The sequence below is a fragment of the Centruroides vittatus genome, unplaced genomic scaffold (genome assembly GCF_030686945.1).
Source record: "Centruroides vittatus isolate TY-2023 unplaced genomic scaffold, ASM3068694v2 contig_359, whole genome shotgun sequence".
Taxonomy (NCBI): domain Eukaryota; kingdom Metazoa; phylum Arthropoda; class Arachnida; order Scorpiones; family Buthidae; genus Centruroides; species Centruroides vittatus.
The window spans coordinates 1,358,904-1,607,408 of record NW_027122182.1 but is presented as its reverse complement, the minus strand read 5'-3'; the positions used below and the strand labels follow the sequence as shown (position 1 = coordinate 1,607,408).

At 29.9% G+C, this 248,505-nt stretch overlaps 2 protein-coding genes and 1 long non-coding RNA gene across 6 annotated transcripts; all 3 read left to right on the top strand.

The window, feature by feature from the left end:
• The first annotated feature begins 10,400 nt into the window (after positions 1 to 10,400).
• On the top strand, positions 10,401 to 159,374 carry Br140 (bromodomain-containing protein 140). 2 transcript variants are annotated; one of them, XM_067269906.1, is made up of 22 exons: positions 10,401 to 10,612; positions 39,984 to 40,735; positions 58,159 to 58,407; positions 66,626 to 66,941; positions 79,426 to 79,562; positions 82,227 to 82,381; positions 84,763 to 84,913; positions 87,857 to 87,988; positions 88,078 to 88,206; positions 90,384 to 90,572; positions 90,643 to 90,763; positions 95,552 to 95,593; positions 98,548 to 98,586; positions 119,923 to 120,258; positions 120,373 to 120,864; positions 141,986 to 142,213; positions 142,674 to 143,078; positions 146,986 to 147,156; positions 149,686 to 149,835; positions 151,979 to 152,094; positions 155,314 to 155,456; positions 158,278 to 159,374. In XM_067269906.1, the coding sequence occupies exons 2-22, from the start codon at positions 40,037 to 40,039 to the stop codon at positions 158,468 to 158,470; spliced, it is 4,593 nt and encodes a 1,530-aa protein (XP_067126007.1). In that variant the 5' UTR covers positions 10,401 to 10,612; positions 39,984 to 40,036; the 3' UTR covers positions 158,471 to 159,374. The 2 variants fall into 2 exon arrangements, with proteins under 2 accessions (XP_067126007.1, XP_067126006.1); XM_067269905.1 differs by having other exon boundaries at positions 146,974 to 147,156.
• LOC136974924 (uncharacterized) lies at positions 102,190 to 102,507 on the top strand. The gene is made up of 3 exons (XR_010880717.1): positions 102,190 to 102,252; positions 102,288 to 102,383; positions 102,418 to 102,507. It is a non-coding gene; the product is annotated as an uncharacterized lncRNA (long non-coding RNA).
• Positions 159,375 to 161,271: 1,897 nt separating the features above from the next.
• On the top strand, positions 161,272 to 247,722 carry LOC136974919 (cAMP-dependent protein kinase type II regulatory subunit-like). 3 transcript variants are annotated; one of them, XM_067269917.1, is made up of 14 exons: positions 161,272 to 161,665; positions 204,532 to 204,561; positions 207,251 to 207,303; positions 226,777 to 226,860; positions 228,585 to 228,626; positions 228,745 to 228,809; positions 233,975 to 234,134; positions 234,216 to 234,317; positions 236,345 to 236,419; positions 240,888 to 240,908; positions 243,318 to 243,380; positions 243,757 to 243,823; positions 246,630 to 246,698; positions 246,791 to 247,722. In XM_067269917.1, exons 1-14 carry the CDS (start codon positions 161,464 to 161,466, stop codon positions 246,919 to 246,921), a joined length of 1,164 nt encoding a protein of 387 aa, XP_067126018.1. In that variant the 5' UTR covers positions 161,272 to 161,463; the 3' UTR covers positions 246,922 to 247,722. The 3 variants fall into 3 exon arrangements, with proteins under 3 accessions (XP_067126018.1, XP_067126019.1, XP_067126020.1); XM_067269919.1 differs by lacking the exon at positions 161,272 to 161,665 and adding an exon at positions 203,801 to 203,959; XM_067269918.1 differs by lacking the exon at positions 240,888 to 240,908 and having other exon boundaries at positions 161,275 to 161,665.
• Positions 247,723 to 248,505: the final 783 nt, after the last annotated feature.

The following is a 248,505-nucleotide window of genomic DNA, read 5'->3' as shown; positions in this document are numbered from 1 at the left end:
CTATGTCAATCAGGCCACGTCCGCCATCTTTACGTGGAAGGGTTAATCTTTCTGTGGCAGATTTAGGATGATGTTGTTTATGCTTAGTAAGTGTAGTTCTTGTTTTCCTTTGGAGTTGCTCAAGATCTGTGTGAGTCCAATGTATAACTCCAAAAGAATATGTGAGTACTGGGATGACATATGTGTTTATTGCTTTAACTGTGTGTTTTGCATTTAACTGTGTTCTGAGAATAGCATTTAACCTACTTTGGTATTCTTTAATTAATCTTTGCTTTATTTGTGCATGTTCTGTTAGTTTGGCCTGTTGGAATCCTAAATACTTGTAGAACTCGCCCTCTTCCATGGATTCAATAATGTCTCCATTTCCAAGTGCAAAATCTTCTTTCTTCAGGATTCCTTTTTCTATGTGAACTGTTTTGCATTTATCTAGGCCAAATTCCATTTGTATGTCCTTGGTGTATGAATGTGTGATTTGTAGGAGTTGATGAAGTTGTTTTTGTGTGGATGCATAAAGTTTTATGTCATCCATGTACATGAGATGTGACAGTGTAAACTGTGTTGTTTTTTTGTGTCTGATATTGTAACCATATTGCGTGTTGTTTAACATGTTGGATAATGGGTTCAGGGCTAAGCAGAACCAGAGAGGACTCAAGGAATCTCCTTGAAAAATTCCTCGCCTAATAAAAATTTGGTTTGTTTGTATGGAAGTGTTACTAACCCTCAGATGTAGTGTTGTTCTCCAGTGCTGCATAGTGTTTTGAAAGAATGCAATGAGTGATGGATGTATTTTGTACATGTGTAGGATATGTAGCAGCCAACTGTGTGGAACACTGTCGAATGCTTTTCTGTAGTCTATATATGCCATGTGTATGTTTCTGTGTTGTCTGTGTGCTTGCCGTAGAATGACTGAATCTATGAGTAACTGTTCTTTGCATCCCCTGTGGTTTCTACGACAACCTTTTTGTTGTTCTGTTAGAATGTCGTGTTCTTCAACATGTTTGTATATTTTGTTTGCAATACAGGATGTCAATAATTTGTACAGTGTTGGAAGACATGTAATTGGTCTGTATTGTGTGGGGTCTGTGGTATTGTTGTTTTTAGGTTTCATGTAGGTGATGCCCTGAGTAAGAAAATTTGGCATGTCTTGTGGATTGATGATGATGTGTGTTAGGTGTTTAGCTAGTTCCTGGTGCAGTGATGTAAACTTTTTGTACCAGAAATTGTGAATGTTGTCTACACCAGGTGTCTTCCAGTTGTGTGTTCTGTTAACAGTGTATTGGAAATCATGTATGTTTATTTCAGCACAGGGCATAGTTGGTATGTTGTGCAAGTTTCTGTTCTCCTCCTCGATCCAGCCTGCATCAGCATTGTGCGTGACAGCACTGGACCAAAGAGAAGACCAATATGTTGTGAGTTCTTCTTCTGTTGGTGTGCCACTGTGCTGTGTATCAGTGTTTGCTTTGTTATTAATTTGTCTGTAAAAGAGTTTTTCATTGTTTGTAAATAATTTATTTTGTTGTTTTCGTAGTGTACATGTTTTGTATCGTTTGAGTCTACGTGCTTTGGCAGCAAGTTTTTGTTTTAGTGTATCAATGTATTCTGTAATGCGTGTGTTGTGATGTTCGTGTTTTGTGTGTGTTTTTATTTTCTTGAAAATGTTTTTGAGCTGTTTCCTTAATTTGGGTGTTATGTTGTTTTTAGTGTATTGTGTCAGCCTGCCTAATTGCTGTCTAATGTCATTTATTTGTGTTTCTATTCTTCTCTGCCAGGCAGGTTTGTGATAGAATTGTGTTTTCTGTGTATTTGTCTGTGATTGTACTTTCAGTCCATGTTGTGTCACTACTGTGACTGCCCCAGCATAAACTAATGTATGAATGTCTGCGAGTGTAGAAATTGAATGAATGTAGTGTGGTAGTAAGTGAGTGTTTACATAATTTAGTGTTTTTCCTACTTCTCTTTGACGTGTTGATTTTTGGTATTCGTGGTCGTTGTGTGGGATCTGTACCTGTATATTTAGTGAGTGTTTCCTGAAATATAAGTGAGAGCGTATTAACTAAATCCAAGTCTATGTTATCAGTGATGGATGAGGAAGTGTCTGTAGTATCATTAGTGGTAATTGTTGTATGTGTGTTATTATCAATGCTTGTTGCTGGATTATCCTGACAGGTTACATGATCTTCATTAATGTTAGATGTTTCTGTCTGTTGATGTATTTGATCAGCAACCTGTTGTTTGATAAGTTCAAGTGTTGTTTGTGGAATAAGGTTGTTGTGTATAATTGTTCTTTTTTGATCAACAACCCTTTGTTCGGTGACAGTGAGGTGAGGATACTGTTGTGTGAATCTATGGTGTAGTTGTTGTCTGTATGCTGTCATGTTTGTTTCGAGTTTTGTGATGGTGTAATAAGTACGGATGATAAACTCGTTCATTTCTACTGTCCATTTCATCCGTTGGCGTGGTTTTCCAGCCTTTGTGGTCTGTGGATGCATTGCCACAGAAACACCAAGGCTGGGTTGGTTCCTCACATCTGTTGAGGGCATTGCAGTAGCCATGCTTGGGCCGGTGCTGCTTTCGCCACCGGTAACCAAGGGAGACTGTGACCTATTTTTCGAACGTGAGCCTCTGCCTAACCCACGAACGCGGACCTTGTTAACCCGGGCGACGTCCGAGCCGGTATCACACTTTGATCTAGTTATTACCATGATGAATATCTCCACAGAATGTGGGCGTGGTCACTCTTAGCTTCATTTCTCCCCATAGACCTTACTGGCATGGGTGTCCCTACCAGGAGCTTATGCTCCAGCCTGCATTGCCCTATGGATCAGTAAAATTACTGGGCTCTCCCACCACGACCAGGTGGTGACCACGGGAGAGTTATTATTATTATTATTATTATTATTATTATTATTTATTATCAACTCGTCTGGATTATATATATAGATACTGTAAGTAGAAAATTTTTAAAATAAAGTATTTAAATGTTTACAATTAAGGCTTTAGAAGTAGTTTCAAAGCATAAGGGCTCAAAAGGTCTTCTATTTTTTTTTGCATCGAGGGGCTGTATTGACAGGCGACATTCCTATACAAAAAAGCGCATGTTATGCGTGCAGGCTACTTACAAATGTAATTTATTCTAGAACTAGCAGATGAATCTGGCGTTTTTCTGGCAAAAATAACAACAAACATTAAGATTATTAGATTCTTTCGTACTTCGAACCTTTCTATTATATTATATTATATTATATTATAGTATTTGATCTATATAACTACGAATGTTATTTTACGTAAGAGTTTAAAACACTAAGTGCTGAATCTCACGCATTCCACTTAAATCATATTTTGTGTAGGCCGGTAACCTCGTATTTTGGATGTTCCGATTCCAACACCACCATACCGCTGGTCCGACAGAGAGAAGGGACCGTTGCGGATGGGATCGAGCAAAAGTAGTAGTTGACCTCCTCCCGGAAGGGAAGATGATCAACGATTACTAATTAATACTATTATATATAATTAATATATTTGAAAAGCGATCCGTGTTAGAGAGGTCAGAATAATTGCTTTTACGGAGGGAGGCGTGTTCATGGGTCGAGGCTGCTGGCGTTTTTTCTTGTGCTCCTGGTCATCTATACTAAGCCTAAGCAACATACGTTTTTGTCTTTTTATTGCTGTTATAAAATACTTGGATACGCCTTCCGTCATGAGATAAGTTTTATTTGGGCTTTTCCCCATATATTAAAACGTATTTTAAAATTTTGCTACAGATTTAAATACAAAAGTGTCGATTGTACCGAATTTGTATATCAAGAATTGATAAAGCAGTGCAATAACGAGAAAAAACAGGCAGCTTTGGCATTATAAATTTTGATGAATCTTAAATACATTTGGCATATCAGAATTACTGTTCACAGATAAGATTCAAGACTGGAAACACGCTTACTTACTGTCAATCATGTCAATCTGATAACATTTCTATGCTCCATCTACTCCAAAATTGCCAAACACTAACTAAACTGTGTGGAAAATATGATATTATAAGAATATGCAACGATAGATCACTTCTCGACTTTAAAATTAACCTAAATTTCATCAGTAGAAAGGATGCCTATAAAATTTGTAACTACTTTGTTAAAATCACGGAAAAAATTCTTGGTAACATCTAATTATTTGTCGTTGTACGTTTAGGCAAATCCTTTATAACAATATATCCTAAAGGTACTAACAGTGCCTCGCAATAAATTATGTTGGTTAATAATCACTACAAAAATATGTAATATGTATCTTTATCTTGTATTAATTCTTTAAGTAATACTTGTATTTGTACCACCCCCTTATAGGGAAACTTTCCCTGGCAAATAAAATTAATTAATAATAATTGCTTTTACGTTATAACTAGGCAAAAACATATTATCTCACTGAATTTATTGACCGTAACCAATGTTTATTATCTATTTTATTATTTTTATACTTTAAATTGTATATATATTACTATAATTTATTCTTTGGATTCGAATAGCTCAATATCCGAAAGAATTTTGTATTTTAAATGTGTTCTCAATTGTTCTATACAAAATAGAACAGTTATCAATATTCCATGATTTCTAAAAACCCGAAAATGGCCTGCAGAACAGGTTGAAAACTTTCGTTACAGTTAATAAATAATTCTCGGTGAGATAAGGTGTTTTTGCGTGGGTTAAGAAGCATCTAGCTGGGTGTTAATTAAGTATTTTATGTTATAATAAAGTGTTTATATTTTTGCAACAGGTTGTATAAATTATGTGGGAAGTGTGTTCTCGTAAATATCAAGTTTATAGAAAAATTATTAGACTAAAATTATTAGAAAAAATTGTACACCTATAAATTTCGACTGTTGTCAGTCTGTTTGTCTTTCCTCAATCTCAGAAAGGAGTTAGATACTTGAAAGTCGAGACCAGATGTAGAAAGCTTGGGGCAGTATGCCCAGATAAAGTCTATAGGATCTTCAGGTTTGGAATAGATGTCACGTTACTTCGATTCAAAATTTTCCCCAGAACAAAGTTAGATCGATGACTGGCACGACTATATTGCTAACAGGAAAAGTGTAATGTATAGGGACAAGATTACCACTAAAAAATTGAAAACATTGTAACGAAAAGTCGCAGCTTGGCATTGTGACGACGTCACAATATATAATCGCTCGTTAGAATTAGTTTGGATTAGAGTACCTAGATATCAGAGTAGCGACACACGAGTCATCGCCGCCATGTTCTGTCGACTGTCATCACGTGGTCTATGGGTTTACATTAAGAAATGACGATTTTTTTTAGTTTAATAAAGCATTTTATTCGTAAAAACGCTTTATTAAACTAAAAAAAATCGTCATTTCTTAATGTAAACCCATAGACCACGTGATGACAGTCGACAGAACATGGCGGCGATGACTCGTGTGTCGCTACTCTGATATCTAGATACTCTAGTTTGGATTATTTGACAACACGTGAGTGATCTGCCGGAGAATGCATCTCAAGAAATCTTTTATGGAAACCTGGACCCTATTTAGGTGAAGAAAACCCGAAAAACTCCATGTGGCCAGCACGTTGGCCATGCCAGAACCCACGACTGACTTACTACCAGAGTTCGGGACCTACCAGTAGCCAAGCTGTTCCATTCTCTGAAAACTAGTAGTTCGGTGGTGGGTTCGCGCCTCGCCAGGACAGGGAGTTTTCCAGATTTTCTCCACGTCTGTAACGCCTGAATAGGGATCAGTTACCATTTATCTCCCGGAAGGCATTCTCTCTAGGCAGATCGCCAGGTGTTGCGTTGCCGTAACTTAACTAAACAAACAAACCAGAGTTAGGTGGTTTTATGCACTTGGCTATTGGAGGGCACATATTAGAATTAAGAAAGCACCGTTCAGAAATGAAAAAAAACCCCGAGTCGGAAACCCGTTCAGAAATAAAAAAATTAAATACTTATAATTTTTCAAAGGGTAACACTTTCGATTGCAAGCAGACAAGTGCTATATGCTACCTGTCGCAGTAATTATATAGCGTGTTTATTTCACGCTATATCATTGTCGCAGTAATTAAGTGAATATACCCAGGGGTTTTTTTTTCAACCTCTGGTGGTCCATAAAACAAAGACAAGTATAAATAACAAAATGAATTTATTACCAAAAGTTAGATACAAACTTTTCGACATAATCACCTGAAGATTGAGGCGTTTGTCATATCTGTGGTCGAGCTTTGCAATCCCCTCTTCATAGAATGTTGCCCCAGAGACTTAAGATGGGCCTTAACGTTGTTTTGAAAATCGTCATTAGTCTTGAATCTCTGCCCTCCTAGTCACGTTTTCAGTTCAGGAAAGAGGTGAAAGTCTTCACACATTAAAGGTGTGTGAAGACTTCCACCTTTCAGACTTTCATCCAGCTTTGAACTTTTTAAACACCCAGCCTATAGCCCCGATTTAGCGCCGAACGACTTCTGGATACACTAATGACGTATCCAGAATTTTGAGAATATGGGCAAGGCAGATTCGAGGAGAATAACAAGGCATGCTTCCTAATGATGTAAAAAGTTAGGCAACGAAGGCAAACTGAGTAATTGGCAAGATAATTGAATAACATCCTCCAAAAAGAATGTTATTCAATTACCTTGCCAATTACTATGTTATTCAGGCGCCCTCCCATTTTTTGGAGAATGTTATTAAATTACTTTAGAATTTCCTTACTTGCCTAACTTTTTACATCATTACTTTTTCACTGACTTTTTAAAATTGATAAATATAAGATATTTTGAATTTATATGTATTGTAATTATCTTGGTCTGCACAGTTTTCGATGTGCTTCGAGTTTAAATTTTTCTGGCTTTTTTTCTGTTTGTACAAGATTACTTTCCGCTATTGGAGTCATGCGAATTGCGTAATTATATTTATTCTTATTTTAAAGCATCCCTTTAATACAAATTGCTTTGGTATCAAAGGGATGCTGCAGCGCCATTGCCAACCTTCCTGGATATACTTCTGCAAGACAAAACTTTACCGAGAGTCTTGAATCCGAATTATGAAATGTATTAGATGACAATAAATGAGCGCTACCCGATATTCGATTTTTTTATAACAAAATCTCGTAACAGATGGCGCCACTCGTAATTTTATATATTTATTATGATTAATAATATAAAAGTTATTTTTTAAATAAAATTTCATAATAGCTGGGAAGGTTAAGCATTGCTGAGTGCTTTTTTATAATAATTAATAATACATAATTTATTTTTTAATACAATTTAAAAATTTTGTTATGAGATTGTTTTAAAACGTAATTTTACTTAAAATAATTACTAATCGAAATAAATAATAATAAAAAAACTAAATAAAAATATTTATCTGAAAGATTTAGATTGTGTCGTGGAAAATTTTTCTACGATAAAGGGCGAAGCCTGAAGCAACATAATTTATGGTGAATGGAGTTCAACAAAAGAGCATGTCGCAAGCTTCCCTGGTGAAGCCGGGAAAGTTATGCAACTCGTTGCTAGATATTTTAGAAATTAGTTTAATACGACAAAGAAAACATACATAAAATCAATTGATTTAATTGTGACTATACCACTAGTAGTCATGATTTATGTAAACATTGTGTAAATCATCAAAAAGACATCATTCGTGTATTTTTTTAAAACTCTTTCCACCGTGTGGGTACTAAGAGGGCCATTTTAGCAAGCCCATTATGAGTTCGACCATCCTACAATAAAGCGGCCGGATGTCGTGAGGAACGGGTTCGACATAAATTCCTGGGGGTTTCGATCCATCCGGAACGATCCCGGTTCTCCAAAGTGGAGGGCTGCTACCTTAACCACACGGCTATCGGACAGAACACATAATTGATTCATGAATATTGATACATTGAATTCTGAACGATATTCTTTGCCATTTTTTCTCAGTTTAATGCGATTCCCTCGTTCTTGTAATAGAAAAATATAAAAATGACGTCAAATTAACGTAAAATTATAGGCAAGCGCCAAATCCGACAGAGGGCGCTGAAGAAGGCTTCCAAAACAGGTAAGGAACTGACCATGTGTTTGTTCAATGCCTGAGCCGATTCAGTTTCCATCGGTGACGACTACTGCGATGACCAAATGGAGAACAAATAATTGAATTTATAAAGTAAATGGGTATACTATAGATTACTCCCTATGGAATTTCGTGTGTTTGGGTATATATCTGAACTCAGGGGACCGAGACGAGTTCAACGATACTCTACTTTTGGACCGGAGACGAAAAGTAAAAAAGTTATCATACTTTTGTCCGGCGATCGCGCGATGATAGAGAGTTCGCATCGCTCTCCGCTAAGTCGGCCTCGCTATCGCGATCGGGAGTCCCGTCGCTTGCCGTTAAAATTGCCTTTAGTAGACGTTTCCCCCTTTTTTTTACTTTGTTCAAGAACTACCGTGAATCGATCACTAGTTTAGCACATGGCGGCGTGTGGTGGGGCCCGTACGAGAGGTCAGTCGGGCCGCCATAAGTAACATTAACCGAAATGGCGATCGCGCGATGATCGGAAGTCGCGTCGCTCTCTCCGCTCTCGTATCGCGTGTTTAACGCTCCGGGAAATGACCGTAGTCCGACGTCACGGTTTGCAGACTTTACCGCAAGATGGCAATACTAGCAACCACGGTGCCGTCTGCATGAGAGCATTAAAAAAGTATGGTAACTTAAAAAGTGTGATAACTTTTTTATTTTTCGTCTCCGGTCCAAAAATAGAGTACCGTTGAACTCGTCTCGGTCCCCTGAGTTCAAATATATAATCAAAGTCCTGAAATTCCATAGGGAGTAATCTATAGTACACCAAGTAAATAATTAATAAAAAGTAGACATGGCCGGCGTTATTTACATTTAATAAATATATAAAAAATATAAATACGACTATACAAAGATAAAACTTTGCTTCTGTCTTTCAGAAGCAAGTTTTATCTTTGTATAGTCGTATTTATATTTTTATATATTTATTAAATACATTGAATTTATGTCAAATTCTAGACTGTATCGGCGACAGGAAACGTTGTCTTGTAGAAGGTGAAGCTGTTTTGGATGCTGGACACATCGTATTTTGTGGATTAAACTCTAACAACAACATTGAAAGTTCGTGTTGTTGCTTTAGTGTTGCAATCTCAGATATTGTCGTTTTAATACATCTCAATTACGGGGAGAATGCACGTGCAAAGCGGGGCTGTCTGGTTTTCGTAAACATGTGACAGCCGAGCATAATACTAAAATGAAAACAAAAAACGTAAATTAACTTATATTTTCAATTAAGAATATTTTTAAAAATTTGACTGGAAAGTTATCTCGACATATGTATATGAAGATAGAAAATTTACCTATTTTCTTTCCGATCTGCGTACAAAAACAATTTTTCGACAGGCATGTCCATTTACAAAAAAAAATTAGACATTTTTTTCTTTTTATGTGGACGGCTTCAGATTTTCAAGAGAATAATTTTCAAACTTGAATAGGAATATTACCGCTACGTCATGACTACATAAGAATTATTATTTAAAAATAAAATAAAAGACTATCGTGTGTAGAATTAAAACACTTCTCACCTGTTAACGTGTAACAGGTGAGAAGTGTTTAAATATTTTAAGCAGTATACACCATGTTCTAATATAAAAACATAACTATTATGATAAATAAAACTATGTTCAGTGTTGTTGTTAGAGTTTAATCCACAAAATACGATGTGTCCAGCATCCAAAACGGTTTCACCTTCTACAAGACAACGTTTCCTGTCGGCTTCTTACCTGTTTCGGCAGCCATTTTGAGCGCCCTCTGTCGGATTTGGCGCTTGCCAATACAATGTCTTTAAGAAATGAGCTTTCTGATTGGATGTTCGTATTGCCCTCCAGCCAGAGTAGCTACTGGACGCATGGCTCGGTAAAAAGCGGCTTTAATAAGCAAGCCAATGACAAAATCCTTCTCAAATGAAACGGGCCACATCATTGGCTCGCTTATACAACTATATTAAAGACGCTTAATCAAGCAACACATCTACGTAGCGCATTTCTGTCGGAAGAGCCGACTTGACCGTTCAATTTTCTGCCTGTATTATTTTAATTTATTTCACTTAGAAACGAAAACTAACAGAAAATATAATTTACGTATACTTTGTACTGAATAATTTTTACATAATGAACGTTATAAAACTATACGCGTTATATAATAAATAAATAATAAAATATATTTAATTTAACCAATTCTTTAACTAAAGCACGTATCTAAACTTAATCTAATTTTAAAACTCATTCTTACGTATTGGAATTTATTAAAGAAGAAGAAAAAATTCAAAAAAATGACCTAGAAAGTTTGACTTTTTTATTTTATTTTCGATTTTTGCCACCAGATGACATTTACGTCTGACCAATCAAAACCGGAAGTTGGAACATGAAACTAGACAAAAATGCAACCCTATTCAATATTAGTAAATATGGACGTATATTGATAAAAATGGAAATTTTAGAAGCAATAAATCTAATATATAATAAATTAGACGTGTAAGTAAAAGTGCTGTCCAAATAATTAATGTCTATTTGACCCGCAAACCTATATACTAGTTAGGCTTAGTTGTGGCGCCGAAAAAAAGGTAAGGATTTCGCAAATGAAAGAAAATTAACAATAAAAAACTTGTCCAATCGTTCGAATTTTACTTTTAAATAATAATAATATCGTTTATTTACACAAATATCTTTAAAAAATCACTTATAATCAGCTGTTTGTTATGAAATTTTTAACTGACGTCATAAAGTAAGTATAATACGAGAAGACATTTTGTCGTCTTTTAAGCTGAAAATCGGTGGAAATATATTTATTATGCTTTTAAACATTACTATTACGTAACAATTAAATAAATAAAATCGTTTTATACTTACACGTGACGTTTTTATTTGTCAATTTCACTGTTAACTGTTATAAACACAGCGTGTTAATTTCATGAAAGAAAACATGTCTCGTTACGTGCGATTGTTGAGAATTTCAATCGCATTTATTAATTTATACACTGTTTTAATTGTATAATTAATATAAAGTTAAAGTATCTAGGTGACAATTAATGTCATTTGTGATGTAAACATTTGGTATGTTTTGATGGAAGTTTATGTGGATTGGTATGTAGTATTTATAAATTTACCCATTACATCTCATATATAATTCGTACTATATTTTAATATAAATTTAGTATGAATTATATATCAGATTTAAAAGGGAAAATTGTGTATTGAATCATTTTTCTTTTGTTTTACAATATTTGTTAAGAATTAATAAAAATACAGAAGGCCCTTGATTTAACAGACTAATTTGGGGAAGGGAGTGTCCCTAAATTAGTCTGCTATTGCTGAAAGTTCAATAAATTCAATATACAGTAATACCTTGGCTTTCATTGACTTTGGTTTCGGGTTTTGTTGATTTTTTTGTGAAAAATTTTTCTATGATTTTTGTTGGTTGCCTCCAATTTCATCATTGTTCGTGAAATTAGCAGTGAGGTCGCACTGCTAATTTCGCAAAAACAAAGAGTGACCTGTGCGTTTTCCTGCTCGGTGTGGTGGTGTTTCTCATCATGTGAGCATTACCCATGGTAAATGCCATGTTAAATGTTTATTTATTCTTTACATTAGTCTTTTATATTCATTTTATATTAATTTCTTATTGTTTTTAGTATTAAACACTATATTTATTCTATATAAAATGTGTTTTTCATATGTATTTTGGAGTGTCTAGAACAAATTAATTGGATCTATGTTAATTCATATGGAAATAATTGTCTCAGTTTTTCACTGATTGCTTTTGCCGATTGTTCGGACGGGTTATCAACAAAAACCGAGGTATCGCTGTATTTTAAAAACATAGGCCTATATTAATAAGAAAATTACAACATATAGTATATATTAAAATGTTGTTATAATGTATAAGTGTGAATAAAATATTATTGTGTACACTGAGTAATTTGTATCTCTTGACTTATCCGAATCTTTTAGCATGCATTACTCGCAAATTGAAAAAGCAGATTTTAAATATTTACCTTAAGATAGAAATTTTTGTTTGTTACATCTAAAGTCTCATATTTGAATTATATAATTTATATAAAATTAAAGTATCTCAGTGACAATGATTTTAATATTGGTTTTAATGTTTTGATGTAAACATTTGGTATGTTTTGATGAAAGTTAATGTGGATTTTAATAGACTTTTATGTAGTATTTATAAACTAATCATTTAAATAGATTATATATTATATTTTAGTATGAAATGTATATCAGATATTAAAAAAAAATTATTTGTTGAACAATCCCCTTTTGTTTCATAGCATTTATTCATTAAAAATTAATAAAAATATGGTAGATCCCTAATTTGGGAAAAGATGTGTCCAAATTTGTTGTTATAAAACATTATAATGTACATTTGAGTAATTCATTCCCATTGCCTTATCAACCAAGTCTTTCAGTATGCTTTACTCGCAAATTAAAAAAGGTAGATTCTAAATATTTCCTTTACAATAGAAATTTTTGTCTGATAAAACAAGGATTTTCTGTATATGATTATCATATTTAATATAATATTTTATATACTTTTTTAACATTTAATTGATTTACTGTTATTTTAACATATGTCAATGATTCATTTAAAATATAAAGTTGACATGATTTAATTTAAAATAATACAATATACGAGGGCTATTTTTTAAAATAAGGTCCGTTTGTGAATGAGAGTGAGAATAATGCGCAATCAAGGCAGTACGCATGGGCTTCTGCTTCGAGCAAGCATGGCGCACGTTTTGATGCCATTTGTAGCCATATCGTCTGTCTGTATGCTGAGCTGTAGAAGTTTAAAATGTTTAAGAAAATTGAGTCTCCCGCCGACTGTGAGATGCGATCTGTTATTCAATTCTTGAGTTCAAGAAACTTGGCAGCAGTGGAAATTCACTCAGATTTGTGAAGTTTACGGTGATAATGCTACGAGTGATAGTAAAGTTCGAAAATGGGTAAGAATGTTCAAGGATGGGCGAGTTAATGTGCATGATGAGCCACGCCCTGGTCGACCTTCTCTGATTTTTGAAGATTTTGTTCTTGATGTGGATAACAAAATTCGAGAGGACCGACGATTCACGATTTCAATGTTATCAATTGAATTTCCACAGATTTCAAGATCAGTCTTGTATACCATTGTTTCGGAGAAACTGAATTATCGAAAATTGTGTTCTCGGTGGGTTCCAAGATTGCTTTCTGACGATCACAAAACAAAAAGATTGGACAGTGCTTTATCGTATTTGACTCGATACGATCATCCACAAAGTCCAGACCTTGCACCCAGTGATTTTCACTTGTTTCGATACTTAAAGGAGTTCCTTGGTGGTCAACGGTTCAACGACGATGAAGAAGTGAAAACTGCAGTTGTGGATTAGGCTTCTTCACAGGCGGCAGATTTCTTTGAAGTTGGAATTCAAAAATTGTTGAGCGGTATGACAAATGTTTAAACAAAAACGGAAATTATGTAGAAAAGTAGATAAAAGAATGTAGAATATGGAAAAAATATATTTTAATGATATTTACAGTATTTTTCTTTTTATTAAAAAAACGGACCTTATTTAAAAAATAGCCTTCGTATTTGATCAAACTAATTATTTACGTTAAATTATCAGAATTCTTTTATTATTTAAAATATTATTTTTTATTTAGGTTTTTAATTTTATTTTGTATATTTAAATAATTTCGAATTTTGAGAGTAAAACTTAAATGTTGAAACCTTTTGTATATTTTGATATAAATATACTAGGATTAAAATTTAACTGAGATTTAAATTTTAAAGTTTTTAATCTTCTGAAATCCTTTCTGTATTATGTAATGTCAACAGAATCCGTATTCGTCTGTTGAAAATAAAAATTGATATTTAATACTTTAATAACCAATGAAATAATTATACTTTTTCAAATTTTTTATTGATTTTTATAAATGAATTTGCAGGTTACAGTTAAAGATATTGAAATTTTCAGATCTTGCTTAAATCATTAAGTCAGTTCATTTAAATCAGCTTGATAGAATAAATCTATCAAAAATTTTAAGAGAAATATTTATAATAACGTAAAATTGAAAATAGGAAAACGGTATTAATTTTATTACTATATAAAACAAATTTTAAATTATTTATGTACAGGAAATAAATGGATTAACAAAATAGTTTACATAATTTATTTTGAACTATTAAACAATTTTAGCAACTTAAATAAAAACAAATCCATTTATTAAATAAGTTATATTTACTTTGATAGATTTTGATTATCTTTAAATTTAATCATTTAAATCATCATTATCTTTGAAAAAAAGTAAATGTGAATAATAGATGAGAGAGATTAAAATTTACTTTTTATTTGTTAGAGATCAAATAACTAATCATATTGCATATATAGAATTTTTGGAAAGTTATTTTAAAATAAAATAGAATAATTTTAAATTATTTGTTGAATTTGATTATTTAAATATTTGGAATAACAATATATTATGCAGTTAATACTATTAATATAATACTGGAGTCAGCCATATTATGTAGGTATAAAGAAATTAATTTAGGAAAAACAATGATTATTTTATAGAAATGTAACCAAACAGTTGCCTTAAATAATCGGGCTATAACTCCGCTAATTTAATGATCGTTTGGTTATGTTTCTATATACATATTGGCTTTGCGATGTTTGATATACTTAATGATTATTTTATATCACAAAGAAAACCAACTTATTTATATCCAGCAGAAAATTTTAATAAACAAACAAAATATTTCAATCTAGATTGATAGATTTGTGTCAGTTGCTATAAAATGGAAAAAATTAGAATGCAATTACAAAACTTAAATAGTGTCATTTAAAGTATACAGGCATGAAGTCGATCACTTAATATCCATATTGGGTTGCAATAAAAATAAAAGAAAACAAAATAATGAAATTATATAAAATAGACAAACCATACAAAACAAAACTATAATGGTGAGATGTGCCAACCATCATATTACTGCTTGTAAATTGATTTCCAGGCACTGGTAAGCATTTGCATCATGGAAATTAATCATTGTTCCCAGATGATGATAGTGTTCAGGGAATCAATTTCTGTATGGCTTTCCTGTTTTACTTGCAGCTGTAGACCAAAAGGGTTGTTACTGATCAACTAGAGAAGCCATAGTGCATGTATATCAGATTTACTTTGCCACATGATAAAGATGTCATTAACATACTTAGTACAGATAATCTGTTGTTGAAAGGAGTGTAGCACCATCTTTACCAGACATCATAAAACAAATTCAAATAAAAATACTGAAGTTGGGCAGGACATGGGCATTTGTCTGTTTCTTACAAAGATTTTGTCATTTTGTGTGAAGAAGTATAACATATCAAATGTGTAAGCTTCAATGTGTGAGAAGAATGCTTATGGGACGAAGTAACATTCTTAGTAAGAAATCCCTATGTTCACCAAAATAAGATGGAAGTTTGATGGAAGGAATAATGCCTGAAGTCCATTCCAAATCTAGCACATCATGTATTCCTTATCTAATAATGCCACATTTTGCACCTATTCCACTAATTGTATGGAGTTGTTTATGGAATACAGATGTGCCAGATTATATCTGATTAGCTGTTTCTCTAACAAGACAGTAGGCAAAGAACCATTTTCAATAACTAGCCTTAACTGTTAGCCAGATTAATGGTCTTGGCAAAAGTAAATAGTCATGGTATTTTGGGCAAAGGGATCACAGAATATTGCATTTGGGTCTAATTTTAATATGTCTGTTTTGCATTTGTAACAGATGTGGTTAAACTTCTTGACTCTACATTGTAATGAAATGAGAAAGTTAATGTGGCCCTGGGAGCATTCAGTCTCAGTTATATAATTACCCACTCTGTCAATATATGTGCTTATTAAAACATAAGATGATTGTTTTGGTTTTATCTGCTTTCAGTAGGACTATCTTGTATCCTGTTATGCTTTAACCATGATCTACTGCTGTATACTTCTTACTGCTCTCAGTGGAGAAAGTTCTATAACCCCATAAAAAAATAATAAATAGAAAAATAGATCTACTGTTATGAACAATTTTTCAAAAGTGTGCATTATGTTTTTTTGTAACTTGCCCCTGAAAATTGGCTTTTCAATGTTAAGTCTTTGTGAATGTTGTCTAACCCATGGGTTATCAACCCTCTTATGTCTGGTATGAAGTCTCTGGATGCATAATAGGTGAGGTTTACATACCTCACCTATTATGCATCCAGACCCCACCAAACAAAAATACAAAGTCTTAACAATGCACTTCAATGGAGTTATGTTGTCCCAAGTAATTAGATAAGGGATTTGAACTATATACAGTAGAGAGTCGTTAATCCGAATCAATTGGGGACTGGTGTTGTTCGGATTAGTGATTTGTTCGGATAACTGATTATGCACGAAAAAATAAATTAACCTGTCCGATGTTCAAATTTTTCTCTGTTGCATGTCGCTTCGTGTTGAATTTTCGTCGATTTTAAGCCTAATGATAATTTTTATAATAATAATCGAGGCTATTGTATTATTAAAAATTATTTCTTTATTTTGTACAAACAAAATAAATATATTGAAGAATATAAAAACATGAAAATTATACTTTAGAAGTAAATCTAGTATCAAAAACATTTGATTCAGCACGACACAGTCCAGCTGAAAATTGTTCGGATAACCGGTGATTCGGATTACCGGGGTTCAGATTAACGACTCTCTACTGTACTTATTTACATTCTATGCACAGAAGATCCACTGCAGTTCTTTATTTTGTATGTATGTATACAAAATTATTAACTGAAGGGAATCATTAAACTATGAGAGAAATAATTTTCCAAATAAATAACCAAATTTTGGTTTAATTATAGTAGTTTTTTTTTAATTTTTAAAAATTGGTTAATATTTTGTTTTCATTTTGAATCATCCTTTCAGCAGAGTTTTGTTTTTATAGTTTTATCATACTTTATAATTCTGTTTCTAGAAGTGAAAATCACTGAACAAGAATTTCTTTAATTTGATTATTTAGGCTTCTACAATCTTAAAAACCATAAATTTTGTTGTAAAAGAATTCGAACTATCTTAGACGTGTATCTAATATAAAATAATAAAATTATGGCCTTATTCACTGACATGAAATGTTTGAGTAGGAGCAAATTTCTGACAGAAAAATGAAATATTCAGTCAACTCCCCCTTGTAACAGGTATACCCTATTAGAATAAACTTTACTTACTACTACTATAAATATTCAGTCAAAAGGGACATCAGTTATTACCCAAAATGTCAAAAATCCCTAAAATGTAAAATATTTTACGCATTATGACATGCCAAAATTTAATTTTTTGCCTTGCAGAATGCCACATCATCTGGACAATAATTAATTTAATCACTATCTGTTTTACATTATTTTTTCCTAATACTAATGTTTTTATTAAAATTGTTAGAGTAGATTAAATAAGTATAAATAATATTCAAAGCTAACACTGTTTACAAAGAATTGTTTTAATAAAAACTTCACTCTAAAGCCTTAAATTATTTTCCAGTAACAGTTAATTCAAAACAGTTTTTTCGACTAACATTTTTGATATTCAATTGGAGATCATCTTCGGATCTTGATTCTAATCTAAGGCTTTAGAGTGAAGTATTTACTGTGTCATTCCAGTCCACTAAGTGGTGTTTTATCTTAAAAAAGATAAAACACCACTTAGTGGACTTGCTTAAGAATTGTTTTAAATTATTAAAAAATGTGGCGAGCAATACAAATTGCTATAGATGGTTAAGTGTAGCCCCTAGTGCAGTGTTGGCAATCTTAGGAGAGACAAAATTGAATTCAAAATTTAGTAACTCCAAATTGCAGGTCAATATTCTGGAAATAATATACTTAAATACATTTTTCACACATCAGTTTCTAGAGTAGCAACACTTATGCCACATAACTGAATGTTTGGCATTAGAAAAGATCTGTTTATCCTAATGTTCAGTTATATCTAAATTTAAATATGTCTAGAAGAGGAATTATTCATTATTTTTAACAGAAGTTGACATTTCTGAGTATTACTTGATTGAAAATCTATTAATCATAAAGTATTCATATAATACTGTTCAGAATTGTAAACATTTCAGTTGTTTATTTTTGTTAAAATGGAAGTAACCAATGAATATAAAAGACATGTTTTATACTTTTTATTTTTAAGTGGTGAGAATGCTACAAATGCAGCCAAAAAAAAATAAATACTGTACATAATCAAATTGTAATTAGTGCAAGGACTGTGCAGAAGTGGTTAGAAAGATTTAGAAACAATGATTTTAGTTTGGAGGATAAGGCTTGTACTGGAAGATCCGTTGACTTTGATGATGATGCTCTCTCTGCACTAGTTGAAGCAGAACCATCTTTAACAGTTGATGAAATTGTGGAACGTTTAAATTCATCCCATGGAACTGTTCATAGACACCTACAACAAATCGGAAAAGTTTCAAAGCTAGGAAAATAGATACCACATGAACTGTCAATAGCTAACCGACAACAACGTGTAAACATTTGCACGTCTCTTTTATCCCGCATTGCTTTAGAACCTTTTCTTGGTAGGCTGGTTACTGGAGACGAAAAATGGATCCTCTATAATAATGTGACGAGAAAAAGACATGTGTGGATCGCAACAAGCAGCCAAAACTGACTGCAAAAGGTGGGTTGCATCCAAAAAAAATTCTTTTGTCTGTTTGGTGGGATATGTTGGGTGTAGTTCACTTTGAGCTGTTAGAACCTAATCAAACAATTACAGCTCAAATGTATTGTGAGCAATTAGAGCATTTAAATGAAAAATTGAAAAAAATCGACCGTCGTTAGTGAACAGAAAGCATGTTCTCTTGCAGCATAACAATGCCAGATCACACGCTGCAAAAATAACTACAGAAACTTGAAAGCTACAACTGGGAAATTTCACCTCATCCACCATATTCGCCAGATATTGCTCCCAGTGATTATCATCTTTTTCGCAGTTTGCAGAATTTTTTAAAAGGGAAAACTTTTGAGGATGAGAACAATGTAAAAAAGGCTATTTCTGAATATTTTGATTCGAAACCAAAATCATTTTACGAAGACGGGATTAAAAAGCTACCATCAAGATGGCAAGAAATTGTACAAAATAATAGTGAATACATTATAGATTGAAATAAAATTTAATTAAAATTTTTTGCTGCTTTTTTTGTAGATAAAAATACGCATGAACTTATGGACTGATCTGATATAAATTATAACATAATAGAACTGTATTGATGTTGCTATTATTTAAATTTTTTATATATTAAGTTTTTATAGGATGAAATAAATAATGAATGCTTTTGGTATTGAAGTCATAAAAAAAATGAAATATGAAGCTCTCTTTTAAATATTATTCAGTATCTTAAGATAAAAAGGAAACAAAATTGTTGCTGTTGTAGAAAAATATTGTCTTTTCAAATTGTTTTTACTGTATTAATTACAATAAATTTTTTATTAAATTTGGTACTCTGATTATGAAAATAATTTTCAAACTTTTGTATCACTTGTAGATTATATGTTACTGCAATGTAAAAACTGTGTGTGTAGAAATAATTTTTTACAAAAAGTTTTCTAAATAAACTCAGTAGAGAAATAACTGATTTGAATCTGTAAAATTATAGAATTTATACAAAAATGCAACAAGAAGAAATGAATCTTTATTTAAATCTACAAATATTTTTCAGTCTGAGCTTATTTAAATATTGTGAACTTAAAAAAAAAAAAGAGCTATTTTTTCAATTACAATAACTTCTGTTATTTCCTTGGAAGTTTTAAAATTCTTTCTTTATTAAATGAAATAACGTCTGTGATGCCTTTTGATATTTAATGCATTTTGTGTGTTTTAGACTATTATTTTTTGATTGAGTTGGGTTAAATTAGTGAAATGGTATTTTCTGTTAAACTACTATTATGTTACAGTAAAAATCATGGTGATTTTTGAATTATTATTCAGTAACATGTCTTTATATAACGAATGAAAACCTTTCTTCATTCTTGTAATATTGTTTATAAGTTTTCTTGACCCAAAAATTTTTGGTTCTATTATTTTCTTGTTAATATGGAAGTTATAGTTTGATAACTGCTTACTTTTGACATTCTGTTCTTGACACTTCATTCTTTTTTTGAAAGAGCTGAAGTTAATCAAAATAAAAACTAAAAATACTCAAAGATTTCTAAAATTGGTTTCCTTAATTGGCTGTTATTTTTATTTAATATTGATTGTAATATCCAGATAAATGGAAGCTGTGTGTCCTTGATATGTTTAATACATCTAACTTACGAGTTTTGTGAAAAACAAAACATTTGTTAACAAAAACAATTTTTTTTTCATGTATTAATTCAATACACTTGATTCAATAGTGATGTTATTTCCAGACTTATTACACCAGGGACAGGGTTTTTTTTAATATTCTTTTACTTTATTAGCTTGTATTTCTCCTATATGCATTTCAGGCATATGTCCCTCTTCAGTTGGAGTTTCGGTTCTAAAATTTCCTGGTTAATGCAAAAATAAAACTATTTATTAAAATTTTTACAATTGCTGAGAAGTAAAAAACTTTATTCTAATTTCCTTATTTTTTTTATTCTTAACCATTACCAATCACCAATAATACCATTATAACTATTCACTTTATTGTACATTATATTATAGGATCCTTGTTAGACATGCATACACACGCTCTTTTTTTCCCACAGCTATGTGACGATGAGGTGACACGTAAAAAAATCTAGCTGTAGCACATGGGTATAGCACATCAATGGTACATAAGGTAGCAGATAAGGTTGCTAGAGACCAGCATGATCTGCTGAAGAGATAAATGTGCTAGGTAATGATTAACACAGTAAAGAGGACTGCCATATGCTAACTTTTCACTCCTATCTGAAGTCTGTGTTTAATGTTATAGTCAAGAAGAGACATAAATATTACATACAGAAGATGTCCTACCATTTTCACACTTCTTAAGAATGCAAAGGACTTGCCCACCCCACTTAAGCTTCCAGGGCATGCCTCTGAAAGATATGAGATTTGATATGGACCTCATATATACATGCTCCACAAAAAGACTGGTGGAGAAACCAACTGCAAGAGCATGCCACTGACATAAGGCATTCACGGCTATCCATGTCCCTGTCAGTATATGCCTCTGACCTGGGTATTACAATATGCTAGCATCCTGTAATGATGCAATGCACTGATCGCCTTAGATTCTTGGAGGCACTAGAAATTTTTAAGGCAAGTTTAAACAGCTTGTGTATTAATTACAAGGAGGAACTTTCTCTGTCAGCAGCTTGGCAGGCCCTTTACGAAATGGTATTATAGTATTTAGTTATTGCAGGGACTATGGCACATGCCCATACTCACACATGGCATTTTATTTCTTTATGTGTAATGTTTAGGAAAAAAATGCCTTCCATTTTTAAATTTGTTCCAATCACAATGGATGTTTCAGTACAATATGATGATTTGATATTTTTGAACATTCAAATTTTTATTTTAAATTGGTGTTTCATCAAAGAAAGGACAACGCTCACCTGAAGCAGGACTCCAGAGGAGCCCAAAAAGTGAAGTGAATTTTTTTCAACACCGGATCTTAGATTTTGGGTGAGAATTAATTATTAAGATTACAATGTTTTGAAACTACTGAGTATTGATTTTAATATTTTATAGAATTTATATGCTCTTTTAATCTTATTTTAAGGAATTTGCTTGTTTCACCTATAAGTATATATATTTTTTGATTTAACCAACTACAATTAAATTCATAAACTACATTTTTTTATGTTCCTTGTGTCCCTTGTCATATTTTTTTGAACCTCTAAGCAAATTTTTCTCCTTCATACTATATTGTTCTGGTACCAATATTGTATTTATGTTTTTTTAATTGTTCAAACATGAAATAATAGATGTTAATAAAAGTTATCATTTTTGTGTTAATAAGAAAATTTTATTATTAAATTCAAACTGAATAGGGGCATGTGCCTGAAATGCATATTGGAGAAATACATGCTAATAATGTAAAAGAACAGTAAAAAAACCTTCCCTTGGTGTATTAAATGTAGAAATCAAGAGTAGTGAATTGACACAAGAAACAGGCAAGAAGTGATATCAGGGAAAAAAAAACAACAATTCTTTTAGAATGGACTGTTCATTTGAAATTATAACAATACTATTAGAATTTTTTCAGAAACAGTAACAAAAATTAAATTATATTACCATATTATAGCTAGCCTATTTAAAATTTTGTGTGTTATTGTTTGTTTAGTACTACCTATTGAACTTGATTTATATGTAATTATAAATAAATAATAATTGTTTTCTACATATTTGTAAATATAATAATACAATAGTATTATGCAATTGCCAAACATATAACTGCATTTTATAATATAATTTACTGTAGACCAATAATAAGACCAATTTTTTCATTACTTTTTAGTTTTTATTAAACCTAATAAATTAATAATCATTTGAAATTATGTTGCTGATTACTAAGAATTACTTTCTTTATTATTTGAGAGAAATATTTTAACCTTCATAATTATTTCTGTAAAATACAATAGGATGAGTCTAGACAAAGATATGTAAATAAAGCAATATTTATTTTATTAACAAAGAAACAAAAGAAAAACGATGAAATTCCTAACTCAATGGGAGCAATTATTCAATGAATATAGTCTGTGACTATCATAGGTACCAATATTTAACAAAACCACATGTAGTTTTCAAACCTATTCAATAGTTTCTTTAGTAGTAACCTGAGTGTCATTGGGTACATTAACTAGTTTAAATAATATACATTTGAAATGCATTTATCTTTCTCCAAATATGATTTCTTATTATTAGTATACACAACAAACATTAACATCATATGAGTGTGATATTACATATAGTTATTAACTAAGCATGAATCTGGAAATATCAGTAGTTCTTTTATTATGTTGTAATTTGGCTAGACATTTTAATATAGGAACTAATTAGTTTGTATTAAAGATAGGTATTAGACTGCCATATTGTGGTAATGTTAATAATAATTACCTTAATTTAGAAATTAAATTAATAATTTTGAATCATCTGAAAGAAAAGATTAACCAAAGCAGAGATCGAACTTGCCCATACAGATGCATTATCAGTCACGCTACCTGGATCTCTGATTCACTTCCAGACCTATTAATTTGAACTAAGTCATACAGATTAATTAATGTGTTGACTGATGATGACTTCATGCCTAACTGACTTAGGCTTTCAAATTATTTTAAATTAATATATTTATTAACATTAGCAGAAGATTGTAATCTAACATCTGGTCAAATTAATTAATTTTTATGTTGATGTGTAGCCAAATGATTACCAAATATCAAAGATGGATTTCATCTGGCTATCTTTGTGTCTGATTATTATGATTAGTAGTTTTCATCCTTACATTGGAATGATAGCTGCATTTATATTAAGCTTTCAAAACACTAATGTTAAATGTTGATAATGAACATTTAGAGATATTCAGAAGCATTTAAAAATAAAGAATAATAGCATCTTATAAAATTCAATAAACAGAAATTTTGTATATGCATAGTTTAGCATTTGTAATAGTTTATTGTATTCATGAAGCTAAAATTTACTTACTTGCAGAAGAATTATAAAAAAGTAATGAAACAGCAGATAGAGAGACAATTAAGCAGTCTTTAATGCTTTTATCGTAAATGTATTTCAGGCTACAGCAATTTATATTGCTAACCGTCAGGTTCACTAGTCGATAATATCTTATACTTTCTCTTGTTATAATAGGTGCATATATACTTATTTCCACAGATAATAAATGTTTATGAATGTCATTGCATATTATGAGCAGATTTTAGTTTTTATTGAATCCTTACAAGTCAATAATGTCATCTAAATAAAAAATTCTAGTGGCAAAATATTAAAAAGACTAGAGGAAGTATTGACCTTCAAAGACAAAATTAAAGTACTAGAACATTTTGAAGTTGGAAGTTTAGCAGCTATGGTTATTCATGCTTTTATCATAAATATATTATGAAAAGAAGAGATTAGAAATGCAGTATAGAGTAGAATTTTTTTTTCCCCCAAAAAGCAAATATTTCAAAAATTAGCACAGAACAACAATAAAAAAAATGGAAATATCCTATAATAATTGGATTGATGATCAGATAGAATAATGTCCTTTTTACTGGCCCTATTATCTGTGAAAAGATGAAGTGACTGATTATTTGTATAAAATACTAATGAACTCAATTATGCCTCTAGTCTGAAGGATGTTTTAAAAACTGTAAGAAAAGTTTGAAATGCTTTGCATAATAAAAGATTTTAGATGAGAAGTCTTAAACTTAATAATGGACAGAATTAAAGAATGTCAATGAAAACAATTGCATGACTTTCAAAGGATGGAAAAATTTGTCAAAAATTAGAAATTTTTTATTAATAAAAAAGTTCATGCAAGTTTTAATAATTTATTGTTTTTATCATTTGATTTGAAATAAAATAAATGTAAAATCTCTTGGTATAAAAAATTTTTTAATTTTAAAATCATATATATTTTTTTTTATCAATCTATAATTTTGTTTTTTCAATATATTTCTTCTTTCTGTGCTTGTAGTTTTCATATTGCTTTCATATTGCAGCAGTTTGGAAAAATGCGACCCCAAAAATATAGAGCTATAAACTTGGACTATGAACCCAAAGTTGAGTTTTAATTAAACACTTGGCTTTATTTCCATCTTTATTTAGTTGATAACTATGTGGAATAGCCAAGTATAACAATAAAGATGGAAATAAAGCCAAGTGATAAACTAAATAAAGATGGAAATAAAGCCAAGTGTTTAATTAAAACTCAACTTTGGGTTCATAGTCCAACAATCAACAAAACACGGTTTCAAAGAAGAAAAAGAAGAAAGAGCTATAAACATCAACTCACAAACCCGATGTATCTTTAAGTTGTGAAAATTCTTCTTTCTATGATCCTGGAGACAAAATTGTTTTACTCCACATTATGATGGTAATTTGTGTAACAAAGCCAGTTAAACAACTTTTCCTTTGGCTGATTTTGTCTTGGACAAGTTAAGGCAATTTTGGTCAGTCTCATGTTTAAAGAGTTATAGCCAAACAACTTCCAAATTATCAGGTCCTACTCCAGGCAATGTTTTTTCTTCCAGAAAATTCTAAATTAATTTTAATTTATTATAATTATTAAATCTAGTATCAGATGGCAGCATAATTGCCTACCTGTATACGAGTTATTTAGTATTTAATTACATAGTCATATTACCTGATAATTTAGCAGTCATTTGGCTATAGAACTTCTACTGTACTTTCTCAATTTTATTCTGTTATTGTTTAATTAAAAATAATAAGTTTTTTATTTCAATTCTTTGTATACTTTTATAATCCATATTTTAAAAATTATGAATTCACTGATGATCCAAAAATTAGGTGTGATTTGGTACTTTTGTCACAAAAAGGAAGAAAACATGCTAAGGAGACATTGTCTTGAATTTTTATAAAACAAGATAGAAGATGCTTTAGATGAATTGCCATTATTCAGTATAAAACATCTTGGAATAGGATGATTCACTATACGAGGTATAATGCATATCTTGTAACAAGCCATCCGAATGAAATATTTAATGATTATTAGATTGGAATTAACAGTTTAATAATTAGTTATCAAGAATGCTAGCTCTTTTGTTTGCATTTTTCCTTTAATAAAAATTTTGTCAGCCTCTTTATATGGTAGAAAATCTGAGATTGAATCAAGCAAGCAATACAAAGCATCATTCAGCAAATATTAACTAATGTTATGAAAGAAATCATCCAAAATTAATTAGGCTCTTTAAAACATAACTGGGAACTATTTTTTGAGCATTAAAAATATTTTTCATTAATTCTAGGCATTGTTTCATTTTTTCCATTGTTTAAAAATACAGTAACTAGTATTTTCCTAACTGGATAAATATAACTTAAACCACATGCCAGTTGTAATATTTTGTGGTTTAGGCTATTTAAAATTGTTTCCTTATATTTTCTATGATTTTCATGAAGTTAATAAATCAAATTTTGTTAATCATTATTTTTTTCCGCCTTTAAAGTTGATACTTCCCTTAATTGATATTTTCTGTGCTTGTTAATTTTTTTCTTTAAGTATTTTAAAAAGGAAATGCCAAATTAAAGTTTGATTTTCAGTTTACAAGTAGACTTAGAATTCAAAAAAAGAATTGATATATTGAAACTTAGACAAAATGTTTATTTGAAATAAAAGATGAACCAGAATTAAAGATTTTTACTATTTTTTTGTTTTTTTCAAATACATAAAAACATTTGTTTGTATTAAAAGTTTTTAACTACTCGAAGGCTGTTTCTGTATAATTAGAGAGGTTACAACCGAAGTTTTCATCCGTAAAATGTGAATGTCGAATGTTCCTGTAAGCCTAGAAGTTTGACAATAGCATTTGCAATGTCATTGGAATCGTGCTTGACATTCCGAATGCCATTGTCAATCTTCTAGGCTTTACAGGATGGCAATGCTCGACATTCTATGTTCACGTTTTAGAGATGAAAACTTCGGCTGCAAGCTTTCTATTGTTTATTGAACTGTTGTTTAATTACTTTACACTCATTGCTTGTCTGTATAAAATACCATTAAAATTGCTTAATAAACAGAAGGAATATTTTAAAATTCTATTACATCAACACTAGCAAAAGTGCTTGTAATAATTATTTACAGTTTATAAATTTTTTGAAATTATATATATTTGTTATATTATTTATTATGTGATGTTTTGAATTGTGAAAAATGTTTTTATGATAAAATTCAATTAAAATAAATTACACATTGTTGTTTTTATGAAAAATATGAATATTTTGAATTCACTGCCTTGATTACTGCATTGAATGGAAGTTCAGAAGTACAGAAAGTTTGATGCCTGAACCATAATAAATTAATTAAAATATAGCAAAATAGGCAAAAAGTTGTTTTTCCCTTTTTTATTCCTAGATCCCTCTTGTCACATTGTTGAGTCAGATAGTTTATATATAATTCATCTTTTCTAAAATCTATTTTGTGTATATCCTGTTGTCACCGATTGTGCAACAAAAAGTTAAATAGTCTCTGACATTGTACTTATTGTATATCATTCCATAGGCTAGAAACAATCATGGTTTAAAGTATAGTTTTGTATCTGTAATACTTAATTCTTTGATTTATCCTTTGCTTCTATTCCATTTTTTAAAATTTCAATGTGTAACTGGTTTAAACACCATTATTTTCTAGGAATTATCACATCTGCAGACACCAAAATTTCTAGCCAATCAACAACTTTATTTTACCCAGAATTTGGAAATTACAATATTGTAATTTCTGAATTGCATCGTACTTTTTTATTACATACTTAAGTCGTATTCTAGCAATTACTTTAACGTGTATGTAATGTTTAACAAATGTAAAGCCATAACAAACATCTGACTAAGTGCTAAATTGTTTTAGTGCATCAATATCTTTTACAGTGTTTTATATTTTATTTTATTACAAAAGAACATTCTTTTATTATATTTTATATAATGAAAGACGTTCTTTTTTGAAGTAATTTTAATGAGGAGTTACACTTATTGACATTAAATGACCATTTATTGCACATTAATTTAAAATTGAAAAGTAATAAAATAATTATTGTTTTATACAAGAAAATTTTTATTAAATTTACTTAAAAAATATTTTATAATCATCTTAAACTTTGCTATGAATAATTTTGTAAGTTAAGGTAAATTATATCAGAAATAATTATATTTCAGCAAGTTTGTTTATTCTTTATTATAATCAGAAAATCACTGTCATCTCTCTCAGTGATTTGACATCACTAATATAAGAGCTAACTTTTTTTTCCAACCAAATCCCAATTTTCAAAATAATTTACTCTCTTATAATTTTATTTATAACTTTACTGATAGCTGGTCAATTATTTGACATCTGTGAGCTGAAATTGTCTGAAGAGTTTAAAAGAAATAGTAAATATTATTAGGTACTCTGTACTTAAAGAATTATTTTGTTTTATTATTAAATAATATTATAGTATTACAGTAGAGCATCAATTATCCGACTCAGTTGGGGACTGGGGTTGGTCGGATAACCGAAAAGTATGAAAAAATACATTATTAGTATAATGTATTGGGCCTGGTTTAAATACTAGCCTCCCTTTCATGGTCGAGCCAGTGCTGCCAGCTAAAACATGCAAAAATTTAACAAAAATAATATTAAAGTAGCCAAGACATAACCAAATATTGTAGTGCCACATCACTAGTGGACATTTGAATTTGCCGACTAGAACACAGTCGGTTAACCGATAAGTTGGTTAATCGGGGGTCGGATAATCGATGCTCTACTGTATTATATATTTATTAAATTGAATATCTTATTGTTGAAATGCCTCGAATCTCATATAAATTAAATAATTAGATATATGTTTTTAAATTAAATGTTCAAAATAAATTTCTCGAGACCTCTTTCGAGGAACAAGGGGTGCATCGATTCTACTTGCTCCAGGGCACTGAATATGTAGCTACGCCACTGGCCTTCTAAATCCTTGGGATATTTGATTGCCTCTCTGTCTTCTTGGAATAGTTCCTTTCTGTATTCATACTATCTTTTCATTATTTCTTCTACCTTCAAGATTATTCTTTCATTTATATCTTTTATACCTTGACCTTGAAAGCTCTGTTTTCTAAAAGTTACTTCTCTTATTTTTTCATGTACAGTAGAGCATCAATTATCCAACTTAATTGAGGACTGGGGTTGGTCGGATAACTGAAAAGTTGGATAACCGAAAAGTATGAAAAAATACATTATTAGTATAATGTATTGGGCCTGGTTTAAATACTAGCCTCCCTTTCATGGTCGAGCCAGTGCTGCCAGCTAAAACATGCAAAAATTTAACAAAAATAATATTAAAGTAGCCAAGACATAACCAAATATTGTAGCGCCACATCACTAGCGGACATTTGAATTTGCCAACTAGAACGCGGTCGGTTAACCGATAAGTTGGTTAATCGGGGGTCGGATAATCGATGCTCTACTGTAGTTATTTTATTTTTTTTTTTTTTTATCCAAGCTTTCAATTTCTTCACATTTCTTGTTAAGCCAATTTTCTCTGGTCTTTCCATACTCTCTTTTTATTGATCTTGCTAAATTTTTATAAAACTTTACACTACTTGATTGCTGGAATCTTGTAACTAACCCTTTCAAAACTTTTGTATTTCCAATAAGTTACAATGTTTACTTGAGTGAACAAACGTTTTTGAATCTCCACTGAGATCTGCTTCAGGTTTGGTGGTGTTCCAACCTTGAAATGCCAGGAATTCGAATTTTTAAAGAATTGATTAAATGTTCGAACTTTAATATAGTGATACCTCGGCTTTTGCCAATAATCCATCTGAAAACAATCAGCGAAATCCGAAACTGACGAAAACCAAGGCAATTATTTTCATATGAATCAATGTAAATCCAATTAATTCGTTCTAGACACTCCAAAATGTATACATACCCAATATTATTAAACAGAAAAAATAAATATATTTAATAAAACTCTTTGTTTTAAAGAATATACATGTTGCGGCTCAGTAAATACATCAACACTGAAATGAAAATCAGTCTAGTATAGGGAAGATAAGGGAATTACACAGCAAAACGGCAAATTGCACACTGACATTATTGTGAATCGGCGTAAATTGAGCCAGCGTAAACCGATGGCTACCTGTATATAAAATTGCTGAATAGTTAATTTAAAAATGCATTATTTTGAATGTGAATATAATATATAAAAAGATAATTTTTTAGTGAAATCTGCCTGAAACACATATGGCAATTCGTATACAAATTAAGCTTATGTAGGCAATCAGGTGGTCTATTATGCTATTCCATCTAACAACTAGGACAAGCTATGTATTTTTAGGAATGTTTTTTTTTTAAACAAATTATAAAATCAGAAAATTTTCCAATTGAAGGAATGTTCATAAATCAGAAATTTTTAAGGGAATCAAGGACATGATTTACTGAAAATACCCCTTTCACACATTTCCAGCATAAGAAGTTTTATCACAAATGTTTTCAGCCTCTTTCACAGGTTTACTTCAGGTTACAATTGCAGATTTTATTTAACCCCTGTTATATTCTTTTACATATGCAACCACCAGCATTTGAGTAACAAGTTCTATTTTATTTAAATTTTGTTTTTTTAATTTTATTATATGTAACATTTGGCTATTAAAAAGAATTGAAAATGTTTGTTCTTATAATAAATTTGTTCATTTTAAATAGATTACAGGTGTTAGTGTTTTATTGTAGATGTCATTTTAATTTTGAATGATTCGTGACATTTGTTTTAAGCTGACACAGTTACCAAATAATATAGTTTTAATAACAACACACCATGCCAGGATAAAGTTAATAACATATAACTGGTGCAAAAAGTACAAAGAAACAAACAACAAATGTTTTCTAACTCCTTCTGAGTTCTTCAACAGGTTTTCCAACAGTTATTAGGTGGAACATCAAAAAGCTTAGCGATGTTCCACCTAATAACCTGATTAGAGTGTTTGGATATAAATAGAAAAAAGTAATAACGAATTAAGTAATAAATACAAACAAATGTGTAACAAAAAGTTTATAAAAATTAAATATATATTAAATAAAATAATCGACTTGGATTTAACTATTTATTGTTGTGCTTAACCCTTTGGTCCGTGATCTATTTGTGGAGCCCATATATGTTAAATCTCTGTCAAAGCAACTGTTGGGAATGGGGACAGAGTATACTCCAGGTACCCTCTCATTATTTATTTCATCTTTAGGGGGTGTGAAAATAACATTGTTGCATTAGCATATTTCACTATTTGGGTATACATGATGTAATTATAGAACATAGTTGAGAACTTTATGCTTACTCATCACTGCAAGTGGCATATGAATATTTTGATGCTGTGGCATAAGTCTATTTTTTTTTTCCTATTCTTCTTGCTCATAAACTTATGACCATAGCCATGTCTGCTGCTATAATCTTTATGAATTTTAATTCTTTTATGGTGTCCTTAAAGTCTACAGTATGTGCATGTTCTTACCAATGTCCTAAATGTGATCAAGTTGTAATTATAAGGATCATTGGAAAGGTATGAAAAAAGGACAGTATGTTGATTTTTGGGATACATGTGTTTCAGTATGTTTCTTACTTAGCATTTATTAATATCAGAAAGTGGACTTCATTATTGCTGTCTTGGTCTAGTTTCAGGCAGGGATGGAGAGTCTGAGTCAGGAGTCCGCATCTTTTTATGGGAGTTGGAAGTTGTGTATTTTTCTCCCAACTACCATTCTTGGTTTCAGGGTTAATCCATACAGATTTTCATTAAACATTTGCAATACCTTGCTTAAATTAAGTTTTGATTTTGAAATAATTAAAATATAATCCATATATTGCATATAAGTGATGATATTAGATGTGAATTCCTGAAGTGCCTAGTTTCTAATTATCTGACAACTCTGTCACATAAGTTCCCTTATAATGGGTTTCCCATAGGGACACTGTATCTTTGCAGGTATGTCTGCTTATTAAAATTAAAAATTGATGTGTAACATAGCTTGTGTGTCAAATCTAATATTTGGTGGTGGTGTGGGGTGAGCTGATTGAACACTGTGAAAAAAACGTTGACTCATAAAGGAAGTTGCATTAATAATAATGAATCTGATGCACTATTGGATGTATTGTGGGTGCTTGTTGATAACCCCCTTAAGTGCAACGATAAATAGTCAGATTTAAGTCAGTTTTAATTTTTATTTATTATATATTAATTTTATGATCTTTTTGTTAATGTTTATTTGTATTTATTATTACTTGATTAGTTTGCTATTTACATCATTTGGTAACTGTGTCAGCTTAAGGGTCCATTTACACACAACAGTGATGTGCCGGCACAGTGACCATTTGGTGACAGTGACATTGAGCACGGCATACTGACGAGTATTTAAACACAATAGTGACGTGACCGTGCTGTTGGTGAGTGGTCATGGACTTTTCTGACGATGAATTGGCTATGATAGCTATATGTTTGAATGAAGAAGAAAAAGAAATGCAATCAAGAAAGTGCCGCAAGTGCCACACTTTCTTTGATCTTAAATAGCACTTGAACCTGCAACTGCATTGCTAGTTATGCTACTTGGACCTCTGTCTAATTTTTGTTTTCAGACCAATTTATTTCAATATTATCATACTGGTCACTCATCTATTTGTATTTATATTTATATATTTATGTAAGAGCATGAAAACAGTTTTACTATATTCCATGTTTTTTTTGTCTTATAAGATGCATTGTTGTATTAACACATCATGTTTTTCCTGTTGATTTTTTGGAGAAAAAATATTCTTTATACTATAAAATACATCCTAATTTTCAGATAAATTTTAGTTACAAAATAAGTACGTTATTAGATGAAAAAAACAATCTATAAAATACGTCTCACTAACCTTGTATAGCTTTGCAAGTAAAAATCTCGGAATGTATCACTAATGTTTTCGACCCACTTTTTAGGGTCTTCAGGTGTTTTATAAATATTTTCTAGTGTTATTCTAATTTTTAAATTTCCAGTCTGATGTTTTCTATCCTCGAATTTATTTTTTGAATCTTTTAAAATTTAAATATTTGAAAGATGTGCTAGTTGTTATAGTGTTGTATCATAAACTGCCTGCCACGCTCCTGATAGTTGTTTCTCTTCCTTAAAATTGATTGACAGGCCTTTGCAGTCTGCTTTAAAAATTTCTAACGCCTCCAGATTTTGCAGTTGGTTTATATGCCAGGTTTGACTGATCATTTCTACTTTCTGCAGATCAGGTGTAATGCAAATTTTCATTGGCATATATCGCTAAGGTTGTATTGTTTTTCTGTTTTTCGATGTCTGTTTTGTGTTCACGGAGGTGTTGTCTGAGTGATCGTTTTGTAGATCTGACATATATGAGGTTCCTATTGAACCTGTTATCTCTTAGCAGAATTTTATATACTCCCAGCATACTTTTGACTTCTGCTCGATCTTTCTCATTTCTTAACATGCTGAACATATCTGGCTTACGTCTATAAGTTATTTTTGCATTAGTGTAAGCTCCAATTTCCTTATATAGAGATTGCATAGCAGTGGCGTGCCGTCATTGGAAGCGATGGAAGCGCCGATTCCACCTTCCAATGACCTTCCCTTGAATTTTATAAAATATAAATTTTCATATTTTAACGTACTTTGAATTAATTAAAATTAATATTTTATTATAACTGCATTATGTATCTTTTACAAATTTCTATACTACATGTGAAAAAAAAACGATAAGATTGCTATTGTATATTCGAATAATTCGGTGGCGGAAGGAATGTCGAAACCGGGTCAGTCTCCAATCAGCCAGATTATATAGGCATTAGCACATGCGGTTTACAGTGCACCAACCTCACCCAGTTTAGCTGGTAGAAGCGACACACTTGTAAAGAGTACAGCTTTATATCCCGGAGCGGTTGTATGCTGTTATCCGCCTGCCTGTCAACTTCCAAGCAGCCAGATTATAGGCATTGGCGCATGCGCTTTACATAGCACAAACGTCACGGTTTAGCTGGTAGAAGCGACACACGCGTAAAGAGTACGCGACTTTATATCCCGGAGCGGTTGTGGGCTGTTAGCCGCCTGCTAGATATTCGGCCACCCTCGCCCGATTATGTGAATCACGAGCAGACTAGATCAACGGCGGGCAACCCGCGGGCCAGCTACGGCTGGCGAAAAGTTTCTATCCGGCCCGCGAGATCTTTAATAGATTATTAAATTGGAAAAATAACTAATTAATAGTTATTTTTCCAATTCTTTGTAATTTTCGAAAACGATAAGAGAAATAAATGTAGTAATTAACTTTTTATTTATTTATTTCATATTTGCAGACTAAAAAAATTACGAGTCACAAGAAGGCATCAATTAACTACTACGGCACGGAAAAAAACGTAAAATTTATTCTGGCCCATGTTATAAAAAGGGTTGCCCACCCTAGACTAGATTTATAACAACCCAACCGATAGGAGTTTACTGGCACGTTTTTATGATAGTTCTGTATAGTTGACGGGAGTTTAAAAAAACTCCATTAAAATATTTGATATATTTATTCTGCGTTTATTCCGCTCTCCCATCTTATATTACTTACGGATTTCGATGTTAAACCGGTGATATTACGATTTAGTATGTCCCATCTGTAAGGGGATGCAGAAAAAACGTGTACAATTCTAGTACAGTGTTAAAAATTAACTGTTACTTTGGCATCATCATTTACAACCAAATTTAATGAATGAGACGTACAGTACATACAATGGTACAAAAAAAAAGCTCTAGAATTTATTTTCCTTAAATTTACGATTTATATATCCGTTGTCATAAAAATTTGTCTTTCCACTGTTTTCCCAAGACTACAGATATTCAGGTACAAAGTAACTGGTTTCGACTTATTTCTACTTAAGAAGTGACTAAATAATTAAGAGATTAGGGAATGGGGACATAAATAAAACCCTGTTGAAAGAGCCAGAATTTTACTTCAACAAAAGCTTAACAGAACCAATCACTCGCTCAGTACAGTGGGAAACTGATTTCCGTGTACACCTGGTATTAAAACGAATTAGTTAGAAAACGAATGACTATTAAGTTTAACATAGTTAGATTTTTACAGCTACGGTGAGAAACGTTTAAAATTTACAACAGCCCTGTGGCGTCCTTTGAGATATACTAGTGATGCGACAAAAGAGGCATTTGACATTGACCGGTATCGGCACCCTCGGGATTTGGCACGCACACACTCACTACACACCTACCTGGACCGGCACTAGTTCCATCCATTAGCTACTCGTATCAAGATATTTGACTAAGTGGATTGTTTTAAGATTTAAAAAGTAAAGACTATTTTATGTTATTTTTATGTACGTTTCTTTACAAAGCTATATTTTAATTATAATTTTCTTTAAAAGTATATTAATACAATCGAACAATACATTGTACCAGGTATGTATATCCATCGCACATTTTATTTCACCGAGTAAGTTTTTATAATTTATTTTTAATTTTAGCCCTTATATCGTGGCTAGCGATTCAGAATGTAATTGTGATATTAAAAATACATTTAGAGAAGTCTACAGTTTTTACTGGCTTATCGAACAAATGAATACGAATGGACCCTAGACCAGTGATTCTTAACAGGGGGCCGCGGCCCCTGGGGGTCCATAAGAAGTTTGCCGGGGGCCGCCAAATTATGCAAAATTTCCTTCAGAATATAATAAAAAGAAAATTGATGTATAATCCGAATATCGTATCGAAAAGTGAAATAAGAAAGATAAAGTTTTCCTATTTAGTTTTTATTTATTTATTTTGTATTTCTTCCTACATACAACTTTGTTAGTACAGAAGAAATAAATGTAAATATGCTACTTACACCGCAGTATTTACTTCTTTTATTCCAAAGCAATTTTAAGAAACTATTAATGCTTGGAATTTTAAAAATAATTAGGAAAAATAGTAGGCTTTGAAAATTTAAATATTTTTGCAAAAGATATGCAAAATCCTTACCACAAGTGGGCGTTTTAGTTTTAGTTTAGTTTTAGCATCGACATTGGATCGATTTATCGACATGTTTCTTATTTTATTTTCTGTTAAAAATTAATGAGTTTTCATGTTTAATTGTGAAGTTTGAATGTTATTTAAATAGATAATGAAATAATAAAGTTATGATTTACATTTATTATATAAAAAATAAAGCAATAATAAAAAAATCAATTTATTATAGATAAATTATCAAATTATCAAATATAAATTATTATTAAAAAATGGGGGTCACAAAAAAATTATGAAATATTTGGTGGGCGGCGAGTATAAAAAGGTTAAGAACCACTGCCCTAGACCATCACTGACGCGCAATTAACTGATTGCCCCTGGAAGTCGGCTTCTTACAGAAACACAGCTTCCCTGTCATCAAATGTCACAGCACGCCACTGTTGCATAGGGTGTTCATACATTATAACCATACGGTAGAGCAATGTATCTTGTTGTGGATCTTTGTTTGGAACACTATTTAATACGGCTTTGAGTTGGTTTTCTTGTTTTTCCACCATTTTATATATTAGGCTTCTATTGTATTCGTGGTCTGCAGAAATTCTTGCTATTTTTCTTACTTCCTTCCGCTTGTCTTGTTCTTTGCTACAGTGTGTAATAAGTGCTCTAAAAGCTGCTATTTTGTAGCTGTATGGGTTGTTGGAGTTGGCAGGTACGTATATTGGGATGGCACTGGGTTTTCGGTATATTTTGGTGTCATATCCACTACCATTGAATGTTTATATCAACGTCCAAAAAATGAGCCTCTTTATTGCTTATCTGTTCCAATTCAATTGTAAGGCCATACAGGTTGCAATTCATGCACTATATAAATTCTTTGATGATTGACTTCATCTTCCATATGATGCATACGTCATCGATGTATCGCTGATATATTTTAATGTTGGAAAGGAACTTGGGGATGACCTTGGCTTCCAGAAGGTGTACTATAATTTCAGCTAAGTCCCCTGATAGTGGGCTACCCACAGGTACTGGAAATTTAAAAATTAGAATAAAACCAGAAAATATTTATAGAACACCTGAAGAAGACCCTAAAAAGTGGGGCGAACACGTTAGTGATATGTTCTGAGTTTTTTACTTGCAAAGCTATACAAGGTTAGTGAGATGTATTTGTATTATTGCTTTGTTCATTGGATGGAGTTGATTAAAACAGTCTATATTTGTAAATCTTAAATATCCAAATGATTTTAATTGTTAATGTTATCAATATATTCAGGTGATATAGACAAAGATAATTAATATATAATTTTGTTTACAAAAAGTTTACTCAAAACATTCAAGAATGTTTTGCATAATTTTATTCTTGAATAAAATTAAATAGAATTTATTAGAATCAAATAGGTTTATTAATAGTTTTCACTATAACACATTTTTTTAACAATTTGAATATAAGTGAAAAACGTTTGTATAATAACTACTAGAATTTATAAGGCAGTATTTATTATTTTTTAAAATAATTTTAAACTTGTTTTATTAATATTTGTGTGTCAGATTGTTGTTTATTTTGAATATTGTCTACTTTTTGTAAGAATTATTGACTTCTGGTAAAAGATTTCACTGAGTTCGGCATTAAAATAGTTCATTTAGCTTTAACACAAGCACTTTTGACGAGTTTATAATTGAAAGTGAACTAAATGAACTATTTTAACGCCGAACTCAGTGAAATATTTTACCAGAAGCTAGTAAACCTTGGCGTGAGTACTTAACCTTATTTTTGCTTAAAGAATTATTGAACTAAATGAAAAGCTTTCTTTCTAATACAATACAGGTATCCCTCGGTTTACTCTGCAGTTCCGTTCCTACAAAAGCTAGCACAAATCCAATTGGCATAAAATGAATCCATATTTACAGTGAGGTATAGGGTTATGTTCTACATAAGGAAAAATAAGCAAATAATTTTCTTTATTAATACAATATAATACAAAATACATACATTTTAAAAATTAAATTTATTTTATTATAAAATAAAGTGAAATGTTTTTATTTAAAAATTTTAAGAAAAACAAATGATATTTCAAAGTTTTGGATCTCTTACATTTTTCAGAAAAAGTATCCTCTTTTAATTGTTCGGAATAAGAATTTCGGAATATGGTCGAATGGATGCAGTGATGCTCCTTTTTACATTTGCACTTCGATCCCAATCGTTGTCTAACTCACAAAGTTCATCTGTTAAACTTTCCATAGTTGAAAGGATACACTGGCCGTTTTCATAACTCTTGGAGTTTCTTCTTTGTTTTCTTTCTTCTCTGACTGTTCACAATCTAATTTTTTGTATAATCCTTCTAAGTCTTCATTCGAGAGTGGCTGATCATGGGCTTCTAAAAGTTCTGTCACATCTTCAGCTGTAACATCTTCCAATTCCACATCATGCGCAAGTCTGGTAATGTCTTCAATTAAATTCTCCTGATGTGCTATTTCAAAATCGTGCATGAATGTTGGCAGAAGTTTATGCCAAACTCCATTTAAGCATTTTTCTGAAACTTCATCTCAAGTCGACTTGATGTTTTTAATGCCTTTCAAAATATCAAAAAACTGCCAATAGTCTTTAACTGTTTTGTCTGAAGTGTCTAAAACTCTCATCATTTCCATGAATGTATTATGGAGATAATAAGCTGTGAAGGTTGCAATAACCCCCTGATGTTGTATTGGGAAGCATGTAAACAACCTTGACATCCAGTGGTGTTCCTATTTCATCAAGGCTTTGAGGATGTCCTGGAGCATTATCCAAGAGAAGTGCCTTGGGTGGTAATTTATTTTGTTTACAAAAGTGAAGCACAGTAGGGCAAAAATAACTTGTGTATCAATCTGTGAAAACATCTTGTGTGACCAAGCTTTCTTGTTCCATTTCCAATAAACTAGCAACATGTCTTTATTTAGACCCTTTAAAGCACGTGGTATCTGTGAATGATACACTAACATTGGTTTTAGTTTCAAAGTTCCTGAAACATTGGCTGCCAACAAAAGAGTTAATCTATCTTTCGCAACTTTAAAACCTGGAGCGGAACACTCTTTGCGAGAAATAAAAGTTCGTGCTGGTAACTTTTTCCAATAAAATCCAGTCTCATTAATGTTGAAGATTAGGTCTGCAGAATATTTGCCTTGTTCTATATAACCATGAAATTCCTTAGGAAAAGCAGCTGCCGCCACAACATCTGCACTTGCTGCTTTACCACATAATTTTACACTACGACAGTTACTTCAGGATTTAAATCTCATAAACCAACCCTTGCTTCTCAACCTTTGCCTTCATTTGTCTCCTTAAGATTATGAAAAATTGATTTTGTTTTTTCAGTTATAGCAGCTTGAGTGAAGGGAATGTTTTTTTTTATTTGCATCATCCACCCATAATGATGACAATATTTCTATTTTTTTCAAAAATTTTATTTCTACTGTAACTCACATGTTTTACATTTACTATTGAGTGTTTAATTTTATATGCATTTTTCATAATGGTAGTAACAGTCAATGGAGGTAAGTTCAAAGGTCTACAGACATTAGGGCGTGTTGTTCATTTTTCATTCGTCGAATAACTTCCATTTATGTTTCTAGGGAGATAGATTGCCATGCCTTCATAACATGTTTAGATAACTCTGGTGCACTTCTTTTATCTGACATAATAATAATAACCCGCCTTTATTCTTGTATACGTGGATACCTAAACATTTAGTATTTTAATATTTTTATTTGTTTTAATATTAATTTAATGTAAATGTATACATACCCAATAATATTAAACAGAAAAAATAAATATATTCAATAAAAATCTTTGTTTTAATGGATGTACAATGTCACAGCTCAGTAAATACATCAATACTGAAATGAAAATCAGTCTATCATAGGGAAAATTGGGGAATTACGTGGCGAATTGCGCAGCAGCATTATTGTGAATCGGCGTAAATTGAGCTGCCATAAACCGAGGGCTACCTGTATTAGGTGCACATGTCTAATAATCGTTTGTAATGAATTTATATCATTTAAATATTTTTGTATGAAAGACTGAATTTATTTTAGTAAAAAATATATGATTAAAATATTAAGTTTTGTGTTTTTATAATACCGTATTTTACGGACTATAAGACGCACCTTAATTTTTAAGCAATTTAAAAAAAAAAAACCTATAAGACGCTACATACTATAAGACGCACCTGAATTTTGGAGGCAATTTTTCTAAGAAAAAAGTGTGTCTTATAGTCCATAAAATACGGTATATATATGTATGTGTTGCTTTAATTTTTGTTTTTCTTTTTTAGAATGGAATACTATTTTTGCTACGAGGAAAGAGGATAAAAGTTAATTTATCAACATGGTTTTAGATTTTGATGTGAAAACATTTTGCCAAAATTTGAGGGCTACAAAGCCTCCTTATGAATGTCCAGTTAAAGGGTGTGGAAGAATTTATAAAAGTTTTTGTGGTATTCAATTTCATCTTTATAATTATGATCATGACAATCCCACAAACAATAATACCAATCATAATAATAACAACAACAATAATAATAACAATACCCCAAATAGTAATTCTAATAACAATAATGGTTCAAATGTTCCGAAGTGTGGTCGCAAGAAAGGACGATGGCATCATCGCCAAAATCGAAGATCGCCTTCACCACCAGAATTTATGAAGAATGCAAGAGAAGGACTTACGTATGCTGAAGCTCAAAGAATGGTGGAAGTAGATCTGGATGGTCGCATACATAGAATTAATATTTGTGAACCGTTAGATGTAGTAATGTTGGAATCCTCTGAATGTGAAGTGAAAAATTTTGATAAAATTGAAGAAAAACCAGATAAACCACCTCAAAAGAGTAGTAAACATTCTGAACATTCAAAAAATCGAAAAGATGGAAGTGGCAATATTTTAAAACTGCCTGAAGCTTCATTTAGAATAATTTCAGATTATAATCCTCCTGATGCTCCACCTAGACCAACATCTTATTATAGGTTTATTGAAAAATCTGTAGAAGAGTTAGATGAAGAAGTGGAATATGATATGGATGAAGAGGTTTGTATTTTATAAATGATTTATTTATTTATATAAAGTGTTTTTTTTTAATATCAAAATGAAATTCAATTTTTTATGGTAAAAAATAAATATAAATTTGCTAGAAGTAGTGACTATTGAAAGATATGTATTCAATTAAAAAAAATAATGAAATAAAACTTATTGTTTTTTTTTATTTAGTATACTTCTATGTTATGTTACTCTTTTTCAGACTGTCAAATTGTGAAAATATAATTATGTGGATTCAATGATTTTGGTATTTATTCTAAGATCTCAAAAATTAAAGCGTTTGCTGCAGAATCAGGCTACTTTCTTCTCTAAAAGAATCCTTTCTAATTCTTACAATGCAAATATTAATATCATGCAGAATAGTAAATAAATAAATAAATATAAAACATGATAAAAACTTAAAGTAAAATAATAACTCCTTCGATAGTTTTAAACCATTATTTTATTTTTTTTACACCAAAATATTATTTAAAATGGTAAGTGTACAGACACTGTCCAAGACATTTGTATTTGGGTTTCTGATTTGTTTATTTGACATACAATTATGCTTATTCGTATAGTCCAATTAATGGTGATTGTAAGCCTATCATAAAATGAATATTTATCATGTAATGAACCTTATTTTATTATGGAGATTCCATTGTAAAGTGATTTGATTATAAGCTGAACCAGTTATAAAACACAAGACCACTGTATTCTTATTTGTTATTTTTGATATACAAGTATGATTTTAGAATATTTTAAATATTGTTTTATGTTTTAAATAAATTAAAATAATTTATTTGGATCAGGGGTGGCCAACTTTTGTATACATAAGATCTACTTTTTATCTTAAAAATGCGTCGCGATCGACTTGTTGTCATAGGCATAGTATAAGTGGGGAGGGGGAGGTGTGAAATACATACTATGTTTATACATTGTGTTTCAGTACGTGGTGCACTGCTTATGAGTCGAGTCATAACTGCATGCATACTGTTGTGTTCGGTTACAAATATAATACATTAAGTCAAGACATCGCGAGTGATCGACCAAAATTGGCTTGGCGATCGACCGGTCGATCGCGATCGACTTGTTGGCCACCCCTGATTTAGATTATGAGCAATTACTTATTGTGACATTGTCACAATGCTGGGTTGCAATTTTTAATCATATTTTAATTTAAAAATAAGCTTTCCATATCTGGTAAAAATAGAAATTGTGAATATGGAAATTCAGACACTCACGAATCTTTAAAAACAGCAAAAACAACATTATCTGTTATATTCTGTTTTTGCTAAGTTGAAGTTGTATTTTATCTGAAGATGGTGTTTTAAGTGTGACTGAAAACATTCATAATTAAATTGTTTTTGCTATTTTAAAACAAATTAAATGTTTGACTAAAAGCTGAAATTTTTGCTAAATTATACAAACTCACTTTTCATATGTTTTCAGCACTCACTTAATACTTCAAACAAAAACATTTGTTTGACGTATTAGGTGAATGTTGGGAATATATGAAAAGTGTGTGTACTTTAATTTTAAACATTCATGAGTGTCTGAATTTTCATATCTGGTATTTGGTCTGGAGTTCAGCTATAATGTTAATACAAACTCTGGACTAGAATATAGTTTATATATAATTAATCATGTGAGGTCCAAAACCTCACTTGTATATGTGTTTTTGTGCTCTTTTTCTGTAAAAAAAAAAAAAAAAAACAGTTGTAAATGATAATTTGTTTGTGTCAAACTCGAGAGAGATAGTGTCATTGTGGGAAAATAAATCAGGAAATTTGGCCAATGAAGAAGTTGAAATTTGTAAACAAGCAATTTTGAGTTTAAATGCACAAAGGAGGAAACATCAAGTGGGATCAATTTGTCACAGATGTCATTACTCCTGAGTGGAAAAACACCTTCTTTCCTAATTATGGGCTATCATTCTGGGGAATTTGCAAATAAAAACTGGAGAAAGTGATGGTCCCAGCATGGAGATGAGGGGAAATATCCATTCCTTCCAACCAGAATTCTGTCATGGCAACAGAACAGGAATCAATAAGGAAGTAGGAAGAGGTCAGTTCAGGACCAATCAAAATCAACAATTCGAGTCCAAGTTGGATAAAAAAGTACAGGCCCCCAAGGTCGAAAGACTGTGTGTCATGTCAGTTACAAGTTGTAACTGATGTTGTCTTATACCAGTCAAATCAAGACAAGAGATCAACCATCTCCCTTTTGTGAGATCAACCATCTTCAATTTGTCTACTTCACCACAATGAGAGATCAACTAATTCCCTTTTGTCAGTTTTACCTTAATGGGGGTATCAATTGTTTTACTAACTCAACTTCCACCTGGACTCCAGAACCATTTCGAGTGACAGGACATATAAATTGTAAGCCATTTTCAATCAAAATAAATGTACAGTAAACTCTGCTTAATGCTGATTCGATATAACACAGTCTGCTCGAAGCTTACAAAACATTCAAATTTTACACCGATTAAGTTATCGTGGAATTTTATTGATTCGTATATGATATGATTATTTCCAAACATGAACCAATCAGCAAAAGGTGGCAATTTGTCGTAGTGCCGTACTTTCCTTAAATCGATGTTTGTTTTGTACAATTTTGGTAAAAATATAATATCGTGGATGCCATAGGAAATATCGACTTTGCTTGGCAAGAATTAACTGATAAATGCACATGAACAGAATGTGGAAAAAGTTATGGCTGGAAGTGTCCAAGAATTCTCAACAAGAAGAGCCTATTGCTGTATCGTTAGGTTGACCAAATTGTCAACCTAATCGATACAACAGGACTAGGAGATGTAGACGAACAGGATATTGGAGAGTTACTGCAGGTTTCTGGTGAGAACCTTACCAATGATGACCTTCAAGAACTGGCAGAACAGGAAATTCATATAGAACTGGAACATTGTGATTCTGAAAACGAAGAACCCCAAAGAATTTCTCTACAGATTTTTCTTAGTAAAAGTTTGGTAACGATAACCGAAATCGTTGATCAAATTGTAACAAATGATCCAGATTTTCAGAGGAATGGAAAAGCAAAACGAGGCATTTTGGATGCAATCTTCCATTACCAACATTTGCTTAAGGAAAGAAAAAAAAAGTGACAAATGAAACTACACAACTTTATGGCAAAAAGCAAGAATTTCAGAAGATCCAGGACCTTCATCACAAAATATGAACTTTACATTTCTGTGTGTGTGTGTTTGTGTATTATTTAACATATATTATTATTCAAATTAATCTAAAAATAACTTAAAATTATAATAAAATTTGTTCATTTGTGGTTGTGTGTTCCCCTTTCCCTATGTACTCTGTTAAGCAAGAGACCAGAAAATTAACGTAAGGGTGTTAAACTACGTACAAATATCGCTATAAATACTAGCGCTTTTGATAAAACTATTTCTGTGTTCGTCAGGCAGATAAAAATGGTTAAAATTCTTTTTCGAACAAACATTTTTTGAATTAAACTATCGGCATTAGAGCTTTGGAACAAGACCAACAATGGAACTGAATGTAAAGAAATTTAAACATACACGAAGTGCATATGCTATAAAATGATGAGACGTGGAGCTAGAGGCAATGCCTTAATCTGTTATATAAGTTGACCCACATGGCAGGCAAATCAAGCGTGGGAGTGTTGCACGGATTTAGTGCAGCGGTAAGGAAGGCCTCCCAAATAAACACGATGCTCCTGTTATCACAATGCCTGAGCATCACCACCTGGTCCCACAGCGGGGTGTATTGGTGCTGCAACATCATTCTTGATAGCTTGGTATCACACTTGCCTGCCCTGATGGAATGCCAATGTTTGGAATGCGACAAGCCAACATTCTAGTTGTCGCTCCAACATAGTGGGTGTGAATACCAGATGTTGTATTTTTCATTAGGATAGAGTAAACTCCAGACCTTTCTAGTATGGAAGTAGCATCCCTGTCATTGCATAGTAGCCTCCTAAGGTTTGGCCATGGAGAGACTGGTAGAAAAAGGGTGTGTTGCCTAAAAATATGGCAAACACAGATGGTGACTTGGCCACAGAATGGTAATGTGGGAAGGACTACTGTGCATTCCTTTGGAACATGTAAAGCCATGGTGGAAAAAAGCGATCTTTTGACCTTGTTTAAGATGTACCTATACTTGGAATTAGTATACTCTGCTGCATTTACTGCTGAACGAATGGCATTAAGTTCAATGTTGATAGTGGTTTGATTGGAAGACAACAGAAAGGCCCTTCTAATTAAAGGGGCAATAGCTGCATTGATGTAATGTTGCAGCTGGTATGCTGGGATTAAAGAGGGTAATCAGCTGAATTTATGGAACACGGAGTACGATGTAGCTCCCTGGGATTTGGAGATGTTTAGATGTAAAAAGGCAATTACTCCTTTGTTTTCTTTTTCCCAGGTAAAACTAATGGTAGAATAAACCTTCGTGAGTAAACTTTTGAGGACATGGAAATCCTCCTCTATGTCCTGCCAACCTACGAGAATATTGTCCACGTATCTGAGGTATAACAATGGGTATGCTATTGTGAGGGGGAAGTTGAAGATCCTTTGCTCAACATGCCTCATGAGTAACTCCATTTTTTTCCATAAATTTACCAAATATTGATAAAATTAAAGCAGAGACACAGATTAAAATCTTTCACAGTGTTGTATACGATAGAGAACCAACTAATGTTTTTGGCCTCCACCGTGGCCTTCTTCAGGTTGAGAACTAAAAGTCATCTCCACCAGACCGCCAGAATGGTATAGCTCGTAAAATAAACAACATACGTGTCACATTTCACCCCTCCTCCCGGCACCGTTCGAATTCTTCGAACAGGTACTGTACCTCCATGCATGCGCGACCGAGTCCCCATCCTTAAAGTTGATGCAGGTGCCTTTGATGCTGGCTTTATATATCTCCCATGCCTCCAGGTGCCGTATGTGATCGTAACGGAAGGCATGCCATATTAATTTCGTGCTCAGGAAGTCTGCCCGAATTTCTTTCCGTGTCTTACAGGAGATCCGGCACGATTTACGACCTGCTACATAATGCTAAGGACCCGATAGATCGTGACAGGGCCTCTGGGGTTTATTCTGTCTCCATCAGAGACAGTAGGTTCGATAGGGATTTAGTTTACATTGGTGCAACCATTCATTCTATGCAGAAACGGTTACGGGAGCATCAGACGGACCTCAAAAACAATAGGCACACTACTGCCCTTATGACATTCGTTTCTGACCCGGAAATTCAGGCGGACTTCCTGAGCACGAAGTTAATATGGCGTGCCTTCCGTTACGATCACATATGGCACCTGGAGGCATGGGAGATATATAAAGCCAGCGTTTGAAGGCACCTGCATCATCTTTAAGGATGGGGACTTGGTTGTGCATGCATGGAGGTACCTGTTTGAAGAATTCAAACGATGCTGGGCGGAGGGGTGAAACACGACACGTATGTTGTTTATTTTATGGGCTACACCATTCTGGCAGTCTGGTGGGGATGACTTTTAGTTCTGAACCTGAAGAAGACCTTGGTGGAGGCCAAAAACGTTAGTTGGTTCTCTATTGTATACAACACTGTGAAAGGTTTTAGTCTGTGTCTCTGTGTTATGCACTACAGTGTTATTAGAAGAAGGCGTTTATTGTGTTAAAATTAAAACAAACTAATAACGTAAGAAATATACAAATTGTCAACAAAAATAGAAATCCCCAAGTATAAAATATTTTTGTGAGCATCTAAGGGACAAATTTGTATTATGTCATTGTCTATGTTGGACTAAGTATATTAATAGGACTTATTATATTGGTGTTGTTTCGGTTTTTGCAATTAGAGATCTTATTCAGAAAAACCAACTCTTTAATTTTTACCTGGTTTTTCACCTGTACACACTGTTTTTGTGTTTTGGACCTTAAGGCCCCTCTTCAGCAGGTTTACAATAATACATAGATGAGACAAAAAGAGAACTTAAAATACACACAAAAAAACATATTAAAACAATAAAAGGAAATTATACAAATTCAGCAGTTGCAGAACATTGTAATAAAGAAGGATGTGAGATTGATTTAAATAAAGAAAAAAGAAAGAAATGGATTTAAAAGACATTATTAAACATATTTATATAAAAAGGCAAAATAATAAAATTAATAATAATTTAGGAAGAGAGATTCACCAATCATGGAATGGCATCATTTATGGAGGGAATAACGGGTAGAAAGGTATTTAAAGGGAAAAAAGATTATTGGAAAAAGTAACTCAATATACGTAGATAGGATAAAAAGTGGTGGATAAGTGAGTAAAGTTAATTTTAACAATTTTTAAGAAAATCTTTTAATTTTTGAACAAGTATTTGTTTTATACAGGCAAATTTCTTTAAAAGATAAAATAATGTTAAAAATCTTTTTATGGATAAATTATGTGTATATTGATGTATACACATAATTGGTGATAATAGAAAACAAGGAACCTGTAAGTAATTTAATAAATTTTACACATTATTACTAGGGTTTTTAAATAAAAACTTCCCGTAACACAATGGGAGTCACATGAGAAGGTTAAACAAAAAGTAAAGGGTTATGACCTAAAATGACCTAATATGGGAAATGTTGCTTAATTTGAGTATTTTTGCATTTTAATTAACTAATTTCAATGCACACATGGATTTATCTAATTTTTCATCACAATTTTTATATTTTCTCTACCAATTTTTTTTTACTTCACTAAGGTATTTTCTGAGGTTTATCTACTGCCCCTTTAATAATGAACTTAGGAATTTACACTGTTGAGGATTTTCATTTGTTAGTGCTGTAATTTAAATTTTAAATGTTATTTCTCATCTGTTATTAACAGTTAAATGATGTTCGAAAGTATTTTGTTTGATTTCCCATCCATTTAACATTTGGAAATTGAAAGTATGCCTTTCATTGGCTAGAAAACTTCAACTGTAAATACAGTTTTAAATTTGAATTTCAAATCAAACCATTGCAAAATTTAAAATTTATGCTGTAACTGGTAGGAAAGTTCTGTTCACTGATGTTGGTTATAAAGAATAACAAACTAATTGTAGTCTTGAAGCATATCAACTCTTGCCATTTACTAAGTCAGGATGATTACAAAGTACTGTGCATACGTCCTTGTGAAATATTACAACTCTGAGTGCTAATCAGTGTAAACAAAAATGTAAGTCAACTATGTTACAGACTAAATATGAAATTATTAAAAGATTGGAAAGCAGTGTAAAGCAAAATGAATTTTGTAAAGAAATGAATATAACTAAATCAACAGTTGCTACCATTTGGAAGGAAAAAGACAAAATACTCGTGTGAGTTTCAAATGTAATAATTTGAATGCTAAAAAGCTTAGAAAATCAGTGCATGATGAATTAGATCAAGTATTGTTAAAATGGTTTTCTCAACAAAGACTTAAAAACATGACTATTAGTGGTGTTATATTGCAGTCAGTAGCGGAAGAGTTAGGAAGCAGATTGGAAAAGAGTACTGAGTTTAAATGCAGAAGTTGGATCAAGAGATTTAAAAGAAAAAATATAACATAGTATTAGAAGCCAAAAAATTATTCGAGAAGCAGCTGCAGTAAATGTGATAGAATAGACTGGTTGCAAAATAAGTGGCCAAAAATTAGAGAAAATTTCAAAGATTGTGATATCTTTAATGCACATGAAACAAGTCTTTTTTATAAGCTTACATCAAATAGGATGGTAAAATTCAAAGGAGAAAGCTGAACAGGAGGAAATTATCTAAAAATGAACTATTCTACTAACAGCAAATCTTCTGGGAATGGAAAAGCAATTATTGTTAGTAATCAGTAAATCAAAAAATCCAAGATGTTTCAAAGATCAACTGCTACTGGTAAACTACAAATCTAACAAAAGAGCTTGGATGACCTCTGACATTTTCTGTGGTGAACTGTAAGAATGGGATGAAGAACTGAGAAGAAAGAAACAAAAAATTTTATTATTGATTGACAACTACTTGGTGCATCCTGACATCAAGAATTTACATTTTATTACAGTAGCATTCATGTCATTTAATATGAGTTCAAAACTATAGCCTTTATATCAAGGGGTTATACACAGCTTAAAGAGCAGCTATCAGCGAATCCTTCTTTTGAAAATGTTAACGTCTATAGAAAATAGTGAGAATAAGTTTCTATAAATTTTGACGCAATAAACTTTATCCCTATAGCATGGCAAAATGTATCAATGCAAACAATAAAAAAATTGTTTTAGACACGCTGGCTTTCTACAAACTAATGGAGAAGAGTTCAATTTAGATAATGACATTTTGATCAACAAACTTTTCAAAAATAAAATTACAAATGATGAAACCAAAGATATTCAAGAAGTAAAATCATCCCACAGTTCCTTCCTGACATTATGCTCTATAGAAGATACATTGATGATATACTCATCTTATGGAAGAAGATGCCTGACATAGCGGTCTATGTACAAACTGTTAACGACAACCCCAACAGCTCAGTTATAGATATAGAGCAATCAAGCAGCGCAGAAGCCCACTTCCTCAACATAGCCATCAAACTAGAAGCAACTACTATCCAAACGTCAGTCTACCGAAAACCAACTGTGACACCAATATACATACATACGGGATCTTGCGACCCGTTCTCGTATAAAGCAGCTGCATTCAAAACCCTGGTAAGAAGAGCAATTTCCCACTCCTCTACAACACAAGTTCTGGACACTGAATTGACTTATCTTAGAAAAGTCACAGCAGAGCATGAGTACCCTTTCTTAGTACAACGTATAATTAGACAACGTCGTCAAGGAAACACATCCACAGTACAGGCAAAGGCTAGCATCAACCAAAATGAACTAACAAGACTCCCTGTCACCTTCAACCTATATGTTAGAGAAGTATATGGAGAAATAGCCAAGAAACAATAGATGCAGATAATATATAGAAGAGGTCCTACGGTAGCCGACATCCTAAAAAAGGGAAAGACCCCCGCAGATCTCAACAGAATGTATGGCATATACTCTATCTCTCTAATGCAGCATTTCTCAAAGTGGGCGATAACGCCCCTTTGTGAGCGGTGTAAACAGCGCAAAACTCTCGGCATTCCGGACACCATCAGGACCCCGGATGGTTACACCAACAACCCACGCGACACCTACAGGGCTATTTTTGATGAACTGTTCCCAAAGGATGAACCAGCGGAGGACAGCGACGAGCAGCACCTCATCAGAGAGTTTGGGAATAACTATCAGAGTGACACTATGGATTGCCCCTTCAACCCCCGAGAGATCAAGAAAGAATTTTACCAACTAAAGAAAAAGAAAGCACCGGGGATGGACACCATTAACACGAACATGGCCCAACATGCCTATCAGGCAATTCCTACCACCTTTTTGGTGTTGTTCAATTCCTGCCTTAGCCAGGGGTATTTTCCCAGGGACTGGAAAGAGGCGGATGTCAGGCTCATTCCCAAGAAGGACAACACTTTTGCTGAAGTCTCCGACTTCCGCCCCATTTCCCTGCTCTCTGTTCTTGGTAAGGTCCTTGACTCCCTAATGGGAAATAGGATCCTTCACCATCTGGAATCCCGCAATGCTCTCCACGAGGCCCAATTCGGGTTCAGGAGGCACAGGTCCACACATCACGCTGTAGAAAAAGTCCTCAACTACGTTCGGACTGCCAGACAGAATGGTAAGCACACCCTTATGGTGTCTATAGACTATAAAGGTGCATTCAATCACGCCTGGTGGCCGGCTATCCTGTACAAGCTGGGCAAAGACAACTGCCCACAAAACCTCTATAGTCTCGTCCGGAGTTATCTTACTGACAGGTACGTGTGGGCCACCAATCAGGGTCACACCCTTTACTGCACTTTCATCAACTGGGGCTGCCCCCAGGGCTCTAAATCTGGGCTGCTCCTCTGGACGATCCTGTACGACAGCCTCCTTAAACTTACTGATAGTTCTCAGTCCGAGGGGAGTCCCTATATTCAAGGCTATGCGGATGACACCGTAGTGTTGTTCTCGCATCAAAACCAGGAGGTGCTTCAGAGTTACACCAACCGGTTCCTGGAAAGAATTGAAAGTTGGAGCACTAATCACAAGTTGATAGTTAACGAAAGAAAAAGTAGCTGCATGGTCTTTCCTAAAGAAAACATTCTTAAGAAGAAACCCACCATCAAGATCAGGGGTTGCAGAATTAAATGTGTGGACACCCTTCAGTATTTGGGGCTCACTCTTGACCCCAAGCTTACCTGGACTGACCATATTCACTGTGTCTATAACAAAGCCGTCAGAGTCAGCAAAACCCTCCGCAGCATCGCTCGGAACACCTGGGGGTTAAGCCCAAAAAACAGTGCTCTTATCTACAGGGCAGTAATTGAACCCATACTCACTTATGGAGCCGAAGAATGGGGGTACACCACTCTTAAGGTGCACCATAGGCGTAAGCTTCTTTCGGCCCAGAGGGCCGCCCTGATTGCTATTACTAAGGCATATCGTACCACTTCCACCGACGCCCTCTTGGCCATCGCCGGGCTTTTCCCAGTCCATCTCGTGGCCCTGGGGAAATTTATCAAGAAGTCCCTCCTGCTCCTGGAGAAGGACGGGTCCATGCCCACCCAGAGGCAAAACCTCCTCACCAAATTGAAGCTCTCTGACTCTTTAGACCACATCAACAGAGATATTACCACGAACGGTATTGACCGTATTAACAGCCCTAAGGATCCACACCCCGCCTGTACCATGGACAGCAACATTTATATCAATCCCGTCACCCCGAAATACGGGGTCAACTTTTATACTGACGGTTCCAAGACTAACACCAAGGTGGGGGCTTCGGTGGTCCTGGTGGACCCGCACAGGACGCTGCACTGGCAAGCGGCCTACAGTCTCAAACCTCATTGTTCCATCGCTCAAGCAAAGTCGTACGCGATCCTACGTGCCCTCCGTTACATCAACGGCAACAGAGATAACTTTAGAAAGGCGACCATCAATATTATCAGTGATAGCTGGACAGCCCTCTACCAACTACAGAAAGAAAACAGAAAACTGCCGATTGTTGAAGAAAGCCTGCAGCTCATTAAGGACATTAACAGCTATTCAAAGCTAAATTTCTACTGGGTTCGGGGGCACTCTGGGGTGCCGGGTAATGATCGGGCTGACTTGGTTGCCAAGAAAGCCAACAACATTGCCAACAGCTACAGTTACGAGGCTATCCCTGTCTCTTGCATCTCGACTTTTATCCAAAAGACTCTCATTGGACTCTGGCAAAAAGATTGGGACTCCAGTACTATGGGGAGGGTGACTCGTGACTTCATCCCGAATGTCAACAGCAGACTTAACAACCAACACTTCCTCTCGAGCCATTCCCTCACCCAGCTGCTGTCGGCCCATGGTAACTTCGGTTCCTACCTGCTGAGGTTTCTTGGCAAGGGGGATGGACTCTGCGGCTGTGGGATGGGGGAGGAAGACGACCCTTACCACCTCATCTTTGCGTGCGTGGATCTTGCAGCCCATCGGAAGCAGCTTCGGGATACGGCACTACTTGAGGGTCTTCATTGGCCCTGTCATCTCCAAGATTTCATTGATAACAAGAAACTCTTTGTGTGCCTCACGAACTTTGTAAGTAACATTCCCCAGCTAAGCATTGTATTTTGTACTAATATATTGCCTACACTATTTGGTACCTGTACCACCGACGTTCTCGACACAATGTATTTAATATCCTGTTCTCTATTCTGTACTAGCAATTTATGTTAAAATTACTTGGTATCTTACTCTGTATTTTTTTGACATTTTATATACTTCATATTATTTTGTACTGTACTTTGTAACGCGATACTCTGCATTCCATATTTGTTCTGTACTGTTTGTAATGTTTTACTCTGTTCTTAATATCGTGGCACCTATATATTCTGTTTATTTTGGTTGTATCATGTTTATACTATGCTTGTATTATGCTTGTATTATGTACTACTTTTGTAAATAAATGCGATGCCAGACGCCCACTTTTTCCAAACTTTCCTATTCACTTTACATTTCCCTCTTCCCTTACTACACTCTCATCCTCTTCTTGTCCTCTCCTCCATTTTCCCCCCGTGCAATACCTACGAGTAGCATGGGCTTCACCCCCCTTTCCTAACGACGAACAACGGTGAGTAAATCCAGGGGGTGCTGGAGGCAGGGTACTGAACGGTGACTAAAGGCAAAAGTTGAGGTCATTGACAGTTGTTCCCTTTCCTCTGTTAAACTGATAAGTGGAAACATTGCATTTAATGGTTTTCAGATACAGTGTACGGTTAGATAACAGTGTACGGTAAGGGCACAAAGTGTGAGATTCATAAAGTTTTTCTAAGAATAATTCCAATCCCTTCTCACACAAGAGAAAATGGGTTAGGGGGCGTTGGGTGTAACTTTATGGAACAAAGGGGACAGGGGATCGAAAAAGTTTGGGAATCACTGCTCTAATGGATAACAGATGGCAAAAAGAACTCACCTACATTGGTTCTACCAAGTGCTTGTTAAAGACCAGGTTGAAGGAACACCAAGCAGACCTATAACACAGAAGGTTCACTACAGCCCTAAGTATATATGCATCAGATCAGGACATTGAGGCAGGACTTGACAAAGCTAAAATCTTTAGTAATTTGAAGACCTAGTCCTTTCCAAAGAGGAACCACCATTTATTGCTTTTGTGTTCCAAAAATTTTGATGATACAATCTGGCGACAGACCTTTCTGTATAGGCTTCTAGTCGCCAAACATTTTAAAAACACAAAAAAAATTCCAGTTAAAGTAAAAGTTCCAGTTAAAAATACAAACATTTTTAAAAAGTAGAAACTGGTGATATTGGACGTCTTCTGCTTTCCCATCATACCTCCTTGGCTTTTTTCAGCTTTTATCTACAGCTGAGTGAGCGCTGGTAAGTGTAGATTAGGAAAACTGACCCCTGGTGATGATACTTTATAATTGTCACCATCGGACAAAAATTTTCAAAGGAAAGCTAAAATCATTGAAACCATGCCCCACCCAGAGCACATAAAATGGTTGGAATATGGCTATATATAAAATAAGTCATACAAATACATGCATCAGCCAAAAAGAGGAGCTCAACCTTTCACCAGCCTGGCAACTCCTCATAGACATGTATCACTAATATCTAACATCCAGCCACAACGGCGCATGTCCGTCACAGCGGAATTTGGCAATTTTTCTGTTTGAAATCTCCTGTTCTATTTTTCAATTCTGTTCCATTTTCACCTGAAGAATAACTTTATACAGTTCGAAAATGTTCGTGAGATGATTTTTTACAAGATACATGCCAGTAACAGGTTTGTTTTTTGTTGTGATTGTAGTAAATTCCCGGTGTTAGTGAAGAGTTGAACAATATTATAGATCTTTCTTTCAAATGTTCTTTCATTAGACTTAGGGCAATTTTTTTTTTATAAAGTGTCGTCTTCTCTCTTTGCTATCAGGATTATTAAATTCAAATATAATAATAGAATTTATTCCAGCAATGTCGAGATGACGATAAAAGAGAGCTAGTTGCCATCTCCTTGTAATTCGAGATGTAGTGTAGGATGAACACATCTGATCTACAGTGTCTACACCACCTGTAGTAGCATTGTAGTCCAAATTCATAACAGCTTTGTTAGTTTTCTGATCAACTTCAGGAGTGTCATGCATGGTAAAAAGATTACAGCTAATAATTTTAAATTAATATTATAAATTAATTTAAAATTTAAATTATATAATAATATTTCTAACTTAATCATATATTTGGGTGTGCTACTTTTATTTCTTACATACTCAGTTTTTCACTCTGTGCATGGTTCAAAACTAAATCTTGTAAATGATAACAGTTTAGAATAATAATAGAAATTTTGATATAGCTACAACTGTGCATGCCATATATTAGCTAAACCATTGAATTAAATTTATTTGATGATGATGTACAATTTTATAATTAAATGTTAGTCTTCTCATTTATAGTTCAAAATGAATTATTTGCTAACTTTTAACATGATTTAAATCAAATATGCAATTCTATTTATGTTCGGTGATCTAATATACCAAATGATTGCTGAAATTAGTATTTAATGATTAATAGTACAAAAAATAGCCTGATTTATTACAGCGATTGTTTGGTTTACTATTAATACATTGGGCTTTGTAATGCTTATACATGTGTGTTTAATAACCTATATTTCAAATTTTATGAAATGAATTTATATTATAGATTTAATTCTTAGTGCAATATCCTTATTTAATAGCTGATGTTTCTGTTAAGTACATTTTATTTCTTTATACTGTGAATGTTTTAACATTATTATTGCTCTAATTATACAGTGGAGTATTTTTTGTTTTACAATTATGCCTTTCTGTCATTTATATGTTTTTTCACAAATAAATACTGGTACATATAAGATTCTCTTTTCCACAACCTTTAAATTTCCGGTACGAAACAAACATAGCCACTGAACTAACATTTTCGATCTTTAACCAAGATCTTCATCAGGTTCATTGTCGTTCCAAAAGTGGAATGTTAAGAATATAGAACGTTTTTGAATACAAAAATTAATTTTATTCAGTACGTAGTAACAAGCAAGTTGTATTATTTTACTAGACAGAAGCTTTCATAATAATGATGTGGTCTATCTTCCAAGGAATAATATATAACTAACAATGTGGGTGCTCATCACAAGTATAGCGCCATGCATAAGATATTACGTTAGTATTTTTGTAATTAATACAATTCGCCGACTTGGTTGCTTTCTAAGTCTCAAGGGTTTCAAAGGCCTGATGTGGTCCGTTTTGAATGATTTTTTATGAGACTGGTGTTATTTAAGTCAGCTCTTACATTGGGATCTGTGGCGTATGTTGACAGGGTGGTGGTGCGTCTTTTTTTTTTTTCAATGTTATATTTATGTTCAGCAATCCTCTTTTGAACAGACCTTTTGTTGGATCCAGTGTAGATAAGATCTCTTTGGAACCTGTGATCCCTTATCGGGATATTGTACACCCCTGGTGCTCTTAAATTATCCAGTGTGTCTTTTGCATTTCTCAGAAGTGAGTAAATAGTTTGCGTTCTTGAGTAAGCCAATTTGGTTCCCTTCTTTAGTGCTATTTCCTTGTAAAAGAAATGCAAGTTTTTGTTGTATTGTATAACTGTGTGTTTCTTATTTGGGTCCTATTTGGGACTCAAATTGGACCTCCTCTGTTCCAAGGAGGTGTGAAGTCCTGCATTTACATTATGGAAGTTATGAGCTAAAGCATAGATTAGGTTTCTTTTGTATCCATGATCTGCAGCAATGTCCTCTATGTGTCTAAGTTCTTTGACTGTGTCCTCCCGTTTAGAATTGTATGTGAATGCCCAATTTGTTAACGCTCTGAATGCTGCAATCTTATATTGATACGGGGCCTCAGACTCTGCTGGTATGTATAGAGGTAGGTAGCCGGGTTTGTAGTGTACCCTTGTTTCTATATTGCTTTCAGTGAGCTGAATGGTGATGTCTAAAAAATGCACATAGGATTTTGATAGCTGATCAAGTTTGAGGGTGAGACTATATGGGTGGTTGTTCATGCTGTGTAAAATCGTTGACCTTCGGCTCGTTTTTTCATATTATAATCACGTCATCTATGTTCTTTAGTATAAAATGATATCAGGTGTGAATCTGGGAATGACCTCTCTATCTCTCTCTCTCTCTCTCTCTAATTGCCGTAGAACTAATTCACATAAGTTGCCTGAACTGGGGCTCCCCATAGGTACTCTGCTTTTTTGAAGATATCTAGTGTTGCCGATGTAGATATGTTTATTTTTTTAAATAATTCAAAATCTTTGCTCATTACTACATATTGAATAAAATTAATTTTGTATTCAAAAATATTCTATATTCTTAACACTCCATTTTCGGAATGACAACGAACCTGATGAAGATCTTGGTTAAAGATTGAAAATGTTAGTTCAGTGGCTATATTCGTTTCTTGCCGGAAATTTAAAGGTTGTGGAAGAGATAATCATTTATATGTTGTTTTATATTGACTCCAAAATACTCCTATGTCTTGAAAGTTATTCTGTAATTTTTGAAATTAATTTATTGGATGGTTTATTATGTTAGAAATGACTGTTACCATAGCTTTGGTAATTTAAATACCTGTATTTATTATTTACTTGTTATCAAGGAAATTGCAGTAAATTCCAGAAATCATTTTGGAATTTATTGCTGTTAATCAGTTAAATTACTCTTGGCTACTGCTGCTTCAAAGAAAGTTGTGCAGAAAAACTATTACTACTTTTTTTTTTTACAAAAATATAAAATTAGAGAAGGACATTAAAGCATTCATTTAAAATTATAATACTATAAATTTATCATAAAAATTGTTTTTGCAATCTCTGGTGACTCTTGGCTTGCATTTCAGTTTTACTTATTTTTTCCAGTCTCTTGAGAGATGTATAAATGGTGCATCAATGTAATGTCAACTAATTCTGCAAATTAGTCACTTTGCAACAGAGAACCTGAAGATTTTAGTCATATGATGAAAGTGAGAGCAAATGATGAAAATAATATTTGCACAAAAGTTCTTTGCATCATTTCTCTTTTTGACCAATCCGGTGTAGGAGTTCAGTGTAGACGTTTTGGATTGATCCGAACAATTGGTAGCACGTTGATATGCTTGAAAAGATTATTATTCTAAAGAACATGCCCTTTAAGTATTAAATATTGTCAATCCTTAATTTGTTGTCATCGATTATGTTGTCTCCAATAACTCCTATATGACGATAATCCTGAAAGGTTTCTCTGGAGAATCTGTTCCACCTTCAAGTTTAGATTAACTAAATTTAACAATTTCTCCATATTTTTTCCTTGGTGGGATCAGATGCAGGCTACATTACAATGTATTATTTTCCTCAAGTGAAGAAATGTTTTGATCCTCAAGAGGTGAAGAGACAATTATGAATACAAAAGATTCAACCCTGTTTAAGAACAGGGCAGCCTTCACAACTAAGAATAAAAGCAATATGTTGAAAAGTGTACTACCGTGAAAAAAATTTACAAACATGGGGTAATATGATAAAAGGAGGTATTCTAATGTCGCATTTTCTAGGTCTTTGTTTAATAAAATACAAATTAAAAATCCAATTGCAAGGATGAACACCTTAAAGTCATTAAAAGAGGTCATCATTAAAATATATTTGTCCTAAACAAAAAGATTCTTATATGCCAAAATTAAAAAAAAAAACTATAAATTGAAAAAGATGTGTGAATAGTCATAGTAATTTGATCAGTAAATCAGTAAATTAAAAATAAATTCATTATAATTGTATAAATGAAATTTAAGAAAAATTTGAGTATTTATATCAAGTGAATATTTTACAATTTGTATATTATTATTATTATTGTTATTGTTATTTGTAACTCTCAATTGTAATGTTGTTTATTATAGGATTGTGCATGGTTAGATATAATTAATGACAAAAGGAGGTCTGATAATACCCCTGAAGTTCCAGCAGATGTATTTGAACTTTTAATGGATAGATTGGAAAAAGAATCTTATTTTCAAAGTCAAACAACAGGAAAAGATCCAAATCCATCCATTGACGAAGATGCAGTATGTTGTATATGTAATGATGGGGAGTGTCAGAATTCTAATGCCATTTTATTTTGTGATATGTGTAATTTAGCTGTTCATCAGGTGAGTTTTTTCTTGTTATTAAAATATATATAAATAAAAAATTAAATCAAATCCATTTATGTATACATTTTTTGCAGTTACATGTTTAAACTGTACTTACTATTTATTTACATGATTTTTCACTTATGGCACTTTTTCTCACTTGTGCATTATTCATTTTGAAATGGAAAAATTTAAAGTAATTATTTTAAAAAAATGAAGAAATTAATTTGTACAATTCAGTTGGTTTTGAACTTTTATGAACTTTTCTTTGGAATGACTAAATTCACTTTGTAAGAAATTGCTTTTGAACTTGTTCATGTTGCTAGTCAGCGATGTTTACATATATACAAACGAATATACAGATATTATGCTAGAGTTTAGACTCAATTGTCATGTTAAATTGTTTCAAACTTGAGGAATGTTGAGAAAATATTGAGTGATGAGTTTACACTTATAAACAAACTCATCACTTAATAGTCCTCATTACTTCTAGTAATGAAAACAACTATTATTAAGTTAAAATCTGTTAAATTCTTTTATAATTGTTTAAGTTAAAACCTATATTGCTAGAAGTAGTAAACTCATGAATGAAGCTTGATGGAAAAAATTTTATTTAATAATTTGTATGTATGAGATGAAAAAAAATGATACTTTACATTTTAATAATAATAACTTTTATTAAAATTTTTAAAAAATTTTTGTTTGATTTAAAAATTATGATAGGAATTGAAACTGAAGCAAGGAATTGCTTGGAGGTTTGGGTGGCATAACTGGCATTGCACCATACCACACAATAAGTGGAGGTTGCGGGTTTAAGTCCCACTCTGGGCTAGTTATTTTCTTCCAGATGGTTCTAAATTATTTAATAAATTATTAAAAATTATAATTATTAACTTAGATAAGAGATGGCACCTAACATCTACCTCAAATACCAAATTACTTAATATCTAATCATTAATAATAGCATATTTATAGCTTGATTAATTACATTGATCATTTGGTTGATTATGAGACAGTTTGAATATTTTACATATATGAGATAATAGGATTTTGAAATAAATAATGCATTCATTGCTGAAATATTTAGTTTTTATTTGTTCAAAGAACAATAAAATACTCAGTTTAAGACATTTTATTTGTATTATTAACATTTCATGCATTAATAAATGTAGTTTGTCTTTGCTTACTCTCTCAAATTCACTGGTGTTGTCCAGAAATTCAAATGCTCAACTAAACAGTTAACTAAGCTACTAAGAAATGCTTTCCCAATAGTTGATTTGCTCACTTCTAAGTGTTTATTAAGGGTTTTTTTAATTGTGATATTTCACACCTAGAATTGATATGTTTATTTTTTTTTCATAAAAAACCACTTTATGATTGTTATATTTTAAAATTTTGCCACAAAGGTTAATATTTTTACATAGAATCCGACTATATTTTTTTTAAAATTAATTTATTAAAAGTCCAGTTATTTATTACATCAACTAGTTGGAGAAATCCATCAGCAACTAAATAAAAAAAAGTTTGGAAAATAAAACAAATTCGAATGGCAGTTACAATATTTAAGTCATATAGGCTGTCTAGAAGCCAACACCCTACCTGCCATCATGTGACATGATGTTTATATTTAGTTGTATGCAGTAACTTATGCTTTATAGAAAGTTTCTGATTAGTTTATTGATTAGATAAAGGTTAATTATTTTATTTAATGGCAAATTAAAACTTTGGAGAGTTATGAAAATATTGTATCAAAATCCCATTTGAGTTAAACAGTTTGGTTAATTCAAGTTAACTAGTTTGATTTAATATTTAAATCTCTATGCTGGATAACCGGGGAAAGAAAATGAATTAGTTATCCTGGTTTGAGTTAACTAGGTTTCCACTGTGTTAATAATATACTAAAATAATATATGAACAATTATTTATTGTGACATTACAATGCCAGGCTGCAATTTTTAATCATATTTTAATTTATTTAATTTAAAATATATGCTCTCCAATTCAAATTAGTAGTGGCCTGCCCCTATACATCATACTTTTCCTTTAGCAATGGAGTTGTGCTGGTCATCTGACACCTTTAAGAGAAAATTTTTGAATTGAAATAATGTGACTTCCAATTTGCATCAGAAGTTCATATGTAGTTAATAGGGACCTCCTGCCTTTAAGGTTTCCATATTTGGTCTTTTATCTATCTAACTCCTTTATCGAGATTAAGGAAAGCCGGACGGCCGACAGGCAGATAGATGAAAGTGGGGATTTATAGGTCTATAATTCTTTCAAATTGCAGCTCAATTAAGAATTATGTATATATTTAACATATCCAGAAAGTAAGTTCTGATGGGCTATTAAAAGCAATACTTATTTAGCTTCAAACCATGTTTATTGCCATGTAAAGCTATCCATCAACCAATTCCGAATATAATCGGGCGTGAAATGGCTATAATATTAATAATTAATAGATGATTTGGCATTAGAGGTTGACGTTAGGCGCCATCTCTTAATAAATTTAATAATTACAATTAATTAAATAATTCAAATAATAATTTAGTATTACTGGAAGAAAAGAATTGGCCCGAAGCGGGACTCAAACCCGCAACTTCTGCTATCTGTGCAGACACGCTACCAGTTATGCTACCCGGACCTTCGGCTTGATCTCCTCCTCCAGCATATATAAGATATAACCATCGACGGTTATTACACTGCCAGCTGGGGACGAATTCATCGTCCACAACATGCAACCCAAGGCACTCAACCGGCCATTGCAAACCCCGGCAAGGCATATATAAATAATCAAACATTTTTACTACACCCGATACAAATTATCTATTAATTATTAATATTATAGCCATTTCTCGCTCGATTATATTCGGTTTTGGTTGGTGGATAGCTTTACATGTATCGGGTGTAGTAAAGATGTTTGATTATTTATCGCCATGTACTGTATGTACATAGCTTACACTACTTTTCAGCATAGTTTTCATCATTGTTGAGATACTGTACTTTTCATAGCAGAGCATCAGGATTTTTTATTCACATATTGTAGAACAATGCTGCCCATGATACAAACCATAGTTATAGCTTCTCTGGCATTTTTCAATAAGTGTGTAGGTAACCTAGCTTTGTCCATAGTAGGTCTCAATTGTTTGCCAAGTTTGTGTGTTTTAGCAAGAGCAAAGTCTTGATGTGTCTGGGCATATGGTCATGATTATATCTAATTTAACAGTGTAGCAAGTAGTGTGTGAGTAAATCTAATAACCTAGTTCTGTAGTTTTTCAATATAATTATTACTTACCTTCCTAAAATTTATTGTTGTGATATATTCCTCCAACTAAGCTAGGTAAATTGACCATTTTACTAGTACTAATGGTCTATTTTAATTGGTTTTCATTACCACCACATCATATTTTATATGAAGATACTTGTATTTTAATTTTGAATGTTTTCTATTTTTGTGAATTTTAATAACATTCATATCCTTAATATGGATCCAGAATTTGTTAATATTGAAAGTAAATATTAATGAATTTGTTCATTATTATTGAATCATCAGAATCTGTATCATATGCTAAACAGTTATTCTTGCAGATTTCAATTAATCATACATGCAAATACTACAAAAAATTGTGTAAGTTCAGGTTATTTCAGTGTTACATCTTGTTACTTTATTTTTCAAACAAACAAAATAATTATACATAATACTCCTATGCGATCTTATAAAAAATTCTACAATTTGAATGGGAAATTTAATATTTTGATATTTTTTTCATAGATTAATCTAAATTAAGGTGTGTCCAAAGTGAAGAGAAACAATCAAGTCTTGTCTTAGAACTTTAGAACTCTGTACATGCACTCTTGTTTCAATGCATATACATGTGAAAAGATGTTGTGCAATATGCAGGAAGTGCAATCACAAGCTTCATCTGTATGAAAATGTACAGTGCTGAAAAGGAGAGTCTATCAAAACACATAATTTCATATTTCAAATCTTATGGATAAAAAGCAACAGTTTATCACTTTATCGTTTTGTCAGAAGTCAGAAGGACAAGCATTTATTGCATTGATGAATGTTATAACAAGAATGGAATTGAGGGTTACAAGCTTCAACCTGGGTATTTAGGAACACTAAATACAAAAAACAATGAAAACAAATAAAAATAATAAATATAAAACATGGCCGACGGTATTACATGACGGTTTGTGAAATTGTGGACTGTCAACTGGCGCGAACGACGGATGAATAACGTAAACAAGTATTTTTGTTAAAACGTTGCAATTTTATATTTATACAATGAAAACAAAGTAAAAGCTTTGTTTCATAAGTACTTGTCAATTTCCATAAGAGCTGCATCCCAGAAATTGAAAATCTCGAGGTCTACAATATCTTATATTAAAACAAAGAAACTGGGTATCAAGGCACATGTAAAACATGTACCCAAGTACTCTGGCAATCAGGAAATCTGAGCAAAGTCAGGATGTCGCAGAGTGTATGAAAAATCGTTGAAAAAATCCTCATTGTTGATGATGAAACCTATGTTCCCTTCAATCCTTTAGATGTACCAGGCAAAAAGTATTATCATGCAGAAGACTCAAAAGAAGTCACCTATGATGAAAAGATGAAATCTCAAGCTAAATTCTACAAATGGTATCTCATCTGGGTAGTGATGGACTGATTTGGCAATGTATCTAAACCCTACATTTCTGAAGGCACTATTATGAGTGAAGTTTACTTAAAAGAATGCATTCAAGGCAGGCTTATACCTTTCATAGATCAACATTATGAGAGGGATGATGTTTTCTTTTGGCCAGATATGGCAACAGCTCATTATATAAGCAAAGTCACTGATACCTTAAAAGAAAACATCAATTTTGTACAGAAGATGAAAAACTCCTCAAACATTCCGCAAACAAGAGGTGTCAAAAGATTTTGGACACTCTACAAAAGAGAATATGGAAAACAGAAATTGCAACCAAAAATTTGAGAGGATCTCAACAAATTTGGCAAAATATCAGCAATTAGATGTCAAAGGAATCTGGAAAAGCTGTGATGGACAAAGCCATATCATATAAGGGTGTTAAATGCAACTAATTGAATTTCTGAAGAAAGTAGATAACTTGTATATTCCTTAAAAGTGATAATTTTATCATATCCTCATCCTACACACCGGGGTGTATAAAATATAAATCGAACTCACTTGTGCCTATTGACCGGTGTGAAATAAATAAATTCAATTCAACGAACGTTTTCTGGACGCCTTCCGTGTCCTTCTTCAGGTTAACTGCTGGATTCTATTATTTTTAAAAAACTGCGTTCCGATCTTTTAAGAACAAATTCAAATGAAGATAGTTTCATCGCGCTTTCGAACTATCTTCATTTGAATTTGTTCTTAAAAGATCGGAACGCAGTTTTTTTTAAAAATAATAGAATCCAGCAGTTAACCTGAAGAAGGACACGGAAGGCGTCCAGAAAACGTTCGTTGAATTGAATTTATTTATTTCACACCGGTCAATAGGCACAAGTGAGTTCGATTTATATTTGATAATTTTATCTCATAATATTTTATTTTAAATCTACAGCAATTGAATTTTTTTTCTCTTTTCACTTCAGACATGCCTTAATATGCAGCTACATAATTTAAAACTTAGAAGCATTGAAAATTAAATGCCTCAAAATTTAATGTTTTATATGTGATATTTATAAATCATGTTTTAAAAATGTTAATAGTTCTGATAGTGTTTAATTCAATGCTTTTATTTATTATGTATAAATTAGTAGAAATAATACATTAGACAAATACTTTAATTTTATTTTATTAAATCAAAGAAGTTGATTTATCTGTCATTTTGTGATTTAATAACGGAATATTTCTAAGATAAATTCAGATATTGATTTATCTTTTCATTTTATATTTTAAATTTTCAATTAACCCTTTTCATCACAGATGTTATTACTTTCACCTGGTAAACACTTAACAGAAATGTTGGTCAGTCAAGGACACACTAGAAAAATTATTTTAACAATTCACCAATCGAATTGTAACAGTAGACACATGAAAAAATTTGTCATTATTTACCACTGTCGGTACTTTTAGTTATAGTATTTCTCAACAACTGTTGTTTTTTCTTTTCTCAAAAAAAAAATCAAATGTCACGACTGACATTTACAACTTGAAAATTTCACGATAATTTGACAAACATAAAATTTTCCAGTTTTTCTGTTTGTTTTTGTCACTAAGCCAGCCAGCCAGACAGAAGACTATGTTCTGTACACATTCATATACAATTTATTCATATACATAAATTTATTCATATCTGTCACTAATTATGATACATTTAATAAAATCTTTGCTCTGGAATCCGAAGATGTTTTCCTTCCTATCTGCTAACCTAATGTATGAGTCTATGATAGAAAAAGTAGTAAAAACTATTTATGAAAAATACATTAAAAATATGATTTGACATACTGTCAAAATATATATTTGGGATTATGAAAAATATAACAGAAAGGTAATATAAACTAAGTATCTTTATTATATATAGTAAACTAACTAAAACACGAGGAAACAATTAAATAATACAGTAGAGCATCGATTATCCGAATCAATTGGAGACTGGGGTTGTTCAGAAAATTGATTATGTACAAAAAAAATACATTATTAATATAGTATATTAGTATATCCCAATAATAGTATATTAATATATCCCATGTTGAAATTTTTCGTCCATGTTAAGCCTTACAAAAATTTTTATAATAATAATCGTGGCTATTATACTGTTAAAAATTATTTATTTATTTTGTACAAACAAAATAAATATATTTAAAAGTATAAAAACAAAAAAAATTATACTTTTTAGAAATTAATCTAGTATCAAAAACATTTGATTCAGCATGACACACATGTCCCAACACAGTCCGACTGGAATGTTTTCGGTTAACCGATGTTCAGATAATTGAAGCTCTACAGTATTAACAAAGAAATAATGGCTTATTTATGAAACAAGTACACAAAAGTATATGTGGAGCAAAAGTAAATTAAAAAAATTCCTAGTAATGGTTTTATAGGATGACAACATGCCACCTAGAATATGTAAAACAAAGGATGCAGAACAACATACCATCAGGTGCTGTCATCTATCGTCCATTTGTCATAAGAGACTGAATTTAAAATTGGTAATGATATATCATTATCCATTTTAAAGTCAAACTGCGAGTTTTAGGGTAACGATATATCGTTACCCTAAAAGTGTAAAGGTTAATAAAATACATTACACTTGTTTACCTACTCACTACTGCTGATAGCAAATGTTACAAACACAGTTTATCAGCTAACACACTTAGTTTTATAATGTCCTGTTTAGTTTTCATGGCAATAGAGCAACACTTCTTGCATTTATCTCTGCTGCTTGATTTACTATTATATTTTGGAGACATTTTTAAAGCACCAATCATAAAAATTTATAAAAACTGCAAACAATAGCAAAATGAGTGGCAGTGGAACCTCAGAATTCACATGAAAATGAAAAATGATGATATGCAATAGAAATAAGCCCACATTAATCATTTATTAAAAATTTATTATAAATTACTGGTCAAAGACTGACTTCAATGCCACCTCATGAGTGGTAAGAGAATTTCAGAATCTGTACAAATTTAAATTTTAGACATATGGTCATATTGTTTGTTAGTGTGAAAGTTAAATGATCATAAGTAAGGAGTGCCTATAGATTATGAGTAGAAAAATTAATTCAGGATTTTCTTAGACGATATTATTTTTAGAAAAGAAGTATCATGTATTCTTGCAGTAAAAATGTTTTATATTCAATAGAATATTATATTGAAAAATTATAAATTATAAAAGTGTTTCTTAAAAGTTTTGTAAAGAAATTATTGAAATTAATATGCATGAACTGGAAAAAAAACAAATAAATGCAATGTATATTATTTAAAAAAATCCTGTTTTTAATACAAAAATAAATATATATTTTTTATAGTTTTTTATGCGTAAAGTTATAAAATTATTTTTTTTAACCTTGTATAAAAGTGTATTTTCTATATAATTTCTGTAAGTTTTAGCCTCTTATTACCTTTTACTCTTTTATCAGTCCAAAATTATTGAAGTGAAACTAATTTTTAAGGTGACTACTGTATAACGTTTAAAACTTAATAATTAACTTAAAAATAATTTTTTAAAATTGTGTAATAAAACAAATTTTAAAAAATAAACTTGTTTATTTACAGGAATGTTATGGTGTCCCATATATTCCTGAGGGACAATGGCTTTGTCGTCGTTGTCTACAGTCTCCATCACGTGCTGTTGATTGTGTTCTTTGTCCTAATAAAGGGGGAGCATTTAAACAAACAGATGATGGTCGATGGGCTCATGTGGTGTGTGCCTTCTGGATACCTGAAGTGTGTTTTGCCAACACAGTTTTTTTAGAACCTATAGATAGTATAGAAAACATTCCACCTGCACGCTGGAAATTAACATGTTATATCTGCAAACAAAGAAGTGTAGGAGCTTGTATTCAGTGCCATAAAGCAAATTGTTATACAGGTAATTAAATCATTTAAATTTGTGATAGTTTTTATTAGCTTTATTACAGTGTGTTGTTATATTATAATTAAAATTTGTTTTGATGTTTATTTGAAATGATCAGTAATATCACTATTTTTTTTATAAAGATGTGATACTTTTACTATTAAAAAGTTTTAATATATCTCAAAGTGTAAATATTTTGGGCATAAAAGAGGATTCTAATAAATTTGGTTTAAAAATAAACAGTAGAAATAAACAGTGCATAAAAGAGGAAAACCAGCTTTTAGAGTAACAAGGTGATATACAGGGAAAATTACTTGGAAATTTTTCTGTTTTTGGAAAACCATGGAAGGCAGCAGTTTATTACAAACCAGAATTGAAAGAAAAACTGGATATTTAAAAATTTTTCTTGCCACTCTTTAAGACTACAAGGACTCTGCAGGTGTCTGTTGTTCAGACACGTCCAAACAGCAATCAATCTCCTGTCATATTTTTTTCAGCTTATCAGGTTTACAGATTCAAGAGCTACTGTGGGATATGTAAATGATCTTAACATATTGCTTAATTCTAAAGGGATGTATTTCTACATTAAGGCAATACACCACAGTAGCTGTTGATTCAGTAACACTCAATGTCTGACTGAAAATTTCTTTCTTAGCCTTTTGCCACTTTTGCAAATCATCTGAGAAGACTTCTCTGCATATAGTGAGTGTGCAGACTTGTTCTTCTTGGTTTTTCTTTTTCTTCATTTATTTTTTTAGCCTCTGCTTTCCTTTAGAGATCTTCTTTCTTTTTTTTTAAAATGTTAGATTTCTGAAGTAATTTCTCATGGGAATGTACAATGGACCTTTTTAAGTGAATTGAATTTTGCTTGAAAGAACCTATATGCACAATAACAATAAGAACATCAATGTGCTTAAAAAAGTATGACATGAATTTGACTACCATTTGGGTATTATTGGATCACAGGGCACCTTTGCTGAGTTCTTTTAATTCTTGTAATGCATAAATAAAACTTGCAGAGTTTCTCTTTCTATCCTACAGTTAAAGATCTAACCCTGCTATTGCATTGTCATTGAGTTGGACGGTGCTTTCAAATGAGACAACTCGTAACTGAACACAATAATGCTTATTTATCCCTGGAGTGGATGTGTAAAACAAACATGTAACAAACGTGAGTGGGTGCATGACATCTCAAAGACATAATTTTTAGATAAGAAAACACATTTTGATATCCAGCTATAGTTTAATACTAAAAAAATTTTCAACCTATTCATAGGTCTTCCTCAGTTAGGACTAATTAATTGAATACGTAGTGTTTTGAGATTAAAATAGAACAAAATGCAAATTTACAAATTTAAACTAATATAATATAAAATTTAAATAAAGAAAATATACTGTGATAATTAAATTTAAATTTAAATTATTGATGAAACAAATACATATATTAGTTATTTTTATTATTTATTTATTTAAGTTTTAAAGTTCATGATTCAAAAGTACATTTACACACCATAGATTGACTATCTGCATACCTAAAATTAATACACATTTGTTTTCTGTGAGCTTTAAATATTTTCTATCATTTCCAAGTATTAGAGGTTGTTAAGATTTCTGTTGGGTCAGATTGTTGCTGCATTATTGCAGCAATAATCTGATCCAATGCAGCTCTTCTCTAATTTGCTCTCTGGTATAGTTGGCTGTTCATGTTCCTGTTAATTGTATACAGATAATACTTGTCTTTCTTTCAAGCTCTTTGCTGTAGCACCCACATATGTAAGTTTATGTTGAAAATGTTGATCTTCCAGGTGAATGGAGTGTGGTGGAACAGTTTTCTTTTGGTTTATCATTTCTTAGTATATTAAAAATTGTATGATTGCATTTATGTGCTGCTCTTAGGTTGATTTTCTTGGCAACCTCCTCATGGATTTTTTTCAAGTATGAAAAAGTAATTTACCACACATCTTAAGGTATTCTGTTGTGAAGATTTACTTGTTGTCCAAATACATGCCATATTGTTTATCTTAAAATTTAAATTTTAATTACCACGTTTTATTTTCTTTATTTAAATTTTATAATATGTTTGTTTAAATTTGTATTTTGTTCTATTTTAACCTGTTTCATGTTATTCCTGAGATATCTTGGGCTGAAAAATAAGGGCTCAGACTGTTGGACCCAAGATATCTTGTTACTGCTTGGGAGCTTTTTTTAACACTAGATGCCGCTACTTGTACTGAATTTTGAAATCGGTGACTCACATCACGTGAATGGGTATAGCCTCTAGCCTCACGAGCAGGTTATTACAACAATATGAGCAGATGTTCAAAGGAAAGTAGATCCTGTAGTGACAGTCTATTTTAAAATGGCAGCAGCTGGGAGAAATTGCACCTTGAACAAATAAGAAATGGTTAAGTATTTGTTCAATTTAGGTTCTGGTGAGTCTGAATTATCACATAGTAATGATGAATATGTACAAAGTGAGGATGTGAGTGATTTTTAGTTTATACAGGAGCTACCACAGAATATGGCAATTTTAAAGGTGGGCAAGGTGAGAAAGTTGTTTTTACATTATTACAACCGAGAGAAAAACTAACTTCTGAAATATGGTTTTTTGTTTTTACATTTTTTAATATGTCCATTTTGTGTGTGCAAAATAAAAAGTAATTTGAAATGATACAATAGCTACACTTAATTTTTCTTTTAAAATACATAATTGCATTAAGCTTAAAATTGAAAAAATTTAACGTTAAGCCACATGCATAGAAGAAAAAATTTGACATGTAACAAGTTATAATTCTTCCGGGACTGCATATTACTCAATAGATAAACACTTACTCGAAAACCTTTTAAACGTGCAGCCAAATTTATTAACTTGAAATGTTTTCGGTCATGTTAAAAGACCTTTCTCAAGAAAAAAGCATTGTAAAATTCGAAGACTTGGTATGAATACGAAAATGAAAAAGCTTTAGAATGTTTTTGAACAATATTTCGTTGCAAAAACACTTGCATCGTCTTAATAAATATCTAATATTATGAAATGCACGCAAAATAGAGAAAAGAAAAATAAGAAAAGAAAAGAAAGGAAAATTAAAAATAACAATAAAAGTAAAACATCTGGATCAAAGTGAAAAACTTTTAACATGACCGAAAATGTTTGAAGTTAATAAATTTGGCTGCACATTTAAAAGGTTTTCGAGTAAGTGTTTATCTATTGCAACAAGTTAATCTCAAAATGCTGTTTATGTATTTGATTCATTAGTCCTAACTGAGGAAGACCTATGAATAAGTCAAAAACATTTTTATAGTATTAAACTACTGCTGGATATTAAAAGGTGTGTTTCCTTATCTAATTGTCTTATATCCAGTTTGCCTTGAGAATATTTTAACAAGGTCAGTTTTATTCTAAAATTATGAAATTATTGGCATGGCATCAAAAACTATGATTAAATTTCTAATTTCTGCATTTTGTTTTCTTTCTAACAATGTAAAATACTCGTGGATTGATAGAAGTGTGTTTTACTGTTTATTTGAATGTACAGTAATTTGATCTGAAAATGCAGAAAAATAAACATATCAAATTTTAACTCACTGTAAATTATTCCAAGTTTCATGGATTGACTTCAAATTTGTTTGTAATTGAAGGTTGATAAGTTGTCTTTCAAGGTCAGGGTAATAAAACTTTACTTTCACAACAGAGAGTGAGTAGAGAGGGGAGTCACACCCACTTCCAAAGTAAATAAACCACAAAATGTTTTATTACTCTATTAAAAAACAAAAAACTTCCTTCTAACTTAGAAGTTGGTTAAATTAAGATGTTATTGTTTTGTTGTACTCAGGAAAAATTTTGTATTTAAGGTTAAACAGTTAGTTTTTTCAAATCTGATTACTTCAATTTTATTTTTGTTTTTTTATGATAGTCATGCAGTTGTTAAAAATCAATTACCTAAATTCAAGAACTAACATTGCTCAAAATATTGCAGAAAGCATCAAAAGTTTTTGCTGATTGGTTTAACCAGGAATACTTTAAGAAATGAAGCAATCAAAGAAATAGTGTGTGGACCATAAAAAAATTGGTCTTGAACACTTACAAAATGATGTCAAATGTATAAATTAAATGCTTTATAACTTAAAACATTTCTCACAGTTTAATCAAATAAAGGTATCACTCAAATCTGAATAACATTTATATAATGAATAAAAGTTTTACAAATTGCAAATTTTGCATTATCGTATTTCTCAAGACAATGTGATGCAAGAAAAATAACACTGTCAAAAATAAACACATTGGTTCATTTGAAATTATAATTTCTTTGGTTATTTTGATGTTTAATGCCTTTCCTATTTGCTTGTAGTTGTTAAGTTGTTTGTTATAAGTAACCACTTTATATGGAATAGTTTCTTTTCATGTCTAGTTACTGTGTAGGGAACTAGACACAACAGTATTGGTTGAAGAATGGTACAAAATTGACATTAATTTTGTTTGTGATTTATATTTGTTTATTCCTCAGCTGTATTATCTGCAGAAAGGGTCCTACTTCTTATTAATAAACAAAAAGTGATTTTTGTTGGTGTTTGAATTATTTTGTTCAATCTCTGCAGATGCTTTATTTAGATTTCTATTGTTTTTCAAGCTTGCTACCTTAGCACAAGGAAAATTGAGGGATCACATTTTAATGGTGTTAATTTTATCTCCTTCAGATATATATATAAAGTTGTTCATTTATTTTTGTTTTAATGATAGGGAATTTTATATCTGGAAGAATGATTTCTAAATTATTGTGATTTTTTCAGTTTCTAGCTTATTTATCTAACCAGCTTATCTCTGTATTTTATTTGAAATTTAACACAGATCATTATTTAAGATGGTAAGATTTGTGGCTGGCTGTTATTTACTTCATTTCTCACTTTATTGATGTTGGAAGATAACATCTGTGCTCTGTGAACCAAACTTTAAAACAGCTATTCAAATTATACAGATAGATTTCTAACTTACACAGAGTTCCATTTCAGGACTGTTATCATAAGTTGAGAATAAAAAAACAATGGTGATAATGGGATATGGTTCCTAACATCCTACATAAACCCAAGTAATGTAGCCTATGTCATATACCATATTTTGCAGATTGACCAGCTTGTTGGTCAATCTGGGAAAGACCAAGAAATCAGATATTTGTGTGTGGTAAAAATTGGCACACTGGCTTATCCCAGGGAATACCAGAATGTTTATTTATGTGAGGTTATACATCCTTCTTTAGATGGCACGTAAAATAAATGAAATGAGTTACGTCATGTGGTATCTCATAATGTCAGTTTTTTATTCTAAAATTGTGAAACTCAGCATTACATCAAAATCTATGATTATATGTTTAATTTCTGCATTTTGTTTTTTTTTCTAGCAATGTAAAATACTCGTGGAATGCCAAGAGTGCTTTTTTGGGCTGCAATTTGAAAAAATTTCAGACCTATAAATTTTCACTTCTGTTCATCCATTTGTCTTTCCTTAGTCTCAAGAACAGAGTTAGATAGACGAAAGATGAGATCAGATATAAAAATCTTAGGGGCAGGAGGTCCCCATTAACTATAAGAACTTTCAGTACCAACTGGAAATCACATTATTTTAATTCAAAACTTCCCCTGAAAGCAGTTAATAGATGACTGGCACTGCTTTATTGTTAAAGGAAAGTATGATGTACAGGGGCAAGACACTACTAAAATCAAGGTCAATATTTTAAATTAAATAAATTAAAAATATGATTAAAAAAATAAACATATGAACATCATCATAATCGTACACCATTCATGAATTTAGGCCATGTTTACCCATTTCGGTCTCAGCTAGACAGGATCTAGGAGTCGTTTTTGTGGATGTCCAGGATGTCGTCATCCTCATGGTTGATACTGTAAAACTGCATGAGGTATCCTACCCTGCAACATTCGCGATACATATTGAAGCCATTTTTCTCTATGTGGAGAGTTTTTCAATTAATGGTCTCATGTGGAGTTCCTCCAAAATATCCTCATTTCGATGATGATCCAGGAGCATATATCCAGCAGCTCGGTGCATAAACCTCATTTCAGCTGCCTGTAATCTTTTTGATATCTTTCTTCTTTAGAACCCAAATTTCACTACCGTACAGGAGAGTCGGAACAGCCAGAGTTTTATATAATTTCAGTCTGGAGTGTTTTTGTACAAGGTGTGGTTTTAGAGTATTATTTATTATTCCTAATATTTGTAGAAATTTTATGAGCTTATTATTTATGTCATTCTCACTTCCATAAGAAATATTGCATCCTAGATAAGAGAAATTATTAACTTGCTCTAAAGTTGTATTATCAATTACGATTTTGCTGCATATTTTCTCTGTGCCTCTAAATGCCATTACTTTGGTTTTAGCAGTTGAAACTTTCATGCCGTATTCTTTTGAAATTTTATTTAAGGTAAATAAACCTTTTTGTAAATTATCTTCAGAGTTAGCAATAACCACCTGATCATCAGCAAATAGCATGGTATTGAATTTTATGTCGTTTGGAAGCTGAATTCCTAATTTATATTCTTCCTGTCATTGATGTATTATGTATCTATATAGATGTTAAAAAGTTTTGTGACAATGGACATCCTTGTCTTACTCCTTGATTTATTCTTCTACATTCTGAAGTGGCATTGTTGAACTTAAGTTGTATGGTATTATTTTCATAAATATTGCATATATTTTGAAGTAAAATATTTGGTATGTTTCTGTTTTGTAGGATGTCAAAAAGTTTGGGTCTTTTTATCATGTCAAGAGCTTTGGTATATACAAATAATAACATCTTAAGCCCGATGAGTTTATAATACATCACCAAACGATTGCCTAAATATCTGGCTACAATATGGCTAGTTAAATGTGCTTTTTTTGTGCTAATCATTTAACTAGCCATATTGTAGCCCGAAATTAGGCGATTATTTGGTGATGTATTATAAGCTTTGGTATAATCTATGAAAGCTAAATGTGTATTCAGATTAAATTCTCTTTGTTTCTCTAGTAATAATTTAATGGAGAAAGCTGAGTCTATACAAGATCTGCCTTCTCGGAACCCATTTTGATATTCCAAAAGAAATTTTTCATCTTCTCATTTTAATCTTTCATTTAGAATTCTAGCATAGATTTTATAACAGGTATTTAACAGGCTAATGCCTCTGTAGTTATCTAATTTTTGTTTATCTCCTTTTTTGTGAATAGGCAGTATAATACTCTTCTTCCATTCAAGTGGTATACAGGCTTCTTTGTGTATATTATTGAAGAATGTTAATAATCTCTTGTGGAATTTATCACCAGCATATTTGTATAACTCTCCATTTATGCCATCATCTCCTGTTGCTTTTCCATTTTTTCAAGCAGTTCTTCTTTTGATAATTCAGTTCTATTTTGATTGTTGCTTTCAAAAATCTTGTTAGTACATGTAGGATCTGTTTAAAGTGTTTGATAATAATTAAGAAACTGGTCGTTTGTCACACCACAATTAATCTTTATTGGTTCTTTAATTTCTTGATTCATAAATTTTAACATTTTGAAGGCATTTGGTCTTATTTTGTAAACATATCAAATTTCAGAAATTCTTTGCAAATTATCTCAGCTTACACAATTAACATCTCCTTTTTGTGAAATTTGAGAGGAAGGTGTTATCTTTCAAGGTCAGTGTAGTAAAACTGTATTACTTTTGTGGCAGATTGTCAGTGCAGCCCAGGCTACTACTACTAATCTCAATAAGCCACTAATTATTTTATTATCATGTAAAAAAACTTTCTTTCTGGTTGTAGGTCAAATTACAATGTTGTTATTGTATTCTGAAGAATGTTTTCTTTAACAAAAAGGTTAATATTTATTTAACAACTAGTTTTGTTAGATCTGATTAATGTTATTTTATAGTTTCAGTTTAACCAGTATGCTGAAAACCCCTGGTTATATGTGACATGCTGGTCAATCTGCAAAAGTATTAGTATTTCGTAATTAGTGTTCATGTAATTCAACTCAATACACTCAACACTTTGTTACCTGTTACCAGTGCATTCTGTGAATAATTAAAGTTTATCACTAATGTTTTCAAACTGTTGAATAGTTCTTCTTCAGGTGAAATATACCGAATAAGCAATGGAACACAAAATTAGAACGTGAATCTAATTTTGTGTTCCAATCCCTGCACGTGCCAACACAGAGAGGCAATCCAAGAACAAAGCAATCCTCATCAATTGCTTTGTTCTTTTTTGCACCTATCTTCTGTTAGGTGCATGCAATGCTGTTTTTATTTTTGACCCCTAGACCTAAATTTCATTAGGCACACTCAGTCGCATCAGAGAGCACAGGCATTGTCAGTTTAACTCTTTTGCATATTGAAAACCTCTCAATCTCTAATTTTTACATTTAAATGGACTCTCATTACATTTTTGGATTTCTTGTCTCAAATAATGGAAAATGGCAAAGTTTTATCAAAACCAGCTCATTAAATTTTGAGGACAAACTCTACTCTATCCTCATATAACAACTCTAAATAATTTTGTCTCTACTCAGCCAAATGGCAATACAGAGTACAAAGAGACTGTATCATAATTATAGGAATGTTGGGCACCTAGCAATCACTGAGGTGTCTGGACTTATAAGATTGAACTTGGGTTACAGTCAAGTTCATTTCAAAGTTGACAACTGAAAAAATAGTTTTTTTTTTTTTAAAGGAAAGAAAAAAACATTTCTGATTTATTAACTACTCTGCATATTGCAGTAGCATATTGCAATAGCCCTGTTAATTGGCGTAAAACAATAGATAACTGATTAGTTTGTTTCACCAATAAGCAATTGAAGAGCGACAAGTAAAATATTGTTGTATCAATTGAAAGTTGACAACAAAGAAAATATTGTAAATCCAGTAAGAAATTAATTTCAAATTGGTTATAACACAAAATTTAATTCCGGAGTTGTCAGTTAAATAGTTTTTTAGTATCAATAAGAAAGTATGTTAAAGAAGAGAGAATTGAGTCTTGAAGAAAGAGTGCAGATTGTACATGAATGAAAAAAATGGCAATTCTCCTTCTATTATTGCAAAAAAGCATCAAATATCATGAGGAGGAGTCAGAAAAATAGTGGTCAAATATTTAAATAACAATATAGTGAGAAATTTACCACGGAGACACTGCCCTAAGGCCACAACATCAAGAGAAAATGCCATGATTTTCCATGAGACCACCAAAAACTCTTTTATAACAGCTAAAGAATTAAAAGAAGAGCTTACGCTTGAAGCCAGTGTTTCAACTATTAAGAGAAGAATAAATAAATAAAAGTTTCCATGGAAGAGTGGCTCGTAGAAAACCAATGATTTCAGCAGTGAATCAGAAGAAAAGATTAGCTTTTGCCAAAAAAATTTGTGGACAAGCCCCTAGAGTTTTGGAAGTGTGTTATTTGGAGTGATGAGTTAAAACAAGAGTTGCAGGATGCTAAATGACGGAAATTTGTTTGGAGAAAGAAAAATCAAGCATTCGATAAAAATAAAACTGTGGGAACAATAAAACACTCTCCTTACATAATGGTTTGGTGGTGTTTTTTGGGGTTTAAAATGGGCAATACTGTTCAAATTCGTGATCGCATGAAAGCAGTAGATTTCAAACAGATATTTAAAGACAATTTAATGGCATCAGCAAGGAAAATGGGAATTGAAAATAAATTTGTCTTTCAACAAGACAATGATCCCAAACATACAACATTGCTTCTCAGAAAATATTTTCATGAAAATGATATCAAAGTTCTTGAATGACCACTGCAGTCACCAGACTTAAATTTAATAGAACATCTGTGGGACAATATTTTCTCTCATAGACAATATTTTTTTTCTTGTCATCTCTAACTACTATTATATATTATCTGTTATGAACATTGAAAGGATATTAAAGAAAATTTATCCAATGTTTCCAAATATTTAGCGTATTTATAAATAAGCCAAGTAGTTAATAATTTATATATAAATTACATATATAATTCTATAGTTCATTATTTCCAAAACTGAGATCTGTGGCTTCAGAAGATATCTAGTAATATGCATTTATTTTCTTAAAATATCTGGATAGTATAAGAATTAGTTTTGTTATAGAATATTACTAATTTTGATAGTTATTATGTATACAAGTTTCTTCACAGAACATGTTCATTACATAAATACAAATGTGCACAAATATTTTTTGATTTTTGAGAGGGTTGTGAGGCCCACCATTTCCCCCTCAAAAAAAAAAAAATTGGTTGTTATTATATATTGTAATCTTTTTGCTAATAATGTATTCGCTTTAATTAATCAGTTAGAAATTTTATTGTCTTTTAAACTTTATGTGCATTTTATATCCTTTTTTTATTCTGTTTGGTTGTGTAAAGAACAACTGTTAGCTGTCAGGCAGGATGCCCTTTGGACCCACATCTTGAAGATGCATATGTAAATGTGACAAACATGACATTAAGATTGTTTATCTATCAGCCAACGTTGTAAAGGAATTTCACCTACTTTTCCGATTTTAGGGATTTCCTTTCCAAATTTTCAGTAATATCAATTTAAAATAATTCAGAGAAACAAATTAGAGTAAGAAATTTATCAATTAACTTTTATAAATCTCACAACATGCGAAGGGAAAGATGACAGGATGCCTGTCGTTTCCCCCTTTTTCGATGGTGATGTATGACCGATGGTATGCTATCCATGTCACATGGACATACATCATTCTTCATTGACAAGAGAGGAGGAGGACCACTAGATGACCAATCATACATTTTACAAATTACTTCATCATCTTCCGGAACAAAAGCATGATTGGTCAAAAATAAAGAATAAAATAGAAAGAAGTGACAGGATGAAGAGACTGACTGACTGGCCGGACAGGGGATTGACCAGACAAGAGACAACCGACCTAGTGAAGGATCAAGTAGAGGAGAAAGAAGATAAAAGGAAGAAGAGAACAGGGTGAGAAAGTAAAGAAAGAAGAGAAGAAAACTCTTTTCCTGGTATGTTGTGAGTCATGCAGTTCAGATACCACCCATTAAGTACCTCCTCATTTTGTAGATAGAAATAGGCCAATTTTCTAAATTGGATTTTATAATTTTGTTCAGAACTTTGTTTTTTGGTAAACTCTTGTTGTTTGTACTTGACTCTGTATTCATCCTCCTGAAAGGCTCATTCCTGGACTTTGGCGTGACTCTTACCCTCACGCCTTAACTATTTGTGTTTTCAATGACACAAAAAACCTTACATACGCTGTTTCTAGCAATTAAACTAATAAGCACAAACGTTTTCGGCCGTTTTGAAATGCCTTCTTCAGAGTATTTGCTAACTGACGTTCCAACCGACCTCAGTGCACCTGAAGAAGGCCTTTCAAAACAGCTGAAAACGTTTGTGCTTATTAGTTTAATTGCTAGAAACAGCATATGTAAGGTTTTTTGTGTCATTGATTTTAAATAGTTCTAGCTTTGAGTGCAGAGATTATTTGTGTGTTTTTTTTTTTTTTTTTGCCTAAATTGGAGGTGTGTCCAACGAAACACACCTGATGGCAGGACCATACTCTAAACTTGCGTAATTAATTTTAGACAGCCTCAACCCCAACACTGGTCCCTTGATCTTGTTAACCCCAGCCACAGCTCATTATCATGCTAGTTTATTTTCATAACATTTTTTTGAAACATTATTTTTTCTGTCTTCAGAAACATCAAACTTTTAATTATTACATATTTTTTCCAGTTCATGAAATATCATTCAAACTCAAACCTTATACATATGATATATAATATCATTACAAATTTTTTATTTTATTCTTTTATTTCTTAAAAAATTTTATGTTTACCTGTAAAGTCAATAGAAAAAAGACAATTAATATTTAGTTTTGAATTGATAAATAACATGAATTGAAAATCTGAAGAAACTTTAAAAAAGAGAACTCTTAGGAAATTTTAGTGAACTGTTTTCTTCAGTTTAACTAAGTGATTAGAATCTGTGAAATCAGTTACACTAATTATGTTGTTAATATTATTGTTATTTACCAAAAGTTTTATTTTATCATTATCGAATAATTCTATAGTACGAAATTGTTAATAGTTGCTAGATCAAGTTATTCAGTTGGATGGATGAAATTTGATGATTATTGAAATGGATCCCTGAAAATAAGCAGTTTAACAATTTTTTTACTTTAGATGGTTTGTAATTATAATTTATATATTTCCAAGATATATGTAAGTGTAAAGAAAAAAGTATAAACTGTTAGTGTTGGCAAAGTTAAAAACACTTTTTTTGCATGTGAACAAAATAAGGTTACGAACATCCTTAGTAGCTAAATGATCTCAGTATATTGCGGATGTAAAACCTGTTTAATATTAGTCTGGAAGTACTCAACAGAGATAAATTACGAACTTGCTACAACACCTTTCAAAAATATAGTTTATTAATTTTAATTTTTATGAAAAGTTAAAATGCAAAATAATTATCTAAAATTAATATTTTCATTTAGCATTCCATGTAACATGTGCCCAACAAGCAGGTCTTTATATGAAAATGGAAGCCGTAAGAGAAAATGGTAATAATGGTAATTCATATGTAAGGAAAACTGCATACTGTGATGTTCATACTCCAGCTGATTCTGATATGGTAAGAGTAGTTTCTAGATTTTAAATAGTAAATAAAATCAAATAACTTTTAATATAATTAACTTATGTAGATTTATGTTAAAACAATATAACTGATATTTAAATGAATAAAAAAAAAAAGGAGAAATTAGCAAATTAACTTGGAAAATTACATCAAAGTTGAAATTTCTGTAGATGAATCACATATTTTATGTATACAGTAAAATTTCCCTTTGTGTGATTACCACTATTTTGTGACTGATAGAAAAATTCCCCGAAATTTTTTACTGATTTAAATAAGACAGACACCTATTTTGTGATCACTCCGATTTGTGCTCTTCTCCAATCTGTGGCCATGTTTTTTGGTCTTTTCCACACAAATCAGCCTCTGATATGTGATTATTTGCGTACAATTACTTTAGGTGCAATTTATTTACCATATAGAGCTGTTTGCTTTTCTTTTCAGGAACTGACAGATTATTAATACCTTTCAGGGCTTCTAGTCACAAGGATTGGGAGTCCTACATAATACATAATTTTATGATACCATAAACTAGTAATGTCTAATTGTAGCTATAAAATTATTTATAAATTATGATATACAATTGCAATCGTAAAATTTTTATTTTATATTCAATAATAATGGTAAGTTAATTTATACAACTTTGTTTACATTAATCATTTGACTGATATTTCATATGAAGGAATCATTTTGTTGTTGTCTTGGAAGAAAGAGTGGCATCTAAATTATAAGTTACTTTAGTGATAATGTCTTTAACATGATATCTTAATTTTAGGACTGATTTTCTTGTTTAATTAAATTCTTGGAAATGTATTCACTATAAGTGAATTGAGTTGTTAATGCTAGATTTAAGTGAAAATTGGAATTTTTGATGAAAAAGAATAAGATATGATATATGTTATAGTTTAAAAAATCCAGCTTTTTATAGAAAATAGAATGAACTCTAGTAGATTTTTTTTGGTGTTCTTAGAACAGAAAAGCTTTTTAGTTTTCTGGGTTTGTTATCTTCTATAATTTTTAGATATATATTTTTATTGCAGAATATACATATTTTATATTAAATACAAAATGAACTGTCTGTAGTGTTAAAATTCACAATTGAATTACAAGATACATTATTGTTTTTCAAAATTTTATTCCAAGCACTTTTAATAATTAATTCATCCTCATCATCATCAGGTGAATGAAAAGAATGGAATAAGAACAGTTTGTTTTGTATTTTGTATTGTATCTTGATGTGAGTTTGTATTGTTTTTAATACATATTAAGAAGAAAATTTGTTAGTTTATTCTTTATACATTTTAGCGTGGTTTGAGCAAATACAATGAAACTTTTCAGAGACCACCCTCTCATCCAGAAATCAGTTAGATCAGTAACCACATTCAGTCAAATTAATTTCAACCCCCACCCACAACAAGCTCCCTTTTATATCTGACCAGTGGGAATAGGAATATAGGAATATTTCTTAATACAAAGTTACTAGCAAGCACAAAATATTTGGCTGTGAATGCTATGTTAGTGTTAACATTACGAAAAATTTGACTGTCTTGAATTATCTTCTCATGAAGGTATAAATCAACAACTATTATCTGCTGAAAAACATTATTTTCTGTTTACCTGACTAATGAAATTGCCCCATTATGTACCATCTCAGTTTTGCAATATAGTGGTAGGTTAAAATAACCAAACTGTTAATGAGGTTTTTATTTTAATGTTTGTTGTTTTACTTTTTACTCTGGCTGCACAGTCATTTCTGTTAGTAATTTCTACTGTAACAAACATGTTACAGTATAACATGTTTATACTTAGTTTATCAAATTATTGTATACATCAATGAAAGAATCAATGCATACCAGTGCAGATATAAACATCACTAAGCCTGGGGTATTAAGAATAAACCAAACAATTGCTATTTGGTTTATTGAGTAACCGAGAGATAACCGTGTAATCATGTTGGGAGTAATCATTGATAGTTATGTTAATAATTAAATATGCCTGGAAGCAAAGAATCGCTCGAGTCCAGGTAGCATAACTGGCAATGCATCCACATGGTAAGCAAGAGTAGCAGGTTTAAGTCCCACTCTGGGCTGATTCTTTTCTTCCAGAATATTCTAAATTAATTAGTAAGTATTATAATTATTAAATTTAATGAGAGATGGCACCTCTGGTACAAAATCACTTAATAGTTAATTATTAATAATAGCTCTTAATTAGCCTGATTAATTAAGATGACATTTGGTTTAATACCAGTGCACTTTTCTAACCTAATTAGTTCCTTAGAACTGTTTTCTAAGCAAGTCACTGTAAATTGGCATTTAATTTCCCATAAACTCAATATCACAAACTGAGGTTGTATCACTAAAATAGACATTAAAATATATAATATTAACTGAAATGACACAAAAATAAGCACTTAAATATATGTATAATAAATAGATCACTTATATTAGTTATTAAAGTGGAAGATGTATTATGTTTATATATTATTTTATTGTATTTATTTTAACTTTTAAGTGTGAATCTTAATGTTAACTAAAGTAAACGAATGTTTAAGAAAGCATATTATATTTCATATATTGTTTCTTTTTTCTTCTTCTTATTATTATAATTTTATTTAGATTTACATTAAAATTCTATTTTTAAAATATAAATTTTAATTTGCAGCAAATTGATGATGAAGGTGATGGAAAAACAGATAATGTAAAGAAAGCTAAAGCTAAAGCAAAGTCTAGAGAAAAAATGCGCAAAGCTCGAAAAATACTAGCAGAGAAAAGATCAGCTGTTCCTGTTGTATCTATTCCAACAATTCCTCCAGATAGGTATATATGTGTATATTTTTATATAATTGTACATATTAAAACCTTATTAATTAAATTAGAATTTAGTTTGTTGTTATTTTCTGTATATGTAGAAAAGAGAATTACTGTAGAATTTTTAGAAGTTATTGTCACAGTATAGCAAATGATCTTACTATTTTCTTAAAAGTTATGACATTAAACAGAATCAAAATTTTTGAAATTAAAACTAGAATTATTTGCCAGTCTTCTGAATTATCAGTCTATAATGAAGCTAAGTTAGTCCAGTAATTCAGCAGATTATCCAGTTTTATTCGAAGTAATTGGAGTTGTTTATACAGTAGAGAGTCGTAATCCGAACCCCGGTAATCCGAATTGCTGGTTATCCGAACGATTTTCAGTCGGACTGTGTCGTGCTGAATCGAACATTTTTTATAATAGATTTACTTCTAAAGTATAATTTTCATGTTTTTATATTCTTCAATATATTTATTTTGTTTGAACAAAATAAAGAAATAATTTTTAACGATATGATAGCCTCGATTATTATTATAAAAATTTTCGTTAGGCTTAAAATCAACGAAAATTCAACACGAAGCGACATGCAACAGAGAAAAATTTGAACATCGGACAGGTTAATATATTTTTTCATACATAATCGGTTATCCGAACAAATCATTAATCCGAACAACCTCAGTCCCCAATTGATTCGGATTAACGACTCTCTACTGTATATACAAATTTTCTTAATTCATATGTATTGAAAATCTTGTTATATATGATTTTATCAATTCTTTTACGATCACTTCTAACATTCTGTGATTATATTATTAGATCTGTGAATTTTAATTTTTACTGTGTATCTGTAGATATTTTTTACAATATGAATAATAATAAAATTATTCAATTAGATTTTCTTGTTTGAAATCCTTAAATATTTTTCTGTTACATGAATTTTATTTTTAAATATGACAGTTGAGCTATTTATCATGTGAGTTAGAATATAATATAATGTTTCATTTCTTATTTGATGTTCTTATTATGATAAATTAAATAACTAAATCAAAATGAAGTAAAGTTTTTAAAATTAATACTTCGGTATCAGAATGATTTATTTTTGTTTTTAAAGAGTTGCAGAATGAATCATTCTGTTTATATCATAGCTTTGTACATAATTATTAAATTGATGTAGTGTTCAATATTCCATGATGTGTATTACTTTATAATACAATTCAGTAGGTTGATTGAGGATATGCATTGTGTTATTTTAAGGGTGGGTATGTATAAGACATTATAGAGCATTAAAGAGAGTGGGATGGTAGTTAAGTATAAAAATAACATTACATAATTTATGGATGATTACATATACAGTAGAGCATCGATTATCCGACTTAATTGGGGACTGGGCTTGGTTGGATAACTGAAAGTTGGATAACCGAAAAGTATGAAAAAATACATTATTAGTATAGTGTATTAGGCCTGGTTTAAATACTAGCCTCCCTTTCATGGCCAAGCCAGTGCTGCCAGCTAAAATATGCAAAAATTTAACAAAAATAATATTAAAGTAGCCAAGACATAACCAAATATGCCACATCACTAGGGGACATTTGAATTTGCTGACCAGAACGCGGTTGGTTAATCGATAAGTCGGTTAATCGGGGGTTGGATAACCGATGCTCTATTGTACTGATTTCTAAAGATCCTTACGTTTATTTAACTGTAATGAAAACAAGTGCAATCCACATTGAAACATAAAGTGGGTTTGATACAGACTATATTGTGTGCTGCTAGTGTATTTCAGTATTAATATAAAAGTATATAAAAGTGATATCTTTCATTCAGATTTTTAGCAAAATTAAAATATAGGAAAGTTAGTAAAAATAACTAACTTGAATTTTGTTTTATATATCTTTATAAAGTCAACACACCTTAATACTGAGAAAGCTCATTTATTCAGCTAACAAATGTTTTCAACCCTTTCCATGGGCCATCATCAGGTTAAAGTTGTTCAAATCAATGGCTTTTCGAATAACACATTCAAATTAAATTTGAACGTGTTATTCGAAAAGCTTTCTCAGTATTAAGGTGTGTTGACTTTATAAAGTTAAAGAATCTAAGTGTGAATAGGAGAGTAATAATGGCATCACCGGCCTGTTTTTATATATCCTTTGATAAATGATGCTAATTTACAGTAAGTTTTCATTTGCTTTTACTAGGTCATAATGTTACTACTATATATTTTCCATTATAAAATAGGGTAATTTATTTTTGTTATATATATATGGATTGATCTATGGCACCAAAAACTTTTAAGATATATTATATATTGAATGTTGTTATGTAAATTTCTTTATTTAGAAAGGTTACTATCAAAATCGAGTTGATACTTTTTTATATTTAATTAGGTTAACTAAAATTGCTTCATTAGTTTCTATGAACAAAAAACATCAATTTCTCCAACGACTTCTTGGGTATTGGACATTAAAAAGACAAACTCGAAACGGTGTACCTTTGTTAAGAAGATTGCAAACATCTCATTTGACAAGGAGGGAACAGGTAAAATTAACATATTTCAATTAATTATTTTATCAAATAAAATTTTTGTAATTAGTTTAAAAAAACAGAATAGAAAGGTTTTTAAAAATGATGAAATGTATGACAATTTTGTAACGTTTCTTTATCATTAGAGAGCATAATTTCTTACTGCCACATTGCAATGAATATATTTATATGCAAGATGCCTGACAATATAGATAAGAAATATAGGGATGCAGTTTGATTTCAGAAAATTTAGTTTTCTAATGTTAGTTGTCTAAGAAAATTTAGTTTTCTTATGTAGAAATGAAGATGATTAAAGATTTTGTTCTTTAAGCATGCATTGTTTAGAAGGATTATTGTTTAAAATATTTTCCTTAAAGGTTTAAAAAACAAGAAACTCGAATCTTTATTTTAGAGTATGTTTTGTCCTCTTTAGTTATCATTAGTTGATTTAAAATTATTAAAAGAATAATGGTAGTTTTATTTATTTATTTCTGATGATTTTTTATGTTTAAAGTTTTTATATTTTATAAAAGTAATTTACTTCAGAACAATAAATGAAACCCACTAAAGGTTGAACTGCATTTTAGTTTGAAGTAGTAGTAAATTTTATTTTAAAGTTTATAAATGTTATTCTTTTTTGCAAATGTACAGCTTTGAAGAAATAAAGCTGGATATTCATCTCCTAATATATCAAATATAAACAAAAGATAAGCTGTATTAATGAACAAGTAATGCAAAAAAGAATATTGGAATAAAAACAAAAAGCATAATTTGAGAATTGTTCTTTTGTTTTCTGGTTTTATAAATTTTTACTTACATTCCTTAAAAGGAAAATTGCAACACCATGAAGGAATGTATGTAGCAACATGCACATTGCAGGACTAGAAGAGGTGACAGAGATATGCAAATGGTTAAAAGAGTAAAGATATGCTACAGACACTGGTTATTCAGTAATAAATATGGTCCCCACGGGCAGCTATATAGGCCACTATAAGGTGAGTCATACTATCAGTGAAGTGATTAATGGTTGCCTGAGGCATTCCTTGTCAAGCTGCATCCTCTATGGTGTATATGTCATCTACAGTATGTGGTGGTGATCTCCAGTGCACCTGACATCAAATGAAGTCCCACAGGTTCAATGGGAGAGAGATCCAGCAAGGCTGCTGGTCAGAGAAGGATGTGAATTTCATTCAAGATTGTGAGAGTTTGCTGTGCAATGTGTGGTTTGGCATTGTCTTGCTGGAACAGTGTGTCAGATGCAGTGGCCAAACCACAGGCCTCACAATTTGTGTGACATACTGGTCCTCTGTCAGAGTACCAGAAATGTTCAAGAGAGCTGTCTGTTGATCAAAAATCATGTCTTCCCAAAACCACGATGGCTGGTGTGATACTCACCAAAAAGGGCTAGTATGTAGCATTCTCCAGGATACTGCTACACTTGTTCTCTTCGGCCATCATTCTTCTACAGACAGAAGTGGGATTCATCTGTCAACAATACCTGATGCTATTCAGTGGTCCAGCTGCACTGACAACACCACCACACCAGGCATGCAGCCCTGTGTCAAGCAGTTAATGGCACACCCTGTTGCTGGTTGCCTTGTGTGCAGCCTGACTTCATGCAACCTGTTGCTAATGATTTGGGTAGACACAGATGCATCTGTTGATGTCAACAGGTGACTTTGGATGACATGTATCATGGCAAACAGATTCAGTAGGCTGTTTAGCAAATCTGCCAGTTTGTGTGCTCAGTCATGTACCAATGTGATTTATTCCCTCTTTGACATGTTTGCAGATGTTCCTGCGTGTATTGTGTCACATATCACTGGATGATACTCATGTCTTGCCCAACATGCATGACAACTGTGTGCATCCACAAACTGAGGCTGCGCAGCTCCAGGATAAGGTTTTGTTCCCCATTAACTGGTGGTATTAGCTTGTTATTGTCTCCAAGGCATTTTCTACACTTCTTCAAAAGATTGGATGCCACAAACCATTGCTGATAGCATTTGTGGTCTGAGCCAACTGCTGGTTTTTACAGCCAAAAACTGGGTACCACATGACCTGATGCATACTGAAATATAGTCATTTGCATATCTCTCTCATCTTTTACTGGTCCTGCAACTTGCATGTGGCTGTGCACATTCCATTGTGGTATTGCAATTTCACTTTTGAGGAGTGTAAAAGAAAGTATGTAGATTATGAGATACTGGTTTCATAAGTAATTAAATTAACTGGAATATTTACAATAAATATATAATACACCTTTAATTTTCATTGTGTATTTCAGTCCTTTTAAAAGGTTGAAAGTACTGTATTTGTTTGAAACAGAATTTGTTTGTATCTCATAAACTACATACTGATCTGATCACATATCTATATATCACTTTTATAAAAGTAATATATCAATTTGTGAGTTATATGACTGACTAATGTTAATTATGTAAAAATAATTTATTATTAAATAAAATTTGAAATTATAAGATAAAGCAATTTGCATTTAAATTTTAAAAAGTAATAAAAAGATTTATGTTTAAAACAGAAGTTTTTGTATAAATAATCAGTCATGTAAAATATTTTTATGCATTCTTTTCAAAGAATACTCAGTTTCAAATAGTAATTATCTAATTATTCTTGATAGCTTTCTTCAGATTTGAAATTGGTAATTATTCATCACTTTGAATCTTTAGTATCTGCTAATTTGTCTTAATCAATTATTAGTGGAATAAATTTTAAACTGTCTAAATTTAATGTATTTCATAAACTGTATTAGTGTTTTAAATATTTTGATTATGCTAAAAGTATGAGATGAGAATTTACAGAATAAAATCGCTCAATTTACTATTAATTGTTTTTGAATCTATAATGGTATAAAAATGTCTTACAGAATTTTAAATATTCTAGATTTTTTTTTAAAGAAACTATTTTTACCTGTAATTTTATTATTATATATGTATACAGAAAGATGGTGATAAGGCATCTAGTACTCTTGGTGAACAACTGAAATATTGGCAAAGGTTACGTCAAGATTTGGAAAGAGCAAGACTTCTTATAGAGCTTATAAGGAAAAGGGAGAAATTAAAAAAAGAATATGTAAACATCTATTTTTTAAAATATTTAATTACAATTTTTTTAAATAGTTATTACTTCTAATGTTTAATAATTTAAAAATTTTTAAATAGATAAAAGCACATCAGATAACAACAGAAATGGAATTACAACCTTTCGTTATATTTTTGAAAAATGTTCTTGATCAACTGCAAGAAAAAGATTTGGGAAATATATTTGCACAACCAGTTGATCTCAAAGAGGTAATTATAAACCTTTTGTATTTTAAAAATATTTGATAAATCCTTGTGATATTCTAAACAATGTAAATATGATTAGGGCTTGGAATTACATTACTTTTTTTTGTATAAATTAGTAGAAGATACTTTTTTTTTTAATAGATTCAGCTACTAAAGTTACTTTATAATAGTAATCAAATACATATATAAAAAGTTACTTTTTTCATCAAATATTCAGAATACTTATGACAATCAAAACAGATTTAAAGTCACATACTGTTTGTTGGTTAATTACTATATCTGATATGATTAATCTATTAATATCAAAATTTAATCATTACTCAGTGAAAAAGAATGATTTGTCATATATCAGATTAATGAAAAATCAAACTAATTGGTAATTTCTTTGTAGAGCTCTAATTATTTTTCTCAGATTAGCCTGATGCTAATTGCATTCTTTGCATATTAGTTTTTCATATATTTTCAAAAACACCATAAACTTCAGCAATAAAACTTTTTATCACTAATGTTTTTTACTTTATTACATTATCTTGAATATTAGAACTGTCCAAAGAATGTTGATGAATGGAACATGTCCTATATATTTTAAATTTAATACTGTGTTTCATTTGTATTTTTTGGACAGTTCTAATTATTCAATGTAATGTAGTCTGAAAAGTTTTTTAATGAAGTTAAAATCTTTATTAATAAGAAGTTTTATGCTGGAATTTAGGGAGTTTTTTTTATTTTTATGTTGAAGGAATTTCTGAATCAAAATCACTCATTCCCCATAGATGATGATAAACAAAATCAGGCATCCCAATATTTTCTATTGAGACAGCATTGAACTCTGTTACAATATTACTATCATAAAATTTCCAGAACTATCTAAAATAATTGAGTTAAGCGAGTTTAGCTGATAGAATATTGGAATAGTTCTTGAATGATTGATAGTAAACAACAACACACAACACCAGAGAATAGTCAACAACGTACCCTATGAAGCGATGACTGGTGTTCAAAGAAAAAACAAAAATCCACTGCAAACATTTTCGAACTCCCCAGAGTTTGAAAACGTTGGCGGTGAATTTTTGTGTATGTTGGGTACGTTGTTGAATGATTGATATTTTATATTTTTCATCTGACAGATTGTTTTTATGGTTTTCTGGTAATTTTGTTTACCAGATTTAAATCTGGTAAACAAATCTTCATGTTTTCAAATAATTAGTCTTTATACAGTCCTATTTCAAAATTTGAAATTTATTTTTATATTTTTTTTCTATAGAAATCAATTTATTAAATTATTTTGTTTTAAAATAAATTTGTATGCTGTAAAAAAAATTAAATTTTACAAGACATTATATTTATTATAATTGAAATGAAATATTGCTTGTTTAAGAAAAGTGATTCTAAATTCATTAAAATTTTACATTTTTTGCACAGCTTGGGTCACTTTCAGTACATTAAAAACCAATTGAATGTATAACTAAAACAAGCAGTTATTTACTGTGACATCATTGCAATGCCGAGCTGTAATTTTTAATCATATAAAAATATAATTGATTAATTTAATTTAAAATATATGCTTTCCACTTCAAATTAGTAGTGGCTTGCCCCTGTACATCATGCTTTTCCTTTAACAATAGAGTTGTGCCTGTCATCTATTAACTGTGAAAAAGTTTTTGAATTGAACTATCGTGACTTCTGGTTTGCATTAGAAGTTCATATACAGTTAATTGGGGCTTCCTGCTTGTAAGTTTTCCATATCTGGTCTTTGTTTTCATCTATCTAACTCTGTTCTTGAGATTAATGAAAGACGGACAGACAACAGCGGGAATTTATAGATTACAATTTTCTCAAATTGCAGCTTAATAATCAAATATATTTTTGATAGAATTTGATGCATTAAAGATTTATTCAATTATTTTAGTTATACCAAACAGAATCCTACACCAACCTTTTTCCAGCACTAATATAATATGGAATACTGTTGCATATTAAAAACTTGTTTAATTTTTTAAACTATGTAACTAAAATTTTTGTCAGTTTGAAATTATCTTGATCTTCTTGAATGATCATATTAGTTGACAGTATTTAACTGAAGTAAAATATTATAGAAGCAAATTCATTTACAATATTATACTATAACAACATATTTATACATTAATATTAATATAAAATTCTGCATTTTTTTCTTAAAGGTTCCTGATTATTTAGATTATATTAAACAACCTATGGATTTTTCAACAATGAGACAAAAATTAAAATCACACAAATATTTTACATTAGAAGATTTTGAAGCAGATTTTCAGTTAATTATTAGTAATTGTATGACTTACAATGCAAAAGATACTGTATTCTATAGAGCAGCTTTGAAGATGAAAGATCAGGTTTGATTTATTTTTATTCTTTTAATTAATTTTATTCACAAGTGTCATTAATAGACTTTTTACTCTTTAGGGAAATTTAATTCTGGGACAAGCGCATAAGCAAATAGAACGGGTGCAATACGATCTGACGGGTGGCATTCATATTGAACTTCCACCCGATGAAAATAATGATGTCAGCAGTATTCAGGAAGGTAAATAATATGTATTATCATTTTATTAATTTTAATTGTTATCGTATGTAACCATAAAATTAAAGGACCATTATTTACTTTATGCAAATGAAAAAATCTATTACAAAATCAATATTTTTGCTGGGATATCAAATCAGTGAAGAAAAAGATCAAAAAATTGTTCTTCAGTTTCAGGTTTTACTCTTACATTGGTATTTTGATTGTCAAATAAAACTGTAAGTTACAAACATGAAGAAGTAAGTTATGAATTACAAAACAAAAAGAACTGTTTATAATCATTAAAATATTTATTCAATTTCAGTCTCTTATATTGCATTTGTATTATTTGGATCAAAGGCAGTTTGATAATTTTCATTTATAAGTTGGTGTGTATAATATAAGCCTAAATAGAGTATTTTTATGAATTTAATTTCTCTTAATGACAGAGCATTATTAACATGAATGTTTATACAATAATTTTGAAAAACTTTAATTTCTTCAAAATTATTTAAATTTATTTTAAAAAAATAGATAGAAACTGTTTTAAAAACTGAAATTTTGTTTTACTGTTATAGTTTAACTTGAAAGATAATTAATAACATAAATTTTATTCAAATGTTATTTTAATTAATATAAATTTATTTGACCAGATGTCTCGCTTTTGGTGCAACAATCCTGTTTTAATGTCTTTTATCCCATTGTCTATTGAGAGGTTGGTCAGGACATCTGTGTCCCATTTTGTAAATATACTTCAATGAAAGTATATCTATTCAATAATATGTCTTCTGAGAGTATGACAGTTGTGGTTTTTAAAATAGTTAGTGTAAAGTTTACATTAAGATTTACTATCACAACAGAATTATAGTTTGAATTAAGAAGGTGGCAACAGTAAGTCTATCTAGCTCTATTATTGGTACCAAACTGCTAAATGATCTCACAAGATTATTAAGCATTTTGGTACCTATGATGGTGCATTTGATGAATGTCCCACTTTATAGGCCAAAAAGCCTGGTCACTATTCTATACTGACGAGTTTTAAAAATAATGAAACAAATAAATTAAAATAGCAATCTTAGGCTATGATGGTAATGTCTTGAAAGTGATGTTAGTTTTTGTTCAGTTCACTTATGTAATGGTGGATAATATTGTGTGTAGATAGAAAGGAGAAAAATGTCAGTTAATCTAGGTTTTTTTTATTTTAAGCAAATGTAATTACTTGAAGAAGTAATAATAATGCACTTTATAAGTTTAAGAAAATTTTATTTTATTAGTCATTCGTAATTCTAATATGATTGAAGGGTTGACACCACATCAGCAATGCTTAAGTCAGGATTGATACCACTGCGCCTTTTGGGGAAGACACAGAAACCACCATGCCATTAGGTCGTTGCTTCACACAAGCAGTCACACATGTAAGGAGTTTGTTTTGGGATGGAGATTTGGAGACATGTGATGGGAAGAAGGCACACTACTACAGGTTAAATAAAACTAATACTTGTTTATTTACACAAAGGATTATACACCTCTGACAAGAATCATGAGACAATTTAGAACTTTAGGACATAATAGCAAGTCATTATGCGCAAGGGAGAGAGTTTACCATTGATCGAGAGTTGCTAAATACTTGGGGTCGATGGTACTCAAAGGTAGTCTGATGCTCATTGCCTGGAGGAGTTTGATTCATTCAGGATTGTTGTAGGAAAGTTCTTAATCACAAGAGATAGGGTGTCTTTGGATTGCATTATGGCAGGTAAGTACTCAGTAGGTGAAGTATTCGTCGGAGCTGGACAAGGCACAGTACTAAATGGTTGGAGGAACGGGTGATGACTCCTGGAATCAGCCATTCTCTGGTGTATTAAAATAGCATATGATGTTAGAGATGTCAAAAGGTCACAGGAAAGGCATCATTTCCAACTGAGAAAGTGTAAGTTGAACTCAGGTTAGAAAGTTGACCTACACTAGCTGCTAATGAAGTTTTCCTGGAGTCGTTTCCCTTTTATATGGGAATCCCTTTGTGTATTTTCACGTTTGGTTACTAAGCATCAAAAAAAAATATAATTGCAACATCCAGATGTGAATTTCACAAGTTATTCCTTCATAATGTTCTTTTTGAAAAGTCATAACTTATTTCTGAAAGATGTAATGTTATAAAAAGAACATTTTAAGAATTTGACATCACTAACTGAAACTTTAATCATCTATGCATCTGACATTTAAAATTTATTTAAAAGATTAGAAATATTTTTTCAGAAAATTAAGAACAAAGCATTAATGAAAAAAGAATTGAAGAAATAGTACTATGAATGTAACTAAATTATTATTATAGTTATTAAAATTATGAGGGTCATTCTAAAAGTAAAGAATGTTTGTTTCTCTAGATATTTTTCTTTAAGATAATGAAACAAAACTTATTTTACAACACACATGATACCTTAGCTACTTTTCTGCATAGTTGCCATACAAATTTAAACATTTGTCATAGCGTATCACCAGCTTTTCTATGCCTTCTGCACACTCAGTTACTGCCAAGTTCTTGAACCAGTCATTAACAGCCTCTTCAGTTTGTTGTCACTTCCATAGTGATTCCCAATCAATAAAGCCTTCAATTTGGAAAAAAGATGGTAATCACACGGAGCCAAGTCCTGGCTATAAGGAAAATGTTTAAAAACTCTCCACTTAAACTGCAGAAGCAAGTTTTCATCAACGCAGCAGCAATAACGCACATCTGCATGCTGCTGCGTTGACGAAGAACTTGCTTCTGCAGTTGAGAAGTTTTTGAACATTTTCCTTATAGCCAGGACTTGGCTTTGAGTAATTACCATCTTTTTTCCAAATTGAAGGCTTTTTTGATTGGGAATCACTATGGAAGTGACAACAAACTGAAGAGGCCATTAATGACTGGTTCAAGAACTTGGCGGTAACTGAGTGTGCAGAAGGCATAGAAAAGCTGGTGATACGCTACGACAAATGTTTAAATTTGTATGGCAACTATGCAGAAAAGTAGCTAAAGTATCATGTGTGTTGTAAAATAAGTTTTGTTTCATTACCTTAAATAAAAATATTTAAAGAGACAAACGTTCTTTACTTTTAGAATGACCCTCGTACTTATTATTTTCCTAATAAAAATATAAGTTAAACAAATAGAAAAAAGTAAAAAATTTAAATTAAACAATCTAACAGGATATGAATTGTTATCTTCTTGAATATAAAGTTGCAAATAATTGATGTATTTAATCTTTGTTGATTCTTGAATATAGACTCATTTGTGACCTTTTTTAACAGGTTTTTCAGAATGAATAGTCATCATCTCTAGCAATATTTATGAAACTTATCAAGATTGATCAAGATATTTAATATGTTGGCAATATGCATATGACCAAAAAGATAACTTTTGGTCATATGCATATTGCCAACATATTAAATATGATTTAAATTCAGGCTTTCAATGGGTTTTTCTTATTGTATGTCATTGTCCTCTACATTTTTGTCTATAAGACTGATATGATGATAAGATTTTAAGTATTATGACTAGTTATACCTGTAAAAATAATAATACTTATACACTTATCTGTACAACATGATCTGTAAGTTTAGGTGTAGATGATCTTCTAAACAAACTTCAAATTTTCATATATATTTTTTAAATTAGGTATTGAAATATTATTATTTTTTTATACTTTTCACACTACATAATATTGATCATTTGACTTAAAGTAATGTACATTTGAAATTTATACATGAACAATGCATTGTTTTATTTCATAGTTTCCTGTTGAAGTTTTTAAGAAATTTATATATAAAAATATAAAATGTATATAAATGCAGAAAATCTACTGGTGTTCCAACTAAGACTGTCAAATGGTAAACCCATGTTTGTTTTACAACAAAGTCTGTTTTAATCTCTGTTATAAGACAAACTTGGATTTACTATTTGATAGCCTTGAGTGGAACACAGTAGATTTTCTGAATTTATATGATATAAAGTCTACCACAGTGATTTAGTTTCTAAATCATTGTCTATATGTAAAATGTGTTAAAAATATCAGTATTGTGGCCTAATTACCTAACTTTAGATTAAATTTTATAGTTAGTTACTTAAATTAGTAGTCCAAACATAGCCTGACAAGTCCAGCAATTAACTTTTTTACAATACTGCTTTATGTAAAAATTCTTTTTTGAGAAAATGGTTTGGTTTATTCATTTGAAATTAAAGTGATTAACACTTAATAATCCAATGAATAAAATGTGTATTTTTGTTTTGAACATTGCATTTTTATTTTATTACATTGTGTTCAAATACTTTTTGCCAGGGGTTGTAAAACAAAAAGTTTTACAGTAGAGTTGTTTATCCGAATCAGTTGGGGACTGGGGTTGTTTGGATAACCGATTATGTACGAAAAAGTATATTAACCTGTCCGATGTTGAAATTTTTCTCTGTTGCGTGTCGCTTTGTGTTGAATTTTCGTCGATTTTTAAGCCTAACGAAAATTTTTATAATAATAATCAAGGCTATTGTATCGTTAAAAATTATACTTTAGAAGTAAATCTAGTATCGAAAAAGTTTGATTCAGCACGACACAGTCCGACTGGAAAGCGTTCGGATAACTGATGTTTCAGATAACTGTGTTCGGATAAACGACTCTCTACTGTACTTTAGTTAAAACTAATGAGAAATTAACATTTAGAATTAATGCAGTATGAACACGAATAATGGTCCTTTTATTTCTTGATTTTATCTAATATAAAATAAAATAATATATAATCGAAATTATTAAAGTTTTAAATAATCTACTATTTATTATTTTTTAGAAATTAAGAAATTTGAAAATCAATCATCAGTTACTGATATTCGTAAGTTGTTTTAAGAAGCTCATATCATTATGTAAAAAATTATAACTAAAACATAATTGAAATTATAATTATTAGTATAATAATTAAATATTTTTTAAGTTAATTAATAAATCTATATATATAAAAACGAATGTATGTCTGTTTGTGTGTGTGTCTGTGTGTCTGTCCTTCATGCATTACCACACTATTTATCCGATTGCCATGAAACTTTGGGAAGTTGTTTAATACACTCCCGCGAAGGTTTGGGGCATATGTGAAGACCACTATTTCCCCCCTTTCAAAAATATATTTATATATGGATTAAGGCTTTCATGTCCAACAGATGGTGCTAACTTCTGACAACCTAAGTTGGCTTTTCTGTGAGGCATTATGCTTTTCTGTTAGAATGGACTAAAGCAGATCGTTTTCTATCTATATAAATAAAATATAACGTTTGTTTGTTCTTACCGATTCCTTTTGAATTTTGACACAACGTTGCATTCGCATACGCAAGTGTTTGTATATAATATACACGTCTAAATTCCCCCTACTGGGGAGAGATGGACGGGATTAAGGCTTACCGTGAAGAACTCCGAGTTTTATTATACTATTTTGCATGCGGTTTTTGCGTTTTTAATTGCGTTTTAATAGGTTACGTCAACAGAATATACACTAAAAAGGGATTTTTCGATATTCCCCAGCGGGGAAGAGGGACAGGATTAAGGCTTACCGTGAAGAACTCTGGCTTCTATTTATACTATTTTAGATGCGGTTTTTTGCGTTTTTAATGCGTTTTAATAGGTTACGTCAACAGAATATACACTAAAAAGGGATTTTTCGATATTCCCTTGCGGGGGAGAGGGACAGGATTAAGGCTTACCGTGAAAAACTTGGCTTCTATTATACTATTTTAGATGCGTGTTTGATTGCGTTTTAATAGGGTACGTCAAGAGAATGTACACTAAGAAGGGATTTTTTGAAATTCCCCCCACGGGGAGGCGTTATACATTTATAATAAATACATTTTGAGCCACAGCAACGCGTGGCCGGGTCTGCTAGTTAACAAATAAAAATGAAATACAATATTTATAAAATAATATAACCAACTCCAAATTTTTAAAATTACAACAAAAATCTGCTTTATTGGGCTCACTTAAATTAAACAAGAATTTTTCCAGTACTTTTGAACAACCAATGTCATTATGTATCTTTTTACAGTGAGCTTGGTTGTCTGATAGTGTCAAAAAACTGTTCAATTTAAGTGAGCTCCAATAAAAAAGTAGATATATAATAATCTATTTGTATAAAATATATATTTAAGTAATTGTATATTTGCACATGTGTAGTAAAATTTTTAAAGAAGAAAAAAAAACTCTATTACAAAGAATTAAATAGGCATTAATTTTGAAATAAATTACAAAGACATTTTACAATTTAATTAGTTTTTAATATTTTAATAAAAATAATAGAATGTATATTTAACAGTTTGCTTTAAAATTTCAAAACTGAATTATAAAAAAGTGTTGTAGTTCAAATCAATGATTATCAAATAGTTTCCAATGGTAATAATGTTTATTACACAGTAGTTCAAAAAACTGTACAAATTAACAGATTAGAATTTATATTTATTATATGATTAGGCATTTACAAATTTTATATTGAAACTATTTCTTTGTATTCACCAGTGACCAAGTGCATAAAACCACTTAACACTGGTAGTTGGTCATGGGTTCACACCTGACCGTTAAGCTGACTGCATGGAGTTTTCCAGGTTTTTTTTTTCATGCATCTAACATTTAATTAAATAGATGCTAGTTTTCTATACAAAGTTTTTCCAGGAGGCGTTCGTATTAAAAAGTTTATGAAAAATATAACAACTTAGTTTTCATTAAATTATTCAAATTCTTTTGGTTTCTATTTTATTATTATTTAATGATGATACCAGGTATTTCTGAAAATATTTAGTGTTTAAAATTAACTCAAAATACACCTTAATCTAGTAACAAGAAACAGATTTAATAATGAACTATTAAATTTATTAAATTTGTTTTTTGTTACTGGATTAAGTGTTATGAGTTAGTTTTTTTTTCCAGTAGTGTTTGAAACATTTTGTTTCCTCAAAAATAAATTGTTTGTATTCTTTATAGATCAACAGCTTTTCCTTGGTAACATTGTTCTGCAAAAAAAAAAAAAAATCTTTTTTCTGCTCCAGTCAAACATTTTCACTGCTTTTTTTTACAGTTTTAATGGTGCTGAATCCAAATCTGGCAACAGAATTGGCCTAACTCTTACCACTTTTGAGAGAAATGAGGTTTTTGGAGGAAAACATTTTCTGTTCAAAATATCATATTTATTGGCTTCATACATTGCTAATTAGCTAATTAGATACAAATAAATTTATGTTAATTACTCTCCTTTTACATAATTGTGTACATTGGAGTGACTGGGTGGAGGATGGGACTCAAAATGTTAAGGATAGTTTCACCCATGAAAAATTCCTGAGCTGCTTGCTTCAATTCAATTCCAGGCCTCCAGAGCGATAGGCTGATGCCTTAACTACCTCTGCATACAGCCAATATCAGCATTATATTAATTTTAATTGCCAATATTGGATGTTGCATTACATTTTCAGTGATAACTAAACAGTTGCTATTTCTTAATACTTATATTATAGATAATACTATTTACTATTACTATTATTATCTATAAATAGTATTTAGATAATAGGTAATGTACTTGCTATATTAATGAAATTCTGTCATTTATACAATTTTCGTAGATAATTAAATTTGGTCTAAAATTTATTTCTTGCATTAAATGAAATGTTTAGATTTAATGGAAAAATATAGACATGACATAATACCATGAAAATATATTAGACATTAAAATATTATTAGAAATATTTAAAAAAATTTTTTCTGTCACATGTCAGGCAAGTATATTCTAATTTATTAATAATTTAAACACTGTTTCAGGTTCAAAAAATTGCCAAAATCAACAAACGGAATCATCTCGTAAGTATAAATATTAATTATTAATTAATAAAATTAGCAAATAAAAAGCAATAATTTTTTTGTTTTCAAGTAAATTAACATTTTTTATTAAAATATTATATTTAAAAAAATGTATTTATAAAATATTTCTTTTCATTGAATTTATATGTATAAATCTCCTTAATAATTTTCAAACCAAACTGTATTTATCATTTTTATTTTATTTCTAAATAATATGTTTTCTTGATTCTAATTCAAGCCTTCTTTTTTGGATTCTTACTCTCAAAAATTGGGATGTGCATTAGAATCAAGCACAAAGTCAACTTAATGCAGCTTCACTCATGTCATTTTCTCTTCACTCTATTCACATGTATAGTGTAGACATCAGTATAGACATGGTATTTGGATTTTAATCAATTTAGTGGTCTTTTGAACTACAGCAAATTGAGTGAATAATGCCAAATAGACAAATTTTCTTTTGAAGCTGTGTTTAAACAGAGTTATGTACTATACCGAACACCTATACAGATATTTCAGTGTGATTCTACATACAGTGATACCTCAGTTTTCGTTAATAACCCGTTCAAAAACAATCGGCGAAATCCGAGGCAATCAACGTAAACGGAGACAAATTTTTTTCATAAAAAATTGACGATAACCAAAGTCAACGAAAACCGAGGTATTACTGTATCTAATAAATTTCATGCTTGTGCATACTGATATAAAATCCCACTGTTAAAATGTTGATGACATGGTAATTTTGACTGTGAGTTTTTTGTATTGATTGGTCTGTAGATCCTCTCTACCTGATAGTGGAGCCATAAACAAACATATTTAAAAATGTCAACATTGTTAGTCACTATAAAAATGAAAATAAAACACTTTAAAAAAGAAAAAAAAAAGCATTAACTTCTTGCAGTTGCATTCATATAGGGTGTGCATTACGTTTGCAAGCTAACTTTTTTGGGTGTTGACATTTTGAAAATCAAGTGCACATTAGAATTGAGAAAACATGATAAATAATGTAAAAATAAATTTTTATAGTTTTAAGTGTTGTAATTTCTGAATCTGAATGATTTTTAAAGTATTTAATGATTTTTGTTGTAAATTTTAAAAATAATAAGCATTATTATAAAAATTAATATATAATTATAATAATTAGAATTTATATAAGAATTATATTTGATTATTTATTTATTTAGAAATGAATGCATTTTAAAATATTATTTGACAGAATAACATATAACAATTGATTTTATTGAAGTTATTAAAATGTTGAAGTAAATAAAAAAATATATATACTATTATTTTCTGTTTTATATATTTCCAGTAATACTTTATCAAAAGTAACAACTAAATTAAAAGTAATTTTAAAAAATTTCATTATAATATATAAATTATAATTTGTTTAATTTAAGCAATAATTATGAAACAAATAGAAATCTATTTTATTTTAACTTGAAAGATTAATAAATATTTTTTAATATTTGAAGTAAATAATTTAAAGTTTATATTCGTTTTACAAACTTATTTTAGTTATTTATTATTATTTTTATTTTAAGATTATGCTGTAATAACTTGAAATATCGGGACTAAAGATTCAACTATTTTTATCTTCTTATTGCAATCTTGCTCACAAATACTCTGCTTTTGAATTAGGTTTAGTGTACAGATTTTTTTTATTACACGATTGACATTGTTTCTGATTTTAATTTTGTGTGGATTCAGATAATTGTAAAATATTATTTTAATTTCTGAATTTTAAAATGGGACAACATAAATGTCTTATGACTATGAAACTGACAGTTACTAAGATGTAGAAACTGCAGAAAGTGAAACGTTTGAAATATTTAAATTCCAAAAAAAAAAATTGTTTTTTTACTTTTATAGAACATAATTGTCTCCTAAAATTGAGCAGAAGATGCTAAAAATGTTTAAGTAATAATTTTATTATTATACTTCAATAAAACAAATGAAGATATTTATTTATGATTTATGAAGATAAATGTTTATTTAAAATAATACATAGATTTTTGCAAAAAAGAATTGCAAACAGCCTGTTTTAGGAAAGTAACAGTATTAGAAGTTGTTGAAAAGATTTAAGTTGTATTAGAAAGTATAGTGTATAGTACAGTATTAGTTTATTTTACAGTTACAGACAGCATTTATGAAAGAAAGAGATTAAAAAAAAAGGATGAACCTTATAATATTTATAATATGAAATGGGATTATTTTTAAAAATATTGTTGATAAAATTTGTCTTTTTTAAAAACAAAAATTTATACTAATAGGATATTATTGAAAGAACATATATCTTAACAGTTCGTAACATTTTGATAACAAAATATGTTTTATTCAGTTTATTTTATGTTTTATTCTTTTATTAAATTAAATGTTTTCAGCTAATTTTGCTTTAGATAAAAGTAAATTAAGCTTAAGAATGATAATGTGTCAATTACCTCTTATCCAGTGGACTGTGTGCGCGGATTATCGTGGTGTGAGATTAAGACACTTAAGAATTTTCAGTTTTGAGGTTAATGAAACATTATGATTAATAATCTCAAACAAATATATTGAAAGAAAAGATAACCTATGTATAAAATATTCTTTTTATATAGTTAATTTTATTCATAAAATGTACATTTTATACATAAAATTATAAAGAAAGAATCCACTACTGCTTCTTAATGTTCTTAAGAAGCAGAAGTAATCTTTTTCTTTTTAGTAGTGTCAAGTTTCATTAGTTTTAAATATAAAATTGAGAGGTGGTTCTAAAAAATCTTAAATCATCTCCAAACATTTTACCAGTTTTAAATTATTTATCATCAGAAATTTTACTTGCTTATTAATGCATATGATGTTAGCCTTATCAGTTTGGAGTCTAGAAAGCAAAATTAATGTGTTAAGCTGTCACTTAGAAATAAGAATTATTTTTGAATAAGTTTTAAATGAATAATTCTGGATAACATATTTGATCACAGGTTCTTCACATGTTCTGTTTTGTCAAAATTTTTTTGCTTTAGTCTACTGAAAAAAGATCAAAGTGAAAAAATGTTACCTTGACAAATTCCCCAAATTTTCTATCAGTTGATAAAAATTTCTCAATCTAGAAAATCTGGGTGGCATTACATGAAGGCATGGGCTGCCTTTGGTTCTCAATGTCGTTTTTTGTTTTCCTGTCTGAACTTGCCGTGACATCATGATATCACTAGGTGTACTCCCATCACACAGGAACTCAACATTCTACTATTTTTCTTGAAGCATGCTTTGTGGTTCAATTTCATGCTGAATGTCAACATAAGAGGACTAGACTTTATCGCCAGTATTACAGTTTTATTGCCACTTTAATAAAAATATCACAAAGTGGCAATTTTGGTATGTGACCCGTGAAAATTATATTGGGATTCTTTTAACACTTACACAATGATGAACATATTCATATTCACACACAAAATAAATAAACCAACAACTTTTATTTTCTTTGGTTAATATTTTAAAATTTAGGTGTGTTTATTTTGGTATTTTACTTACAAGAGAGGGTTTTCTCACATCAGTCTTATATTTTAATAAAATATATATCATTCGAAGGAGGAAAAAAATTACGAAAACTTGTAATTTTTTAAAAATCTATCAGGTCTGACACTTGTGAGAAATAGGGTTCTAAAATGTTCTAATTTACAGTAATTTGTATAGGAATACAAATTGTAGTGATACAGTGGTAGCATTGTAGCAGGACTGGGCATGTTGAATAACGAATTCCTGTCACACCATGTATTGATTCTGCTCAAGGTTTTTACTTTTTATCAGAAGTAAATTCTGTATTAAGAGAATTAAATGTTAGAAGTAATGAAGAAGATTATAAAGTAAAAAAAGAAATTAAATAAGATACTCCAAAGTATACTTTTGATATCTTAAATATGCTTTAAATTAATATCCATGTAGTTTGTATTTTTGGTTAAAAAATTCCCTAAGATAATGTTTAGCTGTTTATTAAAACATTTGTTTTGTTATTTTCCATGATTAACAATTCAAAGAATTGTAGATGTAGAAAAATAGAAGCTTATTAAGTTTGTAATCAATACACTATGAAAGTATGTCATGAGTAATATATGAAGTACTGTGTATCAAGTTTTTTTTCTTTACTTAATCATTACTTTTGAATAATTCTCACTCTGGTTGATATCCACTTCAAGGCTAAATGTCTTGTCTTGTTCACAAAAATAAGGCCACAGTAAATTGTATCATAAACCAAATTTGGTTTATGTCAACATTTATTTTTAACTCTTATATATCTGTATTGAGATTATGTATAGAACAGAGACAAATATGTGCTAGTGTTTTATTTATTTATTTTTCTATACACATCAACAAGACACAAATTCTGATAATTCATCCTAAAGTCAAATACAGATCTTTAAATACAGTAAAATAACAACCTTTTCTTTCCCGTTCCAGCAATATTTTAATTACGTAAAAACGTTTTCTTTGATAACCTAAATTAATGGAGCATTGTTAAAGCGACAGAACATCATTAAAACGCCACTTTTAGTTTATCATTATATTTAATGTAATATTTTACGATGCCTAGGTTGATATGTTACTACCTTTTTGTTTTACATTTGGATTAACGCCAAGCGCGTTACCGACAATTTGCGGCGAGCGCAATAGAATTTTGTTTAATTTTTCATAAATTTAGAACTCTTTGTTCTTATTTTCGTAATTTTATAATTCTACGTTCTTTTTTGTCGTTTAACTGATGATGGCTGCTTAAAGCAGTTGAAAACATTTTTACTTAATTAAAATATTGCTGGAACAGGAAAGAAAAGGTTGTTATTTTACTGTATAGAAACAATTCCAGTAAGCTTTGTTTATTTATTTATTACAGATCTTTAAAACTGATCAATATCTTAGTCAAAGCTGTTGCAGGCTGGATGCATGGGCTGTTTAGTAGTTGAAAAACAAAATATCTAAAAAGTGTAGAGTACTGATACAATGAAAACACATGAATGTATCATGAATGAAGATACAAATATAAAGTGAAAGAAGATAAGACCCAGCAGAATAAAATATCCTTGATTTGTGCTGATTTAGACAAGTTATAAAATATAAATGAGATTAAAAAATTGTATATGATAGTAATAAAATATATGAAGTAAAATATAAATGCAGACTTAGTGGAACATCAAATAATTTTTTACTTAAAATTTTTAAATTTCTTATTTATTTATTGAGGCAGAGTGTTAGCAAAACATTTTTTATGTGACTTATAAAATTACATTGGATCTCAAATTTTGATAAAACTTTGCCGTTTTCCATTAATTGCAATGAGGAATCCAAAAATGTAATTAAAAATGGGGGTCTATGACTTTGTTTTCAAGATATAAAGGGTTGTACCACAAAGTGATATCTTGTTGAATTGCATGACTTTGTTGGGTGATGTCCCAAGGTGCTAGCACATCTCGTATGGGCTTAAAGAATTGATTTTTTTCTAAAAATTTGATGGGCCGATTTTGATAAAACTTTACCATCGTCTATTAATTGTGATGAGGAATCCAAAAAAAGTAATTAAAAAAATAGGGGTCCATGTCTTCGTTTTTGTTATATGGTAGAGTCAAGGGGACAATGTTATTTCTCCATGATGCAACTGAGCATGCCTAATGGAAATTAAGGGTCAAAAATATTTTTAAAAAAGTATTGCTTGGACCTAACAGAAAATAGGCACAAAAAATGAACAAAACAGAACAATCCACAGAAAGGCAATCCAAGAACAAAGCAATCAATGCTTTGTTTTTAGATTGCCTTTCTGTGTTGGCAAATTCAAGGATTGTCTCTGCATAGCCAGCTAGTGCAAAGATTCTCTCTCCTGTGGTTGGCAGGTGCAAAGAATGCCTTTCCCATGGTCAGCATGTGCAAGGATAACCTCTTTAGTGGATGGTAAATGGAATGATCTTTTCTTTCCGGCTCTGTCCGAATTCTATAGCAATGCGCAAATTCGCACAGTGTCAGAGTTTTAGTTTATATGACTTGTATTTTTTGTGAGTTTATACAAAGAATTTATACAAAGTTAGATTTGTTAATTCTAAATCTGGAACTATGTTCTAAATACTAAAATTAACACCTTCCTCTCAATTTCCAGCATTCACTGATTAAAAATGAATGTTTTCAGCTACATCCAGTGGCCTGGGTCATGTTAAGTAGATTCTATATCAAACGTTTATGCAGGTTAGAAGTTTAGAATCTGTTTAATCTGATGCAGGCAACTGAATGTAACTGAAAAAGTTCATTTTTAATCAGTTAATGCTGGAAATTGAGAGGAAGGTTTTAATTTTAGTATATAGTTAGATTTTCATATAAAAGTGGAGGTTATAAAATATTAAAAATGTTTCTCATATCAGTTCAGTTATCTGAAGTGAAGAATGTTTATTAATATGATTTTTATTTTAGAGTCTTTAGACTTTATTTTAAATTTTTATATTGAAAAAAATGAATTAGTGTTAAGGCAACAGTTTCATTATCAAGTTTCCTCTTGTGTTAGAAACAATGATGATCCTTTTCGTATGCGTGTATTTATTCACAAAAGTTTTGTAAATATGATAATTTTAATTATTCTAACAAACAGTTTTGCTGCTAAAGATGTCAAAAATATAACTTTTTCTTATTATATTTTATATTGCATCAGTTACATAATTTTTTCTTTTTAATTCTGTAAACAGGTTTATAGATTTGTATAATTACATTGAAAATATGACAAATTACACGATTAATTTCCAATTTAAAATTTTTAATTTTTTTATTCGCCTTTTAATTATTTGCATCTTCTTAGACTGTTCTCCATAATTTGAGAAGCATAATGTTTAGCATAAGATGAAAATTTAGAAATTAAAGAATTTGAGGCATTGTTTTTAATTAGAGATGGTGAATAATTTAAGATTTAAGTTATAATTTTAAATAAATTTATGTCATGAATTAGTGTAAATGTAGTTTTACAATAATAAAAATATAAATTTTAATATGTTTTTGTAAAAAAATAAAAAAAAATTGCTTTTATTGGTCATGTTTTTGAAATTAGGGTGTGGGGTGAGGCTACACTCAATATATGTGTGCATGTGCGTAAATACATCAGAACAGTGTAGTTACATACACGTGGCATGATTAAATTTTACATTTGTTTATGTTTAGGTTTTGGGTGGAGTGGTGATGGGAATGGGGCCACATCCTTGAATATCATTAAAATACATTGTCATTAGACTTAAGTATGTCCTAAAAGTTTCAGCTTTTTGTCTTAATTACAAGTGGATGAATTTTGAGTTGTAAAATTCAAGGACATAATGACATGATACAAAGCAAGTGAAATCAAAGTATTTAAAATGTGATCTGTAATGATGATCATGAAATTTTCAATTGAAGTAAAAGTTGAATTGGTATTTTCATTGCTGATAAGGTTTAATAATAAATTAAATTTCATTATAACAAAATTTCTAAAAGTGCCTCTTAATTATTTACTTAATTTTCTTAGAAAACAATCTTCACTAGTGACTACCAGTACATATAAGATCAAATACAGCCTCTTCAACCTTCAAATTTCCGGTACACAACGACGAAAGTTAACAAACTAATGTTTTTGAATCTCCACCGAGATCTTCGTCAGGTTCATTGACGCTTGCAAAATGTAATGCGATAAATATAGAATGCTTTTGAAATTCAAAAAATTGAATATCTCCAGCGTGTAGTAACGATCAAAGATATAAAATAAATTTAATAGACAGGAGTCTATCATAATAATGACGCGGTCTATTCAGGAATAATGGATGCACCTCAGAGGTATAGCGCCACGCATACGATAATACGTTACTGTCCTTGAAATTACTACATCTCCCCGATTTGGTCGCCTTGTAAATTGTTTGCTTTGGTTGCTTAATTTTCTTAAAACTTCCATCTGTTTGCTCTAGTTTTATATTCTCTGATTATAAGTCTGTTCATAATCATTAATAAAATCTTTGCTTCCTAGTTCCACTATTATTATTATTTATGTTTACTGTAAGATTATTTTTCTTGCATACTTATTATCATTTTTATATGAATTTTGTATTGCTTAAATTCTTTACCAGAATGAAAGGTCATGAATTGGTTTCCCTTTATTGCCTGTAAAGCGGAGAAATGTAATGCCTACATTCATTATTGGAAAGACCTTTCACAATTTATTTTTATATTCTGTATAGAACAATCATAATATGCTATCAAAAGTTTAAAATAATTTTTTAATAAATTGTATAAAAGTATTTCTATATTAGGTGATATCTGTGCAAGTTTTTACATATAAACATTATACTTTTTATTGTTGTTATTTTTATTTTATTTTTTAAAGTAATCACAGATTAAACAATTCATCACTAGAAGTTTGACAATGGCTAATTATTATTGTCCTTATTTTAATTTGTATTATATTGGTCAACTTGGACTTAAATTATTAACAAGACTGTTAAAATGGTGTTAAGTATTAATGCAAAATTGAGCAAAAGTTCTTAAAGAAAACAGACTTTCTTTATTGAGCCTCCCGTACACATACTTTTGTTTACAACTGTGTTTCGGGCTATCATGTCCCTCCTCAGCAGGGTTACAATGGCTATCATTTGTAAGAAATAGAAGAATTCATCTCCTAACAATAATGGGCTTTTTGATGGATTTTAAAATTGATTCATAATCCTTTACAAAGTTCAGCTAGAACGTACAATATTTTCGCGTGTTGAGTTCACTCAACTAATTTTATGATGAGCTTTGTGCTATAGCCATGTTTTGTAGCTATTTTTAATAAAGTTTATCTCATGCAGTATCTTTATCTAGGGAGCAGTGAGTGTGAGCTTGCCTTATAAACATTTTAAATGCTACTATTTCACAGCTCCTAGGATCGTTAGTTTGATGAAATGAAAAAAGTTGGTATTTACATTTACAATAAACTCATGTACAGACCCTTCCATTGCATAAGGACACACAATGGACCTTATATAAATTTACTAATATTATTGTCTTTACTATTGTATAACAATTTTATATGGTGGGATTTTGGCAATAGTGTATCCTGGCTTTTAAGTATGAGGCAATCCTCTGATAAATTCAGTCGTGGATTGAAATCTACCACTATGGACCTGGATCCAGGTTGGTTGGATATAGTGCTTCTAGTACAGAATTGTCTGCTGCTGTTTTCAAATTTTCGAGCTAACAAGGAGAGAGTCAGATGTCCAAGTCTTCAATTTGAATGAAACTTGGTAAACATGTAGCTCTAAATGCAAACGGCTTCTTGTCCACTTCTCAAGCATTTCTGAAAAATGGGCCTCTGAAAATTTAGTGTTTAGCTTATATTTACTCCTGTCTAAATTACTCACTCAAAAACCTTTTAAGGCAGTATATATAATTTTAAGTTATATATACTGCATGAAAAGGTTTTTGAGTGAGTAGTTTAGCTTATCAGTCTTTGGAAGTTTCTCATCTCAGAACAGGGATAGCCAAGTAGATAAGACACTAGTCACTGGAGCTGGACAATATAAGTTCTAACCTTTGCAATTTTAGTTTTTTTTTATATGTAACATAATTATTTTATTGTATCATTAGCATTATTATTACTATTATCATTCCTCAGGTTTAAAACTTGTCGTAATTTTTAAATCTTGTTTTTTATCATTTCCTGTTTTACTGAAGAAGTCTCTGTAGATTAAACTCTTTTATGAAAATTTGCTTCTTATCCTTTATCTGAAATTTAATGTTATCAATCAATCTGAGGACTTATCACATCCTTTGGGGAATGTTTTTGATTGGACACCGAGAGACTTTTTTAACTGTTCTACTTTATTAAATATGCATTTCAGACAGTTCTGTCCCACTTCAGTTTTAAAGTAGATGCTTTTCAGTTTACAATTTCATTTACAATTACATTACTTTTTAAAAAAGAATCATAATTGTAGTTCATCTATATATACAAAAAATTTTTGATTTTGCTACATTGTATGTAAATATACTCACATTCAGTGAAGACTATACATTAAATATACATAATTATTTTTTTACATTTATTTTTATCACATTTTTTGCGGGGAAACCAACAAGTCCTCAAATTAGAAGTCAATATAGAAGCTTGATAACATGAAAACTTTTTTTATGTTATTAAATAAAATTTTTATTTCTTCACATTTATTTTTCAAATATGGTAGTATTGTTATATTTGAAGTGTAACAAACATGAGCACATGGAAAATTGTTTATAACATTAACAATTTAAAAAACCACTGCAACTGTTCTATCCTATTTTCATATCAAATAACGCACAAAAAAAATACTAAATTGCAAAGATTCGAACCTATATCGTGTAGCTCCCGTGCCTAGTGTCTTGTCCGCTCGGCTATCACTGTTCCTAGGAGACATGAAACATTCAAAGACTTATAAACTAAACGCTGAATTTTCAAAGTTTTTTTTTTCAGAAACACTTGAAGTAGATCCTATTAATTAGACAATAAGCTGTTTCTGTTTAGGGCTACACGCTCATCAAGTTTCATTTGAATCAGAGACCTGAACATCTGACTCTCTCCTTGTAACTCAAGTCAGGATTCTCTTGCAACAATGTGCAAAACTCATCACCCTGTAGACTCAAGGAACATAAATATAACATAAACCATAACAAGCCAGTAAATGCATTAACCAGTTTTGCCATAGAGCCCAAAGTGATTGCAAATCTGGAAGAGCCAAATTATTAAAACAAGTGTACAATGAGTAGCAACTTAGAATTTTAGAAATACTGAAGATATATAAAGCCACTTTAGAAGGAAATTGTATAAATGATAAGGATTGTGAATCCTTATCTGTTGTGTGGCTATCATTTTACAATAAACCACAGAATTAGCAATCATGTAATGTTTTGTAAATGGTTCGGTCTTAGTATATATATTATGCTCAAATCTTATCATTATATGTCAGTACTCTGGTTGTTTTGGAGTCAACTTTTTTGTTATTTATAAGCATTTAACTTTTTGAATGTGTTGTTTTTTCTTTCGTAGTCGTTTCTAGTTCATAACTTACTACTATATTCCTGCGCGTGCAAAGTTCATGCACAACAAATGTTATTTAAATTCTGTTTTTTGTTTGTTTGGGTTCTTCCAATAGAACCTGAAGATGGTCTTAGTAAAGCTTGAAAATGTTTGTTCAATAAATATTTTTGTTCTTCTCTCTAGATTTTAGGTTCAGAAGTATTGTTATAAACCACAGAAGACAGCATAATGAGGTGGTACAACTTTTCACAATATGAACAATATCAGACAGTTCTGAGTTAAAGAATACAAAAATACATTAAAAATATCTTGATGTTTAACTATTTAAATTTAAAATTTATAAGAACAATGAGCATAGAACAGTTAACATTCTAATTTGGAACTTTAAACTTTAAACTAAAGACAGACATGAGGCAGGCTTGTGAAGTAAGCTTAAAATGTTGGAAGATAAAACTGCTGGAATAGTGAGTTAAGATATTGTTATTACTATGTTTACATGATTTTGACAGAAGCAACTATCATTTATTAAAAACTTTATTCCTTTAACTGCTGTAAGTTTTAAAATTTTATGTAAAGTTATAAAATAAAGTGCCAGTTGCACTACAGTCTAGTATTGTATTTACATGATGTGATTGTATTAGTGCATGTATTCGTCTTTACTCATAATGATGCTAGGTCATCAGAAGAATCAAACAGAAATTGATTTTAAGAGCAATTTTTTTTTGCCCAGTCCCTTTACATACATTTTCATATATCTGTGGATAGACTTCTCAAAAGTTCAAGCAGTTTGATCATCATTATGCATTTCTAGCTACTTTGTGTAATTCATTCTACAGCAGACATTTCTACTACAACTTATTCCGCAGCTGCAATATGAACAACAAATCATTCCATACATGATTTTGTGACTGAAAATTCAACCATAGATCAATCTAAATCCATTCTGCGGCTGCAACTTTGACTACACACAATTAGTTGGTAAGAATTACATTTGTGGAACAGGGAAAAGATTACAGAATGTGTTGAAATTGAAATATGGGCAGTGGAGTGATTTGCAACTGCAGGAAGACATTGAACATAATAATCAGATGTAATAGTCAAAATCTTGTGCACTGTACATTTTGAAAATTGTAGCAAGAAAACTGTCCATTTCGAGTGTTTTTGACCATCAAAACTTTTGACCAGTATCTCATAAACTACAGCATATTTTTAGCCAATTTGACCTAAACCCATTTCCATAAGAAATGTGCATGGTCCTTTTTCCTGGTTTGACCAAACTTAAATTACATAACAAGAGTCACACTAACTGCTTTTAAGTATTAGCTTGGAATTTTGTTTATGATGTGGTTGAATTTGTTCCATAATTGAATGTTTAAGTGATTATTAACTAGATAAAAACTCAATAAAAAGTGGAGGCCCTAAGCATGGGTATTTAAAGTTTTGTGGAAAATTTAAATCAGCATTTTGTTTTAGTTCTTGGAAGGGAATCTGCTACAGACAAGATGAAGCAATCTAAATTGGAGGATTACAGTTATGAAAGTGGAGAAATTACTGTTCAATGTTGATAATCTGGAAATAAAAATCTTAAGACTACAGTCTTGTCATTTAACTACCTTGATTCCTTGAAGCATGAAGATTTCTAATAAAGATTAGAAAAGCCTTGAAAAGTTATTGAGATAATGAGTTGATTATAAACAGTTAAAGGTTGGAAGTCTAAATAATTGGTTATCTTGAAAAGGAAAGATTGTATAAAAAATTTCAATGACATATTAATGAAATAGAATGATTAAAATGCACAAAATTACCATACTGAGAGAATTTATGGAAAGTTGGAAAACATTAATGGAAAGGAAAAAGATTTCATATTTCTTGACTTGTGTTCTTTGATTCTAAGAGTATTTGCAAATATACCCGATGCTCAATTGATGCAGTAGGTTTATTTCTGTGTAAAATCAAAACCTGGGACTAACATTTATATGGGAAATGGAAAGATTTTTCTAATTCATTTACAAAAGATATTGGTAATGTTGTATCAATAAAGTCTGTATCAAAGCTTGTTTTTCATTTCTATTTAAATTGAGTTTAAAGCATACTATGTGAAGTTGAGACATAGTTGTACAAAATAAAGAATCTCTTCTCGTTGCCATTACTTTCAATTCACATTTTCAATGTCATAGTAGCTAGCATACATTTAAACATTAATTTCATCAATGCAAATACTTAATTTTAAAATAAAATATTGAAGAGTATTTTAAAATACTGTGTCAGACTGAAATGTTATAATGGAAAACAAAATTTTGTCACAGTTTTTTTGACAATGTTAAATTGAATTAGCTCAATTCAAGTACTGTATATTAAGGATTGGGTGTGTAGAGATGCATAAGGAATATTAGAATAAAGAAATTTATTAAAGTTTAGCCAAAAATAATTTATAAGTAGTTGAAAGATTATTAATAGACAGAAATAACTCCAGTAATATATTTAAGTAATCAAAGATGTTTTTGACTTAACTTCCATAGGCCTTGGAACATCAAACGTAAAAGAGAAAAGATCAAAAAGAAGATTCACAAATATATATTAATCACAGCAGAAATAATTTAAATTAAAAAGAATGGGAAGAATGTTTTAAATCAATAGAACATTTATACAGTTCAAATACAAGAAATAAATAAATAAATATAATCAAAACTTAAAAAATGGTAAAAAAATAAAATAGAATTAAAAATAAACAATTATCAGGGGACCAAGCCAAGTTAAATCTTGTATATAGATTTTCACACTGTTGATAACACGTCAGCATCCCTACACTGATACAAAAGTGTTTTTTATACGTATATCGTACTTTAGTTCTATTTTTTTCATACAATCCATACTTTAATTGACATTATTAGACATTCCTTTTTGAATTTGTATCTTGAAAGCAGATAAATTTCCAGTAATCATTCCCAATTCACATCATAATATTATTTCAGAGAACTTTGATAGTTGAGACACATGACAGTTATCATTTTAACAAACTAAAAACTCATTGTTTTTTTCATCACTATAAAATGAATTTTGAAAAGTAAAATGATTTTATACATTTAAAATGATAGTCCTAGCTTGACTTTGAAACATATTCATTTGTTTACTGTAAACACAATAGTAGTACTTTATGACCTTTTGTTAATAGAATTGAAACTAAAGACATTACAATTTTGGTTTATTTGCTTCAATTTTAAATCTATAAATTGTAGAAATTTTATCCATTTTATATTAATTAAAGTAAACATTTGTATGCAATTTAAAGTACACTTTCACAAAAATCCCAGATAAATTGTCCAATAATTTCAAAAAGTTGGCATACAGCTATCTCAGATAAGTATACATGTAATTACAGTTGAACTGAAAATGCATGGCAGACATTGCCAGCAGAGTGCATGCCTTAAATTTGTTATCTCAGTACTATATAAAAATGCTTTAAGAGACTTACCGTGCTCAGTGTACCTGTTGTTTGAATGTCCTTGAACACTAGCCAAATACCTTTATAATGCATTCAAAGACAACGCAAATGACTGATAAGAGAAGGTCACGTGTTACCGTTTGCACTTTTTAATAAAATGCTACATCTCTCATAGATTTCAGTGCCCTTCATAAGTGGTAAAGTTATTTGTGAGATAGTAATACACAAGGAAAAAACTTGAAAAGTATACAAGCATAGTTAATAAGTAATTCACCTGAGAACTTGGATTCTGGCTGTGATATGGTGTAGTCAGAATCTGATTTGTGATTTCTGATTCACTGACTTGGATTTTTTTTTTTTTTTTTTTGCAGCAATTATAATATGTTTCATCTTTCATTAAATCAATGTCTATTTCTTAAAATTTCTATTAAGAAATGAAATTGTCTTACTGGAACTCAAAGTTTATTCTTATACCAGGAACATTTGGCTTATCTTAAATCAATATCAGCTTTTATATATACAGTTGAACTTGGTTATAACAAGCAAAATGCCATAACAGTTTTAATTAATGCATATTTCTATACATTTTTCCATAGTTATAACAAGTGTACTTCACAGATATACTGAGATAAATTTTGGTAGCTATGCAAACATACAAACATTCTTAATTGTCCAAGTAGTAAGAAATGGGATACAAAATTCTCGGAAGAGATAAAACTGAAAGGGTTACTTAGTTTTATGATCTGCATGGATTACAGGTCTATTTATCCCTTAACTTTCTTTTTGGATATCATCCTTCTTTTTGTTGACTCGCTTCAGACCCTACTCTGCTAATTTACCTAATCATTATTACAAATGTAAAATTACTGTATACTGTAGTTAGAAAGGAACCCTTTCATGAGAAAGATATCTGTGAAGAAAAGAAATTATTTGCAGATTACAATGTGGTACTAAAAATGTTGAAGCGTGTAGAAAGTTTTCTTTGTCGTCTTTGACATTATCGACATTTTGGTAAAGCAAAGCAATCATCAGTTTTAAGATTTGTAGATAAAAAGACTAACTGAAACCAGGCATATTATTAATTAGTATTATATAACTATTAATAAAAACACAGTGTCATGTAATTACGTATTTTATTAAGCCAAACAATTGCCATAATTAATTGGGCTATTAATATGCTATAATTAATAATTAGAAAGTAAGTAATTTGGTACTAGAGGTAGACGTTAAGTGCCTCTCTTATCTAAATTATAATACCTCTAAATTAATTAATTACAGCAATTGTTTGGCTTAGTGTCAATACATCTGGTTTTGGTAATTATATTATACATTTTTTAATGTTTTTTGAATGTATCAACTTATTTAGAATTAAAGATTAGAAGATAAGATTTTACTAATCATCATTGATATAGCTACAAATTTTGCTGCCTTTGGGGTGCCCCCCTATGTGCTTGTGCTGAAGAAGCATCCTGTTCTTTTTCTAGTTACGACATTGCTCTTCACAGATATAATGAGTAATGGTTATAACGAGGAAATCTTGTCAGTCCCCTAGTGCTTGTTATTACAAAGTTTGACTGTATACATGCATACAAATGTTAAAAAATGGAATATCTGGTATAAATGTACTATAAACTGAAAAGTATACATTGAAAACTAATATTCATGCTTAAAATTAAAATAAAAGAATAACAGTGAAATTTTTTAAATATTTGAATGTAGTGAGGAAACGAATTAAATCTGAAATTAATTCAAAAGTGATAGCTAATAATGGGTCGTTGTGAAAGCAATAGTTAATGAGGGTAAGGTGTTAAAAGACAAGTTTAATAACTGGCAGATGCTAAATTGTTTAAATTTTATAAATTTAGGAAGTGTGCTCCGAGATTGAAGAAACTATTAAATAACTTCCAAATTAGAATGATAGTAGTAAAATAAATTTTTGCATAAAATTTCCTAAATAATAATTTGATGAACAAAACAAAATTTCGGCATTCTGTTAGATGGTTTAACCATTACAACCCACTGAGTCTTTATTATACAAGGAAGTATCTCGAAAGATGGTAGAATATCTACACTGGAGAACAGTAAAGTTTCACATATCCAAATGCCTTTTACCGGTGTGTGTATTATCCACAACAAAGTAGTTGCAAATGTTTTCGAACCTAACGGTTCTTCATCAGGTAATGATCCCCTAACGGAATGTGCTTCGATTCAAAGTCGTGAAGAAATACGATCCGGAACGTTGTCCCGACCCAATGACGTCAATACAGACCTGCACACTAAGCATGTTGAGTTCTAACTTATCGTTTTACCTAGTAGGGCCTGCCATGCTGTTGATAGAGCTATTTCGTCCTTGTAGTTAATACAATTACCTTCCTTAATAGCGTTAAGGCATATGTAGATCACCTCCAGCCATCTGAGGTGGTTAGCACGGTGGGTCGTGTGGATGATCTGAAGTATGTCTTTCATTTGAATTTTTTTGTTTCAATTACTTTATAATTACATCTAATATGAAGTATAATATAAAAACAATTTATTGTTTGAGATGGTATCTTCTGTACTACAGATCAGTAAGGACTGTGTTTTCCGCGGCTGCTCCAGAGGTATGATATGTATAGTGAGGTGGATAATACAAAGATTTTATTTTTATTCTGGTAATTATATGAAGGGTATATGTCAGTATAGGTTATTGAAAATATGATAATAGCTAAAAATTAACCAGAAATCAGCCTTCTTCAAATACTTGATTTATAATTCTAAGTTTGATGTTTGATTTGTTATTTGGAAATAGCTGCAATTTAGCATATATAATTATTTGAATAGGCATATTCTTAAATGGAATGGAAGAATTAAAAGACATTTTTTTACATTTTATAATATGATCATTTTAATTTAGTTCTTAATATTTTCATTAATTGATTTAAATGAATAACATTGTATTTAATTAGTAAATCCTTTTTCAATCGTATACATTATTATTAAATCCTTTTATAATTATGATAAAACTCAACAGTGATCTTAGTGGTAGATTAATTTGAAAGAAAAATAATCAATCCTTCAGTTACCAAAATCATTTGAACGATTTACTTATCTTGTTTTGGTAATTTTTATTCTTAAGGCAAAGTCTAGTCTTATACAGCGCAGATGTGCTCAGCAGAAATAAATTACAAACTTACTGCCACAATGAAAATTTTACTTCAGAAATTCCTTTTTTATATTTTCACCTGTTGAATATTAATTTTTATCAACACAGGGGATATTTTGCCACTTGCTTTAAAAAAAAATGTCTAATTAAATGTGTTATTTAGAGAATGTATGTTGATTTACTTCATTGGTTATACAACTAAAAAATACCTCCAAAAGTTAGAAAATGATGTTAATAACCCGCACCCACTTTCTGTATTTATTCCAGGTTCAGGGGTCTCACTGCATAGTGCCAAAATCACCACTTGTCAATATTTTTATTAAAGTGGCAGTAAAACCCTAATCTGCTTATTTTGACATTCAGTGTGAAATTGCATCACGAAGCATGCTTTAGGAAAAATAGCAGAATATTGAGTTCCTGTTCGATGGGAGTCCCATACACCATACACCTAGCATTGTCATGAAATCAAATGGCAACTTTGGACAGGAAAGCAGGAAGTGACGTAGAGACGAAAGCAGTTTTTATGCAATGTTGTCCAGTCTTTCCAGATTTGGGATTTTTTTACCAACTGACAGAAAATTTGCACATTTTTTTTCACTGTGATCTTTTTTCTGTAGACTAAAGTCTTTTTTTCCCTGTAGGCTAGTGCTTCTCAACATGCAGTGGATGCCCCACTGGGGAGCAATGCACGAATAATTAATATTTGTTACATTTTTTTGTTAAAAAGTCGCATTTGTTGAAAACATTTTTTTGATTTGGCAACCTGACTTTCTGAGAAAAAGATGGCAACACTAGTGCAAATGTCAACACGATAGATGTTGAGGTTATAGTTAATTTGTGTGCTTGTGGGTGTCTCTATTAAATTCTCTAAAGTTTATAACTTTATTTTAATTTTGTTAAATTTTTATTTTTTCTACCATGTTTTTGTCACGGGGGGCATTACGATTTTAAAGATGCTTTGGTGGAGCATGGCAAAAAAGGTTGAGAAATACTGCTGTAGGCTATACCACTCAGTTTAACCTACGAACTTTCCAAGAATGTAGTAAACTAAAGCATAAAAATGTTGACATGACAGAACTTGTGAAATACTGTTTAAGCATTGCAATCAAATGTGTTGTTTGGAATTATTCATTAAAAAAATGATTAAAAATGATTCCTATTTCTAAGTGATAGCTTAACTTGTTACTTTTAGCTTTCTAGATTCCAAACTGATAAGGCTACCAGCACCTGCATTAATTAGTAAGTAAAAGTGGTGGCAATAAATAATTTGAAGTGGCAAAACGGTTGGCAATTTTTTTTATTTTTCAGTGGAAATTTTCTTTGCAAGGTGTACAACTGCCAACTGCTATGAATATCCCATAATATGAAAACTGTGGATTTTCCAATTTTTATACAAAGGCTGTTACTTTTCACCTCTGGTCCATAAAACAAAGACAAATGTAAATAACAAAATGAATTTATTACCAAAAGTTAGGTACAAACATGGTTACTTTTCGACATAATCACCGTGAAGATTGAGGCATTTGTCTATCTGTAGACAAGCTTTGAAATTTCCTCTTCATAGAATGTTGCCGCCAATGACTTGAGATGGGCTCTAACGTTGTTTTGAAGTTTGTCATTAGTCTGAAACCTCTGTCCTCCTAGCCATGTTTTCAGTTCAAGAAAGTGGTGGAAATCACTTGGTGCTAATTCGGGGCTATATGCTGGGTGTTTAAAGGTGGTGAAGACTTCCACCCAGCTTGGAACTTTTTTAATGTGAGAAGACTTCCACCCAGCTTGGAACTTTTTTAATGTGAGAAGACTTCCACCTCTTTCCTGAACTGAAAACGTGACTAGGAGGGCAGAGGTTTGAGACTAATGACGATCTTCAAAACAACATTGTTAAGGCCATTTCAATTCACTGGAGGCAACATTCTATGAAGAAGGGATGGAAAAGCTTGTCCACAAAGATGACAAATGCTTCACTCTTGATGGTGATTATGTCAAAAAGTAACCATGTTTGTATCTAACTTTTGGTAATAAATTCATTTTGTTATTTACATTTGTCTTTGTTTTATGACCATCAGAGGTTGAAAAAGAAACAGCCCTGGTAGATTTAACTCCACTAACTTACCATGACATATGCTGCTGTTTGTGATGTTTTAAAATGTAACATAGGATATTTCTGTTTACATGCTATGATATATTGGTTTGTTATAATAATTGAAACAGTACTTAAATTAACAAAAATAGACCCCTTTTTTCCTTATTAAATGCCCAGCTGGAGAGTAGGCTGAAGTATTATAGATCAAACTAAGTTTTTATTTTCTTAAAACCTGATATGTTTGCCAAAATTTCAAATCTAGGCATGATTACTCTAAATGAAATTGTTATACGGTAATAGAAAGTTAGTTTTGTCACTGCAATGAATAAAATTATCACTTTAATACCTCTGTACATCAAAAACTAATTCATGGATTCCTATTTTTTTAAATTAAAATGACTCTCATTACATTTTTGGATTCCTCATTGCAATTAGTGGAAAATGGCAAAATTTTATCAAAATTGGCCCCTTAAATTTTGAGAATAAACTCGATTCTATAGTGAAGCCCATAGAAGATGTGCTATCGACCGTAGAACGTCACACGACAAAGTCACATGATTAGTGCAATATTACTTTGTCACACGTGCTTGTGAAATGATCTTATATCTCAAAAATGAAGTCATGGATCCCATTGCATTTTTGGATTCCTCATTGCAATTATTGGAAAATGGCAAAGCTTAATCAAAATCAATCAAACAGATTTTGAGAATGAACACAATTCTGTAAGCCTCATAGAAGAGGCTTTTCTAATATTCCACCTCAATTAAACTGGGGTATTAAAAAAAGTTGTTTTTTAATTGTATTTAAAATATTACTGTGTCATTAATTTTTAGAAATTGCTTGAAAACTCCACATTTTATATATTAAGCATGAAAGCGATTACATCATTTTTGCATTAAATTGTAATTGCAAGAATTTATTTGAAGGAATTTTACTTAAATACATTATTTAGTAATGTGTTCATTTAATTACTTGGGTTATTATTAGTAAGGGATAAAGATAATATGATTGTTTAATATTAGAGTATAATTATTTGAGAAGTATACCTTTTTATATCAATTGTCCATTTCCATTTAAGTAATATAACTGGTTTTTGAAAATTTAAATCTTTTAATTTGAAAAAGTATATATTGATATGTTTTAAAAATAATAATGTCATCAATAAATGACTCATTATTTTTAAACTTAATAAAAATAAAATTTAATCAATAATGCTATTGTTTTACTTGAATTACATTAACATTATTGATTAAACCATGAAGTTATGTCCTTATCTTTTTATTATTGAATTCGGAAAAAGTTCAAATTCCCATTTAATTGTTCCATACATAAATAAATAAAATAAAAATTTAAATTCATTGATTTGATATTCTCATCAAAGTAAATTTAATTTTTAAAAATATTTTGCTATTTGATGAAATCTGTTATATTACATATTATTTATTTGCTATTTATAAATAATATTTAATAAAACTAAGATTACATTACTAAAAAAGTAGAAATGATTAAGAGAAACAATGAAAGAAATATTTTAAAAATGCAGAAGTACAGTTTTAAAATCTAGTAAAAAGATTTATTTTTTAGGATTCAGAATTTCTAAAAATTGTATTTCTGATGAGCTTTAGTTACTTGTTACTTAAATTTTCCTAATTTTTTAGGTACTCGAAGTAAACAGAAACAAGCGCCTGTAGAAACAGTTAAGTGTAGTCAAAGGTTAGCCAAAAAATCAATTAGGAAAACAAAAAAAAAATATGGAACAATTACTAAATGCAGAGGGAAAAAATTAATAGAAAGTTCTTCTGAATCAGATACTGAACACGAAGCGAATAAAAGAAGTAAAATAAAAGGAAAAGATAAAGGACAAAAAATGAAATCTAAATGTGACTTAATACAAAATAAAGTGCATGATATTTCAAAAGATGAAGGAATACAAGGAAGATCCAGAGGAAGGAAAGGAACATTGATGACTCCTGTTACACAGCTGTCCTCTGATGGTAAATAATGATTTCAAATTATGCAAAAGAGTTGAGAAAAGTGTTTTATGCTAACTTGCAAAAGTTATATGTACTGACTGATAACTGTTATTGTGATTATTGTCTTCGATACAGATTCAGAAGATGAAAGCTTGTCGTCTTCAACTTCCTCATCTTCCTCATCTGCCTCCTCATCCTCGAATTCATCATCATCATCTGCATCATCATCATCAACAGATTCTTCTCCTGTGCCTTCCCCACCTGCAGTATTATCACATTCCAGAGGACAGAGAACTGCATCAAAATTATCAAGATCTCAGACAGCTGGAAAGACTCCAAAGTTGACATCATCACTTGTTACAAATTCCCGTCCTTCAAAACGTCTCGAATCTCCTCCTCCGTTACCATTAGCAAAATCACCTAAAACTACAAAGAATGTTAATTCATTACCTCCTCCAACGCTCACCAGTGCCTCTGCAATCACGACGTTAAAATCTTCTAAAGGAATAGGACCTTCTGCAATTTCTACTGCAAAAACTTCAAAAAGTTCATCTCCACCTGTTTTAAAACCACAAGTTCCTCTACCTACTACAAAGGACCAAGAATTAGCCGTAGTTTCCAGAGCAGGTAATTAAGCTGTTATTAAGGATAACAATTGTGTTTAACTTTTTATAAATTTGTGATTATGCTTTGAAGAGTTTAAAAGAAGAATGTTTAAATTTAACATTTATAAATACTTCCACTCAGGTATTATGTAATAATTGTAAAGTGTAATTGCAGTAATCTAATATATAAATGCATGTGACTGACAGTTTGTGTATATTTTAAATTATGGAAAAATAATTACTTTGTTGAGTAAATTTCAAAATTTTTGTTATTTATGTTAAATATTGTGTATATACATATATTATATATTATTAAAAATTATAGCATTATTAATCAGAAATGAATATAATAATAAAATGAATAAAAGGAAATATTTAATTTTTCAATATATATATACGGTATATTAAGTATTGATATTTTATTTTTAATAAATATATTTTGTTTGCAGTGAGCAGCATTTATATATATATATATATATATATATTATTACATTAAATATAAACAAGCAAATCTGTGCAATATTTTTCTAAAGAAGAATTGTTTTTCAAAATTAAAGAAATATTTATTATTATTTGTAAATTCAAATTCTCAAATATTCTATGATACAACACTTCTTATGATTTTTAATTATATTGATATATTGATTTAAAATGATGATAGTTTTTTAGTACAGTCAAACATGTTTTTGTGCGGGGGATAGGGACCCCATAAAAGAAAATGCATAAAAAAAATCGCGCGAAACTTTACGAGTGGCTATAAAAAGCAGTTTTAGCAACACAATTAAAAAAAATATTTTTTTTTATGTGGTGAATAGGGACCGCATAAAAAAAGTCTCACGTAGAAAATAACTCTAAACCGTACGAAATAACTAGGAATTGCTTTTTTAACTCCTTGGGCCTTTTTCTGCAACACCTAATGGGGGGAAAAAATCCTCTAAGAATTTTAATTTTTATATTAATTAATTATTTCCACTTAAATACCAATCTAACATTAAAAAGTTAAAAATAATCATTAAATAATGATTTTATTTCATAAATATAGCTGCAGGAAGTGTTATTTCATTTAACAAGGAGTGAAATTTCACACCTGCAGTCTAAAGCTGGAGGGGAGCTAACTTACCGCATCTGTTCAAATATAACATAATATTTATGGTTTTTATGCTATTAAAATAAGAGGGGACCGAAATAAATGTATGAGAGAAAAATTTTTCTGAATAAAAAATGAAAAAACCTGCTGATGTCATAGAAAACAAACAATAGAGTTTTAAAAAATTTTACAGGAGTCAATTATGTTCTAATTTGATTGAAAATTTCATATACCACACAAAAAAAAATCGCACAGAAAAAGACCGCACAAAAACAGGTTTGACTGTATTTAATTTTATATGTTGATGCTATATTTTCTTATTTAAGTACTTATAGAATAGATGATGATAATTTTTTGCTTTTAACAGAGAAATCAATCACATATTTGCTTATTTGCTTTCTGTTTATTAAATGAAAGAAATACAATTTTAAGTTTGTGCATGTTAAATATTAGTTGTTTGAATTATTTCAAAAAAAAACCTAAAGCTATTGGCTTTTTTTCAGTAATATATCACACAAAGAACAGTTATTGATATAGGCTTTATTAATACAGAATAATTAAAGCCAATAGCTTTAGGTTTTTTCGAAATAATCTGAAATCATTCTGTTACTGGTTTCTAATTAGTTGTTTGAGATAATATAAAACTTAGAAAATTTATCTTAAGTACAGTACATTCTATTAAAAGTTGTTTTTTTTTAATAAGCATGTTTTTAAATATTAAATGTAAATAAATAAGTTTCTAAAAAAATTTATTGAGCTTCTTAATTACTATAACAATAAAAAAAAGATATATAGAATTATACATATGCTCTTATATAGCTTGTTTTTTAATTCTCTTAAGGAAAACTGTGTACCGAGATAATGCATTAGTATTGAAGGTTTTAAAACTGTTAAAAATTTTTTTAAATTTTCTTTGATATTTATTTATTTTTAAACAGTGTGTCCCAAAAATATAGATAATATTTAAAAAAATAAAAACATATAGATGAAGTATTTCTTAACAATGTGAGTGGTTATTATTGTTTGTTTATAGCACAGTACAATGTTATATAATTGTTTTTACAATATTTGACAGTTAAGTATTTTGTGTTTAACACTTTATTTATCTATATTTTTGGGACATCACAAAATAAGTTTAAACTTTGAGCAATAGTTTATAACATAAATTGATGAAAATTGTTTTAATATGAAATAGAACTGCCATTATGCTTAATGGCTTCGAAAATGCAATTAGACACCGATTTAATTAAATTTTGTAAGATTTCTGGATCCATTTAAAACCAGCACTCAATGATTTCTTGTTTAAGCTCTGAAACCATTGTAAAATGCCTCTTATTAGCTTAAATTTTTCGAGCAAGAATGTCCCACAAATTTTCAATAGGATTAATGTTCGAGCTTCTTGCCGGCCACTTCGTGACTTGAATACTATGATCTTCGAACCACTTAGTTGTTGAGCATGAATAATGAATACTGGCATTGACCTGTTGGAAAATCCGACTAGGTCCTCCAATTTCTTCTCCAATAGGTAATAAATTTTCTTTTTAGGACTATTTGATAACTTTTAGTTGTTTGTCTATCATTTAAAATCACTAAATTTGATAAATCATCAAATCAAAAGCAGCCCCACGCCGTAACAGAACCAACACCCAGTTGCCTGCTGAAAAACTACACTCTTCTTTCCTAATATCATGCCAGTAATTAGGTCTTACAAATTAAATTTCTTTTCATCACTGAAAAAGACTGAGAGCCATTGGTCATTCCAAAGCATGTGATCTTTAGCCCACTGTATTCTTGCCAATTTGTGTCATTTTGTTAGTGATGGTTTTTCATCAAAGCATCAAATCTCATATATTTGGAGCTGCTGAAATTCTTTGATGAACTGATTTATCCTGTTGAGATGCAAGAGACACAATTCAATTATCATCCCTTTGAGATGATTTTGGGCCTTCCTGAAGGTATTGGTGATGATTTTTTTCTTAAATTTTATAAATTTCAGAAGTAGATCTGTTCAATAAAACAGCAATTTCCTTGACACTATAGCCTTCTGATTTTAATTTCCATATTTATGCAATTTCTTCCATACTAATCCATGTGGGATTTTGGAAAGTTTCGATTCAGTATTTAAATTACTACTTGACGACAAAGTAGAAGTGTTATGTGATGTCATTTATTTTTATAATTTTAAGTTTCTTATGCTTCAAATTTTGCAATTCTGTTTTATTATCTATACTTTTGGGACAGCCAAAAATATATTTTTCTTGTTAAATTATTAATATAATGATCTTTAATTTTGAAATTATAAAAAAATCAGTGTAAAGTAATTTACATATACAAATGAAGTCATTTGTTCTAATGAAGTTTATTCAAGCCAATACACTGTTACTTCTGTGGTGGAGTAAAAAAGGATGTAAGATAGACTTGAAAATTTTATATTTTTGTAAATATTCATAATTCAATTTTAATTGAAGTAATTTACATTTCTCTTCAATTGCTAACAATTCTGAAAAGCAGTAAAATGTTGACTATACAGTTGAGTCTGCATAAGTCGACATCTCAAGGGGAGTTGGAAATGTGTCGAGTTATGCTTTACAGTACATACATGCTTTATACAGTACATGCAATGTATCTCTCTGACCATCCATCACTGACACTAAAGTTGGTTTCTACTCTGTGTACCTCTGCAATTTCCATTGCTTTTTGTTTTGGTATCAGCCCCGAAACAGGAAGATTGAATGAATGAATGAATTTGCTTTAGCCAACGTACCAGAGCATCTTTGACATCTTTGTATGGTGACATTCTCTGGCGTTTTTGAGACAGCTGTGATGAAGACCCAAGAAAAAGTTTCTTAATTTCCTCTTTTTTCTTCAGAATTCCCACCGATGTTGTTGTTGGAAGGTTTTCTTGTTTTGCAAATTTGGCTTGTGAAGTTTTATTACATTCAAATTCAGATAAAAGTTCATATTTTTCCTTCAGCGTAAGCATTGTTAGGTTTCGGACACTCATTTCTAACAGAAATGTGAAACATTTGCAGCAAATAACACATGAATGAAAGGTGAGAAAATGAAAAATCGGATTCTGCTGTGACGTTAAGCTGTGTGGTGTAAACTGACTTTTTTCAGGAGGGGAGTCAACTTATCAGACATCTAAATGAGTGTGGGACAGAAAAAGTATGTTGATATATCCAGTGGTGACAAGTTAAATGGTGTCAAGTAAACCAGAATTTTTTTTTAACTTTAATGCCTATGTAAGTCGGATGGGACCACAGAAAACTGACTACTTAACCAACGGTGTCAAGTTACACCTATGACGACTTATGTGTACTCGACTAGATGTACTTTTGGAACACACTGTAGTATAATGATAAATTGGCTATTAAGGAGGAATGTATATAGGGTTACCAATGTAGCAACTCTTGGCTTATTAAGATATTTTAGAATTGACATAAATAAGATAAAATTAAATTTGTAGCAAAATTTATCAGAATTATTCATATGAAACTTGCTTGTATGGTAAAAGACAGTAAATACTTATAAAGGTTATCTCTTTCTTTTTTAAAATAATGAAAAGATTATAATCAGCCAGTTATTTTTATATATTTTGCATGAATATATAGTGTGTTGTTTTAATTCTTATACTGTACTAAAACACAATGATTCTGAAATACTAATATTTATTAATTAATATTGTGTGATTATTAATTAATAGTTTGACTGTTAAGAGAAAACTCCAAAGTTATTATTTTTAACTTTAACAATAAAGTTTTAATTAAATCTTTTATTGTAAATATATATTTTACTATTAAAAGAAATTATTATTTATAATTTTTCAGAAAAATTCTTTGATGTGATGTTAAAATTTATTTTTTACATTTTTAACTTAGAACAAGCAATTATTTTATTGTGACATTATCACAATGCTGGGCTACAATTTTTAATTTATTTAATTTAAAGTATATACTCTCCACTTCAAATTAGTAGTGTCTTGCCCCTGTACATCATACTTTTCCTTTAACAATGGAGTTGTGCTAGTCATCTTTCTAACACCTTTTAGGGGAAAATTTTTAAATTGAAATAACATGATTTCTGGTTTGCATTAGAAATTCATTATATAGTTAATCAGAGTCTCCTGTCCTAAAGGTTTCCATAACTTGTCTCAGATTTCATCTATCTAACTCTATTCTTGAGATTAAGGAAAGATGGACAGACGACAGTAGGAATTTATAGGTGCACAATTTTTTCAAATTACAGCCCAATTATATGGTTTCCAAAGTCCACTGTTTCTATTAGGAGATTTTTATATCCTGGTCATAAAAGTATAGATAATTGATACCATGCATCTAATGACAATTAATAATTGTAATATGTTTAGTTTTCATTGAGATAAGTGACATTAGATATTTAGAAACTGCTCAGTTTTTATGCCATCATTTGTGACATCAAATGTCATCTGTGACCTTGCAGACATAAGTGAAATATTGTCACATTTTTAATAAAAGGCTTTAAAGTATTTTCCTGAAGCATGTTTATATATTTTATGTTTTAGTTTTATTGGTATTTATGTTGTCTATTTAATTTTTGTTTAAATGTATCTTATTAATTTTGAATTTGAATTTTGTGTTCCAATGATAGAATTTTAATTCAAATGTATTCTAAACCTGAAGATGGCCTGTGAATCAGGCTGAAAACGTTTGTTTGTTTTAAATAAATTTAAATTTATATTTTCTCGGCAAGAATAAGGTGTTAAGTGTATGAATATATATTTTGCTGAGTGATTTGTGATATTTTGTGATATTTTCCTGAAGTCAAAATTATAGCAACATCTATCTTAAAACAAAAGTTAACTGACTACATTATGTGTATTATTAACCTATTTTGTAGAGATTGTCCATAAATTAAATAATGCTATTTTTATATTTTTTAACTATTATTCACTTCTGTAATGCTGTCACATGTACCCACATCCTCGGACATCCTTTTAGTTGTACAGAAAGACCCTGCTTAACGTGGAAGATACATTTCTAGATGACAAAGTGCTAAATGAAATAGCATTAAATGAGGTCATTTCAACACAGAATAAATAGGGAAAGAGAAACATGCAACCAAAAATAAAACAGATTTTATTTTAATTTTAAGTTATTTTTATATTCATTTGCATAATAATATATTTTAAATAACACACAAACATATTCACACAGAAATGTAAAGTTTGTTTTTTGCTGATTGGTTCATGTTTGGGAATAATCTTATTATATATGAATCAATGAAATGCTGCAATAATTTGAGTTAATGTAAATTTTGAGCCCTTTTTTAGGTATCAAGCAGACTACGTTATATCGAATCGGTGTTAGTCGAGGCAGTGTTAAGCAAGGTGTTACTGTACTAAGGAATAATACATAGCATGGAATACCAAACATAACACTATTTTATAAATTGTGTGTGTAACATGTAAAGCAATTGTAGAAACAGTACAATTTGCTGTGCAACATTTCAGAAACAAAAATGAATAGATCTGTTGAGACCTTAGCATTACATAATGTTTTCGTAAATACCCTATTCACTTGTAATGAATTATAATGATCATCTGCATATCCACCCTCCATATATGCCAAAACTTCTAAACTGGAAATCCAGTGAGTAAAATAAAAACATTAATTGAACAACAAATGTTTTCAATCTTTACAAAGGCCATCTTCAGGTTCTACTGGTAGAACACAAATCGAACATAAAAGGAATTTAAGTAATGTTTTTTGTGTATGAACATTGTATTGCTGCATTCCTGCACATGCATTATAAAATAAAGATAAAACAACACATACGAAAAAGGTTAAATGCTTTTAAATTACAATATGTTGGAATAAACTATACTGGAGTGCTGATATATAATAAGATATGAACATAGTATATATGTATTAAGCATACATCCATATATACATCCAGTTCAGGATAGGGTTTCTACTCTGTATATGTATTGTGTAATTTATGGACAGCTCCATAGTTTCTTAATTGATCATGACATTCTAGAATTCTCTGTTTTTAACTATGACTGTTGTTTGTGATATTTTTGATAAGTCCTAGAATAACTTCTGGAAAAATAACCACAGTTAACAATAGCGACTGTTAATTAGTACTGTACTTTAATTATTAGTTTGCTTTTGTTAATTTTCAATTACTTTTGGTCCCATCATCACAAGTAGACTGTCTGCTCTTGATGATGGCATTGACTTAAAATTGAATTAAAAAGTATGTTCCAGCTTTTGTAGACGTGTATGTTAGACTTAAACGGCTTTTAAAATCAAACAGTTTTATGTTTGTCAACAGAAAATACATCCATACTTGGCACCATATAAAATAAATAAATGATATTTTCAGGAACCAAACAAATTGTTTTTAATTCCATTATTTATATTTTATTTTTATTTGAACTTTATCAAGCTTTTTGCTGTTCTACTCTTGGTAATGAGATGAAAGACTTGAAAGTATTTGAAAATTAAGGATAGCATAATACAGGAAATGATAAACTTTACTAAAATTTATATCTCCAATTGTCATAGTTTTTTTGGTTAATGTTACCTTAGGTGCCAAGATGGCAGCTCGCCTCTGATTCCAGCAAGGAAACAGTGGGACACTCGTTCTAACCTATCCTAATAATTTGGTTGCTAGTAATTATGGTAGTTTATTAGGATAGGCTAGGTTAGGTTAGAACCTGCATCCCACTGTTTCCTTGCTGGAATCAGAGGCGAGCCGCCATCTTGGCACCTAAGGTAACATTAACCGTTTGATATATATATATATAATCATTATTACTTTAATACTGTATATACACATACAAACATCTTGAAACCCGATTATATTATTAAAAAACTAAATTACCACCAGACTACATCAGGCTGTTTATTAATTTTAATAATTATAATTATTAAAAGAGATGGTGCCTAACACCTCCCTCTAGCAACAAATTATTTAGAAATCAATTAAATATAATTGCAAATAAATAGCCCGACGTAATCTGGTAGTTGTTTGGCTTTTTAATACTGTATAAATTTACCAAAAAAATTATTTGGTACATGTTTATAAGTAATCAAATTTATTTCTATTTTTACTTTTCAAATGTGACTCAGTTTTACATTACCGACAATTATTTTGTAATTATAATTATTTATATTGTCATTGCAAATTTAACAAAGAACCGAAATCTTTTAGAATTGCTTTTGTGTGTCATTTACATAGATGCTTATTTTAATTATTCTTCCACTATTTTTTGATAAACAAATAATTTATAATTAGTAAATAATTATAAGAGTGAATTTTTTTGCTATTTACAGAATTGTTCTTATTAATTGTCACAAAGAATAATAATAATAATTTATCAAGTCTCATTCCAACCAAAATATAAGTGAGAGGTTAGCAGATTAATGTTTCATACATCAAACTATTCAAAATAAGTAGATCCTACTTTTAACTAATATTTTAAAGTGGACAAATATAAAGGAAGAAATACTGTAGTTCATCAGAAAAGATAATAATAGAAGAGAATTCCATTTTAATATTTTTATTTCTTAAATTTATTAATACAGTAGGCCCTTGTTACATTGCACTTTTTTTTTCTTTTTCTCCCCTAAATTTTAAAAGCGCTTGAGTCAATAAATTTTAAATTACTAATTGCCATTGAATTTTTTTTTGCAATGAAATACAGTATTTTATTCCAAGCATTGTTCTTGAAACTACCACTACAGGAAAAACAATAAATTTTTCTACCTTCTTCTCATCTTCACTTTTCTCATCTTTCAGGTCATTTTCTCACTTTTTTGGTCATTTCCAAGTGCTTAATTAAGATGTGGGAGCAATCAAAAATAATTTTAAAGCCAAACAATCTGCTGAATTATTGGACTATCGGACTAGAATTTTCTGGAAGACAATACTCAGCCCAGTCCAGGACTCAAAACCGCAACTTCTGCTTAGTGTTGTTAGGTTATAGGAAACAAAAATTCCTTTCACATATGTAAAAAGTCTTTCATGTACTTAAAAAAATCCCTCACATTACAAATTCAGAAGCCAATATTGAGTAAAGTTATGTACTCATTGTCATTATTAGCCAAAATCTAGTTCTTCAGAGGTTCATTTCTATCTACGGAGATTAAAAATAAGTATTTTAAGCATCCCTGCATTTTTGGCTATTTTCTAAGAAAATCCCTAAAATCCCTTTGTAGGGAAAAACACTATACTGAGGGATTAATCTCTCAAGCTGATAACACTGTTGCCGCTTCAAAATTTAAAATATAATATAATTATTAAAATTAACACGAGAGAGTGGCGTAATCTCCTACCTCTAGACCAGGGGTCATCTGGCCCGCCGCCGCACTGTGCCACAAATGGACTAAAATATAATTATTTATATGAAAATATCATAGATTGTAGATACACTTATTTTAATTTTGTTTATATAGTAAGTTTAAGTAAAAATGCCAATATTGGTCCAATCTGATTTTTGCATCTGACAGTAATATAATTTTTAGATAAATCGATGAAATAAAACATTTGGCAACTTTTTGCGACTTTGGATATCAGAGCCTTTTTGTGTAAGTACCTGCACTGAAGTTCCTAAGAAAAGCAATTACGAGCTTGCTGCACCGATCATGTTTATGTATTGTTAAATAAATATGTTGATTGTCTATTTTTTGTGTACTCAATATACTATATTGAACAAAACAGTTATGCGGCCCGTGCTCGTCATTCTCTCAGTTATCTGGCCCGGTTTGGTCACCCCTGGTCTAGACAAATTATTTCGTTTCTGAATATTTAATTATTCTTGTTATAGCCCAATAATTTGGCAGATCATTTGGTTTTAATTAACAATCAGGTTATGGAGTTGTCGTTTACTAGAATATTTTTTACTTTATTTATCTTTAAATAATTTCATAAATGTGAATTAAATAGAATAAGGTTATTTTAATGATTTCATAGCATATTGTTAACATTTAAACATACATTTAGGAATATATAGATGTGATTAAGTTGACTACACGTATAACTATTCCATGTAGTATAAAATGTGTGATTACTTTATTTGTGAAATATCCATTTTTTAATCTCTTCTTTTATGCCGATTATAAAAGTGTGCATTGATTGAGACTAAAACAGTAAACGAAAATGTAAATTCATATTTACACATCGAATCTTTTAATTTATTTGGTAATTTTAAGTGTTGTAAAAAGTAAAACACGTGATTGCTTGCGGGGAAAATTTTCACACACATGCTTCCCAAAAGGTTAAAAACATTGTAACTATGTTGCTTTTTATTCATCTGCAGGAAAAAGTTCCTTGTTATCTATGAAATCATTATTTTACTTATACTATTTGAAATCTGTTTAATAAATCTGAAACAAACATTAATAAATTTATTTTGAAACTATTTACACATCTCAAAGCATTAAAAAATAAACAGTTTCTGATCATGATAGATGTCCCAGTGTAGCCAAATTAGTGAAATCAGCATTGACCCTCTCTCATGGTAATGCTGATGTCAAACAGGGATTTTTAATTTCACGCTGGGTACTTCCTCCTGATAGAGCACCAATGTCAGAAAGAGTGCTTAAACCAGAAGAAAGTGAAATACGATGCGACAGGCCAAGTCTTGTTAAAAGCAGCAAGCAAACAAAAAACTGGAGAAGGCCATTAACAGCAAGAACATGAAAGAAATACGGGCAGCACATGTAATGTTTGTGTTAAAAGTGTTCAAAAGCAAGAGGAACCAAAAAAGAAGGAAGCTGAAAACATCCAGAATAATCAGAATGAAAGAACATCATTTTTCATTACTGATTATTTACAGATGTCAAAGACTTTTTAAGTATTCATGGTTTACTGGAAATACAGTAGCTCCTTGTTATATCGCGCTTGTCGGGAGACAAAGAAAAAGCGCGATATAACAGTAATAAAAATTCTGGGTCTATACTAAAACAGATTATATATGCTATGCAGCCTCTATCCTCTATACTTTCATCAGCAAGTGTTTCTGATATAAAATAAGCTTAGTTTTTCAATACTGAACTTTATTCTTGGTTATCTCATATTAATTGACATTTACGTAAACATCGATACCACCAACGCCCATTTAGCATTGTTTCTTTAACAATGACATTTAAAGACAAATACTGTCGATATAAAAACAAAATATCAGTTACGATTTTATTATACAGTACTATATTTCACAATAAATCGTGTAATTTATGTTTTTCAATAAAAATTATAAATGCTGTAATTGAAAATTTAAAAAAAATAAATATGGAACATATAATAGAATTATCAAAACTTATAAAATTACAGTGAAAAAATTCTCTAAAAAGCAAAATAAAGTTACTACTGTATAAAAACTTTCCGTTCAGAATTAAAGAAATCTTTTCCTTACACATTATGCCTTGAATTCGAAATTTCCACACCTTTATGTGAATTGATGCAATACCATCAATTCACATAAAGGTGTGGAAATTTCAAATTCACAGAAACTTGTAAATGAAGAGACATACTTAAAACTAATAAATAAACAATATTTAATATTAAAAGGAAACAAATGACAATTGATATGTCCACCTGTTTTGCATATTTAGATCTTGACAAATTTATTGTTTCGCCTTCAGTGGTAGTTTCAAGGACAATGGTAGAAATAAAATACTGTATTTCATTGCAAATAGAAATTCAATGGCAATTGGTAATTTAAAATTTGGAGGACCAAAAAGCACGATATATCCGAATCCGCGATATAACGAATGGCTACTTCATTACAGTATATACAGAAATTTTTAAAATGTATTTAACCATAACAGAATAAAAAGAAAAAAAAAACAACTTTTACTGCTATTTTGCTGAGTTTTCCTTCCATGTTTTCACTTTGTTTTGTCACTATTGCTCTCACTTTCTACTCACTGTTTCTGTATTTCAACTCACTTTTCTCACTTCTTCAGAGGGAAAATGGCACTCTGAGGCCTGGTTTCTGTGAATTCGAAATTTTACTGTCAGTTCACTTAAAGGTGTGAAATTTCGAATTGACGGCAATGTGTTTTATTTGTGAATTGAAAGTTCTAAAATTTTTATACAGTAGTAACTTTATTTTGCTTTTAATAGAATTTTTACTCTCTAATTTTATAAGTTTTGATGTTTTATTATATGTTCAATATTTATATTTTTAATTTCCAATTTCTGTACTTATAATTTATATTTTTCAATAAAAATTATATGAATTTTTAATAAGTGCTTTATTATGAAATACAGTACTGTATAATAAAATTTCAACTGTTATTTAAAGACAAATACTGTCAATATAAAAACAAAATGCCATTGTTAAAGAAACTATAATGCTAAATGGACATTCATGGTATTGATGTTTATGTAAATGTCATTTAATATGTTATAACCACAAATAAAATTTAGTATTGCAAAAGTAAGCTTATTTTATATCAAACACTTGCTGATGAAAGAAATAGGGATAGAGATTCCATAGCATGTATAATCTGTTTAGTATATAAGTCCAGAATTTTTAGTGCTTGATTATATCACACTGCCAGATATATCATGCTTTTTCTTTGTCTCCTGACAAGCACAATATAATGAGGGGTTACTGTAACTAGAAGTTGATTAATTTTAGATACAAATAGAAAGAAGTTCTTAAATATTCAAAAGACTTACTCAATCTTCCTTACACACCGGTGATTCAATCAAAAAAATACACTTACGTAAAACCAGATAACCGGAGTGAAACTACTAAGCCTGAAGAAGAGCCTAGAAGAGGCTATGAAAATGTTTGCGACCCGAATACTAATCACTCCGGTTATCTGGTTTTACGTAAGTGTATTTTTTATTCAAAAGACTTAAATTTTACTTTACTTATATTTAAAACATTCAAGCTACTAATTTATTCGGTTAATGTTACCTATGGTAGTGAACATGGCGGCTCGTCTCTGAAACAGTGGGGAGCACATCAACCTAACCTAACCTATTCTAATAATTTGGTTGGCAATAATTATGGTAATTTATTACAATACATTAGGTTAGGTTAGGTTAGAATGTGCGTCCCCACTGTTTCAGAGATGAGCCGCCATGTTCGCTACCATAGGTAACATTAACCATTTATGCATAGCTGATAGAAAAAACAATCACACTGTTTGCAATTATTAGAGGAATAATTTTTAAGAAATTTAAACAAAAGCTTCTCTTTTAAATAAAAGACAAGTTTGACTTTTCTCTTTGAATTGTAACCATGTTCTATGTAATAATACATTATATTTCTTCATTGGTGAATAATACATAAGAAGAAACTGTATTTGTTATCTTCAAAATAGTCAGATATTGGCTTAAAAATATACAGAAATAGTTCTTTGAGAACTCTAATATTTCAAAATGTTCAAAATATTTTGAATAAGTTTTCTCATTGAATTATAAGAGACAAAATAGTATTATCAATACAATGATGACTTTCACAAATTTGCAGAAAAGATATCTTCAAAATGAACAATCTTTTGGACCCAAAACTCAGCAATTGAACATTATTATGAATAGTAATATGATCTAATCATTATTGAAGTGGAGCATTAGTAAAATCTATGTGGCTTACAATATTGAGTTTGATCTCAAAATTTGATTAATCAATTTTCATAAAACTTTGCCATGTTCCATTTATTTCAGTGAGGAATCTAAAAAGTTATAAAAAGAAAATGGGGGGGTCTGTGACTGTTTTTGAGCTGCAAGGTTATAGCATGAGCATATATGACAGTGTGATATCATACAAAACTCACAACAACTTGTCAGATGATGTCCCAAGGTTACTAGCATGTTTTCTGTAGGTCTATAGAATTGAGTTTGTTCTCAAAATTTGATGAGTTAATTTTGATGAAACTTTGCCACTTTTTATTAATTACACTGAGGAATCCAAAAATGTAATTAGGATCCATTTAAATGTAAAAAATAGGGGTTCATGACTTCATTTTCTATATACAGTGGCATCAAAGTAACAATGTCTATACTCCCCGACATGATTGAGCATGCCTAATGGAATTTAGAAGAGAAAAATAAAAAACAGCATTGTGTGTGCCTAATGGAAAATGAACAAAACACAAGAACAAAGCAATTGATGGCTATTGTTTGTTCTTGGATTACTAATCCATGTCAGCAAGAGCAAGGATTGTCTCTCTGTACCTGGCCATTGCAAGAATTACACCTCCCATGACTGGCAGGTACAAGGAGCTTCTCTCCCACATTAGAAAAGGTATCAGCAGGGGCAGAGGGGGTACATGCCCAGGATGTCAAAATTCCAAAATTGTTACATGGGCAAACTAATAAATTCATAGAAAACTCACACGTGATTATGAAAAATTATAATAAGAAATATTTGTGTGACTGCACGGTCAGCACCTCTAGTCCCCTTGTTAGGATGACACTACTGTATCCCATTCTAGACAGAAGCCATGATAACTGTTGTTTTCATTCTACCTTTGTTATGTGAGTGGTTGTGTGTATAGGTGGTCAACTCAGGATGGGGGAGTCTATGAAACAGCACAGTGGAAGCATTGCACTCAGAGGCCAGTTAAACAAAACAAATACCTGTTTATTTGACAAGGAAAATACATTTTATTGAAAGTGAAACAAAATAGTTACAGACAATGAGAGACTGTCACTTTCCTTAAGAGAGATTTTACATTAGATTGCATATTTCATAAAAACCTGGAGTTAACAGCCACTTGTAGAGATGAGATGATTGTTCGATCATCTTTAGAGAAGAGTTTACACTTGAGAGTTCAGGGCACACCAGGAACAGTTCAAAAATAGGTATGGAATTCTCAATCCAGAACACGAGCAGGAATTTTTCCAAAGTGGAGCTGAGGACGTGACTAACCGAAATTAATGATATTCCTCTATTGGAGGAGGTGATATTCTGTTATCGGCAGGAGCTGACTAATTCGAGCGACAACTTGTTGAGTTGTGGAGGAATTGGTGGTGACCACCTCAACCGGCTGTTATTTGTCACATTAAAATGGCAGAATATGGCCAGACGGTCAGGAGGCATGGGAAAGCATCTCTTTCAGTCCTGAGAATATGCAAGATGAGAAGCTCTCGGGTAGAAAAATTGACAATTATTGCTGCCAACATCATTGACAAAATTGACTTTTTTTTCTGATTAAGCTCTCGTTCCTTAAGTTCAGGTTATCACATATGTAAAAACTATAAAATCACTTTTTATTAATACAATGCATTTGTAACAGACTACTGAAAGGCTTATGCAAAAAGGCACCATATTTAAGTTTGCCCCTGATGCCAAATGCTCTAGCCACATACAAAGATAAACTTTGTAGTTGTTGCCACAGAAGAGGCTACCTGTCCATGCCCATCAGGTAGGTACAAGAAGCACCTCTTCTGTGCTTAACAAGTGCAAGGATCACTTTCTGTCTTTCTGGTTTCATCTAAATTCTATCACGATAGGACATATTATGTGATGTCCTAGTTAATTTTATACTAAACATAACAATTAGAAATTAATGGTTAAATTAGAGGTATGTAGAAGAAAAGATCTGGTTTGAAGCTCAAATGAGAATAAAAGCTGCAAGCTAGGTAAATATTGCTGATTACGCTATTATGAGATTAATAGGGACATCCTGATACTGCCATTGATACTTTCCTCGGATATCCAATCTGGTGTCATTACGTTTTTCAGACAGGTAAGATCCGATTGAAATTTTCAGCTGAAACCAAATTTGGGTTTTAAAGTCAGTTTTGGCCAAAACTGAAACCAAAACTTATATAGTAAATATTTGACAGAAAATGAAATTTGATGTGCTTACAGTTCAGATTACTATTTATAAATAATTAGCCAATTATATGAAAAGCTTGAAAATATATTAAAAGCTCAAAATCAACTGATACAGTTTTGGTAACATTTAGTTTATATTAACAGATTATTAAAACTGATTTGTAATATAACTAACTAGAATAAAGCATGTTATTTGTGTTAAAATTAAAAGTTTCAATTACACAAAATCTTTCAAACTTAAGCCATAGACTGAGCAGTGACAGCCAGCAAGATTTCCTGTTTCGATACTTGTTGCCAATACTGTCTGGTATTGATACTTTAAGATCAACGCCAGTACCAATACCAGTACCGACATTTTTGTGGTATCGAGCTGTCCCTAGGCATTAAAACATGTTTCAAGAGTGCGGGTCTGAAAAAAATGGAAGGAGACAGAAAGATGTTCAGAAAGTGAATTCGAAGTTTGATGATGTAAGAAAGAGTTATGAAAGAAAAATTTCAAAATGTCTTATTTGGAATCATAATTTCGGAATTATGTCCAGTGATTAAAAGAACTGCCTAGCTTCCTTCACCAAATGACAATAAGATGTTATATACACTAGTTGTAAGATATTACACAGATTGCTTATCAGAGACAGTTATCATTTCTATTTATAAATGACTTTGAAGATTCTATCCAAAAATTTCTGAAACTGGTCATAACAGCCCAAGTATTTATACAAGTTGATACTTTGCATTGATTGCATTTCTGTATTAATTATTTGAACCAATTCTTGTCTGATATATGCCATGATCTTCATTGTCAGCATGAATTGTACCTTCAAATACATATTATAAAAAGTATACTTTATATTGACAGGATCTACAAGTCCATAAAGTTTAGGCCTTTCACAGTGGGGGGGGGAAATATAAAAAACAAATGAAACATGACAAAAATCATCTTTAACCTCTGTATTAAATAAATACAAATATGCATAACTAGCTGTTACCCACGACTTCACCCTCAAGGATTTTGCAAGCAAATGCCATTTATATTCAGTATTTCAACAACCATAGCAATTGTTATATAACACCTACTGCTGAGAATGATTGAGAATCAAACAAACTGTTTTTAATTTGATCAAATTTTCTGGAACGTTTACAATCGTTCTATAATGGAACCAATATGCAATAACAAATTCGAATTTAAAACTGTTCGAACATTTGGTTACAATATTGAAATATATAAAAATATTTATAACAATGTCTGAAATGTTATCAATTTAATACACCTAAGTACTCAATGAAGACTAAAGGAACTTCAGGTTAAGCCTTAATGCTCTCTTTCTCCCCCTGTGGAGGAATTTCAAAAAAATCCCTTCTTTTTTTACACTAAGTTTCGTTTTCGCCTGATGACAACGTCCATAAGTGCGTCAAAAGTGCTTGCAAAAAAAAATCCCTCTTTAGTGTGCGTTTTCATGACGTACCCTAACTGTGTACCAAATTTCACCTCTTTAGGTTCAGCAGTTTGCTCTGGGCAATGATGAATCAATCAGCCAGTCAGGTCAAGTAATTTTATATATTTAGATTTTTTGAGAAATTTAAAAACATCTTTTCAACAGACTCAGATCCAAGAGATCCATAGATTACACTTTAACTATTGCTGCTGTATTATAATGGATTTATATGAACTGAAATATGCAGAAGCTAGACATTGAGCTTTAGAATAAAAACTGAGCATTTAAATAAATACAGTAATTTTAATCTTAATAATGAAAAATTTTACTGAAATTTTTACTTGCATTCATTAACATTTAAGTCAGAGCATGTAAGGAAAAAGATAAATAAAATGTAGACTTTTTCAATATCTATAAAAAAAAAAAAAAAAAAAAAATTGCAGAAAATCCTAATAAGATGAAAATCGGGATGGAAACAATTTATTATTTTCTTAATGCTATAAGATATTTTCATCTAACTGTTTAGCTTTTAAAATGACTTCATAAAATTATAAGGTTGAGTTTTGAGATATCTTAAAAATATGGTAATGCAGCATCTTGAAATACATAATTTCTAATTAAAACCATTTGTTTTGATTAGTCACTTGACTTGCTGAAAGCCAGAATACAATTCAATTTTGCATTTTTAGCCAGAAAACCATCAAATAGAAATCAGTTTGAAAAAAGTTGTCTTTCAGATTTTAGCATAAATATACATCATAGTTTTAATCAGTTAAACATTTTTTGTAATTTTACTTATTGCTAGATTAAAATCTTTACTCCATATTCTGAATTCTCCATTTCTAACATTTCATAACACTTAAATCTTTTCCAAAATTCATTAACATTTCCACTTATTTAGGCATTTTTATATGTCAATTCGTATTGAGAAATTAACATTATAGCTTTTCATTATTTAAAAAAAGCTGATTAAAATAAACCTAATTAACTTAATATAAAAATTGTCTATTCATATCCAAACAACTTAGTTAAAATAATTATAAATTTGCATAAGATTAGTGTTTTGGCAACAAAAGTGACAAAGTTTATCATTACATCTCTATCCAAATAGTCTCTAAAATAAAAGGTTAATGTTACCTTAGGTGCCAAGATGGCGGCTCATCTCTGATTCCAGCAAGGAAACAGTGGGACGCACGTTTTAACCTAACCTATTCTAATAAATTACCATAATTATTAGCAACCAAATTATTAGAATAGGTTAGGTTAGAATGTGCATCCCACTATTTCCTTGCTGGAATCAGAGACGAGCCACCATCTTGGCACCTAAGGAAACATTAACCAAATAAAATAAGCCACTTTACTACAGTTTTTTCTTCTAATTAAAAAAAAAAACACCACAAACCTAATTACTTTTTAGTTCTACACTTAACAATGAAATGCTAATTTGTATTTTGTTGAACTATCTTAAATTACAACTCACCAATAATGTTAAAAATACACTGTACTGTCTTTGCAGTCATCTTTTATGCACATTAGGGACATTATACTGATTTACTTAGTTTGCAAGTGCATAAAATTTTAAGCATTACTTTGCATTTCACAAATTTTTTTAATAATGAATATTCATTCATTAAATAAATAATAATAATGAATTTTTGTGGAATGCTATTCAAATATACTGATACAATTATGCAAATCAGTTATAGTCTGTACAACAAAAAAGTAAACATGAGTCTCCTGAGATGGAAGAATCTGTCAGATGAAAAGGATGGAAGGTGGCTACTCCTTGGGAGTTGAATCATGCATCTGATCTCTTGTTTTTTACATTTTTTAAAATGCTTTTTACTATCTTTATCAAGTAAATTTTATTATTTTCCTTTTTTTTGCAAATTTTATTACTTTTAATTCTAATCTTAATCACATATCTCCTTTCATCTGACATAGATCCTTCCTGATTCATGTTTACTCTTTTACTGAATGGACTTAGTTATACCAAAGCCAATCACTGCCATATGCTATTGGACTTATAACTGCTATAATATTAGTAAATTACCAAATAATTTGATACTAGAGGGAGGCATTAGGCATCATCTCTTAATAAATTTAATAATTATAATTTTTTTAATTAAATAATTTAGATCTACTAGAAGAAAGGAATCGGCCTGGAGTGGAGCTCAAATCTGCAACTCCCTTCCACTTACCGTGTGGATACGTAAAAAAAATTATAATTATTAAATTTATTAAGAGATTGCGCTTAACGCCTCCCTCTAGTGTATAATTATTTAGTAATTTATTAATAATATAGCTGTTATTAGCTCGATAGCATATGGCAGTGGTTGGCTTTGATATTTCAATGTATCAGGATTGTAGAGTTATTTGGACTATAGTTAGTTGCTACTGGTTGAGATTAAGAAATCAATCCTCTATCATTAGGATAATGGATATAAAAAGACAAATAACATGATTAACTAAATATAACTACAAAATAAAATAGCGTGAGAATTTTTATTTTTATCTCGCAACTGTATATCAAATGAAGTTCACAAAGTTTGTACACTTTAGTAACTGAATTTCATAGGAATTGCTTAGTGTTCAGTTCATAATCCCTCTTATAATAAATATGCTGCTCATATTTTGAATACAGGGTGTCCCAAAAGTTTTTATACACTTTTAAACTTTAGCAATTCAAGATGTACTGTGTAAATGTTACAAACTTGTATTATTCTCTGTTCAGAAGCTTAATTGATTCAGTTTTTAGTGTGTTAGTTTTTTGAACTTGACTAATACTAATAAATTTTTATGTTTGTTGAAAATGGCTAATGTAGGCTTTTTTTGTAGGTTACGTCAAAATAGTTGTCTATGTTAATAGTTGTCTATTAACACTGAAATGTTATTTTTTGGATGACCTTAGGTGTTAAGATTACATATGCAGTTCATGTATGTTTTCAAAGTTCAAAAATCAATTTGAACAGTATCACGCAGTGGTTATAACAAAGTTTAAGTATAAAGCAGTTATTTCAAGCTTGTGATAAAGTTTTTCTACTGAAATTTTTACACAGATGGATAGTAAGTAGGATTAGGAGAGCAGAATAGGCAAAAAAAAGTCTTGCTCTGCTTTAAACTAAGATTAGACCACCGTTGTGTAGAAAGAATTTTGGAGTTCAAATCTTAGTTTACAACCAAATATCTTACTCAGCTCCTTAAATAATAAATTATCCAACACCTGATGTTGAGAAAACGTTTATTAAAGAAACATTAATGTTTTCGACCTAACATAATAGGCCATCTTCAGATGCAAGTATTCTTGAACATATTTTAACTAAATTAGATTTAGTTTATATTTATCAATTATATAATAATAATTCATATTAATAAATTAAATACATAACTTATTTTATTGTTAAAGAATAAATCATAATCATCAGATTTTGTTTTTTTTTCTTCAACTGAATATTTTTATACTAATTACGTAAATTAACATTTAAGTGAATCTGTAATTGGAGATAGATCCTATAATTTTTATAATTAGATAATAATTTGGGTTAAATTACTTTTAGACTGGTTTAATATTAGAGATGTTTGTTTAGCAAGTTAAACCAGTAACTGTTGCATACAAACATCTTTTAAGTTATGTTATCCAAGCACTTAATAATTCCTGAAGTTGGTATAGAAATATCCCAATATTAATCTATTGATGTTAGGTTCTTATTAACTAATTTCATAAACAGATTTAATGATGGTAATATATTAAAATGTTAAGATAAAATGCTTGATCATAATATAATTATTTATTATCATTAAGTATTATATAATTTTTCATCGTGTTTTTTAGCTAAGGTACAAAGGCAAACTGGTGCCGATGTATCTGAAGATGCGGATAATGCAGATAAGGAGCGAGTAACGGGCAGTCGAACAAGACGCTGTGTCTCGAATAGGCAACAGAAGGAAAAAGAAAAAGAGTTGAAAGAGAGAGAATTTGAAAAAGAAAGTAGGAGTAAGACATCTCGTGCTCAGAAGAGGTCAAGATCTGAAAGTGATGTTTCTCTGCCCCCCAAGAAAGGTGAGGGATACTGCAGCATTATCAGCAGGAAATATATTTGATTGTGTTATTAGTTCTGAAAAATAAATATAATTTTTTTCTTTTATTCCATTATTGCTTCAGTAATAGTTACCATAAATTAAGTATTGTTGAAATTTTTATTAAAATTTTTGTTCTGCAGAAATAATTTCCTTGGTCACCTTTAATAATTGACATGATATAAATAAAATTATTTGCTAGTTTTATATTTTCTTTATTAAAAATTGTTTGCGTTTACTTTTAATCATGCAATTCTGTGTCAATTTTTAATTTTGCTGCTATTTAATTTCTTTTTTTTTTTTTTACTTTTAATAGTAATGAAAGCTTTGTTTTAATTTTTAAAATTTTACTGCACCAATAACCACCATTTAGTTTGAGATATTAAGCTTGTGTTTTTGTTATTGTTTTTTTCTTTCTGTTTATTTACACTGTTGCTGAGCAGTGGCTGGTGGACTTAATGCTGCACCTCCCTCAGTGAAGTCCCTCTCCGTGGCACCAGAAGCCAGCATAACTGGCAGTGGTTCCCCGGAGAACAACGTTGCTTTGACAAACAACACCAATGGCGATACAGCTACTGCAGCCACGGCAGTTGGTGGAGTTAATCGCAGGACTGCAGTTCTCTTTAAGAAAAAATCTGCTAATGAGGCAAAGAAGCCGGCCACTCCAGTTTCACTTCCAAAACGTACAGGTGGAAGACCGAGAAAAAGCGTTGAAGGATCTCCTTCTACACTTCCTTCTTCTTTTGCCTCATTTGCCAATGACGGTGATCTTTCTACTTCAACTGGCAATGTATTTACAGCAATAGCAACAGCGTCACTTGTTTCTTCGACAAAGGAACGAACTTATGGTAGGCATTTTATATCCTGCATGAAGTTTCTTGTTTTAAATTATTTATTTTTATTACTTTTTATTTTATTAATGACCTTTACACAGCTTACCACATATTTTGCATGTTAAATAATTTTTGTTTTTATGAATGATGGACAATAGGGAAAATGTTTTATAAACAAAGATTTGCATTTTTCAAATAGCATTATATTTATGTACTCTTGTTCATGTTCAGTCAACACCAGATACATTATATAAGTGTAGTTTCTGATAAACACAGTCAACATGGATAAATATGCCAATCTTAAAATTTTATTTTTATTAGAATTTATTTTGTACATGCAGGGTGAATCAAATGTCCTTTACACCTTTTATTTATATCAAAAGTACTGAAGATATAATTTTGTCAATTTAGTTGCATAGGAAGTCTTGCATGGAAAATTGGATGGACTTTTTTGTACCTTGTAAATGATTTTCAAGGTCAACAAAAATGTCCATCTAATTCTCCATTCAAACTACATTAAACTAGACTTTTCCAGATTATCTAAAGCTTAGATTTTTATAAATGTTAATGGTTATTGCTGAATCAGTTGTCCCAATTGTCATTTTGATAACCTCTTCCAATTGGAGAAACAATAAATAACCATTAAGATCAAATATAAATTTTGAGATATGTATAATCTGAAAATGTAGCTTCATACAATCTGGTTGGCACAATAATACACTTGTTTTTGCCATAGTTATAAATGTTCAGTAGTTTTCAAGTTGATAATTTTTATGTTTCATTCTAAGCTGTCCTTTGTAAATTCTAAATTAATCATATTATTTAATTGATTTATTTATGATAGGAACATCATCTATTTGTGGTACCTGTTTCTTGTGATCATCAAGAAATTTATTAGCTTAATTTCTACAATAATAAAAAAATTATCATATCATAGTAATTTTGGTCTTCAAGAGTGTTTATGTTCGATGTAATCTTATTAAATATTTGTTATTTATTATATTAAGATACATACTTTTTTTAATTTTTGATAAACTGTGTTACGTGTGATGTCTTTATTGCAAATGAATGTTGCTTATGAAATGAATTTTTTCATTATAAAGAATAGTTTTAACAACTTCAGATTTTATATAGATCTTCTAAACAATTGTATGTAAAATCATTATATTGTCACTTGCAAAAGATAGAACATGCAACTGTCAGATAATTAATTTAAACTATCACATCTTCAATAACAATATTCTAAAAACTACCACATCTTCAATACAGTAAAAGTTTGTTAATCTGGTGTCTATGGGACTAGATTGGTGCTGGACTGTTGACAATGTTGGATTATTGGATGTATTTGTGAAATTTGATAAGTTATATGCAACCTGAACATTACAGAAATTGTCATACATTTTGTACCAGTGACACTAGACTACACAGCATTAACATTGATTGAAAACCTTGAAAAAATTATAACAAACACATTATTGCTGAAAACCAATATTCACAATGATTGATGTGCATATAATAATTATTTTTCAGACATTGTGCTGCATACATATAAATCACACGTGCTCCAAATACGAGAAACCTGTTTTTAGGTATATTGTTTTCACATCGGTTTGTTGCAAAGAAAATTTACCAGTTACACATATTACTGAATACAAAATAAGTATAATCTATCAAATCTATACCTGAGATGATGTCATAGTTTATCTGAGATGACAACAATGAAAGGACTTTATTTGGCACCCTTCTGAAAGTAGCTAGTAGAAGGTGACAGTTTAACGAACTTCTACTGTAACTAGTAAATAATGTACATTTGATTAATAGAATTTCTTATATTTTGGATATATCTAATTTTTTTTCTAAATTCAGAGCTTATTATATATGTTATGGACTGAGTGATTAATAGGGCATTATTTATAATGCCCAGCCGTTATGAATAATGACTAAAATGGCTTTGTAGCCTTATAAATATTGAATTGACCAGACATTATGAATACAGCTACATTCTCTTTGGGCAATTTGATTTTTTTTTTTTTTTAAATTTCCACTTTTTTTCATTAAGAATTATTTCAAAGCATTTTAAAAGCAGCATGAGATCTTTTAAAAGAAAGTATTATTAACTATATTAATTAAACTAATGTTAACAAAAAGTATTATTAACAAATTTATACTTTAATCAAAAAATGAACTTAAAGGAAAATTTTGGAATGTCATTTTTGTTATATAAAAAGTTCATTGTTGTTAGTTTTAAAGAGACTTTCCAAATTTTTCTCTGTATTAATATCGGTCAATGATTCTATAGATATAAAATTCTTTAGTCCAACTTTTAACTTTGTTCCAAACATGGCCTCATAAGGACTGCAGTTTATGATGCATTCGATTTTTCATCAGGTATACAAAATGTAATCTTCCAACCCGACAATTTGTTAGTGTTGTTAGTCTCCAACCAAGAACTAAGCGTATTTTCTATGTCTTGATTATGTCTTTCTACTGAATCCTGACTTTGTAAATGCTTGGGCTTTCCATGCACTAGCTTTAACTCAGGCCACTTACTACAGAGGTCTTTGATGACATTACTGACGAATTCTCTGCCGTTATCACTTTGTAGAATACTCAGTGCACTGAAAATTGTAAAAATGTCTGTAAGAACATAAGCTACTTCTTCAGCCCTTTTGGTTTTTAACGGTTGTAATTGAATGAATTCAGTCGGATGGTCTTGATACACAAGTATAAATTTATATTGCTCATTGGCTTGCGACTGCATATCTATAAGGTTGACCTGACATCTCAAGTTCATTTCATTACTTAAAATTGGTTTAACTACCAAGCCTTTCTTAGGAACATTTTTTTTTTTTTGACAAATTTCACATAAGTTCAAGTAAAATATGATCATATCTCACATCCCTTGTAATATTTTTATTTTTTATATTTTGTACTTAATTATTTTTCCGTATGGTTTCTGTCACCATGGTCATAACTATATGGTCATGCAATATTGGAAATATTTCTTCAGTGTGAACATATTTAATCAAATTACTTTCTTTTACAGGCACAATAAATTTTTCTGTTTCTTCAATAGATACATTATAGCTATGTAAATGCTATTCTTCTGGTAACTTCGAAGTCACTTTGATTTTTGGCTCTTTCACTTTTTGTATCATTATCAAATACATTAATCATGTAAAAATTTGACCTTTTGTTGCTATTAACTCATTTAATCAGTTGTCGAAGTGGTTATTCATATCACTTAATGATTACTCCATAATTGTTACTTTTCAAAGAAGAAAATGCCATTTTAAGAGGTAAAAGTAAAATTAAAATGTTGCACAATAGTAACTACTTTGGTCACATGATTTTAAAATTTGATACTAAATGCAATACACTTGCACAACTCAGACATGAATGCTGATTGGCTAATATATGTTGTATATCACTCCTCAAGGTATTATCATCACTTTGTTCGACCAGGTTATAGCAGTGCTCATACTGACCAGTCAGTCTGATAAATTAAGATAAAAACCTGAACTTTATTAGTGCCCTAAGTTGTTTGTCATTATTCATAATGCTCGTATTAATCACTTAGTCCATAACATATATAACAAGACGATGATTTAGATAGAACAACAAAAGTGGAAATTTAAACAGTTAAAATGTTCTTGAATATTCACTTGTCTCCTGTAGATAAATGCTAAAAATATTCAAACCTTTTACTCTGTGTATTACTTTGTTAAAAAAATATTTTGATTTGTTTTTATTTTATATTTATATAAATTCTTATTCATAAAAATCTGAAGATAAGTACTTTTCTAATAAAAATGTTTGAATGCAAATAAAAATTATTCTCTTTTTTCCCTCAAATATTGATGGAACTGGTATTTTAGAATTTTAATACTTTGAATTTCAACAAATTAAGCTATTTCCTCAGGCACAAAGAAACGCTGCAGATCAACAAGTTTGAGTGGATTAGCAGAGCCCACATCTCCTAAACAAAAGCAAAGTCCTTCAACAACAGTAGCCCCACTCTCTTCTCTCGATAATTTTCCTACCTCACCTATACCAGAAAAGGAAAGCTTCAAGATATATAGGTCTAATACTCGTAAGTCAGCAAATTATGATTTATTTATATTTTAAAATATGCTTATTAAATCATTTTTGGTCAGTTATTTCTTTTTAACTCAAGTTCTATTGTTTAAATCAGCAGTGGGCAACCTACGGACCACAGGCCGACTCCAGCTCTCGACATATGTAATCCAGCCCGTGGTCATTTTCGAAACATGTACATAGTAAAGGGCCCACAGAATAATATATAATTGTATAATTAGGTTTATTGTAACTTTTTATTATATACTGATTCTATGCATTGACTGATATATTATTATTATTTTTTATTGTATGTTCTTCCTTTCCATTTTTACAGTCTTTTTCAATGAGGTAGTTGATCGTTGACTTGTTGACAAGGCAGCTAGAGATGATGATAACCTAAAAAATTTGCCCCTCTTATGTGCACCTTCATATTTTATTTGGTCCTCCATTTAAAACAGCTACCCACTCTTGCTTTAAATGTTTAATTTTTTTATTTTGAGTACTTGATTAGCATAAAATATTTTACTACTATATTTCCTTGATTCTGAGATGTCATCAATTTTAGAGGAAAATTTTAATCAATATTATTGAATATTGTTAAATAACAAGTTATAAAAAAAAATACATGTAATAGTTAATATTCTGCAGCCCTTTTGCATATATTACAAGTTATAATTTTGCATTTAGGGAAATAAATAATTGTGTATAATGTAAACATCTCTAAACTCAATTTATCATTAATTCAAATTAACTGCCAAAATTATGTGACTATTAAATGATTAGAAAATAATTCATTTATTACATGTAAGTGGTTTCCCTCCAGGCCAATTCTTTTCTTTCAGAAATTCTAAATTAAAATTAATTTATTATAATTATTAAAACTGTCGTAAGATGGTGACAGAACTATCTGCCTGTAGACAAATTATTTACTTTCTAATCATTTATTTACATGTATAGATTACCTTTCGAGAATTTCTATTATTAAAATATTACCTTCCGGGAGTTCATTATATAATTTTCAAAACTATCCATTTTTTTGTTATTCGCCCCTAGTACACATGACAGGTATTCCGTGACAAAATTAATAATATTAATTTTGTCACGGAATATAAATTCCTATTACAAATATACTGAATTATTTATATTGTTATATTGAACAAATGAATAATAATAATTTATATTGTTGATTTAAATGTTTGAAATACGACACATGACAGGGTGCCTCTAGTGCCCGTTTTTGGCATGCTGTTATGAGGACAGACACACGTTCAATGGGTTATATAGATAGATATAATAACCCAATTATTTGGCAGTTTGTTTGATTTGAATTAATTGTGAAGTAAATGTTAAATTTCAGATATTTAAATTTTATTATTAAATTTATACATTTATACCTCTGACACTTGAGCATTATTTTTGAAAAGACCTATCTTGAATATTTTTCTTTTTACTTTCCTGACTGTTATATATATAACAGAGAAAAGTATGGCAATTGGTCAAAAAAATGACCTCCCCCCAAGATTTTTACATTTTTGGACATAGGACACCTTGAAACATTGAGAAATGCAAAAAAAATTGAGAATAATTTCTATATGTATGTATGGATGTTAGTGTGTGTGCGTCGCACGATTTTGTTCAACCTGTTTGAAGCTTAAAAATGCCTGTGCTTTTTTGTTGAAAATTACTGAAATCTTGCAGGGAGGTCTGTTTATTAAGGGAATTAATGCTGTTAAATTTTAGTGATTAAAGGTTTGAGAGGGTGGGAAGATAATTGGAGTCTTATGTATTTACAATAGGGTCAGACTTAATAATGATTTTACTCGTTATTAGCATTTACAGTTTTTGTATAAAACCCATCTTTACCCTCAGAATTAAGCTTTCTGCTATTTTATAATAGTTAAAAATATGAAAAGTTTTTTAGTAAAATGATAACAGGTGGTGCCACCAAAATTTTAAATGTTGCTGGGATAGTTGAGTAACTCATTGCTGGTTTATTTATAAGTAGATAAATATTTAACGTAAAAAATTCATAGTGCATTTGTGACAGAAAATGAAAAACTTACACCAATGATAAAATGATAATTTCCATTATTTGACCAAAATATATTAAATAAGAAATTGTATATTGAAACTATATATAAAGAATTAATATTTATATTTTCTTTGAGTTTGTCTACTTTTATATGTAATACATAGTTTTAATCTCAATATAAGTTTTTATAAAATGTTATTTAAATTTTGTGAAAGTCTAAATATATTAAATTTAGATTTAGATTTTCAGATTACAAATAAAAAAATGCATTTTTTGATGCTTTATTATTTGTGATGTTGTCTAATGATGATTTTTACATATTAAAATCAAATAATATTTTTGAAAAACATCATTTTGCTATTTAAGTATTACTGTGATTTTGTTCTTGATTTAACTTCCTGGTTTAATATAAAATATTTTACCCTACACTAATTTTGATTTTACATTTTTATAGCTCAATTAAAGTTATCTCTTCATTTAAATAATTTTACATTATTTATTTCATTATAGAAGATCAAGCGAGTGATACAGATCAAAACACAGAAACAAGCAGCACCAGAAGCAGTACTTCTACTAGTAGCATGTCATCCGATAGTGAATCAGGGAGTGAAAGTGATGGAGATGAACAGTCTGGTACAGGCGAACGACGGCGTCAAAGAGGTAAATGATTTTAAGGAATTTTAATTAAATTTTACAAGTTTAAAATATTTCCTTTCAACAAAATTTAAGAATAATTCTGTATAAATTTAAATTTTATACATGATTTTGTCTTCAAAAATATAAAACTAGTAAATTTTTAATTTTGACATATAAAATTTAAGGATTTTATGTATTTTATTTTGTGTAATAATACAGGATGTCCATAAAGTCCGTGTGCAATTTAAAAAATTTATAACTTTAGTAGTATTTGCGATAGAGAAATTATGTAGAATGTATTGGAAATAAGAAAATCTATATTTTTAAAACTGTTTTATTGTATTTTATTAAGTTTCTGCATGCCCACCATCATTAGTAAAGGGTAATACAATTTTGTAGTTCTCTAAAAAGATTTGCCAATTGATTTACAGTAATGCCTGAAATCACATTAGTTATTTTAGCTTTCAAGTCTTCTAATAATCGAGGTTTCAGTAGATTTCAGTTCAGCCAACCAAAGGATACAGTTTACTTTTTCTTCAGTTGAAGCCATGTGTCACACCTAATTCTGAAAAAGAAGTATTTTTAAAGTTTTGAAAAGTTGTTAAATTATTGTGTTGAAGAGTTACTAAATAATTTTACTTAAAACTAGGTACATTAAGCTTTCTTATACTTTTTACAGATTGTTTTCTATCACAAATACTAATAAAGTTATAGATTTTTTTAAATTTCACAAAGACTTTATGGACAACCTGTATATATAGTTCACTATTATTAAATCTAACTTGCACGAATCTTAACTCTAAATAATCTAAACCAATTTTGTTCTATTTTCCATTAAATTTTTAAGGCAAAAACAAAAAGAAGCCACTGATTATTTTTCAAGAACATGATAAATTTGCAAAATATGTTGTAATACTCATTTTAACACACACCCATCAAATATCACATTTTATAAAAATTGTAGACTTCTTCACTTCCTACTCTTTTTGTAGAACCTCTCTTATCTGAAACCTGTAATAATTAGTTTGAATTAGCATTAGTGAACTGTATTCAAATTATATGTATTTTTAAGTAATGTTTTGTAAAGTTAAGTAACAGTAATTATATAGTATTGAAAGTATTGATATTTTAAGACAAATTAGTTTAAATAATAATAAAATTAAATTGAAATAATAATTAATAATTTGGATTTAAAGAATAATTTACAGCGGAACCTCACTTAACGAGCATAATTCGTTCCAGAATCGTACTCGTAATACGAAACACTCGTTAAGCAAAACAATTTTTCCCGTATAAATTAATGTAAAATACAATAATTCGTTCCACGCCAAAAAAATACTCAAATATTTTATGTATAACGTTTATTCAAAGAAAATTATACAATATACATTGTTAAGGAGCGTGAATCATCATCATATTTTTTCTAGCTCAGCATGAACCAACCTGGAATGCGAATTCAATTTGCAGAAAAGAAAAAAGACACAGATAATATGTCTGATAAACACGCCAAATGATATGCCTAATTCTTGGTCTATGTAAACGCTATAATTAAATATTAGAAATTAATTAATTCGACTAGAAGTAGGCAGTTATGCTTCCATCTCGTATTTAATGTAATAATTATTAATAATTAATTTTTAATTTAGACATTTCTAAAATTTAATTTGAAATTGATCATTAAATTTAATACGGGATGACAGCATAACTGCCTACCTCTAGGCAAATTAATTAATTTTTAATATTTAATTATAGCTTTTACATAGCCCAATAATTTGGCATATTGTTTGGAGTGTTTATTGTATAACGGGCTATGGTTGCTGATGTTTATAAGTAGCCTAATATGTGTGAACACAAGTTTGGAAAAATGTGTGATCACGAGCGACACTAAGATGCTAGCAGAACGAGTGCTAAACACAGACTGATGGAGCATGCGCACAATCCGGGATTTCCCCTCTCCTGGTCATTTGTTATGCGAAACATTGCTTGTTAAGTGAGTCAATTTTTTACGATTTGTTTTGCTTGTTAAGCAAGGTTCCACTGTATTTGAAAATTTTTAAAAATGTTTAATTAATTCACTTTTATATTGTATTTACTGTAAGCAATTTTAATGCTCATTTTCAAATGAAAAACAAATTATTTATAATGTTTGGATAATTAAATACTTTAGGGAATCGTGGAAAGTCATCATCTGGATGGAGTGTTCAACAGCAACAACTCATACCACTTCAACCATTAGATTTAGTTTGGGCTAAATGCAGAGGATATCCATGGTATCCTGCATTAGTAAGTAAAAATTTTAATTCTCTTTGTACATATTTTATTTCAGTGTTGTTAAATTAAATGTCTTGATATGAAGCATGTCATTCCAAAGTAATCTTATTCAATTTTGCTTAGTTTTCAGTATTTTAATAAAATTTTTTAAAGCTTTAAATTTGACAATGTTAACATTAGTTTATAAACCAACATTTAGAATTGACATAATGTGAACTATTGGGTAATGGAATTATAATTTCAGTGAAGAATTCAGAAGAAATTGAAGTTTATATGACTGATAAGGCAAGTTTTGGAATGACAGTAATATTTATAATTAATACTACAGAACTTAAATTCTCAAAATATCAGACAATTCATGTAAACTGTCACAACATTCTTCCTCTTTTTCCTCTACATCCACAGCTTCACCTTGACAGCAAATCTTGATAGGATCCCAAAAAATCCAATTTTTTCCGACCTTTAAAATAATTTGCCAGATGTTTTGTGTCATGAGTTTTTGTGACATTTAGCAAAACTTTTTTTGGTACCTTTTCTGGTATCAAGTCAGAGATTCATTTCTTTGTTTTTATTTACTATTTTATTGATTCCTGTATCTGAATTACAGAATACCTCTCTTCTCATTACTTTTTGATGATAAATTTCTTGGATTCTGAAAATTTGAAATGCTAGTGTTTAAGGTAGTTGTCAGCAACTCTCTTCCAATTCACTATAGGACAATATTCCCCCAGCCTGAAAACTGTTGCATGAGGACTGAATAATTTGATACTGTCAGCTTGACTATAACAAGAAGTTTTCTTGCTTCTTTCTCAATAAGAACAAAAACTCAAACCAGAGGTAGGAATGAATGCCCTCTAATTGAAAAATAACTTTCTTCACATTTTAAGATGCCTTATTGGCCAAGAAATAGCTGCACATTGCACTCATAGAGCTGTTATGATTTTGTTCCTTGTACCAATCTGCACAGAACCTAATTGTTTAGATCAGTCTTCGATGAATGATGAAAAACAGCTGAGCAGATTTTGGAAGGTTATTTCTTGAATTCACACTTTGTACATAAATGTGTTGCTTACTAAAAATTAACATTTTTAGTAAAAATTACTAAAAATTAACATTTAACTTACTAAAAATGTTAATTTTTAGTAAGCAACACAAAGTAAATATTCTTCTTCTTCTTCTTTTTCTTAGCATTGTCCCACAGATGTAGGGTCCACTATTCGGATCTTCGAACTCCACTTTGTTCAATCGAGGGCATCGTCTGGGTTCAGGTGTAGAGCCCTTAGGTCTGCATTGATAGCATCTTGCCATTGTTGCTTTGGTCTTCCGCATGGCCGCCGGCCATTTACTTCTAGGTGGTAGGCAATGTTGGCAACTGTATCTGGGGCTTGATAAAAAATAAAAATTGCCATATAATTTGTCCTGGCAATTTTTATTTTTTATTAAGTGTAATTATTAATTTTGATGTGTTACTGCTGGAGGACGTTGTTAACTGTTTTACATTTTGGCAGCGAATGGTAGCCTCCACAGAAAGGTCAACTTCACCGTGTGGAATTGTTATTGCCTCGTACAGCGTGTGAAGGGACAGAAAGTAGCCTAAGACCCATCTATGTATGTATGGTCAAAAAGAAATATATTTTTCTGTGAATGTATCTGGGGCTGATCGTTGGATGTGGCCAAACTAGCACAGGCATCTCTCTCTCTCATTTTTGCCTCAATGGGCGCAATACCAAATTGTTAGCGTATCATGTCATTGGTGATATGGTTGAGGAGGGATACACCAAGCATCCTGTGAGCCATGCGCATCTCCATGGAATGGAACATTCGAAACCATAGAGAGTAACCCATTGCACTCTATGGAGATATATATATCTCCATAGAGTGCAATGGGTTACTCTCTATGATATATATATCAAAAACTTAAAATAACATTTTGGTTAGTTATTTTAACTTGAAACACAAATTCTGCATGGCTTTATGCAAAACAGAAATTTATAATGGTGTTAAGTATGTAAGATAAATTTTGGATTAAATGAAAGTGTGGATAAGACACAATTTGGAATGACATTCAATTGTCTACAGTAAAGTTTTATCTTGTATGTTTGGTTTTTAATGATAGAAATATTTTATTATGACAGTTCTTTACATTAGTAATCGGATAGTGTAGATATTACAAAAATATTAAAAAGTGGATAAAACGCCATTTGGAATAGCATAAGTAGATTATCCAAAATGTTTAGATTATAAATTATTCAGCTAATCAAGTAATTTTTGTATGAAATATCCAGATAACTGGTATAAGTTAAAAACATAAAATTTCTAAAATCATATTTTAGAAATATACATCAATCTAAAGTATACATTACAGTTCTTAATATTATAGTTTAAAGTTACTGAAAACACTCTCTTACATCATTGGTTCCATTCAGGAGCCGACTATAATCCAGAAAGCTTGAATATCTTGTCAATGTAGGATTTATCTATGTTTGAGTGTTCCATGGCTCTCCTATTACTAAATATAAAGTTTGTTAGCAAGACATTTCTGAAACTATAAACAAAATTTTAAATAGATTAAATATGTCAATACTTGGTGAAATAATCTGAGTAGTTGAGTACTTGGTACTTGAGCTTAGATTTCATAATTATATGTAATTGAAATTATTGAAATGTTTTCTGATTATAACAAACAATTTAATCTATTTAAATAATTCCACAAAAACATACTAAAAACATAGTTATTGAATTATACATTAAAAGATTGGAAATATTTTATGTTTATAATTACATTTGATGTAATTGGAAAAGAAATTTATTTTCAGGTGTTTATTAAAATATAATATGTTTCAGCTTTCCTCAAAAGTTGAAACATTGTATTTTAATTTAGTTTAGCAATTCACAAAAAAATTAAATACATTCAATTCTTTTACTTGTTGAACTTCCAAAAATCCATTGACGAAATCATCTGCAAAGATTAATCCTTCATATTAATTACCAGTTTGAATTAATAATATTTGCTTTACCATTATTAATTTGTTTTTTGTATGTTTAAATTATGTTTTATTAGTTGTTTTACTTATATTCGATAAAAGTTTTTACGATTCAAAATTTTTATTGATGTGAAAAGGGTTCTGCGATTAAAAGAAGTTGAGAATCACTGTACTAGATAATAGTTTTTATTACTTATTTATTCTATTAATGTTTATTGTTATATGATAAGTTTTAATATTTTTCTAGATAATTAATCCTGATATGCCAAAGACAGGCTATTTTCATAACGGAGTGCCGATTCCAGTCCCACCAAATGATGTTTTAGCTCTTCAGAAAAATTATGAAGAACAAGTTTATCTTGTCCTTTTCTTTGACACTAAAAGAACATGGTTAGTATTTTCTAATATTAAGATTAATGTTCTAGTACTGTTTGAACATGAAATTTATATTGATTATAAGTTATTTTTATAAATAAATTTAAAAGTTAGTTATTAATACTAATTGTTATTTAGTTATCAAAAGAGTTGTTTGTTTGTATAATAATCAAAACTTTCTTAATATCTGTGTAGAAATTATTGATCATTACTTTTAATATTCTAAAATATGAGTCTATCTATTCACTTTTTATATTGTTTAAAAAGTTTGATATTTATTTTGATTGTATTCTGCTGTAAAAAATTTATATTAAATAGTTTGTATTAAGTTTTGATACATAAATCAACAACAAATCCAAAATAAATTATTCATTTACAGTTAGTATAAATTTTTAACTGACACCTAAAAATTTAACAGAACAATTTCAGTTTAATCAATAATCATTTATTATTTATTTGAATCAAAATGCTTAGGAAAAATTAATAACATTTTAATTTACTTGGTTTTAATTAGAAAATATCAAACTACAGAAGATTTATTATTAGTAAAAGACTAGTGACAGAGTCAAAAACAAAGTATGGATTATTTGAAGCATCAGTACTCTGAAAATAATGAAACTATCTACTTGATGAATTGGTTTATTAAAACTCATCTTTACTGAATTTTCAAAAGTCTCTTCTTTTAAAATATATTAGTTTCAAATGTATTCATATTTTTCAGTTATTGAACTCAAAAGCTTTCCAATGAATGTATTTTAGTAGCTAAATTCTTTTCATTAAATGATAAGAATTTAGCTACATAACATACAATAATCAGCTGAATAAAGAAGTTGTATTTTATTAAAATCAGTAAAGCAATGCTTCTTCATCAAATGGTTTAATTTAACAATTACATGGACGAAATTGAACAAATATTAATTAAACTTTTTAACCAATTTCAACATATATAGCAGTGACATAAAGGAAGTGTTGTAGAAATTGATTTTAAAAATGCTTTTGTATTGGATTTACATAAAAATATTACTGACATAATTAAAATACAGCATTATTTGTTAACACGGCTAAATAGATAATTTTTGATCATGTGATGAGTATGCTAAACACTGATTAATATAAACATACTACTATTATTATTGAATAGTAACTAATAATTAAACTTCAATTACTCAAAAATAAATAAATTATTAATAAGGTAGTTAAGTATTAACTGTTCAGTTCAGTAACATTTAATGCTGAATTTTAATCATGTAGCTAATATATTTATTTAAATTTAGTGCAGAAGTATTTAAACAGTCATGACTTTAGCAACATAATTTTATTTTCCTGTTTTCTACTTCCTGCCATTATGCAATCCTAATAACATTGATATTTGTGACAAAGAAACTTTAAACTTGACATATCAGTTATCTATACTATTTTAGTACCTAGTGTACTGAGAATTATGGAGTATGTTGGTACTCGGCAGGCTTAAAGCCTGCAACTCCTGAAGAAAAAAATGCATATGAAAGCATCAGAAGCATTAAATTCCGAACACTCTTGAGTTTCAGCTCATTTTCAGTAGTAACATTTTCTAAACATGTATCTCCAAAATGTTACTTAGAACATAACATTAAAGACAGAATATATATATATATTAAAAAATTTTTTAAGAAGTTTGTTGTATTTAAGCTTCTAGAGAGAAGATCAAAGTAAATTATCTGTGAAGCAATATTTTTTATGCTATATTGAACAGGAAAAAATTTAAAATCAGATATTTTAAATATTCTCAAATGTTATGTTCTAAAGAAATATAAATATTTACAAAATGTTACCCATGAAGATGAGCTAAAGTAATCATAAAAATCTTGAACAAATATTCCATTGGATTTTAGAGATGTTTGAAGATTTATTTCAACAATATATCAGCTTTTGGTGACATAACCTGTTGCTTTTATGTCACAGTTTTTCATAGATTATAGAGTGGCATCATTTTAATTTTTTTGCTACTGAATTCTTCTCCTTTAAGAAGTTTCAGAACACTCTTGAAAAAATATTTAGTTAAATTATATGATCTATCAGTTTACAAAGAATACAGTCTATTAGTTGGGCCGCAATTTGAAAAAATTGTAGACCTACAATTCCACTTTTGTCTGTCTGTTGTCTTTCCTTAATCTTGAGAACAGTGTTAAATAGATGAAAGTCAAGACCAGATATGGAAAGATTAGGGGCTGGAGGTCCCGATTAACTGTATACAAACTTTTGGTTTAGACCAGAAGTCTTATGAATTTGATTCAAAATTTTCCCCTGAAGTTATATAGATGGCCAGCACGACACTGTTATTATCAGGAAAAGTGTGAGGTACAAGGGCAAGACACTAATAATTTGAGATAGAGAGCAAATATTTTAAATTAAATAAATTAAGAACATGATTAAAAATTGCAGCGTCGTATTGTGACAAATCACAACATATAGTTGCTAGTTGCATAGTTTCATACTTTTACACTGTTCTCTGATTGGACCATAGATGCTAAAAATCCTACTTAAATGTATAATATAATTGTTGATACTTCTAAATTTAACTACTTTGCTTTAAATTTAGAATTAAAATAAAATATTTATTAAAAATTAATATTTTTTATACAGTCTACTGAGAATTGATTTTTTTTTTCATGTTTTAGAAATTTAAAAATATTAGAAATTTTTATCTTACTTAGAATTTAATAATTTATTGGAGCAGATATTTACAATGTGATAAAATCTATTCTTATGTAGATAAAAAAATTATTCTAATTACACTTTACTCAAATATATTGATATGTTTATAAAATGTGACTTTGTGTTTATTACTTTTATGCAGGCAATGGTTGCCAAGAAACAAATTAGAACCACTAGGAGTCGATACAGCACTAGACAAAGCAAGATTAGTGGAGTCTAAGAAACCAACCGAACGTAAAGCTGTAAAGAAAGCCTACGAAAATGCTATTCTGCACCGGTGCAGAGTTACGGGTGAATCTACAGGATTTTCTGGTGATTCTAGCAATGACGAATAAGGATAAAAATGCAAAAATCAGTCAATTAAAAATATAATCAAGCATGAAATAAGCACCATACCCAAATACCAAGAACAATAATTGCTTTGTGCAAGATTATTCTATGGTTATTATTACTCTGACTAGTCCTACGAGTCCTTTGTGCACGGGGATTGATTAATTCTCGTGAATGTCATAATCTATCCGAATGATAAAATTTTAAAAGTACTCTACTGTGTTAAAATACGTGTAAAGTAATAATGTAAGTTAACATAGGCAAAAGACTTCATTAAAATGGATATAACAGTTCTCTAATAACTGTACCTCTTAAATACGAAGGTTGAGACACAATTAAATAATATCCATTTGTGAATATGTGGATTCAGAGTACAAAGAAAACTGTTGTCCAATCATAAAAATCTGCTTGCTCATCGAGAGTCAGGCTTATTGGTTATTATCACAGTTGTATTTTTGCAACGCCTGATTTTTCTTTCTTTTAATATTCTTATACCCTTCTGAAGGGTAAGTATGCACAGTCCATTTTGTAAAATATAAATCAATATTTCCTCATCCAAAAAAAGAAAAGAAAAAATATTTGTTATTTCATCAAGACAAACCATGGCAATGTAGAAATTCGGAATATTGACAATATTATATTTCAAATATACAAAAGCATTTTTGTTTTTTGAAATTAATTGAATGTTTTTTTAAATCGTCTGCATTAATTTTATTATCCATGTTATAAATTATAAACACGATTAACAGTTTAAAAAAAAAAAAAAGAAATATATACTAGCTTTGAGAATATAATTTCGAATAATAATCAAATGAAATAGGGCTGTTTTCATGTAATTATGTCTCACGATTGCTAATAAACTGCCACTCTGCATCTGGCTCCAAATAAAGTGACTATTCATCATAGCTATGAACTGGAAATTTACTTTATTGAAGTGTCGAATTCACGAATTTATATATATATATATATATAAAATTAAGGAAATTTGTTTAGGATGGTTGCATAAAATTACAGTAAATTTAAATAGTATATATGCTTTGTGATATTATCTTTTTAATCCAGAGTTCTGCTTGCCAAACCAGAGATTCTTGTCGGTTAAATTACGGATAAATCTAACAGGAGAAAACCCACCGACGAAAAAAGGAAAAGAAAACAAACAATACTTGATGCTAAATATTTTAAAATAATCAGAACAAATTTATAAAAAGTATATATATATATATATATATATATATATATATATATATTAAATAATTTTTATAAAAAAAAAAAGAAGAAAGTTGTATCTGAATCTGAGCTGATCTGTGATTAAATCGAAGGAGGAAGATTCTGACTCTAACAAGATATTTATATAATCTAATCATTATTATACGTGAGAAAAAAATAAATAATAAAAATACTAGTAAGCTTCAGACACATTTTTCGATATGTATATTTTATTTATTTTTAAATTTTTATTTAAGTAACACACACACACACACACACACACACACACACACACACACAACCTGTATATCTATATGTGTTAGTTTATAATAATGGAGTGTTATAAGTACTGTACATAAGGAAGAATTTAATTAACAGTAATGAAATTTTAGAAGTTTTATCCACTTTGTACCTAAAGATCATAGTAAGTACTGTATTCTTTGTACTGTACTGTAGTACATTACAGGCATTTCTATGGATGATGATGATACTGTATTTTAGTTTAATACAAAGAAAAATAAGAAGTTTTCCCCGTTTTCTGCATGAAATTAGGTTCTAACACACACATTATTCCTTTAATTTTAAAATTAAGAAATGCTCGGTTACTCGTGTATCATTGGTTATTGATTATAGAAGTTACTATGGTAACATCACACTAAAGCAGTGCCACACTCTGCGTACATTGCAATTATTTTTACTTAGTTTTTTTTTTTTTTTAATGTACAGAAAAGGAAATTCATTCGGGATACGAAAATAATAGTTGCTATATTAAATTTTTATATTTTTAAACTCCGATCTGCAACCAAAGACCGAACGAAATCGATAACAGAAGGGAATATGTGTGTACAGTACATTTTTCATGTGCAATAATAGATTTTTAATATATAGAAGGCCATAGATATAGCGTGCCATGCATTACTCGGAAGAAAAATGAATTATTGCCGCACGCTACATACGAATTGGAATAATTTGGCAAACTTTGTGATTTCCTATGTTCAATCGATATTTAAAAGCCATCATACGTAGGCAAAATAAAACAAAAATGTTATATAATCCCTTGTTTGCTTTCTGAAACCAAGTACAGTAACGTCTAGGTGTTATGGAGATTGCATTACGTTTCCCTTGTTTTATAAGTTCTAAGGTTAAATCAGCGGTTTATTTAATTCAAAATTACAGTTTTTACTAGTATTAAAGGTTCGGTTGCATTATACTTATTAAATCACAATACAAAATAGATCGTATTGTTTACAATCGTTACGCGAATCATCCACAGATGGCGCCACGCTACAGTTTAATTTTATATATTTATCTACGTAAATAATCCTCTCAGCGTTAAAAATAAGAGTTTTGTGTTTATATAAAACACCGGGATGGAATTTAATCGATTTGATTTATAAAATACGCGAAATATAGAGTAATAATACAAAAAATTTGGATTCAACTTGTGCTGCCATCTGTCATTCGAATTAATGCTTTATCGACCGTACAGTAATTTAAATGAAAAAAAAAATAGTTTAACGTTAAATATTTACGTATAAACTTTAAAAAATGCGTACGAATTTTTACCAGGAATTTTAAACGATAACGAATGCTTAGAATCCGACCGTAAATGGCGCTGCCGTCGTGATCGCTTCCGATTGGTCGACAGAAGAAGCGGGTTTGGGAGTGAAGATCATCTGGCGGATGGCGATGGTCAAGTGGAAAATTATTACAGAGTAAGAAAAAGAAGAGAAAAAAAATCATCGGTTTTAAACTTAAATATCTAACGAAGGACAAATCAAAGTATAAAACAATGAGCCACGCGAGATACGAAGTGCCGCCCGAATTGACCAATTTGCTTTTGGATTTTACCGTTAACGTTCTGTTGGAAAGGCCGAGCGACATATTAGAATACGCCGCCAATTATTTCAATCAACTACGAGAAGAAAGATTAAGTCGTTCTTTAGTTCCTTCCGTCAGCGACAGCGAAGATTACGACGACGAACCCATGCCAGGTAATTGATTTAAATTGCTTTTATAACTTGGGTTTTGTCTACATCATGTGCGCGACTGTCCCGCAGAAAATAGCAGACGACGAAAATTCGATTTTTTTTTTATTTATTATTTTTTTTCCCTCTTTCATCTTTTTTCATTGTTTATTTACACAACGCGATTCAAATGTTATTTATTTATATATATATATATTTTTTTTTCCTCGTATATTATTTAAATAATAAATTCGAATTGTTTTAATATAAATTAACAAATTAAAATTTATTTTTTTTGAAAATTAAATTCAAATTTGAAATTGACACATTTTTTTAAAATTTGAATTTGAAATGTACAAAGTTTTTAAAAATTCGAATTGGAATGCACATTTTTTTTTCTTAATTCGAATTTGAAATGTATATATATATATATATATATTTTTTTTTTTTTTTTTTTTTTTTTTTTTTTTTTTTGAAATTTTGAAAATAATTTCGTGCATGTTTTATCTTTAAAATAGATTTTTATGAATTTCTCTGCATGATTTTCATCAATATTTATTTTTGATATGTGATTAGCATAATAAATCTATGGAATATTTCATTGTTTTAAAAAATAAAAAGATATATATTTATTCTAATTCTACATATACACACACACATGTATATATATACATTGCATGACGTATGTTTCATAGTCAATTTTCCTTAAAAAAAAGAAAGAAAAGGGAAAAAAATGAACATGTGCTCTGTTATCAATAATATACTTGGCCCCTTTGACTCTTACCTCTCTAGAATGAATTATTCATTAATAACTTGCCACTTCACTTGTGTTTATATTGATAAGCAATGTATTGTCACGTTAGTTACGTAGGACGATTGATGAATTAACACATTTTTCAATTTAATGCTTCTTTTTTATTATTTTATTTAAAATTTTATTTCGAGTACTTGAGATCAGTTCGCTGTTATTGTTAAACAATCGTCGTCATTATTTAAGGAATTGGAGAATAAAGCATTTCAAATCTATAAATTGTTATATAATTCGCCTCTGGTTAGATTTCTCATAGATTTTATTAGCTTCGGTGTTGTTTGCAAAAGAAATGATCTTCGTTAAAATATATTTTATTATAATTAATTTTTTTTATATATCCGATTCATCTTCTCAATTTTATATTCTTCGAATACAATTGCATTTGTATGTTTGTATTTTCTTTTAATCTCGTTATTTTATAAATTTAAGCTGTAAAATGTTCAAAGTTCGTATTATTTAACATTTAAGCATTACTCACGAATTAATTTCGAGCTTAGCACGTACCATATTTAATTTAGGTGGGTTTTATTTCGTCATAAACTAAGTATTAAACAATGATGATAATCTCGGACGAGATATATCCATGTGTTATATTAGGAAAGATTTATAATGGAATTGTATGTCATGAGCGACAGTGCAAATAAACAACTTGCGAAAACGGCTTTTCTAACATTTACGTTACATTCTTATTAATGATGATAAGTAAAAAATATGCTTTACTTTTCTAAGAAGTTCCTCCCCCGTACGTAAATATAATGATTTACAGTACATTAATATTAATTTTAAAAAATATGAATATTAAATCACTTAACTATTAAAAGAATTTTGAATTTTTTAATGTTATACGTTATCTTGCAAGTTGAATATAGTTGAAATGATCAACGGTGACATTCGCCAGTTTAAAGGATGGAGTTGACAAGTGGCTGTCGTCATGGTAACGTGATTTCTGACAAAACGCTTGTTGTTTAAGATCACTTGAATCAGTAATGAGAAGGGGGAAAACGAAAGAAATTAATAACCTCAAACTAGTGTACGTTATTTATAAAATTAGCGACGATTATAAGGAAAAAAAATTAATTTAAAAACAGTACCTAACTCGTTTGCTTTTAAATTCCTTTATTCTGAATATTTTATGAGATAATATTACAGATTCATTAAATTAAATGTTTGGAAAATAAAGATAAATATGTCTTCTGAAATACTATTTAAAGAATTTTCCTTCATGTTCCTCTTGTTCGCTGGGATGGAGATGCTGTTTCCGTTGCTATGCCAACCTATGTCATGTTGTCAATAGATGCTGTAATAAGACACGTTGTCAAGGTAGTCTGACATTCTCCTGTTGAAGAGATGGAAACAATTACGAAGTCATCGTTCAGAAAGTATTTACAGCATGTTAATCAATTATTTTATATATATTTCTATTTAAAAATTACCTATCGTTAGGATGAAAATTTTTTACACACACATATATATATAAGTATATATTGAAATAAATTTTTAGCATTTATTTTATTATTTTATAACATAAAAAGTATTTAAATATTTCAATACATTAGTACTTCAATTTAGTTAAAATTAAAATAAATAAATAAATAAATAAAACTTTTTGAAAATAGATCAGTAATTTAAACCTTTTCATTGGCCAAAATATTTTCTAGTATTTTACGTGTAAGATGGAATACTTTTATTATATCCTCCAAGGGTACTCACGCTAATTTTAAACTGTAATATTATCTGAAATGTGATTGAAATTCTATATGTATTATTTGAGTAATATATAGATTGATTTTTTAATCATTCTACATTACGTAAGTTAAATTTATTTAAATGCAATAAAACCCATAACGTGAATTTACAATATAATATGCTTGTTTAGGATGATTTTTGAAATTTTTTTTTTATTTTATTAAAAAATATAACCGACTTGTAGTGTTATTTTCTGTAGTTTTTAATAAATGTTATGAGTTCTTTTAACGAATGCTTAAATTTGTTTATGTGTAATTATAAGTGTTAATTGAACTTTCATAATTTTCCATTTCTGTCCATAAAATATTATTTTCTGCATATAGAAGTATGACATCTTTAATTTTAGCCTCGTTGCTACTAATGATGTGTAACCCTAGCCTCGCACGTGAATTGACCCACTGCAGGAAATCTTATTAACTCACCCAGTTGTGGACTTAAAAGTAGTAATGAGAAGATGATAAATATACTTTTTTTATTTCCATTTCATATTCCCATTTCTGTTTGAGTTTTAAATGTAACAATTATAGAAAAATCTTCTTTTTTTCTCTTCTCTCTATTTTTCTGAAAATGGAAGTGATTGGATTAAAGACGAATCGTTCCTTCTCCTTCATCAACAAATATTTGTCATCCGATTCTATTCCATCCAGAACGTATGTATTGAAACCTGGCATGTTTCTGAAGATTTACGTCATACATCACCATTTGTTGGTATCCATGACAACTAGGATATATGGTTGGGATAAAGAACGTGATTGTAAATGCCTTTAATCAGAAATTCTCTCCATTTTTTCTTTTTTTTTTTTTTTTTTTTTTTTTTAGTTTGTCTGTCTCTCAAAACATTTAAATCTTTACACGCTATTTCGTCTAATACTACTTATTGTTATTTTTAACATTTCTCTAACATATTTGCTATTGTTATATGCAATTACATAATACAAAGTGAAAAGATCAATCTTGGTATTTAAATTTTTTTTTAATACAGGAAATATATCAATTTATTGGTTGATATTTTTTTATAAATAATAATCGAGAACATTGATATCAATTAGTCTACGTAGGCTACGAATTCTGATTTAATTTAAGATGTTACAGAACCACTTTTATATCGATCCAAATTAAAAATTAATTAAATTTTCAAATGCATGGACACTCTCGAAAGATGAATATGTTTCTTCATCATAATCATTAAGAAATGGCATACTAAACAACACGACCTTTAAGTGACGTAGCAAATGTCATGGGTTATTTTCTTACGCTCATTAGTACTTATGAGCGTAATATTATTCTGTTTTAATTCCATACTCTGTAGGGAGAAATTGTTTTGTTGCATACTTGACATTAAAACCTTAATATAATTTCATACGTAAAAGTATTTATCGATTGAGCCAGACGTAAAATAATTCGCGTAAAATGGAGTTCTGCGAACCTTTCCACTAAATCATTTGTAAAATAAAACTTTAAACAACGTAATAATTTATTTTAGAAAATAAATATTATCGCATGTTTCACTTACGAGTGAGTTTCCTTTTAATAATAGATGCGAATTTGTTAGAACCATTTATAATATTTAATTACAGCATATTATATAATAACACTTCTCTTCCTTATGCAGTATTTGCACATGCTGTTCAAATAATTTTGTTTGAGAATGTCGACAGTAAATATCATTAAATGAATTAAGGCCCTTGTCACTATTCAATAGTTAATAAGTTAAAAGAAAATTACGAATACTTCGTTTGTTTATTATGTAAAAGTATTATTGCATTTGAGTAAATGATACAAGCTTTGATTTTCTATAAGTTTACTTCTTTATTAACATCAGAGTAAAAATTTAAAGTTTATTTTTCTAATTTTAATTCTATTACTCGAATTGGCAAGCTTATAAAATGATAAAAAGTCAAACATCACTTTAATTTTTTAAAAAATAATAATTAACTTTATTACCAGTTTATCGGAATAATTTTAGCCGAATTAAGTCGAATTTATTTAATTTTGATTAATTAACTGGAACTATGTCTTGCGTTTTTATTACTTCGCCTTCGTTATCACCTTATTTAATTAAGTAATTAATATACAAAAATACACGAGGAAACGTTATTATAATAAGAAAAATTCGTTATTAAATCTCTTAAAATTTCGTCGAAAAATCTAATTTCTAATAAATTTATTCATAAAGTAAAGTCGATAAACTTGTTTGGGTAATACAGACGAATAAAAATAAATATTAATAAATAACTTTGAAGATTACTAAAGTAATTCTAACCAGTTGCTTTCAAATTCGTATTGGCCCAGATAATTGATATATCTGTTGAAATTGAATATCAAACAGAACGTCTGTGTGTATGTTTGTGTACATTGCCTTCGAAACTCTCTTAATTATCGAATCGTATTGTTGATTGTATTAATCAGCTGATCTGATACGAAGGAACAAAGTAAAATAAATGTCGATTTATTATTTTTATTGTTATTAATTTTACGGGAAGTTATAAAAATTTAATTTTTTTATTTTAATTAACATACAAATATTTTATACCTATTATTGTACAACCGCCATCTAAACTAGAATACAAATTCTAGCTTATAGAATACAGTCCTAGAAATAAGAGGACTTTTACTTGTTACATTAGAAGCCATTTTGAAAAATAATTACAGAAAAACCTGTGTAAACCGGACTCTCACGGTACCGAATATTTTTCCCGTCTAGGCAGGTTTTTCTGTACACAAAAATGTTTTTATAAATAAATATAAATTTTTCTAATAATCTGTTCTTTCAGTTAAGGTTTTTTCTTTATTAATACTTAAATAAATTATATTTTTAAAATACCTATGACGTAATTGATTACATGTATGACGTAATTGCGTATATCCTTTACGCAAGTCAAGAATATATTGATAATCAATTACGCCATTCTGTCTTAATTTATTACCATGTATTCAAATTACAGTTAAACCTTTGAACAACGGCCACAAACGGAAACAAAAAAAAATAAGGCCGTTGTTCGGAGGTGGCCGTTATTCGAGATTCGACTGTATTATAGTTAATGCTTCTTTCTGAATCATATTTGAATTTTGTCATTACTCTTACAGTTAATCTTTTCAATATTTCTATCTTGAAAAATGTTTCCCGTCAATGATAAAAAATTCACTCAGCTATTCTCCCGTAAAACACTCGGTAATTTTATTTGTTTCCGAATAATTCCCTGACATGCATTAAGTCGTGGACTTTCAATATAATACTTGGACATTCATGCAAGTAAAGTGAAGAATTTTCTAGTCTCATTATAATTCGGTTAAAATGTATAAATTATTCATAGTGAAAAGCTAAAATTTCTTTCCTTTTTTTTTTTTAATATTAAATATAACTAAATTCGTTTTAAAGTCGAAATATATTCGAATAAAATTTTAACTTTTTAAATTTTTTAAGCTTGATTAAATTTTTTCATTTAGAGATTTTCAGTTTTATTTAGATTTTACTGTCTAAAACGGAAACCTGTCTCAAACGGAAAACGATTTACAGAAATTTTACTTAGACTTTCTAGACCAAGTGCAGAACTTCTAGCCTTTCGAGGCTTCTAGTACGGCCTGATAAAATATGAAATATTGTAAGTTAAATCTTGGCTGTTACGAATTTTGATAGGAAGTTTTCTGTTCTTTTTCATAATAAAGTTACCTATCTGATAGCGTGTATGCATATTTTTATGTATGTATGCAAAGTGGATACTTTTATGCAACCTGCAATACAATATATAACGTGATGGAATCCTTCTGAAATGGGATGGGGCTTTTAAACAAAGATCGGAGCCTAACCGGAACGAATTTAAGTTATTTTCTTGAATCTTGACCTGAAATTTGAACGGTTAATAGGAAAAAATAGGTATAAAATGTGGAATTGCAAATGAATCCAGTCGAGCCGGTTAGAACTGATAACCGCACGTCTTAACCGCCGAATGTTAATATAAACATTATAACGTAAAATAAAATACTTTAAATTGCGTTTTTTAATGCCACAAATTATGTAACGCAGATATGGGTTGGTGCGTATATTGGTAATCGTTACGATGCGTTACGAGGGAGTGGGGATGTTTACAAAAACGTTATGTAACGCTAGGATCTCAACTCTTGGGTAACTGAATGATTCATTTTTGTTTGTGAAGTCTTGCCAAGCATATCGTACTGTTTCTGTCACTGCTTTGTACATTATACGTGCAATTATTAAAATAATGTAACGTTCAGTACCTTGTGCTGTGTGTTATTCTTTAAAATTAAGAGGGTTGTTCGAGGATACGCGTTAATTCTTGGAGTAGTTATGTGCCATAGCGTTACGGAGCGTTACGAGGTGGGATGATAGTTGAAAAGTGTAATAATAACGTAACAATTTTTAAATTTTATACCCATCGTAGATTATGTAAATGAATGTTTGATGAGCCAAATTATTAAGATATTTTTAAAATTATTTTAAAGATTTGTCCATTTTGAATTTCACTATGCAGTATTTATATTAATTCGTGTATGAAAAACTATATTTATGATTATTTAATGTTTCTACTTATATAGTTTTTCAAAAATTTCTTGAATTGGAGACAATAACAATAAACAAAGCCATTATTTTATTATGAACCATCAGGGAATGATATATATTGTTGTTGTAAAGTGATAGGTTATTCAATTTCTATGAAGAATATTTGAATTAGTTGTAAAAAATGATTTACTCGAACAAATTTTTTTTAAATAACTGGTGTGTCTTGCTACTTGAAATCACTTGAAACATTTCGATTGCATATTTTCATAAAATATATTTTAAATGGTAAAAAATTTCTTCCGAAAACTCGTCAACAAAAATATTTTTAGTTTCGTATATTTACTGTCGTATTTTGAACATTTTAAATGCGTAAAAAATAAATTTTTAATAAATATTTATTCTACATGTAGTTTTTTTTTTCATTACTTTAAATAGATCAACAGTTTTCATGCAAGTTAAAATTAACTAGATGCTGTGATTACTGAAAAAAAAAAATTCCACAATAGGGACCATCCATTGTTCACGTCTATAATTTTTGATCTTCCTTTCTACTGTATATAATGACGTACTTTTAGCAAACCCCCCTTTAAATACGTGTAAAAAGTTTTGCAGATATTTTTGATAGGTTATTCACATGACTTGTATGTAGGTTTATAAGAAGAAATTCGTATGCCACTATAGTCCGCGCAGCAAAAGAGTAGATATGAGTCAGCCTGTGCTGGAAGGGTCGATATCAGATGAAAGGTGTGGAAGGTGTTGACACGTGGATTACAGTATTAAAATTTGTATAAAAAAACAAAACAGCCGAAAGAGATCGGATCCATATGTCAACTTTCATATGTCTCCTTCCAGCACGGGCTACTCCTGTCTACTCTTTCGCTGCGCGGACTATATTTCTGTATTAAAAAATCCATTTCGTCGCCCTCCCTTCCTTAAAACTCTACACGTAATTAATGGCTGGCTCCATGTACAAATGATGTACATGTATACATCATAATATTCATTAATATGTAAATTACTGTCTTTATTATACAAATAAACAAAAGTATAAATTTTAAGATGTGTTTAGGAAATATGAATTTGAATAGAAATGTTAATTATATTGATAGAAAGGGGTAAAATGTAAAATTAAGAATGTTTATGATGTTTATAATAAGAAAAATAAATAAATTGTTAAATAGATTGTTTTTTAAAGTAAACATTTTAATTTTGCTTTCGCTTTGTAATAATGTTCTGATTTATTTCTTGTTTAAACTGTTATTTATACATGCTAATTTATTAAATAAGTAAATAAATTTTGATATGATTTTGAAATAAACATAGTTGTAAACATTTTTCTAAATTCATGTTTTTAATATTTATCTGCAGTTAATTTAGAATTTTGTATGAATCATTTTATAACAGGAATGGTTTAATTATTTTAACAATTTTTGGGCTGAAGTTTGAAATAATTGTAGACTTATAAATTCACATTATCGTCCGTTCGATTGTCTGTCTTTCCTCAATCTCGAGAAAGGAGTTAGATGAAATCCGAGATCAGATATGGAAACCTTAGGGGTAGGAGGCCCCAATTAACTGTATAAGAACTTCCGATACAAACTGGAAGTCACATTCAATTCAAAAATTTTCCCCTGAAAGGTGTTAGATAGATGACGGGCACGACTCTATTGTTAAAGGGGAAATATGATGTACAGGGATCACTACTAATTTTAGACGGAGAGCATATATTTTAAATTAAATAAATTAAAAATTGCAGTCCGGCATTGTTACGATGTCACAATAAATAATTGCTTGTTGCATTTAAAAATAATTGATATGTAAGTAACAACAATGAAAATGCAAGAAAATTTCTGCAATTTTGCAGGGAAGTTTGTGTATTAGGGGGATTGATGTCATTAAATTTTGGTGGTTGAAGGTTGAGGGACGGGACGATAGATGGTCACGTGTCATATCTCAACTGGGATCGGATTTAATGATTTTACTCGTTATTGGCATTTATAATTTTTGTTTTTTTTTTATGAAACTCGTCTCTACCTTCAAAATCAAACTTTTTGCCATTTTATAATAATTAATAATATAAAAAGTTTTAAATAAAATATCACAACAGATGGCGCCACCACAATTTTAAATCTTTTTGCCGGGAAAGTTACTCAACTCGTTGGATCTTTTAAACCTGCAGCATTTCAAAATTAGAGAGCTGATGCCTACAGGCTGTTTACCTGTTAAAATTAGATTGAATTATCCATATATCGCATCAGTTTTTTTGTATAGAAATATAATCATTGTTCTTTTATATTTTTTACACGAAAAAAGTCTTTGTAACTGAAAAGGGTTTGTGTTTACCGTTGCTTTTAATATAGCAATTATTCCTAAAAATGCATAAATTTTTTCGAAAAATATTACAGCAATAATTCTCATTCGGAAGCAAAGATCATTGAGAGCATCCCTTGATAATCTTCATTGCTTCCGATTGAGAATTACTCGGTAGCACGTTATCCTAAAAATGCAATTCCCTGGGGCCATTAACAGAAAGCCCCAAACCGATCTTTTATAAGAAACTATTTCCCCCCAAGAGAAATGTCTAAAATCAACACTGTACTGTACATAGAACTCCTATAATTAGGCCCTATGAAATTACTGCTATAAGCTAAAATTTCTAACTCAAGCTGCAGCTTAGGGCCTCGCGTTATGAGCCTATGGCTTAGGACTTTAGGGTCTCATATTTTTATATGTACATTTGATGGAAGAGAAAGGTCAATCATATATTACGCGTATATCCTAGGTTACAAGTCTATGCCAAACTCTGGCTCGAAGCTCCATATCTTAATATAAACTCGTATTAAATTTGAAAATTTCATCGTTTTGGATATGTTTATAAGAAAACGCATTTAATTTTAGTTTTTTTTTAAAACAAATATAATTAAAAAAACAAAAATAGATTTAAAGTCAGGTTTGATTAACGATTCGTTACTAATAGCGAGGTTGAGGCCGAAGTTTTAAACGCGAAAACGAGTACGTTGGACGTTCAGCGCCGCTTTCCTGTAAGCCTAGAAGTTTGACAATGGCGTTTGGAAAGTCAGTGTAATCATGCTTGACATTTCAAACGCCATTGTCAAACTTCTAGGCTTACAGGAAAGAGGCGCTGAACGTCCGACGTACACGTTTAAAACTTCGGCCTCAACCTCGCTATTATTTAGCAAGTTAATACGTTAATATATTACTTTAATTTTCGGTAATAGTTAAAAACAAAATACGATAGACCATTATGACGTAAAATAATTCACGACTGACGTTAATCCGTGTGAGCATTTTCGATCTTCCCTATCGATGCAGTTACCTCTAAATAGGGTAATTTCTGAACTCTCGCATATTATTGAGACGACGAGACGATATTATCATAGACAAAACTAGTTGCCAACAGTGAAATGACCGAATAACGACTATAAAAATTATTATTTTTAATGAATAAGGAAAAATATTTTCATTTGTAAGTAATTGAAAATTTCGCGTGGCGTTCGATTTAGTGGCAAATATTGCAAGCTCGGTTCCTATAGTAATACTGTAATTTATGTTCATTATAAACTACTTTTATTTTTTATTTTATTCTCTTTGCATGTATTTTTATTCTCTCGGCTGTTATATATATAACAGAGGAAAAGTATGGCGATCGGTCAGAAAGTGACCCCCAAGATTTTTACATTTTTGGACTTAGGACGCCTTGAAACATCGAGAAATGCAAAAAAAAAAGAAAAGAAATTAAGGATTTTTTTCTGTATGTATGATGTTAGTGTATGTGTTTGGGAGGGCACGATTTTATTCACCCACTTTGAAGCTTAATAACTCTTGTGTCCTTTGTCGAAAATTTCTGAAGTTTTGTGGGGAAATTTGTGTATTAGATGGAAACAATTTTAGAAATTTTCAGGAAAAGCTAACCGTTGGTTCCGGAGATATGGCCCCCATTCCCTTAATATTTCCCGAACCAGTCTGAAAACCTGAAGGTAATTGTATCAATTATTAGGGATGTTCAGCAACAACGTTGCCAGCTTTCTATTGGTAAATCTTTCGAAGCAAAACTATACTTTCAAAATATGAGAGGTAATCATTTGATTTAATTATTTATCTGATTTAATTTTGTATATAATATAATAACTACGAAGAAGATTTTTTTAAAAAAAGATTATTTTAAAAATTAACAAAGTTAAACGTAGTAAAAGGTTACCTCTTTTATTTCTACTTAAATTCTGTTAGCTTATAAAAATAAGTTTGTTTTTTATGAGAGGGATTTAGATAGAGCTTCTTTTGCTCATAGAGTATCAAGTGACTATTAAAAAAGGTAAATGGGATTACTAAGCTTAATGATTTTTTGCCGTTTGCATAATCTGTTTCCTTCTTTACTCTTTTTTCTTTTATTCTTCATTACTTGGACGGATTCATCGATTGATTCTTTAACATTTTCATACATATTTACAATGTAAACAAGTATTTATCGCCCGAACAGAATAAAAATTGCATCCCAATTACGTGCATCCCGAAATTAGAATAAAACTTGGATTTTTTTAGTGTATCTAACAATTCATTTCATCCTGCGAGAATAAACAGAAATTAAATTTTAAAAAAATTGATATTTTCTATTCTATAATTATTCAGCACTTATGTAACAATTTCTACTTCTACATCGAGAAAAATATTGATCTGATGGTTTATTTTTGAAGAATTTCAATTGTCTTTACGAAGTATCATTTAATTATTATTTGAAATCATTCAATTGCGGATAAAATTAACTAACACAATAGAGTTTATAATGAAATTCCAAAAATTGAAATGTACGTTTAATTTTATAATTAATTCTATTGTTTTTTGGCATATTGATTCAGATTTTAATATGTCCAACTATCCTTAATATCTCTACTATTTCATCGAACTTCGTAGATATTAATTAAACTATTATTATTATTATTAATTTTTTTTTAATTTTTAAAACTTTACTAAAGATGATTTAATGATTCAAAATTATTTGTTCTTCGTTTTACGAACGTATATCTTACGAGATCTCTCTTTTATATGCAAATTCAATAGGCATCCTTTTTATTTGTTCATGCAACGCGACATATGAGGGGAAGATTTTTCTACGGGAAACTGGCCACTATTTAGGTGTTATGTAAAGAAAACCCGGAAAACTCCACGAGGCTAACAGTTGGCCAGGCGCCTCTTCGGTGGTTTTATCCACTCGACCACCGGTGGGTCTTCAATCGCATATTTACAAGATTTCGAATTGAATTAATGCTTGGATCCTCGACACCTTATCATTGTTTACATTACACCGAATCAGTGAAAGAGGAGAAATGTGACATCACAGATTCTCGTACTTTCGATTATTCACAAAAACTGTCCAGGGTACCGATCAGATTTCATCTACTTACGAAGGTACGGAGAAATCCGATCTGCATCTTTGTGTCTTTTCACGGATAATTGGATCGGAGGTTCGTTTTTCATCTCGTATTCGTGCTGATGAAGAGCGTTGTTTGCAAAATTTGAAATTGAAGTTAGCCGAATAGCGAGTTAATTTAATGTTACGCGTAACAAATTCAGTCCAGTGAGTAGATTTTCTCCGATGGAGACTTTTACAGCTTTTTTTTTTTTTTATCTTTAATCTGACTCGCCATTGTTTTTCTTTGGCTTCTTTCTAACTTATCTGTTCATCTTCGTATCAATCACTACTAAGTCCAAACCAGAATTGAATGCCACTGTTTAGTTTGCCTTTCCTTTCTCTCAGGTGAGGAACTTTGATAAACGTTTCGAATTAATTTGAATTTTTTTTAATTGAATTTTTATACGTTTTATTTATTTTTATTCTATATAAAATGAAATATTCAAATATACATTACATTAGTTACCTTCCTATTGAATTCTACTCATTATTTAATTCTGAATTATAATAAACTTCGAGTCTTATTGCTAACTATTGAATTAATTTTATCTTTATAAATAAGTATTATTTTTGCGTAAGTGGGTGAGATACCGGCGACATTTTAGGGCTCGGGAGCATATAAGGTTTTCATTTAAATAATTAGTAATTTTAGCACACAATTTTCTAGAATTCATTTTAATAATGGTTTTCGGGAACGTATTGTTCCTGTAAATCAAGAAAAAAATATACTCAAATTGTGCGTCACATTTGAGCCTTCAGAAATTGAAAATGAGTGAGTAAATTGTCGAAAAAATAGTACAAAAATATTTTATATATTCACATTTTATGTATAGGTATTAACGCTTTATCATCGGATACAAAAAGTAATTTCTGGTTATTAAATTGTATAATGATTCTGTATTATGTATGTTTGTTAGGTAAAGGGTTCTACTGTATATCGTTCAAACCTATCCACACCAAATCTTCGACACCCTAAAAAATTATTCTAGGAGCCCACCCCACCATCCCTAAAGCATCCCCCCTCTTAACTTATTATGTATGTTTGTTAGGTAACGAGTTCTATACCGTTCAGTTTATATACACTAAATTTGTCATGAATATTCTTTGACATCTTATAAAAATACTGTGGGGTCTCCACCCCAACCACCTCTAAATCGCTCCCCTGATAAGTTAAGCCCGAGCAATTTTTTGTGTTTTGCAGTTCAATTATTGTAAACACTCGTGTCAATAAATGTACATTTTAGTTAAGAGCACTGTTTTTATCACCCTCTCCCAATCCAACTCACCAACATCCCTCTCCTTAAAAGCCCGAGCAACACCTGGCACGCTCAGCCGGTATTTTATAAATTACACAACTTAAAATTGCTAAGTAATATTGCAAGAATCGTGTTTTCTCGAGAAATTGTAGGCTTGAAATATTTTCACAGAAATTATTTGCCCATTCAAAAGCTATAGATTACGATGAAAAATAAGCTAGACGTAACCGTTACGCTGTTATGATTTTTAACGTTTAAATTTGTCTAGTCCAACTGCTTTTTTTTTTTTTTTTGTGTCTAATGGGAAGGTCACCCTTTATCATTTTTTTGCTATTAAAACGAAAATGTATTTATTTAAAATCGCATCGTAACGGGATTACAAATCTAAAAGCGTAACTCATTATCCCTGCGTGATAATTTTCCAGGTAGAACAATAAGTATACACAAGGAAGTTGCCTCACAGGCTAATAAGCACTTTCATTTTGTAGTTGTCGCTATTCAGCAGCATTTCCAGCTTTGTTGTAGTCATCCCCAAACGAAACACGAGTGGTAATTCTAGCATTCAATACAGTGTTTACATTATCGACGAGAACTTTAAAATTAGCATATTTTTGTCTTCGTATTCAAAATGTACGGCTTTAAAAGTTTTATAAACTTTATAACTATAAAAGTGGTGACATTTTTACTCGACTTTTATTTGTTTTCATCCCTAATAATTGCCACCATTACCTTTAAGTCTTCGGATTAGTTCGGGGGCGGGGTCATACCTCCCGTACCAACGGTACGATTTTACCGAAAATTTCTAGAAAAATTTTCTTCTAATACACGAACCTCTCTGCAAAATTTCAGAAAATTTCGACAATGGACACACGAGTTATTAAGTTTTAAAGTGGGCGAATAAAATCGTGGCCCCCCCACACAAACGTACAGAAAAAACCCTAAACTTCTCGACGTTTCAAGTCCTCTGAATCTAAAAATGTAAAAATCTTGGGGGGTGATTTTTTTTTGACCGATCGCCATATTTTCCTTCTATTACGTTACATCGAAGAAAGTAAAATTAAGCGAAACATCTGATTAAATTACTTTCCAATCCCTTCGTGTATTATATAGGCCTAGTTCATGTAGTTTTTGTGTAGTAACTTTGTAAACATAATATAAAGAAAACAAATATTATCGATTCTTGTAATGACAAATTAATAAAATTTCGAGAAATAAATCGTATAAATATGTAAATGTTTATATTTTTAACTCCTTATGTTTTATTTATTTGTTGTTTTTCTCCAAAGCGAAATTTTTTTATTATTTTTTTTTATCTCTTTCGCTTATTATTTCAAAGGATTTTTTTTTACTTTAAAGGTGAATTAAAAAGAGGACTTTCTATTATTGAAAGTTTCTTCATACGTAAATTTATCATCGATTTTTTTATTCTCCTGTTGCTCTTTGGATTTTTCTGGGTCACATGCAGTTTTTCTTATATGTTATTGTAAAAAATATAGGGTTACTATTTCGTTTCTTCTTAAATTTAAATATAATAAACACAAACGTATAAATAGTCACATTTTTCTGTTTGTTTAGAGATTTTAGTTCAAAATATAAATACAGTAAAACCTGTTCAAAACGGAAACCTGCCTAAACGGGAGAAATTCTTAGAATCAAAGCTATTTTCTGTGTTTTAAAAACCTGCTAAACCGTAAAAAATATTCGGTACAGTCGACTCCGGTTTACACAGGTTTTTATTATATACTTTAACTTAAAGCGAAATACCTGCAGGAAAATTTCTCCGATGATCATTATTTCTTTGACATGTGTGCTTTATTGTTGATATTGATTAATTCGTTTTCTCGATTCTCTAGAATTCAGGCCTTTCGTGAGGACGAAGGGCAAAGTTTATAGTAATAAAGAATCGAATTCGGGCTCTCTATACGGAATCACGGTGTACTTTTAAGTTCCATTTAGGCGTATCTACACTTAATTTAACAAGATTTCGCTAATACACTAAAACCTGTTCAAAACGGAAACCTGCCAAACCGGAAAAAATATTCGGTAACGTGCGAGTCCGGTTTACACAGGTTTTACTTATAATATACAATTTAAAATTTTATCGTGTTAGAGGCCTATTTTAATTTATTAAAGAATAATTATTATTTGGATTTGCAATTAGCGATAATATTTTCGCTCTTCGATAGAAACGTAATGAAAAATTCACTTAACAATAGTGCTGTAAACAATACAAAATTATTTTTTTTTTACCAGTTCATAATTTAATTTCGAGTACAGATTTGTTTTTTTTTTTTAATAATATTTCTCTGCCTTTTAATTTAATAAATATCATTAAGGCAGCCGTTTGTTTATGATCTTCTCTGGAGCTTTGATTTTTCGGGGGTGTGAATAAATAAATCTCTTAGTAGCAAGGTGAAGACATTTGAAATTCAAATATTTTAGAAATTTGAGTGAATTACATTTAAACTCGATAAATATATCTAATCGAATATTTCTTTGAATGAGTCTTTTTTTTAATTTTTTTTCTATGGAAAAATAACGTTGCTATTTCTTTGGCATTTTATTGTTTATCGTAATAATGATAAATTTTCAATAGCAACGCCATCTGTTGCGTAAGATTTTCGATAATCAAAATGGGGTTCTGTTTATTAAACACAGTTCGTGCCCTTATTTTCGAGGGTTTCTCACTTAAAATTATTATTATTATTATTATTATTAATTATTATTAATGAGATGAGCTCAAAGAAATAATAATAATTTGAATATATTAAATAACTTTCATTTTCTCAAGCAAATAAAATTTTGTATATCAAGTAAATTATATCAAGATTTTTAATTACAGTAAAACCTGCGTAAACCGGAATCACGCGAAACCGAATATTTTTTCCGGTTTAGCAGGTTTCCGTTTTGAACAGGGGTTTTTTTTAAACACAAAATCGAGAACTTTTTCCGTTCAGGCAGGTTCTGTTTTAGACAGGTTTTACATGTGTAATGAGAATTTGATAACTGATATATTTATCCAATTTATTTATTTATATTTTTCCGGGAATAACTTATCTGTGAGTATTTTGGGGGCTTAAAATTTCAACAAGTTTTCGGAAATATTAAATATTATTGCATTGGCTTCAGTCTTCGGATTTTTGTTTACGTTCTCTAAACCAGCTGCAAGTGTACACCACTACCCAATTCTGCTCCCATACTAATATTCGACATTCCGAAATACTTTGTACAGTACTTTGAATGACATTTTCTTGAAATATTGGTTAATATTGTAATCGGAATTTTTATCTTAATGGACTTATTTCGAAACGTTAACCGGCTGAATAAGAGTGCCGAGTGAAAAGAGTGATAGGAATTATATCTAAAATTTCCTTAAAAGATAAATTTCTTTCACTTGAATTTGTTTTCGTGTTTTCTACAATAGTACTACACATTTTTGTACAGTGCTGCTTGTGCTATACGTTTCTATACAGTGCTGTTTGTATTACACAGTTTTGTACAGTGCTATACACTTATAGTGCTATAAATACTATGCATTTTTGTATTTCATTGTTAAAATATGGACTGTTGTAGAACAATTTTATTCTGGTCTTGTACTAAATGTTGTAATATAGGTATCTTATTATACAGAGACATCAAAAGAGAAATTCTTAATGATATCGTAGCTTGAGAATATTTCAAACATATATTCTATTTTAATACTGTATATTTTTTTATAATTTTCATATCGTATTTAATATTTCATAAATTATTCACGATTAATCGGATATATACACTGGTGTTCTACCTGTTCGTAAATAATAAAATATTATTTACTTCGTACTATGAATTTAAATACATGGCTTGTATATGTTACAGTCAAAACCCGGTTTTAGTTAGAACGCGTTTTAACTAGTTGAAACTAGTTTATACTGGATGTCTTTGTTAAAACCCGTTTTGTCTAGTTAAAACTAGTTTTAACTCAAATTCATTTTTGACTAGCAGTAAATTCTAGTTATAACAAAGACATCCAGTATAAACTAGTTTCAACTAGTTAAAACGCGATCTAACTAAAAACTGGTTTTGACTGCAACATATAGAGTGATTCGGGTTAAGATGGTAAGCGGGGAAAGATGCCTACTTTTTGATATTTTCAAACGGTGACGTCAGATATTGTCATGTGTTTGTATGATGAATTGTTGGGCCAATATTGAGTGCGGAAAGCTGTAGTTGGCTACCGTTACCTCATTTTTCTACATCTGAGAAGAATAAAAGCAAGATAAGAACGAAGTTTTCGTTGTGAAATGTTTCTAGAATCATTTTAAAACTAAAAGTTAAAATAGAAATTATTAAAAATTGCGAAAAACAATTAACGTGTGATGTAGTTAAGGTTCTAAAGTTTCCATTGTGATCTTCGGCCGATCTCGATCGGACACGCTAGAACACGTGACTCCGCCAGGCATCTTACCCCGACAAATGGGAAAGATGCCACATTTTTCTTGGGGTAACATGCCTATTTTTTGTTAATTGAATTCCAATATGCCTATTTTTAATAAATTTTTGTTTTCTCGTTTTATTGCAGGATATGCATAGAAATTATATAAGAACTTCTCAAAAAGGTTTTTGGACTGAAAAGAGATTTCAGCTAGCTATAGAGCACGTTAGAACGGGCGGAAACTTAACAATACTTATACTGCGCTGTTATACTTACTATGAAGTACTTTGTACTACATATGCAATAAATTAAATTTGGTTAAGATATTCGAAAATTAATTTTATGCAATTATATTTGTTATCTTACCCTAATGACATTTGGCATCTCACCCGGATACTTGGGGTGAGGTGTCTAAAATGCCAGACAGTAAAAAAGTCGTCATTGCAAACACAATATACAATTATTTTTCATATACTCCAAAGTTTTATTTGAAAAACATGCTCAAGAATATGATATTTTCGTTAGAGGCCTCCAAAACCGAAATTATCGTTATAATTTCCTTTATAAGCAAAATGTTAGGCATCTTTCCCGAATCACTACACATAACTTTATTTATTTCCCCCAAACATATTTATGTAGCTACAATTAGTTTTAACTTTTTAGTCTTATCTAAAATCAAAACATGTACAGCAGTAAATTAACTAGACAAAACCCGTTTTGTGTAGTTAAAACTAGAATTTACTGCTAGTCAAAAATGAATTTGAGTTAAAACTAGTTTTAACTAGACAAAACGGGTTTTAACAAAGACATCCAGTATAAACTAGTTTCAACTAGTTAAAACGCGTTCTAACTAAAAACGGGTTTTGACTGTAATATATATAAAAAATTATATTCCCTCAACGTGGTAAAATCAAACATAAGCTCATCTGTTGGAATGAAAAATTCGAATAATGTAAAATTATAAATTTATATGAATTGTGTAATCGTTGATGTGGGTTATGATGAAGCTTCTTTAAAAGTAGTTTCGACCACACCCAATGTATTATTCCATAATTGTCGGACATTCTTAGTACGATTCAGATTCGTATAATATCGAAAATATCTCATTAATTCGAAGAAAATGGTCTCCATAGAAAAATTTTCGGTCACGTTGGGTGTGGTTTAATGACACGACTAGTTTCTTTTTGTTTGAAGAAAACAATTTTATAAAATCAAATTACATAGATTAAATTAAAAAGAATTTTAATCTATACGATAATAACAGATTAATTGTTTTGTTATTTTGGTTTGGTTATATTCACGGTTAAGATATTATAAGAAACTGTTCAGTTTCTTATAATATCCTTATATTAAAGTCATCGTATAACGTTGCTGTAATTAAAAAATAATAACAACAAATGGTAAAATGAAATGTTTTCTTTGACGTTGTGACCGTGGATTCGTATAGTTACACCTTTTTGAGAAATTAATAAATGTTTTTTAAACTATTATTATCGATCCAGTAGTACTTGTACCTTACGAGTTGATTATATCAGGTGCATTCTTTATTTTTACTTTCCCGGCTGTTATATATAACAGAGGGAAATTATGGCAATCGGTCAAAAAAATGACCCCCCCAAAATTTTTACATCTTTTCACTCAGGTGAGTTTGAAACTCAGAGAAATGCAAAAAGAAATGAGAGGGGTTTTCTGTATGTGTGTGTGTATGGAGCACGATTTTGTTAACTCATTTTGAAGCTTAGTAATTCCTGTACCTTTTGTCGAAAATTTCTGACATTTTGCAGGGAGATTTATGTATTAGGGAGATTGATGCTATTAAATCTCGGCGGTTAAAGTTCAAGGGTTGGGAGATAGTGTAGTCGCGTGTCATATCTGTAATGGGGTCGGACTTAATGACGATTTTAACGCGTTATTATCATTATAAAACTCGTCTCTACCCTCGAAATTAAGCATTTTGTTATTTTATAATAATTAATAACATTAAAAGCTTTTAAAGTAAAATCTCACAACAGATGGCGCCACACGCAATTTTAAAGTTTAGCCAGGGAAGTTATGCAACTCGCCGGTGTATTTTTAAAAATGAAATATAATAATTATTCTAAGCTTTTTAAAATTAACTTTATATAGTCAAAAATCTTGTTTAAAAATAAATATTAGAAAAATTAATGTTTAAATTTATTGAAAAATTTTTCGATAATAATGACGCGTAATAATTAGAAAACCTTGTCATAGTCGTGAAATAAAGACAAGAATTACTTTAATATATCCTCTTATATATTAAAAATACTGCGCTTCTCGAGAAATTTTTATTTTTCTATTTGAATAAAGCAATTACATTATCTTTTATGTATCAGATTATTAGAAAAGCTTCACCATAACGCAATGTATAAAAGAAATAAAAGAAATTTCTACCGAACATTTATTATTATGATTATTTTTGCCACTAAAAATTGCTATTATCATGATTAATAAATAAGCCTATACCTTGTTTATTTCGACTATGCATTATAAATTGTCATTAATGATTCAAAAATAGTTTGTGAAAATGATACTCTCGTGTTGTTTTTATTTTAAGTACTCAAATATTGATTTTGAAATTAAGAAAAATGATCGCATGGAAGGTACATTAATTTTTAAGTAAATTATACTTTTCCTTTACTAAAAGACTAAGTAAAAATTTATTAGAGAAATTGTTTATTGTTATTACACATAAAAAATACAGAAGTAAATAATATTAAATGGAAAAATTGAACTGTTAAAAACTTCAGTTCGGTATAATGATTTTACCTGTTCGTAAAATATTTTATTTAATAATCATTCTCTTTATAAATATTTTGCATATTTTCGTGTATTTTTTTAATGTAATAGAGAGCAAATATTAATATACTTATTATCATTTATAGGTAACTGTTTAAAATCTGATTTAAATTAATAGCATGAATATTGAACAAATATTTGCGGAACACTGATGGCCGAGTGAATAAGACAACTAAACACCGATTGGTCGTGGGTTCGTGCCTCGTTAACGTGGAGTTTTCCTGGTTTTCTTCGCGTTAATAGCACCTAAATAGGGGACAGTTTCCCATAAAAGATCTCCTGAGAGGCAGATCGTCTATGTGTCGCATTGCTGCAAACCAAATAAAAATTTGCGTTCATAAATATTATTATATTGTTCTTTTAAAAATTTTTTTAAATTTGTGTTAGAATCATTATCACTTACTAACCATGGGGTTCACAGAGGATGGCAAACGGAGAATCAAGTAAAAAAATTCCACAAATTATAGTCGTAAAAGTAATCGAGATATTTGTTTGTGTTTTGTATTGATGCAATACAATTTTCTATTATCTACTTCTGAAAAAATCTTTAAAAATTAAATAATTTATTGACATAATTATTTGTGTCCATGGTTCGTCTCCCTTGGAAAATTTTCTGCGGGCGCCCATACTTTCGTGCATATTTTATCTTCGTGTAGAGTAGGGTTGGCGAACTTTTATTCGTGTATGCATGTCAAAATAGGTATGTATATCATTAAAAAAATCATGCGTACCGAAGTGTTAGAGTTTAAGCAACTTACTTTAATTTAAATAAATTTAAAGAGAATGTTGATAATCAAAAACCGAAATTAATATAAATTGAAATTAAATTATGATTATTGTTTAATATTTCGTATTGAAAACTTACCGTAATAAAATACTATAGTTGTTAATTATTATTATGAAAATTACACTGTGAAAAAAGAAATGAGGACATATGATATGTCGCGTGCCAAGTGAATTCTTCTGACGTGACACTTCGGACACGCATACCATAAGTTCACCACCTCTGATATAAAGAATGCCTATAGAGGTTTTTTTTTTAATTGAATGAAAAAGCTTTTAGGTTATGATTCGACGAAATCTGCTCCTATTCTTATGATGACATTTCTGATCTCGGACAGACAAAAATATAATCAAAGATGAGAAATTTTTGTAGGCCTACTTAGGCTTATGGATGATTCAATTTTTTTTAATGTTTAAATGTTTTTAAAATTGGAATTTTTTTAAAATATTGTTGAGAATAAAAAGAATTCTACAGAAAAATAATTATCACTAAATAAAAATGACAATTTATTGAACTGGCTATTCAGAAAAACGATATATTTATATATATAATTTTTGATTGTGCTAGGAAAAAGCTATGAAACGAAATTTCTTTTATAATCTAGAATATTTTACGATTACAGAATAGTAAATTCTATCGTAGACAGTAGGATTTCCTGTATTAATATTTCAGGTAGCTGTGTCCTAACTGGATTTCGCAGAACCTGGCAATGCGGGGTACCTCGGAGGTTTGGGGCCACGCACTGCTTGGGTGTTTTTAAAAATTATATGTATTATTACGAAATGAAAGCTATCAAAAATAAGCTTTTTCATTGAATAAAACAAAACACTATTGAAAAATTACAATATTCATTTTTCTTAGATTGGTGGGGCCTCTTTTTTCCAGGAGAATCTGAACGTTACAATTACGTAACTGACTGGTAGTCGTTATTGTATTCAAAATTAGTTTTGATAAGCTAGTAATTTTATTACAACAGAAATTCCAAAACAAAAAATGATATAATCAAATCAAATGATAGTTTTGTATAAAAATTTTAGACGATACAAAAAGATATTCAAAGCAATTTTCTATTTTTTCTTCTTTTTTTACTGTTTTTTTCGGTTTTTTTTTCTTTTAAAATTTTAATTCATTTAATGTATTCGTCATGCAAGATGATGGTTTTGAATCGTAAAGTCGTTCAAAGAAATTTATAATCTCAGATATTAACAGAACCTAACTTAAACTAATAGACAACCAGGTTATACGCAAGTTGCTAAGCGACTGCTCGGGATTTCAAATCCAAGAGTTGTACCTTTAAAAATTTGAAAAATAATTATTAATAGCCTGAGTTGTTAAAGTAAATGTATAAAATCTAATATAGGTTATGATTCGACGAAATCTTCCATTCTTATGAAGGCATTCAGTTTCAGACAGACAAAGGCCGAGTTGATACTGAACACTGGTACTTTAGTGCGCGGAGTTTTCCGGGTTTCTTCACTTTTGTAACACCTAAATAGGGCCAGTTTCTCGTAGAAAGTCCATACCCTCTCGGCAGATCGTACACGTGTCGTGTTGTCTGACAGACCAATTCAGACAGATAAAAATATAGGCAAAGATTTATGACAAATTTTTGTTACTTCGTTTTATAAATCATCATACATCGTGCAATATTTTCATAAAATGATTTTTATATATTTATTTATTATTACTAATAATAATTATAATTGCTTTGTATTTAAATAAAAATTATGATTCTTCGATCAGAAATATAAATATTTAACGTAACAGAAAATTTAGTTTAAACAAGTATTTAAATAGATAATTAACGCTATTCATAAGCACATTAAAATATTTATGAATACTATTTATATAGACGAAAATAGATATTAAGGCTAAAATACATACACACACATATATATATAGGCCTATATATAGAAAGAGAATACTTATTGGTAAACATGGCTATATATAATGAATAATTTAAGTTATTTGTTGCAATATATTACTGTATATATAATAACTGTTAATCACTGCGACGTTAAATTAGAGCATTTTTATGTTTGATACATAACTTTTAAATCGTTTGGGGCGTGGGTTTCAACTAATCCTTAAAAGATTTGTTGATACTTTTAATTAATAAAGTCCACATTGGAACTTAACAAACCAGTGTAATGCACAGACGTTTAATGCTTATAACAAGTATGTCTGTTTGACGTGATTTATCGTTAATACAATATTTTTTGTTAAGTAGACTTTTTTCCTTCTTTTCATCAATTCTGTCTTAAGTGTAACTAAATAAAGCTAAGAAGATAAGCAAAATAAAAACGCTCTATAACGTAAATGAAAAAGAAAACTTTCCGAACTTACACAAATAAAATAAAAAAATTCGCAATGTTTCTAATAAATTCGATGAATAGAAAATTTCATCTTTATATAAGAAAGATGGTTATAAGACCATTACTTTCATATCCCAGTAGTTTGAAATATTGAAAGTTGTTCAAATATTTGTCATTGCTACAGATAAAGGTGCCGTGCCGAATTAGAAAATAAATTCTAAAATTATGATTTTAAAAATTGTACAAGACTTTATTTCAAATATTTCTTTCAGTCAAATACATGTCTTATTGTTTACATGGCCAAAGTCTAAACTAAATTTTAAACGACGAACTTTTAAATTATCGCAGGGATTTTTAAAATGTATATATATTTTAGGAAATCGCTTTTAAATTTTAAAACTCAAAATGGAGAAGTTGAACACTCTGGATAGTATTTTCAACTCTTTTCCCTGTTGCGCTAAAAAGACCCTTAATTTTTCTTTCGTTCATTTAACCAGATTTGCAGCGAGATAGCCAAGTGGCGAAGAAAGAATCTTGATATATTGATGTAAGCAAAATTCTAAATGAAATAATGTCATAGGGAAAAGAGGGCCCTCTCCTCAATGACATGGGTGAGGGCTGCAGAACAATATCCCCGAATAATACCATTGTGATAAACTACGTAAATTCAGGATCATAATTTGTCACGATAAATGATAATGCTACTTATAGCAATTAAAATTTCAACCTAAATCAACAATTACGATATTTTCCTCTTTCTGTTACCTAATTCCTTTGAAGATTAGCTTTAATACGGCTAACCTTCAAAGGAGTTATGTAAGTGAATCAAAAAGTAATGAAATTTATGTTAAATATTCATTTGACTACTTTACAAAAGCTTATACCATTATTCTTAATTCTGAGAGATATTAAATATTCTGTTTACAAACCATTTTTGAGTGTACTCGTATTAATTTAAAAAGCGATTTTTATACTTTAAATTGAAAGAGTTAAAAATTTGAAGTGGTTAGAAAATGAAATTTTACTTATTATAAAATGATTATTTGAACCGTAAAATATGAAACAACATATACAGGGTGGTCTATTGTAATCACTGAAATAACTTAAAAAATACGCATCCTACGAAAACTTTGAGGGAGTCACAAGATGGAGCCGTCTGTCTCGATTACAATCGGTTAAATAGGGCCAACTTCATTTTCTTAAATGGAACCCCATTTTTGCTGCATATTATGATTTCACATGTAAAACAAACTTTTATCTAAAATACTTTTTCGAAAGATGCATTTATTAGAAGTTTCGAGTGTTTGAAGTTTTACATAGCAGCCACACGGTGCACGCGTGAATCTGTAGATGTCTGTAAAGTTAATTGAAAAAATAGTGTTAAAAGTAATAGCGAAATTTTTGGTGGAATCATTCTTTTTCTTCAAATAACGAATTGATACAAAATGCCACAGTGTGATAAAGCCATCTTGTGATAAAGAAAAGACATCTTGAAAGCATAAAATAATTATAGTATTCTAGTGATTATTTTAGCATGCTTCTTCCTTTTTTCAATGAACTTCGTAGATATTTACAGATTCATTTAACACAGTTTGGCGACCACGTAAAACTTCAAACGCTCATAACGGCTGATAAATGAAACTTTCGAAAAAGTGTTTTTTTTTTTTTTTAACTCTTTCCGCCCTGTGGGCACTAAGAGGGCCTCTTTTAGTAGGCCCATTATGGGTTCGGCCAGGCCCACAATGGTGCGACCGGGTGGTGAGGGACGGGGCCCGACATATCCGAACGGACCACCCCCCGAAAAATTCCTGGGGATTATTCGACCCGTTCGGATTCGATCCCGGGTCCCCCAGAGCGGTAGGCTGCCACCTTTACCGCTCGGCCATCCGGCCGTCTGAAAAAGTGTGTTAGTGACAGTTTGTTTTTGATATAGAATCATATCATGCAATAAAAAAAAATGGAGATTCCCATTTAAGAAAATGAAATTGATCCCCTTTTTACCGATTGTAACGCCATCTACGACGAATCCGATAGCATCCATCTCGTGGCCCTTTGGTTAAGTGATTCTTTCGCGGAACGCATATTTTTCGAGTTAATCCAGTGGATCGATTAAAGTGGACTATTTTGTATAAAGAATATGGTATTTCATGTATAATTCTAATATCACGACATCATTTTTTAAATGTAGGATTAATGGTATTAGATCTATTTGTAAATGTAAATTATGTCTGTTTCGAAGTTACTTTTTAGTAAATCATTACTATTTCAGTATAAGTTACAAAAAGTTACATTTTTTCAAGTGCGAGTATAAACGTCTCTGGATAATCATTTTAATATTTATTAAAAACTAAAATTGAAGACAATGTCTGTTAGTCATAGTCGCGTTTTTATTCATTTTTCTTTAAGTTTGATTCTATTCGTGATATGACGCGCGACCCCTTCCATCTCCCACCTTTAGCCCCCAAAATTTGATAGCATCAATGCTTCATATAGAGAAACAATTCTGACAAATTTCAAAATTTTTGGTTTATCCGGTCCTGAGGTATAAAGCCTCACGCACGCGTGCATAGAATTTCGTAAAGTTATTTTTTTTACACTTTTGGGCTCTGGAGTGTCAAAACGTCAAGAAATGAAAAAACCGAGAGAACTGTACTAATTACGATACTTTTTTATATTCTATAACAGCCGAGAAAACAATATTCATCCAATTAAAAAAGGTCCTTTTCAAAAATCGGAACGGGAAGATGTATTCCGGAATTTGAAAATGAATGAAAAAGAAACTGCTTTAAAGGACTTTATCTTCGATTTTAGTTTTGAATACAGTTTTTCGTTAACTCGGAATATTTCGATTGGTTACTACAAAGTATGATTTTTTTAGTCCATTACTATCGAATTTTCGACATTAGAGAGGTTGAGGTGCACGTATTCAGCCCAAAACGTGAACGGCGGACGGACGAGCGCTGCCATCTGGCAATTCTATACGGTCGATAATGGCGTTTGCTACGTCTAGAGTGGCGAGTAGACGATCGGCTTAGACTTTTTCTTTTTTTTTTTTTTTTTTGTTTGTTTGCGGTTAAAATTATTACGTATTTTATTAAAATAATGATTATTTAAGCATTTATGAATAATATTGTAAAGAAACAGACAATTTTAATCCAGAAATTATTTAATTATTCAATTTTTAGCAAGTGATGTGAAGTGCCTATAAAATTTACATATAGTGTATTTGCCTTCATAATAGCTTATCTTAAGGTAGGTTTGTTCTTCCACGGCAACTTCTACCATCAACAGTGTAATACGTTTGTAAATTTTCTAAAAAAAAATAATTTTCCGAGCTGCTTTCGAATTTACATAAGCCACTACTTCCCTCGACAAAAATATGAGGTAGTCCTATTGTCCGATCGTACGATAGGAGACACAACGTTAATTAAAAATAATTACTTAGTGTTATTAAACATCCTATAAATACTTTTAAACAGTTTAATTTGTTTATTTACCTTCGCTGGTAACCCTCGATGTTAAATGTGTCCGCCATTTTTTCAACAAATTTTCCGTGAGTCAATGCGCGACGTTCAATTACATGATGTTGTGAACGAGCGCCGCAAGGTCTTTTACTCGGACTTAAAACGTCAAACGTGTACTGTTTGCCGTACAAGTTTAACGTTTGTACTTATGCCTTAACCTCTCTATTAACAAATGAAACTTCTCTGACGAATTTTCGTCAAAGAAGTTTTAAACATTTCGTTAAATGCGTTAAAACGTTTTTAAAATGAAATACTTTTTCAGATACTTTATTTATTTTTAAATTACTGTGTTCAGTGGCTTCTGTCGTGTTTTGCATCGCAAGATTAGTGATCACTTCTTGGAGGATTAGTGATTACATCTTTCGAGGGACAGTCCACCCTTCGAAAAATGTCGGGTTTTTCGTTCACTCCTATTTGATCCAGGTTTCTTTAGACTGATACGCTGACATCTTAACTGCCTCGGCCATCTTGTCTGCGCCATTATTAGATTATAAATTATCTAAAATAAAAAAATTCTAGTCCTTTTAATTTAATCAAAGTAACGTAACTTTGAAAAATTTTGTTTTTATGATCAGAAGTCTGTCTAAAGTCAATAAGAACAAGGAAAATTATGTAAATAATGTAGGATAATGGAATGGCTGAAGCGGTAATGATATCAACTTGCTACTCTGGAGAATTCGAATTCGGGTCTGAAATCCCAGGAATATTTTCTTATGTTATGTCCCTTCTTCACTCGGCCTGCCCTATCGTACTTATTTAACCACATCTTTTATGCCAGGCCCGAATATTCCATTGTGGGCCTGGCTTAACTCATGAAGGATGTGATTCAAGAATTTTTGATGGTATTGTCCTCTCGGAACGAAAAGAGTAAAGAAATAAATGAGATTAATATTCGAAATTTGAATTTCATTTTATTACTTTTTCCGTTTGCACATGCAAAATATAAAATTTATATTTTTGTGGTTTTTTTTTAAATTTTAAAATGATATTTTCGTACTAATTGTCTTTACAGAAAAAATAATATTTACGTTTTGGTTACTCTTTTTATTATTGTTGTTTTTATCTTCTTTTTAATTAAAAAATGTTTTTAGCTTTACAATGAATAAAAATGAGACCAATGATACATATCATTATTAATTCCTCTTATAGTAAATCCAATCCACTCTTCGATCAGAAATATAATCTAGTTGCGATTGTGCTAAATCTTTCATGTAATTTCTTCAACAGATGTTACAACAACCCTTTACAAAAGTATTTTTACAAATATAGAAAAAGAATTTAGAATTGTTGTTGTTATTTATTATTATTATTTTTTTTACTGCAGAATCTAATTTCATTGGTGAGTGGTTTCTTATTACAATTTCTCATAATTCCATCGTGTATTTAATCTGTTTGTTTGTGTATTTAAGTTACGTTCCGATATACGACTATGCTTTCTTTTCCATCATCTTTAAGCAGTTTATCTATCTAAATCGAATCTTAGATTTCAATATCTTTGGAAAATGGTCAACAATTGACAATATATGTTTTAATAACTCCGTTTTAACAAATGAATTTGAAGGAAATTTAAGTAAACATTCGTTACTTGCTTGGTTGAAATTCTTAATGCTCCTCAACATCATTAAGATAATTCTTTATCTGTATTATCAAAATGAAGTTTACAAACTAAAAAGCTGTTCAAATTTTTATGATTTAAGGGTTTATCAGTTTAGCAATCCGTGACATTTGTTGCATAAAAATTTATCTTACATCGTAAATATGTTACATCCGAGTGACAAGTATATAAAAGTAAAATAATTTCTATAAATTGCTTTCATTAGTGAAATGGTTGACTCTATTTGAAGTAAACTTTTTAATGTCAACGTTCATTCTTGTTAACGATAGTTTAATGCTTAATAATTAAACAGTAGAATTATCGAATTCATCTCTTGTTTTTTTAAGATTAAATTCATAATTGAAAAATACTTAAACTCATAGGAGAACCTTTTGTCTTAAGAAATTTTCAGCTTATATGAGTTAACAACGATGTTTTTTTATTTTTATTTTTTTTTTTGAAAACTTTTTGTAAGCTTATAGCATAAATAATGAAGAGATTTTCCTATATACTTTTTATACTTGGAAAATAAGTACGACGAAAGATAATACAACTCGATTTTTAAAAGTCTTAAGTCGGTTTTCTTTTAACATTGATATTTAAACGGTTTAAAGTTGGACTTCAGCAATTCAGATTCGTACAATTTACATAGGAATTATTTTAAAAACACATATCTAAATGCTACGAAATCATAAAAGAAATAATTATATCATCTTACAATTTCAAGAATTCGAGTGAGATGGAACTCGATAAGAAAAGCGAAAGAAAGTATAATTTAAAAGAAAAAAAAATCTACAGTCCATATAATTATTTGATAAGATTCTGAATTTGAAGAAATAAAACAATTTTTTCTTGGTGTAAAATATGGTGAAAACATCTTATTTCAGAAATCGAAAACATTATTATATCCTGCATCTATTTTTGTTAAGAATTTAATGATATATTGCTGCCTTTCAGCTTCTCTTTACGAATAATATTGCCAATGTTTACCAACGATGTTCATGATCCAGCGAATTTTAATGATTTCAATACAAAGCATTTCCTGGTGGATATTATGATGTAGAAGCGGGCATTTTGTTGTAATTATTCTAATAATCTGATCTTACGATATCATTCTCTTGGTTTTTGTTTGCATTAACCGTAATTACTAAGTAAAAGAAAAAATTGACTTTTAAGAGCTCTTCTCATGCTTTCAAGTGCTATTAGGAATTTTGATTTTTCTATATTTTGGTAGGTGATTTTCTATATTTCATTAAATTAAATATTAAAAACAAATATATATATATATATATAAATTTCTAAATAAGAGTTTTTAGTATGAATAGTTTATAACACCGATTCAATGTTTGAGATATTTGATCGAGTGTATAACGTTAAGGGATTTGTAATAAACAATGAATCAATATTTTATCGTAGCTGTTAAATTTTCATTTTATGAAACGTTTATGAGGTCGTGTTAAGTATTGATAAATTCAATTTTAACGTAATTTAATCATTTAAAGACATTCTGAAATCACTGTATGATGAAAACTTTAAACATTGTTGTTGTAAAGGCGAAGTGCCTAATCGTTCTTAAAGCTTTAAATATTATGAAAGTTTTCCTTTATTTAGAAAAATCTCGTAACCATTAATTTATTAAACACGAGTAATTTAAACACTGAAATGACAGTACAACTTTAGAAGTTATTTGTAAGACTTTATATCTTAGATTCACAACGGGTTTTGATTAAAAACATATTTATTTAAATATTCATAAGCATTGCATGTTTTGGCTTTTTTCTAATATCTTAAAAGCATTACTTTCATATTTTTTTAGATAAATCTTATTAGATTTATCTATAATATAATTATAACTAAATCGATTTTTTCGTTCAATATCATAAAATTTTTAAAATTTTCGTTTAAAATTAAAGAAGAAACTTTGTTATTAGAACGAAAATGTCCACAATCATAACAGTGAATAATCCGATAAACAACTGTAGCCACAAAAAACGATGCACTCGTTTATAACTTATATTTAAAACATTAATAGTTCATGTTTCACAACACCAATTTTTTCATGATAGACGAAATTATACTTAATTTTCTCAGTATTATCTTTCGCGTATTCCGGAAAACATTCTTCAAATTTCATTGCACTCCGTTCATTGAATCTCTCGTAAACATCTCTAAATAGGAGAAGCTTAATTATAATCACCTCTTAATTAATATTATCCTGTTCATTAATCTGTAATATAACTTTTCAAGAAGAAACATTTCATGGTATGAGAGATAAATATCGTTAAGTGATAGACTGTTTTGAATCAGTAACAATAATTAATGAAACTATTATGATGAATTATTATACTTAGTCATATAGAAAACAAATGGTTGACTTGGCAAATTTAAGTTAGAAATGTGTCATCATTTTGTAAATTTAAAATGAAAGATAACAGACGAACAAAACGAATAGCCGAAGGGGTACCAAGAGAATGGAAGGGGGAGAGGGGAGATCAGGAGGAAGATGGCAACTAACCTTTAGAGAAAACTTGAAAAACAATAGAGAAAACTGATAGGAAAAATATCCCTGGAGAGACCTTACATTATAATAATATGCAGTGGATAATTACGATTGATAATGATGATTGTAAATCTAGAGCTTTTAAATTACGATATCTTTCTTTGGAAAATTTTATAAACATAAATAATCGTTTCTTGAGAAAACACCTGTTTAAATTATCTTGTAACACTACACAACTTGTAATACACGAAAATTTATATATATATAAATTTTATAACATATAAAATTATATATACAGTACTGTACATATATATGCATCCATAGATGATTATATTATTACAATTTAAAGCGATTAAGCATATTAAGGCGATTAATTTATTATATAATTAAGATGCAAATGAATTTTAAGGAGAATAGTAAAGCTTAAGAATTATAATTGACTATAAAAAAAGTCAAAATTCGAATACTTTTTTAAAAGTTTTAATTTTTTCTATTAAAAATTGAGTAAGAGATTAATGTAAAGTGACAATTCAGATAAGGATTTGCAAAATAAAGTATAAAAAATACAGAAAATTTTTATTTTTAATGAAGGTATTTTACTTTCAAATATTAAAAAAAGAATGATACATTTTAAATTTATTCAGATTAAAAATTAACTAACGAGATTTATCCACGTGACTTAAGCTTCCAGTATACTGTATAAGAAAATTAGTTCTTTGTAATATTTAACTGTTGGTAAAATGCTTTATCCATACATTTGGCTATACAAATCACAACTTGAACGCATAAAAAAGTAAATTCATTCATTTATTTTTCATTCATATTTCATTCCTTTCATTTCATTCTAAGAGTCTATCCGCAAGAAATTATCAAAATTAAGAAAATCCTCAAGTAAATTCTGAGAATATCTTAATTTTCAACTTATCGGATTGTAACTGTTATCAAGTTCTGGTCGGAATTTTGAAAATAATTAGAAGTATATTAAAATAATTTTTTAAAAAAATGTTTAATTCCTTAAACAAATGCAAATTTATATATTGGCATTGAAACAAAGAAAAATAAATTAGCGCATATTTAATATAAATCATACTTTTTTAACTTTTGTACCGGTACTTTTACCCTGTAGTCACTTAGAAGGCTTTTTCCCCATACCCATTATGGGTTCGACAGACTTATAATGGAGGCGATCGGATAGTGAGGGACGGGGCTGACATATCCGTGACAGACTGCCCATGAGAATTTCCTCGGAAGTTTGATTCGATTCTGGATTCCCCAGAGCGGGAACAGCCGCTGCCAGTATTAAAAATACTGGAAATGTGCGAAATATAAATTATTCCTTACTTTTTAAATAATTTGCATTAAAAAAATAGATCTATTTATTACTTCTTTTATTACGTAAAATTTAAATATATTTTATTAATTATAATTTTAATATAGTTTAAAATAAATGCATTCTTCGAAACATAAACTATATCTTTCGAATTATGTCATAAGAATATTATTATTATTTTTATTTTTAATGGAATTTGTTCCACTTACTGAAAAATAACTTTGATATACTGTATAATAATTCATACATAAAATTTTGTGTACTTAAAAGATCGTTTATTTTGCTTCTTATATAAGGAACTATACACTTAAAAGTTCTATGATTTTCTATGATGAAATCGTTTTAGATGTTTTACTGAATAACATATTTAACAAGGAATAGAGAAACACTACTTTAGAGACATGACGTTAACGTATATCATACATAAAATTTTATCTTTTGTAGTTACTAAGTGTTTCCCCCTCCTGTCGTCTATCAATTCAATTACTTTTCTGGAATAATTTATCGTTCTCATTACGCTGAAATCAATTATTTGTATTCAAATGCAATCGACGAAATTCATAACACACCCATTGACTATATACAAATTAGGCCTATATACAAATGGGAAAACTTTTTCCTCTCAACGTTATGTATAAACTAAAGATCGTTGTCATTGAATTTGCGTTTTTTTTCCTTTCTTTCTTTTAGTTTTAATTCTTTGTCACGCAAGTAATTTTTCCCGTACTCATTGTTTTGGACATGAAAGAAAGATCTCTCATCGAGTAACTGATGTTATGCCAGACCCCAAATTGGAGTTACTGAATGATTAGGGACAGGATTCAAATCTTCTTTCCGGGTCAATCCTCCAATAAGATTTTTGAGTCGACTAGTTTCGATCCATCCCCTCAGCATAGGTCAGTGTCTTTACCATCTCAGGCATCAGACCATCATTTTTGTGAAGTCATTACAATAAACTGAAAACCATACCATTTATTATAAAGAAATTATAATATACAGTGTATGAAAAATACTAAAAGCATGTGGAAAATTATTTTGTCTCGGCGCATTTTTTTTTTAACTCTTTCCGCCCTGTGGGCACTAAGAGGGCCTCTTTTAGTAGGCCCATTATGGGTTCGGCCAGGCCCACAATGGGGCGACCGGGTGGTGAGGGACGGGGCCCGACATATCCGAACGGACCACCCCCCGAAAAATTCCTGGGGATTATTCGACCCGCTCGGATTCCATCCCGGGTCCCCCAGAGCGGTAGGCTGCCACCTTTACCGCTCGGCCATCCGGCCGTCTGTCTCGGCGCATTGCAAAACATCGACACGCCTAGATGTAGGATCAAGATTCTCCCAGCCAAGAAACTCAACTTCAGCTAAAAAGAAATATTGTTACTTTTAGCTTTACATTAAATATATTTTTATTTTAACTGTTAGGTTTACATTACATATGAATAAACTGTATTTCGGAAAATATAAACTAATATGAAATATTCAATAAATTCCTGTTAATATTCAATTTACTTTAACGTGTTAAGAACATATATGTATGTATGTAAGCATGCGTTTATCAAAAACAATTTCCGATTGTATCAGCGTGTGCAATATTTTAACATTTTAAAATCTTGAATTTCAGTCGCTTAGTTTTAAGAAACTAATTTACAGAATATTTTATAATAAAAATATTTATTTCTATATTAGTTTATAACTTTTAAAACAATTTAAGTCCTGCTATGAAGGTCTTTATTTATGAGTTAGACCAGTCTTATAACAGGTATTTCCGACAAGGTTTGATATATCCGAACTATATATATATATATACACACACACATATACATGCTTTAATTATAATGTCATTTCTACTCGTCATGAGTAACTGGAAATTCAGAAGATATAAATCAATGCTGTGATTCACCTTGATTCAATTAATAAATGCATATTGTATAACTTGAAAAAGTAATGCTGAAAACAATAAAAAAAAATATGGAACAATATCGTTAAAACACTTTGATAATTTGCAATTTTACATTTTTATTAAATGAATATATTAAAGTTAAAAAATAAAATGAAATATTATTTAACAGAGTAGTTAATATATTTGTTGTTAATTAATCTGTGAATTTTCGTTTCTTTGTTTCTCGCGAAATGAAAGAACAAAATAATTTTGATCCTAAATTAATATTTATCTTATTTAGGATTGCCATCTTGGGTGATTTTATTGAAAAATAGTGCGAAATTTATGTGCCATTAAATTTTTACTGTCTACGAACACCTAAATGGGCGATATCAACTTTTGACATTGCAAGTTGAATCATCTCATGCTTTTTTGTAGATAAATCTCTATATTTCAGTTGTAGTTGTATTTGAAGAAATAGACTTAACTTTGAATTGCTTTGTTTCACAATCGCTCGGTAGATGATTTCTTTTCATGCACGTCCATTTCATCCAGAAATTTTACGTTATTAAGGCTTTAAATGTACGTTCTGGCGTCATTCTTACGTTTAATTGTTCGATCGGTCAATATAGTGTTCAGAAATGGAGAAACGCGTGTTATAGAAATTTGTTTTCTCTCTACCAAAGGAAGTCCATCAGTGGCCGAGTGGAAAATGGTTTCGTGCCTGACTAATGGACTGACTACACAGTTTTTATTTTCTCAGCTGTTATAAACACCGAGGGAGAGTACGGAGATGGTAAAAAAAATTTCCTTTCCCCCGAATATTTTTACATTTTTAGACTCAGGACACCTTGAAACGTTGAAAAATACAAAAGTATTTGGGGGGGGGTTTCTTTATGTATGGATGTTTGCGTGTATGGGCGCACGATTTTGAAGCTTAATAACTCCTGTGCTTTTTGTCGAAAATTTCCGAAATTTTGTTGGGAGGTTTGTTTATTAGGGGATTGATGTTATTAAATTTTGGTGATTAAAAGCCGACGAGGTGGGGGTTGTATGTCATATCTTGAGTAGGGTCGGACTTAATGACGGTTCTACTCGTTATTAGCATTTACAAGTTTTTTTTATAAAATCCATCCCTACCCTCAAAATTAAGCTTTATGCCATTTTATAATAATTAAAAATATAAAAAGTTTTTAATAATGAAATATCATAACAGATAGCGCTACAAACGCAGTTTTAAAGGTCGCCGGGAAAGTTAAGCAACTCGTTGCTGGATTTTCTGAGTTATCTTTACCAATGTAATCCCTAAATAGGGACCAGTCTGCCATAAAAATTCCTTTAGGGAGGTAGCATCCATGGCAAATCGTTGTTTCCTTTGCCTTATCTCATCAATCCACTCTACCAGTAAAAGGAAAATCAGAACAGAATGTTTATAGATTTATTTCACGAGTAACACTCAGTTATATTTCACGAAGAACTGCGCTAAATCAATATATTTGTATATTGAATTATATAATAATGTTTTCTATTATGTTCTATGTAGTCTATTATCTACGAGCCCGTATTATTGTATTACACAGAGTAGATTTTTCAGTATAAATTTCAGGAAGACTTCGCTATAGATCACATTAAATTCAATGTAAAGATGATTTAGCATATTATTAATTATAGAAAAGTTATCAGTATGAATGACTATTGAAATTTTGAACTATATGATGGGAACTGTAAGCCTGCGCTGATATAAATTAAAAGTATTAATGTAGTAGTTTGATTAAGCAAATCTGTGCTCATTTTTATAATTGTATATAGAAGTAAATTGCCATTTTAATTATTAAAATGTTTCATACCTATTCCAAGAAAGTCCTAATGTTTGGTTCACTAAGAATATTTCTTTTCTGTATTTGTTAACGTTGCTATTGATAGACATCAATCGAAGTCACTTGTGTAACAAGACGAAAAGAATAACATCGAACTAACTGCAAATGGCTAGTAATCGAACTAGAGCAGTTCTTTAGGAAGCTCAAATTAGAAATGAAGCACCGACACTCAATTAAACAGACTTTCGGATTTGTCAGTTTGACAATTACACCAATAATCTGTCTCATCTTCAGTAGCGTAACCAGGAGGGACCTCTTACTTTTATTTGATTTTTCTCTTAATTTATTTATAAGTACAGGGAAAAAATTTGATTGTGACAAACTCACTTATACTCAAGTAAGCTATATGTAACAATATGTAAGAGTTTGCTCTTCTATCAACAGTGCAAGTGTCTACTTCCACAATGGACAGGTGTGAATGTATGTTTGCCCCTCTCCGAATATCGGTTCCAGTTATGCTACTGTTCATATCTATAAATTCTGTCGTATAGAAACGAACAAAATTGAATACAAGTTTCAGAGAAATTTATATTTAATTTTTATATTTTATTCAAATGGTTTTTTTTATGATAGTTCTCTTATGCCACCGATAATAATAACGATTGGTGTTAAAAATTTTATATTTATGATGTCACGTAGAATCTTTTATTGCTTTTTTAGCTCCTGGTTTCTTTATATAAACAAGTTTATGTTTAGTTTCGATAAACAGATTTGTAATTTTCAGATCTTTCCAAATATATTTTTCTTACTTAAAATAATTTTTAAGATTAAACGTGGAAGATATTTTGATAAATAAGTAGATAATTTAATTATTTTAAAGCTTAAAAACTTTAAATTAAAATATAATGACTTTTAATCTGAAGAAATCTGAAACCTACTCGAGAAATCTGTTTTGCAATAGGGATTTTATATCATTGGGTGAATGATCCAGTGAGATCTATATAACTTTATCAATTCACACAGTGTTTAATGATAGCCTATATCAGTCTATATATTTATAAAGCCGTTTTCGAGAGTCTCTTGATATGGATGATCTTTAAATAAAAATAATAGGAAAAGAATAAAATTAGCAATCGGTTAATTATTTCTAAATCTAAATTATGAATGATTAATTGATTTTTGCCAATAATTGCTTATAACGAATCTAAAAACATTACAAAAAAAAAAAAATAATCTACATCTATTTTTCTCTCACAATAAACCCATCTGTTCTTTCATATCCGCTGCTAATGTATGTCTGGAGAACGAAGCAATAATACATTGTTTATTATTCCTCCTTGTCTAGCTTAATATATGGCGTACTACTTAGAATCATGTTACGATTCGTAAAGAATTTTAATATAAATAATTTATTTCGATAACAGAAATGTTTTGAAATGGATTTTTAATATCAAAAGCATTCATCAGTATTTTCCTAAGTTGTAACTAAAATTCGTTGTAGACATCCGAAAATGCTTGTTGCGAATGTTGATCCTAACTTATTATAATTTGTTTATAATTCTGAGCTTAAATTTAATTTTCTTTGTTATATTATTTTATACAATATCCATTTTTCCACCGCGAATTAATCATTTTATAATCACCTTAAGCTTATCGGTATCTTAATACTTTCTTTTTATGCCTCAAATAATTGCCGTTTTAAGTAATTATATTGTTTTTAAAAGATAATAAACAAGTTGTTTTGAAGTTTTATAAAATATCCTTCCAAAATACTTTAGATAAAATTAATTAAACACGACATAATTATTCCATTTATTTGTTTCAATATTCATATCAGAGTTGTCTTCTCTGTCGAGCTATAAAGCAATGCTGAAGAGAAAAACAACTCTAAGTATACGGTGTATTTTTATGATATCGATCTTTGTAGATTAACAAATTATAATTTTTTAATTAACCTCATAATGAAGAACAAATTTCTTACTCAAAAAATCAATCCGGTTTCATAAAATTTAAATATAGAAATTGTTAGGGTGGATAACAATACTTCTTCTCTGGATTTCTATAACAGGGTATTCTAATTATGATCCGGTTATAGACTGCTGGTCGATTTAGTACAAGTCGAAAATATCCTTACATCAGAAGTTATTGACTGCTCGCTATCTGTTTATCATGTATAGGCTTACTCTATATAATTAATGTATAAATTTTTTTTCCTGACTTTTTTATTTCGTTCTCTTTGTTCAAAAAATTAATACCAGGTTCTATGAGTAATTGTTTATTTATTTGAAATGTCTGGAGCATGGGCGTAGCCAGGAAGGGGCATGGGTGGGCACGCCCCCCCCAGTTAACCTGGTGCCCCTCCCAGAAAATTACAGCCTCTACTAGCCCTCCCATAACAAAATCCTGGCTATGCCAATGATCTCAACAACAATATTTGTCGCCCCCAATACAACAAACAATCAATAAAACCTATTAAAATACGCACTAAAAAATATTATAAAACATGTATGTATATAAATCATAAGTACAGAAGCATCTGTATATGTAAAGTTTTAACTCAAAAATATTTTGGGCTGCAATTTGAAAAAATTGTAGACCTATAAATTCCCATTGTCGTCCATCTGTCTGTCTGTTTTTCCTTAATCTCGAGAACAGAGTTGGATAGATCAGTGATTCTCAAAGTGGGGGTCGTGAAAAATATTCGGGGGGGTCGCTGAAAAATTGATGCCAGATCAATTTTTTTCAAATATTTTATAAATTTACTATAGATTCATGTTTAGAAATAATAGAAATAAAAAATATATAAAATAATTTTTACTTAAATAAATTGCACGTATAAATAATAAAAACAATATAAATATTTAAATACGAGCCTAACCCCCTCCCTCTGGGATGTTTTTCGACACATACTCATTCTTCGGGGGTCCTTTGAAATTTTTGTGCGCAGAAGGGGGGGGTCGCGGTCCAAAAAGTTTAAGAAACACTGGGATAGATGAAAGTCAGGACCATATATGGAAAGATTAGGGGCAGGAGGCCCCGATTAACTTATACGAACATCCGGTGCAAACCGGAAGTCACGTTATTTCAATTCAAAAAATTTCCCTCGAAAGGAGTTAGATGACCGGCACGACTCTAACAGGAAAAGAATGATGTACAGTACAGTACAGTACAGGGACAAGCCACTACTAATTTGAGGTGGAGGGCATATATTTTAAGTTAAAAAAATTATTTAAAATATGATTAAAAATTACAGTAATTGCTCGTTTTATTATTAACTAATCACCGAAAAGAATTTAAACTATACGGTTAAGTTTTAAACAGTAATGAAAATTTTAAATGCGTTAACGTTATTGCTATATTGATATGCATGTTCACCTATCAGTAGATTAATAATTAACTGTATAAATGATAATTTAAGTATGAAATAAGATGTTGCAGATCCATAAAACGCATTAAATTATATTCAGAAAGTACTTCAGTGCATCAATCTTTAGCTAATATTGTAATCCGTTGATATCGATAGGTCGTATAGTTTTAGCATTTGGCTAATAGCCAGATGTACTCAATCTTTTTTATTTTAGTTCTGCCGCTTCTACATTTATTACTTTTAGCATAATCTAAAATATTATTTAGTATGAAATTTTCTTCTTATTATTTTATTTATTTCTTTATTTCTTTGTAGTTATTCGCCTTATAATATATTGGTTAACATTTTGCAATAAGTAACAAAAGATTAGATTTTACTTAATTAAAGTTATATAAAATCAGCTTGCGAATTATTACTGATTATAAAATGATTTTCTCCATTGCGTTTTAATAAAATCACGGAGACATTAATTAGAAAGAAAAAAAATTCAAATCACTAAATAAATTCGAAAAGTTATCAATATGAACTGTGAATAGAGCCAGATTTATGGGTGAACACCCATAAATCTGCAACTAAACGGGCTCCACAACTAAAAGGCCCTTGAGGCCTTCATATAAACAAATCCGCTCCTCTAAATATTTTGTGTGTACTTGACACGTGCGTATACATGTATTTAAATTATTTAAAAGTTATTACAAATACATAATTAAGGCGATTTTATATTAATCAGATTTAGATACATTTACATTTTAACGAGTCTTGGATTTATATTATTTCTTGATTTAAAAAGTTCAGTTATTACATTATCATTTAAACAATATAGAAGGAGGAAAGTCATCTGTAATGAAAGCAAGATATTGAACGGAAGTCAAAAGTATTATTAGTAGATCGATCAAGGTTTTGGAAATATCCAAAGCTATCAGAACACGTATTTAAAGTTGTCATATTTAAAAGTTTTGAAATTTTATATGAATAAAATTAGTAAATATAAATACAAGTTTTCATTTAATCGTAAATTATTATCTTAATAATTGTTTGAGTTAATGAGAAGATTATTAAAGACAAAATTAAAGTGTTATTTTCTTAACCCACAATTTTATATTCCCGATTATAAACTTTCGATTCGTAGTTCAAATATTACTACATAATAATAAACCCGTCTATAATTAGAATCCTTTTATTTGGTATGATAATTTCTTGGAAATAATGTACTGAACAACGATGATTTCATTTGTAAAATAATGAGTTTTAAACTGACTTTTAATTTCGTTGAGATACATTAAAATTAATAACCTTGAAAACAAAAAAAGTTACTTTAATATCTGGAATATGAAGGGTCGAAGGACGATCGCCCCTTGGGATCTAGTAAAAAAAATTTCACAAATTTTAATCGTAAAAGTGATTGAGATACGCAACTATACACCCTTATTTGTTTATGGTAACGCGACACGTGGGCCATCTGCTTAGGGGAAATGCCCTTCGGGAAGTCTTTTACGGAAAACTGGCCCTTATTTAGGTGTTAAAAACGTGAAGAAACCCGGCAAACTCCACGTGGCTAGGCGCGAACCCACGACCAGTGTTCGGTGGTTTTATCCACTCAGCCAGTGGTGGGTACCCTATACCCTCGAACATGAGACAGTCTGTCTGCCTTTCTGCATTAATGCAATACAGTATTCTATAATTTACTTATGGAAAAACCCCAAAAATTAAATAATTAAATAAAAATTTAGTGATGTAATTATTTGTCTTCATGCTTCACTCTCCCCTGGAAAATTTTCTGTGAACGTCCAGGATCTGCAACGTGTATTTTCGTATTTTCTGTTATTTTTTTTTTTAGCCATACATGTCATCTCTCTCTCAACTAAACAAATGTAATGCGATTTTTATGAGTAAACAATCACTAGTAGGCAAATGACGCGGTAATGATATACCATCGAATCTTTTTAGCAGTATTTCGTGTAGTACGTTGTCTTCATCGGAAGAAAATACGGTCAGACCAAAAATTATTAGAGTTCTGCTGATTGGACCGGAAAGTCACTTACGTCAGTTAGGTTACGTCATTGTCGTCGTCTCTGAATGCTGGAATGTTTCACAGTGAAGCCAGCTATGGGAGAACCGGCGGTTGATTGCGGCGGGTATACGCGAATTCGTCGTAATTCAGCTGCAAATTTACAAGCTCAGTTTGATTTATTCGGTTTCGAATTATCACCAACGTTCGAAGGTATTTTTATTTGATTTTACTTACTTTTTTCCCCATTTGTTTTCGCTTTATTCTCCGCGTTGTCTTCGGTGTCCTTTGGCAGTAGAAGTATGATCGATATTGAGTGGAAGTCTGGTATATACATATATACCTGTTTGATATAGCCGCATCACCCGAAACGATTTTACCTACTATGCAACTGCTATAAGGATATTCTCGGATTCCCTTTATGAAAGGATTAAATTTCTGTTATCGTCTTTGAAAACTTTAATCTGAAACCAAGAGCCGTTATTAAAAGTTGAGAATATTGTTGATGTTCCGTTGGAATTAAAATATATATCTTTTCATCGGGGAGATTGAAAGAGAAAGTTTTAAATATTATTTAAACTTGCTTTTAAGTAGAATTTTATACCGAGTTTTTTTTTTTTTTTTTTTTTTAATCTGCCTTTGAAAAAGAAATATTATTTTCATTTCTGACTTTTAAATGCTTTTAATTAAATGTGTTTTTATTTATTCGAATTTTAGTATTTTATTATAAAAGTACAAGCGCTCTAAGTAGATTTTTGTTAATTTTCTTCTTCTTTTCTTTTCAGAACCTCCAGTATTCACAAGAAGAAAATCAGGTAATATTTAATAAATTTAAATAAATGTTTAATTTATTTTAAAAACAAATTTTTGAAGAATTTTACATGAAGTTTTCAAATTAATTAATTTTTATTCTGGTTTTTAAATTAATAACAAAAGTAAATTCACTGTTTATAACAGAGTATATACAAGATTTTCAGAATTTTATTCTGTTAGTATTAAATATTTAATCTACAAAAAGATAATCAATGCCTCCTTAAATAATTTATTAAGGTTATATTTTTATTATTTAAAAATGCCTTAGATAAGAAAAATTATAACAACATTAGGTAACGTTTCTATATAAAACTATTCAATGAAAATTAACAGGAAATAATCGTTTAATTTTCTTTCAAACATATCATTTAATGTATTATTCAATAAGATCTATTTTTTAAACTTATTTCCTGTATATTTGTTTAAAAATAAAACCGAAATGTCAGACTCAATGAAAAGTCAATATTGATTAGACATTGAAGAATATAGTTCTAAATAAAATTAATAAAAGTAAAAATAGAAATTTTTAAATGTACTTGTATAATAATCAGTTTTTATATTAGAATAAAACTATGTTTAATATTAATATCATTCTTCTTTGTAGATATTGTCCCATTGTAAAAAAATTTAAAGTAGATTTAAAAATTTCAATTAAAATTAAAAACGTGGAAATCTCTTTTGAATAAAGAAACAATTAAAAGCTATTGAAGTACATTGTTTTTCAAAGCAGTTATTTCTTCTTAAATTTATTTAGTTTTAAACATTTCAATTGTAATCTAAAATATAAATTAAATCATATATTACATAACATATATAGAGCTTTTTTATTATTATTATTATTCAAAAAAATTGAGAAATAGTGTTTAATTTATTTCATATATTTTCCTGTACTATAAGCTAAGTACTGTGTTTCTTAAACTTAGCATTTACCGTATTTTCTTTAATGTTATGACAATTTTTAATATATTATATGACACACAAACCTGTACATTGATGACGTTACATCTCAACTTATCTCTACAATATAAACAGAAATTTTTGTTAGTCCATAAAAAATAATAATGACAATAATTTCTTTAATTATATTGAGCATGTTAACTTGTTAAATTTGATGAGTGTTACTATCAAAGGATTTGCACAAACTAACAATTTTTATTAAATCTCAGTAAGAATGCATATTATTTGATAAATAATTCTGATAAATCAGAATGGTATGAGGTAATCTGCCTTTGTATTGTAAGGGATGGTAAAAAAATAAATGAGATTATTAATGAAATAAATTTGAATCAACCTTATTCATTCGATTTATTTCGTATATGTATAACTAACCTTTCACTTATTCTAGATACTAAGAAATTTAATATAAAAGTAATTCAAAGCAAAAATATATAAATTATTTAATGATATGTAATGGGAAAAATTATGTATTTTCCTTGTCTGCTGTTTAAATTGAGTTAGGAAAAATTTCTAAAGAATTTGTTTTAAATGGGTATTATTCTATATTAAAATAAAAACTGTACCAAAAATAATTAACTGATATGCATAAAGAAAATATCATTAATGATACATTTAGGAAATGAATAATTCACGAAATAACCTCAATTTTGTCTTTGTATGTCAAACACGTTACATTAAAAAGTTTTTTTAAATTGCTCTACTATGTGTTTTGTTTACCTCTCTATTGATTGGTTTAATTGATTAATAAAATATGAAATGCTTTATTAAATTGAGATACACAAAAACAGTTTTCTTGGAAATACTCCCAAATATATGCAATACTTGCTAAGAGTCTAAATGTCCAACTGGAACTACAGATTAAGATCATATACATAACATCTTTTAATTTCCAGCAAAACATTAGTTAAATCATTAGTTAAAATAATAAGAGTTTGCTGGAAATTAAAAGGTGTTAAGTATGTGATTTTAATACCTCGCTGATATGACAGATTAGGTTCCAGACTATCAAAATAAAGCATATATTGCCTTAAAATGAAACACAGTTTCTTTTTCACATTTCAGTGGATATAAAAATCTTAACATTATTAATACTATTATTAAGTGTGCCTAAAAAAAGATGCAAAAGTAAAAACAATAAATAAAAGCAATCTCTGAAAATCCCCTCAAGAGCAAGGCAAACACCGGAAACAATAAACATGAATATAGTTGGAAAGTATCTTATTAGCAAAGCACTGTAAAGTGAAGCGCATTAAATGAGACATACCTGCACAAATATAATAGTAAATATCGTTCATTCACATTTTCCTATATTGAGGAGTATGCTACTTAATAAGTAAATCATGATATAACTAAAACAACATTTCAAAAAAATTTTTACCCAAATAGTTTAGTTAATGTCATTTTTTGAATTTCAGGATTTCTAATATCTGCAATTTATAAAGTTTCTATCTGTTAATATATTTTAACAAATGCATTGGTATATAGATTTAATTTTTCTGACTTTAAACATTAGCAACTTTTTTTGTTTTTCATGATAACAAATTTTATGCTTATTTGTTATATGTATATGTACTCAAAAAATACCTGTACATACTGTATTTTATTACAGTTTAGTGTAAGAAATATTTTTTTGTTTTATCTTTAAATATTTTAAACATTATTTATTTTTCTTAATATTACTTTAATCTAAAATTTTTAAAGAAAGATTTTAATGAATTAATTTTTTTTATGTAGTATTTGCTGAACAGTATAATCCAGAAGACGATGATGATGATGATATTGAAAGAGTAAGTATTTTTAATCAAGTAAATTACTTCTGCAATTATAATTATTATGTTTATATTTTAATTAAAATGCTAATTAATGAAAATTTATTTTTATTTGTTAACATTATAAAACATTTAAATGAATAAATACAGTCAAACTCTGTTAATACATATTAGTTTGTGTGAAGTCTGAGTGTTAATGCAAAGTAGATTTTGCAGTCCTGTGAATGAAAATAGACATTTTAATGTTAATGAGTTTGGTTAATGCAAAATATCGGTTAACACAGTATATAATACAAAGCTTGTCATGGTTTGTAAAATCAATAACAATTATATTATGTCATTTAATACAAAATACACTTTGAGTTTTCCTGAAATCACACAAGCCAAAGTGGAAAAACACAAGACACATTTTAACCATGAGTGCATTTTTTTGACTTTAACATTGACAATGATGCATATGATATTAATGCAATCTTTGGGCATACATTTCTATTCATTCCAACTTGCAAAATTACTTCTTCTTGTGGTCAGTGCTTTGTATGCTGTGACAACACTGAACAGTTAGTTAAGACAGTTGCCATACACATCAGAAACTAGAAAATTTTTGTTTATTCTTTCTGCTCTGTGGGCAAATAAACACACTATCACATCAAGAACCAGCACAAAACTCAAATAATCTTAATGAAAACTGATGTTTTCTTCCATTTTCATACCAGTATATCGGGGGGCAAATCCTGACCAAAATTTTTGGGCATGCTGAAAGTTATAATAAGAATAATAGGACTATCTCTAGCACTAAACAATAGGCAGAAACGTTATTTGGTGTGAATAAAAAAGTATGGACTATTATAAAGCCCGTTATATCTACACGAAATATATTATAATGAAAAAGTATTAAAAATTTATGATATAATAATTCAATTTTTGTGGGTCCTTGACACTGGGGGCCCAGGGTTTAAGCCCTATTAGTCCCTATGTAGATCCACCCTGTACACAATACAGTCAAACCTGTTTTTATGCGGTCTTTTTCTGTGTGATTTTTATTTGTGCGATTTTTTTTTGTGCGGTATATGAAAATTTCAATCAAATTGGAACATAATTGACTCCTGTAAAATTTTTAAAAACTCTATTGGTTGTTTTCTATGACATCAGCAGGTTTTTTCATTTTTTATTCAGTAAAATTTTTTTCTCATACGTTTATTTCGGTCCCCTCTTATTTTAATAGCATAAAAATCATAAATATTATGTTATATTTGAAAAGATGCGGTAAGTTAGCTCCCCTCCAGCTTTAGACTGCAGGTGTGAAATTTCATGCCTTGTTAAATGAAATAACACTTCCTGCAGCTATATTTATCAAATAAAATCATTATTTAACGATTATTTTTAACTTTTTAATGTTAGATTCGTATTTAAGTGGAAATAATTAATTAATATAAAAATTAAAATTCATAGAGGATTTTTTCCCCCATTAGGTGTTGCAGAAAAAGGCCCAAGGAGTTAAAAAAGCAATTCCTAGTTATTTCGTACGGTTTCGAGTTATTTTCTACGTGAGACTTTTTTTATGCGGTCCCTATTCACCGCATAAAAAAAAAATATTTTTTAATTGTGTTGCGAAAACTATTTTTTATAGCCACTCGTGAAGTTTCGCGCGATTTTTTTTTATGCATTTTCTTTTATGCGGTCCCTATCCCCCGCATAAAAACAGGTTTGACTGTACATGTATGATGACTGGGTACTGCAAGCTTTCAATACAATCTGGCCGTGTTAAATGCTTCGAATGACGTCATGTGCGCTTGTTTGCTGCAGCAAACCAAACAAGCAAGCAATAGAGTTCCCACAAGCATCGCACTGACTTAAAACAGCTAGCCGATAGCTGTCAATGTAAAAACAAACATAAATGATAAAAGAGTTTACACATTAGAATAAATTATTATTGGCAAATTTGTTTTTACATAAAAAGTATATTGACAGTCAAAACTTTCTCTTAAGCATGCGGCACATGCTAAGCAAGCCCAGAGAATTTGCCCCTGCAGTACATACATCCAACCAGTTTTCTAGTAGTGACTGCTTGTGGGCACTAAGAGGGTCTTTTAACCAGGCCAATTGTGAATTTGGCCAGTTCCACAATGGCACAACTTCATATATCTGGGAAAGACCCCAGAAATTCTTTGGGGTTTTCAAACCTTGGCCCCCCAGAGCAACAGGCTAACATCTTAACTGCCTTGGTTATCTCACTGGCAAGGAAATCAGAATATTTTATGATTGGGAGATTTTTGATAAAAAATAGTTTATAGATTTATGAAATAGTTCTTATTATTAATTGTTTTCAAAATAGAAATAAAACAACTTAATTACAATATTAAATACAAATACTGTAATTAGTTTGTAATTTTAAAATTAAAAATAAACAGTTTCCATTGAAATCCAAGCAAATAAGTTATTTTTAAATTTCTAAAGTTTTAGTTGTCTTGTTCCTGGATTCAATTTGGCAGCTAGGTCAGCCTGTTATATCCATTAGCTTTAATCTTTGTTCTACCAGCTTTCACCAAGGTCAAAAGAGAGTGTTGATTCTTTCTTTTAGTCACTGTATTTTAATAAAGTAGATGTTTGGAGTAACATATAAGTTTATTTGTTTATTTATTTCTTTAAACATATTTAAACAAGATAAAACATAGTGCAGAGCTGGCCAACGCAAGGCCCACAGCTATATTTGGAATGCCCCACATGATGATGGAGTGAAAAAGAAAAATCAATTAAGGAAAGGAACAATATGAAATCCTTAAAATTACAAAACATTACAAGGGAGAACTAATCAACATTAGCATAAATTTTGAAAACAAATAGTATTTTAATAACTTCTTTAATAATTAAAAACAAAATAAATCAATTTTAATAATTAAATTTAAGTTATTCCCTGTAATTACACAAACTAACATTTTTATCATGTGTATGAGCAAAACAATAATTGACTGCAATGAGAGGAATGAATGCTCTCAACCACATGACAACACTGCTGTTGAGTCATTATATTGATGTTGTGTTGACTTATCATGTGTTAATCTTTATGTACAGTTGCTAACAGTTGAGATTTGACAGTGATTGTGTTTTATTTTTTAAGTCTGAAATTTTTTGTTAAATGTGATTAAATTAGGATTAAGTTTTTACAAATGGCTCTCAGTAAAGCTGGAACATCTAAACGGAAGCATGAAAATGACATGGTGATATGGGCTTATGTTCTGCCACAATTGCAGTGCCAAAGAAATATAATTTGGAAAGACACTTCAAACAGACACATGAGGGCTTTAGCAGTAAATATCCTGCTGGATCTTCTCTTAGAACAGATTATATTTTAAAGAAGGTGGAGCTTTCATCTCAACAAGATTTTTGGCAAAAAGAAGGAAGAAATGAACAGCATGATAAAAACTTCATATGAAATTTCTCTACTTCTTACGTGGAAGAAAAACAGAGTTTCTTTCACTTTTCAGGTGGTGAAATAGTGAAAGAGAGCTTTATCTATTTTCACTGAAAACAGTGGCAATCCAAGTATTAAGAAGATGGCTGAAAACATTGCCTTTTCCATAATACAGTCATGTAAAGAGTGGAAGACATGGCAAGTGATGTATCAAAACAAAGTTGCTGCTGCTCCTTCTAAGTACTTTTCAATTGCAATGAACGAAAGCTGTGATATCACTGATAATGCACAATTACTCATTTATGGTCAATGTGTTAATGAAAATTTTGATGTTACTCAAGATCTACTTGGTCTCTACCAGCTTTCAACCACAACTACAGGTTCTGACATTTTTGAAGTAGTAAAGGGATGCATTGAAAATGCTGAGAATGATGGACAAAGACTCGAGTGGACTAGAGAGCATTTGCACTGATGAAGTTCCTTCAATAGTGAGAAAAAGAAATGGCTTTATTTTTCTGCTTGAAAAGTATTTGAAGTGTAAGTTATTTAAATACCATTGTATTATTCATCAGGAAGCGTGTGTGCTAAAGAAATGAAAATCAGCCATTTCATTGATCCTGTTATGCACTGTGTCAATAAGATTCAGATGTGAGCTCTCAATCACAGGGAGTTTAGAGTGTTATTCGAAGAAAGAATCAACAAACATGGAAAACTCTTGCTGCATTGCTCTGTCAGCTTTTAAAAGGAGAGGTGTTGGTACATTTCTTCCAGTTAAAGGACCGAGTGCTTCAGTTTTTGGGACAGAAATGTGAATTAACCACAGTGTGTGATTTACTTAATGACAAAAATTGGTTCTATGATTTAGCTTTCTTGATAGACATCACAAATTATCTTAATTTACTTAATACTCATTTGGATTTGGACTTTAATAGGTATCATTCTGCCATTACAGCACTAACTGAGTCATTCCCATTTGAAGCTGAAAGGAATAACCTCACTCTGTTCATCAATCCATTCTTCATTTTGAAATATGGAAATATTCACCCAAGATCCAATTGGAAATTGTAGACATTAAAAATTACTCAGAACTTATAGCAAAATTTCAAGAGTTATGTGAATCACCGACTTCTCGATTTGAAAGCATTCAGGAAATTTGTTTCTAAAATTGACTACCCAGAAATGCATGATGTTGCCCTACGTTTTGTGTGCAGATTCAGTTCCACCTACATTTGTGAGCAGATGTTTTCAGCAATGAGCTTTGTTAAAAATAAGTACTGACCTGTATGGCTGACACTCATGTGGGCAATCTGCTTCTGTTAACTGAAAAGCAAGTTCAGAAACCACATTGAATGGATTTTTAATTCAGATTCTTTGTTTTTTAATTAGAATTTCAATTTTTTGTTCTCCTTTCAATAAAAAATATTTTGTCACTTTTGAACTGATGCTAGTGGCTTATTTAATATTTGTTTTTAAATTTACCTAACAACATATTTTAATATTTTTATTATCTTTGTTTACTTTTAATGTTATTTAGTTTATCTTTAACTACTAATTGAAATCGGATGTAGGGGATGGTAGGACAGTGGCCTGCCAAAAAATTTGTGCCCATTTATAGAGATGCCTGTAAGAAAGGTTGGCCACCTTGACATAGTGAGATAATAGGGAGAAAATTTGGTTTTTGTCATTTGATGGTGTAACCATTCATTTCTTGCAAAATTTGCTTAATACATATCTCATTAATACAAAGTGCCAATTTTTAAGTCCATTCAACTTCAACACAGGTTCTGACTGTATTGTCCTAAAAATATTTTATTTTTTATTTAATTATTTTATAATTTATTAAGAAATTATTTTTTATACAAGTAAAATTAAGGGAAAATTATAAAATATTAAAGACTAAAATATATTTATTTTAATCTGTTCATTTAATTCAGAATATAAACTACATAACAAACTATATATCTATTCAAAGAAATAAATTTATATCTTTTTGAGTCAATATGAAAGTTTCAAATTATAATGAAATTATCAAAATATTACTTTTATAACCACTTAGAAGGGGATTCTTTTGGACAAATAAACTGAAATACTTTACATTAAAATTTGAAAAACACTAAAAACAATTTGTTGTTTTATTATTATGGTCTTGATGGGGTGTATTCTGTTTAGCTTATATACCAGTGCCTAGTGTTATGCTAAGTAGGTTCAAGTCATAACTATAGAACAAGCTAATATTATGCTTACATATGCTTGTATACATATTTGTGTTTAAGAATTTCCTGACATGTTTTTAGTATGACAGCTTTTTGTAATGATTGGGGCATAAATATTGTTAAATGAATAAAATGTTATGTACAATATACTGTTTAACTTTAAAATTTTTCCAAAATGGGATTGGTTAAACCCCGAAACTCCTCCTGTGTGTATGAATTTGGGTGCACATGGGAAGGGGCTTGTAGGTATCTATTTCTTTCTATGCTTTTTGGTAACCAAAATAGAGATTAGTACTTTTTAAATATGGTAGATATTTAAATATCAGTACTTTAAATATAATAGATAAAATATTTTAAAATATCTTATATTATCTATCTATCTTTTACATTTTCTTCCAGAATCTGAGAGAAGTGGATTTTATATAATTTGAGATTTCTCATTGTTTATTTCCCATTTCTCTTCTTCTGTTTCACATGTATTTTTTGTAAGTTTTTTCAGTCTGTCTGTTGTGATCTCCAGATTCTAACTTTCTGTTCTAACTTATTCTAATTGAAGCATATATTCATACTTTTTCTATCAGGAAACAGAAAGTTGCAATTTTGCATTGAACAGGATACTTAGATGATGATATATACAACAGCTGGAATAAAGATTTTCTAAAATTAATGTGTTGTATTCCTCTGTTTCTTTTTTATTCTTTAGATTTAAAAACTGGACTTTAATTAGATTCTGTTGTTCCTTTTTCAATTTATCCTAAAAATTGAAAATAAAAATATTATTTCAGTATTTTAAAATGGCATTAATTGATGTCATTTTTAAAATAATATCAATTGGGCAGTTTCAAATGACATGTAATGATATTACTTAATCATTAATATGTGTTCAAAATTTTAAAATATGAAAATATTTTAAACCATTTGATAGCAATTCATATCATTTCTATTCTTTGCCTGTTCTCTTATACAAAGCAAATGATTGCAGGTTACTTGTCATCTGTGGTGATTTAAAATCATTTCCTTCCAACTGACATCAATTTGCATCATTTGATATCATTATCATTAGCAAATGATTTCAAACAATGTTTTTCTCAGGGTAATTCCCAATGATGGATCATTTAGTAGTTCTTCAAAATGTTTTCATTTCTATTTCTCCAGATATCATTAGCATATCTTATATATTTTCAAATTGCCTTCACTACTGTTAGGACTTTTCCTAATGAGGAAATTATTATAACATACTTTTGTATGTAATAGTTTTGCTTGAAACAGAAATATGATTTGTATACGTGATATAACAATGATCTGAAATGCCATAGAAGTGGAATTTTTGCTTGAAAACATCAGAGTAAATTTATGCTTATTTTAAGAAAAATAAACCACAATTTCTTAGATTTTATTTCTGGTTACAGTACTTCTGTATTATCATAATTATTATTTAGTATTTTAAGAACACTATAAATGACAAAAAGAACAATTAAGACAATTGAGATTAGACTATACTATGTTTTTCATTATTAAATTAAATTCAAGAATGTTCCAAATAATTTTTTGCCTGAAGCAGTTTCCTTTCTGACTCATAATATATAAATTTATACAGAATTGTGCAACATAGTCCTGTAAAAATATAAATGTCTAGCTATCTTTGGAGGATATATGATCTATAAATTTCCTAGATTATGCAAGTATATTATCATTTATCATTCTATTTGTGACTGGTTGTCTTGTCTATCAAAATTGTAATATTACATAAAGTAACTGTTTCATTAGTAAATCACTCAATCATCCACATACATCTTTGTGAAGCAGCAAAAGAGGTTTATTATAAAAAAAAAAAACATTTTTGGTCATATTTAATGACCTTCATCAGGTTGATATTGAACATTTTGAAATAGTAATGGAACTATGTTAAGTACTAACAAGAATATGCAAACTAAACTGTGTTCAGCATTTCCATATTCTTGTTCTATTTTCTGTTATCAATACCTCCATCTGATCTTTGCTTCCAGATTACAGTTGGTCTGGAATTGAAGATTAGATGGAGATTCTCGTAGCATAACTGGTAACATATCTGCACAATGAGGAGTTAAGGGTGCATTATTAATTAATTATCTTCCTTTTAATCCTGATAAGAATCCATTGTTATCATTTGATCAATAACATTTATCAGTTGATTATATATATATATATATATATATAATAGAGACTTTAAAATTATTGTTTCATATACTCGGCTAACAATAGTAAATCTGCATTTTTAATTGTAAAATGGCAAACAAAAGTATTCATCAGATTGTTAAATTTAATAATAGTAAAAATATATATTCGTAGACAAGGATGACGCCAGCCAATGGGCCAGGGGGGCAAGATAATGTAAATTGATAGAGGATATGAATTGTATGTAGATAAAATAAAAACGATTCATAAAGTTTTAATCATTTACTATGTACCAGAAAAGAAATATCTTAATTAAAACATTTTTTTTTAACTTACAAGAAGCCTAAGAAGATTATTTTAATCAAAACTTAGCATTTAAATAATTCTTTTGAATTTCTAGGGGAGGGCAGCTGCCCCTCCTGCCCCCCTGACGATGCCCTCGTTCATAGATAAAATATATTTTCAATAGAAAAATTAAACAAATTTGAATTCTATCCAGACCAAACATGTTTTTCTAACATGTTTGGTCTGAATAGAATTCAAATTTGCTTAAATTTTCTATTTGGATTATTTTAATGAATATATATTTTTACTGTTAAATTTATTCTGAAATATTAAATTCATATTCTGTTTAAATCTTGTTTTCTTGAATTCAATTTCTGTTATATGTGACAATACATATTAGGATTCTGCATATTATTTAAATTTATAAGATGATAATTGTAACAATTTTTTGATTTAAATACTTTTGCTACAATTTCAAAAATTATCATGAACTATTTCATAGTTACTGTATTTATTTGTACAGATTTTTCTCTATGTTAGTAACCAAGTAAAAGCTGTTGGATACAGCTTCAACAAATGAATTCGGTATCTTGTTTTTTAATTTTTTTCAAGTTAAATAGTGTAAAATGTTTAATATAAGAAAACATTTTGTGCACTTATAGCTTGCTCATATACTAAAAAAAACTGTCTTTTTATAAACAATCGAAAAGTAATTAATAGAATTTGTAATTTATTTCATTAGAATAAGGGTTTTAGCAAACATGTTTTGAATAATATTTTTTATAACTTCATCTTTTACTTTATTTAGTTACTATGTAAATTCATTCTGTGACCACTTCTAAAAATTTTATTCTTTTTTCTTTATTATTATGTCAATGTTTAATTCATGAATTGAAATTGCCATTTTCTTATTATCATACTCCTAAAAAGTGTGTTTTTGGTATAAATTTAGATTAAGATCAATCGAATTCAAAGATTTGAACCTGATAATGAATTTTTAATAATATCGAAAATATTTTGTTTTTAATAAATATTGCTTATTAAAAGAATTTAAAACTAATTTTTTATGGATATAAAATTTATTTTTCGAAAAGTTATATTTAAAGAATTTGTATTTAAATTCTACAAACTGCTATCAAAAGAATTTGTAAAGCTTTAGTTTAAAATCTTAAGTGAAATAAATCTTGACACTTTAAGGTTTCAGATATTTATTGTAAGTTTTCAAAAAGTAAAGGTTTTATTATTGCAAATTGGTTTTAATATTTTTTAACTAATCAGTTTTAAAAATCATATTTATTTTATTTTGTTAAAAATGATTAAAAATTCTTTTTAATTTATTTTCAAAGCATTACAATAATTTATTTTTATATCAATAATGTCTCGAGAAAAAGGGATAATTTGTGAGTATACATTTCTTTAACAAAAACAAAAAACACTTTTTTTAATTCCAGTTGTGTTTATACTATGTTTCTTTGTTGGTTTTGGGAAAATTCATGATAATGCACCTGAGGATTTTTCACGTTTTGTAAAGCTACTCTTGCTGACTTAAGACAAACAAAAAGATGTTTGATAAGTTTATAATTGTAAACTAAAATCAGTAAGTAAACTGCATTGTTGTGTGATCTGAACCTGTTTTTACAAATTGACTTTTGACAGAATATAGATTACCATGGGTTATCACACAAAATTATAACAGTAGACTCCTCATATCCATTGATGATTGAACTGTTAATGAAATGAAAATTAAGTTTATTTTTGCTAAATTTAAAAATTTAATTTAGAAGGTTCTAAAATAAAAGAATTGGCCTGAAGGAGGACTCAAACCTGCAATGTCTACTTACTGTGTGGTTGCATTGCCAGTTACACTACCCAGATTTTTGTTCGATTCTCACTTCTAGAACCTATATTAATTTAAACATAACCATACTTGATTACTTATAATGCCAGCTGGAGACAACTCAGTGCCTAAGGCCTTTAACTCCCACTATGGCACTCACTTCTACCTGGGCATGGTCTACATATAAACATATAAACACAATAGTCATATATTAAAGCCAAACAATTGCCAGATTATATCAGGGTGTATTACTACTATTATAATTAATTGAATGTTAAGTAATTTGGCATTAAATCAAACAATCACCGTAATTAGCGTTGCCACCTTTTCAAAATTGCTGTCCCGGACATTTTAAAATTAGGATGCTATACCAAGGCATGCGCAATGTCATTTCACAGCCAAGAACTGAACATTGCGCATGCCAGTTTTAAATCAGTTAGGGACTTGTGTTGAAACAAACCTAATATTTGCAAAATACTTGCAAATATTTTTATAAATTTATTTTGTCTTGAAAACCAGCCTCATGGCAACACTAACCGTAATTAATTGGGCTATTTTATGCCCAATTAATTACAGTGGTCATTTGATTTAATGTTAATGCATCGGGCTTTGGTATGTTCATATACAAGTAATTTGGCACTAGAGACAGGCATTAGGCACCATCTCCTGCTAAATTTAATAATTATAATTAAATTAATATTTTAATAATTAATTTAGAAGGTTCTAGAAGACAAAAATCAGCCCAAAGTGGGACTTGAACCAGCAACTCTCAAATATAAACATTGTGGTTTGGGTGTGTGTGTGTGTGTGTGTGTGTGTGTGTGTGTGTGTGTAGTGTTACAGATACGCCTAATGCCTAGTGGGAGTTATAGGCCATAGGAACTGAGTCGTCTTCAGCCGATGCTGTAAGTAACCAAGAATGCTTTTGTCTAAAATAGTAAGTTCTGGAAATGAAGATGGGATGGTTTGGTTAGCATAACTGGTAACGCAGTAAGCTGGAATCGGAGTTCAAGTTCTGCTTTGGGTGTATTCTTTTCTTCCAGAACCTTCAAAATTAATTATTAAAATATTAATTTAATTAAAGTTATTAAATTTAGCAAAAGATGGCACCTAATGCTCACCTCTAGTGCTAAGTCACTTAGCATTTAAATAATAATGATAATAGTAGTAATATAGCCTGATATAGTTCAGCAATCATTTGGCTTTAATATACAGGGTGGGAAAGAAAGTCACTTAACACTCCTGCTGAAAAATATAGAATGTTCCCAAATAATGTAGTACATTCAGCACATCATGTAATGTTCTTAACTCTGTAACCATTTGAGGTAGGTCAATAAAATTTTTCAGCGATCAATTCCTTGAGAAATTTTGACCCTAAATGATGTGTCACATGACCCCTTTCCATTTACAGTTTCAGAGTTGCATTCAATATGGTTGCCATTGAGATGGTGGCCATGCACGTAACACACATCAATCTGTTTCCCCCTTGGTCTAATGCATTCCTGATATGAGTGAATTAACTTTGGGTACATTCTATATTCTGTAGAAGGGATGTTAAGTGACTTTCTTTCTCACTTTCTATAACTATTGGGTTTGGATATTTATATATGTATAACACTAATAATTTTAAACAAATATGAGCTTCTCATTTGCCAAATTGATTAATTCAACAAAACAAAAGTAGAGAAATTGATAATATATGTAATTTTTTAAAATTCCTTTTCAACTTTAAATTTAAATAAACATTGTATAATGTACTTTTTGGGTCATTACATTAATGCATAGCTTAATATTATGACATATAAATTGATTATGCAAAAAATGTAAAAATAATAATGATTATTTCAAGGTTACACTAATGGAGTTAATTGATTTGGCCTGTGAACAGCTCTTATAAAACTGAGATATAAAAAAAAATAACAAGATTGATTTAGAAAATTTATTATAATTATTACATTGTAAACAATTAAATAGCATATTTAATAATAGTGTTAAATTCTTTAAAATCTCATTTTGCAGTAATTTTTATATCAGTGATACCTGATTTAATACAATTAGTAGATAAAGTTAAAAATTAGCATAGTTGAAGAATGCATCAATATTTCATATGTTGCTGAATTTAAATTGCAAAATTATTTAAATGCAGTGAATAAAAGATAGTTTCATCTCATAAGCAGAAAAGAGGAAAAAAATCAATATGTTGTTGTAAGTAGATATTAAGCTCTGTAGTCAAATTGTTAGCTTTTTTCTACACTTCAACCTTAATACATTAGCAATATACAGTATTCTGAGATAGGATAAAATGTCTCTGTAAACATTCAAATAGATCACATATCTTATAAATTCAAAAAAAAATTATAATCTTGAATAAAGGAGTGTGAAAAGTGCAATTGTGCCCAATTGTCACTAAGGTGATAATACAATAATATTGAGACAGTATAAAATGAAATAACAATAAATTTATTGAGATAATACAATGCACAATAAAAGAGATTTGGATACCAACTCTAGGGCATTCGTCTAGCTCTGCCCAAGAACAAAAGGGTCTGTGCAACAAACAGAGGTTTCTATAAGAAGAGAAAGTTATTTTCTTCATGAAATCATCCTGGCTTAATTTTAAAAAATGTAATTCATTTTAATTGTGCTGCCACTGCTAGAGGGAAATGGTGGACTATTTTACATTTGGAGGCAGATGAGAAGCCTCAAATAAAAGGTCGACTTCACCGTGGAATTGTCTTATCCCTCATCTGTGTGAGAAAGGACCGATTGTATATAGACACATTATGTATGTATTGTCTACTAGAGAAAGTTATTTTCTTTATTGTAAAGAGGTTTTTATGTTTAAAATAATAAAAAAGGGGTGCGATATATATTACAAAATTTTAAACTAACATATGCCTAAAGATGTGGATAGAAAATTAGAATAGAAAATTAAGATAGAAAATTAAGATAGACAGAGAATAGAGAAAGGAAAGGGGGTACCTGTACTCGATTGATCCTTTTAGCTTCTGAGATGACTATTTTAGTTGATTCTCAGTGGGATTTCCTCCTTCCTTTTGGAGAGGTTATCATATACCCTTTTTTCTGGGGATAACGGAGATTGTCTCAAGCCTTAGGATTCTGGTGGCATGAAGCCTTCAGGAACCTCCTAGGTTTTTCACTATGGTCTGGATTGACCTTCTCTCTCCACTGTCTCCCTCTCATCTGTACTCTCCTTTCCCTTCTCCGAAAAAAAACTGTTACTTCCACATTTGGGCCCTCAGGCATTTATTCTTTCCATTGGATGGTTCAGAATGTCAATCAACAACTGAGTGAAGTAGAAATAAAGGGCAGGAAATGATAAGAAAAGAGGACAGAAACTACAAACTAGAATATTCTGTAATAATTTAAAATTATGGCATAAAGCCACAGAAGCATCATCTACATCATAGTAAAAATTCTAAGATGGCAACATTTATTCATAGTGAATTTACAGTAACTTTATTTTTTTTATAAAAACACATAAATTTAATATAATAATAAAAAGTGTGAACTTTAATGAAATTTAGCGCACAGCCTATATTTATTAAGGTTTCTTTTATATTATTTATATAATATTTCTAGTACTGTATTTAAATTATTTCCTAATTTTTTTTTCAAACTTATGGTCAGAAAACTTTTATACATAGTTATATATGCTAAAGTTTTCAATTTTATTACAGGAAAACTAATTAACAGTAATTTCAAGGACCAAAACAAAGTCTATCTTTTGTCTATTGACAACAAAATATGGATCTTAAATTTTTATATATTCTTAGACTCATAATTCTTAAATAGTAGAAATAAAACAGTCTAGGAAAAAAAAATGTATTTATGTTAACCATGTTAATTTTATTCAAGTGTCTTTCTTTTTAGTATTTCTTCTAATACAAGTTTTATTATATCCTACCTAATATTATTTTATTGCTAACTAGATAGTTGAGGTGCTTAAGGCATCAGTTTATCATTCTGGAAAATCAATCCAAGCAAGCACCTATAGAAAATTTTCATTGGCAATTTATCTCAGATATGTTGAACATCATCCTTCATCATCTAGCCATCCCCATTATTGGCTTGACCAAACCCATGATGGTTATGGCAAAAAGCACTTTTAATGCCCACACAGCAGAAAGAGACAAAAATATTTATATATACACTCATTGATAAAATCTGCTACTCATCAAAGAGGTATTTGAAATTGAATGAAACTTTATTAATATGAAGGTAGTGATGATAATAATAAGTGATTACAATATAGCAGTGGCGTGCCGTGACATTTGATGACAGGGAAGCTGTGTTTCTGTAAGAAGCCGACTTCCAGGGGCAATCAGTTAATTGCGCGTCAGTGATGGTCTAGGGCAGTGGTTCTTAACCTTTTTATACTCGCCGCCCACCAAATATTTCATAATTTTTTTGTGACCCCCATTTTTTAATAATAATTTATATTTGATAATTTGATAATTTATCTATAATAAATTGATTTTTTTATTATTGCTTTATTTTTTATATAATAAATGTAAATCATAACTTTATTATTTCATTATCTATTTAAATAACATTCAAACTTCACAATTAAACATGAAAACTCATTAATTTTTAACAAAAAATAAAATAAGAAACATGTCGATAAATCGATCCAATGTCGATGCTAAAACTAAACTAAAACTAAAACGCCCACTTGTCATAAGGATTTTGCATATCTTTTGCAAAAATATTTAAATTTTCAAAGCCTACTATTTTTCCTAATTATTTTTAAAATTCCAAGCATTAATAGTTTTTTAAAATTGCTTTGGAATAAAAGAAGTAAATACTGCGGTGTAAGTAGCATATTTACATTTATTTCTTCTGTACTAACAAAGTTGTATGTAGGAAGAAATACAAAATAAATAAATAAAAACTAAATAGGAAAACTTTATCTTTCTTATTTCACTTTTCGATACGATATTCGGATTATACATCAATTTTCTTTTTATTATATTCTGAAGGAAATTTTGCATAATTTGGCGGCCCCCGGCAAACTTCTTATGGACCCCCAGGGGCCGCGGCCCCCTGTTAAGAATCACTGGTCTAGGGTCCATTCGTATTCATTTGTTCGATAAGCCAGTAAAAACTGTAGACTTCTCTAAATGTATTTTTAATATCACAATTACATTCTGAATCGCTAGCCACGATATAAGGGCTAAAATTAAAAATAAATTATAAAAACTTACTCGGTGAAATAAAATGTGCGGTGGATATACATACCTGGTACAATGTATTGTTCGATTGTATTAATATACTTTTAAAGAAAATTATAATTAAAATATAGCTTTGTAAAGAAACGTACATAAAAATAACATAAAATAGTCTTTACTTTTTAAATCTTAAAACAATCCACTTAGTCAAATATCTTGATACGAGTAGCTAATGGATGGAACTAGTGCCGGTCCAGGTAGGTGTGTAGTGAGTGTGTGCGTGCCAAATCCCGAGGGTGCCGATACCGGTCAATGTCAAATGCCTCTTTTGTCGCATCACTAGTATATCTCAAAGGACGCCACAGGGCTGTTGTAAATTTTAAACGTTTCTCACCGTAGCTGTAAAAATCTAACTATGTTAAACTTAATAGTCATTCGTTTTCTAACTAATTCGTTTTAATACCAGGTGTACACGGAAATCAGTTTCCCACTGTACTGAGCGAGTGATTGGTTCTGTTAAGCTTTTGTTGAAGTAAAATTCTGGCTCTTTCAACAGGGTTTTATTTATGTCCCCATTCCCTAATCTCTTAATTATTTAGTCACTTCTTAAGTAGAAATAAGTCGAAACCAGTTACTTTGTACCTGAATATCTGTAGTCTTGGGAAAACAGTGGAAAGACAAATTTTTATGACAACGGATAATAAATCGTAAATTTAAGGAAAATAAATTCTAGAGCTTTTTTTTTGTACCATTGTATGTACTGTACGTCTCATTCATTAAATTTGGTTGTAAACGATGCTGCCAAAGTAACAGTTAATTTTTAACACTGTACTAGAATTGTACACGTTTTTTCTGCATCCCCTTACAGATGGGACATACTAAATCGTAATATCACCGGTTTAACATCGAAATCCGTAAGTAATATAAGATGGGAGAGCGGAATAAACGCAGAATAAATATATCAAATATTTTAATGGAGTTTTTTTAAACTCCTGTCAACTATACAGAACTATCATAAAAACGTGCCAGTAAACTCCTATCGGTTGGGTTGTTATAAATCTAGTCTAGGGTGGGCAACCCTTTTTATAACATGGGCCAGAATAAATTTTACGTTTTTTTCCGCGCCGTAGTAGTTAATTGACGCCTTCTTGTGACTCGTAATTTTTTTAGTCTGCAAATATGAAATAAATAAATAAAAAGTTAATTACTACATTTATTTTTTATCGTTTTCGAAAATTACAAAGAATTGGAAAAATAACTAATTAATAGTTATTTTTCAATTTAATAATCTATTAAAGATCTCGTGGGCCGGATAGAAACTTTTCGCCAGCCGTAGCTGGCCCGCGGGTTGCCCGCCGTTGATCTAGTCTGCTCGTGATTCACATAATCGAGCGAGGGTGGCCGAATATCTAGCAGGCGGCTAACAGCCCACAACCGCTCCGGGATATAAAGTCGCGTACTCTTTACACGTGTGTCGCTTCTACCAGCTAAACCGTGGCGTTTGTGCTATGTAAAGCGCATGCGCCAATGCCTATAATCTGGCTGCTTGGAAGTTGACAGGCAGGCAGATAACAGCCCACAACCGCTCCGGGATATAAAGCTGTACTCTTTACAAGTGTGTTGCTTCTACCAGCTAAACCGGGTGAGGTTGGTGCACTGTAAACCGCATGTGCTAATGCCTATATAATCTGGCTGATTGGAGACTGACCTGGTTCCGACATTCCTTCCGCCACCGAATTATTTGAATATACAATAGCAATCTTATCGTTTTTTTTCACATGTAGTATAGAAATTTGTAAAAGATACATAATGCAGTTATAATAAAATATTCATTTTAATTAATTCAAAGTACGTTAAAATATGAAAATTTATATTTTATAAAATACAAGGGAAGGTCATTGGAAGGTGGAATCGGCGCTTCCATCGCTTCCAATGACGGCACGCCACTGCAATATAGCAAAGGAACAATTTCTTGTGCAACAAGTACAATTTAAGTGAACTTCTAGTACCTTGGACCTCTTTCCTGGATATGTGCAATGATTCAGTCAAGCTCGAAAGCATACAGGCATCATAAGCTGTCTTATGACAAATTTTCCCACAGAAGTTGCAACTGCCTCTCCAGATCTCTCACACTCAAACACAGCCAAAGCTGGTGTTGCGTCTGGTCTCACAAATGCTCAATAGATAACAAACTTGGACACTGGGTAAGCCAAGAAAGTGTAACAATATGATGGAGACATTCCTGAGATATCTTGACTGTGTACAGCCAAGTATTATCTTGCTGGAAAATTGCTGTTTGCAGCCCTGCCATAAAAGGTAACATGTAAGTGCACAGGATTTCCTTAACATGATGCTGTGCTGTCAGTCTTGCTCACACCACTACTGGAGGTGACCGACTGCGATAAAAGACAGCTCCGTAGACCAAAATGCCAGTAGTAGTGACAGAGTGCCCTTCAACAGTAAAGACAGGATTGAATTGCTCACCACTGGTACTCCACACACTAACACAGTAATCATTCATTCCCAAACAGAACTTGAGGATTTATTGCTAAAGATGATAGACACAGAAGCATGGACTGCTACCAGTCTGTAGCAGTCCATGCTTCTGTGTCATGGAATCTCTACAAATGAGACAGACAATTTTGGGTGCTGATAGCAGATGTGTAGCAGTTTCTGTCAATGGTATTGAAAGAAATAAGGTTCTAATGTGAGGCATCTACTTATCTCTGGATGGTGGACAAAAATGCTGTTGTGACTGCTTGTGCTTGTCTCACAATCAGACAATCATCTTTTCCAGTGGTCTATCTAGGGTATCCAGAGAACTGTATGTAGAATTTCGCAGTTCCATTCTCTCTAGGTTTGTATCTTTTCTGTCAATGAGTGTATATTGTGCTGTTTTATTTTGTTTTGTAAAGCTAGACAATTTTTCTTTAAATCAATGCAAAATAAATAAAAAATTTTGGTAAAATTTCTCCGAAAGCATTTAAATTAAGCAGTATATTGGGCTATAACTTCTAAATATTTGTCAATGATGATGCATTAAAAAAATTTATTTTTATTATATAACAAAAAATAAATGTTGATTGGTTGACGCCAGAATCATCTACTACTAGTTAAAATGATTTCAATAAATTATATGAAACTGGAGTGAAGATTAAACAAAAAAGTATTCTTAAATATTTTCAAGTTTACAACTTAATCTTAAAAGATTGTAATGTTTAATTATAATTAATTAAACAGTACAATCTTTTAAGATTGCATTAATTAAACATTGCAATTATTGAGCATTCATGACATTGTTTTGAATCTAAAAGAATTTACTCTGTTAATCAACAAACTTTGAAAATTTATATTAAAATATTTTTAGCTAGAGTTGTTTTGTTACATGTATTTTCAATATATTTTGTTGTTATATTGTTTTTCAATTAGAAAGAGCAGTTATTTATTGTGACACTGTCACAATTCCAGGCTGCAATTTTCAATCATATTTTTAATTTATTTAATTTAAAATATATGCTCTCCACCTGAAATTAGTAGTAGCTTGCTTCTATATGTCATATTTTTTCTTTAACAATAGAATCGTGCCAGTCATCTATTAACTGCTTTCAAGGGAAAGTTTTAAATTGAAATAAAGTGACTTACAATTAGTTTATATGCCTCTATTTCCTTATTTTCAATTTGTTATATATTTTGTCTACGTCCTATTAATAGGCTAAGTCTTCTTAGACAAAATATTTAACAAAGTGACTTATGGTTTGCATCAGAAATTCATATATAGTTAATTGGGGCCTCCTAACTCTAAGGTTTCTCTATCTGGTCTCGAATTTCATCTATCTAACTCTGCTCTCGAGATTCAGGACGGACGGATGGAAAACAGTGGGAATTTATAGGTATACAATTTTTTCAATAGGATTCACACTTGAATTATATTTCATTTCGGTTATATATAAATAAATAAGTCATATTTTTGCTGAAAAAATATTATTTTGTATTAAAAACAACAGTATGTATTGATGAATTTGTTAATAGACAGAATCAAAAGCATAAAGGTTAATTAAACTTTTATAATGTAAATTTAGCTTTTGTAAGATTTCATAAAAAATTCACATGTTCATGCATTTTTAAAAATATTAGATGTTTCAGAGTGTTAACAAATATTGAAAGAAAATAACACAATATATATGCATATTTACACTATTTTTAATATAGAATACTATGATACATCAATAAATTTAATAAGGAAAAAGTAAAATTGGAGGAAAAGCATATATATAATTAGACCAAATAAATTAAAATATATACTAGTATAATTTATATATGTTATATATTGTGATAAATTTTATATTTAAAAATATAAATATATAATATATATATTTTATAATTTTTTTCATAAATTAGGTTATTCATCCAAAGACAGATGAGCAAAGGCAGCGTTTAGGGGAAGCAGTACGGGATATATTTTTATTCAGAGCTCTGGATGAGGTACTAAATTTATTTTCTGTTGAATCTTTTGAATAATAGGTTTAATAAATAGTTTATACTGTAATATAATTTAATAGTATAATTTAAACTATAATTTATCATTTTTTATATAATAATTTATTTTTGATATTTATATTATGTTAAATCATAATCTAATACATTTAATATCATATTTAGTATAATCTAATTAGTATATATATGTCTGCAAAGCCATTGATAAAGTTTCAACTGCTATAATATTGAAAGGAAACATATTAGAGACATGAGAAAAGCATTAAATGAAGAGGTTCTCAAAGTTTTTTTACATACCTATTACAGATGAGATGTTGAGAGAGTAATTGCATGCACAACTATCTATTACTATGTTAATATGTTGAACTGTATGCCTTACCACAAATTATGAACAAAAATGTCACTTTTTGGCAAGATAGTACTATCTTTATCTGTACTATTGTGACAATATGCCATATTAATGTATATATTAGATATAAGTTTAGTTTTAAGTTTTCTTTCTTCTTTGTTCTTCCGTTTGTTTTCTCAAATTTTCTATTAACATTCCTTCCTGTGGTTGGGTAACCCTTTCCATGAACCACGTTAACAATGGGAAGTGAAGTCCCTGAGGCTACTAGAACAATAAGAAGGTTCATTCTTGGGTCGGACTCTCGGTGAAGGTAGACGTGCGAAAGTTACACTCCTGCTCGTCGTCTAAAAGGACAAAGGGAGACAAAGGTGACCTACAGAAAGAGAAAAGACCCAGCTAACATAAAGAGAAAGAGAGAGACAATGTCCTTGTGTAAGGAGAATCTTTGAAGAAATCCGAAAAAGATCAGCGAGAAATGATTTACAGTGGTTTCCCACCAGAAGAGCGTCAATACCAAACGGAGAACCTGGGTATTCCTTATAACCTCCTCTATCATACTAAAACTTCTTGCTATACTTTCTTTCCTTTCTAGTTTATAATTTAGTGTAAGTTAGTTGTAAGATTACAAGTCCGTCTTTTCTTATTTGTCAAGAGCACATTCTTTTGTTCTGTATTCACTCGATTCCTCACCCCAGTTTTGGATATTGTATAACATTAAGAATTGGAATTCGAAAAAATCCTGTACATTGCTAATCACATGAAAAAAATAAATAATTGTTGTTATTTTTTTTGTGTACCGTGGACTATTGTACACTCGCGTGACTATCACACTATTATACATATTTCCATCATTATTTGAAAGTTCCTCGATGAGACATTTCCACAAGATGATTGGAAGAGAGAAAGGAAGGCATGGCCATCACATTCTCCTGACTTAGTATCATGCCTTTGGAATTTTACGTATGGAGTTATGTCAAGTGAATTATTTAGTGTGCCCATTAACAGTATTGAATGCTTGAAACAACAGATTGTAGAAGTTATCTTATCTATCACATCTGATGTTCTAGATTGGTCATCTTGCAGACCAACCAATGGAATTCACATCAAACTTCCTTAAACATGTTAACAAAAATTTTGAGAGTTTCTCTTTAATTTGGTGCATATTTGCATTTACAGTATTTAGAAAATAAAGCAATTTTAAATTGCACCATTACTTTATAGACATATTGTATTATACATTTCTCCATTTAACACAATAAAATTTTTATTAGAATTTAATTAATTTGATATTTTGCAAATGTTAATGTTTATTTTCTCAAATGTACTTATAAATACATATACATTGAAAATTAACTGTTTTCAGGAACAGATGCAAGAAGTTTTAGATGCTATGTTTGAAAGAAAGGTAATATATTTAATCAAGATTCATATTATATTTATATAAACTCAATTTGTATTTATATCTTCTATAATTTAAAAAAAAATATATTCTTAGTATTAATTTTTTGTGTGTATATATTTAGGTGCAACCAGGAGATATTGTTATTAAGCAAGGTGATGATGGAGATAATTTCTACATAATTCAGCAGTAAGTGAACAGTTTTTAAAATTTAAATTGTTAAGATTTTCAATATTTTTACTACATTTCATTGAAAATTAAATGAATTATGTATTTAATTACATTATAATGGAACATTAAAATTCAAATTTGTATAAATATATATTTATATTTATATAAGTTTGTCATATTTATTCATTGACAAACTGAATAGTTTCAGATATAAAAAGCTGACAATGGCTCTTGCAAAACTTTCCTGACACTCAAAATATACAAAGTTAAAATTATGTGTGAAACCATCTGTTTATGAGTAGGCTGACTGCATGTACTGTTTTGAATGGGACAATACTGTTTTTGCTCTGTCCTAGCTGTCAAAATTTTGTTGGCTAACTTTTTTGATTTTCAAAAATATGTATCTAGTTTGTATATTAACTCATGATCAAATGCACTTTTTTAATATGCATACATGTGTAAGGTGACAATTTTCTGTTGATTTTTCATGCAAATTATGCTACACATAATTGCCATTTCATGAATTTGACAGTTCTGAAAAATTGTGAAGTGTGTCTTCATATTCACATTTCAATGTCATATGCTGTTCAGTTTACAAGGTATTTTTTTGTTAACAGAACAATTCTTGAAAAAGAACATCTTGTAGCTTGTGAAGTGTTCTTGGTGGAAGCTGATCAGATGCAACTTGTTCCCCTAGAATAGCGTTTCTCAACCTGGGGATCACAGTGATATTAAAGGGGGGTTGCGACTCCCAGCACATACACATCAAGTTCGAACTTGTAAATAGCTCATGTATGTACAGTACACGTCATACATGCATGTTCATACCCATCGCTATAAATGGAGTGACATAAAATAATAGGAATAGTTGTATTACATTTTTTTTTAAATATACAAAATGTATATTTTTTTATACTGTCAGTATTTTCTTAATGTATAAAATTAGTGCAATGTGATTATATAATATTTTAAAAAATTTACATTTATAATTACAGTCAAAATTCAATTAGTAATAATAAGGGTTACTGTTATTATTCCTTTGGATAAAATATTAATTTTATTTATATTTACTATTGGGGGGGTTGCAGAGCTAAGAAGGTTGAGAATCACTGCCCTATAGCATATCCTATATGTAAAGATTTAGATCTGGAGATCATGCTAGCTACTTTATAAGTCAAATATCTTCACTGTCAAGAGTGCAGCTCTGTGTGTATGGGCATTGTCAATAAAAGTGAAATCTGCACCCACAGTGCCTTGGAAAAGTCTCGCATATGGTTCCAATTCCTTCTTATGATAATGGTAGCCCTTCCAAAACATGGAGCTTAGTCAGTTATTAAATGCCACCCCTTGCCACCCCTTGCAAACTGGTGGTATCATTCAAACTGATTCCATGATGTTCATGGGACATCTATCAAGTTCCTCACTCTCTCAGATTCTAAACATTCTATAGACAGTACCTAGACTCATCAGTGCACAGAACATTGCCCCATTCATTCGAATTCCAACATCAATGTTCTTGACACTTTACATCTTAAATGAGCTTTTCTGTGCACAGGAGCAATGAAATGTAACATATTGGACATCTGGAGAAAAGACTGTGAAAAGTACGACACGAAAGAAAAACACGTACACGTGTTGATCAATTAAAATAAATTTAATTTTGCATTGGAAATAAATGGTACAAATTCTTTATAGATTCCCGCTGTTCCTTGGTGTTCGTGTCGTAACCGTAATCTGCGTAGTACAGTTCCGTTACAAATGCCGCCCGACAATACTACTTAACTAACGTGCGCGAAATTTAATTGGACTTAAACTAATAGAAAGGGATAGAAGAAAAAAGGGAAGTAAGAAGGATTATAGGATAGATGGGTACCCAATTTCTTGGCTGTTGTTGGACGCAGATCCTTGTCTCGACTTATAATACTTCTATGCTCGCTCTTAAATGACGGTTTCTTAGCGTTTTCTTCAAGTGATCGGATTCTCTTCCTCTATTGGCCCTATTCCACAGAGCTCGCCAATTTCTCAATCTCGAGGTTCGCAGCCACACGTCTTTCTTCGTTCATGTCCGGCCAAAGAATGTCCAGTGGAAGTTCCTTTTCCCTCCAGGCTTGTCGCCGTCTATTGTTTTCCCCTACCTCCTGTGGGCTACGGGTAAGTCCGAGTTCTCGGAAGTTCGAGACAATGAGACAAAGAAAATTGGAAAGAAGGATAGATTTATAGAAATAGAATATAAATTAAACTAAAAACTATACATAAATAAAGGCGTACAGCCACAAGACATTGCATTCTGTAGACATTTTTTGTGAAACTAACAAGAATAGCAATAGACAGCTCTCTGAGAGCTACCTACCACATATTCTTTTTTTACAACATGCTGTTAATGTCAGATATGTCTTGTTGATGGGCGATAACTCTTGGTCATCCACTTCTGCATTGATGACCAGCACCTGTTCTTTGAAATCTGGCCTAAAGCCTGCATATGATGTTCTACAACACATTTAGAGTCCTGTAAACATTTATCTGTGGCTGGCATGCTTCTACAGAGGCTCTAGAATTAGAGACTGAATAGACCATGGCCCACCCATTTCTCTGCTAAAAATTAAAGAAAAAATTTAAATCAGAAACATAAGCATATATATATAGCTAAACAAGTTACATATTTATTTAGGTTTTACTTTCTCAACTGTTACAACATATTATAATTGTCATGTTTGACCCTCCAGGTTTTTGAAATGTCAACATTTTGAGACCCTCTAAACCCAAAAAGTCAAAAAACTGATTCCTGGGATATGTGTACATGTGTTGGCATCTATTTCATTTAATATCTCAAGATAGGGTAAAGATTACAAAGTGAAATTAGGCATAGTAACTTATATGTAAGGGTTATTGATACTATTAAATTTTGGTAGTTAAAGGTCAAGATGGGAGATAGAGGAGATCATGTCACATCTTGAATGGAGTCAGATTTAACAAAAAATTTTACCTGTTTCTAGCATTTACAAATTTTTTAATAACTGATCTCAATCTTCAAAATTAAGCATTATTTTTTTATAGTAATTAATAATACAAAAGCTATTTTTAGTAAAATTTCATAACAGTGACACCACATGCAATTTTAACTTTGTGCTAATGTGTCTGAGTGTTTCTTAAATTCAACATAAATATTTTTCACTAGGAAAGTTATGCAACTTTTTCCTGGAATTTTTTCTATGTGAAAAAAATATAGAGATTGTTTCATATCTTAATAAATACATAAATTTAATTTAATATTACTTTTAAGTCAGTGCTAGCTGCACTCTACTAAAAGTTTCTTCTGTAGCTCTTGTTCTAGACGTCCAATAATTTTTCTTTTCATAAAATTATTTATACGGCATCTTTGTGGAATTATTATTGTCGGTGCCAGGGTACTGCTTTATTTCTGGAGCCTGCACATTTTGCAAAAACTTGTGCTTTTCAGTGGAACATTGAACTACATTATGGGTACTTTTATTGTCTAGAAACATTGAAAACAAATTGCAGAAAATTTGTATTTATTTTTGCTCTCTCAATGCATTAGAGAATTATGCTTTATTCAGACACAAATATATATATTTTCAAAATGAATTATTGGTGCTAATGTGTGAGTGTGTGTGTAGATTAAATATTGTCTTAATAATATCTTAAATTTAGAATTTGTTAAGAATATTTTTTAATTTAAATGATATACAAACTTTCAAATTGCAATTAATAACTAGAAAACACTTTTAACAAGTTTATTGAAATTACTTTTTATTTAAAATATTGCATATAGATATTGATATTACAAACATACATACAAATATGTAAAAAAATTATTCAATTTTGCAAATTTGTGATGATTTTGAATGTATTGCAAAAATATACAATGTAATACAGTAATATATTATAAAATTGTTTCTTAGACAATCAGTAGAAAAGGATTAGCATTTAGATATAAATATTTTTGAATTTATAATTTCTCTTTGAATAAAAATATTCAAAATGTTAAAACTTAAGTGCATGCAATTATAATCAATGACAGCAACAAATTTTCCATACGATAGATTCCAAAATATATTTGCAATTTATTTAAAAATGGGTTATATTAATGACTACATTCTGAATGATAGACCATGCCTAAATAATTATAAACTTGGATATTATTCAACAGTAATTTAAAGTGTTTTTTTTTAAATACACCTATCCCTCTATTTACACGGAAGATAGGTTCCTGAGAATAACGTGTAAATCGAATTTGTATCTTTTTGAATGTAAAACTGTGTAAATCGAAAAGTATGCAAAAAACGCATAATTTTGTTGTTTATTAATTATGAATTTTTTTTCAATTTTTTAAATGTACATAAATCAAACAAAAATATTGAAAGGGGAAAAAAAATATATTCTTTTATTAATTAAATACAAAGTTCAAAGGAACAAAAAATAAAATCTGAAAGATTCATAAAAATGTAATGTAATTGTGTAATGTAATGTAATGTAATGTAAAAAATGTAATTAAAAATAATGTAATCGTTTGTTACTTATGAATATGAAAAATTAAAATTTTCTGGTTTAAAACTATGTGCAATGAATGCAACTTCATGCATATGGGGGAGTACCCTATATCGGTTTATCGGTTACTATTTGACGGATTGAAATAAAACTGTCACCTAGTATCCTAAATATCAACTATAACATATAATTAAGGTGGATTGGAATATAGATGTAGATTAGTGTTAAAAATTATTCCTTTTGATCATAGCCAGTTTATTTTCTACATTTATTTTTTAAACCGTGTAAAAACAAAAACGTGTAAAAGAAGTACCGTGTAAAACGAGGGATAGGTGTATTGTTTAAGATATAATGAAAATATTATTGTTTTAATCTTTTATTAAAATTGGATTTAAATATTTAAGAACTATTTAGTAACATTGTCTTCCTATAAATATCTTTATTTAAATGAAAATTACAATTGAGATCTTGAATTATTTCAAAATTTAATTTTTTTAATAAACACTCAATATCCAATAAAATTATGTGCGCAAGAACTTTTGCATTTCAAATTTACTACAACTGATTTTTAGTGTGCATAAATTATTTTGATAAAATTTTATTTGAAATTAATTGTTTTTTGTATATATATATATATATATATATAATAGCATTTAAAAACACTGTTTTTATTTTAGTGGTCTTTACCATGTATTTGTTTCTACTGATAAAGATGAAAAAGGAAATATGGTAGGAAAATATGAAGATTCTGGAAGTTTTGGCGAATTAGCATTGATGTACAACATGCCTCGTGCTGCCACTGTAGAAGCAGTTACTAATGGATCTCTCTGGGCTATGGTATTTGTTTGCCATTTTTATATATATAGCGATTTTATTAAATATCTAAGAACATATTTTATTTTATTAATTAAAATTCAGAATAGACAAACATTTCGTCGTATTGTTTTAAAAAATGCTTTTAAAAAACGAAAAGAATACGAGCAACTTTTGGAAAGTGTACCAATGTTAAAATCCTTAGAGGTATTTATATATTATTTAATATTTACAATGTTTAATTTATTATTTACTTACCTGTTTTAAAATATTCTTAAAGTATATTTATATATACTTTAAGAATATTGTAAAGATTAATAGAATATAAATTCTGATTGATTATTTTGATAAATACATTTATTAATTTTAATATTATATTATAAAATCCATTCAATGCTTATGAGATAAATAATTGTTTAATAGTGAAATAAATTTTTTTAATTTTTAAGATAATAGTTTTAAAAATTTTCTGAAAAATAAAATATAACTAAAAAATATATTAATGTAATATTTAATAGGCAGAACTATTTGCTATTTATAAACTTTTTCATTTAGAAGTTTTAATTAAAACCTTAATCAATATTAATGATTTCATTTATATTTTACTGAATAAAAAAAATTTTAAGTTTCCAGTTTATTAATAATTAGAAACTTACTGCTGTTATACAGTTTGCATGTTGTAATAACGATTATCGTTATGAAGTGGACCCCCATTTAATATTTTCTCAGATATCAACAGCTTAAAATTGAAGCAAATTTAGAATAGGGCTTTAGGTGTTTGCATGACAGTGCAGCAAGCAAAAAATGGACACAAAAAACACCCAATACCCTTTTATCTTGTGAATGTTAAAAGGAATTCTTTTATTTAAATATTATTTTTGTTTTAAAAATTATGTCATAAATGATTGTGAATATGCTATAAAAAAGTTTTATATATAGTGAGTGGTTGCATGTCAACTAGATTTTTGCAATAAGAAAGCACAGAATCAATATCTTTGAGTGATATTTTATGTTTATTGAACATATTTCCCTCTGACATTGATGCATTACTTGCAACAATCATACAACTAGTCAAACATTTTCAAAATATCATCAAAAGTAAAGTTGCTTAAAATAATAAACTACACAAAGAACCTTTTTACTCTGCAGCCATTTTTATTGCTAATTCCAAATGTTTTCGGTCATCTTTAATGACCTTTTTCAATAAAAATGAAATCGAATGCTGCTCAATTGCATGTTATGTGTGCAATGTTGTTAATATACACATGTATTTTATGGTTATTTATTTAATTTATTAATTATATGGTTTTGCTTTGTTATCATTTATCATTTATCGTTTGTATTTACTTTATTTTAAATCTATCGATATGAGATTGCGCACTAAAAATATTTTAAAAGTGTTCCATAACGAATTTATCGTTAGTGCAAATCGAGCAGATTCGATTTCATTTTTCTTGAAAAAGATCATTAAAGATGACCAAAAACTTTTGGAATTAGCAATAAAAATGGCTGCAGAGTAAAAAGGTTCTTTGTGTAGTTTATTATTTGTTATGCAAAGCAGTCTGTGAAGAGTTTAGAGTTGCTTAAAATGCTCATAACATTAGTTTTGATGCCCTCAAAGTCCAAACTGGGCATCCATTCAGAGCAAACTTCAACTTTAGGAACAAAGCAGAGTAGGATGATTGATTGAGTATATATGGAGTTGTGAAGTTGCAATCTCTCATAGACTAATGAATTCCCCAAAAGGCCTTTGGTAAGCTACAGGTAACATCTACCTATCCCAACTCTTTAATTAATAATAAGTTTAATAAAAATATTTATTGCTATAGCTAAGTAGCTTTTGCATGTATTCATGTATAATATTTAAATGGTAAATGATTTCTTTTAAAGCCCTCTTTTTCCCAGATAAATAAAAATATGCATTTTAATTTTACATTTTTTAAACCGGAATACAGTTTAAAAAGTTTTGGGGCTTAGTGCCAAAGGCATGGAATGGCCTAGACGTACTAAATACTTTTTCCTAAATTTTCTGTGCTGATATAGGGAGTGTCTTTCATACTATAAAATATAGTAAATTTATCTTTAAAGTTTCTGAGTTTACAGTACTGAAAATATTTAGAATATATTATCAGATTCTGAAATATAATGTGCTACTAACACTTATTTTTTCATTAAATCCCTATAATTTTGTGAACTTTTTGAAATTATAAATTCATAATGATAATTTTTTTTAGCCTTACGAAAGAATGAATTTATGTGATGCTTTAATGCCAAAGCAGTATACAAATGGTGAATTAATCATAAGACAGGTACCTTTTGTTATTTTATTAATTTAGTATTTATTTAATTTACTATTTATGACTATATTTTAATCATTGATTTAAATGATATTGTTGTTTAATCAAAAATTGATTATTATTTTCTGGAAAGCAATATTGTGATGTGAAATAGGATAAATGTGATAATGTAATAAATATAATTATTTTATACAAAATTCTTAATACTAGAGAAATAATACTTATGACGCTTTATAATTATAAATCTTATACATCATTGTTACATTTATTCCATTAATGTAAGTACTCATGTTCATGCTTTTATAAATAATAAAATCTAAATTCAGATTTTTCAAAGTTATTGTTTATCTAATTAGAATTCTTATTTATTGCATTTAGAAAACATCATATACAATACATTTGCTCGAGCTTTACAATCCTTAACAAGAGCTATATTGAATGAATATTAATGACAAAAGTAAATGCAGAATGAAGAGATCTTGCTTTGATTTAAATTTACATGCATCTATCAGCACATACAGACGAGTAGGTCAAGGAAGTGTTTGAGCAACTAGAGGAAGTTATAATGAGAATACATAATCAGGAAAATTTGATTATGGACAATTAGTATGCTGTCATGGAATATAAACACTCACACAACTTTTAACAGCAGAAAAAAATGTTAATGACTAACATGTTTTATTTTAAAGACAATCCTCAGGTTACAAACTATAAATCAAACAATTTAGGTGCAAATCACAGTCATAGGAGAGGATGGTAATATTGTAGATAAGTTTGGGATTGGTACAAGAAATGAAAGAGGGGTGAGATTAGTAGAGTTATGCAAGAGCCATAATATTATTATATTTATTTTATTTTATACACAGTTAGGAATTGCCAGATGGCAGATGATATCCACCCCACAGTTAGCAAAAATCCTGACAGTGAAGTATGGTAAAACCAAAAAAATAACAACAAATAAAAAAACATGATTTACGTAAAAGCACACTATATATTAATGCATAAATGTATTAAAATCTAAAAATTCATTAAAAAAATATAGTGAAGACAATGGAATAAAAAATAATAATAAAAATTTAAAATACAGTGGAACCTCACTTAATGAGCATAATTTGTTCCAGAATCTTACTCGTAATGTGAAATACTTGTTAAGCGAAGCAATTTTTCCCATAGGAATTAATGTAAAATACGATAATGCGTTCTACACCGAAAAAATACTTAATTATTTTATGTATAATGTTTATTCAAAGAAAATTATACATGGTTAAGGAGCCTGAATAATCCTCATCTTTTCTTCTAGCATGGAATAAACCAACCTGGAATGCAAATTTGATTTGCAGGAAACAAAAAAAATTGAAAAAATACATCTCAAACAACCAAAACAATATGCCAAATTTTTGGGCTATGTAACGGCTATAATTAAATATTCGAAATTAATTAATTTGACTAGAGGTAGGCAGTTATCCTACCATTTCGTATTAAATTTAATAATTATAAATAATTAATTTTTAATTTATACATTTCTAAAATTTAATTTGGAATTGGTTATTAAATTTAATACGAAATGGTAGGATAACTGCCTGCCTCTAGTCAAATTAATTAATTTCTAATATTTAATTATAGTCTTTACATAGCCCAAGAATTTTGCATATCATTTGGAGTGTTTATTATATAAACACTATGGTTGTTGATGTTTATACGTAATATGTGTGAACACAAGTTTGAAATATATCTGATTACAAGTGACAGTAAGATGCTAGCGGAATGAGTACTAAACACAGACTGATGGAGCATGCGCACAATCGGGACTTTCCCTCTCCTTGTCACTCATTATACGAAACATTGCTCGTTAAGCGAAGTCAGTTTTGTTACAATTTGTTCTGCTCATTATGCGAAATAGTCGTGCAAGGTGCTCATTAAGCAAGGTTCCACTGTATATATGTATATATATACAGTGGAACCTTGCTTAACGAGCACCAATTAACTATATATATATAAAATCTAGAACTTTTTTCCAGCATGTATAGTGTAGAAGACAATACATATGGATCAGAAGAGGGTACACACTTGCAGATTCTAAATTGATCATATCTAACCATGAATAAACAAATTGCAAATTTTAAAACATATCCCAGTATTGACATAAATATAGATCACAATTTAGTACTGATGATAAGTCAGCTAAGGCTGAAGAAAAAATTATACTCAGATTTGATGTTGGAACTTGACAAAAATCAAGCACAGTAGAAATGCACAAATCAACTTTTAGAAAATCACTAATACTAAACTCATCTATGAAGATTAGATAACATTGGCATTGGAAATTCCTTAAAAAAAAAAGAGGTCACTGAAGTTGATAAAATGCTTTGGAATGGAAGTAAGAACATCAAATAAACTGTGGATAACATATGAAATTTTAGTGATGATGGAAAGAAGAAATTTTAATATGGATAATAAGCAGTTACAATACAAAATTTACAGAAACATGATTAATAGAGAAACAACAAAAGCAATGGAAGAATGGATAAAAAAGATTTGCAATGAAATGAATGAGAATATGATTAAGAGAACAAATATATTAATAATAAGATAACACTTTACTGAATGTAAAAGTACACAAACAATCAAGTACAAAAACGGAAAGATTCTAATTGAAGACAATGAAATAGCATCTAGATGGAAAGCATATATGACTTTTACCAAGGAAATTCAATCAATGAGCAAATTCATAAAGAGGAGCTACAGTGGATGGAGATGAGATTTGTCCATAGATACTGAAAAAATTTTAATAATGATACTTTATTTCATGCAACATAATCAGAGTATTAACATTTTTTATTGACAGTATCCTCAACTCCCAAAATTACTTTTGGAATTATTTGTAGAGCATGTTTGGCCACTGCTCAAAAATCTAGATCTTGAGATTCCATTTTCTACCAACACAATGGAGCATCTGCCCATTGTACTATTCAAGTTAGACTGTGGTTGGATCCATATTTTCAGGCATGTGGATTGGCCAAGGAGGTCCACATCCATAGCTTTCCTGCTTTCATGATTTGACACCATTACATTTATTTTTTGGGGGCTACATAAAAGAAAGTGTTTTCCAAACAGTAGTTACAAATGTCACAGAATTATGACAGCATATAATTGATGCTTCCATACAAATAATAGCAGAGCAGCTTATGAGCATTGAGGAAGAATTTGCCTTGCATACTGTCAAATGGTGCAGAATGTCCATTTCAAGCAAAATAGCCTTGTAAATAACTTTATCTTTATTGAATTTTAGAAGAGTTTATTTTTTTGTAAATCTGTGTGAAAAAACACAGGTTTACAAAAAAATAAACCCTTCTAAAATGCGTGACGTACTTCAGATACATCTACCATTTTATTGAAAAGAGAAATAATTCCTAATAGAAGGAAGATTCCTAAGGTATTAATGTGCAACAGTCAAGAGTTTTCTACAATATTGAAAATATGACAGAAACCATGTATTTTGTACTAGGCAAGGTGACATTCTTGCTTCGTCAGGTGTTCCTATGGTATATTTTTTTTATTGAACATCCGGTAAAATATGACTGTCCACAAAAAAACTGTCCACATTTTAACTCTTTAAAATCAAATCGCAATTTTAAAACTGATATTCTATCATTAATGTATCAACAAAAAATAAAAATTTCTCTTTTGTTAACATTTAATATATAAATTAAGACATAACAACTCTCGTATCACAATCCTTGCTAACTTTTTAGCATTTCACTATAAAATGTATCTTTATTCTGATTTTTTAATCGTAACACAAGTAGGAAAGGAATCTGAAAAGGTTAAAGAAAAAAATCAAATCATTTCACACACACAAATAAACTGTAATTATTCTTTTATGTTCTGTTAAAAATTAAAATATTAAATTCTGAAATTTTAGATTTTAATATTTTTGAAAATATTAAGATTCTAATAGAAATAATTATAATTAATAATTTGAAGACATAGTCCTTCCCAAAAAGGAACCACCATTTATTAGCTTTGTGTTCCAAATAATACATTCTTGCCGACTGATCTTTCTTTTTAGGCTATTGGCCTAAAAAGAAAGATCAGTCGGCAAGAATGTATTATTTGGAACACAAAGCTAATAAATGGTGGTTCCTTTTTGGGAAGGACTATGTCTTCAAATTATTAATTATAATTATTGCCATCAGACAAAAATCTACAAGAAATAAAGATAATTTTAAACTAAATTTATTTAATATTTTAGATGAATGTTTCTCAATCCATAGATAACAAGGTATCACAAAGGTTCTTTTTCAACCTTTGTGATATTTCAGGGTAATATTATAGTATTTTAGCATACTGGAAGAGAGATTGGGAAACATTATTTTAGATGCAAATTCATTTTTGAATTTCTATATTTAATTATATTATTATTAGAATATAAGTATTTTCTAGTAGTTTAAGTAATTAAAGCATTTTTCATGCTTAAAAGGATCATGAGTACAGTTCTTGTGTAAGATATGTTTGTTTCTCTTTTTAGTCAATTTCTTTTTAAGTAAGAAATATTAAATAATTTTAATGTAATTAAATTTTAAGTGAAAGAATTAAATGTAGCACTTTATTACTGCTGAAAACTTATCAAACACTCAAAGTTACCTTAGCTACTTTTGATTTTTTTTTTTCATATTACTCTCTGAAAATATAAAGCTATTAAGCAACTATAAAACTAGAGGCTTGTTAAAAGTAGTTTTCTAAACGTTTCCTATTTTTATTAAATTTTAAATTCTTTAAAAAATGAAATATATAGAAAAAGCATTCAATGGGGAGGGATAAATTTAGTTTGATACCAATACAAGACCATTTTAAATTGTAATGAAAGCACATGAGTTAAATCAAAAGCTACATTTGTTTTTCATCCTTTCATATGTCTTTAATCAATTATTTCATTGTTTTGAGAAAATTATTATGGAAGAATTGGCAATTTTAGATATAGTGAAAAACTAGTAAAGCCCAACTTATAAAACTATAATCATTTTCTTATTCATATTCTACTTCTGTCTATCTTTACTATCTAACTTGAAGTATTTCAGATAAATAGCTGAATCTGAATTAATGTGCAGTTCAGATTTTGTTCTGAAAGTTTTGTGTAGAATAGTCTAAATTAAGAATTATTCATTTAGTCATTAGGAAATTCACTAATCAGATTATTTTAAAAACAACAAACATTTCTTATTTTGACCACAAATGAGTTGTGATCCAATTATCCATATAATAATTTTTCTTTCTTATATTATCAGAAATGTGTGTTTTCTTAATACTATATTACTTGTTTAACCTTTACATCTTAGAATCAGTGAGGTTAACAAGCAAGTAACTGACATCTTGTTATAACAATCAACAATAAATTATACTGGGATCTTCAAATTAAATGCTTATTCCAATAACCCTGACCATATCTAAGAAAATATCTCTAATCATTTCAAAAAACAATAATAAGATGGTTATATTCCATATAAGATCTGCATAGAATCAAATATTATATATAGAATAATTATTTGGAGCTGTGTCCCCTAATCACATGATACAAAAGTTACAAATCAGTTTGTTTGGTTACTGAATAATTTATTTTGCTGTCAGCAAAGATTAAATACCAGCAGATTATGGTATATTAAACAATGATTATTGCTTTGTATATTTACAGTGGGGTCTACAAAAAATAAAGTTTTTTTTGTAAATGCTGTAATATTCAACCATGAATGCGGTGTCAGCTTGGGTGTCAGCCACCCGGGGCGGAGGAAAATTTCACCTCCCTCTTAAATAAAATACAGGGAATCCCTACAAGTCAGTACAGACGGTGTTGTCAGTCACTACAATGAGCAAGATGTCATTATTATACATTCATTTAAAGAAAGGGGATTCCCCAGTTTTGTTACAGAATAAGTAATGAAAAATTCTGTGCTCATTTCAATCGGTCTGAATCGTAGGTGCGATAAAAATATGAAATGAAATGGTTCAAATTTTTACAAGATATTATTATTATTTATTGTGAAAAAGTACCGCCCCCACTACACTACGCCACTGCATGAATGTCAGTCATTTGCATATTTAGTTTAATAGTTTATCTTGTACAAAAGTTCATCTTACTATAGGACAGTATTCTGCACTTTGACAGTGGGTTAATTATTAGAATCAAATAGATCATAAATTGAGAGAAATTCACTTGACTGATCAAAATATTTTTATGTAGTAAACTGAATCTCAATGACAGATTTATTAGGCCTTAACCTGGTTAATTAAATGTATAAATATTCAGTAATCTGGACTAATAGTAGGCGATTTAAGTTGCCATCTTGTATTAAGTTAAATTTAATAATTAGAATTTAATTCATTAATCCAAGATGGCAACTTAATTGTCTAACTTTAATCCAAATTATGGAATATCTATATACTATATTTAACTAGTTAAATACAATACAAGTAATTCCCTACTTACGAACAGGTTAGGTTTCCAAGATTTTGTCTTAAGTCAAAAACTAACCTAAAAAGTATGGTACATTTGCTCACAGAATAACCGTTTATTGTTAGTGTTTGATCCTTCAATGTACTACTTAGTTTCTATGGTGAAAGAGTGACACTTCTTGCATTTATCTTCACTGCTACATTTACTAAAAATTTATGAAATTCATAAAATCATTATATCAGATGAAATTCATTTTATATGAAGTGAATTTCATTTTACCTAAACAAATTTGAGTTTAAATATCAACAGTAAAGTCTACATTAAATTCTTCTAAATAATTAGTATTTTGTGGATAAATTGTGTGCAAATTTAAAATTAATTAAAAAGTAGATAATTGAGTTTTTCCATTATTAATTTGATTTTCATAAAATATAAGAAATTACGTTATCTGAAATATTTTAGGGTGATAAAGCAGATGGTATGTATTTTATTGAAGAAGGAACTGTTAGAGTTACAATGGTAACAGTAAGTAATTTTGATAAATTTCTCTCATAATCATAAATTAAATTAGATTAAAATAACTAAATTTTTGATTAAATTTATGATCAAAACACCAACAATTAAATATTATTTTTTCATATTTTTATGATGTTTATTATTTCGTACAGGGCGAGTCAAAAGTGTCCCTTACACACATTTATTCCAAAAGTATTGATGATATATTAATTTTACTAATGTAGTTACAGAGGGAGTTTTGATGGGACCATGGGACCTTCTTTGTCAGCCTTGAAAACCATTTTTAGAATAAAAAGGGTGCAAGGGAATTTTGACTCACTCTGTATAAAGTTACAAAATAAACATTTTATGTGATTTATTTTAATAAATTATTCTTATTCAATAGAGTGAAGGTCCAGAGAGAGGCAAGCAAGTTGAAATGTCTCGATTAAAGAAGGGAGAATATTTTGGTGGTAAGTTTCATGCTTTCTTGTAATACAAATATGAAAATAATCATTTTAAATAATTTTAAAATGATTTATGAGCGCAGACTGAAAATTTTTGCCTCCACGTAAATAAAGAATGAAGGAAGTGAGATATTTAAGTGAAACAAAATATACAGTGTGTCTATAATTGAAGTATATCATTTTAGACCACTCGACCACTCTGGAGATAAAAATCTGTTAGAGATAAATGTGCTTACAAGACATTATTGATCTATTTCAATGTGGGAAAACTATGGACAAATTTCACTCCACGAATGGCACTCAAGTTATCAAATAGCAAGAGCCAAGTATAATATGTTGGAACTAATGAGATGCACTTCCCTTTCAATTTGCATCTTTATTTCTGATAAATCTGCAGCTCCATGATATAATTCAAAGAGCTCCATAATCAGAAATCATAAAGTGTAAGATTGGGTGAACAAGAGGAAATCACTAGGAATATAACATTTGGTAGTTTTTATTATTATAAAATGACTAGACATAGTTGTGTTAATATATGCTATATATAGTCAATTAATTAGAAAGAACTTAAAAGTGTTTGAAGCTTTCCATTCATTGACCATGTTACTCTCTTAATTAGCAGTGTTGCCAGTTCTCAATACTGCATTACAGCTTTTAACATAAGACTAGCCTTTTTAACCAACAGAACTGAAATTGTTTAAAGTTATAAAACACAAGGTAATAGCACGACTCAAATCTTTCTACTGACTTCACAACTTTTCCACTCCTAGATCTACATGAATGTGAATGTTCTCTTTCTGTGCTGTAGACTTCATTGTTAGCAATTTTCCAAGACATTATCCAGATCTTTCCTGCCACTATTCAATGGGACGGTCTCTTTTACTTGTTTTACATGTTCTTGTTACAAACTTGTTTCATCTTAATATCTGACCTCAATATAAGATCTTGGCATTTCTGCTTTTGAAGTAATTGTTGAAGATTCCCAGACATTACAATTTTTAATCATTACTCAATCCTCATAGTGTATCTTTGTCATAATGTTTTTTATTTTCTCTTGCTTCCTCCTACTTGACATCTTATAACACTTTTGGCTAATGTTGTCTTTAATTTCCTACTCATCAGAATCTCTATTGGCAATTGCTGATAATGGACAGTTTTTATACTTCAAGAATGATATCAATGTCTTTGTTTTCATCTTCACACTTTCTCAGCATATTCTTTACTATTTGTGAGAAAAAATATGCTCTCTCCACAAGTCCATTAGACCTGGAATAACACAGGCTTGAAGTGACAACTTGAAAGTTCAAACAGTTTATTTAAAGTGGGAACTGCCATGCATTAAAGAGCATATTGTCAGAGATAACAGGATAGAAAAGACTTGTTTCAGCATTTTGACTTCACCCACTTGCTTATTACAAAATTGAACAACAACAATCTGTTTAGTGAAATAGTCCATCAAAGATAAGTAGGCAATACTTGTCTTTGCAATTCTGATACTGCATATGATAGAATAGCTTTTCTGACATTGCTTACTCTGTACCATTCAAATTGTCTGCATTTAGCAACTGCATTTTTGCTATCTCAGTACAAGACTTTGCACAACTCTAGACTTAGTTTTCTCCATACTCTTGTTCGACCCCTATAGTATGTTTCAAAACTTTTTCTTAGACTACTTGGCACACTTACCCCTTCACTTAGGAAAACTAGTTCACTTTCACCAGCAATATGATCTTTTAGCATGTGGTAATATTTCAATTGTTCAGGAATATTTTGTCTATAGTTGGCTATCTTGTATTTACAAATTCAATTAAAGTAGAAATAACGGGATTATTAGTGGTGTGTCTTCTTCCAAGACAATGGCACATCCCATTTCAAATGAAATTGGTTAAGCCAATGGTTTGCTCATCCAACTGTATTAAACTTGTTTTTATATGCAATATGTCTATAATCTGATGATTTTCTTGGAGAACCATTTACTATATGGTGACAGTAATTGTCACCTACGGTTCCTAATAATTACAAACACAAAGCAGTTTTCAAACTGCTACATCTACATGGCTCAGTTTTTTGGAAAAGTAATATTAATATTACTTTTCCAAAACTGAGCCATGTAGATGTAGCAATTTGAAAACTGCTTTGAAAATACCAAAAAGTATTAAAAGAACTTTCAAATTAAAATTTATATTTGTCCTTGGATTTTTCATTTAATTAAAAGATCAAATTCTATAAAAACAAAACTCTTACTAAACCAAAATAAGTTAGGACAATATAAATATCTTTTACATGTTTCTCACTCCATAGGAACCAACAAAGTTACTTAGTGTACATTTGGAGATGGAAAAAAGACTCAAGAAAGAGGGCGACTTTGTTGGATCCTAAAGTATGAGAAAGAACTATACTTGTTGCATGTGAACAGCTGAACTGTTTACATGTGACAAGATATGCCCAAATGCATATTGAATTAGTCTCCAGTTATATACAGCAAAATGAACATGAAAGTATCATGTAGTACAAATTTTTTCAGTAAACATGTATGTGTATTGAACTGAGTATGTGTTTAGAACTCAAGACTACTTCCCAGTAGTTTGTTCTCCATGTTGTGCAAACTAAAAATTTCATATACAAAATTTGAATCAAGCATTTGTATAGCAAATTTTAATAATATACAAATTGTTTTGATAATTGAAAATTCATGTAATGAATGTTTGCATAAAAGGACCTGGGTTTAATTAATTAACAATATATTTATAATGTTTGTATTCTAAGAATAATTTGAAATCACTACAATAATAATTTAAAAAACTTTTTTCAGAATTAGCTTTAGTCACCCAAAAACCTCGTGCTGCTTCTGTTTATGCCATAGGAAACGTTAAACTTGCATGTAAGTTGATTATTGCATCAAATTATTTCGGAAATTAAATATTAGTTTCACTTACTGTGCATTTTAAATTCGCATCTCTATTGTCTATTCAGTTTTAGACGTCCATGCTTTCGAAAGATTATTAGGACCGTGCATGGATATTATGAGACGCAACATAGAAGATTACGAAAAGCAAATCGTCGACATTTTTGGCTCTAAAGCAAACGTCCCTACCTTGCGATGATGGTTTTTCTGAGTTTTCATCCATATTGTCACACTGTTTTTATTTCTTTATTGTCTTCCTTCCAGAACATTCCCCAATGATGGTGGAGTTATAATAAATGTAGGAGTCTACCTTCAGTTGTTGTTAAAAATATGAACAAAACTTCAAATTATTCTTTTATGAAGTTTCTAGTCTGCCATTAGCAATGTTTGGAAGACACATTATAATAACAACAGAATCTTTGAGAAAACGAATGTAATATATGCCTGAATCAAAATGGACTTTTATATAAAAGAAGAAAAAAAAATTATAAGTTTTGTTTCAGAAAAATATCTAAGATATTTTTTTGTACTTAAAAAGAAAGTAAATTTTGCAAAATCATATATTTTACATCCAAACTCAATAGTTCAATTAGAAATACTCAAATAAAAGGACATAGGCCTAGCTGAATTGTTAAACAGTAAAGAAAAGTTAGAGAAAGAAGTAATTTAATTCTATTGTAAATGTACCAATTCAATTCTTTTCTCACATTTATAATTTTAATAATATCTCAAATTGTGTTTAGTTCGACATTAAAAAGTCTTATGTCTACAATCTTCCAAAATTTCTCCAAAATTCTGATCTTTCTGCATCATTCTTATGAATTAGTTTTATGTATATATGTATATGTAAATCCTTTTAAAAATCCCACTTTAAAAGAATGTTGTGGATAAATATTGAGTAAATATTTGAAACTGTAGCAAAATTTTCGTTTGGAAATTGTTTAGTGTGAGTCAGATGTAGAATATTATTCAGTTTTAAAATAAAGTTCATTTCCCATTATTATTATTATTAATTATTACATTGCTTTTTATCTTTAATTATTAATTTTAATTATGCTGCAAGAATATATTGCTAATAAAATAATTATTTTATGGTGATTCTCAACTAATACTGTCAATGGAAAGAATAAATCTGGATATTAACCAGCCTTTGATCAGCTAGTTCTGGCAAATGACTTCTGCTTTCTTCCTCATTTGTCAAACATGTCGCCACCATTAAAAACGGTGTTACGGAAGCTTCGCATCGTGGTATTGGAATATGAGGAAGTTTGCTATAGTAGTCGTTAAATGAATGATTCTTTATGCTATAAAAATTTACAGAAAATTTGTTCTGCCATCTAGTGAAAGGCAATATATGAATTTTATTTTATTTTCTAACATATTAAGCAAAAAAATGCTGACATCGTTAGGAAGCGTGCCATTTGTTTAACCGAAGCGACATCGCCCTCGCCGTTGATCTCGAGTCACTTCTTTCCATAGACAGACTGTATATAACTAATTTCAAGCCTTATTATTTTCATATTTTTCAATAGAGGGCTTGCCGAAAAATAAAAATAACTTCTGTTTACTTGTTTAACTGATGAAATTTTTTTCTAATTTTTATAACACACTTTGTCTGCTTTATAACTTTATTTTTTCAATAACATACGAATGTATTCTTTTTTAAATTACTTTTCTTGGAACAAAGACTCTCTTAAAATTTCTAAAAAGTATTCATTCCAAAAAATCTATTTAAAGACCTTCCTAACAAGTGTGTTGTAAAAAATATTTTAATTCAGAATTA

What these genes read in the sequence shown, in the direction of transcription:
- Br140 (XM_067269905.1), top strand. Translation starts at nt 40,037, where the DNA reads ATGGTTTTAGATTTTGATGTGAAAACATTTTGCCAAAATTTGAGGGCT. An exon ending in TAAAGCAAATTGTTATACAG is followed by an intron (nt 66,942 to 79,425) that starts GTAATTAAATCA and finishes ATTTTCATTTAG; the next exon opens with CATTCCATGTAACATGTGCC. An exon ending in CTCCAGCTGATTCTGATATG is followed by an intron (nt 79,563 to 82,226) that starts GTAAGAGTAGTT and finishes TTTAATTTGCAG; the next exon opens with CAAATTGATGATGAAGGTGA.
- LOC136974919 (XM_067269917.1), top strand. Translation starts at nt 161,464, where the DNA reads ATGAGCCACGCGAGATACGAAGTGCCGCCCGAATTGACCAATTTGCTT. An exon ending in CAATGTTAAAATCCTTAGAG is followed by an intron (nt 234,318 to 236,344) that starts GTATTTATATAT and finishes AATTTTTTTTAG; the next exon opens with CCTTACGAAAGAATGAATTT. An exon ending in ATCATGAGTACAGTTCTTGT is followed by an intron (nt 240,909 to 243,317) that starts GTAAGATATGTT and finishes GAAATATTTTAG; the next exon opens with GGTGATAAAGCAGATGGTAT.